The 288,358-nt window shown below is 43.4% G+C and overlaps 3 protein-coding genes across 4 annotated transcripts; 2 read left to right on the forward strand and 1 right to left on the reverse strand.

The window, feature by feature from the left end:
* Window positions 1-12,391: 12,391 nt before the first annotated feature.
* KCNJ15 (potassium inwardly rectifying channel subfamily J member 15) lies at window positions 12,392-13,968 on the forward strand (the record flags this gene model as incomplete). Its single annotated transcript, XM_081999060.1, has 2 exons — window positions 12,392-12,459; window positions 12,799-13,968. The coding sequence occupies 2 exons, from the start codon at window positions 12,392-12,394 to the stop codon at window positions 13,943-13,945; spliced, it is 1,215 nt and encodes a 404-aa protein (XP_081855186.1). The 3' UTR covers window positions 13,946-13,968.
* A 37,688-nt stretch (window positions 13,969-51,656) lies between these two features.
* ERG (ETS transcription factor ERG) lies at window positions 51,657-155,482 on the reverse strand (the record flags this gene model as incomplete). Of its 2 annotated transcripts, XM_082014414.1 has the most annotated exons (10): window positions 51,657-52,177; window positions 54,986-55,033; window positions 56,860-56,916; window positions 57,269-57,337; window positions 60,686-60,757; window positions 62,835-62,915; window positions 63,871-64,074; window positions 66,980-67,131; window positions 80,686-80,903; window positions 155,438-155,482. In XM_082014414.1, the coding sequence occupies 10 exons, from the start codon at window positions 155,474-155,476 to the stop codon at window positions 51,657-51,659; spliced, it is 1,461 nt and encodes a 486-aa protein (XP_081870540.1). The 2 variants fall into 2 exon arrangements, with proteins under 2 accessions (XP_081870540.1, XP_081870539.1); XM_082014413.1 differs by lacking the exon at window positions 60,686-60,757 and having other exon boundaries at window positions 155,438-155,476.
* A 120,435-nt stretch (window positions 155,483-275,917) lies between these two features.
* Window positions 275,918-286,229, forward strand: ETS2 (ETS proto-oncogene 2, transcription factor; the record flags this gene model as incomplete). The annotated part of the gene is made up of 9 exons (XM_081998755.1): window positions 275,918-275,989; window positions 279,051-279,171; window positions 281,083-281,202; window positions 281,631-281,831; window positions 282,632-282,715; window positions 283,533-283,775; window positions 283,925-284,192; window positions 284,906-285,020; window positions 286,014-286,229. The coding sequence occupies 9 exons, from the start codon at window positions 275,918-275,920 to the stop codon at window positions 286,227-286,229; spliced, it is 1,440 nt and encodes a 479-aa protein (XP_081854881.1).
* Window positions 286,230-288,358: the final 2,129 nt, after the last annotated feature.

Consider the following 288,358-nt stretch of genomic DNA (forward strand, 5'->3'; position numbering starts at 1 on the left):
CTGGAAGAAAGATGTTGCGATCTGTCACTTCAAGCAATGTTTCGTTCCTCACCTGATTTAAATTAGACGATACGAAAGTCAAAGCAAAATGAAAGGTTTAGTTTTGATTTGAAGAAACAGCATCTTCTGTCCAGAATGACTTTTTTCTATTTTGCCAGAAAAGTTGAAACTTTTTTTTTCATTTTTTTGTTTGTTTTGATATTTTTGGTTTGGCGAGAAAATCAAAAAACATTGATGTGCACCAGTACATTCATGCTATTTCCTCCCTTTCAGAAGCCACAGTCTCTGCAGCAGACTGAGGGGTCTGTGTCATGGAAATTGGCAGGGATCAAGTAATTTGGGAGAGCAATGAAGAAAACAAACATTCTTTTCCCTCTGATTCCTTGGGAGTTTATCTGGAAGACATACAATCCTGGGCTGTGTAACCTCTAGTCAAGAAACTCAGGAAACAGCTTTTTCTTTTAAAAAAATCTGTATTTTTTAATTCCTTTTTTTGCAATATAATAGTGGCAATAAGGTTCTGTACAATGGTAACATTTAGTTGATGGAAAGGATAAATAGTTAACCTAGCATATATTCATTTCCATCCCCTCACAACGAAGGGGTATAAAACAACCCACGTATTTAAATCCACGGACTAATTTCAGCCTAACTTGGCAGGTGAACAGAGGCTTCAGAAACTACATTCCAACAAGCTTCATGAAACTAGGTAGCTCTGTAAGTCAGAAAGACTTTATTAATGACTTCACTAAGAAGAGGAAATCAAGGGGGACCAGCCTTAACCTGACATCAGAGAATCTCCACAGAGGCAAGGGCAATGGAAAAGGTTTTGCACAGAGCTTGCATGTTGTTACAGCCCTGGGGTTCACTCTGGAGACGTAATAGCAGTAGGGAACAGGGCTTTGCTGGCTTCTTCCCCGTGGCCTGGTTGCTCCTGCCACCCCATGAGCTACAACGGCAGCCCTCGTAGGAGGGAAGGTGTGGGCAGGAGTGGGAAGGTGGTAGTCCTGCAGCCTTCCCTCTGCCAGGCTGCTGCAGGTGCGAAAAGGAGCCCTTTGTTCTCAGTCCACCACCTTTCACCACGAGGTTCGTGGCCTGAAATACCCTGTTAAAGGGAGCATTAGAATAACACAGCTGAAAACTGTCATTTCCGTATAAAACTCCCTAATGTGTCTCACCATTAAGCTTTGATTTTTTTTTCCCCATCCTTCTCAGGAAATATCGCAGAATCACAGTATCATTAAGGTTGGAAAAGATCTTTAAGATCATCAAGTCCAACCGTCAACCCAACACCACCATGCCCACTAAACCATGTCCTGAAGTGCCACGTCTACACGTTTTTTGAACACTTCCAGTGATGGTGACTCAACCGCCTCCCTGGGCAGCCTGAATCAATGCATTCAAGAGTGTTACTGAAGTACTTCATATAAGCAGAACAGAAACACATACCAGCCAGCAGCTTATGTTATTTTACTTTGTAATTATTAATTTTTAAATGTCCTTAGTACTCCACAAATTCTATGATTCTGTGATTCTATTCTAAATACAGATGAATCCCAAGCAAGCAGTGGGGCTTGGACCCCATGGCCTTCCACCCTTGGGCAGAAACAGAGTATTCCCATAGACGACGCTGGGACTCTCTCCTGTTTCTGCTCTGAAATAACAGGTATAACTAAATTCCTCTGGAGGCCTTTCCTCCCTCTCGTCTACACACTCTCCACCTCCTCCCCCCAAAATGTGCAAAGTGGAAAAAAGGGCATTTTTCCATTCATTGGATGGAGAGTATGAAAGCTTGGCACACAAGTGAGCTATGTACTGGAATTTGGGTGGGTCTAGGAAAAAGCACAGACTTCAGTGGAAAACATATATGGGTGTGTGTGTATGTGTGAGAAAAAGCCTTTTAAACCTTAAATTAACCACATCCATGGATTGATTAGGGGAAAAAAAAGACAAAGCTGCCCTGAAATAAAACTCCTGGGCAGTACTGAAAATAAGCAACCCTACACCAATATGAAAGTGTCATTGACATTTTTAATTTGGCCCTGAACACTTCAAAGAGGCAGGTGAAAGGCCTCAGTTTATACACCAGAGCAGCATTTTAATGGTTTATAGAACCCCTGTGACTGTTTCTGTCCCCCGGCAGCTGTGGCCACCCTCTGCGAGGCTGGTGAGGAAGCAACACTTGGCTGGGGGCAGCGGCAGGGCCAGGATGGGAATGGGGCCAGGGATGGGGATGGGATGGGGTCAGGGTGTGTGCGCCTCGGAGTAACACCAGTGGCCTCATGGGGACTGTGTTGTGACCATTTTGGCTGTGCTTTGGCAAAGCTCAAGGAGGGACTTGGCTGGGCGAGGACTTTGCTCCAAGGCTGTGGTTACTGGTCCTTGTGGATGTGCCCATGACTTGTTGTTTGAGAAAATATTTTTGTGTCAAGGTCTAGAGACTTTTTTAAGGGAAATAATGGCACAAAGGGAAACATATGCAAAAGAAGATGTATTCACTGACCTAGACACACCAAAATCTCCCACATCAATACTCTATATTTGCAGCTGCTTGTGCTTGACAGAACAGGCAACACATCATTTATGAAAACACACATACCATGAAGTATTACTTTAAATAGTAAAAATACACTTATGATTTCTATCTAAGTGCATATACATGTTTGCCTGTGAAATATCATGTGTCCTGATCTTATTGGACACTATTGAATTTTCTTTACAGCATTTAAAAGTTTTAACGTTTTGTATTTGTTAAGTAGCTACCAAATATTTGTCTGAGATCACGTAGAACTCACTCTCTGTTTATCAGACCTAGACGATCAAGGGAAATGGGTGCTTGATGCAATTTGAAATCTTTGTACTGCAGAGAAATGGAGTAGGAATGAACATTTTTGAAGCTGTTGTGTCCCTCAAAGAGAATACTGGCCACACTTACTCTGTAACTCACAGTAAAGTAAACAATTAGCAAAAACTAGGTAAGCGTATGCCTCTGCTGTAGTATCCTCTGTGCTTTGCTTAAGACAAGCATCCAATTTACAGATCATTAGATTTGGGTGAGGAAAGTGGATACTGTGTCTCACAGGCTGCATTTTGCTAGCATGAAAGAAGAGTCACTGTTTGAAAACATTTTCCACAGTATGAACTTGTTCACACAGGTAGGGCAATTCTTCATAACCAAATAACTTCCTGAGAAAATCAGCTTGTAACAAGTTTTAAGATGAAACCATGACAAACCCATCCTTCTTTCTTGGAAACGTGCTTTGTAGTATTGCAAAAATCACAAGGCCAAATTCAGTGGTATGTCCTGGCCATGCAGAGAAGCCATAAATCTGGCTTAATTAGCAGGTTACCCTGCATTTATTGTTACTCTGCCTAGATGAAGCAGCACAAAGCAGCTACACCATACAGGTAAGAGAGAGCCAGAATCTGTCACAGAGGAAAAGCTGTACTACTATAACAGGGTCCATCTTCCTGCTGGGTCAAAGTGTGCGATTTCCCCAGTTAGATTTGATTCTGTCCACAAAAGGATACCAATATGCAGTTGTTTAAACAAAATGCTTTTTTTCCCTTGCCAGTTTCCTTGCCTTTTGCAGCCCTATCATGATTTTCAGTACTCTTGAGGTTTTTACACATTTACAATCGCAGAATTTTTTTCGGTGGAAAATTCTTTTCATAGACTAGTGTTTAAGCTTTGAGATTTAATGACTGTATAGATGTGGAAAATTATAAACATGTTTATTTCAACTGTGCTTGTGAATGCGTACATACAGTGGGATGTTTGCGGGGGCATTCCTCCATCAACGTAGTATCTTGTGGTATGGGCTAAAGGAGTGCTGTGATTTGCGGGAAATGCAGCTTTCATATGGAGAGAGCACATTAAAATATCTGCCACAGCAGAAGCCTGACACCCTGCAGGGAGCCTCACCTCACTGCCACACCTACGCTGAGCTATGAGAGCCCCGGTGTGCAATGACTAATTAAAAAACAAAACTCAACTTGACTGGGATACAGTGCATGCATCATGCAATGCATTGGCATCACAAATGGTAATTAAAAAGAGAGTTGCTCAGCCACTGGATGTATTCATACTGTACAGCTGACATACAGGTAGGAGCCAATGCCCCTGATGATCAGAGTGAGACAAGGCTGGTGCTGGGACCTGGTGTTCAGCATTGGGTTTGAGGCTCAGGGCATCTGTAGTCCAAGAAAGAAAAGAGGGGCACAAACCGATCTAAATGATTTGAGATATCCCGCTGCTGCCTGATAAATATCTTTCCTGTACCAGCCATGGCAGCTGAGAAACAAGGAGGAGAAGTGGCCTTGGGGAAGGCAGACTGCAGGTGTTTTAGTCAGCTTTTGTGAACTATCAGCAAAGTGCAAACTTTTCTCCCTGCCTCTTGCATAACCATGACTAGGCACATTACTACTCATTCTCAGCCACCTGCTGACAATTTACATTCAAAATCTACAGTAAGTGTCTGGTTTTGGTTTTGTTTGCTTGTTTGTTTTTAAATGAAATCAGATTTTTATTAGACCAAGAAATGAATTTGGAGTAAAAAGCAAACAAGGAAGAAAAGAAACCAGACAAGCTTTCTGTCCCACTAGCCCTTCTTCAGGTGTGAAACAAAAGCAGCAAATTTCAAACCAACTTCAGATGGGCAAATGAGTTGCTCTGAGTTTATTATTATTATTATTACTATTATTCGGTGGTTGAGTAGGTGTCTGCCAGCTTGCGAAGCAATGGGTGAGTGCTGTTAAAAACAAGGTGCTGTCCTTTACCTGCTGTGAAAGAAGGGAAAACAAGGACACAGCCAACCTATGGCGAGCAGGGAATGTCAGTCACAGCAAAATGAGGCAGCAGCCCAGTCCGGTGTGTTTGTGCTCTGCCCTGACCTGGAAGGGGACCCCCTTCTCTATGAACTTTGCCAGATTTTACAACGTGAGCAGTAGATGGGTTCAGATTCATAATTTTCTATATCGTTATAAAAGCCACCACCACTTGTCTAAAATTCTGGAAGGAAACACAGTTGTCCCTTGGTTGTGTACAGAAACATGAAACTGTCTTGGCACATGAGCTTGTGTGGTGAGATTATAGCCAGGTGATTTATACCAGGCTGTATATAAATAAGCACAAAGAGAGGTAAAATATGCCTCTGGGCAAACAACTCAACTGGCTTGAGCCCCAGCCCTGAAATGTGAGAAAAGAGCAGCACAGCATCTTTGGGTGTCTTTGCTTGGGCAGCGCTCTCCTGGGAGCCGTGCTCCAGCGAGGCGCCCGTCCTCACACTGGGACGGGGAAGGGCAGTGGGAGCTGCGTGAAAGCACGCTCTCACAGCAGCCGGGGCGGCTGGCTGGCGAAGGGCCCGTTCCCAAAAAAGGAATTAAGTACTTAAGTAGGACTTAGGTAGGCCTTAGTTGACTAAGTGAAAAACTATTCTGCAGAAAATCTCTGGCCAGCTTCTGGGTTGTGCTGCAAGTGCTCAACGTGTACAGGTGTCTCCACTTCCGACCCCCATTTTGCTGGGCACCCAACAGCAATGTGCTCGGGCATGCCACAAAGCAGCCTATGAGACACCAAATGGATTAGTTTATCTTGTGTCTAAGCAAGAATAGCCAGAAATGAGGCATTCCTTGGCTTGTCTTCAACCTTCTCCCAACATACCCCCCTCTCTTCTTCCCTCCCTCCTGCATAGCAAAGCTCCCCAAACCGTGTGGCTGCTGCCACTTGTCTTCCCAAATCTGACCATCAAAGGAGGTGGGGGTGAGACTCCTCCCCTTGTCTGAGGCGATTCATTCCCACATTTCCATCCTTGCAGGGGAGATCACTGATAAGGAGAAACTGGGGAGATGGAGAAGGGAGACTACACTTCCTAATGAAGCTGCGTCATTGTGTGGATGAGGATTTATAAGGCAGAAAGCAGGAAGAGATCAACATTACTCTATGGCCAAGTTGTTAGGGTGCTCAGCTGGAGAGCGTGAGCCTCAGTCTCTGCACGAAGAAATGTTTTATGCTCTTACACTCTGGCTCCTGAAGGAAAAGACACCAAAACTGTTTTAACATGGATGTGGAAAAATCCCTAAACATATTTTCTTGGCTTTGATTTTGGAAAGGTATCTTTTGTTTTGACTGACACATTAAGTAAACAATGAATAAAAAAGTCTATTCACTTGTGACCAGTCTTGAGGAAAACCTCAGCCCAAAGGGTTTGCAAAATTTGAAACCATTGAAAACAGAGTCATATAATGGAGAGGTCAGGAATAGGTGCTGTGAGCCTACAGTAAGATACTTGCAGAACATAAACCAGTGTGCAGTCTTGTGAGAAACAGCTGTGTGGCCACAGCTGCACGCTTCTCTGGTGGTGGTGTAAGCACAACTAGACGGGACCTTCGGATTCACAGAGAAGGGGAAAGAGGGAGAGGAATGCGATAGTACGCAAAATGGGGAAAAACAGGATGATGAGAGATACCCTCATGGAAAAGAGAAATACCTCGGGTAGAAAGAAGGACAGGATGTAGCTACTGAAAGCCCCCAAAGGCATCCTAGAAGGGAACAGTGAAGAAATAGTGACAGTGACTGCAAAACAGGGCAACAGTTGGTGTTAGGCTCTCTGAAGGTCTAGTCCTGGGCTTAGTATTGACTGCTAACATCGATCGGGATAGGACATCACTCCCATCCTCCCTTAGCTCAGTTCCTCCGCCGTGGTGTTGCTGAGATGCTTGCCTGTGCCAGAGACCTACTGTGAGGGGTCACTAATTTTCCGACAGAAGCTCGAAGATGTAAATGAAAGTGGAAGTACAGAGTATGAGCTTGGTAAGCATAATGCAACAATAATGTCCCTTTCAGCCTTGCAGAGTAGTTCTGGCACCCAGCTCCCCAGAAACAGAAAGGACGGGCTCCTGAGAGTCTGTTTAGACTTGCCTGTGTAGAAAGAGACAAGTAAGGTTTGCACAGCATGAACAAGGAAAGGGTTAGTGAGTGGAAAAACATCACAGCAGAGGCAGGTTTTAAACGCTTAACTGTGCTAATGAAGTGTTTGAAACTGAAAAGAGTTTGAAGCAACAATATGCCAGAAAGGGAGACATTCAAAAGTATTGAATGGTGCACTACTGAAGAAAAGCCATTCGTAAAAATAAAAGAGCAGAACAGGTTTCTGGGGAACCTTTTTCTCTTTTCCAGCAGCATTGTATGAGCCGTATTACCAAACACAAAAAGGAGAGTTTCAGAAACCGATCAGCTTACTTACTTCTTTCTGAAAGAAGACTTTGACGTACAGGAGGGTTCCCAGATGAAGGCTTTGCATGGCCAAGTCCCCAGTTCATCCACAGAGCCCAGGGCAGAGGCTGGAGGGCAGGTTTTTGGAGGGCCGGACGGCTCACTTGCAGTGTGTTAGCTGTTCAGACGCTAGCGGTATGTGCTTTTTCTTCACTTGGAGACCTGTGAAATCTCTGGGAGCTTCTCCATTAACCTCAATAAGCTTTGAGTCATCTTTTGCCTTCTCTCTGCCTGCTTGGTTGTTTTCCTATTTTCTTGCATCAGTGTAGTTTCCAAGGCTCAGCTAAGTAAATCAATAGTTACTGCAAAGTCTTCCATCCTGCCCTTGGAAAGAACGAGACTCTTGTACAAAATCTCCCTCAGAAACAATACACCATGAGACTTCTCCAGTTTTATTTCATCCTCCATGGTCAGATGTCAGGCAGGCAGCCGAGGAGAGAAAGATGTGTTTGGGATTTTAATTTCTTCATACTGGTCTCTAAGTGGTTGTCGTCCCGGCCCTGCCGTGAGCTCCCACACCGTGCCGCTCGTCCCCACCTCCCGCACAGTCCGTTCTGCAGTCCCTGGGCTCTACCCTGCCTGCGGCTCGGCTGTGCATCTGCTTTCACCTGCTCCCGGGTACCCAAGCCCCGGGAGGGTCACCATTGACAGGGCCGCTCTGCACTGATGGGTGGCTCTATGGAGGGATGGGGAGCTCAAGGCACAGCTTTGGGAACTGGTTTTGATTTGAGGGGGTATTTACAGTTCTCTCGGCTCAGTTCTTTTGTGGAAGAAAATAAAAAGGTGTTAATTTAGTTTTTTTAAGGCAGCGTCTTTCACAATATGACTGACCATCAGCCTGCCTCTCAGCACTCTGAATGCTGATCAATCCTAAAGCTGAGGGACTCTTTTGTGAAGTCCAGGGTAGCTGTGTCCAGCTGTATGGCTGCATGCTGCAGCTGGTGATGGGGGTGAAGTATCTTTTTGCAACCACTGCTTCCCTCCCTCGACCTCTGCTCTCTCCTTTTGTATTCCATAAGTCAGCTACAGAGGAGGATTTTGCTGGTTGACAATTGCACAGCATAACCTGGTGCATAGCCCAGAGGGGAGGAGGGTGTTCACGCTAGACGGAGCACTGAGAATTCAGGAGGCACTTTTATAACCTACTGAACCACATCAGACCTAGGAAAGATCTAAAGATTATGTAGTTCTTTTCAATGTTTTCTTTCCTCACCCCTGCTTTTTTTTTTTTTTTAATGCCAAGCCTGCTAATGGTTTATGCTGGTTGAAAAAACAGTTCAAGTTTTGCCCCTGTATCAGAGTGGCAGTGAAGCGTGCATGAGGGTTTGCTCAAGTGGCAAAGCATATCTGATTTGAAAAAAAGCAAACAGCTGAGACCATTTGAACAAGTCATGCTCCTGTACACTTTTAATCAGTTGTGTCTGCCAAAAGAGGTCTTGCACAAGCAAATCTGGCTTCATGCAACAAGAACATTTTTGCGTGTATGCAAGCTGGCTTTGACTTCTTGATAATGTGGTCTTTGGAAGCAGTGTTAATGTGCTTGTTATATCCCCGGCTGCTGGAATTACCTTAATATCAAGGTATTCATGTTTGGTGGTTTGGTATGTAGCTCTACATTTTATTGACTTTGTCTGCACTAAACTTCCTTACCAGCATGTGCTCTGATGGGGATTCTCCTTTGGCTGTTCCAAAGGGCTGGTGAGGAAAGGAGGTAGTTCATAGGACATTAGAGTTCTAGACAAGTCTGAGACAATTTCATTTTCTTCCCTCTTAAAGTACGTGTTTCCTTAACTGTACGTCAGTTCACTTTTATTTGCAGCTACAGTTTGAGTAGGGTTTTTTTTTACAGTAATAAGAAATACTTTACCAGTGTAAATCAGTTAGCTAATAGAAAGTAGATGTTCTTTTAATTTAAAAATGTATACTACTATTGTTATTCAGGCTTGTTTGCTTATATTAACTTACTGTGGTAGACATGCTTTCTGATTTAGAGGGAAAGGTGTACAAACCAAGCAAATAAAAATCTTTCATCTGAGGTGCTGGGGATGGTTGTCAGGACGTAGAGTATCTGAGATGCCTATATAAGGTATAAGATTTCTATACATATGGACACCCATGAGTTGATTATTGTGGGATATCATAACGGTCACTTCACTCAGGAAGCAGTGGGGAGGTGGAGGGCAGGGGACAACTCTCCTTTGAAGTCCCGTTTTGTTCCACTGTTGGTTCATCAGAGTTTATTCCCCCAGATGACTGCTGCTGGCTGCTGCCACTGATAAGGGAGGGCAGCAGAGGCAGTGCGGCTCTGAGGCAGCGTGACAGGTCCCCTCTTCCTGTATCAGTGTGGCAGAGAAGAAGGGAAGTGTTTCTGCAGGGAAAGGAAACCAAGATGAATTTCCCTGGAGAGGAAAAGAGCACTAGAGGAATTCAGGATCACACAGGAAAAAGTGATGTAAGAGAAAAAAATAGGAAGCAAATCAACATAAAAAATACCCTACCACCAAAAAAAGCACCAGAAGTTGGCTGGGATCTGTTTCAGGAAATCACTGTAAAGCTGAGTAACTTTGTCACATACAGAAATACAAATCAAGGGAGGACACGGAAGATGACAGGGAAGCTCTCGTACAGCCTCTTTCATCAATGTCGGACTCCAAAGCTAACAGCTCTGCCATGCTGACCCCTCATGCGGAGATCAGCGTTACGCATGGGGACAGTAGACAGGCAGAGTGAGAACGGGCTTTGGTTGTGAGTTGAAACACAGTTTGGAGCACGGCAGGCATTGCCCAGGGCTGCAGCAAAGCCTTACTTCTTGTGTTGAGCCTGTAATAGCTAATTTTGCAGCTGTCCTGTGTTGGCATAGCCCAGGGAAGAAGACACTGTGCCTTGCAATACCTTTCTACCTCCCATCTTCCAGGGGAAACTGTTCTACAGCATTTTGGTATGTCCCTGACGTTGGGCGTCCTCCACCAGCTCTGGAAATGTGGCAGGGTGCAGTGTCAGGATTTTCTCCATTCAGGGCTCCTGGACAGGGAACAACATATTTCAGGGCAGAGCAGGGGCAGGGGCAAGAACTCCCACCAGGCGCTTGTGCAGGTTGAAACTGTGGACCCGGCTAGTGCTGGAGGTGAACAGTGCAGTACATGTGCACCAAGTCTGGCATGTGAAGAACATACCAGATCCACAGCGCGTGTGGGGCAGAGCTGCTCTGCACAGCATGCCCACCGCATCCCAGACATGTCGGATTTATTACACGTACACCGACCACTTGTGCAGAAGCCAGCATTTCTTGGGCATGGTAGAGCCATGATGAGTGTGGTGCGCCAAGTGTCCGCATGTCCCTCACCGTGGGCCACTCCTGTCCCTGACTGAGTAACTCTGCTCTTCACTGAGCCCAAGAGCCCTGTCCCTGCCCCACCAGCTTAAACCCACCAGCCGGAGCACCGAGGAGGGAAGGTGGAGCCTTGGCGGTCTCCATCCTCGTGGCCTCCAGAGGAGGAGGAGCCGGCAGCCCTGGGGAGCTGCTCCCAGGAGCAGGCATCCAGGTAGGCTGAGCAGGGGGATGGGATGGGGACAAGTCCCTGGCACTGGATTGGAGAGGTCAGCTAATCTCCTGGCCTAGCAATTTGCGGCAGGGAAATTTGTTCTGACAACGTAATGTTTATGCCTGGAAGTAATGGTTAAAGGGAAGTGTGCTTGTGAGGAAGAGGTGTACTTATTTTGGGACAGGTTTTTGCACACATTTTATATCCATGGCTTATCCAGGGTGAGGCTTCGTGTGGGGAATGGAGCCTCTTCAGTAAGCGGTATGAATTTTCCTACAAGGTTTCCCATTAGGAGTTGCATGTATTTATCGCACACTGACAGTAGCGCTGGATTTTGAGTTCGTCTAAAGAGCAGTTGCATGTACGCTCCTTCCCACCCCTACCCCTCCCACCCCCCCATTTCCTCCCGTTGTTCTTTTTCAGATCACTTGAAGGTTTTTTCCTGTTTATTATCCGGACATGCTGTGCACTGTGTGTTGATTTGACTGTCACATAAGGAATCTCCTACTGGGATCATTGATGCGTTCCTTTCTTTTATATATATATGACAATGGATGCTAGAATATGGAATAGAAATGTTGGTGATTAAACCAAAATTGGAATGAGCTACAGGTGTTAATGCGAGTTAAGTTTAATTACCTTTTCCCAGAAAACCTGCAACAGTGTGATGGGTACAGTAATAAACAAAAATTCTCCTTAATTGACATAACAGGAAAGGTACTTCAGTGAGCAATTATGCTGATGTCCTGGACTGGCACATGTGTGTACCACAAATATATCTTGTACTTCCTGCAAAATTCTTTTAAGTAGCTATAAGGAAGACGTTCTTTTTTTTTTTTTTTTTTTTCCCCAGTGGTTCATGAAAACGAATCACTTACTTAAGGCTCTTTTTGAGGAAAACAATGGAACAAAACAATGCTTTTTGTACGACCTGCCAAAGCACAAAGGATGCATGGGATGTTTTTTTTCTTTGTTGTTTTTGTCAGCAGGAAGTTTTGTTGTTGGAAACGACTATAACATGCACTATCCTTGCTCTACGTAATCACTGTCTGGTCCTGCAAGCTGTGTCTTGTTACTTGCCTCATCAAACTGGCACAGGCACCGTTCTGCTTCACTCTGTGGGCTTTGTTCAGTCCCGAGTGTTCGCACACTTACTCTCCATCCGGACTGATGCACAGTAAACAAACTTCAGGAGTCGGGTGGTCCAATGATTGCCGGGTTCGCGCAGGTCAGGGCCCATGGCTAGAATGCTGACTTTGTGAATTACCTCCCTTTTTTTTCCTTAGACTGTTTAAAATAGGAGTGCTGTATAGTGCAAACATCTTCGAAGTGTTTTCAGGTGTAAATATTCCAAAACTTGACTTTGATGTGTTCAAGGTCTGCTTTGTTTCCCTCTAGGTTAGTCGTAGGTTTGTAACAAAGAGCCAGATCGGGCTGAGTAAGTCACTTGTGGAAGTTAATTGTTCACAGTGAAAGCTGGTCTGGCTCATTTTGCCTCCGTCGCAGGAAGAGACAGAGGTGGTGTGCTGGATCTGCGTTCTAAACCAAGCATTGACGCGACTTTAATTTTGATCAGATGTCTCTCTTCAGGGCATTAAAGAAAACCTGCTCAGTAATCAAAAAGAGCCTCTTCTCTAGAGAAACGTAAGAAAAAAAATTAATGCATTTTACAGAAATAAAGTACTAATATAAAATTTCAGCTTGGTCAAATTTCTTTTGCAGGCTATCATAAAAGAAGCCTACTTCTCCATATTTGGCAGTCACCAGAATCAAAGAATGATTTTTTTTTTTTTTCCTGGAAAAAAGAATACAAAATTATTTGTAATGTTAGATATTGTATAATGGTAACTTTATATTCCAACTGTTTTTATTCACTGCTGCTGTGTTTATGCCTTCTCTCCATCAACGTTTTCAGATGTTTTTCAGAACCAGTTATGTGCTTTAATTTCATTAAGTAACAGTCTTCTTTTATTCCCTTCTTAGGACTGAAGCAGTGAGAATGGAAACCACTAAGATTAATATGTCCCGTGTCCCGCTGGTTAACGGAGGCATCGACACTGCCATGCTCAAGGCACACAAACCCCGTGTGATGTCCAAAAGCGGTCACAGTAATGTGCGGATAGACAAAGTCGATGGCATTTACCTACTCTACCTTCAAGATTTGTGGACTACAGTTATAGACATGAAGTGGAGGTACAAACTCACCTTATTTGCTGCTACCTTTGTTATGACCTGGTTCCTCTTTGGAGTTATCTACTATGCCATTGCATTCCTTCATGGTGATTTAGAAATAAACAAGTTCACCCCAAAGCATGAGCCATGTGTCAAGAACGTAGACTCTTTGACTGGGGCATTCCTCTTCTCCCTGGAGTCACAGACGACCATCGGCTATGGATTTCGTTTCATTACAGAGGAGTGTCCTCATGCCATTTTCTTACTTGTGGCCCAACTGGTCATCACAACCTTGATTGAAATCTTCATCACAGGTACCTTTCTGGCCAAAATTGCAAGACCCAAAAAAAGGGCAGAGACTATTAAATTCAGCCACTGTGCAGTCATTACTAAACACAATGGAGAACTTTGCCTGGTGATCAGAGTAGCAAATATGAGGAAGAGCCTTCTGATACAGTGTCAGTTGTCTGGGAAACTTCTTCAGACATATGAAACCAAAGAAGGGGAGAGGATCCTGCTGAATCAAGCCAGTGTCAAGTTCAACGTTGACTCCTCTTCAGAGAGTCCATTTCTCATTTTGCCTTTAACCTTCTACCATATTTTGGATGAAAGCAGCCCTTTGAGAGATCTCACACCTCAAAATCTCAAGGAGAAGGACTTTGAGCTCGTGGTGCTCCTGAATGCCACGGTGGAGTCCACCAGTGCTGTCTGCCAAAGCAGGACTTCCTACATCCCCGAGGAGATCCACTGGGGCTATGAGTTCGTGCCTGTGGTTTCTCTCTCTCCAAATGGAAAGTACGTTGCGGATTTCAGTCAATTTGAGAAGATTAGGAGAAGCACAGATTCCACTTTTTATAGTATGGACTCTGAAAAACAAAAACTAGAGGAGAAATACAGGCAGGAGGATCAAAGAGAGAGGGAACTGAGAACGATGTTGTTACAGCAGAGCAATGTTTGATGGAATGGACAAACTATTCTGATTAATCCTCTCTACAAACTGAAAAAACATACTTTCTGTGCTGTGTGTCTGCTATGAAACCAGCAGTGAAGTCTTTTTCAGCAAATAGCTTCAGTGTATAGTAAACCTACCCCTTTGTTTGTTTGGCTGAGTTGTTAATCAAGTATTTTGTAATACGGCAGGATTTCTTTGTTCATGATCGTGACTTATCAAAGTTGGATTTGCATTAAGTCTCTGCCTTATACCACCACTGAAAGCAGACACACCACTTTCCATTTGGAAAGTTAAACTGGATGCACTGTGCTGGTTCCTTCAAATATTTATTTGACATGGTTTTACTGTGAACATGCATTTGCAGAGACAGCACACAGTACTGCTAGAAGAAAATATGCTCCTTTAAAAAATGTATATTTAAAATGTATATTCTTGTACCAGCTATTGCCTTCACAGCGATTCCTGGCACTGAAAGTAAGTTGATTGGAGAGACAAATGGTTGGACGTGGGAAGATCCTGCAGGGAGGTGATAAACTCCTTCTTAAATCTTGAAGGAGGGTGACAGAGTAGTCGTGCTGGGTGATGAGGAAGGGAGCTTGCTCTCTGTCTCTGCTACTTAGAGCTCATTTTGTGATCACTCGCTTTTTTAACCTTGTTAATGCCTGATTCATATATAGCAGCAAAAAGGAGAGTTGAGGGCAAGATACACAGAATCATAACAGTAATCAACTAAGGTTAAAGCTGTCTTTGAGACACCTGTTTTTTATCCAATGTAAATAGTTTGTGATAGCAGCATAACAATACATTTCTACAGATTGCTTGCTTTGCTATGGACCGTATTTAATTTTGGTTAAAAGAAAGCTGTATAATGTCTGTAGACAATATTTACTTTTTCTGGCAACCATAAAGGATGACCATTCCTTTCAACCATTTCATTTCTGGTCTATTAAAACCATTCCATTAATAAAGGAATTTAATTTGAGCCGCTCCTGATCTCTTTGTGGCACGGGGGGAGGGTGTGGTATCTTTGAGACGTTGAGAGAGCTGAGTGCTTGGTGTAGGCAGTTGCATCCAGCACACAACTCAGGGACTCAGAAGATCACTAAAGTGGTCAGATTATGGGTAACACACCAGGTAGCAGTAGTGTCCATGTAGCATGCCTATTATATATAGGTCAGCTTTTTAATGGGACTTAGAAATTATTTCTGACTCATATCACTTTGGCAGCTTTCTGAGTTCTACAGATTTTGCTCCTCTAAAGCTTTGGCAAGGAAAAGCTGTATTATGTACGAGTTTTGGGTCTGTGGGCCAGGTCTCGGCCTGGGAGCCACCAAAGCCTGCAGTGATGAAAGGACTTCTGGCACCATTACACTTAATGTTACTGTGCTTAGCTTCCCGTCACCGTGTGGCCTAATGGAATGCAGTACTGCAGTCTAACATACAATACTCTATACAATAAATGAATCTAGCTTGGTGCCTAAAGAGGCACACAGCAAGTTGAGCACAGAGATGCCCATGGCACCAAGGGAAGGGAAGGGAAGGGAAGGGAAGGGAAGGGAAGGGAAGGGAAGGGAAGGGAAGGGAAGGGACTAGAAATCTTTGGCAAAGTTAAAGCAAACCTTCATCAGGTAGTAAGAGACTGTACAGTAGTATTATATACATACATTAGTGTAATGTATAATTCACTGCTATTCATTCATTCCAGCTTCAGAACACAGTCTTACTCTGCAACAAGCTGTACTTTTCCTTCTTGCCTTCATGCAAGCGTAACTTCCATTGCTCCTTCTGCAATTAAGATTCTGTTAAGAAGAGTAGAAGTGGCCTTAGAGCAGCATGCTTAACTGCAGACTACTGAACTGCAGTGGAAAAATGTCATGACGTGGATCTGATATGAATCACCAGCAAACCACAACCTCTCACTCCTTGCGGTAAGCTCTTCGGGTGGTGTAAACATAGCTACGGTGATTTACCTCAACTGAGGACTTACAGGGTGGAGAACGAGAAAAAAAAACTTCCATGGCCATCCCAAAGCTCCCTTACAGATGAGTAAGGACTGTTTTGCCCAGATGACGATTGAGGGCATGAGAGCCTTCTCGTGTGCTGACTGCTTGTCCCAAAGGTGTCAGGGCAGAGCATCCACAGCTCCAGCAGGTCAGGTCCCTACACAGGCAGCAGCAGCACCTTCTCACTCCTCTCCCTGCCCCACAAATGGAAAATACCACTTTGTGAACCACTGAGTTGGATGATTATACTAGCCTCTAAAATGAACTAACTTTATGAATAAATTTAAATTAAATCTTTATCTAATGTTTCAGGCACTAAAGAAAGCAGTGGAGTCCCATGTCCCTGTGTGCACTAAATGCAAGTATATGTCCATCAAGTAAATCCTCCATTCCAGTCACTAGATCATTCAGAAGAAATTAGTCATGGTAAATTAAAATTTACTTTTTTAAAATTACTGAGGAATAAGACATATTTATCTTTCTTTTATTCATGAGCTATCAGTGAGCAGAGCTTTTTTAATTATTTAGAATTGTACAGCACACAGCTGGATGGGAACTTATTTCAGCTCATGGGCTGTTTCTGAACTGTTTGCTTTGGCTTCAATACTTCGTTGTTCTTTTTTTTTTTTTCTTTTTTTTTTTCTGTGGAGGTAGGTGAGTAAAGAAGCATAATTTCACTTCTGTTGCTTCCTTGCAATGACTTAGGAAGGGAAGAAATGAACCCCCAGACACTGCAGGCTGACTGTGCCAGTCAGATCCACCATTCTTCACAGATGTTTCACTTCATCTTCGAAACTGATGACAATGTTTGCGGGAAGCCAAGATTTTGACAGGGGAGCATAGTGGTCTCCGGAAAAATGTGGTTCTCCAATTTTCTGAATAGAAGTAGGAGGGCAAATAGGCATTAGGTCTAAAAGATACTGGGGGAAGGATGCAGAATGAAAAAACAGAGAGAACAAAACCCACTCGTACACACCCACCTGTATGACCGAACATTTGCCACTACCATAGGGTGCCAGGTTAAAAAAAAATCAAAACTCTCAGATTTGCTGAGATGACTCAAATGACTGGGAAAAGTGAATGCAAGTTCTGTATTTGAAGAAATGTTCCTGATGACTTCAGAATGTGTTTGCTCAGTGTTAGTCTAATGACAGCTTGATCTTGAAAGAGAACAGGTAAGACTCTGTGATGACTCTATCAAATCTGTGATGGAGACAAGCTTAAAGAAGCATAGTGTATGCTCTAGCTCTTGCTTATTCATTGCTAATACAGTTTGGCTGCAAAGCAGTCATGTCCCAGTCACCCTCATGTTGTTGGGATTACATGAATAAAGGAATTTTACCCTGACTTGCCTGCTCAGCTTTCAGCAGATACTCTCTGCAAATATTACATTACCAGAACGGAGCCCGTTTAATGCAATAGGTACTGGTGGAACATCCTGTACCTAAACAGCTTGAAAGGGCTTTTGGAGCATTTCCAGGATGTCATATATTCTCTCAGCAGAGACTGTTCAGAGCTACCCTGTCCTGTGTCAGCACGTAGTACACACAACAAAACAACGTAAAAGTAGCACAACATACACATGCTTTTTGCATCGCCTCTTAACAATAAATCCTGCAATGGTCACTGTGCACCTCACCATATCGTATAACTGTTAAATTCATTCCTTCTTTATTATCCCCTGTAAATGTTTCTCAAAAAAAAAAAAAAAATGACATGATGACTGACGTTAGTGATACTGAGAGGAGGAGAATGTTTAGGAGATGACAGGATTTATGACTCTGACAGACACGTTGCCATGAATATTTCACAGCAGTACAAAGACTGTATTTCTCTACCTTCCTGCTCCTCTCCACCCAAGATCACATCCTCAGGACCAACAGCAGAACGGAGCATTGCCTGGCGCTGCCGAGGCTCCTGCTGAGGTTCAAATGTGTGACAGGCTCTGATGAAACCAAAACCAGCTCATGGACGTAATTTGGTGCTAAGATGCTGCACTGCTGGAGGTGCAAGATGTGTGTTCTGTTCTGCTTTCACGCAGAGCAAAAGTGTCGGATGGGGGCAGCAACATAAAGCTGTCTTCGGACCCCCTCATTGTATTTCTACTCTCAGGAAAACACCAGCCTCAAAACAAAATGCAGTGAGTCTGAGCTGCTCTGCATTAAAAAGGGCTGAGGTGTCTGAGGAAAAGTCTTAACAGAGGTCAGATGGCTCCAGCACTCCTTAATGGTTTTTGCAGTACAAATTGTTCACCTCCCATAGACCTATTTCAACATCTTTTCCCTTCTACTGCTCATATTAAGCATCTAATTATCTAATGCTGGTTAGGATAATAATTTATTTATCTTTCCTTTGCAACAAAGATATATACTTCAATCGTAAGCAGAATAAGATTTCACTTAACTGTGGTTAAACAACAATTTTTCAAGTTAGGGAATTGTTATTCATTTTTTGCCCAATGAAACTGCTAAAACGGTCTGTGAAATGTACCCTTTGCTGTGCTCCAAAATAAGGAATATCTCAAAATAAATATCAAAGACCAAGATCTGGAATGAATTAGGTGATTCATGCTAAATGGCCAATCTTGCCAGTTATTGCCAGATTGTTATTTTCACAAGAAAGTATCGCAAATACTACCCTGATGGTAGATAAAGTTCAGAAAGAACAGTATATACCATAGTAGCCTATGAAAGATGCTTGCTGTAAGTCAGGGTACATTTTCATTGTAAGCCTGCAGGCATATATCTGTTTTCCTGTGAGAAACAAAGATTTAGGTAATGTTCATTTCCCAAAGCATGTCCAACTAATGTTTGTGTAAGAGAATCACTCACTTCAGTCTCAGTGCAGTACCATCAGGCATCTAGGGAAGACCAGAATGGAGGTTAAGCGTAATTCCCAATGAGATCCCCATGTTTCTTCCTCCCTCCCTCTCTCTGCTCTTTTCCATGAATTCATTTTGAGAGGATCTGTTCTGTACACCGAGTGCCCTGAAACAGCAGTGAATAACAAGTGGCATCCCTACAATTCTGTATAAACATGAAGAATCTCTAAAAGCTGCAGAATTGGTCATATTATGACAGTTTATGGCTGGCAAAAAATAGGGAAAATGCTTACAAAGACAGGCAAGAAAAAGAGGAACCGATGAATACCTTGTCTAAGTGTGTAGCACTTCAGAACTGACACTTGCTTTCCTCTTCAAAGAATTTGCACCCAAATGTAAGTCAAGTTGGTTTTTTTTTCCTAGAAAATTGCATAAAACCATATTTTGACTTATATCTGGGTGAGTATGATAGCTGATCTTTTCTCCTTCAACCAAAGTGCTTGAAAGCTAGAACAGACACTCAAAACTTACGTTTTGAAAACCAGAAATGGTTCAGTCTTCCAACTGATATGCTGAAAAAAGTTTACTCAGCTATGAAATGTCTATTAATGAAACACTGATTGCTTTATCCTGGTAATTTTATTTATACTATCCTCACAAACCCAGGCAAATTTTTCATTCTGAGAGGAAATAAGCACGCTGAATTTATTCCCTGATAGGTTTCTGCCGTTCCCCAGTTCTACAGAAAAATGAAAGCTTGTCTGCACATGGAGTTATTCCAGTGCAATTATTTAACAACCCCAAGTAACTCAGTCTGGAGTGACAGTACACGTGGACACTCTGAGACTGGAATGCAGGTGTCTTTCCCTGCATCAACTTCACTGACTTTCATGACCAATTCCATCAGAAATAAAAAAGAAATAATTGCATTGCCACATGACTTACTCCATTTTACCTCTCTCCCACTTTAAATTTATAGCTTCTTTTATTCCAGATGCATTTATTCACATGTGCAGACAAGCCCCAGACTGCAAGGAATGGCTCCAGTTTTGCTCATGGAAGTGGTCCTTCCCAGGAATTCTTTCTGGGTGTTAATGTCACTGAAATCCAGAGGCCAAATTCTTGGCTCCATGGTTCCCCTTTCTGCAGCAGCCTGGCGTTGCAAAGAGGCTGTAAAGCTGATCCAAGAAGCCAGCTGAACCTTTTCTCTGGCGCGGAGAGAAGCATCATCAAGACCAGGCTACTTCCACTGGAAAAATGAGCCTCATTTTGTTCAAGAAATGAATGTGCTGTAATGAAATTTTACAACCCCCATAATAAGCCCATTATCGAGATTGTGACAAAACATGAAAAAGCTTTAAATTTCCAGTAGTTTCATGCTAACCCAGAAGAATTTTAGCTGGCTCTAATTCTGTTTTGTGATGATCAGTTGGTGTCAGATGCAGGTTTGTTTAAACATTATATTTTACGATGATAAATTTGGCTTTTTAGCTGGAATTTGAACTTAGACTTCATTGCTAATCCATGGCCAGTGATTGAACTGGTATTTCACAAGTTCATCTGTGGACTTCCATATTCTGAAAGTGTCTATTTTAAACCTGCAATCTGATACTACCATCCCGTTACCAAGCACCCATCTCATACCTGAATACAGCTGCCAAATAATAGTAACTCTGCCGATTTTGCTTTTGCTCCTCTTTAGAGCAGGAGGCTCTTTAGTGATTTATAAAAGCTGTCAACATGATTTACTGTCATTCCTATTCATAGCTGGGAAGCTGTGGCACAGAACCGTGCAAACAGTAAAGGTAACCCAGCAGGTCAAAGCTGGAGGTGTCAATACCAGGAGCCAAAGCTGGAGACCTGAATTTTAATTCAGTGAGTTCACAGTTAGGTCACATTAGGCATGTAAACATTTTTAATACATTTGATGTTACCTGAGAAGTGGTATATGTCAGATTTTCTACTTCATCCTCCTACCATCCAAAATTCACATTGATGTTTGTCCATTGAGATAAACACCACTGCTACCAGCATAATTTTTGTTCTTCTCCTCAGTTCTCTTGATTAGCCCATATTGCCATTCCTGCCTGTTGGGTTAGCCGCTCTGGTTATTTTGCTGTGTGTCTGCTCTGTCTCCTTCTCTCCTTGGCCTCCTTCTCTCACACGCATTTGTTGTGCTGAGATGGACAAGTAAAAATCCATTTACCCTCTCAGCCTGTAAATAGGAAAGGTGTATTGCTGCTGCTGAGGCCTGTGGCTCGGTCTCCAGGCCTGGGATGGGCAGGACACGGGGCTGACTGGGAGTCACCCAAGTGATTCATCCTGAACCTGTCCAGAGGTCCCATTTGAGACACCCCACCAAGATATTGGGAAGTAAAGCCTATGAAGAGCTCTGTGTTTCATTGGACTTTCTCTGCATTTCTTTAGTTATGTGTGATGACCGGAGTCTCTGCATTGCTCACATGTACTTTCTCTACCCAGGTTGGACAGTATTTGGCAGGAGCAAGCTCTGTGACTTAATGCTACTAACTGGTGGATAAAATGCATGATCTTGCTCTCCGTCATCCTTCTCCTACCTAACTTCTGCCAGAGAGCTTTCTTGGGAAAATTATGTTCACAGCTAGGTTTAGAGAACAGACAGCTTGTTCAGGGCAAGAATATGTTAGCTTCTAATCACATCTTTTCTGATGAAGCTTCATCTAAAATAGATTCAATTTTCAGGCAGTTACTGAGAGATTTGCGGGGGTGATGGAATAACATGCCAGAAGGAATTAAACTGCAAACAAACCGAGGGGCTGAGCACTAAGTGGAAATATTCTAAATGTGAAGAGACCAACTCCAAATGCGAGCTTGGGTTACAGAAATAGAGTATTTGCTGCTGGGGATGCATTTCCAGTCCCAATCCTAGGTCAGTACGTGTTACAACACCAAATACGTATGTACATGGTGATGTGCAGTTTAACTAATTCAGTTGCTGGCAAAACACCTGGTACACTAGACATGATACAAAGTCCCTTGAAGTCAAGGGCCCTTCCCATTGACTTCAAAGGACTCAGGATCTGTGCTGCAGGGATGGTGAGCCAAGCTCACCGCTGGAACAAATGAGGGCAACTCCATGGAAGCCAATGTAACTCTGTTTGTTTATGCCAACAGTGAATCTGGCCTATAAACTTTGCTCTGAAGTGATCACAGGCTGCATAATTTATTCAGTGGTCCAGAAGGTAATTAAATTTTCATGGCCATCAACATATCAGCCATGTTATGTACCCAATTACATTTTGATTATATAAAATATTTCTTTTCCACAATAATTTGTTTAAATGCTCCCTCTTTTGTTCTTGAAACAATAATGGTTTGCTCACTCTCCCTATCTAAAATGCTGCTTAATCTTTGAAGCCTTCCTTTTCACACAGTGGCAATGTAATAAAATTGATTGTATGATTATGAGTCTGGTTTTCATTTACTGGAGTGTTGATACAGGAGAAATGAAATCACATGACTTGTAAAAGAGCAGAGCGGAAATAACTCTGGACATTACTAGCTCTAGTAAATGTAGCAGTAATTCTGAGCTGGCTCGATGCTGGCCATTTTCAGTTCAGGCATTTGAATCCAGAGGAGACCTTCAAAGCATTGCATTTTGTCTTCTCTTTATGAGGAGGACTTGATGATAAATCCCTTGCTCAGGGATTCACGTAAGCAAGTCACGTAGAGACTATAATGGCAACATTTATGATAGCAAGACCACACAGACAAAAATAATATATAGGACAGCATTACAGAGGAGGGCTTGGTATTTCTTCCCCTTTCTGTTGTTTTATTTAAGTCCATAGACTGATTGCTTGTTTTATTGGGTTTGTTCATATTAGCAACCTGACAAATGACCATCATCTGTGGATTGTGGCATATGAAATGCTCCACAGATTTCCATCCCTTTTTGGCCAGCCAAATGAATAACCTTAATCCAGATAACAGATGTCGAGTGGGGTATAGCTTTTTATGAACACATAAACATATATGAAAAAATAATATACATTACATATTGGCAAGGGGAGGCAGTGAAAGTAATCAGGGCCCCAAAAGCACTTACAAGCCTTATGTTAATATCAGTCTGGGCAGGAGGAATTTTGTGGTAGTACAGAAAAACGGCACTTGCGGGGAAGCAAAGGAATATTGCACCATTTCATTCTTGTTTGTCCACTTGTCCTTATAAGCACCACCAGTGACCAACGAGGAGGAAAAACACTGTTAAAAATGCTTATTGCACCTGCCTCCTTCTTCAGTTTGGAGATTTTTGTCCCCTTCAGCAGCCCCATAAATAGTTAATCTGGCATTTGGCACACCTAAGTGATCTGTGGTGGAGGAAGTAACAAGTTAGTGATGGGTGGAAATCTCTGATAATGCCAATAAAAAGGTAGTCCAATTACTCTTCGTAAACATGTTCATCAGTAAGCTGGTAACAATTTAATAGCCGTATAAGGAGCTATGCTAGAGTGATTAGGTTTAATTAATACAGAGTCGTTTATCAGAAATAAATGATTCAGCCTGGTGATTTCTCATCCATGTCTTCATGAAGGGGAAGGTGCATGCTCCAGTGTGGCTTTGCATCATTTCCTCTGCTTCCCGTTGTTTGCGCAGGAGCGAGGCCTCCATTGTGTCCTGGGTATTGTACTGCCTGGAACCAACCTCGATGGAACGTCAGAATGATAAATGTTTATCTTTCAGAAATTAAAATGCTTTCAGCCTATTAGAGTCTTCACAACTGCATTTGTAGTAATATCAGTCTCTGCTGAAAAGATTTTAGATCTGAGAACTTTATAATTCAGAATAAAATCTGTCTCACACTTCACCTATGCGGTGAACCATGCTGCCAACATTTCTGTCAACCATGTGGTGGCCACCTACATGGACGATGTACCATGAAGTAGGTTGTGTGTGATGGTCACTTCTTCACGAGTGCAAAGCATGGGAACACATGGGTGGGGATGGTTTGGACATTGCACTGAATGTTAAGTGTAATTTAAAGCATACTATTGAAGGTGGACACTTGGTCTCCCTCAATATGGATTGGGATAGGAGTAGTGACATCATCCTGCCTGCAATCTTCTGCTGGCTGATGTCACATGGGTGACATAAGCCCTACAAGCACATTTTGGCCCGTGTGACCTGGTGGCTAGGTACACATGTGGACTCTTGCTACTGGCCCCTCTATTTCTCAACCCAGTGATGGCATTAAACAGCCAGCTTGAGCCTTCACCCCTTCAATCACATTCAGTTCTCTACTAGTCTTATTATTTTGCTCCAAGGGCAAACATTACATCACACTGGCTTTGACAACAGCAGTAATCAGTTTTGGGGCTGAATGCAGCTCTCACAAGCCTTTCTAACAGCAATTTGATGAGACTAGTGAGGTCTCATCTGCTTAAGAAAAGCCCCCCGAGCAGAGTGGCGTTGGGAAATATTTTTCATGCCTGTGATGAGTCGGTTGGAATTTCTAATCTGCAGCTTCCCCACAGCTGCAGGCACCCCTCCAAAATGGGTCTGTCTTGAGGTATTTATAACGTGTCTGTCACCAGGGTAGCCAAGCACCACATGGAAATGTAGCACCCAGGTTTGCAGCTGATGCAGCTCATCATCGTTTTGCCTCTCTCCCAGGTTCCACACCCTGGCATGCTTCCCATGGCATTTGCTCTAAGAGCTTGTTAGAAACGTTTGCTCCTCCAAAAACTCCCTCATGGGAATGGTGCACAAGCCTGGCACCTGCTGCCTTGTAGTGCAGCATCCCCTCCACAGAGAAAAGGCTTCTAGGCAGGGCTTTCATTTTCCTGTTCAAGAATTTGGGTTAGCATACAACAGACTTCTGATGCTACAGTGAAAAGCCACATTTTGATGAATAGTGTTTATGCTAGTTCTTCAGAATCTTTCTGACTTAACTTTCATTGGCTAAATCTACTGAATTTGCCAGGTGTGTACATTGTAAGGATCACAAGTCAGTGTAGAGTGTTGCACGTGGTCCTACAAAGCCATGAACTCTTTCCCCCTCTAATCTCTTTTCTGACAGATTCTGAAGGTACTTCAACCTGAACTAACTATCTAATAGCCTGATCAGCCATTTACTTTTCATTTTTTGTCTGCAGTTTTCATCCCTTCCTTGTGTTATGCCCAATATTTACTTGTAGGAGAGTAATCTTATCTGGAAGATGAAGTTTCTGTTCTTCAAAGTAAATATACAGATTGAACTGCTAGTAAATTACCTGTAAAGTAGCTGATAAAAGAAAATCACTCCCAAGCAGTTCTGGTCTGATCCAGATCTGAAGCCAAGGTAAAGACCTGGGACTCCAGAAAGCAGCCAAGGAATTTGAACATTTGTGCTGTCTAATTGATATATACGCCTGAAACTGTTGCTAGGCAAACTCACCCAGTGCTTCCCAAACCAGCTCCACCGCTGGGTTTTGTACACACTTGCACATCTGAAGTTTGACATTTTTGCAAAATATGTTTGTGAAAAAAACACTCTAAGTGGCATTTAGGTTACAAACAGCTGAGAATTCATACGGTAACAGGCATTCCTGGGCAATGAGGCAGCCTGGTGACCACCCAACCAGCCACTCAGCCCATCTAGTAGGGCTCAGGTATGGAGACTTGCTGAGCTTCAGTGGCTGGGTAAGCCTTTTGTGTAAGCTCTCTGAAGAGGACAGAGTTTTTGCCCACTTTGCTCCACTTTGGAGATGCTCACAGGGCAAATTCTCCTAGAGGCAGACAACCCAAAGGATGGAAATCTCAGACAGAAATTGCTAACATTCCCTTTCTTTTTTCCTCCCTAAGGTTTCGAACCTGGAGAAAACAGGTCCGCAGTGGCCTAGCAGCAGCCCCCCTCATGCTCCCTGCTAGCTCTGCCTCTTGCACATTTGCTGAACCCTGTAGTTACAGAAGGTTACAGACGCAGAGCCAGATTCTGCCATTGATTTCCCATGTTTTCCCTAGAGAGCAGCCTCATTGACTTCCAAGGTATTACCCACAAAGCAAACAACTGCTTTCACTCATCTGGCCCTCAACAGTCATGTTACGTGCTTGCTTTGCCCACACGCTGCTCCACAGAGACTATCACAAACCATGGAAAATTCCAAAATTCGCCTTTCAAATTCCTGCGTGTTTTGAACAGGGAAAGGGGATGGGTATGCATCCAGATTAAGTTTAGCTTTGGTTTGTGGCTCGAAGCTGACCCAGGACTAGAGTTCATACTCATAATTGAGGAGTGGAAAACTCATGGATTCATCTAATGAGGATTCTTACCAAAACAGCTTCTATCCTTGGATTTGGGGCACACATGAAGCAGAGCAGGACACAGAGTAACCCCGCAGCATCTACTGATTTCCATGGTATGACCAGAAGACCTTACAGTCAAGCCCTTAATCCAGACTATGTGAGCCTTATGGTTTTATAATTCTTATGCTGAACAGTATCCACTGAAGCAGGTTTGCTTGTGGGGATCAAAACCCTAGATATTCAAAAAATATTGTGACTTCTAGCCTCCATGTGATACTTAGACTGTGCCTAGGACTGGACTTTGTCCTAGTCTAGCTGGGGGGGTGTACGCTTCCACTGCTATGGCTTATGGAGGTGGGCATGCTTGCTGCACTGGCCAGGGCACTGGGACCGGGCTAAAAGAGTTGTGCCAGCTGAGAGATTTGTACTGTAAATATGCATTGCTGCTTACTCTTTGAACTTGATTCTGCAGTAGCAGGGCTCATCATCAGAGTTTTTTATTCACTTCTGGGAGATCTCCTTCCCCAACATCTTACAACACTACGTCCGACAACACACTCAAAAAGAAGACGGGCTCTTCAAAACTACTGAGGGTGACATCTCTCTTAGCTTATAGAAGAAATGCACTTTTTGGCAGGAACAACATGACCTGCCTATAGACCAGCAATGCCAGATGAAATATGCATCAGGTCTTCCTAGCTGGTGTGCTCCAGCCTCGCTAGAAACAAATCTGTTTGCTCTTTTATCAGTGCAGCACACAGCACCAGTTTTCCATTCATTCCACTGCTGATCCAAAAGGGAAAGAAGCCAAACCTTTCACTTTTCCAGTGTTTGTTAAAGCACAAGCACTTTATTTAGAGACTCTGAGAACATAATTGTTTAAAGTCTTAAATGAGATTCCTGTGCTGCCAAAGATATCCATTCAGAAACCGCAAATCAGGCCACTAGAGATCTTGAGACTGGCATAAACATCATGAGACCTTAAAAACCAAGAAAATACGGATTCTTTCTTTCTCTTTCCCTTCTTTCTGTTTATCTCTTTCCCCCTTTCTTCCTCTCTGCCTCTCTTTATCTCCCCCCTCCCCTTTCAGCATTAATATTTTAGATGTTTTCTCTGGACCACTAGAAGTAGAGAAACTTGTTTTTCAGTGGAAGCTGAGACTCAGTTGTAACCACCTGAATCTAGAACATGAAGTTTTCATAAAAACTCAAATATTGGGAGACTTCTAGTGTCATTATGAGAACCTGCCACACTGACCTGCCATAGGAGCTCCAGATAACCAAGCGAACTAGCAAAGTTTCCACTGGCATAGAAGCTTAACTGCATGACATTTATTTAACTTCTTTTTAGTTCATACCTGGTGACAGCAATTTCATGGCTACTTTTATTACTATTTATCGGCTATATTAGAGTAACACCTATGGGCCCTGGCCAAACTCAAGATACTGGTATGCACTGTGAGGAACAGCCATTAACCTCGGAAGCTACAGTCTTAAAGGACAAGATTAACAAAGGGAGGAAGAAATGAGAGATTATCTCCTCCCCCTTTCACAGACAGACACTGTGCGGCACGGCGAAATGGAGTGACTTTCCCACGCTATCTCAGGAAGTCCGTGGCAGAGCTCAAAACTGAACCTAGACAATGATTTCCAGGCGACTGCCTTATTCACAAAGCCTTCCTTTCAACCAAAAGCCAAAGAAATGAGAGCAGTAACACTCAGACAGAAACCCGAGGCAACCCACCACCCAGATGAGCTGTCATCAGGCCCTGCTCTGCCTCCCCCCAGCCACCGCCTGCGCAGGGAAGGCACCCGGGGCAGTCGGGGTCCCCGTTGGAGAGGGGGGATCCCTCGCCCGAGCGTCCCCGGGCACCGAAGGGTGTGTTGCTACAGCACAGACCCTGGCAGGTGAGCTGAGACCTGAGGGGGACTTCAGGACTTGTCCTGACACACAGCAGGGGAAGGCACCAGCGCTGCCGATGCGTATCGTGAACCGCAGGGCTCAGTCACCCCCGTCCTCCAAAGGTCTCCCTGCACCATCTGAGGCAATGGCCAGCTGCTTGTTTTGATGGCTTGTTTTGGTCCAAGAGGAAAGAAAGAACACGAACAGCTTCACTTACTGTAGCATGACGGGAACAAAGGAACAAAGTACACTATTCTTGAAAGTCAACACATTACGGAGAAATATCTCAGAGCTGGCAGGAATATTACTTTGATTAAAGAAAAAATATTGTTTTGCTGGTAAGCTTCCTGTATTTTAAGGAATCCATCTGACCTTATCAGAACACAGGCTGAGGGTGCTGAATTACTTTCCACATTCCTGGAAAACTATCTAATGTAAATAAATTTTATGGCTCCCAGCTACATATTATTAGGTAATAATGACTTAATGACTTTATGAAGGTTATCAGGGTCCAGGAATAGGTATTGTATATTTTAATTTAAAGGAGTTTGTGGGAAAATATAAACAGAGAAGTAACCTACCAGTTTTCTGGATAAGGTGATTTAAGGTTATATCAAAAGATAGTAAGCAGTGCTGTTGGGTTCAGAGGTCTTGTTTCCAGTGCACTGGAAGTTATGTGTCAGTGGAGCTTGGGATCGAAATGAGATTACAGAACTAAAAACCCTTTCTGGTGGGAGGTGAGAGGATGGGTAAGTACGAGCAAGTGACAGGTTTGCTTTTGCAAAGGAAGAGGATGGGATGGGCTTCCCCAGGAGCAGTGAAAGGTCAAGCCTTAGGAAGGGGCTAGAATCAGGTTTTCTGTTTTTTCTTTTCTCTGAAGGGGGTTTGGTTTCAGTGACAGGCATCGGCTGTGCAGGCTGTGCCTGCGGCTGAAGAGCACCATCGCTGCCCCAGCGCGACTGCGGTCAGAGCGGCTGACGTAAAGGAGCCCGGCTGGCCGGAGGGAGGTGGGCAATGCAGAAAGTGCCTCGAACTGGAGCTGGCAGCACCTGGGGACCTGGGGAACCTGGGGGCACCTGGGAGGACCTGGGAGGACCTGGGGGATGCCTCCTCCAGCACAGGGAGAGCTGGGGGTCAGGGGGTGGGAGAGGGGTCCAGGGCGCGTGCGGATCTCTCTGGGTCGGAGCAGCTGTTAGTTTGCCAACTCTGGCAGCAACGGGGCTGTACTGAAAAATACTCCTCTTCAGGGTGCATCTCACGGGCCAAAGTGTGCTCCCCATCGCCCTGCGCCCCGCACGGACCTGGCCCTGCCATGGCGGCTCCAGGGGCTGCACCGGTCCCCGTCCACACGGCGGCTACGGCTGGGCCTCGGCAGCTGCATGGCTTCTCCTCACCACCGTCCCAGGCATGAGCTGCTGCCACCATCGGTCACATGGCTCAGTGTCTTGAAAGAAGAGAGGAGGTTTGCTGTTTACTCTGGAAGGTATTTACACCCCCTTTTGTTATTGCAGATCACACACAAAGGACAGTATTTGTCATTTTTTCTCTGATCCCTACTCAGATATTTTTCCAGGGCTGATACCAGTCTTGCTGGCTGCAAATGCAGGTACCCTTTCCTTCCTGCTCTGCTCTGTCCTTTCCCATAGTTACGCAAGTAAAATAATAAACTATTTACAACAGATTTTGTCTTTGCATCATTGTTCAATTTAGTAAGAGGGCTCATGTTTAAAGGCCAAATCATGCTACTCTGTGGACAGATTCCCTGGACTTTGACAGGAGCTACAGTAATGTAATCCGTTTGTACTGTGTAAATGGGCAGATACATTAAAAACATGTTTTGATTCTCCTAGAGAGGCTCTGCAGGAGTGAGCGTAGGCCAGCTGATGGAGGGCAGCACACCTTTCATGCACACGTGAAGAAAAAGGTCTCTGATCCAGAGCACCCTGAGCCTTGTCTGAAACGCACGCAGGTGAGATGGCCACTGACTGCGCCAGGCAGTGGTTCAGCCCCACACAGGGGTGTAAGCACACAGGCTGCTTTTTTGTGGGCTTTTTTTTCCTGTGCTGAAGCACAGGCACTGCTCAGCTGGCCAGGCCTGGCAGGAATCCCCTCAAGGAACTGGTGCAAGTCACACACCGTCCCAGGCTGAGCTCTGTGGGCACCATCTCTGTGTTGTTTCACGGGTTTCAAAGAGTGGGATTGCCCCGGAAAAAAAGTTTAAAACTACTGCATCTGCAGTAATTTGATGATGTGTCCTGGACCTCCAGTATCACAGAGGCTTTGTCATTCTAGTTCCCCATCCAACAGCAGGGTAATTTTACCCCATCCACTCGCCCTTTCCCCTTCTGCCCTCACAGAGCACTGACATTTCCCAGAGGAGCATTAGGCCAACAAAAGATGACAGATTGCTGTCTGTCTTGTCTTTAACATTTACATTTTATTTAACAGATCTTTGAGGTGTCCCAACGGTGGATAAGCATTGTTGTTCTTCAGACCAGATGGGCAGGTATAACCAGGGAAAAGCACAATTTCCAGTGCCAAAAGTGGAGGGTGAAAGCAGTGCTGGTTGGCCAAGGGCAGCTGTTGGAAGAGTTTGCAGCTCCACTGCAGCTGCTTGGGGCTCAATCTGCAGAACTGCAGCAGATTCATTTAGCATGCAACTTTGGGGAGCTCCCGGGTCCTCCATGTGTGTGAAGCAATGCATGATGGTACAAATAAACAACACTTTTGTTCAACTCCTATTGTCTAGGAACAGCCATTATTTTCTGACATGGCCATTTGCACTCCTTTGGCTTCCTCACTTATCATGTAGACCACAGCAAAGCCATAAAGCCATCAGCCCATGGGAGCACTAACTGCAAGAGAAAGCTGTGGCAGCTCTGCTTTGCAATACCGGCTGCCACAGACATGCCACAGGCCTGAGCCCAGCATTTCTGAAAGACTGCCTCAAGCTTTGGGGTGAAGAATAACTTTGCCGTCGCCAATAACTTCCCCCCATAAATTTGGTATTCTTCTGTTCAGGAGGAAAGGTTGCTTTGGAAGCTGGTCCTGGACCATGAAATCATCTGCCCACAGAAACTGTGGGCTATGTCAGCCCTTGCTAGCCTCTAATACACACACACAGAAGAATGAAGATTTTTTTAAAAAAAGTGTATTCTAAAAACCCTGAAAACACATTGCACAAGTAATTTTTCCTCTGGGAAAGGAAAACCAAACCACACGCACATATACTAATCATGTGATTTAATGTACTCCTGAAATAAGATAAAAACAGTATAATTAAAAAAACACCCCAAACTATGGATAGTAGAACAGCCTGGACAGTACTCTTCACTAAATTCATAGACCCATTTCCATTAAGCTGAAGTAGAGGATGGGTGAGATGCAAAGAGAGGCATTTATGGTGTGGTTTTTTTTCCTCCAAACCAGGATCAAACCTTTGGTCAACAGGAAAAGGTAAATAAGAGGGCTGCAGAGGGCATGGATGAGAAGCAAGTCTCACACATCACACACACACACACACACAGATAAAAACGTGTGCTCTTTGAAGCAGAGGTTAAAATAAAAAATCCCACGGAGCTCGTGACCCCCTGAGGCTCAGTGTAGCGTGGGCACCAGCAGGACGGAGAGCTCGGGGATGATAGCTTCCTGCTCCGCCAAGGCAACAGGATGAGAGTCCCAGCACAGCCGTGTGCATGCCCGCGCTTGGATAGCTTGGATAGTGTCACTGCTGCAGCCACTGAGCCCTCCCATTTCCTTCGGCGAATAAACACCTCTGCTTCCTCTTGATTCTCCCAACAGATATTTGGCGACCAAGCTTCTCAATTTCCTCATAAGAGACGAAGAAAAGTCTAGGTTTTTCCCAGTTGCGCAAATCCCCCCGATTATAACCTTGGCATGCATCAAGAAATGATTTCCTCTTTCATCAGCGAAACCTTTGCACAAGGCTCCCCTGGCTCTTGAGCTGGCTGGAAAGACACTGTTGGATTTACCTTGGCTCAAGAGAGGGCACAGCATGCTACAAGCCAGTGTAGCCTCATCAGTGACTAAATGCAAGCAACAGGAGGACATTTCTTGGTGTTTACCCCAGTCACGCACTTGATGGCTCAACAGCAATTCGTTGCAGGCCACCTTCACTCACCTCTGTTCCCTTCTTCAAAAGGGTTGGACAGCAAAGACGTTGACAAGGCCTTCACCATACCAAACCTAGAGTGCAACACCAGTAAAGCCGCTTGCACAGTGAAGGACAAGTGTGGTGTTTTTTTACAAAGGTAGGCAAGGTAATGGTGGCAATCTGCTAGTAGAAATTACTGTAACTCATCAGCACTTCCCTTCAGCTTAGGAGAACTTGCAGTCCTTGTGCAAGGAAATGAGTTCAGTGTCTCATTTCCCTCTCTTTCTGGGCAGTGACAAGCATGTCAGCTCTCTCACTTGTTTTCAGCGTGCTCACCTTTGGTATAGGATTCAGCCTTCAGGGATGCGACTGCTGCAACAACAGCATTACTGTGTTGGGTTTTCTTTTTGGCCCCTCACTGTGTTGCAGAATGAGAGAAAGACTCCACTTCATGAATAGCAAGGACAGGATGCTGTGCAGTTTTTAGCCTTTTGTGTATTGAATCCATGCTCTGCACAATGGTATGTTTCAGAGCTAACAGTCCCTCAGGAGGAAAAGACACCGGAGGAAGCATTTCCTGCTGTGGGCAGTTGACAGCTGGTGTTGAAAAAGGGCTTCTTGAGTGATGGAGAGGAGGCTATTTTGGGGAAGTTTTGGTAACATTAATTTACTCTCCTTGTCAACAACATTGATGGTTACCACAACACAAATACAGTGACAGATCAAAGAGAAAAGATGGTAGTTAAGGGCCTCAGGTCAGTGTGTGTGTCCCACCACGCAAACACAGGTATTTCCACTCAACTCTTGTCATTATCAGGTAGGACTGGCGCTCTCTTACCTGCCAATCATGTTTTCTGAGCAAAGATGGAGATGATGATTACAGAGATGCCACAAATCCTCATGTATATAATACCAGACATGGACTAAGTCTTTGGAGAGCTGTGATAGCTGGGGAAGTTGCTGTGACAATGCAGAAGAAAGAGTACAAGGTGAAGTCAAGCTCTTTCAGTGGTTCAGTCGGGTCTTAACAAAGCTGGGATTTCATGGGCTGTATTTTCAGCAATGAGACAAGAACAAGTGGGAATGTAAGGGTCAAGATTAGGGTGAATCTGGTGAAGTTCTGAAAAGACAGGACTGTTTCAGCAGGTAGTGAGGGTCTGAGAGGAAGAAACAACTGAAGGGAGTCAGAGAAACCTGTCCGATGAGCTCTGAGGTCAGCAGAATTGCAACTGCCAGGGTCACAGGGGCCAGTCAGCTGGGTAATCTGATAGATGCAAAAAGAAATACTAATTTATCCTAACTGGTAGCAACATGTTTTAATACATTGAGCAAACTAAAAGGGAATGCATCTAGTGTGATTACATATTTCTAGAGAGTCACTACCTCCACAAAACCAGTAGCACAGCTTAGCCTGGCAATAACATCACTTATTTTGGGATAAGAAATTAAAAATAAAAGTGGTGGAAAAAATAAGTTTGGACAATGATACAGTTTCCATGAGTGGAACTAGATGAAACAATTTTTAACATAGAATCATAGAATCTTTGGGTTGGAAGGGACCTTTAAGGTCATCTAGTCCAACCCCCCCCAGCAATAAGCAGGGACATCTTCAACTACATCAGGTTGTTCAGAGCCCTGTCCAACCTGACCTTGAATGTTTCCAGGGATGGGGCATCTACCACCTCTCTGGGCAACCTGTGCCAGTGTTTCACCACTCTCACTGTGAAAAAATTTCTCCCTTATATCTAGTCTAAATCTGTCCTCTTTTAGTTTAAAACAATTACCCCTTGTCCTATTGCAACAGGCCCTGCTAAAAAGTCTGTCCCCATCTTTTTCTGAGGGTTTAAATCAGAAAAATATCTATTTTAATTGAACAAATATTTTGGTGAATTCCCATCAAATTAGTTGAACTACTTCAACCAGAAAGGGCTGAGAAGACAATGGTTAACCATAAAAATATTTAAATTCAAGATTCTCAAATAGAAATATTTGGTTTTCCACTTTGAAACTGAGCATAGCTTTCCAAAACATATCTCTGTATAAATATATCTTTAAGATTAAGGCGGGTGTGCAAGTGTTTACATCTGAAGTAATTTATTTGCAGTTTGGGGAAGCTTTACTGGAGATGAAAAAGGACGTTGTAGAGCTCCTGCTCAAACCACTCGGCATGTCACACACCACATATTATAGGACAGCTGCACAGTCTTCTTTTGTCTGTCCATCCCCTGCCATCGTGACTGTCATCACTTCTCATACCTTCAGCTGACACAATGAACTTGACAACACAGATGAGCTTGTTCTTTGTGTTGCTGCTTGGTCTCGTGATCTCGTCCATGACTACTCCAGCATGTCCCTCATGTTAGATTGCCATTCCCCATGTATGTCATTTCCCCGTAGCGCTATTGCTGAAGCAAGGCTGGTTGTGTTTTCTCCTTTTCTTTGTAACACTTCCTTTATTATAAAAAGGCTATGCAGCCTTGAGGGGCAAAAAAAAAAAAAAGGCAGCAAGCTGAATGTTTATTTAATTGTTGGTCAAGAGTTGGCTCCTGTGGAAATGTTGGCTGAAGGCAATGCTGTAAGCGTAGTCGCTTCTACGAGAGTGCCAGAAAACCAAGGGGCAGGTGGCAGTTCTTGAACAATAGTCAATTACACTTTTTAGGCAAATATTTGCTCATGTGTCCAGACAATAATGTCTTGTGGAAATGTGTTTGCACAGTGTCCTTGACAAAGGCTCGTCTATTAACCTGGACACAATCGGGTACAGCTCTGGTACAGTGTTTAACACATGAACTTCTCGATTCAAGCAACAACAAAACATCATGCATACAACTTTGAAGAAAACAATCACCCCAAATCACCTTCATATCGGAAAAAGAAGGCCTCTTGAAGAGGATTTACTTTTAACCTATAAAAGCATCTACTGCAAATGCGTGTGCTGGGATCTGTGACTCAGTTCCTACAATTTCAGTGTGCTTTCAGTATAGCCTTGGCCAGGTCACTCAAGAATGGAGTTCCAAAAGCCCCTGCCGGGTGCCTAGGTTTTGCCGAGCCATGCAGCTGCAAGCGCGCTCTGCCCATGCTCGGTGCTACTGGGGGCCCAGCGGTTGTCTCAACACGACGCTGCTTCCAAGCTCCCATGCTGAGACACCATGAGGGTCTCAGGCCTTGCTTGGCCCATGCTGATCACACACACAGGCCTTCCCCCGCCCCATGCCCGGGCAGGGGATGACTCTGCCTAAGAGCTATTGAGGATCATCCTTGTTCCTCCTCAACCTGACTAGGTGGAAACTCTGAAGCAGGAGCCCCCATCGTGGCTCAGCAGCATCTTCCCACGGGGAGCCAGTGTCACTGATGTCAGCCCTCTCCTGGGGACAGCAGAGCCTCATTTTCAGGCTGCAAAGGGAGTTTTGGGTGGTATATGGCGTATGACAGCGTACCGCTGTATGGCTACCGCTCATAGTACTAAGCAAATAATAGTTTAGCCCAGAGGTGCCCAAACTTGGAGTGGGGACTGCTGAGGAGGGGTTGCGGACTAGAGCTAAACAAAGTCCAGCTGAATTTTCTGTACTTCTCTCTGGTTTTAGGGTCACAAAAAATGAATGGTCTGTAACGGGGATGCCAGCCAGAAGCATTAGGGAATTGTTAGTTTAGTCCTTTGGGTTGTAAATCGTCATTCACAAGACGCTCCTCTTCCCTGCTGTGAATTCCTTAATGCGTACCAGTATTTTCTGAATGTTTTGGCTGAAAACATTCCAGCCTCCACTTTGCACACCATGTGTTCACCTCATCTTAGTGGTGATTCAGTATCCATGAGGTGTGTGAGTCACCTCAGGGATGTGGGATTGTTTTTTATTCCCTGGCTGATGGGTGGGCACTTACACAGGGGAGAACATAATATTTGCTATAGACAGTAAACAAATAACTAAAAAACAACAAACACAGTAGTGGCTCAAGGATTCGCAGAAACACATGTTTGTGCTAAAACTGATAAAAGTGACAGAATTCTTACAGTTCTGCCTGGATATTAATGAAAAATTAAGAATCTGTTCAACTCAGGTCAAGTTCATTACAGGAGTAGCTGGATGAAATTGTATGGCTTCTGCTAATGAAGGTCAGAGGAGATGAGCAACCGGTCCCTGCTGACATCAAAACTGTAAATCCAGGAGTCCTAGAAAACTAAACTTGCCTTCTTTGTTCATTAAAAACTGTTCAGGTTTCGTCCCTCTTGATGAATGATAAAAAAACTCGAATTCCTGCTGCAGCATTCCTGAAGGTGAAATCATGCTCATAACCACTTTATTGCGATCATTATCTTATACCTCTTTCCCTCCCCAAGCTTATTATTTTCATGTAACATTTCAATACCTATTTTGCCATAGGCTTTAAAAGCTCAAGCTTTGAAAGCACATCTCTTCCTTGCGCTAAAAGAAACTGTATTCTTCTGGGAAGCTAAGCTCAGGTTTACGCTGCGAAAACCACAGAAAGAGACACTGAAGGAACAATGGTTATGATGGCTTGTGCTGAAAGCCTTACTCAGTTATTATAAAGCTTCTCATTTCCTTTCTTTTCAGTTCTTCATGAGCTATAAAGCAATGTCTCAACTGGAGGCACCTTTTGCTCTCTCATGATGTCCCGGTTTTGACCACTAATGCGTATAACTGAAGAAGTGCCTAATAAGTAGGTAAGTATCAAACACCAGGACAGGTTTAAATTGCATGCAGAATTTTTCTTGGGGTAGTGGGAGAGTGACCAAAACTGATGAAGCGGCTCCAAACCACAGAGTTCAGCACTGGTCAGTAGGATTTCATGTGCCTAATCCACGACATCATGATGGAAATCCACCCAGGAGTCTTTGTTTTGACCCCCAGCATGCTGCCGGCACATGTGTTGATGAAAAAAAAAATCGTCTATTCAGGAGAGGAAAAAAATCATGCCTTGAACAGACATACTCAATGCTTCTGAAGAAGTAAATAAAATATATGCTCTCTTAATTACCGCTCTCCAGAAGACATATTTAACAGCATGATTACAAAAATCAGGGCATATACAAAGGCAAAAAATATTCATTTCCCTGGGCCAAAAGCTGCTTTCAGTTACACCCAAGAAACCACATTAAAGCCTCCTGCCTGCGAGGTGCCAAGCCATCCTCAAAGCACCGAATCCCGTTTGCTGCCATTGACATCAGCGAGCGCGGCAGGCGCCCACGGCTCTCCGTGGCAGCTCAGCACTTGCCAGAAGGAGCACCGGTGCCCTGGTACGGCAACGCACACACATGTGCCGACTCCGGCACCCACGGCCGGCCCCGCCAGCGTTGGTATGAGCTGGACTCCTGCTTAAGGGCTGCGGGGAAACGGTCCCCACAGCAGAGCCCGTTTTGGCACTAAGGGTTAGCTCCTGTCCTCTTGGGGATGATTAATTCGGGATTAATTTTACTTCTTTTGTAATTTCTGGGCAAATTTCATGCTGTTAAGGAAAGCGAGCGAAGGAGAAGCGTAGCTGGAGTCGGAGCGGCTGCAAACAGCTGAGCACCTCTCTGTGTCCCGACCCGAACCACACGGCTCCTTCAGACCCTGGTGCCTCTTGAGCAGAGGGTGACAAACATGCACGGTCCTGCCAAACCCCAGGACGGGCTTTAAATGTGCTCAAAACGGGGTCTCCGGCAAAGAGGGGCTTGCTCTAACCCACAACCCCACCTAGTGTCAGCACATTTGAAAACACTCGGTTCCCCCAACTGTTTGGTTCCAAAGCATCCTAAGCACATACTCTTCACACAGCACATTTCTACAACCAGGTCTGCTTTGTAAAGTCTTGTTGCTGTTCTTATTGTTGTTTGTTGCTTTGGGTTTTTGGTTTTGTTGTTTTTTTTTTTTTTTGTCCCAGCATCTCCTGAGTTTACAAAAGGCAGCAAACTGCTGCCCTGCAGAAGGGCTCTGGGTGAATCCAGCGCAGAGCAGCCCTCTCCTCTGAGGCTGTGTTGCCACTTTACTATTTCATTAGTAGTTGTGCTGTAACGATTGCACGGCAATCTGTAGACGATCGAGCAGAGCAGCTTCCTACCCAAAGGCATGAGTAGCAAAAGTTGCTAAGCACAACAAAAGAAGTGGGCAATGAAATAAGCGGGACGTACAGGTCATACTTCGCGCTGTTAAAATAGGGTAATGCTCAGGGACAGTAACATGCTCAACTGACACCTCCAAGCTTCTGTACTTAGAACATATGCATTGCAAGGACCTCACCTTCTCCAGGTCTATCATGTGGGAAGTACATGGGTAAGTTCAGGGGTAAGTACAATCTTCAGATTGCCTTTCACCCTTGTGTTTTTAATCATGCTTTTGTAGCCCTAACATTCAGAGGAAAAAAGCATCTTTCTGGCTGCTAGCAGTAGGAACGACTGTATGCTAAACTTTGGTCCAAAAAATTGGAAGCACACATGAATCAGATGTCTATCTTCCAGGAGATGCCAGCATTTGCAAAGCAAAAGATCTTCTTGCAAGAAATGTCACTGCTGAACTTGACAACGAATAATATTTGCTTGGGCAAATTTTATTGTGGGACCCAATAGTTCTCGGAGGCTGCTGAGTTGCCCGGGAAGGTGAGATGCTTTGACAAGGTGTTCCCTTCATTTGTGAATGTACTGAGGCAGCACTTCCAGCGTTGGAGTTCTGCTGTCTTTAGAAATCCTTCATCTGCACGTTTGAACTCCTTTTCATTTATAGAGCTATGATCCTATCATTTTCTTTAATGAAAAGAAAAATCCCAGCTATTCAGGTGATAGCTCTATTAGAGATGTTAATGAATACAAAAAGTCCATTATCTTGGAATGGAGATTGTTTTTCAGGCTAAAAACTATCGCTTCACTGACAGATAAAAAGCTTTCCTCAATATGTTATAAAAATTGCAAGGAAAAATAATCTCACAAAAAGTTATTTTAATTAGTTTTATACTTTTAATCATGAAAATATTTCTATAATTGTCATTATGTAGAAACATTTGCATTCAAAAAAAACCTTAAATCATGGACGAAATTACCACAGACTCTATTCATAGGTTTATGATCTGTGTTGCTCAAGTAAAAAAATAATTAACTTCTCAGTAAAAATCCTAATGATGTCGATTTTACTACAGCAGATAATGTCAGCATACAAGAAGATTAATTCCTATATTGTGTATTTGTTCTTCTCATTGCCTTAGAAATAAACACAAGATGTATGCCTGGGTGGGGGGGTATTTTCACCCTGCCAAAGACATCCCGCTCCTGCTATGTACTCTTAGCAGGTGGGAAATTGTTTTTCACTCTGTTTTTGTTGCCCATAACCTAAATCCCCGTTAGGGTCTGCCCTAGGGAGGTGGTGGCTGCACGCTCCGGGGGGGACATCCCTCGGTTATGGGGGGCGAGGTGTGGGGACCACAGTGGAGGGCCCTGGTGGAATTTTGCACAGATGTAAAAATGTTCAGGGCGCCGAGCGGTTCACTTTTGGTGAATCCTAGTGCCATCTTTTGGGGGAAATAGGTATATGCCTTGACCAGAGAATATGCCCTGACACATTTGAGGAGAGCAGCTCCGGTTGCTCTGCCGCCGGCCCCTGGCTCCGGGGGAGCAGGATGTGGCTGGGGCTGGTGTGTGTGCAGGGCAGGGTGGAAGGTGCAGGGTCTCCTGTGTCCCTTGGTACTACAACGGTTTGAGGACACAAACCAGGGCTGACTTTCGTGAGCAGGACCGCGTCCCAGGCCAAATAGGACAGTGTGGCGTTCACCAACGGCTACGGGGGGCTCCGGCCAGTGCTGCAGCAGGGGGTGCGCACTGGGCTGGGGGCTACTTGTCCCTGGGGTGAGCTCACTGTCACCCATACCACAGGGACCTGCTGAGGAGATGGGAAACGTGCAGGCTCTTGCCAGAAGGAGCAGCAGGATTGCACCCGCGGTGCGGTACAGCAGCAGCATGAAGTCAGGCCGGAGCACCAGAGCAGGGACAGCATGGTCTGCGGTACCTTCCCAGCCCACGCCGCCTTCATCTCCCTCTCTCACACACCTCTGTCTTTCCTTCGGCTGCTCTGGGGGGACCGGGCTCAGCACCACCGCCTACTCCAGGCTAGGTCAAGGGGCATAGCCCAGACCTTCAAAGAGAAACTTCAGGGATCATCTGAAATACAGAGGGCATCCCAAAATGTCCTGTGCCTTCAGCTCCCCTGGCCACCCAGCCGTAGCCCAGGAGGAAAGTGATGAGGGGAGAGGGCAAAGAGACTGAACATGACCTATGTTGCAAAGCATAGACCTCAAAAACCCGGTTATAAACCACTTGGCAAAACCCCGTAGATCACTCATTACTACTGAGCACTGGTGTGGGAATGACGAGATCATGGGGCGACTTCACCAGGGAGCATTAGGGGCATGGAAACTGCACGCAGGCATGCACACACACACGCAAACACTCTTCTGCTAGCATCTGAGGGAAGCCCTGACCCGTGCCCGAGGGTGCCCAGCCCTCCCTCCGGGGCTGCGGGGAGACGGGGGGCAGGGGCAGGCGGGGGGCATATGGGGCTGCTTGGCAGATCACTGCCTGCAAAAGCCCTAACCCCACAGGTTCATGCCCCAAGGTGATCCCCACCACAGAGGAGCGCAGCGACCATGCAGGATGAGAAAGCAGGAGGTTTTGACTCAGCACCCTTCTGCCGCAGCACCCCTCGGCATAGGCTGCACTGGTAGCCTACGAAGCTTTTGCCCACAGCCCAGAGACGCTGGACACCGGGGCTGCGGGCACGGCCGTGGCAGTCAGTGGGTTTTGCCCCAGCCTGGCAGCCCGCCTTGTCCACTGCTCTGCAGCAGCACGGCCAGAGGAGCCCTGCCCCAGCAGCCCAGCCTGGGCACACTGCTGCCAATAACACACAGGTTTCAAATTCACTTACCAGTTCCTGTATTTTTTAAGATAGATTTTTTATTTTTCTTGCTGAAGAGAAAAATGCTCGGTGTCTTGCACACCCACAGCTCCATGAGCAACCTTTCCTGTAGGGACTGATCAATCGGGGTGTCCATCTGCCACTGGAGCCATGGATTTCAAAGCCTGAGCTAAGGGACAGAAGCAGTTGCAGGACCTGACTCGGTCAGTCACTGTGTAAGATGAGGGAGAGTCAAAATGGAGGCATGAAGTATTTGCAGGCTAAGCCCATCATGCACTGTTGTACTTACTTCAACAGTCAAGAAAACCATGCCACTCCTGGAAAATGTTCAGGTCAACTCTTTCTATAGGAGGTGCAGGGGTCTAGGCCTGAGAGTCTCCAGGAGCCTAATTATAAGGCTAATCGCATAAACCATGCAAGGCCTTGCAGGTGTATGGGAGCACTGCTCCTTCCCCGGAAGCCTGTCAATTCTCTGTGTGGTTCACCGTGAACTACAACCTTGCCCAGACAACTTGGCGGTCAGACAATGCCAGAAACACCCAGACCTTCCTTCGTGTCTGATATTACATCACTGTTCAGGAAACTCATTATCACCTTCACCGTCTGCAAGTGTGCTTCTCCCTGTAGATGCTTGGTAGCCTTGAAACAGATGACTGCCCAGACACTTGTTGGCTGCTTCTACCCTGAAGGTCATAAGAGGCCTCAGCAGCCCCGCAGAATGGGTTAAAAAATGCATGGGCATTTTTCATAGAGGTCCAAGAGCCGTAAGGTCTGTATTTCCATCTGTGTGGGAGAGCTTGCTTGGGGAGAGAAGGTCACATTTGCACATCAACATGCAGGTGTCAGACCAAGACTGTAGACTTCGTAGTCAAGGGTACTCAAACACAATCCCAAATCTACATCGTTGTCTATGCTTTTTTCTTTTCAAGACCACCGCAAGTCCCACCACGGGGACATAAAGCTATCAATCACAGTTTTGAGAAGTGCTTGGGTGAACTATTTTTTCTTTAACAGTGAACATTTTGTGTGGTGGCATTTTACCCCCTGATGGCTGCCTTTGCTGGAGGGTGGGTCATCCCCAGAGCTGTGTGCTCAGCTTCAAGTCCTTCCAAACAAATGTGACTTTGTTAAATGACGAAGTACCAGGGAAGCATTTCTGAAACATCTGAGGGACTCAGGGACACAAATCCCATCCAAGTCTATCAGATTTGAGAGCCTAAGCTACTTTGGGTCCTTTGGAAACCTTATCATCCATCAACTAACTGCATTTTGCCAGGTATTCTGACTAAATAAAGCTGCTCTATCTCTTCCAATTTCTCTACTTTTACATTGTATTGTGCCAAAATTGAAGAAAAAAGCCTTTTATACCCCAATGACTTTCTATAACATAATTATAATTACAGTAAAGTCCGCCAGATATTTTTGAGAAATAAATGACTAAGCCACAAACAAAATGTCTCAGCTTGTAGCTAAAATAGCTACAAAAATGCAACAGTAATTAGGAGCACCCACCATGTCTCAGCTCAAGATCTATTCCAGTAGCTACAGTGGAACATCAAAAATGTTAAAGTAGTGACTGGCTTCCCACCTTACAGACTGCTATGCTAAAACCTTTCACTGTGATCTGCATCTAGTAGCAAGAAGACAGCATATTGGATTTGGCATATAGTGGGACACACACACTGTATGCCTGAAACTCTACTGGTTTTTGGTATGCAATTAAAATTACAAGAGTAAACAAAGTCATTTACAGAGTGCTAAGCCAGCATTTTATACAGCTTATGACAAAACAACAGAGATGTATTGTCTAATGCTTTTATACAGTCTGGAATGATTTATTATATGCTATACGTTTAGCATTGCAATACATTTAATTGTTGAGGTAAGTGGTTAAAGAAATGAAAAATGCTGGTTAGCTCATTTTGCATAGCACTCATCAGTGATTGGAACTGAATATTACATTCCCAGTGCAAATTACCGGCATTGGCAAGGCTATTTTACAGCTGTTCTGTGTGCAGTCTACATTGTAATGAAGTCGTGACATGAAATGTTTGTGGAACTTGTAATGAAATGCTAGCTGAAAATATACTGAAGTGGTAAGTGTAGAACGAGAAATGAAGTATAACATTTACAAACTCCACTGTCTCCTCGGCTCAGGAGGCTTCAGCTGTTACTTTAGCCCAGATGTGCTAACCTCCCTCCTCCTACTGAATTGCACATCACAGTTCCTCTCCAGCATCTTCTTTGGTCTCAGTACTTTGAATTAAATCTGACCTTATCTTCTTTTTAAGCCTTTTTTAGTTCTCTTGAACCTCTAAATTCCCTAGGGCCTATGGTCTCCTTTTCTTTCACTTTCACCTCTCTTTCTGTTAACCTCTTGATATCCAGCTGCTGTTTCCTTCCCCACATTCCTCAGATCCATGCTTCACTTTCCATGCCTATACAGGAAAATAACCTGTTTGCGTTTCCCCGGGTATTGAAGCCTCACGGCATCCCCTGACCATGGAATTCCCTTTCATTGCTACCTTCATGTTTCCAGCCCATGTTTTGATCCTCTAGTTGGTTCTCTGTTTACTGACGACTCAGATCTCATCTCATGACACCGTCATCAAATCAGGTCTAACGCTTAGCACCAAGTAATCCTTGCAAGAATATCTTAAAGGTCCACTTATATCCCCTTCCATTAATTGCTAATAAGGGGGCCAGCATCATGAGACTTTGCTACCCCCTCTGACAGTACTTCATAATTCCTTTTCTTCTTCTTTCCCTCTTGATTTTGACCTCGTCCTCCTATTTTTCTTTCCCCTTTCCAAGCTCAGCTGATAATAGCTCTGTCATTTCCATGCATCCTTGGTCATATGTCCCCTTTCCTACCGTCTCCTCCATTTTAATCTTTCAGGAACAGCCAAGGTAACAACATTTATTTTCCCACGTGTTTTGAGAATCAAGCCCTGCTCTGCTCCAAAGGCTGTGTGCCACTTCCTTTAGTCCTAATTTTCCATCTTTTCCTTGGAAACTCATGGTGGGAGGTTTACAATTTACAACCATACAGAGCCACTAACAACTTTTCCATAGTTGTAAACAGCAGTCATTCAGGGAAACAGCAGACACTTCAGCCCCTTGGGGAATGAGGCTGTGAGTTGTCTGTGTGAGGATATGAGCCCATTGCAATGTCCAAGCACCTTCTACACATTTCCTGGATTTATCCTCAGAGCACGTTAGAAGAAAAAAAACAATCCCACCCTCCCTCGTTGAAGAAAGAGCTGAAATGGAAAATGTTCAGTTAGTCTTGGTAAAAAATACAGCCTCTTCCAGCATTTATTAGTCTTCTGTATTTAAAGATATGAGCACTTCAAAGCAACATGTGTTAGTCATGGTCTGTATTTACCATATCCAGCACAATAGGATCCGACTCATGGCTGGGTCATCTGAATGCCATTCTCATCCCAGGAAACTGAAATATATTGATGTACCAGATTAGTGTTTCTGGCAACTAGACAGCATGGGGTGATTTTTCAACCATAGAATGAATGAATATTTTGACTTTCCCCTTTTTTTCCTTCCCCTTGTATTTTGGCTACAGTAATGCAGATGAATATACCCCTCCCCAACGCACAAGGGAAAAGGGACATTGTTTTAAAAATCGACCATTTCAGTGGTCAGTGCTGTTGCAGATGTACTGAAGAGCTTCACAAGTCCTCCACCTATTCTGCAGGAGGGTACAGGAAGGTGGTCTTTGAAGCCTTGTACCATTCCTGGCAGTCCTGTGCTCATGTCTCAGGTGGCCAAGGGGTCTACAATGGCTTGTTTGCTGATACAAACTGGTAATTAGTTTTGCAAAAATATATGAAAGAATTGAGTGAAAGACATGTCTAAAACTTAAAACTTGTCTTTTGTATTCTCTTAGGACTGCTTTGAAGCTTAAAAGGACCATGGCAATCATTTAGCCTGTTTTAAGAATTCTGTATCCATTTTCTGCAGAGCAGCTTTCAAGTTTCCAGTGGAGAAGAATGACACCTTCATCATGAAGAAAATTGGAAATGTATAGGCACTTTTTTTTTTGGCGACGTTACTCATGATTATCTAGTATTAAGCAGCAACACACTACTGGGTGCTCTGTGGATGTGCATTTTCTGCCTGAAGCAGCTTTCAGCCTGGCTGGGACACAGACAGAACAGGGCCAAAACAAACACTGCACAGTTGGGTGAGATGAGACGGTGGAATTAGTGCAGTGAGTTCACAACAATAGTTTGGAAAAACCTTCGTAGTGGTCTGTTGGTAGAGAGATCTGAGGAAGGGAGTTTTTTCAGTTCATGAGAAAGAAACTGCTCCAAAGAACATGGAAGTCCATTCAGAGCTGAAAGGGTGAAGGGTCTTTTAATTGCTCAAGGAAGACCTTTCAGCCAGGTGAGGCTACAAGCACATTAACTGCTTGACTGGGGAGAGAGGCATAGATGCCAGTAGGAAGGGGGTGGCAGTCAGAGAAGTCAAAGATGGAAAAGGTTTAGACAGCAGGAGACATCAGGCCTGTTCAAGTGTAGAGACAAAAAAAAAAAAAAAAAGAAAAAAAAAAAGAAGGGCCCATTAACAATTACCAGAGGAGAAGAGGGATAGGTTTGTGAAGTGGAATACATCTAAGCTTGGCTAACATCCAGTCAAAGGGAGCATGATAACGAACTACAAATATTTGGAAAGCTGTAAACATTGAAGCAGGCTAGAACTCTGGAGTGTGATGTATAGGGAGTGTAATCAGAAGAAATTGCAAAATACAGAAATAGCAGGAAAGCAAAAAACCCCCTCTTTGATAATGAAATGTATTAGCCTCTGTATTAAGGGAATGGGTAGAAATACTGTGCAGTTGAGACCTTTTCAAATGAGAAGAGGGTTAAGGAAACATCAGGTAAACAATAAAAAATAGTTCTGTAATAGTGAGGGGGATGGATGGGTTTCTCATTAGTAGACTTTCTCATTATTCCTTCTAGGATTGTGCTTAGAAAATTATTCTTTTATAAAATATATATAGGCCAAGATTCTGGTACACAACCCAAGAAACTTTCTGAGCCTGGTTTTAAGAAGTCCTCACTTCAGTGATTTAAAAATACATCTCAGGGCAATTCCTAGCCTAAGCAGCCCGGCTGTTTTATTTAGTTTTCTTGAAAATATGTGCCTTTTTAAACAATGATGGCCATTACATTTTTAAACAATTTTCCACATTCCAGTTGGCCTAATATCCTCGTTAACCAGCTCACCAAGTCGTCCTCCTTTTTCAAGCAAGGCTCTCACCGGGTCATGTATCTGATGTAGTCTCAGCTGCCAGTGCCTCGAAGGAGTGGTCACACTGCCCAAGGGGCAGCAGTGGAGCCAAGCCACTTTGGAGGTTGCAGCTGAAGCCTGGAAGCAAGCAGGGAGCCAGGACAGCCTTTTGAGGAGCCTCATATGGTTCCTGAAAATGGTGTGGCTTACACAGACATTTTCATGTTTTCTCTTGCTGAAATCCTGGGGTGCCCCACTTGTGTGATCTGCACAGAGATCAAGACATAACCAGAAGGTGAGAGGCATGATGAAGTGCATAGCCAAGAGCTTCATGCCTTGACCAGGTGTGTGTCTATGCAGTGCTCATTATGGAGCCATAGTACTAATCAATCAAGCGGGAGGATTCATGGACACTTTAGTCCTTGCCTCCCTCAGTGTAATGCCAAATCCTGGAGGGTGGCCTCCTCTGAACCCTAAGGGCTGTGAGCTCTTAGCCAAGCTCTGATGAGGAAGGGCTCTCTGAACAACCCAACACGATAAAGGACGTAACGATTCCAGTGAGGGAAAAAAAAGAAGAAAAAAGTGAGCTCTTTTTTTTCCATAAGGCATTGCTGCCACATAGCGGGGTGACCTGTCATTCATGAAAGGTCTTGTCTTGCTGATGGTCAGCAAAGTCCCAGAAAAGCCCAAGGACTAACCACAGTCCACTGTGAGCCTCCATGGTAGCACCTAATCTCCTTAACATAGATCCAAAGGCAGGCAGGATCTTCTGTGAAGACATCCGAAGGCTCCCTCCACTGACCAGATAGGAACTAAGCACTTGTGCTGCACCAGGACTCCTCAGGAGACAGTTAAAATTCAGGCGTGAGCTAACTGAATCATTTGGATGGGTGAGGTGCCATTCTGACTTCTGATTTAGGTAAGAAGAGACTATTCTCAAGGCCATTCCCCTAATGTGACCAAAACTTGAGAAGATGGCACAGGAAGAGATCATGGGATCATTAAGCATATAATATAAGGTAGAGTGGTTTTTTTCCATTTCTTTAATGCATCTGTAATTAAAAATTTATTGTAAAATTAGATCTTAGCTGGTGTAAGAAACAGTCTGAGCAAGAAGAGTTTGCAGAAGAAAGTCTAAATCACTGATGACGCCCATGTTTCTGTGGGCAGTTTAAAAAGCATGCAGTGATTGAGGTACCCAACATGGAAAGTGTGGGGAATGAAAGAGTTCAGTACGCTTAATGCTGTATCATCCTAACCTCTGTTGATCTTCCCTTAAGATTCAGAATGCAAGTGTTGTAAAATATATCCTTCAAAGGCATTTTTTTATATACTCACTAAAACCAATTTAATATAAGGGGAAATATCTTGATAGAAAATGGTGAAATTTGAGCTTCCTAGTTTTAAAACTTCTCTCACCATCACTTCCCATGTTACAGTATAGCTTCTTAGAAAGAGAGGAAATGGCCTCAAGTTGCACCAGTGGAGGTTTTGACTAGATATTAGGAAAAATTTCTGTACTGAGAGAGTGGTCAAACATTGAAGCAGGCTGCCCAGGGAGGTGGTGGAGTCACCATCACTGGAAGTATTCAAAAAATATGTGGACATGGCACTTCAGGACATGATTTAGTGGGCATGGTGGTGCTGGGTTGGTGGTTGGACTTGATGATCTTGAAGGTCTTTTCCAACCTTAATGATTCTGTGATTCTGTGATTCTCAGACAGATGTGTATTTCTTGGTGAAAGATAAGCACACATGTATACCTCCAAATTTCAGGAAAAATAAAGCTTCTACTTTCAGAGCAGTCCTCAGAGTGCGCTAATAAGGTATGAGACATGACTGACAACTGACTTTAAAAAAAGATCTAATTTAAACAAAAAGCCAAAGTTACCAACAAGAACAACTTGTACAAACAGTTGTTGTCCATAAATCTAGGTGCTTAAATAGCAAACAGATAGCATGTTTGGCCAGTCTTAGGGTCTGGCTGAGCCCCACATGAATGTCTCTCATAGTACGGACACAACGTTGCTCAGCTTCCTTGAGTATTTGGGCTGTACTGGGCCTGTCCCTTGTCATGGTCTGAACTGGGAACCAGCCCCTAAAACTCTGGCCTCACTTCAGTCTTCCTGGCTCCCAACAGCAGGGCCAGACTTGGTAGCAGGAAGTGAGTGGCAGAGACACGACCATGGGTCCACTGTCTGTTTTGCCTCTGCCAGTGCACTGGGACACTGGGCTGGTCCTTGCCCTCCAGCAGGAAGATGCTGTGGGGTGGCTTCTGCCCCTGGGGTAGGGAGGCCCTGCAAGTTGCAGAGCCACCCGTCCCAGTGCAGCAGCAGTAGGGTCTCTCTATACTTCACTTTCCTCTTCATCCTCACGGTTGCAAAAAACAGGTTTTCCAAGGCTACTGGAAAGCTGTGAGCTGGTCCTGGGGAAAGGTGTACCTCTAAGATGGGTGTCCTGGACTGATTCACCAGCGAGCTTCCCATGGCCTACTGTAGGATTTTGGTCTTCATTATGAGGGGTCTCCATCACGCCATCTGCTGTGACTCCATCATCGTCCCAGGATTTGGACCATTTCTTTTAATCTCAGGATGTTGTTCCCATTGCACATGATAGCAGCCAGGCAACACAATCTGGAAATCCTGCAGGCAGCTCTGTGAGCACTGGGGATGCTTTGGAGGCCTCCAGGCATGTCTTTGCCAATCTAAACAAAGATGGTTGTTTTATCTGGATTTTTAAGTGTTTAATTAAAAGGTGGTTCAACAATACACTTACAGTTTTTTGAGTTGGAAGTACACATGAAGTAGATGTATTCCCACTGAAAAGCAAACTATTATTCTTATAGTCAGCATGTAGGTGTGCCTGCCATAACTTTCTAAAATAGCGAGTGACTAACCTTTTCCAAGAGTTCAGTTTTTCTAACCTTTCTGTGGGTTTTTATTTTTTAAGAGATAAAAATTTACAGTGCTTATTTCCCAAACGATCACAAGGCTTATGATGCCATTGCTCACGTCTCAAACATCAGTAATATAATCCCGTTTTTATAAACTGCCACCAAGACACCCATAACATGGGAGTCTGGCAAGTAGGCTCCCATTGCACAGCACCGATTAACGCTCCACAAAACGGATATGCAGAACATTTGCTATAAAACCTGAAACCACACCCATTTTGTCTGAAAAAGAGACAAAAGAACAGCAAAAAAGAGGGATACAGCTGGAGGTCTGAGCTGTCTGGGGTCTCTGCTGTAAACACTGCCTGCTGTGGAGAGCCACTCATAAATGTCATTGCTGATTTTCCAGACCAGTTCTTCAGCTGGTGTTACAAAAAAATGGAGTCATGCCATTAGGCACCAGATGTCGTTTTGGGGCCCAGGGTACAGTGTGAGCTGCCTCTAAATCTAGAACAGAAAGAAAACATCCTGTCCTTTGTAAACAGCCAGGATGGACTGCAATGACAAATTAACAAGCTACCATACACTCCATTCTAAAGTGAGGAATAATGGAAGTTATTCATTATTCACTTTATTTACTAATAATGATACAGTATGTATTAATAGCAAGGGGGCATGGTAATTCAACATATGATTCAGTATGAAAATACATCCCAGGCTGAGATTATGCTGTATTATCTGATGGCAACAAAAGAGAATTTCTGGGTATCAGTGTTCTTCCTTAGAGGTCTCCTTTAGACTTCATTTTCAATCCTGGCCATGAAGTTGTCAAAGAATTGGGCATGGTTGCAATTTCTGGGCAAAAGAAACTCAGGACAAGAATGGTAAGGCACTGTTAAAAAGGGCTGCAAGTATTAGCAGAACTGTCTGGAAAAGAAGATAAGATACACAGCGCTTGTCCACTTTGAACTTAGGCTAAGCATTGCTATTTGGTCCTACATTTTCATGATTGCCAGATTTCACAAAACAAAAATTTTAAAACAAAATGCCTACCATATTTTAACATGGCGAGTAGGAGTTCCGATAGGCGTGTCAGGCACTAAAAATGCAAATGCAAATGCAAACTACAGTGTCAATCTGAATTGCCATGCTAGGCCAAGCTTATTTTATTACATACATTCTGCATTCTAAGTACTAATATGTTCATAATGTAAACATTAAGCATACAGAGTTAAAATTCAAGGCCACAATATTTTTGATTGTCCCTTTTTTGTGTCTTTGGTTGGCCGAGATCAACTCGTAGTGTATAAATGCATAAGTTATATAATAATTATATAAAAAGGAAAAAATAACATTGACTTGTATACTTCATTCTGACAAACGCACAGCGTTCGCGACTCGATAAAGAAAAACTGGCGCCCACCTAACAAAAATACTTAGATGATTTCTGATATTGGCAGTCAGGGGTTGTCTCTTGCTTTAACCAATAGAAAACAAACTCCCTTAATAATGATGAGGTTCTAACTGGTAACTTTTAAATATCAAACACAATTCCAGTTTTACTTCTTTTTTAAGAGAGATGCATATTCTGATTTCTGAATTCTTCTGCTTTTCCCTTTTTTCTTTTTTTTTAATTACTATAAAATCAAGTCTGTTCCTCCTGTAATACTGGGAATGGTATGATACTGAGCAGTATGTTTCACAAGTCCAAACAAGTGTTTCTTCATAGTCCCAACACTACTAAGTTTTCAGTCTTTTCAGTCTCTACTGGTAAAGAAGTGTGTTTTCTCCCATTCTCCCCACCTTTGTCCTCCTCTTTCTCCTTTCTGCTTCCTCTGTCAGGTGCAGGCCTCTGGTCTACAGTCATACACTTGCCCTTCAGCACATTCTCATTTCCAATGTTTGGCTCAGGGTTCCTGTAATACTGTCAAGGAATCTTAAAGTTGGGTTTGTCTTCACAGTTTGAGTAGCTGATAACACTCTGATGAATGGAACGCGTTTGATTTTAACTAAAACAATGCTATTATATTCCAAATCAGTTTCCACACTAAACCAGTCTCTTTTGTTGATATGTTTCTATTTTTTAAATACAGGTAGGGTTTTTTCCTCCCCCCCCCCTTTCCACCCTCTTTTGTAATGATTCATATATTGTATGTTAGGTCACTATAGACTTATCCTTATATTGCTGTAGTATAGTCCCAGTTTTGCACTAGCAAGATATCAAACTTTACACATAAGCTTATCAACTTTTTAAGACCACTAGCTTCTGTAGGTTTTCCTTATAATTTCATGCTTTTACCTACAATAGTCTATTGTTGTTTGGTCCACAGAGTCGATGCCCATATACATTACATTTTAGTATCTTAATACTTCTTGAATACCTCCTTTAAATCCCTACTACAAAGAGTCTTTTTGACATCTATTTTTTAATGTGTTTTTTCCCAGCCAAACCTTCACTTGTCTCTTCAGGCACTTTTAATTCGTGTACTCCAACAGAGTTCATTGCAATTCATCAGGGACTGTATCCCAGCAAGAAAAGTCTTTGATTTTTCTGTTGTTTCTTTTTTCCCCACTTAGTAGTAGGTGCCAAGATGAGAAGGCATATGAGCAGCTGGCAGCCTGGTATTGGGGTAGATACCTCCAGTTGGTGAATTCCAGTAAGGATTAGGGGCAGCGAAAAAGCTGGACGATGTTACGGGCAAAGCAGGGGGATGAGGAGCTACAAAGTTCATCTTCTGAGGGTGTGCATGATAGGAGCTCATGTAGGGGAGGTCTGACGGGTATTTGTACATGGACGACTCTGGGGGGTGAGGCTGGAGAGCCTGAGCGATTCCGTGGAAATCAAATTTGTAGGCGTAGCGCTTACCATGAACCTTAGTCATAATATTTTTATCATAGTAGTAGCGAAGTGCACGGCTGAGTTTGTCATAGTTCATGTTAGGCTTGCTTTTCCGCTCTCCCCAGCGCCGAGCTACTTCATCAGGGTCAGTCATCTTGAACTCCCCGTTGGTGCCCTCCCAGGTGATGCAGTTGGAATTGGAGCTGTCTGAGAGGAGCTCCAGCAGGAACTGCCATAGTTGTATCTGCCCACTCCCTGTGGGGGGAAGCGAAATGGAAATGTCAAGACTAGTGACTAATAATGTTAAGACATCAGTTCTTCCAGGCTCTCACATAGGACCCCACTAGGAAATGTTGCAACGTCGGTTCCTACTTCTTACTCTTAACTAGTGCCCTTTCTCCCAGCCCTGCCTCATGAAATCCTAAAAAGCAGAGATAATGGTAATGTGTCATGTTTTCCCTCATCTGAGTGGCAGAATGCCATTACATGGAGATTTAATAGTTACCTAATGTCATTCAGTGTAGACAATTGATGGGGAAATAATACAGTGCTCATTTAGGAAACTAATCTCTAAAGTTCAGGACAAACAGCTTTCATTTGCGTAACATTTTGCTTGTTCTCACAGCATTATGTTGCAACGAAATGTTCTCTGCTATGGAATAAGCCTACACAAAATGGAGAAGTTTAGAGAAAGCTGGGCTTGTGCCAAACCATATCATCCATTTGCAGCATTTGGGGAAATGCAGAATGGAAACTTATTAGCTTGCTGTTGCACTGCATACAACCATAGGGCAAAACATTTGCAAGAACAGTGAAAAGGTCCATAAAATACATTCGTGTCATTGTTCTGTGTCAAATGAGTTTAAATGATTATTGAAGTTAAGACTTAAAAAGTTGTTTTTTTCTCACTCCTCTGACAATTTAGTCTTTAAAATAATTAGTCTGCTGTCAACTTCACAGAAGTGTGGTGCCCAGAGTTATAGGAACAAAATTTGACCATTTTAGACAAATGAAAGTAGATTTCAAAGGGCCTTGCCACTGATATTCATGTTAAAAGCTTAGCATTTCTTAATAAAGCAGCGCTGAAATGATGCAAAATACAGCTGAAGCAGTTTGCAAGGCAATCTGTTTCACAAGCACAATGTCAGCAGAATTTGCCAACCAGCTTGTATGTGCTAACTTCTAAGTACATCTCTGACCAGGAATCGGCTGTGTTTCTTTTTGTTTTTTTCCAAACCAGATATATGGGTATAGTAAACAACCTTTTATTCAGAAAGCTTATAGTAGCGAATTACAATATTAAGCTAGAGTAGCATCTGAAATCCATTAGCAGTTTATACTTTAGTGCAACTGAAACCCATATTCGTTTAAACGATATTTATCCAAACTGTCCTTAATGAATTTCTTCTGTTCCATTAACATGCATTAAGTAAACAAACAAACAAAGGAATCCATGGTATGAGCAAGGCATGCAAGTTTTAATACACGAAACATAACAAGAGGATTAGCCTTTGAAAATCAATAAACAGTTCAGCACTGGACAAAACACAAATTTTTGAATAAGCAATCCAACATATGTTTTAACATAAACACTTGCCTTCCAAATGTAATATATAGTCCTATGAAAATAAATGGTTGCTGTCAATTTCCTTTTAATGAGAGAGTAATTCCACCGATTCATAAACACACAAAACATGTTAAAGCACAGGAATGATGGTGTGTAGGAATTCTATATCAGAATGTTAAAAAAAAAAGTATCCCAATCCAGATCATGTTAGTGTCTTACACAGTAATGAAGGCTACCAAACAGATGCTTGATAACATTGTAAAAGCTGGGGGTTGCAAACAAATTAAAGGGAGGTAGGCCCCCACTTCCAGTTAAGATCAGTGTCACCTGGAAACCCACCACCTTAGGCCATTTGGAAAATACTATTCTTAATACTTACTTAATTGCTATTCTATGCCATGCAAAACTGTTTGGAAAGTAAGCTAATCTAGATCTGTGCTTGATGTCATTTGGGATAAAGTGAAAGGAAAGAGATCAGTATTTTGGCAATTTCATGCCTTGGAAAGCCATACAACCCTTGTAAGAAGAAACATTGTTACTCGAGGGCATTGAGGAAACCTGCAATGAGGAGCCAGGAACACTGTTCCCTTTGGCTGTTAAAGCAAGGGAAATAGGAAGTGACACGTACAATATCAATCCATTGTGGCAGATTATGATGTTGATTATGGTGGTGTACAGCCACAGAGTGTCCTGCAGACTCAGAGCATCAACAGTGAAATCTGCACAGTTCAAAATCAATGTTATTAACTCACCAAAAAGGTTCCTCATCTTTAGCTAAAATATACTACAAGCCCCTGTCCTCAATGCACCCCGTTGCCGCCTTCTTAAAGTGGGACAACATTTTTGAGGTATCTAACCCAATTATACTTTGCAAATAGATTATGTTTTCCTGGGTTTTCCCTATATATTTTTGCTGGTTTGGGTTATTCATCCCAAAATTTTGTATTTGTCAAGGTCAGTATGGCATTGTGTTGTGTATTAGCAGAATCTGGGACACGCATGACACAGATTGGTAGGAGACTCATGCCCTTCTTGAGGGGTACCTGGAAGCCAGATAGGATATCTTACAGCACTTAAGAAAATCCTGACATTTAGGCAACTGAAGTGAACAACTGTTGGTATCAGGAGTTCAAATACCTCTAATGAAATATTTGACTGACGGCATGTAACCATCTACTCTAGGATGATTTGAATAGCTCTCTACAGAGAGTTGTATTTACTACATCTCCAATGAGTATCATGGGAAATAAGACACCTAGCTCATATGTAGACACCTACATTGAGATACATGAGTTTATGTGTCTGTGACCTCAGTCCCACTCTTGTGTAATTTAGAAACCTAATCCTGCAACCCATTGGATAACATCAGGTCCCACTGAGTCATACTGAAGAGTGGTAAAACTAGTCACAACACCTTCCAGGTCTGGCATTAAGGCTGAAGTGGGGACACTAGCAGTGAGGAGAAATCCTCCTAAATCAGCAAAATTCTTTCTCACCTGGATTTGCAAGTCGGCTGCTGGTTGGTCCAAGAATCTGATATGGATCTATAAAATTGTGAAAGAAAGATTTAAAATCATGTAACAATGATGTCAAATATTTTAGGTGTTATTTTTTAATGTTGTAAGGGGCAGTGCATACCGCCTGATGGGACAGCAGGTCCAACACTCAGGAAAGCAGTTCCGTTCTCTGCATCGCAATATTTGCATGTTTTCCCTTAAAATTGTGTGTGCAGGTGAACATTGTATGGATATGCATTTGTCTTTTGTACTGTATTGGTGTGTACAAGCACATATTCAAACATATTGTCAATTTGGCCCAGAAGTATTCTGATTCCTACTTAAATAAAGTACACATACACACAGGCATCCTTTGGTACTCTTGACCCTTGCAGTGTGCCAGAGCCCACAGGCCCAGACAGGTAACGGGGTGAGAGTCCTCTCCACAAAGGACAGCTGCCTCTCTTCTTGTGAGGCCACGTTTGTTTTCCCCACACCACTGCTAACTCTGTGCCAAAAGAGCCTCCAGAGGAGAGCTGAGATTGCATGGCTGAACTCAGGCAATGTGGCTGGGTCACTTCTTCTTTGTCACTGAAGTCCAGTGAGGGATCCCCTGTTTTAACCTTGCAACTAGGATTTTCAGAAGAGCCACACAAAGCCCATTGCATCTCAATGTTTTCCTCAAGGGATTCCCTCCGGAAATGAAAACATATTTTGGCCTGAAGTACAACAGGAAAAAGGGAAGGCTGTGACAGAAGTACAGAAGCCAAAACGATGGGCTGCAAGCACAGGCCTGAGCCCCTCGGTGAATGACCCTGTTGTTGGGCTGCCTCATCTCTGTAAAGCTGCTCTCAAAGGGTTGCCAGTTTTACAGCCAAGAAGATAATCAGGTTACATTCCTTATGCATTTAAATAACCTATGCAGCTCACACATAGCCATTAAACAGTCCTAAGGACTTATAAGAAAGTGTATTTCTTGAAAAATTCTCATGGTTGGAAAGCCAGATTAGATAAAACGCTATGTGGGCAAAAAGCAGTATAATATTTCCCAGGCTACATGCATATGAGTTAATGAGATGTAGTCATGCATACAGTCTTATTTAGCTATAACAGAAACAGGAATAATGATTTGAAATCCATGTGATAAAAACAGGCTTGGAGTCTTTTGAGCTAAGAATATCCTCCAAATCTCTTTTATTTCCTACTTCTACCCTTTGCTAAAAGCTACAGCTGACTCAGAATCTCTGTAGTGATTTCTAGCTACCTGTCCAAAACACAGTCAAATACACAATAAGGTGTAGGTCATACCCCGTGAATTAGCTGCCTTGAAAATACAAAATGCACCCATTTTGCAAAACCACTAGTCTACAAACTCATAAACTTCTACTTTCTCCTCAGTTTCCCAATAGACTGAGAATCCTTCTAATTTTTCTGTTTCATTTCAGGAGCCCAATTCAAATAGGTTTCTGTATGCTGTAACTCATTTTTATTTCTCTGCTCATGCACATTTTCCAACTACTAGTGTTTCAACTACTGTGGAGTATATGGTCTTTTGACACCCTTACCTTCCACCTTTGTACTTAAACCGTACATAGGTACTTTGTTTAACAGCTTTTTCACTCTGCAAGGTTGTCACTGCCATTAAATATTACTAAAATCAATTTTCAATGGCCATGGGAGCCTTCATCTCAGATCCAGCTGTAGCGCCAACCCATACATGTCTGGGTATTTAGCGGTCACCAGCTGGAGATATCATTAGTACTCTGAATCAGATGTTGCAATGTGCTTCTGGTTGGTAGGTGAGAGCTGTCCTTCTCATCATGTTTAACAAACCCCATCACACAGAGACATAATTCAAACAAAATGACACCCACCTAACTGAGGACGCTGGTCTTCTGTTTTGGGAACTGTTGAGGATGATGGCTGAGTAGCTGAAAATGGAAAAACCCATGTAGTTATTTTTCCGGTTTGGAAGATGGTCACCAAATCTGTGATAGATCACAGGCCTGGGACTCCTGATGCTCACCACTCAATGATGGCCATAATAGGATTTAGCTTTATAAGACTATATGGTCATGGACCTGATGAAGTCCAAGTTCAAGGAAGGGTATGGCTGCCCCAGTGACTCCACCCAGTATTGCCTGTACACAGCTAGCAGGCTTTCCAGCCAAGGCACAGGTAAAAATCCTCCAGAGCTGAATGCTGAGGTATCTCCTATGAGTTCACTTCAGAGTCTATCCAGGTTGCACCAGATGTGCTGTGCACATATGCAGATTTTTTTACCTTTTGACTGAGGACTGGGGTGCGTGTGACTCGTCCATGCTGATCTCCTGGCTTGCTCATAAGGCAAATCTGCAAAGGAAAAATACACTGATTCATGCATAATTGGCATAAAGTGTCATGCATATATGGCATAAAGTGTTTATGTCCATAAGCGGCACATTTCTAGGGGACCCACTGGATTAGAAAAATTACTGAAGTAGGAAGGACACTCCTTGTTAAAACCTTTATCATCTTTATTGTCCCTAAAAATAACAGTAACAGATTGCCCTCCACATTGCTCTTTAGAGGTGCCTATTCTTGTTAGATGTCTGAACTGCACTGAAATAGCTGGTACAAATACTTTAGAGAGTCCATCATTTCCAAAGGCTCAGAGTATACCCTTTGGTCTCCTTCCTCAGCCCAGGACACGAAGGAATGACACACACTGCACATCATGGACAATCTATACTAGAGTCTTGCAGGAAAAGTCCCACAAGAGGTCAGAGCTCAGATTAAGCATAAACTGTGGACCATTCCCTCCCAATGTCAGCATATAATAGTATTTTAAGAAGATAGACTTTAGTTGATTTAATGTGCTGTTCTTTGTTAGTCTGTTGCTGTCATCCCTTGAGATTGATCAAACCTTATAGGTTGAGTTTGAGAGTTCCCTTTCCTGCCACCTGGTCATAGGCAGAGATATGTGAGACAACAGTCTTGATTTTGTCTGTTGGGAGATTCCTCTAAACCACTGTTGTATTTTTGTGTTTGCATTGCCACCACACACTTTATTATGCTCTCCCTGTGATACTACTCCTCATGCTTGCAAGTGCTCTCTTCCTCAGATGCACCCTCTGGTCTCACTCTCATCATTCAGAATCCAACATTTTGAGATAATTAGTTGCTGCACTTTGCCAATCATCTCACTTGTTTCTCTTCTACAAATCTTTCAAATTATTAATAATTCTTTTTCCTTCACTTTCCCTTCCACATCCCAGTATCCTCACAGATCTTTAGAAACGTAACATGTGAAAACAGTGAACATGCTTAAATGTTAAACATATATATGTATACATACTATATTCCTTCCAAAAAGTGGATAGTTTTTCTCCTGCTTCATCTATTTAAATATTCCTTTCTGCTTCTTGGGAGAAGGTCCTTAACTTTACATATCTAAATTTTCATTTGCCTTTTCTTTCATTTACTCATTACTTCTATTTCATTTAAATGCTTTAGCATATAAAAATGAAGAAACTAAAACATAAAAGCTTTCTTCATAAAATACATGTAGTAAATTCAAATGTTTGGTTTACCCTTTGAAATCTTTTGCAGCTGCCTTTGCTTTTCTATGGCTAGCTTTAACACATTAGGTAAAATTGCTGCCAAAATCAGACTTATGTAGTCTGCCCAGCATCTCAGAAAGGTAGCAGTACCCACCTAGTAGAACTAAGTTGATGCAGATGATTTGATTCTTAACAGTGCTTGTGCTTTATTTTAGAAATTAATTTATTTTGGAAACTAAACCAGTTAGGAAGTAAAGAAAGTCACAGACTGGCTCTGTGCAAAACAAATGTATCTGCCCATTTCCAAGCACCATGAGCAGAAGTATTGAAGGGAAATAAAGTATAATGTAAAATTCACAACCAAATTGCCTTTAATTTATTTAGCCTGATTGGCTTGAGGAGCAGACTGGCACTACCAGCAGTTTCATCTCCCAGAATGTTACATTTTAAAAAATTTGCTTTTGGTGATATATGCAATTTATCTTTGTATTACATTTGAATTCCCAGTGTCTTTTTATCCCTGATTTCTTGAGAACTATTCCACAGTCTTGCCCTTCAGAAACTCAGAGAAAATAATGTGAATTGCACAAGTGCTCACCTCTGAGCAGAATACTGGTGTGCAGATGAATCATTGTAACATGCAGATGTGTTGACCAGGTTGAGATCAACACTTCTATTAATCGTCATAACTGAGAGACAGCTCATGGCCTAAGGACTTTATCAGCTGGCAAAAAAACCTCAGAAAGGCTCTGTTCATGTTTTCAGGGGTTTCTGAGTTCTGTCTGTACAGATGGGGACAGGGCACAGCTGTGAGCTGCTTGCATGTACCTTGTCCAGTCCTGCCTTGCCTAGACAGATCTCTACCTCCACAGCAGCCTTGCCAGGGAGATTCTGGTGACATAAGGAAATTACTTTTTTTTCCCCCAGTTCTTCCATTCCCTGCCCAGAAAGACTACAGACAAATAGGGGAAAAAGATCATGTAGAAGGTATATGCTTGTCATTAGGCTGTGCCACTCTTCTCCCCTCCCCTCCCCTCCCCTTCCCTTCCCTCCCCTCCCCTCCCCTCCCCTCCCCTCCCCTCTCCTCCCCTCCCCTCTCCTCTCCTCTCCTCTCTGTGGGTCTCCAAATTATTAGACACATATACGCTGAGAGGGCTGTGCGTACTCAGTGGCACTTGCAGCCTTAAAATACATTTGGTACAAATTTAGTACTGTGAGAAAACTGTTTTGCCTTTTAACTCAACACATCATAAGATGGTTTTCTGACTACGCCCTCTCCATTAAAAGAAAAATACATTTATCAGCCTTTCTTGAAATAGCGCAAAATTCCAACTTCATTCTTAGTTCAGTATTATGCCTTGATAAACATATTGCTATTCTAGATAAGCAGATCTGTTCTTATTCATGATGTATTAGTACAATATGTCCTTATCTTGGACAGATCTTTGATGGGAATGCTCCTGTTTGATGAGACATGTAGACAAACCCATATTAGGTCTCCCTGAACTCCTGATAGCTTCATTGTATTACTTTTAGCTTGCTGAAACCTCATGTTCTGTTGTAAAGGTGACTGAAGAAATACGCCTTTGTCATTGCAGTTCTTTACAAGCCCTGCTCATTTCCTATTTTCTATTGTAGTGCCTTAACAATGGCAATGCTTAATTACTTTCTCCAGAATTGCATCCCATGATTTGGCTAATTGCCGTTTAACATTATTTATGCCCCCCCTCCTCATTTTTGACCTTTTTCGTGTCATCAAGTGATTGTCCCCAGGGTCTGCTATTGCTCTCACATTAAGGACACTTCGTTATGGAAAAACTTCTTTGCAGTCTAGTTGAAATGTGATATTTAACTAAAAGGAAAGTCGTGGATTAAGCCAACAAAATAGTTTCTTGAGAGAAAACTGAATTTCTGCAAAAAAAATCTTTTTTTCTTTCTGAATGAAAATTATGACTTTAAATGTGTTTGATTTTGATGTTTGTTTTCATATTTATATATACATATAAATATGTATATAATATATGTATAAAATATGTGTGTGTATTCAAAATACAGCCTAATTTTTATGAAAAGAGGGTTGAAGGAGAAAAAGAACAAGATACTTCAAGAGATTAAATGAGGAAGATCACAGCACACAAAAGGTGGTCATCGTTCATACCTGGCCTGGTTGTAATTCTTTGTGTTGCTTCTGGATAAACTGATGTATTTGGAAAAATAAAAGTGGCACCTCCTAAAGAGAAAGAAGACATAACACCTAAAGATTCATTTTCACAGCCCCTAAATCCACTGATATTTCCCTCTTGTAGTGTCTGCATGAAGACTATGAATGCCTAATTTCTGTCTTAGGACCATTATATATAAATGTTAATTCTGATATCCTTTGCACCTGTATAAAACCTTTCAAATTACTGGATAAAAGCCTGTGTAAAATCCATATTAAGGGAGAAGAAAGTCAAGTTCAGGAAATCCCTTCTACCTTCAACACAATCACCTCCACCTGGACAGGTGGTTTCATATCTTCTGAAATAAAACTTCTTTGTCTTCTCTTCGTTAGTGCATACACTTCCCAAAAAGTGGGAGTTTTTCATATTTTCAATGGAGACTGTAGGCCTGGGCCAAATCCTATCAGTGTCTGTGGGAATCTTCTCACAGACTTTGGTCTGCTTTGGGTCAGACCCTCAGAAATCTCATTCTCTTCACAGAGTGAAAAAATGAGAAGCATTGTGCTTGATACAGAAAATGGTATCTAACTTATCCCAGGCATTGAAATTGCTCTAACTACATCAAGAGACTTCTAATGACCATCTCTAGGAATATGAAAAGGGTCATAAGAATTTGTGCAATTACTGCTGTCTTCAAGAAGAACTTCTTTCTAACTCTTTTGGCATCCTTTGAAAATCCCGCTCCAAAGTTCTTATGCCAACAGAACAACCAATTTTCCCTATGATAATGATCAGCATGATATTATTCACACTCCCAATGACAGAAATGCAGACAACCTCATTTTGGCGAAATGAATTTCAAAATATCATTGTCAGTGCACACATATAGAAAAAGATAACACATAGAACTGCTGAACAAAACTTGGATAACTGTATGTGGAAACTGCTTGGCAAATTAGAATCTGGAAAGCCAGAGATGGAAAAGACCAAGTCCATCTATTTTTAAAAAGGGCTTAAGGCTTATTCGAAACCCCACCAAAGTCAACGAAAAAATTTTTGTTGCTTTTGGTGGGGTTTGCAGCACACCTACAGCCCACAGTAGGACTTTATGTCAAGTGGCAAAAATCTAATCTCAGTGAGAAATCTTCTAATCTAGTTAATTTTACTAGGAAACTCACTGCTATCTACCACAGTGAAAAACTAAATGAAATATGAAAGATGCATCGCAATTCAAGTTGGTGGGTTTTTTTTTTTTCTTTTGCATTATCCTTTGCATTATCTTTTTCATTTCTCATGAAGATTTGTTATTTCTGGTCACTTTAGGTAACTAATACCCTCAGGCATGATCATGCAATATTCCAAACATCTTTAATCAGTAAGGTATACCATACTATATGTACAATTCCATGCCACCCTCTGTTGTACAACTGCTAGAGTAAGATAAAATTTATTCTGAATTATTTTCATAAATATTTTCAGTCACATCCTGAAAGACAGATGCTTTTGAGGCATGTATTGTTCTCCTACCTACACTCAATACTTTTCTGGGCCAAATTAATGGAAGGGTGAATATTAACAAAAATAATTTTACATTCAGATCAGACTTAGTGGAGAGTCCAATATCAAACTTCATGGAGTTTCCAGCTCAAGTCCCATATAGGTAACAAACGAGATGATCTAACTGCCTAAATAGCAATTTTATTGAATTATATATACTGCATGGGAGGGGAGACAGTCCCCATTCACCAGAGCCCACAGCACTTAGGCATGCACTGAAGCACTTTTGAGCTCCACCAGCCTTCTAGGGATCCATGGACTGGATCTGACAGTACAATGAGACAGAATGAGAAAAGAAGTCCTCAAAGATGAAGGCCCTGAGCCTGCAGTTTATCATGTGTCAGGGACCCCATTCTCTTGTAGGACACAAGAATTTACCAGTAAGGAGACCATTTTTTCATCATCTGCCGTACATGATCTCCACTTTTTTCTGTGTGTCTGTGCATGAAACTCACACACACAGCAAGGAGAGGATATGCTTGACTCCCTCCTGATTTACCATTTCCGTTTTTATCAAGCAACCCACAAAAAGGAATCCTGTGCTTTTTAGAAGATGACCTATAGCAATGGGAGCAGTGCCAGCATTACCTGTGTTTCTAGCATGCATTAACCGTGGAGAGTTTTGTAAGGCCTTATCAACATCATCTGAAGTCAAATGTGGAAGAGGAGCTACAAAACAAAACAAAAAAGCAACACCAAAATGAAAAAAAAATTGTGAATTATCTTTTTAAACCATATTTTCCCCTGACAGGATTGTTTGAGAGTCTACTGACAGTCAGTTTCAGTCTGCAGTTTGGAGGGAGGCGTGTGTGCTACAGCTTAAACTAGAGCATTCATTTATTCAACATTATGAATGCATAATATTTCTAAGTGATTATTGACAGTGTGCGTGTGGAGAAGACTGCACCGCACTGGTGTTGCAATGCTTGTTGTTTTTTTCTTTAAAAACCATGTTCACTTTAACTTCTTCAAACTGAGGCAAACCTGCAAAATTTCCTCAAGCTTAGATGAAAGCCTTCAAGCCAGGAATTCACTAGTCCCTTCTTTCCCTTTGAATTGCTAGCCATGCACTACAAGTAATTTGCATTTGAACTTCAGGGGCTGTTCCTTTTTTCCATGATTTACAGAACTTTTATTCAATTTAGTGAAATCTTCCTGATCCTATTCAGAGTAGAGCAAACTGCTGTCAGTCCTTAGAATCATGCCTGGAATTCACTTTATGAATCAATGTTTGCACTCTTGTTTAGCATTCTCATCATTAAAATGGAAAGAAATGAGTATGTGACCAGAAAAAACATTAGCACTGAATCCCATAAGATTTTCTTCCTACACTATGCTGATGAATATGCTGAGTTTCAATTTTATTTTTCTCTGAGATGGACATGTAGAAATAGTGCCTAACTCTTTTCTTCAATGAACATGCATAAAAACAGAAATTAATGGGAATCTTTCCATCAAACTCAAGAGGCTTTGGATCAGGCTCCCTACTATGTTCTTAGGAACAGCAACATTTGCAACAGACATTTGAAAACCCAGCTAAGTGTATCCACACCATTAAATCTAAAACTGATATCAACCACAGATTGACTGTAGCCACTACCATAATGACAGAAAACTAGCTTACTCTCTCTGAGGTAGTGTAGATGTGACAGGAGGATATCTGCATTATAGCTTGGGGTGAGTCTCTGGAAGTCGTCTTTGGTCATTTTACACAGCTCTTTCCCATCAATGTTCTGGAACAACAAGATGTCCACATCCGGGAGACCATACTCCTTCACCGCCCATTCCAGCCACTGGCGTACATGGTCTGTGCTCCATAACGTAGGATCTGGTGGTATCACAAAGCATAAAATTAGGCAGAGAGGGGATAGTGCTGACCAATACAAAATAAATGTAGACTACAGTTAGACTGGAGAGACCTTAATCCTCTCTTTACTGACTGCTGGAGATAAACGAGGAATTACCTTGGCCTCTTGAGCGCAAAGGAGAATAACTATCTATGAAAAACTATTAGGGAAGAGCTGTGAGCTCTGATTACTAACAACAAACCCGCTGCTGTTGAGCTCCTTCTCCCATTTAGTTCTTTTGTCTTGTTATTTTTATGCATTATTACCCACAGGTTAACATAGGCTCCCGTCCTCATGCAGACAATAGAGCTCGCTAACAGCACTGCGACTTGTATATGAATAATTTTCAAAGCCCTCTGTTGAATCTGTATCTTTATTCAAGTGAAATTTCCACTCAAGTCAGAAGTACTGTTTCTTGGGCGTGGGCTAAGTAAGCACTCACAGATTTGGTTAGTTATTTCATAGAGTGGGTCATATTAAAATCCTCTGCATTTCCTTTCCTAGATTGCTGTGTTGTACTGGTGTACACTATGCTATACCTGCATGGGTTTTTACTTACTACCCGAAGTATTGGCAAAACCATCTGAGAAAAAAGCAAGAACTACTCCAGATTTTTAGCAAAACATAAGGCCAAATACCTTGTGTTTTTGAATGAATCCTTGATTTTAACTTAAGCTTCTTTTTTGCCTCTAAACTCCTCCTTCTCTATTTCTCTTCCATTCTACTTTTTCCCTTTTCTTGAGTTACAGTAAGCACCCATCAACATGAAGGTCCCTAAGGACCTGCACTGCACATCTCCATAAGAAGACAGGTCCTACCGTGAAGAATTTATACTTTTTGCAGAGAAAAGATTAAAGCCTAGGGGAAACAAACTCCTTGAGAGTTTGTGCCTTCCAACCTAAATGACTCCGTGATTCTGTGATATCTGTGCTCTGAGAAAGGAGCACACAGAGGTCAAATGGCTGTAGTCCATCACATGAAAGTCTATAGAAGGGCTGGGACTTGAATGACAGCCTAAATAGCTTTTCTGTAGCTTAACTTCAGTGCCATTCCCTCTCTTTTGACTATTATTCAAACTCATCTGAAACAGGTGGGGACCTCTTTCCATAGGCTAGGAACTATTCAGAGTCTGTCATGCTGTTGCTCACTCCCAATCTTTCACCTGTTAGTGCTTCCCCCTTTCTGATGCTTCTTTTGGCATTTTAAGCCCTTGCAAGTCAGAATATTTAATCTTCTGGAGCTTCATAGGGTTCCTCTGTTCTCTGAAGAGCACCAAAAAACACTTCAAAGAACTACTCCATTTGGTATGAAATACGTAGCAAACTAGAGGGGTGCAAGTCTGGTGGGTAAACCTAGGGTCTGGATGAGATTGCCCACACCTACAGCAGAGAACTCCAACAACTACCTTCAGTTTGGTTTAAACTAAACAACCAAACACCAGGAAGTTTACCAAAACATTTAGATTATGCCTTCTTGTTTATGATAACTAGAAAGTTACCACAGATGGAAATGTGAATTTTGCTTTTTTTATTCCTAAGCTTTGCCACAGGAGCTGCACACTGCCTATGTGGTAGTCAAACAAAACCAACTAATTTTTACCCATACCTTTCTTCTAGGGACCTCAAAACAGTAAAACTGTGACTGTGACCATCTTGTTCCTTGAATGTCACTCAAATCTATCTCAAAACACACCTCCAGGAATACACTGAGATAAAAAGATCTTGCTGAGCTGAGGGTTACTAAAAGACTGAAAAAAGTGCCAACCACCAAGACAAATGTTTAAGAAGAACATTCAAATGTCATGTATTTCAGTGTAGTCGGCTTCCAGTTGGCAGGACACTCCATTATTCAGTGCACCACTTTTCTGTGCTTCAGAATAGAACTGTCAATACCATTGCAGAGGACACTGCAACATATTTGTCCACAAGTATCTTGACAAATAACTGAAATAATCACAGCTTGCAAAATTGGCCACAGTTCGTACTCTTGCATATCTTAGCAACTGAAAAACTGTAAGAATATTAAGCAACATAGCAGTCACAGAAATGTTTCAGATAGGCACATCTCTGCTGGAGAGGAACTAGCAGCAAAATATTCCCTTCTGTCTGCAGGTTGCAGGTATCGTGTCTATGCTGTGTATATCCATCCCACATATGTCATGATGGTCTAATGCTTTGACTTTGGAAATAGGCATGCTAATTATTTTGCAAACTGAGCCAACAGCCTTACAGCAGAGGTTTGTTTGGAGGACAAGGCACACAGGAGTGAATGCCTTCTTGTTCAATTAACTGCTGAATCCCACAACCAAGCTTGCCAAGACTAACCAAGAATTTCTCAATTTTGCTCTTATATTGCAGTGGAGTTGTCAGTTTGCTTATTAAAATGTTTTACACCACCCAAACTTGGGGGATAACCTAGATAAATGCTTTTGGTGCACCATTTGATTTCACAGAAGCTATTATGTTTTTAGTACGCTGAGGGCTGGACTGCATTTGGTATTTGCAAGGATATAATGTGGTACAGCGAACCTTTCTCTCTCCCACACAGTCTGCATCCAGCTAGTCCATGGCGTTAGGAAATGGAAGCGGCCCTTCATTTTGCCCACTTTAGGGTGAAATACTCCAAAAGGAGCTAGAGAAGTCAGATAAGATCTGAGTGCCTGTAATCAGCCAGTTCTGCTGCTGAAATAAGAAGAACAGGCTGACAAGGTGGCTTCCCTATGCTATTTCTCAGCTTGTTCTCTTAATAAACCTGGGAAATTACTCCTCTTTTCTTCCTGATTACCGGTATCATATTGCCACTTCTCCCCAAATCTTCTTAAATAATGCTAGTAGACTTAGGGGAAATGCATTTTTTTTCTTGAAATTTTTGTGTAGAAGGTCTAACCTGCTGGCACAATGACTCTTCGTTCATTGGTAGTCATATTTGGGGGTGGAACGTGCTTCTCTTCCATGTAGTTTCCATAGTTCATCCCAACGTTGTCTGAGCCACTAACCATTTTCCCTCCTTTTGCCACACTGCAGTCATCAGGAGAGTTCCTAGACAGAGAAGAGAGGTGTGCTTCTATTATTATTCCAGTCACTACTAATATCTCCAGCAAAGAATCACGCTGAATAAAATGGAAAAAATGAGACTCAACCACCAGGGCTGGGCTGGCACTGGAAAACTCAGTACCTACCACCCAATGACTCTGCTGATCACTTCAGTTGCCTCAGAAAAAATTACTAGCCCCAAAGAACCATATATTTATTTTTATTTTCAAAGGATCAGGCTCTTATATGTCTCCAAACACATAAACACTAATGATTTATTTCCAGAGACCAGGCTAGAATGCAGGCTTGTTCATGAACTTGCTGAGCCTGACAGCTGCAAGTAGCTGCACTTTTCTCCAAACATCTCACAGACAACTCGGCAAACATAGAGATGCACATAATGCAAATTTTCTGAGGGAAAACTATTCTTAGTTGTCATTGTCCAAGCCTTCAACAAGGCTTGTCCAAGGCTTGGACAGCTTCCCATCTCCACTGCTGTCATTGTTTAATGTGGGCCACGTATGGCCTACAGAAAAGGCACATTTGCCAAAGCCATGATTCAAAATACCACACGCATGACGGGAAAAACCTTTCAGCTCCTGACTAGCACAGTCTCCATGGTACTGTAGTCAAGAAATGGAAATCTGCAGAGGATCTGCAACAAGACACCTCTTTAATTTTGGCTTTGCTTTCTGAATAGAGTCTTTAGGTTTAACATCCCACAGGGGGTTCCCTAATGGCATTTTAATTGCATCACAGTTTTCTCTCTGGCAGCCACAGACATATTTGTCCCTTAATTTAATGTCTACAACGTGTTTCATCAGTGAGAGAAAAATTATTACAAAAATCAAAATAAAGAACAGAGCCACAGGGAATACCTTTAAATGTAAAGAGGCTGTTTGGCAAGGGAAGGAGGGTGTTAGTTGGGTTTTGGTTTCTTTAGTGATACATTACTAACAAGCTTTCTTTTAGTCCTACCACTTAACTCCTGAAACTGTACTATGGTCTTATTAAACAAGCAGCAAGTCAGGTTGCGATGCTTCATTTCAGCTCCTTGCAAACGAACTAATTTGCAGTCCAGAGAACCAAGAGAGCCTCCAAGGACCCAGAGTCCTCGAAGCATGTTTCAGGATCTGCCCCCTGCCCCCCAAATGTGTTTCACCCAGAGCCTCTTGCTCTCCCCAGCTCAGAAGTTCCAGCTCTTGCTGCAAGTGTTGGGCAGCAATGCCACTGTAAGCCCACCAATGGTCAGTATACAGATGCTTTCCACGAAGAGTTTTGCTATTGTATGAGGACAAAAGAGGAAAAATAATATATTTTGGACCACCGTCTGCTCAACATATGCCAAAAGGATGTGGCAGATATTTTATTCAATGCCCAAGGGACTTGGTTGTCTTGACTGCTCAGTGCTACCATGGGTCAGGAACTAATGCAGTCATAATTCTTATATGTGTGTTTTAAAAAATAACTAGCACTTGGAAAGCTGAAAAGATCTAGTATATATCTTAAATACTGAAAGTATATAATTTTTTTTCTATGCAATGTTGCTACTAATTGTACCATGTTGTAGCAATGTATATATTAAAAAAAAAAACAAACTGCTGATGGCTTTCAGTTTAAAAATAAAATGTATCACAGAAACCATTCAATGGGTACTGTCATCTTCTCTAGGAGAAGGAACAGGGCACTGAATGTTGCCTAGGAAATGTTGGCTTCACGTGCCTTTTTCAGGTATAAAATATCTTGGGTGCCATGTAACACATTAAATACGAAATCTGCCTTGTGTAAAGGTCCTATAACTGCTTTGTCAGCCACAAGACTGAAAAATAACCACAAGGGAAGATATAGTCAGCACATGGTCTTGCCTATCATTGAGTGGTGGTCATTTTAGCCTTTCCCCTCAGAACCAGACTACTTATGTGTTATTCTTTCAGGTTTAACTTTTCTACTCCACTACATACCTCTGAATATAATTCTGCAATGCAGCTCATTTCTGTCTAAACAGAGCTAAGCTAAACAAAGTATCTTTTCCTTTCAGATGTAAACATGTTGAAAAAGAGCTTTTGTAATGATTGCTTGTGACTAAAATGTTGGCCTTTTCTGTTTAACAACTACAAATGGCATATATGCATAAGTGAGTCTGCATACTATAACATGTATTTTTGGAAACATCATCCAACTCCTGCTCTTATACCTGTGCAGAAGCCCACCCTGACTCCCAAGGTCACTTATGTTACAAAGGCAAAAGAAAGGACCATTTGGCCCATTCAGTGACTTTTTTGGGTTGTTCTGAGGAACCAGAGAGCTAGCCGCATCCTTTGGCCTAACTGACACAGTTACTTTATTCTGTTTTTCTGTGAAAAGGAACTTGGGATATAGGGACATCAAAGTCTTGCTGCTGATGTGAAATATCACATCAGTATTAGCCTACACCACTTCTATGGGCAACTGTGCATTAAAAACACTCTTGTAAACACTGAACAGTAAATGATGTGAAAGGTCCAGTAGTAGCACACAGCTTTTGGCAATCTGACAGGGCTTCTGAGCTGGTTTTCTGATCTGAATATAAACAGACAAGGGTGGGGAAGAAGATCATAAATAAGTCATAACTTTTCATTAAAATCCAGAAGCAGACGGTCAAGGGTTTTGGCTTGGGTGGACAAGCAAATCCTCAGTTCAGCAAATCTTCTAAGATGATTCTTAACTTCAAGCATGTAAGCAGCTCCCGTGGGAGCTAACAGGACTACTCAGGTATTTCAAATCGAGCGTGTGCTTGTGCATGCCACTGAACCAAGGCTTAATTCAAATGGCTGGAACGGACTTCTATGGTATAGAAAGCAAAACTGAAAATGCAAGCAGACACTACAAAATTATATTTTTAGTGCCTAGAACAACAAGAAAGTGATTGTCTTCAATGGTTTTTTTTAGGACTTTCTGAGTCTGCTTTATTTCTGAACCACCGAGGGAGCAGGGGCAGTGGAAAAGCAGCTTTGAGAAAGTGTGCCCAGTGTAAAGGGTGCAGCTTTGCAGTGGTTCACCCTCCGCTCCAGGTCTGAAATGTAACCCAAGATGTTTTTCTTCACAGCTGCATGTTATTTTTACCCTTTGTAAATGTACTGAGTTACACCTGGAATTTACAAAAAAAAAAAAAAAAACAGCCAACAAACATGGAAGGACTACAATCATGCTACCCAAGAGCACTTTGTCCAGTCCTGAGCTGATTCAGCTCTGATTGCTGATAAATGTCTACTGAAGAAAGTATTTCTCCATGGGTCCTTGGACCTGGAAGCCTCGCCTTTATTCAGGGTTACTTAGAATGAAGCTGATTTGATGGTTAAATTTAGCGCCCACTCCTACTGAAGCCGATTGGAGGCTTGCCAACCATTGACTCTGATGAAAGCAGATGTAAGTTCATAAATAAGTGTATGAAACACATTTTTTCCTCTTCACTATGCTACTATTTTCCCCATGTGACATAAAACACCTGTGTTGTGTTAAAATGCAAGGTGTCAGAGAAACATAGATTAGGAATCAGCAAAATTTTACGTGATCTCTGTGACATTCCCATAATATAAGCCCCTCTATTTAACATTTCTGAATTTCAGAGGGAAATAAATGAGAAAAAATTGTATTCTCCAAATATCTACATATCTTTATAAGTTTATTTAATAACCACAGCTTGGATAACGTCCTTACAGAGGCTAGCTAAAGAAAAGGGGTCTCAGGAGAGTAGCGTGATGTAAGGGTATCTCTGAAGAGTTTTCCATGCATGGTCCCCATCCAGCCTGTGGCTGGTCAGGTCAGAGGACATGCTGGGCTACCAGGAACTTTTCTTCTGTAAGGCTCTGGCGAACAGACCATGACACTGTACTACAGGATACAGATCCCCCTCTTCACCTTTCCTCTCCCATCTCCTAATGCCAGCAATCTGAGAGAGAAGGGAAGGGCCCCAGCAGGGCTGCAACGTCCTTATGTACAAGAGGGACAGCTGTGCAAAGTTAGCTCCCTCAGATAATTTGGGCCAACATATGTAAATTCATATTTAGCCAAAATGGCATCGTGTAAAGGTCAGCTCATAGTCTATTGCAAAGCATGCTCAGGCTTGTCTCCATTCACTGCAACCTCTCAAGTTGTAGTGAATTTGGTCAGTGCTTCATCCCAAAATGGTTTGTCACTGAAAAAGTGGCCCATGAAGAAAAAACCAAAACTTCCCTGAGATTTCTTACTTTGAGGTACATTGATGTTTCTTAAATCACACCTGACATACTTTAGTCCACAGTATCAATTCGAAGGGTCACACAGCTGCAGCCCTAAACTCTTTTCCCTGCTCCTCTCTGTATCCTCTTCCTCTTCATGAATCAGTGTGATTCACATCTCTGAGACCTGCCACAGCAGTGACGTGCAAAGAGGGGCCCTGCGGATCTCCCTTTGGGGTCCCCTTTGGCAGCAATCACTGGGGACAGTCTGACCCTCCCCGGTGAGAAGGAGCCTGCGCTCCTCAGCTGCCGGAGCGGGAGTATGGCTGCACCAGCGGCTTTGCAGAGCCTCAGGGGCTGCTTCCCTGGCACCAAAGGTGATCCCCACGGTCGCAAAGGGAGACTTTGAAAAGCACTTTCAATGCTCATACCAGAGGCCCCAACACTAGTTTTGACAGAGCTCAGTTTCCACCATCACACTCATCAGCCAGAACCGCAGCTGGACGCGGATGCCCAGCTTCTTCTGTGCGTACACCAGGCCAAGCCCTGCAAGTGCAGCAAGCCCTCTACTCCTGTGCAGGCACCTGCCCTTAAATCTACTGCATGAGCAACACCATGCTTAACCTGCTGAAAGGAAAATATAGTTTTTATTTTCCCTTCCAAAGCTGCTTGTGAAAGCAGCACAAAATTCCCTGCAGAGGACTCCAGCATAACTGAGGCATTAAAGCACCAGAAAATGTACGTAGGTCAAAATACCCCATTGGTGCTCACACAGGCTCTCGCACAACTGCTTAGTGACCTGGGCTGGGGAGCTGCTTCCCCACCAGGTACGCCAATAAGTAAATAAATGGGCGGGTGGGTAAGTAACTCAGTGCTTAGCTATAACCTGAGTCACTCCCCAACCCATATGGGGCAGCTGTGTGAAAGCGATGCTTGCCCACGGGAACAGGGACGGCTGGGATGGGAGCAAGCTGCCGAGGTCTGTGGAAATGAGGGAAGCCCCTTGGGTCCCGCGCTGCTGGCTAAAGCTGGTTTAAGCTGACGCTGAAGCCATGGTGACAACCTGTTTATCTTTGCTATAAGGTGAGTGTCAAAAGCAATCTTAAGAAGACAAAAGGAAAACAAAAAAGGAAAACTGAAGTCCTCACTGGGCCACGCAGTCATGGAAGTGCACTGCTCTGTGCGGGGCTATGCAGGGGCAACCAAAACAGTCTTCAAAGCCTGAACAGACCTGGGCTGGGGAGAGGCTGGGATTGGGGCAGCCCCACTCTAACACATCCCCGCAGCATCCACGACAGGGGCAGATACCGCTGTGTGGGTTGCCCCGGGCTCGGTAGGTGCTGAGGGTTACATGGGGCCAGCCCAGGGGTCACTCAGAGATGTCACAGGGAGGCACGTAGAGGTGCCTTCAGTTCCTTCCTCCAGCAAAAGGAGAAAGCAAACACCACATGACAACACATGCAACGTTGTTGGCTTTCTGTAAGCAAAACAAAAGATGCTTGTTTATTGAGTTGTATACACAGCAGCCATTCATTTTCAATCAAACAATAACTTTTGCTAATTGAAACAATCTTTTTTTTTTGGGGGGGGGGGGGCTTGACTTTCTGGGGCTATCTTGTGGTCCACAGCTGCTTCAAGCCTTAAGGCCATCATGGCAAATTAAGGCAGTCAGCGTCTGGCTCACTAGAGGCCAGTCAAGCTATAAATCTTACCGGCCTGGCTCTTTGTGTTCACAATGTGGGGAAACAGCTGGTTTAAGTTTGACTGCACGTTGTCATTTCTCCATTAGTGCAAACACTTCAATATTTCTTATGTGTGAGGTTGGAGTGAAGAAAGGGAAAGAAGGGAAGGGGGTCACTAAAAGCCAAAGCTAAGAAATGATGTTCTGTATATACATAATTTACAATTAGATTGCTGCCTGGGAGAAGGCTGAAGTCTGACATGGTGATAGCTAGGCCAAAGCCACAATGACTTCCCAGTTGGCCTATAACTTTCAGGACCTATTTTCTCTTGTTTTTCTTTTATTATTTTTATAGAAATTCTATTATAATGGTAATGGATTACATTTCTCAAATTGTATTTCATTTCAAGAGCTTGTAAGACTGTTGTATTTGTGGTTTCATAAAATATGAAATAGCGGGAGACAGCGCCCTTCCCAAACCACATATGCCGTCTTTTGTGGGCAGGAATTGTATAGAAAGTTAGCAAAGTAGAGCTTGCCACGCATAAACAGAAGTGACATCTTGTATGGAAACCATAATCCCCCTTGTCTGTGGAATGTCTGCTGATTTTCATGATTAGTATTATTGGACTGTGAGGCCAAAGGGTGCGAAATGGTGAAGACAATGATTAGCCACTTTTCTTTTTCTTAGTAACATTCTGCTTTGTCTTAGAATGCCATTCCCAAGCTTTAAATACCGAACACTGCCACTGATATAACCCTAATTAAAATAAAACACCTACTAGTGAAGAAGGAGAGGAGAAGTGTCATCTCAAATTGAAATGAGGTCAGAGACAACCTACCTACCAGCAGTGCCTGTGCCTTGCCAGCCCAGGGGAACACCACAATCACTAGCTCTAAATGCTCTAAACATAGTAAACACTGTACTGGAAATAAAGCAGTAATGATAGCAATAGTCATAAATAATGACAGTAATCATAATTCTTGTGGGGTCCTATGTCAATAGTTGAAGACTAATTTTATATTTCACTACCCATATGAGAGCTTTTGGTTGCTTAGCACTTGTGAAATTCTGGCTATCCTCATCTCCCTCTAAACTCCTGCAGCTAAGCACACAATTTAAGCATCAGTGGTCAATCCAAAATGTAACCATACCAATTACAAAAGAACATATTATCCCACAGTGGAAAGCTTCTTAGCTAGCACCTGCCAGCCCAGCACCCCCCAAAACGCTGCAAAAAAGTAGCTATAGTAGTGGTGAGCTGGCTTTGTTTTCCTCCTTGGCAACATGTTTGCCTCAAGAACAAAGCCAAGCCATGCACACACACACACACACGCACGCGCTAATGTTAAGCTGGTGGATTTTCAGAGCAAAGAGGAACTTCTTGAAGTAGTCACACATAAAGCCCTACATGGAGAAGGTCCTGAATTTGCTTTTTTTCCACTTTGGTAGGCAGCCACTCCACCAACCACCCAGTCAGTGGGAAAAAAGATTATCAGTCTGACATAACTAACAATACGTCTTTTTACCCAAGATTAATGTTACTTTATATAGGCAACTCTAGTAAGTGCATTAGGAAAGTCATCATCCTCTTAGAGACAAATCTCCCAGCTTTGCTGTGGACTGACGTAGGGGCTGACTGAAGCCCTGTTGGAGACAGAAGAGAGAGTCCCATTGACGGCCATGGGTTTTGGACCATGCTTGTTGTTTAGTCTGAGCTGAGGTTTACCAACAACACCAGGGCTGCATGCCGGTGGTACACCACCAGATGGGGAAGGGATGGCAGTGAGCCTCAGCTGCAGGGCTGTGCGCCAGCGATGGAAAAAGCCACGCCCTTGAAAAACAAGTGATGTCAGGGTGATTACTGCAGACAGCTCTGTTTCTCCACATGTTGGATGCAATCAAGGTGGGCAAATGCTGTAACTAGATCCACCAGTATCATACCACAGACTGAAGCATAATGCAGAGGTGCCTCATCTAACTTAAAGCATGTCAGCCTGGATCCTAGGAGCATGATGGTCCTGTCATGGTGGCAATACAGAGCTCCATAAGGATATGGATATCCATACCTTCCTTAGTGGCTGGGCACATCAGCTGGCACATGGCTAGGCTGCATGAAGTCTCTCAAGTGCTACCCATTCAGATTTTCTGGTTTGTATAGCACAAAGTAGGAAACTTTACATGAAGGGGAAAAGAAAAAAAAAAAACCAACCAAAAACTTGAGGTCACTCTTGACTCTTTTTGAAAAGTCCTCCTGTGTGTCAGATGCACTCAACCCAGCTAGTACAGAGGCTCTTTGATGAAAATTTAGAACAGTAACATGCAAAGAAAAATGGTATTTCCCAAAAGACCGAGCACAAAAGATATATTAAATGAAAATTTCACTCTCAAATGGTTTTTGAGCAAAAATTGGTAGCACAAAACCAACATTTTGCACATGATTAAATCTTAATGACAACTAATTATTTCTGGCATTTCTTTAAAACTTCTGTATCAGCCAAGCTGATGTTGGTAAACTGCTGTGCTTTCAATGCAGTTAACTTTCAAAACGCTGTTTCAATGAAATCATCACACTTCTCATGGCAAGTGAAATTTATCTGTGGCCTGAATAAGACTCTATGTTCCACTTCAGCCTCCCTTAAAAAGATTACCTTCCAGTAAACGTAGTTCTTCCAAGCTACCTTTGTACAGCTCAACCCATGGGCATGGTGGACTCCCATGCTTGAGTGTATCCAAAGACCACTGAGCAATCCATGGATTTAAATGTTAAGCAGTACCCAGGGCCTCATGAGAGCATTTCCACAGGAGTGCATTTTACCCTAAATGCATAACATGAGTTGCATTCGTTTATTGTAACAGAATTGCTCATACTTAATTTGATAAAACACATAAAGAACAATAAACAGAAAAGTAAGTAACAGTATGACATATGCAATCTCTGGATTTATATTATAGTGTTTTACTATAACAGGGTGAATCTTCTGGTCTGACTCAAGAGCAGTAAATAGCAGGAAACAATATTATTACATTCAGGTGAAAGATTGACTATATGGTGGCACAAAAGGTCTCATTAGATTTACATACCTGGAAGAAATATAATGTCATAATGAATTCGAATATGCAACAACAGCAAGGCAAATGACAGCTTTAATTTAAACTTTTCTTGCTTTATTTAATTTAAGGTAGGCCCTTAGGCTATATTTTTTGGTGCTGTGCAGCAGGGTTTAGCTTTAAAAACACTGTTATTGTTAAAGAAAACTGTGTAGCTAATCCCTCTGCAGCACACTGAAAATAACCCTTTAATATCCTTCTAATGTTATTTCTTCGGTATTCACAGGAATGACAGTTTTGAGACTGTTATGTTTTAGATTAAATGTAGGGCAATTACAGCCAAAGTCTGGGGAGAGTCTTAGCAGAATGAATACTTTTCTGCTTTGAGTGGGTACTTAATTGTTGACATGTAAGAGGTTCAGTACGCTGCTAAGATTTTATACTCCTTTCCAGATGACAGAAAATATGACCAGGAAGCAGCCTAACACAGTGAGAAGTGAGAGCTGCACAGCAAAAAATCATAAAGCTAATTATTCTCTGGTTACCACTTTGTGGGGTCTGGTACCCTGTTTTGCATCTTCTTTATACCGTATTATTTAGATCCAGGCTCCCACATAGGAAGACGATTACAGAGGATGCTCTGGAGATCCTAGAGGTAGCACTTCTGTGGCTCTGCAATGTGCCTGTGGTTTTTTTGACTCCTTTGGGACAACCCAGATTTTAAAATCGGTGTAAATAGAGCAGGTGCAGTTTTACTAAAAATGAAAAGCAGCTCCAAGCTCTCTAGCTACTGCATGTGTTAATTTTTAACATATGAAGCATTTTTAAGAACTGAGCATTTCATTTAAGGAAATAAATTTATGGACTGCAAATGAGCAGCGTGGGGAAGGCTTCTGCAGAAAAGAAAATGCAAAGTAGCCTACAGAATGACAGGATACCACTAACCTGCACATATAAAGTGTGGCTGATATAATGTATATGACAAACAGCAGATAACCTGTCAGAAAAACAGTGAAACGCCAACATAGGTAAAGGCCTAGCAGGACTTCAGTAAGGAACAAACGCTTTTCAGATTTGTAAGAGATGTATATATTGCACTGATTTGTAGGCTATTTTTTAATTCAATACAGAAAGAATTATATTCTTTCCCATTATATTTTCAGCCAGAATGTGCCCTTTAGAAAACCAGTGTTCTGATCAAAAACATTTTACAGTTCAGAGCAGTAACTCGTACAGCCTCTTCTGGCAGTGTAGCCCATGTGCCAGCTCACATGCTTGTTCATATTGGGAAACAATGGCCACCCCCGAGCTGCTCATTTTATAAAGATGGCCACATTAAGCACCTCTGAGTGATGCTGTCCAGAGAAAAATGAAGAACATGGTCTTCATGTGCTACTCAGCTGATTTGCATTAAACTCCAAGTCCTAACGATGAAGTAGGTAGACCTAATGCTATTTTTTTTTTAAGAGAAAGTACACAAAATTGCTTCTTTTCATCTCATTACTTCTGTAGTAGTGGCAAAGGTGGTCAAGATGGTGCAAAAGTGTGTCACTGGGGTTCCACATGCCTTGGCAACTCCTGGGTGCCACCTCTTTATAACAATTAACACTTCTGCTAGAAAAGTATGAATCAAAATTATGCCTCATGACTAATCAAAAAAGATCAATTTAAAGACAATTCCCCAATTCTCAGATTATACATCCTTGCAAAAGTAGATGCCTGTTCTGCTACTAGCAGTGCAGACCATATTCACAAATGTTTTATGCAGCTAGTGCGGAGACCAGGATACCTCTGAAGGAAAGGCAGATACTCCTCTTCGCAAAGGGCAACTCAGGCAGCCTAAACCAGCTGCCAATTTCTGTCTATTGGCTGGGCAGGTGGCCAAAGTTATCACCCTAAAAATGATTCAATGCATGCACACACTGACAGAAAATAGCATGAAGGAAGGAGAAATGATAGGCTTTATGAAGATATGTCCAAATAGCCTGCTTAATTCAGGGCTTTTGAATACTTACCCCTCCCTGGAACGTATTTTGAGTTCACATATACAAGGTGAACATACCTTAGATTTGGGAGATAGAGACAGCGAGCCCTGCCAACCTGAGCGCATGTCCCCAGCCACCAGGCTGTAAAACATACTGAACTCAGGCCTGCCCTGTCCGGCCTGCTGAGCTGGGCTGCCAGGCAGGCAGCGGCACGTGAACTGCGGGCTTGGGTGAGAGATGGGGAGCCTAACTCCAGCCCTGCAGCTGGGACGCTCTGCTCTGGTGGCTGCGCTGCGGTTCCCCGCTCCCTGGGTCACTTCTCTTTTTATCCAACAACAGCACAGGCCCCGGGAGAGAAGCAAAGGCATTGAGCACCGGGTCTCTCCCAGCTGTGTGCCCAGACACGCATCCATCCACAACAACACTTTCAGGCCTTTCGGATAGCAAGGCAGGGCTCGGCTGGCCCCCCAGACACCCCGCAATGGCAGGGGTGCCTCAGGGTGCCTTGGCCCTCTCTGGACCCAGGCAGCCCCTGCAGGAGCCAGGTGCTTTAGTGCCTGGAGCTGTCTGTGTTCCCAAATCAGGGCTCTTACCAGTCTCTACTGGTTTGGGGCATGCTGGTGTGTGACAGCACATTTTCTACACCGTGCTCTCACCCACAAGCTATATGGGTTTGCCTGGAGACCCAATTTAACTGATCTGACTATGAGCACACATTTTGGACTTGGTAAGGGTCCTGACCTCCTAAATCAGAGTATAATCCTTACCAGGGTTGCTAACAAGGATTAGACTCCACTAATAAAAGACAGTATTACTGCCTACGTTTTTTTCCTTAAACCATCACAGCAAAGCCAAATAGCTGTGATTCACAAACTGAGCTCTAATATTCAGGCTAGTTATGTATTTTAGGAACCCAAGACAGCAAATTCATAATTCTGGCTTGATTATTTTTAAAATGTGATTGACCAACAATTTCAAATGGATCTGCATCATCTAGACTCTTCGTTAAGATCTGTGAGTAGAAGTCTGTGTATGACTGACTTTAGTGATGTATAACATTACAAATTATTACCACTAATCTCAGTAACAATTAATACTAATTATCTACTCTAATGCACTTTATGGAGTTTACACTAAGAAAAACTCTGATCAGTTCTCTTACAGAAATGCCAGAACAAATACTTAGAAGTAATTTTAGGAAGCAGGTGAAACTGGTTTTGAATCAATACTCCACTTGTGATTATACCTGTGTATTTGCTTAGCACAAAAAAAGAAAAAAAAACCCTCCATTAAATTGGTTCTGAGTAAGTTCTGAATAAGCAGGCTTACAAGAAGACTTCCTCTAATTCTTTGTAACTTCAGTTCACCATTTATTTCTACATATCTCAAATTTTTGGCTATTCACTGGAAATTCTGATTCGACTTCAGCACAATTTTCATGCTTACCAGTGAAAAGTGTAGGTGTGATAAGCTGTCAAACCACTTTGCCCTGCTTGTTGTGCTCATCACATTAGCACAGCAAGTGTGAACAGTAACCACAGTGCCTGTGGCTGAGGTTTTTCTAAACAACTGATGCTGGGAGGTGAGATTAGTAGGCAAGTGTTTATGACAGAGAGATGTGAAGGCACAGTCTTCACTGGTACACCACCAACAATTATGAGCAACTGACTCTTTCTGGACCTCTGCCCTTCAGCAACACCAAAGGAAAACTGTTTTGACAGTCAGGCATTTAAACAGGAAAGCACTTGTTTGGATAGTTTCCTAAAAAAAAAATAATTGTCATTGTGCTTTTTCAGATGAGAGAAATCCCATAGAGTGCTCCTGTGCTTGGGACAGCTACCAGTCGATATCGACAAATTCACTGCATTACATCGATACAATTCTCCTTCATGACGACATTCATGAAAAAGGTCCCGAGACAACAATTAATGCACTGACATGCTGTGGCTACTGCCCATTGAGCTGAGAAATTTCTTTTCCTGTTCCTTTCTACTCCCCTGCTTGCCTCCATATATATGCTGTTTCTTCAGCATGAGCTCTTTTTAAATCCAACTCCACGGTTATGATTTTTGGCACTACATTTACAGTAAATATGAAAGTAAAGATCAATAGATCAATCCCTCCACCATTACAAGAATTTATTTCCTATGCTTCTCTGTTTGGTTATGTTTAGAGCAAATGTAACTGCCAAAATTACTGTATTTTGACAACTTCCATTGAGTGTTAGATCACATATGAGTGTTAGATCACATGCGCCACACCCTTAGATGGATCAGTGGCGCTGACCCAGACTACAGCAAACTCCCATTTTGCTAACTTTAGTATACACTCTTTCACCTAGCATGCAATGCAAGTTCACATCCAAAATGATCTACAGTCAGGGGAAACACACAAAGGTACTGCACAAGCTTATGAGAAGACTGTGCCTGTAGCACAATTTGAAACCCACTGTAATACCTGAACGGGGCTGGCAGGAGTGACCCACAATGTACAGGAGACCTGTAGACTTTCTGTGACAGCATCTGGTGGCCAGATGGCATAACTTGGGGCATCTAAAATGGTGCTAGATTCATGGGTTTAGACAATTCAGCTATACCCATCATGAGAAAAAGTGTACTTGAGCCACAGTAACACTGGCCTTATTACCTTGACCCATTAACCTGGTTTGGGTTACACTCCATCTTGATGGTGACTCTGGCCGGGGGTTGTGATAACCAGTCTTGCTGGGGAACACGCGGACTCATCTTTGACGTCTGCCCATATTCACTGGAGGAGGAGGCCGTCATCTCTGTCTTCGCAAGGTGGGGTGATCCGTAGGCACACTCGAACAAGGACTGGTCTTCACTCACCACTGATAACGCTTCCTGCAAACCAGAGAAGAGCAGTCTGTGTGACCATGTTTCAGAGCAGACATTACAATATCCTCCATGGGAAAAAGGGCTTGTCCATCTCATAAGAAGATGAACAGCCAGTCACTTGCTTAAATGCCCATTACTTTTTAGGCATGCCACTGCTGTTGGTGGACGTGAGGACTCATGGCGCCAGACACGTATGGCAGGAGGACAACCTGTCCCATGGGAAGACCCTTCCCACCAGCATCTGAGAAGGTGCAGAGACACACACTAACAAACACTTAGGAATAGTGGCTGGGAACTGGGAGAGAAAAGAGGGCAGGACAGGCAGCGAAGCTTGGGCCTCTGGCATCCCAGGTAGGGATGCGGAGGGCCAGATCTGCTGGGGGTGTAAGCAAGCTGCCATTGCTGCTTTAACTGCCCCTGCAAGAATTGACCGAAAGCCGTGCCTTGCTGACTCACTGGGAGCTCCTCTTCCTTCCTCTGGGACCAAGGCCAAGTTCCTTCTGGACAGGGAGTTGAGACACAGCCTCCGATCCAGGGACCCTGTTGTTTCTTCCAGGATCCTCTGCTGGCTTCGGCAGAGGTGCCCATCACCATCCCTGAGAGGACACTATGCCCAGTAGCCGCTTCTGTCTCTCTCATGGCAGCCCTTCCTGGCAGGCCGGCCAGCGGGCATCCCACTCCATTGCTGTGGGAAAGGCTTCCCTGGCCACCTTCCCTCACCGTGGCAGCGCTGCAGTTACGGCCCTCGAGGGCGGCACGGTTCATCGGGGCCCTTGGTGGCAGGGTGGCTGCCATCGCAGCTGGCTGGAGACCGGACAGGCACCAGGGGAAGCGAAGGCCACCCTCTCTCCCCACCGCCACACGTTGGCACTGACCCCTTCCCCACGTTGTCTGGAGCTTGGGCAGGCAGCGTGCCTGCCGGGCCCGTTGGGAAGCTGCAGGAAGTGCTGATGCTGCTGGAGGGACCCATCCTGCCTGAGCCAAGGCTTCCTGGCCACGGGAGCCGGTCTGGGCTCCCGCCCTCCCCCTGCTCCCCAGCATCGCACAGGCTTGGGGGGCCACCCCTCCAAAAGCAGCCTTCCAAGGAAAGCCCCCTCTCCATGGGCTACTTGGGGTGAACATGGTGCGTAAGTGTGTAAATGGACGGTAACCCAAAGTGCGACTCCCTCCTCCCACCCTGGCATTATGGCTCTGCCCTGAGACAAATCGGGGCAGGGGCCAGCCCGGCACCCCCCTCCCTCCTGTGTGTCCCCTGCCAGCAGCCGGGGAGCAAGCCCCAGCAGCGGGCCGGTGGAGGAGGCTCGGCCTGCAGCGTGCCAGATGACAGCAGCCGCCGAGGCGGCCAGCTGGCGATGGCTGGAGGCGTGGGGGCCAAGGATGGGGGTGCAGGGGGGGAAGCCCAAGCCAGATTTGGGGCAGAGTGCTCCGTGCGCGACCGCACCCTCGCGAGGCAGCGTGTGTGGGCCTGCGCTGCTGCCAGCCCTGCCGCTGACAGCCGGTGGGAGGACAATAAAACTGCGTAGCCCTGTCAGCAGAGGAGGACGCGGTGGAGAAGGAAGAGAGAGAAGAGACAGAGCGATGGGAGCCCTCCGGCTCCGGGAAGCCGGGCGGCTGCCTGCAGGCTCTTCCCTTTCCCAGCTGCTGGAAAAGGGTTTTGCACAAACTCCGGCGGTCGCATGCTGCCCTAAAAATCAGCAGATGCATTTGTTCATTTTAAGGGGGTATACGTCTATCATTCTTTTAATTCACCTGGTTTGTGAGCCCTCAGGGTGCACTCTGTTAACATCTATAGTTCTCTTGGCAACCACATGGGCTGGAACACCACTTTCTTCTTACTTCCCATGAAAATTGAGATCAGTCCTTAATCTTGGGGAGCGGGATCCCAAGCAGCCCTCCAAATGCCACGAGACTCGTGAGTGAATCACTAGCGCTAACTCTTCCCTCCCCAGGCCCGGGCGCAAAATTCAGACAGCGATCTGCACCATTGCATTACTGCTGCTGGGATGCCGCTTGAGTGCAAAGGTCACCAGCAAGCCATCACCATTCCTACTAACTCCCCAGTTAGCACCCCTGCTTGCACGCTCTTCCCCCAACCTGCGCCCAGCTACCGGACTGCTGCCTCTTGGGTCTCTGGGGGTGTGAACGTGCTTCTGCGAGACAGAAGGGATGCCGGAGTAACACCGCGCCTTTTTGCCATGCCTTTCAGACTCCCGTGGGTCTCTGGCCTGCCCGGTCGTGCTAAAAACTGCTGCTGTGGTGGTCTGAAGCTTTTCTGATGAGCCATTTCTGGAAAGCCTATAGACGGCTCCTGCTTTTCAAGGAGGTGTGGCGGGAGATGGCTGCTGGTCCCTTGCTCCCCAAAGGTTGCTCCCTGGCTACACTGCACTGAAAGACAGCAGGGGGACTTGAAGTGCTGGGATGGTAAAGTACCAGGGATCATATTGCAAGAACTAAAGAAAGAAAATGTTACACTGGAAGGAAAATAAAACGTTCTTTCTCAACAGTGCATGAGAGTTCTTCATTTTTATATATATATATACACACAAAGCCTGGCCAGGCAATCACAATGCAGCCCATGCCTGATACTATTTACTGCACAGTTCTCTTTTCTGCCCCACTGTAGAGCTAGTCCATGAGCCATGAGCCAAAAAACATGTAATAAATTGTTAATTTTGGAAGAGCTAGCTCCAGTAAGTACATGAAAGTGTGAATCATACAGGAGAAAGCAGACACAAGATTGCAAATACAGCAGGCAGAATATTATTTTACTCTGTAAACAATTTACTAATAGACCTTTTCAAAACAGGCATCAAATACTATGTAATGGTGACCTTTCCTCCCCCACACAAGTGAAACAAAGCAAATTTATTCTGGTTCCTATTAAACCTGACTCCACCTAATGTAAGTTAATTTAGGAATATTTATGGTAACTGTAAGTGTAAACAAAAAAAAGAGTTTTCTATTTATTGGCATTGCTAGTGGCAATAAATATTGCTTGTGCTATGGATTCCTGTTATGTTGCACAAAGAGGGAAAGTACATACATTTTAATTTCCTGACGAGGACAGCAAATGCTGGAAATATGAGCCCAATTAATAAGGGTTGTGTGACTATCTATGGGAAAAACAAGACAAACATAAATGAATCCAAGAGACAGATTCATACGTCACATTTCAGGAAAAAATACCTAGGTTTTCAGGGACAAAAACCCCTCAATTTGCTAGCTAGAGTTTTTTTCTGATTTAATACCAGTCATCTCTACTCCATCCTGCTAGTTATCAGTTAGCGCACACTGACAGGTCTGTAAAGGCACTGTAGGAATAACTGAGTTTCTGCCAACTTGGCACGTTGTTGGGTCTGTCCTTACGCAGAAGGCTTATTAATGTGTACTCTACCATAGTGAGTATCTCTGATATTTTACTCCAAGTCCTCACTGATCTTTGCTGGCCTGTCTTGAAGGACAGTAGGACGTGTATCACCCCTCCGTTGAGCACATTACAAAAGCTGAACTGGCTATCTAAGCTTTTGTATAGTTTTGAGAAGTCAGAATAACTAGAAAACATGGTTTAAACTAGAATTAGCCTTACTTCCTCCCTAACTCTTTAATCGTCTTTTCTCGCACCTAAGTGAGATTTGAGGTTTCACTGTGGGAAACGTGGGAGCTAAGTTTAGCGTTTGTTCTGCTACTCCTCCTGTCAGACAGGACTCGGGCAGTCATATTGACTGTCCTCTCTTTCAAATACAGGCAGGGCCATTCATGATAATTTACCACCAACAGCTACAGGTGAAATAAGTATTCCTTGTACAACCTCACACACAGAAAAATGTTTCCTGCAGCACATGAGTGGGAGTTGTGTGTCCAAGGTTGGCAACTGCTGCCTTTCTTCCTCTCAGTCATCTTAAAAAATGAGGATTTCTGTCCCAGCCATTTCTGAATCCCCTGCCCTTGCAAGACACAGTGATGCTGAACAATCAGAGCTAATACAACCTGATATAACCTCACACGAAACTCATACTGTGGGAAAGCATAGAAATAGCATCAAGAAATATGAAGCATTTCTCAGCTATACAAGAACAGCTGATAACTGGCATAATTTGGTATCCATAAAAACAGATAGAAAATGTCCTTCAGCTGCAACTTGCATGCATTGTTTCATCTTGTCTATCCTTGATTTCTCTTTATTAACTAAAGCCTTCAAACCTTAACCCTACGTAAGATGTGAAAGGAAGGCTCTAGCAGCAAACTACTATGCTAAATAGCTGACAGAAAGCAGTATGGGTATTTCTTTCTTAAATACAGGGACTTAAAAATGTGCTTTCTGCTATAATTCTAAATGCGAGCTCCTGGACCAAATGTAGTATAAAAATTGTCAGCATTCACCATCATGAAGAATAGCTGCATGGTCTGGCCACATATAAACATAGACAAAACTATTAATACTGAAAATGTTTGGCAAGGTTTTTTTACATATGGATGCCAGTTCTATTTCTAGTAAACACTTTTCATTACTCATTCACACGTTAATCTTTTTTTCTCATCCATATTAATGCTGTTACTGGAGCAGTTTGGCAACATCAAGTAGTTATGTGGGATAAAGCAAGATAAACAAAATAAATGCATTATAAGGCTCTTTCAATCCTGCCAAGTTTTGTACCTTTATGGTAAAAATTTTAGTAGTCGATGGGTCATCTTCCTGGATTTCGCATGACAATACCACATTCTCATGACATCTCAGAAATGAAGCCCTTCATTTCTAGTAACCAGTGTGTGGGGTAATGTAATATAAAGAAACCAACACATACTGCTTACAGTGGCAGGTGGGAAAAGTTTTTCATGCAAGTTTGTGAAATAGAGCTGTTGGTAATATTATCTGAGGTCAATACTTTTCTTTATTTCATCTTCCCTTCTCCACATACTTCCTCTCATGACATCACCAGCAAAACATAAAAATCTGCTCCTTCATTAAATTTTTTTTAATTTTTTAATCATTTGTGCTATGAAAAACCTGGCTTCTCACTTGGATTTTCCATTCTAATGATAAAAGAACAAAATGCCTTGTCTATTTGGTTTTGACTTATACTTAACTGATAAGTTAAAAAAAAAGAATAACAGACAAATTTGTAGAACAATAGGTACAGCAACGTCTTCAAAGTAGGCATAAAGTCATTAGGACAAAGGTGTTTACTTAATCAAATGCAAGACTACTTGGCCTAGAAATGTGAAGTTACAGGAAATGTAATTGAAGTAGTTCCCATCATGAGAAGTATACGCAAGCTGACCTGTCTTTCATATGCAATGTCAGGAATTAAGGACAATGACTCTTTTTCCTCAAGCTTGATCAGACTTAAGAAATGGTTAAGGAAGACAATGAGGCATGCAGTTGTCTAGCATAACTTGCTTGTGCTGAGAGTGACTGGGGAAAAAATACTGCAGCAGGATTTTAAAAGACTTTGGAGGCCATTCTAACCTGGCAATGTTTTTTCTCAACTTAATTCTGATTAGGGAACATGCTGGCTTGTGCATGAAATACATTTGTGCATAGTCCCTCCATGTAATCAACCTAGCTTTGATTTTAAACATGACACCATTTCCATTCATTTGTATAGCAATCAAAGTGATCATGTCTGCAGGTAGTACATTCATATGTGCGTGTATATATGTATATCTCAAAATACTCAGCTCTGGTTTTTTTCATTTCTTCAAATATTTCCATGGTTTATCGCTTAATCCCTGTAACAGAAAAGGTTTAGTAGATTTTTTAATCCCCATTGGCTATTCAAAATCAAGTGTTTTGCTACTCAGAAAAACACTTCAAGAACTTTGAAAGTCAAGAACTTACCGGCCAGCACTGTTAAAATCCTAGCAGGCAACAGCACACCAGTATGATGAAAAACACTGGTCACAAAACAGGAGAACACTGGGCAAGAACTACACGTAAAGAGGATGATGCACGAGGAGACACAAATACAGCAACAACCCTTGTTGTACGTTGAGAGATGCTGCAGACAGTAACATGAATTTATTGCAGTCATCTTGTAGAGTCAGCACTCCCACACTCCAAAACAGACCCGTTACCCTTGACTATGAGGGACTTGCAATAACACTGCAATCAAGAACTTTTAATTAGCTTTGCCATATGTCATTGCATTTATATAGTCTATTTTTTGACACCAGTTTTATGATGGTTCCCCTCATTAATGTAAATAACTTTTACTTCTTCTCTGATTTCATGATAATACATATGAAACCACAAGTTTAGACCTCCACACAGCCACAATCCATTCAGACATAGGCTGTTTCCTATCACTTGTCAGATGTCTACAGTTGGTCAGAAAAGTTAATTCTCCGTTCTATGAAGAGTTCTGACATATTGGAACTTACTTTCATTTTAAATTAGACAAAAAGCTGTTATACAAAAACTTTCACCAAACTTTTATTAAAAGGATGAATTGTAACGCGCTGGCGTGTGTTTTGCAGATGTTAAAACATTCTAATAAACAGTCACATTTGGGAGAGGACCTGCATTTTCTGAGGGAAGATTGTTCTGCTTAAGACCATGCAATTAGCTCTATTAAGTGTTCCCATGCTTTTTTGCACTCGGTATTTCTTGTATACTTGATAACATTTGTTATTGAAATTTTGTGCAATTGAATTGTATACAGTTGTAACGGAAGGGAAGAACTGGTGAGAGTGTGAAAGACTGTACACAGCATGCACCTTGGTACAGCCGCTCCAGACTTTACCAAGTCACTCTTCTCGCTTGCTACTATTCTTTTTATTTTTTTCTCAGACGGCATCTTCTGATGCTTTAGGAAGCTGTTTATCTGGAGTTAAAGCCTAATTTCAAACAGGCCAGGAATGTCATTTCCACTCTGAAATAGAGAGCACATGCGAGGCTGGACACCAGAATCTCGCAGAACAGCGGGCAGGCTTCCAGTCCGAAATGCCGCTCCACTCATGTCTGCAACAGGCATCACTGCACGATAAAGCAATCTGTAGTGGAACTGCTTAAAGAGCTTCTAGCCTAAATTTGCAGTCCCGCTTTAAAGCCAAGCCTTTGAGCCTTGGATTCATTGCATCCAGCAATAATTGGTGAAACAAAAGACAAATGATTGATGCTTTAGACTTGCTAGGGCTTATTAATCATGATGCTCCTAACAACTCTCTTCTGACCGACCATTCACAGAAGAAGCGGTTTTGCAAGATATTCAATATGGTGTGTGGAACATACTGGAAAAGGTTACTACTTAAAATGCAGTCACCTGAGTCAGGAATTGCAGCACACATCTGGAATATGTTTTCCTTCTAAATCTCTGAGTCTTGGATTCATTAGATCAGACAAAAATCCACATATTATATTCATGAGAGAGTTCAGGAACAACAAAAAGCCTTGGCAAGTACAAGATAGGAAAGACAGATGTTGTCCTCACCTCCACCCATGAGAATCCTATTGCCAGCTCAGCTAACATCCTCCACCTATTTGCAAAGAACACTTGGATAGTACGTGTTAATCCAAACACAGGCCCAGTGCTGCCACTTATCTGATATCTTTACCTCTTGCTGAGAAAAATACAAAGGATGTTTGGAAGCAAAGGACAGCCACTGCTGCAGTCCCACTTGAAAAAAGGAATAATCAAGCATCCATCAAAATGATGTTATGGAATTGCAGACTAGATTAATTTCTGGGAAACAACAGCAGATGTTTAAGGACTGATCCTGCAGCCCTCTTTGTGTAAGTCATTCTCCTGGACTAGTAATGTGAAAAAGAGGCCTCACGGCTAAGCCCAAAGCTTTATCATTTTGTGTCTTAGTGAACAAATTCTGAAACATTATAAATTCAAATGTAGACTGTGGTGCTTTATCACCATTTCTAATGTATCGACTGTCATTCTTGAAAAGTCAGCAAACCCTATTTTTGCCTAAGCTATTTTTTTCACCTCCTTTCATCATAGGGTAATATTTGTAGCATGAGATATTCAACTCCAGGTCTCCATGTGCTTCATAAAATACGAAAAATTCACCATTGCGCTACTGCAAATGGGGAAACTTTGGTAAGAATGATGAAAAATGGATCTTGGCTTAGAAAACATAACTGCCTCAAGCCAAGCTCCATACTTTGGGACTGCCCTGTATTTCACATGTTAAAATTCTCACAGCACTAACTTCCAGAGATCAGGAAGTGTCCCTGAGCATCTGATTTCACAATCAGTTATTTATTTCACCTGCAGTCTTTATCTGACAGTAAAACACAAATGAATAGTTTAACCCCAAACCAAAAGTTAATAAATGGAAATAGGAAACTCTTTCATACATGTCACATGCCCTGCAATGCAGTGGGCTTGTTCAAATGCAATGACGAAAACTTCCACCCTACATCTGCTTCAGTGCAGGTTAAACGCCCAAGTGACTTCAAGAGGAGTACGCTTGGAAGCAGCTCTGCCCATGCACAACCACCGAAGAACTGCACCAGGCTTCTGAATGAAAGTGGACCTCAAAATTCACAAGACTGCAGCAAAAAGCCTAGGGAATAAAGCAGGCAACCTAGTGCTATACAGTGATGAGCCTGGTTCCGTTTTCCCTTCTTCATGAGCAGAGTGCTGGTAAACTACTTAAAGGCTGTAGCAACACTACATTTTATTTACTGCACCAGTAGCTGAATGAACAGGATTAGGTGGCTGCAGGGCTGGAGCAGCACAATGATCAGTGGGGCTCAGAATACGTATTCCTAAATTATTATGTCAACCTTAATTCACCAGTGCTAAAAACAATACAATTGTATCCTGCAGATTGTATATTGTATACGCATTTTCAAAGAAACTGTATCTTTGTATGCTTATTTTAGCACTTCCATCTGTATAAAGAGCTGTAACACTGAATTCTGAATGACTATTTTTTCAGTCAATACAATAGACTTTTCTTCCTTTCCATCTTGATAGTATTATCAATTAGAAATCTTGAAAGCCTGAAGTTCTTTCCTCCTTCATGCTTGGCGGTTAAATTCTAGGGCTTCAAAATGCATACAAAACCGGGAAAACTTGGATATAAAATTCCTTTTCATTTCAGCCTCACTCCAGGGCTAGCTTCAATCCTGCTTTTCTAGTATAGGACTTTATCAATCTGAAGGAGCAGCCAACCTTCTACTTTGTTAAAAAACATAGACATATGGGGTTTTTTTCAGCAATCTTTCAAGCAAAGATTTGTTTGGAACAACAGGTGGTAGGTTTGTAAAATGTCCCACAGACCATTCGGAAGTGAACTGAGGCTGTGTGCCACACCTGCTGTGAACTTTTGATAGTAGATCAAAATGATATTGGGGAAGAGTCTTGGGACCAAAACAGCTGCCCAAAACAAGACACCAATCCCGTTCTAGGCATGAAATCCTATCTTCTCTGTGTTTCCTCTTAAAATCTTCAGCATCACAGATAGTCCCAGCAGTTTGAATGGGATGTCTTCAAGAATTACTTTGTGTTTATTGGAGTTAGTCATCCATCCAGAACTAAAGGCTTTGCTTGAACACAGCTACCCTGGTACTCTGGTTTTGGTAACTTTACTGGGAAAATTCTTGACATAAAGATACCACATGATTTTTTTCTGCCTTATTCAAAAATTTGTCCAGTGTTATCACAAGATGGCAACATTTATATTTATTTTGTATATATTTATTTTTAGGTATTTATATTTATATTTATATTCTTGTTATAACAAGAGGGCTTAGTTTTGGGGCTGGTCTTGTTTAATGTCTTTATTGATGATCTGGGTGAGGGGATCGAGTACTCCCTCAGTTGGCAAAGAACACCAAGTTGGGTGGGAGTGTTGATCTGCTGGAGGGTAGGAGGGCTCTCCAGAGGGATCTGGACAGGCTGGATGGGTGGGCTGAGGCCAATTGTATGAGGTTTAATAAGGCCAAGTGCAGGGTCCTGCACTTGGGTCACAACAACCCCATGCAATGCTACAGGCTTGGGGAGGAGTGGCTGGAGAGCAGCCCGGCAGAAAGGGACCTGGGGGTGCTGGTTGACAGCCAGCTGAACATGAGCCAGCAGTGTGCCCAGGTGGCCAAGGCGACCAACAGCGTCCTGGCTTGTATCAGCAATAGTGTGGCCAGCAGGAGCAGGGAAGTGATCGTGCCCCTGTACTTGGCACTGATGAGGCCGCACCTCGAATCCTGTGTTCAGTTTTGGGCCCCTCACCACAAGAAGGACATTGAGGTGCTGGAGCGTGTCCAGAGAAGAGCAACGAAGCTGGTGAGGAGTCTGGAGCACAAGTCTTATGAGGAGTGGCTGAGGGAACTGGGGCTGTTTAGTCTGGAGAAGAGGAGGCTGAGGGGAGACCTTATCGCTCTCTACAACTACCTGAAAGGGGGTTGTGGTGAGATGGGCATTGGTGTCTTCTCCCAAGTAACCAGCGATAGAACAGAAGGAAATGGCCTCAAGTTGCGCATGGGGAGTTTTACACTAGATATTAGGAAATTTTTCTTCACTGAGAGAGTGGTCAGGCATTGGAACAGGCTGCCCAGAGAGGTGGTGGAGTCATCATCACTGGAAGTGTTCAAAAAACATGTGGACATGGCACTTCCAGACATGGTTTAGCGGGCATGGTGGTGTTGGGTTGATGGTTGGATTTGATGATCTTAAAGGTCTTTTCCAACCTTAATGATTCTGTGATTCTGTGATTTGCAGCTCTTCTTCCTACTGTTTAGCCAATACTACAAGATTATATATTACATTTATACTAAGTTGAATATTTGTTAACCGTGGTGGGTTGACCCACCACATATATATTTGTATATATAATTATATATGCCCATTATATATATACACATAAGTATATGTACACACACACGTTTTTAGATAATTCTATCCTCAATCTCTGAAGAATTTTTAAAGTAAAATTTAGGTATTAAAATACTTTTCTCTAAGGCATACTATGTACCAAAGACAAACTCATCAGCAAAGTGATGAGAAAGGTATAGGAAGGAATGAAGAGACCTTTACAGCCATTGCATTGATGAAATAATTAAATATTAGGAGTAAAAGTGAAAAGAGCATCCAAGTTAGTTTCCTTTCCAATGAATCTTTGGTTTTTATGAATGCCTAACAGCATTAGGGAAATAACACTTGGATGATGGCCATGAGTTGAACTTCTAGGGACCCGTCACTTCCCTGTAGTGCCTCTGTTGTGTGGTGTTTGTGCTCGTACACACACATGTGTGCATGTGTGTGTGCATGGGTGTGATGAACAAGTCACTTTCTGGTTGGGAAGACTGCAGTTACGGGGGATCTTAGCTCCAAATGTAATATTAGCTACCCCAAAGAAATTGTGGAAAAACAAGAGTGTTCACTGGGTGTGTTACCCGTCAAATCTGGCTGGTCCTCTCAAACCAGCAGCCAGGCACAGTAATCAGCCAAGAGAGAGGGAGGGGGAACTGTTCTTGGGCATCTGCAGAGTTGCTTTCCTGCAGCTCAGCTTCCTCCTCAGGGACCCCCTGGAGCTGGAGATCCTCTTGCCTGCTGCATCAGGGTGACAAGGTCTCAGATGTTCCCCTATGTTCACCTTCATAAACATTTAAAATTCTCACCTTCCTATTTAGAGAACACTTATCAGATCCAAGACTTATTAATTTCCTTGCTTGATAGCTTTTGCAAACACTACTCAAGCCATCTTTATTTATACCGATGTTTTTATTTACTTCCAAATGTATTTGTCTTGATATTTTTGACTGACTTCTCTGCATTAGATAACTGGAATCAAAATCCAAATTGCTTTTTAAAAATTCACTGCATTAAGAGTGCTCTCTGTTTTTGCACAACATCGTAACAGAAAGTCCTTTGTTTACATTATTCTCCCTTCCTTTTCCTCAGCTATCTTTTATTCTGGATCTTCCATGTATATGTTGAATATACACATATATAGTATTATATGCTTCTTATGGTGTTCCCCATTTTACAAGCATATGCAATATTGCTCAGATGGGTAATCTTTCAAAATTCAGAATGAACTTTCCAAGTATGCCCACTGTGTATGTAAAATATGACTTCCTGTCACGATAACCTTTACAGTGTATAGCCTAACATACTTTCCTATAATTGTTTATAAAGAATATCTTGATTCATACTTCAGCACATGTTATTTTAGTCATTTGCCACAAAACATGACTAATTAAATTAATATGGGGTTGAATGTCACAGTATTAAGTCATTTTGTGTGCAAAGATTAACACAGGAGAATGCCTAGTAAAATAGCAATAAAGCTAATCATGTGCTTATGTTTAAGCATATTTAATGTGCTCTGCTAAACTAGTATAAAGTAAGGATATTGTTGGTTTAGCTCAAACATTAACTATGAGATCAGTCAAAGAGACTGGTATGGTTTTTGATATATTGCAGTTAGAGATGTAGCCAAACCAACGGATCAGAAGAAAAATGTTGTTTCATACCTATGACAGAGAAAGATTGGAGTGAATGTTCTTTATTTGTCCCCAAATAAAACAAATCAGAACAACCACAACAAGAAATCCCCACATACACAAAAAAAAATTTGCTTTGTGACAGTCAAAAAAAATTTAATCCCAATTACACCACTGGTTTTGCTTTCAAACTGTGTTCTTATTACTTTATTTAAGGAATGTCTTTCTAAACAAAATCACCAATCCAAAAAGACAAAATATAAAGAATTACTACATAAAATTCCCAAGTTTTTTCATTCTTTTTCCCTTTTTTAGGAGAACTACCTCACAAATTCAACATCGATCTTTATTGTGCAACTTGTGGCTCTGTGACCATGTTTTCTGCTCAGTCTAGAAACACGTTGTGGCCCATTTTTAATTGTACATATGAAGAAGAAAAGGAAAATGCACATGGCAATATCTTTGATGTGGTGACAAGAAAAATCCTGCACTTTTTACCTGTAGCAGTATCTCTTCTGAGCTAGTGATTACCAACATTATCACTCTTACTAAAATGGTGCCCTGCAGCTCTGATATTGATGGTATTTTTCAATGGCATCAACATTAGCTCCAGAAGGACAAAAAAGACCACCTGCTGCCATTGATGAAAAGTGAAGTGGGAAAGTCAATGCAAATGAAGACAATCTCAAGTCCAGAACCCTGAGAGATGCATTTACTACAGCAACAGAAACCATTAAGATGCTTTTCCCCATACTTGCTAACAAGACCAAATGTCTGATAAGCATTACTATATGAAATGAAGCTGTATGGATGCAAAGCTTGAGATATGCTAAAAGAGAAGATTTTGATTTATTTTTCTTTGGACTGTATTGAAAAATGACCCCTGAAATGTCTTTACATACTGTATGCTATGTCTTCAGATATACAGGAGAGGTATGCGAGCTGTTTCTCTTTTATTGTTTCCCCAAACAAACCCATTTCCTACAAGCTGTTCTCATATCTTTTGTGCCACGTCCAGCTTCCCAGAAAAACAGCAGGAAAACAAAGTGTGAACTCAAAACAACCATTTCCACAGAACAATGTGCCATGGCAAGGAGAGCGAGAGAGAGCTAAGGGCTGGGGAGAGGGTCGGGGGAGAGAGAGAGAAGCTGTTTTGATGCTGCCAAGGGACTTAAAGAAAAAAGGAAGGAGGAACTTTTAAAAGTCACAGAGAGGAAGAGTTGTGTAACTGTAAATATGCAACAGGCAAGTTGCCAACTATTTCAAAGGATTTGAGGTTTCAAAATCATCGAGAAGACTAACTGATTTGCACGCTGGGTTTTGAGCTTCCAGGAACACCTTTATATGTCTGAGAGCCAGAAACTATCATATCTTTTTATAGACTCCTCAAGCCATACTTGGTCATAATTTCAAGTTGAATCAGTAAGGAATGTAAACAGACACCATTTATGCTTCTCTGCGATCTAATAAAATGAAAGCATGGACTAAATAAAGCAAAATGATACATGTCGTTCTGTAAGAAGGGAAAACCAGAAGAACATGTTGATTTAGTTCCTGGCTGACCTGAGCAATCTCCAAAGTTCCTGGTACTCAGTAAACTAAGAAAACTCATACACTAAAATCCCATAGGTATCATGCATACCACTGATGGAGACACGTGTGATAGAAGTCAGTGATAAATGTCACCATGCCATTTTAAAATCCTGCTGCTGTTACTTGGCTTGTCAAGGATATATAAGCAAAAAGAATAAAAGTAAGTACGGAATGAATTATTTCAGCCTTACTGTCCATGACAATTATGCAAGTAAGAAAGAAACATTTGTAGAATCAACACAACAACTGGAATGTTTTTCCCCAAATCAAGAGTCTGACCAGCTTTGAAATCTTTGGGTAGGGAGACACTGCTTTTGCAGTGAAAAAATGTGGTTCATTTATTCTTTTTTGTTGATAAAAGACACAAAAATACAGAGTTTGCAGTCACTTCCAGTTAAAACCCTCAGTCCAAAACATTACCATGTGACAGCAAGACCTGGCATTACCATGGAAAGTGTACTCTACAGAGAAGGAGATACGGGGCAAAACTTATGTCATGATGTGCTGACTGCCTACCGTGGACTTTTAAACTACCATAGTACTGCAGAAAAAATGACTTTTCAAATGCCTCAATAGTATTTACTATCTGTGAATGTTATGCGGTGCTAGATGCCAGAAAGAAATGGACTCTGGTATCTCGGGCATGGTACTAAGGCAAAGCAGTAGATAGACCTTGTCACAAAATGCTTGCAGCTAACACAGAAGGGACACAAATTGAGGGAAATAGATACAAAGCACAAGTTAAGTGCATAGTGTGACCAATGTGACTGCCGCAGTCGTGCCAGAGGTTATTTTTCAATTTGAATGAGCTACATAGAAGATAACAAATGAAAAGCTACTGTGCATGGCAGGCAAGAAGTGGAGTGGAGGTGAAGAGAAAAGGCTGAGGAAGAGGGAAGGAAAAGCAAAGAGCTATTCAGCAGAGTCTGGAGCAAACCCAGCTAAAACCATACAAACGACTCATCCCTGCCTGGGTTCCTGCTGCAGCTGCTTTCTTTGGCTCTGCTTTAGCTCATCTCCCCCTCTGTGTCAACATCATGGTGGCAAGGGGGGAAACTGGAAGGATCTCTCCACTTTTAGATGACCTTTGACTGCCTAGGACCATCCCTGGAACTCACAGTGGGGAAAACATGCAGGAGCAAATGCAATGTCCGATACTGATGGTGCCCTCCTGCACCCTCCATCAGCCCTGAACCCTCCTTGCTAGATACCTGTGCAGGGTGGGAGGGAATATCCCTGCGGAATCCTGCTGGGGCAGCATGTCCCACCAAAGGGAAGATGGCTCTCACCCCTCGGGTGCAGAATCCTCCTGCCCTACTGCAACGTTGGGGCTTGGCTTTTGTTAATGTCAGGAGTTGCCAACAGCTGAGGTAAGCCAAAGGCAACAGTAAGTCAATAAGAGCACTTGACATGAGAGCAGGAAGGTGGGCTTTTTGTGTTTTATTTTCCCTCTGAGAGCTTGACAGACTGGAGATTGGAATGCGACCAAGGAGACTTAGAGTTTTCTTAATATATCATTCAATTCACCTGGAACACATCCAGTTAATGAGGCTTTTGTAGTTGTGGGTGTTCAATACATTTGCAAGTCAAGCAAATAATTATGATGCACACATACATGTAGGTGCCCAGCATCAGGTATCCATGTTTAAACTAAGCATCTGTTCAAAGCATGAATTTCTCAAAACTGTAATTCTGCAGCTAGTCAAATACAAACTGATTGCTGAGGATATTGAACACTAATTTTACCAAAACAAAATGATTGTTCAATGTGAACTAATTTTGCTTGATCACAGTAAACAGAAACATATAATTGCTTTACTAAGAGAACACTGACTCTTCTGAATGTCTTTCAAATATATAAAAGCTTTCTTACAAGATACTTCCAGTAAGACTGAAATCTAAAACAGAACTTTAGAAACCAACTCTTTTGTAAGAATATGGAAAACAGATCTAAGCCTTCAGGAAGATTTTTGCTTCCTCATGTTGAGTATTCCACCACTGACCAGGTATGTTTTAAAGCTGTTTATTACCCTCTGAAGCTTCAGACTTTGGTCACGACTGTGGAGAAAAGTTTTCTAGAAGCATTTTAAATTCCTGCCACATCTTCTTGTATTCTACTTTTTCCATAAATAGGCTTTGTATGTTGAGTACACTAAATATTACATTTGTCACATGCAGAAATATTTTTTTTAATCAGTTATTTGAAAGTTGAGTTCTTATTTATGCAGCTTTCAAAATCCAGAGTTCCTGATTCTGTATTTCTAGGAAAATCCCTGAGGATGTTTTTCTAACTCTTACAATATTTTTACGTGTCAGTGAAATCATCAGTTCTTGCAATATAAACTACACTACTCATTTTAAAATTTGGTAGCTAAAAATTTTGCATTCCAAACTGATCTTTTATATGAGCACTTCTATTGAAGTGAATATAGAACTATTTCCAAATAAGAGCTAACAGCCTTTAATTTATAGATATTTCTCAAAGTACTAGAACAACTTCAGCATTAACTGAGCTTTGTGGCAGGCTATGAAATTTTAGTAGCTGAGTAGTGTAATGTCCCATTTCATGCCAGATTAAAAGTGCAGAGAGGTTAGTAACGACACCAATACTGTGGGAAATAGGAAATCTCTGAAAATCACAATGAAAGTGTCTCAGATGGGAACCTGAAAAAAAGCAGCTGTTTCTGAAAATACATAGTGATTTTTTCAAGTCACACTGTGAATCTGTGGATATAACTGAAAAGCCTCCCTCCCAGTCTTCTGCCTGAGTCATTAGCCGTCAGATCATGCGTGTACAAAACTTGTTGTGATTCATCAGTGCTACAAAATCCTCTGTTCCCACTGGGCTTACAACATGGGAATAAAAAAAGGCAAAACGTCCTGTACTTAGCCAGCAACAAGAGGAGTAACTAGCAGGCTACCGATCATACAAAAAGGAGGGGTTTGGACTTTTTTCCTCCTTTATTTTCATTATTCAGAGGGAAAGATTTTCCCATACAAGGAAGCTATTCTTACAAGCATTTCAACAAGATCAAAATTTGCAGAGTCAGGTGAACTGTGTTTCTGGTGGAAAGGGGTGTAAATGTTTGTGTGAAGATGCAGCACACAGTGTGAAACCAGCTCATGTTCTGAACCACCTCCAGAAACATGTGTTTAAAAGTTGAGGGCAACTGAGGATTACATAAAGCAGAGCAATTTCAATTCGAGTGAAAAAGAAAACAGAGGAAGAGATGAAGTAGTCCTAAAGGAGATCAAAGAAATCTCAAGAAGGACAGAATATGGGAAAAATTGGCTGAAGTCTGTGAGACTGGAGGATTCTACTGGTGGCTGGAGCACTGGGAAGGCATGGAGTACAAACAATGTCAACCAGAGAAACAGAAAATCAGAGGCAATCGAGGTAATAATGTTCATGAGGACTTCGCTGTGCTGAAGATATACACAGAGCTTACAATTTGTATGAGAGACTATCCATCGCTTAGCGTTTTAAGACTTCAATATATGGAGACAAATGAGGTGGGGTTTTTCGGAACAGTGTACAAAACTAACAAAAAAAAATACTCATTTTACTTCAGAGATACATTTGACATTTGATCAGCAAACCCATAGGCTCTAAGAAGCTTAGAAAGGGAATCAGAAAGGAATACCAAGAGAAAGAAGAAAAAAAAGATATTGCAGGTCAGGGAATGGAACACTTGTATTGCGAGCTTCTGCACTGAATGTCCTCTGTCACCTAAAAGGAGATAGAATCAGCATTTGGTATTTAGCGGATATGTTGGGTAACAGGCTGGAATAGAATGGATAGATATTAACATGTTCATACTACAGCAAATACAGAAAATATAGCTTAGAAAAACACAGTGTCTTATTGAATACATTTTTCGTGCCAGCTCTGTTGGGGCTTTTTAGCAGCAGGACAAACTAGGGAATCCCAGCGCTGTTTCTTTCTGAGCCAGCTGAGTTTACGGACAGCCTTCCATGAATCTTCGACATGTTGTGCTAAGCCTTTTGCTAAATGACCTGCCCCGCAAACGGTATCTGCGGTAAAGAGAAAGCGTTCACATGTATGAACTGAGGTCTCCTGTATTATTTCCATGGTTGTGCTGGGACCACCGCAGGCAGCACGTCCCCAAGAACAGAGAGACGCCTCGCTCTGCCATTTGCTAAGGACAAGGCAGGTAGGGAAGGGCTTGTCTTTGCCCTGGCACAGCTTCCCTGGAAAGTGCAGCGTTTCCTGGCTGCCGGCAAGAGCACAGCCGGCACTGGGGTCTCCCAGCGGACGGCCGTGGCCTGTGCACAGCACCTGCCAGCCGCGGCTGCCGAGTGCCGTGGAGCTCCTTCTGCTTGAGCCCCGTCGTATTTTACATGAGAAGCTCAAGGTCTTTGCCCCAAAAGGGATCTTCTACAACTTCCCGCTGTTCCGTGAAAGAAAATGCAGATTTTTAGCTGGTACTTTGGGCTTTGGATTCTCTGTGTATTTGCCTAATTCGCAGGAAAAATCAAGACATTTTGGTGGTGTTTTGCGTAGGATTTCTTTGCTTGCAAAGCTAGACTTTTTTGGAAGTTTGGGCCTCTGTTTGCCTTTGCTTGGCCACATTTTCATTTATTTACACAAGTCTGGTGATTGTGAATGGTCTCTGAAGTACTGGAGATTACAGTTTATACTCACTGTCATGAAAATTCAGGGTATAATGACTTTGTTTTTCTTTTCTCCTAGTGTCCCTTGTATACTAAGTTGGTAGCTTCAAAAAGCCTAAAACTTTGTCCTCCTTAGGATACGTCATGACTCAAAGTACTTCCTTGACAGATTTTGTTTTCTCACCTTTCACTTTGTTTTTTCGGCACTGACTATTATTGCTTCGGTTGCTTATGCAGGAATTTTGAAGCAAATTGCATTGTTCCTGCTCCTGCTCAGCATCTGGTTTTAGTGTCATTATAAAAAGTAAAAGTTTCATTTTCAGCATCTTCCAATCCTATTTGCTTTATCTTATCTAAGATTTTAAAAGAATTAATTCTGAGCATTTATCAAGCTTCCTTTTTAACAACTGCAGTTGCCAACTTTCATGATCTTACTGAACCTTAGGTTCCTTTGAAGCTGAATTCTAGAGTCAGCTGAAAACCTGACTGTTAGCTTTCACTTCAGAAAAAAAATCTTGTATTTCAAGGTTTAAAAAGCAGAAAAGAAAGTGAACAATATAGTACATTATTCCCTGAAATTCCATGATTTTTAAGTTGATGTCATCACCTTGTGAATTCTGAATATTTTTTACTGACAAAAATGATAAAATTCCTTACTGTAATCTTAATTTCAATACTGTGTTCCACTGCTCTCTACCTCCACCTTGAAATTTTCATATAGATCCTTTTGCAATATTTTTGCCCATCTTCTTATTGAATCTTCGGAATTTCTTGGAGTCCTTCTCTTTTCACTAAGGAAAGGAATCAAAGAGCAGCAAGAAAAAAAAGGAAAGCAATGCCTTGGGGCTCAGAGACACCCCACTTAATGCTGACCTTTCTTAAGCAACCTAGCAGCCCCTTTTACTGGTCCTCTGCAGTGTCATAAAAGCCTTCAAGCCCCCTAAATTGCAATATTCGGAGAGAAAATTGCTACTAAGATATATAGAGGTGCATTATCTTTATCTGTGATATTAAAAACATTGGATATTTTCAGATTTTAAAAAATGAGCCAAAGCTTTTGTCAGTTACGATACAGGAAATATATTTCTCCAATAGCTTAGACTGACAGCTTTATTTCTTTGCAGCTTCAGGATTAAGACTTAATATCAGACTTCTGATGGCAAGAATCCATCTGAATCTCAGCTTACAGACTAGAAACATGACCAGTAATGTGTTTGACTCATTATTTTTATTAACTAAAAAGCACACTCTAAAATTCCAGGTTACTGAGTGTTCATCTGCATCAGACCCTTACACAAGGTATTCATTTTGTACGAGATCTACCTCTGCACATAAGACTACATCAAGACCTATGTGGTACTAACTCTACGTGAAGTCCCTTAAGAAGCAGGTAAGCAATGTCCAGGCAGTGTGTGTAGTTCTTCTGCTGGGTCTCTGCCCTGTGCTGAGTTCAGCCCTGAAGTGTTCAAAGATTTTAAGGCAGGCCTCAGAAATAGAGGGTACTTAAAAGATTTGCACTTTGGGTCTGCCTAAAGGCTTTTAAGCCTTTAGGGTAGATTCTTTAATACTACAGAGTCTTTTGTCAATGAAAACTGAAGACTTCCAGTGTTCATATAACTTAAGAAACTGCCCTTTAAGAAAACTGCAAAATATCACAAGACTCCTGATAAAAATTGGGAGAGTTGGCAAGAATTGCACCCTCCAAGAAGCAGCTGAGACTGACAGAGGTTGAGGCCAAACAAAACCTCTATGAAAGAGGAAAATAGCACTAGGAAGGCCCAGGCTCAGAAGAGAAACATACTTGGAATTTAATTTGGTCTGGTCTGGGTTCTAAAAGGTTAGATTAAGTATGTGATGAAGATGTGGGGAAAAAAAAGCAAACCTCAAGACAGCTAAGATTTAACATTCATGCTAATTGGAAAAGAGCCGGGCACCATTATGGAGAAAGAATTCATGCAGAATGAGTTAAAAGTCAATAATTCACACACACATTTTATAGATTGTGCTATACTTCAAAATTTAACACCTATTCAACTGCATTTTTTAAAAAAGGTGGTGTAGTTGTCAAATCTGCAATGCAATTGCCCACCAAGCAGCTTTGCAATTCATAGTTCATTGTTATCCCATTTTGAATGCCTGGCGCTAAAGCTTCCCATCTTAAGTGAGAAAACAAAATGCAAAGGCATTGTATGAGTAGCAATAGTTAGTAGCAATTTTTTGTCCAAAAGCATGTTATTGATACCCATGTGAATAAAAATCTAACATAACACCATCAACCAAAAGGTCTGAAGAGTTTAAAAGGGACCGGTTGCTACTTTGCAAAACAAAACCAGCCTCTGTTTTGGTATATTAAAGGTGGGAGGGAAAATATGGGAGAAGTTTTGGAAAACTGCAGTTGTCTAGCATTTCAGCTGGTTAAAACTGCAGCTTGGGAGGAAGAAGAAAAAAATCACTTTGCCCAAATTCGTCTCCTGTATGACTGTCTGTCTTCAACTTTCAATTATATTATTTTACTAACTAAAGACTTTACCTAGGAAAAAAAAGATCTAACACTTTCCATTTTCCTTACTTTTTCTAGAAAAACAGTATTGACTAAGCAGGTTTGGTGGGTTTTTTTCACATCAGTGAAAGCAGGTAAGTGGCGTAACGGTGCTTTCCAACTGTGAGTAAGCAGTCCATCTTCAAAGATCCATCTGAAGCCTCACTGGGCAGAAACAGTGGGAACTCTCGAGTGGATCAGCACCTTGGAAAATCAAGATCCTGATTCAGGGCTCTAAGCAGATAATTAACAACCTAACCTTAGGGACCCTTTTTTTTTGAAAATTTTAACCTGGTCCATTTAAAGACTTCCTACTAAACTTGCCTCCTTTGGCATAAAGCACCAATGATTTAGTTGGCATTTTAAAGACTTACTATGCACTTTTCCTATCTTATTAGCACTAGTAATAAAATCCACTTACTTGAATTTCTTTGGCTCTGAATGCATACTGCTGAAGAGTATGACATCCAGAGGTTAAATTCCTGTCTACCTTTCACTTCAGCTTTATAACTGTAGTGAGTACATTTCCTTAAAACCTGTGGATTCTAAATCAAAGGAAAATTTATTTTTAATCTCACCAGAATTTAAAAAAACCCTAAGAATTCAGCAGTAAATTTACTAAACTGCTTTGTTGATTAAAAAAAAAAAAAAAAAATTAAGAAACTGTCAGAAGCTTGTAGTTAGTTTTCTAAAAACCCCTATTTTTCTGATAATTTGTTAGTTTTGTTAAATGTTTATAAAACATATATTAAAAATAAACAGTTTCAGTAAAGACCTTCACTGAAACATTTTCAGCAGAATAACTGCTTTTTGACCAATATTACTATCAATGCATACAAATTTATTCTCACTATTTAGGAGCCACATGCATGGGAACAAGGACAATGTTTTTCCTGTGTATCTATCAGACAAGGATGATGATCTGTCTCTCTCTACCCTTTTCTTATATTTTCACTCCAAATCAGAAGAAATAACATGATTTTCTGATGTATCCCTGGACGTAAGTGTCCTCACTACTTAACCTGTCTAATGCTGTACACGTGCAGACACCTCTGTCCTTACAGATGTATAAAATGTGCTGGATTTGTCTTATTAGTTCAATAAAAATAAAGTGGGGACCACCACCTCGCCATTGCAGAGCCCAGCACAATAAGGCACGTTTGCACACCCTTAATCTAAAACATCACTGGAACAGCTCAGACGCTTTCAGTTCAGCACGTGTCTGTACGGTTTGATCGATCACATCTACAACGACTGTTCAGTGAGCACTGTGCTCCCTGCGACCCTCCACAGAGCTTGCTTTTTTGGCTGAGGCAATCTAGCCTGATTCAAAGTTCACTGAAGTCAATGGAGAGACTCAGCACTGTCGACAGGATCCCGCTGATCCGAAGCCAGGACAGGAAACTCTGAGGAAACATAAGAGCTACCCTGTTTGTTGCCTTGAATATTTGTTTAGTGTTTTGGAATTTACTGACTAAAGCTGCATGGAAGAAACTTGGCAGCCAAAGACTTTTGCCAAGTTGTGTTATTTTGGTTGTATCAGAACTCCTGAAATGAACCCAAAACTCCAGTGAGACTTTGTGTTCATGCCATAGCCTCCTTGAACTCACTCCATTCAACCATTCAGGATCACCCTGGACTGGCAGATCTGCTGCAGTCTTGGCTAGCAAGGCAATATTATGCTAAGAACATGATGTTCTCCTCTCACTTTACATCCATCATATACCTCTGTAGACCACTGGATATAGTGGATCCAGTTCTGATTTACTCCAGCTTAGAGAAAGAGGAAAATTCAACAGGTTTACTGCAGAGCCCAAGACAAACTCCCGAAGTTTGAATTTCTTCAAGTGGCCACCGTGATATATTTCCTCTCGCTGAAACAAGCATTGACTGAAGTGGCCATGTCCATCAGTTAATCGACCAGACGATTAACTAGCATAGTCCCCAGCTCCACATCTCACAAGTGGCTATTTTGTTGACTAAAATTGTCAACAAAAATACACCTTTGGAACTAAAAAAACACCACATTTAGAAGAGAACGCACATGAAAAAAGTCTTTGGATAATTCAGCTGGAATTTGTGTTCATTAAGAGGGTGAACGCTAATGTTCCCAATTGTTTCTGTTGTTTATGAATCTCGACCTTCAGAACAGTAGTGAAATGTGCTGTCTCCTAAAGATGTTCCCTGCCGATATGACACACACTTTGCATTGTTTCACTGCACACAAGCATTAATATCCCAGAGGTAACCCACCCTGCTTTTAACGGCTGGTGACAGGTCCAATGGCTGAGCAAAAATCAGTTGAAGGAAAGGGAAGTCTTGTCGGAAATGAGATTAATCTTGTAACGAGTGTTCAGCCCTGATAACCCATCTGTGCAGAGAACTGCTTTAACTGGAGAGCAATTAACCTTCACCTGACAAGCTCTGTCCAACCGTTATAAACAACATTAAAGGCACAGGATCCCCCTCTTTTTTTCCCCCTTTACGTAGACTAAACAATCAGATTCTGAATTCCATGAAAACGGTACATATAACGGTGCCTTGATGACAAATCGCAGGAAAATTTTTTAAAAGGTAATGGCTGTATGGAAATAATGTGAAAAATGTCTCTGGCCACCACTTTAGTGAGCTGATCTGATTAGTAAAAAGCAACAATTTTGAGCACTTCCAAGGGAATACCTTATGTATGACAGAAGATGATGTGAATACGCCAAAGACTAACAATAATAAAAATGTATGCAAGTAGATAAGAGCTGTCTCACCACATCCCAGGAACAGTGCTTTCAGGACAGAGTGTGTATTTCCCCAACATCCCTGTGAAGCCAAAGCCAAGGGGCAACTTCCTAGAGCTTCTTCATCCATGGCCTTGTGGAAATTACTTGTCCAAACTAACTGCAACTTGCAGAACCCATCTGCAGTTAAACTGGGCTTTTGGGTCAGGTCCCCGCAGGACCAGCTCTCCTGTCCAATAGCTGGAGCTCCAATAGATGCATTCACCAGGGTCTCTGGAAGGGTCTGTAAATCCACCCTCAGATTCCCAGTCTGTTAAACCACAGCATGAACTTAATCAACTGCCTTTCCCACCTTAATCTGAGGAGATAACTGATCGTGGGTCCATTCTTCAAAGATGAAAAAGTGCAATATATATGAAGCCACAAAAGCAAAAGGCTACTCAACTCTCTGGGCAAAGGCCAAGATACCAATCTCAGTCACAGTGGCAGATACCTGGAATGACTCCAGGGGAGTCATTAGCAAAACAATGCACAAATTTGAGCTGAGCTTCTGAATAACTTGGGTTAAAGCCTGGCCCCAGTCAAGCCATTGGACAAATACTTTTGACTTCATTTTGGCCAATTTCACTTCAGGTTTCATAAATCCTCATTCATTCTATTCATGTGCCTGAAAGCAATTACCCTGAAGTTACGATTAGCAATGGACGTTTTCTGTCTTTGTTTATTTTTCTTTTGCTCTAGGTTTCTCTTAGCAGAAGTTCAAACATACAGGTTAGTTATGGTTTTATTTCTCTGTAGAGTGAGGCAAAATTTCTGTTTCAGTCATTTAGGTTGAATATATATGTCACTGTGGATTGCAATCCATGACTCTTTAATATATCCAGAACATGCTCTGAACTATTTGTTGGAGAAGTCTACCTCAAGGGCTAGTAAAACGTAGATTTTATCTGGTGATGCATACAAATAAGGAAAGTATGCAGGAAACCAGGAGTTGGAAGGAGGTTGCTTGCTCTTCATCTGACAGAATGACAAAGTATTTTGAAGCATCCTGATTTGCAGTATTGTAAAATGCAGGGCCACTCTTCCTACCATTGTGGAGAAAACCCCTGATATTTCATAGTCCAACGTAACAGCATTGGTCTTAAATTTGTACACAAACAGACGTGTTGTACTGTGACTTAAATGTTTAAATAGTAACAGGTAGAACATTACCTTTACATCAAACAAGAAAGACTTAGATCTTTTCAGTGAATTAGACATTAACAGATAGGAAGTTCCTATTGAAAGCATTTCCTGTATTGGTAGTCCCTGATTTTGGCGACTTATCTGGGTAGGAAATGAATCCAGGAAGTATCTGTCTACAGACTCTTTATCATCAAGGTAATTGCTGTGGCAGCATTTTACTGTTTATCAAGGTAATAAACATATAGTCTAAAAAAAGATGTTTTTCAACTCTAAAGAATGAGTTTTTTAAAAAGTCTTACAGGCTAGCATTGCAGTTATGCAAAATCTTCCACGTAGAATTAATATGCTGCTACTTGTTTCTCTCAACACAACTGCAATAAGGGATTTGTCAAACAAAACATTTCCAGTCTCCTGTGTTTTTTCTCCCAGTTACAGCACTGTTTCTCTCTATCTTGCTCTCTCATCTCTCTTAAGTCAGGTAGGTCATTTTAAAGAGTTCTGCCACTTCCTGTAAATAGTTATTCACCACCCCTTCCGGCAGGTATTTGCATATACCCAGTCCTTGTAATTTTTTGTTGTATTTCCTTCCCATATATCAGGCACTGCTTAATCTGGCAACACATACATTTAACTAAGCAAGTCAGATTTTTTCCTAGTGTGAAAAGGTTACACCAGCCTAGTGACACCATTTCCCACCCATCAGTTGAGATATACACTCCAAATAAACAGACATTGCAAGTGAAGGGAGAGATCGTATCATATGCATTACTTCCACTCATTCATGTCCAAAACCTGCTTGAAAGACCATTTGGTCTATTGGATGTGGATGATCATTTGCCATGTCCTTCAGCCTAGCCTTTAAAAAATTGCTATTACTCATGATTCTTCTTAACCTTTTGATGTTCAATGACATTTTTGTGACAATAATTGTCATTTTATTCATTTTATTTTGAAACAAATTAGATCTATGACATAATAATAACCAGAACTGGTAATCACTGGTTTGTGCAAAGTAATTATTAAAAGCCATTACTAATATTAGTTGTTTATTACCGACTAATATCCCTTGCCTGCACGCAATTTCTAATGTTTCTAAGAGGATGACTATCTGCGTAGCAAAAATCAGCAACCTGGTGCCTAAGGATGCATGCCAAGGAGAGAGATAACTTCCTTGTGATACAGGTTTGCAACCTGAATCTCACCAGATTTCCTGAAACTTCTTCTCCCTCTGTTCACTGTGATGAGATGTTTACAGGATTATACAGTCCTTCTTCTAAGGGGAGAGGAGGGTAGGGAATAAATTGAGGGACACAGCACTATCCAACCTCAGACAGTCTTGGTTGCAACATTTAAAATAACCTCTTCAGCCATAAAGACACATCCATCCTTTAAGGAAAGGATTGATACCTTTTTCATAGGAGTGCTTTGAATTTTCTGTATCGTTGGTGTTTTGAATACAGTCAACATTTCTTCTATAATACATAAATAGATATTAAGACAGCAGGATGACTAGCAGAACACATGCCATTTTGTCAGACCATTGGCTGGTCAATATTGACAATGTGAAAAGCTGCTAGTATTTCTCTACTGTACAATTACCTATCAAAATAAATTATTTTTTAAATAGTTAATGATGAATCTGACAGAAACCATGTTGCACTCAATTAAAAGATTTTTGTTAACTTGACAAGATTTGGCACTGCATGTGATATTTTCTACCGTATGACTTCTACTTTGTTAAAATTGATAATACAAGTGATACAAACCCACTTTTTCTCTCTCTTTTCTCCACTTTGCTGATTTTCAAAAGAGTTCTGTTGGCTTGGTTTAGAAACTTGCATTACAAAGCCTACTTCTTTTTGAGTGAACAGCATTATATATTTTTACTAGATTATAAACTCTCACTTGGAAAATAAATATCTTCTTTTGCCATTCACATTTCTCAAAACTACTTCTGTATTTATCTTTTAGCAAGTCATTCTCCAAGAGCACTTGATTTTTTTAACATTGTTTCTGAAAGGCCTTTTGTAACTTGTGGAACTTGCTGAAAAACATTTTGTTAAGAGCTAATATAGTTCTTGTTAAGAAAAGACAAACAAACCAACTCAGACATTCAAACATATGCATTTTCCAGTTGTTGCTCCTTGCCTGGGGACTTAATTCTGGAAAGCAAAATCCTGATATTTGATTTAGTTGTGGCATATGTAGCCACAAACCAGACTGAGTTAAATGACTGCTGATGAAAAGCAAAAGAAAACAACACAAAACTCCCTAAGATATCTTCTTCTATTCTTATATGACTACTTCGTCCTTGAAATTGTACATTTGTATTTGACTTGGAAATACTATTCTACCTGGAAATAATTATAGGTCTGATTCCACTGCCTTTATTAGAACAAAATCTTCACAAAATTGGTGGAAACTTTGAATTAAGGAGAGCAAGATCAGGCTAAGTGGTTCAAGGCACTCTTTATGTTCTTGCTTCTGATCCACCAGAGCACTCAGGTGTGTGCTTAGTTTTAAGAGTGTTATGTCATATCACCAAAGCCATTTACAGGCTTAAAGTTATATGCCGTTGGATCATTTGCTCACTGAGATGAGAAAAAAAAAAAGAGAATAATCTTTATAATTTTTTTAATGCAAGGAACAGAAGTACAAATTATTGTATTCATTCTGTTGGATTCAGTGCAGATGCAGTCCTCTAAACAAAAACTTAAACACTTCCATATGTCAGAACAGATTTTTTTTTAAACTGTCTCCAGCTTTCCTTGTATTTAGAAATATGAGTGAGTACTTAGATTTTCTAAGAGAAAGTGAGAGAAAAGTAATACTATAGAGAGAAGGATAGACTAAAATCCCTCACAAAAAAAAAAAATCTTACCACTATAAACTGCTTTAATCAGTATATCCATACTCTTTCAAGCCTTAGAAACCACAAAGATTCTCCTGTCCTTTATCAAATACATGGACTTTTTCTCCCAGAAATCATAGCTTCCATGTGAACAGCACATTAGAAATGAATAATAAAAAGTGGACATATTCATATTTAGAAGTAAATTAGAGTAAAAGAAATATCCAGAAGTGTAATCAATAAGTCATTGTAAAGTCAAGATAACTTACTGAGTAGCTTTTCTAAGAATAAGTATAATTGCATTGGCAGGCAGTAAGAGAAATATAACAAGGTTTGCTACGTGGCAAGGAAGTAGAATTCTAGTTGTATTTTTCTAGTTAATGTTCTTTCCTCCACCATAGGTTAATTGGAAAACAAACCAAAATGACCTTCAGGGTAAGTATTTTTACTTCATCCCAAGGTAACACTTAAGTAATTTTTGCTCCATTTTATTAAAAAAACAAAACAAAACAAAAAAGACAGGTGCTTAATTCAGAAGCCCTTGATATTTTCTAAAATTGTATTTACAGTACCTATTGGGACACTTATAATTAGCAATGCTGTATTGGTCTTCAGCTTCAGTGCTCTGCACTGTTGTGCTGCTGCACATGTCTGTCAGGCACTACTTGTGCCAGAAGGAAATATGTCACCTTAGCACCGAAATCCTGACCGTTAGGAGATTTTCTCCACCTGAAAAAGCATTTTATCCTTCAAATGCCGTAAAACATAACAGTGAGATTAGCCATGACTGCACCAGGTATAGGGAAGTGAATGCATTAGAAATATCATTGCCCTGACCACATACCGAAACCAAAATCCTGGCTGTGGAGGCACACATCTTCTCCCTCCGCTCTCCTCCCCACAGTTTCTTATGCCACCTTCCATAGGAGCCAGCCCCGCTGCTGGTCAGAGGGAGAGGTCCCCGGCCTGAGCGAGGGCGGCTGCTCTTACGGCGTAAAGGTCAGAATGGAAGAAATCCATCCATGCGGCAGCGCGTGAAGAAGGCACTGCTGTGTCCTCCCCCTTAGGAGAAACCTTCCACCATGGGGCTCTCCCAGCCATGGGGAAGATGGGGAAAGGGGCAGGAGGAGGAGGGCAGGGGACGAGAAGAGACATATCTCCCGGTAAAGCGTTGTGACGTTAACCCCGGTGCCAGAAAACTTGCACAAATGCTTGCCTTCATCAATCCCGATTTGCCCCAGTTAAGCCAGCCTGATTTCTCACGAGCCCTGAGTGTCCCACGGGTCTCTCTGCAGGCTTGTGGCAGGAAAGGGATGAATCTAAGTTTTACTGGAAGGCCACCTTTGCATGTCTGTACGTTTAGAGCAATTTCTACCCAGTTATGAACAAACACATAGCCGTTCACGTCCTAGTTTTGACATTCAATGACTCCAGGGCTTACCTGAAGAAGAGAGCGAATTCCTGGCAGAGTTCCCAGATAAGGCTTTCCACCTTCCTTGGCCACAGCTTTTTGTTGCCTACATTGAGATAGCTGGGCTACCCTTTGCCAACAGACAACACAGGCCAGCATATTGAAATTGCAAAAAACATTTGCTAAACATAACTGTTTTAATAACAGTTAATAATTTATTAATTATTAAATTACACATTTCTAATAATTTAGCAAGAGCACAAACACCCATTTGGGGTTCAAACGGAATTTCTTTATTCCAGAAACCTCTCAGTTAAATGACTTCTTTATGTACTCAGTATAGAAAAGGAATTGAATCTCTTTGGACTGGCTTAGCTTCATGTCACAGTACATTTCCTGCATCTAGAGTACAAAGCACCTGTCATTTCTTTTCAGTCATTTTACATTTTGCACTTGCATAAATAAAATCCTTGCTTCAACATATAAAGCCTTCCCAGCACCTTGAGCACCAAAATCCACAACGTTCTGGGGTGCCTCTTTCCCCCTGCAAGTTTCGCACTCCTGTATGAGGAGACAAAAATGCATGTTTTCCCACTCAGGAGGCTTTGCTGGCTGCATTGCCTTAACAGGCTGCGTAACACATAGCTGCACAGAGCATCTTCTCACCTCTGTAAGCGTAAGGTGGAGGTAAAATAACAATGATGAGATATTGTTTACAATCGTTTGCCCTATTATAATTCAGCTGACATAAAACATCAAAAAATAAATAATAAGAGCTCCTCAAAATGCATACAACATCTAATCTCATTGTACCATCATTTAAAAAAAAAATCCCATCAACATCAATAGTGTGTTCTCATTAATAGACACAAACAACAGCGTTACTATCTCAGCACATAGCCCTTCTTTTAGCAACGGCAAAACTTGACTCTCTGAACCTCAAGATTTTCATAGAGTGCCTGTCATGTTATATGTGCTCTGAAATGCAAAGCAAAACCAAATTCAGGTGTTTCAGGAGCTACTTAGAATATAATAGCCAGCAATGCAGAGGAGATTCAGATCTTTGTCTCTACAGATAGCCTCTTGAAAGCATCAGTGACTACAAAAAGAGAACGTTCATTAGTCTTTTTAATCACATCTTCAGGCAAGACTTTCAGATTTCACAAGCCATAACAAAAAGCATCAAATTATCTTTAAAATGTAAACATCTAAGCCAAAGTTACTAAGAAGTCAAACTGCAGCTCCACTTAGCTAATGGCCAGGCACCGCTGCTACTCCGCATCTCTTACTAAAACTCTGGCATAATTAGAAAAGTCAGAAATGCACAATACCACGAAGAAAACAAGTACCTTGATCCCAAATCTGATAATACAATGTCGCCGAGTCCTCACTGTACACGCTGTTTTGCTCTTTGCTTAAAATTAGTTTCACTATCACAAAGCATTTAGTTACAGTTATACTTCTGCAATTAATCACAGCTATTGCTGTATCTGCAACTGCTATCTATTGCAACATACAGAGAAGCAAAAACTAGATAGACCAACATATATATTCAACTTTCTAAGTGACACAACCTGAAAAACTCAGCAAAGCCATTCTTAAAAAAAAACCCAAACCATGCATCGAGATCAATTTATGAGCCAATAAGAGAATTTTATTGTCAAAAAAATTAAAACAAAAAGAACACACCCATGATATCTTGCCGCCACCATTAAAATAACATTCAGAAAGGTCCCAAGTATCAGGATAGCGTTTCTAGAAAAGCACATAATTAACACCTCCATGAGGCAAGAGCTGGTGCCTCTCATTCCCGCTTGCTAATACTAGTGTCCCCATCAACAAGAGAAACATTTAAAAGTGTCCAAAAGGTTAGTGCTCTTAGGAACCCCTTTTTTTCCTTCCAGTTGCACACCCTCTCCCCTTATGGCAGTCCGCAAACACATCCAAGTTGTCAGAATGATACCTACAAGAAATTTCAGAAGCTCTCATAAAAGGGCTTCGCATATGCAATCCACAGCACTGAACAGTGAATTTAAAAAACCCAATTTTTTTTCCGAGTTTGAAGTTTTTAAGCCTTGCGGATGGTTGGAGTAGGAAAAAGGAAATTTACTAGGCAGTACAAAGGAAATCTTGTTGTCCTCTATTGTGGCAGTGGGGGTGTTGCCCAATTCTAACTTATCTAGGTTGATAAAGGAAACCAAAGAACACACCACTGAAAAAAATTCCAACAAAAAAGGTACCCCTTTCTTACCTTAATAGTGCTTGCCATAATGTGATCAAGATTATTGATCGCTAATAATTGCTAATAATAATTATTGCTTCGCTCTGACCAGAAAGAAGTTTTGATGAGGTTGTTTAGAGCGGATGAGATTGTGCTAACTCTGGGAAATGAAGTCAGCCAATGGCAGGAAGAGGTTTCTATTGGTCCTGGCCACTGCAGCTCGAAGAAACAGGATATTTGGGAGTGAAGAGATAAGAGTCCTAAAACAATGTTGTTTTTCTTGATGATATGTGACTAAATTTTTTTTTTTTTTTTTTTTTTTACAAAAAAGTCAATTGCCTGTGACTGCCTGGGCAGGTGTGATCTGATGTGCAGTAAGTGTGACACGCCACTTTGAGGCAGGATGCAGATGTCAGATGAAATGGGCCAAATTCGGCACTAGCTTCATGCAGCCTATTCACTGGGGAATTGCCGATTCAGGGCCCAAGCCAGACTTGGTGCAAGCGGGTGTAACTCCAAATATGTTAATGAAGTCGAGCCCCGCTTACACCACATCTATATTTGTCCATTAACCTCATTCCTGGATTCTTGAGCTATTGACACTTTCTAGCCTATCTGATCTAGCACTTTTTTTTTTCTTAGAGAAAAAGCAAGTAGATTGGAGACAATAATTTCTTTTTGATGCCTCTTTCTTACTAAGGAAAGGAAATCACAAAAAGACATATATTTCAAAAGCAAATGTCTTAAATGTTCCACACTCTTCCTTTACTTCACAGCTCTATCCATGCATGAAAATTAGATGGTTTCACTGGAGATTCCCTTCCCGGTTAGAGCGTGATAGTAATTTTTTATTCAGTGTTATGTATTTATTTGTCCTTTTGTAGCACTTGACAGCCACAGAGCACCCCAAAATTACCAGCTGTGCAAACAAAATACCGTCCCTGTCCCAGACCCTTGCTTAGGAGTGCTGAACTAAAAAAAAATTTTAAAAGGATGGGAATAAGAAAGGCAAAATGTTTCCACAGTAGTCATTGTAAAAGTCCACATGTGAATAATGACTCCATGTTGGCAAAACCCTCTTACTCTTACGAGTCTCACAACATTTTGTGTTTTTGTAAAAGATATTGTTCCTGGTGTCAAGAGATTCTGAGCCTTCAGCTAGAATAGAAAAGCTTGAAAATAGGACCTTCAAAAATTGAAGGCAATATTAAAAGAAGTCAGAATGTATTAATTTTTCAATAACCTTGTAAATTTAAAAGCTGGTCCTACTATAACTGGTTTATGATTTCTCAATGCTTCTATAATAACGTCAAACCGTGGACATGCTTGAAAGCATCGTGGCACTGGGTAGATAATTCCCGCTGTAATAAGGTCCTACCCTTTGACCAGGGACTCTGGCATGACAAAAAACAACAAGAAATAGTGATGGCTTGTCGTAGCATTGTTTAGTGGAGGCAGATGACCTCACCCTCTCCCAATACTTTCCTCTCCTGCTCCTTAGGAAAAGAAAAGGAAATCAGAGGTTGCTCTGTAACTGGTGATGACTGCTGGCAGTCGGTATGCATTTTTTCCAAATGGCACACAATGACAGTCGTAAGTCCCAGTTCACTCTTCCTCTCCTATCCTGACCTGAAGAAGGTGAAATGCGGCCACGCACTTTTCCAGAGACGTGCCCAGAGGACACGAAGTGCTGCCTGCTTGGCCCTCAGGCGTTCGTCCTGCAGGCGCTGCTCCATCTCACCCAAGTCAGGGCAGAGGAAAGGCTTGTCCACGTGCCCCTGCTCATGGGAATGGCTCTGCCACCCACTAGGTCCTGGGAAATCCTCTTTTCCGGGTGCACTGTGGGGACCATAGAGCTGGAGATCCCTGAACACAACGGAGTGACACAGGACAAGTGCAATCGGGACCTGGCAGAGCTGCTCCCAAGGATTCCCTGATTCAAGTTTAACGGTGTGCCTCCCAGTTGGGCCTGTGTCCCAACTCATCTCCACCTGCCTTGCAAGCCTCGGGGCCCCTTCAGCCAGCCCCAGGGGCTGAGCAAGCCTCCAGCAGATGCCAGATCCTGATGGAGAGACTGAAAAGTGGAGAGCAGACACTCTACTTTTCTTCCCTACTCTGGATCCTGAGGTGTCACAGCATCAACTCCCTGTACAAGTCTAGCTTGAGCTTATAGTTCACTTTAAGGAGCTCTGGTTTCTTCCACTGTAAAAATGACTTCTGGCCACTTCCGAGTAATCCAGAGTCAGCACTGCCATGCAATAGTTTATATTCTCCTTTAGTTGGTTCATATAGAAATCTGGTGTTGCACTACTGAATGTCTTCTTGCAGTCTACATCCACCGAATTACTGTGCTTCTGCAGAGTAGGTAACTTCTGGTAACCTTCCTATTTTCATTATGAATAACAATTTACAGTAACTGTATTTCATGGGATGTTGATTTCCTCCCTTTTCATCTCCAAACAATGAACAAGACAGCCAAAAGATTAGAACCTTTTTCTTGAAATTTCAAAGCGTTGTATAATGTTTCATTTGGGTGACTTCCACTCTAGTTAAGCCCATGATATTTTGTTTTTTTTCTCAAATATATTGAGAGGTTTCAAGTATCAGTTCTAGCTCTCCAATGGATGGGATCTAACCAATTCATTCACAAGCAGGTTTTAGTAATGATTCCTGTCCAGCCTACCTCCATATAAGGAAACCCCCTCTTGTTTTATATAGGGCTTTTGGAAACATAAGGCAGGCAATATCAGACTCTGCTGAGCTATATTATTATTATGTAAGTTTTACAGAGCCCACAGCTCGGTAAGGATTTTGCCATTTTAAACTGGTACACATTCTGTGCCAAAGAATTCAATGAAGTTTATTTGACTTTCAAGCTAATACCCACAGGCAGATTTCTGAGTGCTTATGCTTATGTCAACCCAATTGCAAGACAGAGCCTTGGTGTTGTAAGGAAAGGAAAATACTGGCTTATCAAATCACCATCATCCAGTTGCAAAAGAAAAATAGTACAAACACTTCTACTATTTTTCTCCTTTCTGCATTTTGTTAAGGTTAAATAGACAGAAAATATGTTTTTGTTATGTTAGGCAACTATGTGCTATTGTCTGAAGTAATGCTATGTGAGTTTGAAAAAATGCGTCTCAGTCAACAAACAGAATGAAAACACAAAAAAAATATTAAAAATCCACACAAGTCACTTAACACTCCCTTCCCCCCTTAATTTCTCTCTCAAGCTTGTCATCCTAACTTGTCTGGGCTCCTTTCTGTTGGAATTTTCTTGTATGTTCAAGCCTACATCTAGAAACCACAGAGCAACAAAACACTACCGCATGTGCTTAACATTACACATGTGCTTAAGTTTCTTGATTAAAACAGGGGTTTTGCACATGCTTTAGAATTACAGCTGTGCTTAAGTTCCTTCCTGCATACAGGCAGGATTAAACACTGCTTTAAGTGTCTTCTACCTTTAGGACTAAAAAGCTCCCTCTTTAGAGAAGAGCTTTCTTAGCTGGAGACAAAGGATCCGATCTGTGCTGCTCTAAGCCTGCTTAAACCAACAGAGCCCTGTACAGACCTAAAGATTTGATCTGACTGTGTAAAAGAAGTGATTAGACTAGATCTTAAACAAAGAAGATGAATATCCAAAGAAAAAAAGTTGTTTTGCTTGTTACATCATTTCTAGGATGTGCTTGAAATATTTTCGATACACATGTACTCACCTAAACACATGTAAAATATTTCCACAGAGACCATTTCTCATGCTATCATCTGGAACACTACTACAAACTCTAAAGAGCAATCCTGTCTGCAGATTTTTTCATATCATATCTGCTAGCGTGTTAGGATGTAGGAAATCTATTGCAATATTCCCTATGTAAACAGATTCGCAATCCATCTTGCTGTCTGGGAGGCAAACCGAGAACGCTGCGCTCAGCCTGGGCCGACCAGGAGACCAGAGGCACGCTGTGCTATCCTCACTACTGCCACTATGTCTCTTACTTTCACAATGCTTATTCAGCAGTCTGCCCAGAGAGCTGCTTTCCTTTTTAGTTTCAAAATGTTGTTAGTACTGCTAATAATGTGGCCTTCATCCCTTTCAGTGTACAGATTTCTTTACATTATAAATAACTCCGGGTAAATAATTGGGCAAGCTGGAGACACATTCCCCTTGTGAGTTATGTTTAGCACACGTACATACAGTGTCTGCAGATGTGGTTACTAAAAGAAAAGAAGAGGATAGAGGAAAGAAAAAGTGAGCTCTGTTCCTCTTACAAACATTTACAGGTAAAAAGGAGGTCCTCCTCTAGGTAGAACCAGGCTACGAATCAAAAACCTTGAGTACAGTAAAAGACTTTGCATTGCAGTTTTTGGAAGCAGATTTTAAGACATTCAGGTAAATTAATGCTACTTCACGGCACAGGAAGATACATCTGTAAAGGTCTTAATCCTCTCAAAAAGATGTAGCCTTTTGCTTAAATGTAGCTCCAAACATCATTTTGGCCATACTCAGCTTGGTGTGTGAGGGTCAAATACACTCTTACCAACTTTTCAGCAAGCCCTTCAGCAGGACTTCCTCCCTTTAATTCACAGCTTTCAGCTGGCTTTGAAGAAAATGTCAGTAAGTCTGCTCACAGAGGGGGAAACTCTCCCCTCACCGCAAAGCAAGCTCTTACAAATAGGATTTTAGCAGGGGAACAAACGGGGGTGCCCAGAAGAATGGAGTTTCACAATCTGCCCGGAGGGGCTGCAGGGCCAGCAGATTGGGCGCTGCTTTCTGGGATGACCAACTCTTGTCCCCAGGACAGCTGGACCTTCGGGGCTGCCCAAGGGACCCCTTCCTTCCACGCCTGAGTGGGCTGGATGCAGCACCAGGTCTGAGCGCGCAGGACAAGCTCCACCCTGGGAAAAACAGGGTCCAGTTCTGGGGTGGGCTCGTGCCCAGTGACCCACGGCTGGAAACGTGGAGGTTAACTCAGGGAGGAAAGCGCTACTCCGAGTGACACGAGGCATTTGTTTTCGCCTAACTCCGATTACTCTATCAAAGCAAGCAGCTCACGTCAAGCCGCAGAGTTAATACTACTTATCACTACGCAGCCACAGGGGCAAGGCAGCACGCGTCCCACGAAAAGCACCCTTTCCTCCAGCGTTGTTTCCAAGCTTTCATGCTTCTCGTTTCCTTTACTATCAGGTCCCGGACGACAGCGGAGCGAGGAGGAACATGTCCTCACCCCTCGGAGGTGGCCCCAGCGGGCGGCCGTCACTAGAGGGTGCTCCGTGCCCCGCTAAAGCAGCGCTGCCGGCTGGCCGGGCTCCGCTCCTTCCTCCAACGCCACGCGAGCAACAGCTCTTTCCAAAGTCAGAAATTACTTCTTTTAACAAAAGGAGTGTTTTAACAGAAGCACAGAAAAGAGATTTCTTCCTGCTGCGGCGGCACCCACCGTCGGATTTGCCCTCAGGGCTGGTTACCGTTTAACGGCTTCCCACTCTTTGGCAAGCGTCTTTCCTCCCTTTCCATCGCCCCACGCACTTTCAGCTGCTCCAACGTGTTCAGCCAATTAGTCCCTTCACATCTTTCCCCCATCTCCACCTTCCTTCGTGTCACAGAAATGAATTCACTTCACTCGCTGGCAGAGATGAAAAGTTGTGAGAGCGCCTGATTTGGGGGCAACACAATTTTTTTTGAAGTTTACTTCATGGAACAGTAACAATCAAGAATGGATTGTTTTCCAATGAACAAAATTTTACAGAAATTAAATGTTGGAAGTTTTCAAAGTGAAAGTCAAAGTACTTAATTTACCGACTCTGAGTCCCTAACTATGACTCAAGCTATTTAAGTTTCTACCAGCCAAAATATTTTTTGGTGAGTACACCACTGTTTGCCCACCTTTTCTGTTCTGATCATCTGTGGAGACCAGCTATGCTCTCTACATAAAAAAAAAAAAAAAAAACAACACAGAAATGGGAACTGAAATGGGACCTCTATTTACATTAATTACATTGACACTGTCACAATTACATTGACCCTGGAGTTATTTGCAATAGTCAACGCACATGCTTCATAACAGGGAAATGCTGACACAGTCATTTGCAGACAGGGAATTGGATCACTATCTGCTGAAGTGGAGTTCACTTCATCAGGCTTCAATGATTTTAAATGCAGATGTCCAGACTAAGTTCTCCAAGACTTCTTCTGCAGTCCTCAATACAACTGTCCTCATCATGTCATTCAGTCTCAGCTACAACAGCTACTTAAAAGAGGTGAGATGAATCACACCTTTAAAGTACTTCTCTCCACTACCTACACTGGGAACCTGTATGATTACCTGAGACACACAGCTTTTGGATAACCCTGCTTATGTGAGATGAGTCTCACCCCAACTTTCCTTTCATTCTTCCTTAATTTTCCCATCTCCAAAATGTTAACAGTTGTACCACCAAACACCAAAGGAGTGCTGTATGGATCAGTAACTAAAGTGTGCTGAAACCTGTGGCTGAAAGTTACCACCAATATGAAAGCTCTTTGTTTTATGTTTGATGCTAATTTAAGGTTGGTTAAGTGACAACGGTACCACAGGACACACACAAAAAAACCAAACCCAAATCAGAACACTTCAAAAAAGCAAATTCTCTGCAAGGAAAAAAGAAATAACTATGAGGGCAAAGGGCAACATTTTTCATCACTTTCTTCCAAATGCTTTAGCTAATTTTAACTGAACTACATAATAGTTTGAACTGTTTATTACAGACCGCTGTCCTTCAAGGTCTTACCATCTCTCGATTGATGAGCGTTGCACACAGCAAATATGTCTGGCATATTGAATTTCTACACCGTATTAGTGAGGTTGTTTCAAGATTTTCATCAAGAATGGAACCTATTAAAGTGTCTCGCACTTCTCTAGCTTTTATAGCATGCTTTGGAGGACTGCGTGCTCTTTTTTCCCCTCCACGACCAGGAAGTCTATAGAAAATGCTTTCAACTCTTTTATTTGACCTTTCACCTCTGGGCTTTTGCCTAATCTGCAAATTTGAATAGGAGGTATAGCTGTGCTTTTTTTTTTCCCTTGCTCTAAGTAACTATTTGAATTCCTTAAAGGACCAGACACGCATCTAAAATTGGGACTCTCTTGGTATTGTACTTCTTTGTTAGTGGCTGTGAACAAGAAACAGATGTGACATATCTGTGTTTGAAACTTAGTGACCCAGAAAAACCAGCGCTAATCCAGATCATTCTTAATAACTGAAATCTGCCACCCTTTGACCAACTTGGGATACATGCACACACCCAGGAATATCCCCACCCCAGCAGACAGACACAAACAGAAACCCTCCATCTTTGTGCTAATTATTAAGTCAGATGTAGGTCAAGATTTGAACAACAGCAAAAAAACGGATTCTCCGTTCATCTTTTTCCCCAATATTGATCAGCCTCCTTCCATTTAGACAACTGTCTTCCACAAAAGGCAAATTCTTCAGCAGTAGGGAAGAAAGGAAATGTAAAAGAAATAATAGACGTATAAACAAAACTTTGGTCTACTTAGTCTGTCTCAACCCATGACAGGTATCTCGCAGTATCTTATGCCCTGCCTGCAGTAGGGACCCTTTGCCTGGTGCCACCTTGGGCTGTGGGTGACAGGCACAGTTAGAAGAGCAATGGAGTGGGGCCTGATGGAGCAATGCACTAATTAGACTCCTCCATGAAACATTCTTCTTTTGTCAAAATTATGAAGAAGTAATTCAGGTTTCTGGAGATGCCATTCCCATCACTGTTTCCAAACACTAGATGCATGCTGCATACCTATACAGTAAAAGCAAACTACTTCCATTGCACTGGTAACTTGCTTTTCTTTTCTTTTTTTTCTGTCTAGGACAGAAGGATACATTTAGCTGTGTCTTTTAAGTAGTGAAAACATGAAAACAATAATAATTGAATAATTATTTTGCAATAGGATTCAAAAAATAAATAGAAATTAAGCACTTGGGAAATGTGATAGCATATCTTCTAGGAATACTCCCGAGGCTAAGCTGTGTGATCCAAAAAGGATAAGATTCAAACATTTCGGTAACTGACTGATATTTCTGCCTCTCTCTAAGACCCAATAATACCATATGCCTTGTGAAAAAAAAAATTAAAAAAATTACTGTTAACTAACACTGGTCTAGTTTGAATCTCAACTATACAATTAAACTAAAAATATTTACCAACTTTTTGAAGAGGAGAGCAAATACGTTGAATGGAAATAACAAAAAAATGCCTATAGACTCTGCAGTTTTCTTGTGGTTTTCTGAAGAGCAGAAAGGATAGGTCTCAAATCATGCATGATGATGTGCTACACATAGCTCACTCATTTCTCTAGCAGTGAAACCCCTCATTCCTCTCTTCGGCTATATCCCACATCTGGGAGCTTTACCCGTATCTGCAGTGGTGATCACACAGGATCGTCTGTGTAGGAGAAAGGACTTTTGTTTGGAAACTGGGTGATCCCAGGAACTGCCTGTTGGCAACTCTTTACCTTTGGCATTTTTCAAGCAGTTTATAAAATAATTTTTTATGACCAAAATGAAACGTGTCTGTGAACTCTTCTAAAGAGTAATAGGGTACCTTGCATCTAGAAAGCTTGATGATAAATACCAAGTATTTCCAACAGCCAAGAAATGACACGTTGATAAAGTCCTACCTAATCCGATTTCTGTATGACCACATTGCTAAAGCTCAGTGCATTTAGAGAAAGACATTTCCAACAACATACAAAAAAATTAGATGATTATCTTAAATGTACTACAGTGAAATCAAAGGACTTTGCAACGATAAATGAAAGTACTTTCTCTTGGGGACTAAATACACCTGCAAGAAAGAGAGCAAAGGAGTTCTCAATTACTTTAATGGATAAAAACTGTGTGCATAAAACGTTTATCACTTCAAAAAAACACAAAAAAACCATTGAATATAGTTAATTGCTAAGATAATTCTAACTCAGAGTTTTTACAGACCTGGGGTTTGTCATCACCATCACAACCTTTTTACCCATATCTAAAGCATTGTGTAGGTTACACAGTGTTTTAAGAAAAATGAAGACAATGTCCTGATTCCATCAACACGGGAGGCAAAACTCCTTTCACCTCAGTGGGATTAAGGTTTCAACACACTGAGCATTATACAAAATTACACATTATCACGGTTTCCTGCAAGCTAGAAATTCTGAGTTTCAAAGGGCTCTAAGTAAGTCATGTTACGAGACACAAAAAGTACTGTCCAATAACAAAAAATGAGCAGAAGTGGAAACAAGGAGGGAACCAATAATTGATAGGATTTAATGCATGATTTAAGGCCCAGGAAAGAATCCCTAAAGCTTTCTCCTACTATGAAAGGCTTGCCAGACATGTGTGAAAAACTTGCTAAAACATGTGTGTTGAATTACCTTGGTGGCCTGTGACTTTCCCAACAATTAGCTCGGATCCAGTAAAACAGAAATGAAGTTTTGTATGCAGTATTATATTCATATACTCAGCTCCATGGGGTGTCTACTTCTTCATCTCCATCTTCTCAAAAGACTGTCAACCGAAAGGTAAACGTTTAAACTATCCCTTCTTCTGTTGGGCTGGATCTTACTTTGAATCACTTGATCTTACTCTAGAATTAGCTGAGTATTTCCTGCAATGTACTGTGACTGGTCTACAGAAGAAGGTCCTTGTTAAAACATTTCTGTTTAAAGTGCTACTGCATTTCTCAAAAAGGAGCTGTGGCTGTTTTGTTTCCTTTGAATCTTTGCCCCCTAATCCTTCCTCCCCACTGCCAAGGGCTCCTCCGCTCCCTCCTGTCACCCACAGATGCTGTGTAAGAGTCAGGGTGCTGTAGCCAGTCCGGGTCCATGCAGGTGCACATGTGCCAGGCAGCTGGAGCTAAATGAATGCAAAATGCACCCAGTGCGGCACAAAACGCTCCTCCCACCTTTCCCTCGGTGGGCACACAACTGCTTTCCCTCACCTCCCTACAGAGCTGCACAACCTCATGGAAAGTTGATTATCCTTGAGCTCTCAACCCCTCCACTGGACGGACAGAGAACTCCATTTCCTTATAAAATCTGGACAGACAAGTCACTGAGGCTTGAGGACAAACCTGTCCCAGACTGTGTCTCCTGGGGGTCAAATCTGGAGTCTCTACGCTGAATGGCTGCCTTGATGGAGAGGCATCCTCTTTTCACCCATAAAGTTATAACCTGTATCCCATACACAATCCTATTTTAAACATCCATGAGAATCAAGGTGAAAATTTTGTTTGGCTTGTAAATGGCAAATTTGTTATGAGGAGAGGGGAGAAGAAATGTTACTCATGTCAGTGTCATTTTTTTTAATGATCTGGTATTAAAACAAATGAAAAGGAAAAGGAAAAAGAAAAGGGAATGGGAAAGGGAATGGGAACAGGAAAGGGAAAGCAGGAAATTCTCCTTGGACTTCAAAGTAACCCAGACTTATGTTTTCTTTAAGTGTTAATATTTCATAGCTTTGCAATTCTTAGGTTCAACAAAGGACACTACTGGTACCTGTGTTGTTGTCACTTGGCAACTGTAACTGTTGGATTTCTTTTTAATGATCTCATTTCGGTTTTGAAAATAACACCACAGATGTGAACTTCAGTCCTGCAAAGACTTATATATAGGCTTATCTTTACACAGTTGAACACTACATTCTCATTGACTTCAGTGAAGACTACATAAAACATAAGAAACACATTTATGGATGTGGTTTTGCAGGCTTGGGACTTTATTTTTTACTTTTTCTGAGAAGTTTCATACTTGCTGTAACTGAGCCTCTATTCATGCCTTCACATACCGTAGGCACAAGTGCTTGAAGCCACTGGTTTGCATGTCCAATGTATCCATATCGACCTACTTCACCAACTAGTCACAGGTATTTAAGATAGTCAGGTGGTTTAAAACCCTAGCACTCAAGAACAGGGCTTGTTCCCCTCCAAGCCCAAGCTGTAGTTCCAAGTCTTGCAAAGACCTCTTACCATATGCATCATTTCCATCACAGTTCAGTGAAACTGTATTTATTTATGGGCAATGCAGTTATTTGCTAAAGAATGTGGTCTGGGGACAGCTGAAGCCATTTGCTAGTTCAGGACAAACCTGCTGAGTAGTTTTGACCTGAACAAAAATAACAGCAGGCTTTGAAAACATTGGGCATTCCCTTGAACAGATATTTTAAGTGGTTTCAACACTTTGTTTTCAGGGCACTTGTCATGAAAGCAAATGAAGGAAAGAGCACGATTCTCCACTTTTTCAAGGATCAAAAGCCCCCCTGCTCCCTTTCTCCACGGTAGCCCGGCACATGCCCAGGCACAGCACTCAGATGACCTCCAAGATGCCACCTGCCAAGACATCGTTCAGTGACCCACTCCCCAGTTCAGCCTCTCACTTGCTCTTTACTTGTCCTGTGCAACACAGGACAGAAGGAATTGCAAGCAACTGAACTGCGATGTAACACTTGGTATGATGCTTTCCTGGATCAGGACCGTCAATCATAAACTCTTCCTGGGTCCTGCACAATGGCAGCCCCAGACCTGGGGGTTGGGGAAGCTTTGCCATTGGAGTACAAATAACACACAAGAATAATGTTATAAAAGAATGCATTTCTCTCAAAGTTATGTTTGTGTAAGCTTTGTTCACGCCAAGCATATGCAGAACCAAAGCTGTGTATCTGCCAATATCGCAAGTATGATCCAAGCAAGTCCATCGAGATATTGCCAGCCGTACAGCTCTCTCCATGAGGAAAGAATTTGGAATATATTATTTGACACAGAACCATATAATTGCAATGTCAAAAATTATAGTAAATGGTTCTAATCAACTGCCAAGAAGTGGGATATTTCTCTGGCTTGAGCGTCTAATAAAAAAATAAAAAAAGCAAAAGTTACAGCAAGCCTGATGTTACTAAGCTATCATTCTAGAAATTGTCCTTCGAAACAACATTGAAGTGGATAACAAATAAAATTATACGTTAGTTCAAGTAAGGTTGGAAAACAAATAGATTGCTTTTGCAAGCTTCCTACACCAGAACTTTGTGCTCTATGAATAGCCAGATTCATACATGGTAATTTATGTTATTAATTTTATAGACTGTATAAAAGAAGTCAAAACAGTTGACTCTTCAATTACAATGATGATTTTAGTGTGTTCAGCTCTTAACAAAACATTCAGCTGCTATGGATGAAGTTTCATTTGAAGGATTTTCTCCCTTAGGCTAGTTTTCCGGGGCAGGGGGGGGAATTTTTTTTTTTTTATTTTAAGTTGCTCTGCCATTTTCAAGCTGGAACACCTACAGAATAAAATAAATCTCATGCATTAAAATACTTTATGGAAATTATACACATAAATCCATGGTCTAATTGCCATGCTATTTTGAGCTTCAGTATCATTCATCACATAGTGATTCCCTGGCCAAGACATGGAGAGAACCCACTTCCCCAAATATTTAGGATGCACTAAGGAAGTGCAAAGTAGGATGACAAACATCCTTATGCACTGGATAAATTAGGCTAATAAAGCAGATCATTAGGGAGTAGGACTTTCCTGGGAGAATGGTTTTTGAGGAGAACTGCAAACATATCATAATGGGGATATTGTTCCCACATTTTGGGGAGAAGTGAATAATATATCCCTTATAAAATACAATTCTGAGCCATCTGAAACATCTGCAGATTTTTTAATTCCATGAGTTGCTTTGGCTTATTAAAAATGAAAAAATCAGGAAATGTCAAAACATTCTACAACAACATTTCTAAACCAAAATGTTTCTATATACTCAGAGAGCCGTATCCCGTTTACAACAACACACCACAAGCAGGAATAATGATGTGTATCTCCCATATTACATTTATTTGGTAGTGTGCTGTGTATTGATGCTGTATTTCTGCCCTTTTCTAAGTTTTCAGTGTGTTGCCTGTCCAAGAAGAAACATGGGCGTGTACACGTCCCTTGCACCTCTTGCCCTCTCTTTGTTTTGCAGTATTTGTGTTTTATCATCTTAGAATCATAGAATCATAGAATCATGGAATAGCTTGGGTTGAAAGGGACCTTTTAAGGTCATCTAGTCCAACCCCCCCTGCAGTGAGCAGGGACATCTCCAAACAGATCAGGTTGCTCAGAGCTCCGTCCAACCTGACCTTGAATGTTTCCAGGGATGGGGCAGCTACCACCTCTCCGGGCAACCTGTGCCAGTGTTTCACCACCTTCATTGTCAAAAATGTCTTCCTTATATCTAGTTGAAATCTACCCTCTTTCAGTTTAAAACTGTTACCCCTTGTCCTATTGCAACAGGCCCTGCTAAGAACTCTGTCCCCATCTTTCTTATAAGCCCCCTTTAAGTACTGAAAAGCTCCCCGGAGTCTTCTCTTCTCCAGGCTGAGCAACGCCAACTCTCTCAGCCTGTCCTCATAGGAGAGGTGTTCAATCCCTCTGATCATTTTTGTGGCCCTCCTCTGGACCCACTCTTGTGCCTATTTCTTAAGTCTTGGAGGTTTTGGTCTTCATCTGACAACTTCCACTTTAGAAATGTTGGCACACAAGCCCAGTCTTTATTCACAAAGGGGGTTATCTGCACAGAGTTAAGAAATAAAAGTCACACCACCTTCTTATGTGTGGGCAGCTGGGTAGATATCTTACCTACACAATCATAAGACTATGAAACTTTCCGCACAAATGCTCTTGCAGCACAAGCATCTGACCAATGATATCAAAGCAACAGACCGAAAGTGAAGGAAACTTGTGGTTTCTTTATGAGTCTGAGACGAATTCTTTCATCAGATTAACCACTTCTGAAAGCATCCAGCATGCCTAACATGCTCAAGGGACAGCCAGGATCTATTCTAAGGCAATGCATGCAGGGTCTGACTCAGGAGAACATCCTTATTCAGGAAGGACATTTAATTTTAGGTTTCACTTTAAGCACATCCGTAAATCCCATTAAAATTGTGAAGTATAACCTTATCCTCAAAGTTAAGCATGTACTTAGGCCAATTCCTGAGCCTAAGGTCAGTAAGCAAATGCAGGAAGAAATGTAGGTTGCTACTGGTAAATGCAGAAACTAGTTGAATTAAAAAAAACCTCAAACTGGGAGCTAACAGAATATCCATTATTATTAAGAAAGTTTCTAGAAAACTAGGAAGAAAACCTAAGTGAATGGGTCTAGAATGAAAGTGGTCTCCTACCCAAAGTCACAAACATCATCCCTGTATATAGCATTAAAAAACCCAGCAGAACAAAGACACACCACACTGCCTCAAGGTGATTCCTGGGAGATATCTGATCACACCCATCAATGAGCTGTTGCTTGTTTCCCCTTTCACCTCTGAGCAGAGATAAAAGGGCCATCACTCCACGGACTGAGTCCTAAGCTGTGCTGAGACTGGCGTCTCTGAAATCAGGGCGTGTCCTGAGACACCTGCACCTCTCCAGGTCTGGCCCTGGGAAAGTTACAGCTGAGGGCCTTGATAAAAGAAGAAAAATACATCTCTGCTTCATAAAAGCCAGGCTTATAAATGAGAACATTTTGCTGGAAAAGACTTAAATCTGACACAGGCTTTGGACATCCTCCAACACTTACAGAACAGCAAATCAGGTAATCAAATGCATGTCAGTCAGAAGAAAAACAGCTTTGCCAAACTCCAACCATACCAGATCTGGTGACCAACAGTAGAGGCAGAAGCTCAGAGAAGCTTTCAGGTAAGCGGACAAATTCACCAAAAATTGTCTGGATGTGAAAACAGTCATTGGATAGGCAGCAGGTTATTTTGGCATCATAATGAAATAAACTGATCATCTCAGGAAATCGTTGTTTATCTGGTTGTGCTAAAGAAACAACGCTGATCATGCTAAAGCACAGCACTACTTCTTGAGAAGAAAAGTTCCTATCTGAAACATTTTTAGCTAAGTGTGACTATATGTAACTGATAAGGGCCCTGTGCTGCCCATGTGTGAAAGCAGCTGAAAGAACCAGTCTTGAGCATTGCAGTTGAGTTCTAGATTCAGACTTTTCAGTCCACTAAGTTGGAGTGAGTATTTACGTTTTTGTGGGGGCTAACCAAAACCCCATGTTCAATCCCATAGGCTACAAAACCTGGATTTAATTGATAGACCTCAAATTTTCATCCAGGCACAGGACAAATATGGACAGGAACCTGCCTCCAAGGAGACATCTCAAGGCAAAGGAGGTAACTGAAACCAAAACAAACTGTGTGAATCTGCACTGTTATTAAGCAGTGTGAAACTATATTCTCACAAAACATTGGCTGAACTGCAAAAAACTATAATGTTGCCCACTATAGGGGGTGTGGGCAGTGGCCTAACTCCTGGAAGAGCAGAGCTATTCCCCAAGCCCAACTACGTGCTGGGATCTAGAGCACACACTGCCTGAGGGAGTAGCATGTGCTCAGCCTGGCAGCACTATGCCTACACTCCCCTCATGCCTTGGGGTCACGTGCTGCTGTCAGGAGTCGTGCTCCACAAGCAGGATTTCCATCCAGACCTTCCCAGGGAGACTGATGCAACCTGGCAACCAAGACTGAGCTACTAAACTCTCCAGGCAAAATTATTTCCCTGCAGCTCACTGAAGGAGATGCTGCCCCTTGGGTCTGCCCCAGGGGTGCATTCCTATTAACTGCAGAAGAAGATTGCATGGCAATTTCAGAGAAGGTACCACAGGCTAGGAGTGGGAGAAGGCCACATGTAGTTGAAGGACTGGCCAGTACTTTGTGTTTCAGAGCAGCGGAGCTGTTATAATAGAAATAATATTAGCTACTATTTCCACTAGCAATTCTCATACCCACTGTGGATAGAGGGAAAGATGTTGTCTTGTAAGAGAAAGTGAATTGTTGACACTTTACACCCTGAAGAGTTTTGTTGTCCCCTGTGAGGGGCTTAAATTGCCCACCAACTTTTTAGAAGTGCAGCACAAAGTAACATGTGATGCAGAAGGGATGGAAGAAATGTTGTTAGAAGATTGTTTCCTTAACTGATTTTATCAGAATTGCTTTAAATCACTCTTATGGCTCCAAAATTATGGAAAGCTCGTTGGGAAAAACAGTGGCGTTGTGGGAATTAAAAACAGTAGACTGTATTTCTAAAAAGTATATAGCAAAGACTTGTTTTCTGTTCTAAAATCTTTGCATTATCAGCATAGAGCCAGATTGTCAAATCCTGATCAGGTCATCTATGGTGCATCAGACATGCATAGGCCAAAAAAAAAAGCCTTCCCAAAAGGGGTCACTGAAGATTTTTTTTGCAGTAGAAGACAATTTGAGCTGTAGTGAATCAGTATCCACCTCAGACAGCACAAGAAGAAATCCTAAGAGACCACTTCAAGCTATGCCAGGGCTGCCTGTAGGTTGCTCCACACCCAAGTGAAAATAAGGCCTCCCAGGTGAACAGGGAAGTGACCTTTTTCCTCCATGAGCTCTGCACAGTCATTGTTATTGAGACTGTGCCTTTTGGTGAAATTTCTGAAGGCTTTTTAGGAAGCCTAATTTAATAATAGGTAGCCTAATATCACACAAGCCATTGGTCTCCTTGTGGGACTCAACCTTCATTAACATCAACTGCTGGGGAGGATGTTACATGTTGTTTGCAGCTTCAGTGGGTTCCCAGAGCTCTGCTTCATGGAATAATAACAAAGTGCAAAGATATTCGCCACGATAGGATAACACCATTTTTTATCAAGTGAAATCAATACAGAAAATAATTTTTAAGAAATGATCACACTCATTCTTGTCCACTTGCCCATTTCCTTTCCATCAGCAGGAAAACTTCTCCAGTTTGCCAAGTGGAAGAGATGCAACTAGCTGAGGGAAACAAGTATTACCAGGTTTTGAAGAAGCACAACAAAGCACGAGCACAATAAAGGCCAAGTTTCCAAGAGTAAACAGCACCCAGCAGTCTTCTGTGGCAAAGAATGAAAATTGGTGGTTAGCAAGCCATTTGGGGAAGTGATCATGCAAATGACTAAAATTTATTTAAAAGGATTCACTAATGGGAAAGCATATTTTTGTGCTGGCACAAGAATATGAACATTTGTCAAAAAGGTAGGGAAAACTTAATGGCGGAAAGCTTAGAGTAAATGTTTTGAAGAAAACACTATTTGGAAGAGGTAGCATTTTGTATTACAATCTCCATTTCATTCAACCTCCAGGAAAGGTCATTGATTTAATCAAAAGCTTTTTGCCTTTGGTTAGACTCCCAAATGTACATACCATCAAGATCTGGTGCACAGAAATAATTTGAAGCAAATCTTCTAAAAAAGGTTTTGAAGATGCTTGCCAGTAGAACATTGTGCCTCACAGCTATAATATCAGAAAAAGCCATTCAATTTAAATTAATATATTTGGCCAGACAGCTATATTAAAATTCTTGTTGTTTTTTCTGTTATAATGGTAGCCTGTGGTATGACTAGCCCTCTTCAAAAATCTGTATAGTTATTGCCTTTCTCTTGCCTAGGGTGCATCATATGTTTTTGATTTTGATGAGCTGCATTGCACTACCTCATTAAAACAAACACTTATGCAAAACAAAAGGCTGTGTATCACAGCACAGGGTATGTAAGCCAGCTTTGAAGACTGCAGTGTTTCAAAAGCATGTTTCAAAGGAGAACTTCCGTCGACCCAGCTCCACTTGTGTTTAACATTTGTGGATGATGTCAGACACATTCGGTACTTTCTTAGCCCCTGCAAACCTCCAAAAGCGATACTAGCAGCAGCTGTAAAGCACGCAAGTGCAGTGCTCGCTTGCTGGTGGAAGGGAAAGGTAGGACTTTCTCCCCATGTGCATGTCTCCTCTCCGGCAGCGAGAGCGGCGGCCGTACCCCGAGGACGGCTCGGTGCACTGTGCCGGCGCTGCTGGACAGCTCCGCTTCTCCTCCATGGACACCTGCCCGAGGACAACCCTTGCCTCCTCCTGAAGGCCTCCCCAGCGCTTCCAGAGGGCTCCTCTTTCAGTGAGACATCATTTCCAGAGCATCTTTTGGGGGAATCAGGAGGACTGTATTCTGTATGAATTTTTTTTTTGTTTCTGGTTAATTTTCAGCGACTGCTTTCAGCTGAGATTATTTTTCCTTTAAAAATGGTTGGTTCCCTCCCATTGGAGAGGAGCACTCATGTAAACAGAGCTTTGGATAAATAGCTTAAGCGCAGACACTACAGATGTCTGAAGTTAGGTGAGATGCAGCCTACCAAAAAAGCTGAGATATGTGACTTTTCTGTGTATACAGGTTTTTTTGGTGGCTTGTTTGAAAAAACTCAAGTGACAAGGCTTTTCATCCAAATCTCCAAGCTGTTTACAAGACAAATTACATCATTGCTACTACTAGCTTAACAAAGTTTATATCGGCTAGATTTTGGAAGGTCATCAAGATGTTACAGAATCTTGGTGAATGTCGTGGTTTTGTATAATGTATTCCTCATGCTAATGCTTTTTCATTATGTGTCAAAATACTTAGATTAATGCAGGAATTGATGCAAACATTTGCATACTTTAAAACATGTTCACTGTTTGGCATTTTTGACACTCCACAAACTCATTTTTAATCACTTATTTTTGAGATCCAATAACCACTGCTAGTAAAAAATTCGGTAAGATTTTCCTCAAATTCCCTTAAAATGTAGCACCGTTAGTTACTGTAATTGTAACTCAACACAGAAAAGAAATTACCAGTTTGTTGTGCTACATCATCCTTCTGAAATAACAATTGCTAATCCATACATTCTACAGTTGTAAAAATTTACATATTTTTAGTTTTGCATTTGGCACATTTTGAAGTCACTGACATAAAATTATGACAAGACTGTGGTGCTTTGGAAGCTAAGGATACAAGCGTCTTTCCACCGTGTCTTTATTTGTGGAAGTTCTGTACTGAAGGATGACTTCAATAAAAGACAACTGAGCACTGCCGGATTTGTTTCTGGCCCTGTAGCTTAGGCAGTTTTGCTTATTCATTCAGAAAATGCACTACAGGAAATGCACGGAGTGAACTGGTCATACAGTTCAAGTATAGGTTCTTAAACCAACATAGTGAATTCATAGCTTGTTGAGCAAGCCACAGTCTGAATTCATTGATGCAATGTGTGAGTTACTTCAAAGGGCATACAATGTATAGAAAATACTACTATGCTTGTGGACAACCACAGAAGACGACAGTATTTAGAACTTGACTGGTTTGTTAAAATATATTCAAACACTTTGCCTTATCAAGAACCCTACTCCCCAGTTTATCGTGTCATCCCCTTCTGGATGGCTGTACTATCTCCTGTTTTTACCACCTTAATAGAGCCAATTTTTTCAACAGACTAATTATGCTTAAAAGCGAGTATTTAATTTCCTTTCACCAAGCTAGCAACTTGACTTCAAAAAATACCTACTATTATCTAGCATTAAAGTCTGCCAAAATAAAACGGCAAAAAGTTATATAGTTCATAACCAATAAAAGGGTATATATATATATATATTTAAAAAAAAAGGTGAGGGTTAAATCCTGTCTCCATTGGAGCCAAGGGATTTTTGTCACTGTCTTCCTTAGAGCCTGCACTTCATCCTAGCTACTCATAATGCTTTTCATATTTGATAGGGAACAACTTAAAGCGATAATCAGCAGCCAAAATGCATGTCTGTGTGAGGAGGGGGAAGATTTAAAAACAGCCTCAGTGTTGAAAGTAAACTTCTTCTGGCAGTTTTGAAATCTTTGGCCTACCAGGCTAATTCTGAGTTTAAGCAGGGGATACATTTCTGCTTATGCTAGCTATCTGAAAGCTCTAGGCTACTCAGACTGGCTCCCTCTGAAGCAAGCAGAGTCCCTCTGCTCCCTCTGGAGTCATCTTCTAAGATGTTAAGTTCAGGCTGTCCAGATTTAATAAAAAAAAAAAAAAAGATGAGGGCCACCAGCTCATATAACCAACTTTCACTCTGAAAATGAAGTTATATCTATTTATATGCCTACGTATTGTATTAAGACCTAGTTTCAGTTAGCAAAAATGCCTTACACTACTCTGAATAAAACTGTACACCATGAAATATAAACTTTTCCCTCATTTACTCTTGGTAGAAACTTTACTGCAAAGTCCTGAACCTGGAGTCATATCCACAATGGCTTGTACCTTTGTTCATGTAGAACTGGCTACAAAATTTCATCTTTGAGACTCGTACCCATTGATGCAGATCATTTCCACAAGGTGCACTGAGAAGGGTGAAATCCAAACTCCTGGAACCATAAACCCTGCATGAGAGGGTGGATCAATCTCACCTGCCACCCTGCCTTGCTCTCCACCACATCCAAAGCTTTCCTGTGACCCTGTGGTTTGAACAATGTTCTGAGGAGGGCGAGATACGCGTTTAAATGCCCTCATGTTAAAGAAGGGTGAGCAGCAGGGAGAATATTTTTCCCACCCTTAAACGATATGAGAGAAGAAGAGCTGTTTAAAGTTAGGCAACTTCTCCCAGAAGAAACTTTTTGCTTTAGACCAGACTGGGACCAGCGTCCTCTTCTCTGGAGCAGAGCAGCCGCCCCCCAGCATCACTGCTTCCCTGCTCTCCTACAATGGGACCATTACGTGCCCAGCTCCACTTCTTCACCTCAGCTCTTTGAACCCAAGAGGGTGGCCTTTGGAGCTAGAAGTGTTTGGTCAGGGACAGCCTTGGGACGGTTCCCCTGGGCCGTAGCCACATGCCGGCCCCGTGCCATGCCGGTGCTGAGCTGCGCTGCAGGTCCGTGGAGGTGATGCTTACGTGGGTCACAACTGACCAGCTCCCCTGCTCCTTACCTGGGGCAGGCGCAGGCTTGGCAGCCTCTCCGGGGCCTCTCTGCTCTGGTTTTTGTCATTTTGTGGTTGCATCCCAAAAGTATGAAGACTAGCCAGCACGCAAGAAAGCAGACTGGAAGAGTAACGGTAGATTGTACGTGACTGTCTTTTCTTGTGAAATGTCACCATACTTAAATTAAGAATTGTGAAGTTACTTTACAGCTTTTTTATTTCCTTGATAGGTTTCCAGGGTAATTCTTCTCCATTACTTTAATTTTATTCCATTCAGAGAGCAGAACTCCTCAAAGCAGAGAAGTATAACATTTTGTATTGCTTTCCTGACAATGTGTTCAGCGACATATAGCTAAAAAATGGCAATATTAATATATTCAGTCCCTCCTAAATGATTTATTGCTTTTGCTTCTTAAAAAAAAAAAAAACTAAAGATATTTCCTTAAGAGTTTTTTTTTCAAATGTAAATATACAGATTTGATACAGAAACATTGTAATGCATCAGAGTAATGCAGTCAACAGACTATTTGAAAATGGATTGCTCATTTACTACCTGAAAATGAAAATTATAAAAAATGGATGTTGGCATAAATGAAAATTATGCAATTACAGACTCCTTCCTTTCTTTCAAGCATCTCTTCTTATTAAAAAAAAAAAGGAAGTTTCTTATGCTCCTGTCAGTGCAGAGTTTCAGGAAACTCACAACTTTTCTCTGGAGGAGGGAGGAAGATGATGTGCAATAGGTTATATATACGCATGTGAAGCTGATCTTTCTCTCGCACATCCAAGACAATTTTTAGCCAAAATTGTTTGCCTGACACAGAGAAAATAATGGTCTTAAGTTATAGCCACATGCAGAGCAAGACAGATAGAAAATGCTACCCCCTGTCAAGCCTGTCAGATGTCTGGCTCTAGAAAGACTTTTCCTGTGCCTGCCATGCCAAAAACAGTATTACAGCCAGCACTTCCAAAACTGCCTTCTCATTAAAGCCTATCTCACTGAAAACAATGTAAGTATTCTATATCTAAGCCACATGAGAGTATCTAATGGTGGGTCTAGGCATTATCTGAACCTCACCCAGCAGAAAGGCAGCTTGGTTTGCTCATCAAGATCACCAGCAGTATCTAGTAAAGCATCTAAAATCACAAGCCCGCTGTCCAGTTTCCTGGAAAAAATGCTGTCAGCCACATGCTTTCTTCCACACAACCCCACCCATAACGTCATGGCCCTCATTTTTATCATATTTTTCAGGACAAACTCTTAGAAAAGCCCAGCTGATGCCGTGGGAAGTCCTGCATTACCAGATCCCAGGGTTCACATTAAACCTGTCTTGGAGAGCCTCTAGTTAAGGCATATATTTACAAGATCATGAGGATTTGCACATCTTAAAGACAAAAAGCATTATTTTGGAGCTGCTGTTTCATTCCTTCAGTGTGAGATTTCCCTCTGATGAAGAGCACTGTGTTTTGCAAGGGCGACGCACGCCAGGCCAGCTCCTATGGCTCTGACTCAAGCAAACACCCCACAGACTTTAAAAGGGGCTTTTGGCTGCATGAGAAGCGAGTTTCCTTTCAAAAACTTTCACAGGGATAATCTCTAATTATATTTGTCTTAAGTGATAGCAGAAAGCTATGGTTTCAAGCTTTAGGCATCCAAGATGACCTTGTATCATTTACCTCAGGAATTTTACCTGGTGTTTGTTTTTAACTTACGCATCCATCTTGCAGCTCTTTGCCTGTGTTACTTCATTAATTTACCCTCATAAGAGATGCATGAAGTGGGAAAATACTGCTGCCTCCTTGGTTGCTGGCGAGATGCTGCCTCCCAGGTGCACAACAGGAGATGCCGTGCTCGGGATGGAGCAGGCAACTGGTAGAGCTGCCGAGTCTGTCTGAAGATCAACAACCAGAGGCCACCTGAGTCGTTACCTCCACCTGGTGCTGGCTAGAAGGATAAGACAAGGATAAGGTTGTTTCTTCTTCCCATCATCCTGAAGTGAGAAGGGGGCAGAGGCTGCACTGACTGCGGCTTGTGGCTCTGGGAAAGGCTGGGGGAGAACAGCAAGCACCAGGGGCGAGGACCAGGGAGGGGCAGAGCTGGTGTCCCCTCTGGACAACATTGGATGCTTCCTCTGGCAGCTGCTTCAAGACTGACAAAGCGGCAAATCAGATGAAAGTGGCTTCTGTATAATCAATCAAGGCTTCAGAGAGTGAAAAGTACTCAGTCAGGGCCAGTTTTGCCATGGGTAGAAATCACGGCAACTCTGCAGACACCAGCAAAGCCAAAACGTTGATTTATTCATATTGAGGACCTGGCCTCCCATGATCAACATCATCAAAAATATTGACATTTTGCAAAATGGTCCCAGTTTTTCAAGAGTGCTGCAGACTCTGGTTACCACTGAATGGTTGCCATGTTTTACCCCAGCACTGGCTCCATTTCCGTGATGAGTGAAGTGACTCCTGTAAAAATAGTTTGAAAAGCACTCAGGGATTCCTTCACGATAAAAGCTGCATTATCCACCATATGGTGCAAATAGCCAGGAATGCTGTGCCTCCTTCTCAGCAAAAGCTAAAATCTGCAAGAGGCACAAGAATCCTAGCTAGGAATGATACCATCAACTTGGGTAATAGGGTTGTACGTTTGAACCTATTTTAAAAGAACCTCATTCTGGGGCAGGGAAAGAATAAAGATTAGCGTGTGTTTAATTTTTAGGCAGAGCCAAGCAGACACAAAGCATTAAAGCAAAATATTTTGCCAAACTCCTAAAGAGACAGGATTAAATATACTTTTAAAATTATGTGTAGTCCTACAAGTGTTGGTGAAAGGAAAATTAACATAAAAAACTGAGTTATAAAACTTTAAAAAGTCACAGTCCCATGAGGCCATGAACCATTTTTTCCCCCCTACCCACCCCAGAAACCATAAAAAAAAATAAATTTGTAATTTGTAAATCCAAATTGCTAATCCCTGTACCTCTGATACTTTTAACTGGGTACTAAAACTACCCAAGACAGTAGTTTGAAACATATTCGGTGGACCTTTTTTCCATCTGAGCCATTGTTATAAAGTTGGCACGTGCTTTTTCCTTTAAAAGTTTAAGGACACTGTTCAAACCTATGAATGCACCTTTCCACTACAGAATCAAGATGCGTCAATGTATGCAAATCCTGTAGTGAGATTATCTTTACCTTACCTCACCTGCCCAAAAGTTAGACAGCTAGGCTGAAAGAATTGCCTAGAGTCCTTTGAAATCTATTTTAAAATGTGATTAAATACTCTTTGGATATGCCTCTATTTCCATTAACTCTGAAGATTGGTTTAGCTTTCAGACAAGTAAAGTTAGGTGGGACGAATCTTGACCCCAGTGACATAAAGTGCTGAAGACATGGCATATTAAGTCAGAGGAGGGTTTCATAGGCCTGACCTACAGGACATCAGGAAGACAGAAATAATGGGAGATGGTAAAGTACAAAACACATCCCACAAAATGGGTGGCACTGGGCAGCCAGTGCCAGCCACACCAGCTCCCTGATCTGAGGGGAACTCAAAGACCAGTGGGACTTCACTGACATAAGCGAGAACTGGACTTGGCACCCTCTGCACGAACTGATGCTAATGGAAACTCTGAAAGAAGTATGTGGCAACTCCTTTATACAGTGTCCGAAGCAAAGATGTATCTGGGAGCATGGCAGAGCTGAGGAAACTGTAAGTAGGAATCGGGTCATCCACATTACCATTTTAAATCCAGCTCAGGTGGGGAACAACCAGAAGTTGTCACCAGCAGACAAGGGGTTATTTAGTGGTGGTTTTAGTCCAGGTCCCAAAAAGCAAGATGTTGACCACACCTCACGTTACACCTACGCATGGCTATTAAACTTGGCAGTCTCCTCTGCAAAGAAGAAGGCTTCCTAGATGGATGGAGACCAAACTATTCTCTCATCTTGCAACTGGATGTTCAAGACCATGCCTGAAGGCACTGAAATGACAGGTGGGCTGCTCACTCAGCCTCCTCCTGCTCTCTACCGTTCTCCTGGGCAAAAGGGGTCATCGGTCATCAGAGATCTCCCTGACCAGGGAAAAGTTATAGAGTGGATTTTTAATATGACACTGAGCACCAACTCTTCTATATTTTTTTTTCATATTCCATTTCTCTGTTCCTGAAACCACTGAACTTCTCTCACTTCTCGTAATAGAAGTCAAAAAATTAACATTTTTATACTGCAAGAGACAGTAAATGTAAGCCAGCTAAAAATATTTTAGACAGCTATCCCCCAAAAAATACACTCATACTGAACGCTGTACCACAACCGACAGCAGCAACACTAAGAATGATTCTGCAGAGAAGCAGTACCAGGACACACATTAATCCTGTATCCACCCCAGCCACCACACTCAGTCGCAAGCACAGAGGCCCATCATAGCAGCCACAACAGCTGATTACGGTATTAATGACCATCACTGCCATTTGTCAGCCACTGCAGCGTGTGGATCACTGGTTGGTCTGGACAGGATACAAGTGTACCAGAAGCTCAGGAACTTCTGCAGAATAACTTTAAGAAAGTTATCAAAGGGGAACAGTTGTCATAGGATGTAGGCTCATATTTCACCATAAATCAGAAACTGATAAGCAAAGAGTAGGAGACCAGTTTTCAGCATGGAAGAAGACTAATGCAGTGTATCTCAAAGAAGCATTCAATATATTTAATTGCAGTGATAGTTATTCAATGGCACATATTTTTTCCTACCTACATTGTGTTTTCACATGCATTTTCATATTGATTTGTTACAGCACAGTGCTTTCTACTTATCTTGGTGATACATGAACATACATATCATCTCCAATCTGATTGGGCCTCACTTCCTGTTTTCCAGCTCATTACTAAATGTATTAAACAACGCCGGATTTAGGATGCAATTTGAGACACCCTGCTGCTGATCTTGGGTGCCAGGCTGAAAACTGAATGTTTATTATTATTTTCTTTTTTTCTTTTTTCTGTCCATTTTTAACGGGTCATTGAATGTCACTTTTTCCCTTGACGAGAAAGCTTTTTAAAAAAATTAACCTGTCCTTCCAAATCCACTTTTTTGTGCATTCTAAAAATTGCGGTACACCAAAACCTTCCAATTTTCCTTTGGAAAATACATCCCACTTCATGTCCTTCATATCATTGATGTAGGAGGTGTATTTATAACTTTGCCATCGTTTATTATTGCAACTAGTTAGGTGTTATTTTTGCCCTCCAGTAAGGCTTGGAGGTGCTTCCCAGCACCGCACTCATGTTTGTTTTTAAAAGTTAGGTACAAAGACTGTCACTCCCAAGTTCTCCGCTTCCCTTGAGTGCCTACAGTTCTGTTGTGAGCAGCTCAGGCACTCCATTCTTCAGGCCTTTCACAACTTGTGGATTAATACCATCAGGTTTGGGTAACTTGCTGCTATTTAATTTATCAGTTTGTTCCAGCACCTCGTCTGTTGATCCTGGCAATGGAAGCAAAATGCTTTAAGGGCCTCTCTAGAGCAGATATCTAAAGCAAGTCACACACACACATCCCTAAAAAAATCCCCACTCCAGCAGACAGAATTACAGATTACAGCCTGGTTCATGGACACCAGACACACCAAACCAAACGGGAGATCCGAGTAACTCAGGTCTTTCTGCTGCTGCATGTAGGGTACCACGTCAAACCTCTGTATAATTAGCACAGTCTATAACAGAGGGTTTTTTTATTTTTCCCAAATGGTAAGCGTTCGCGTGCTTTATGCAGCTAAGGTGGCTGCCGGCTTGCTGTGTGCTCTCTGTGTGTGTGTGTGCACACGCACACGTAGTGCAGCGGCTGCCCCGGGGACAACCCGCTTATGGTTGTCAGACGAACCTGACCCGCGCTGCGGATGAACGTTTGGTGACGTGATTACCATCACTACGTGGCTGTCATCCCAAGAGTGCGTACCTCAGGGAATGCACACATTAACTCCACCACGAAGTGCTGGCCTCGCTGCAGCAGCTACTTGACAAGCTCCCCCCGCCCAAGCAGACCAGCTGGCCACCCGTGCCACCTCCTCGCCCAAAAAACAAAGCAGCAGGAGCAAACCAAGGAACCGGCCGCGCGTGGGAACCTCTCTCTTTACACGAAGACCGAGACCAGCCCGGAGGCAGACGAATTGGGGGCAGGGGGCTGACCTGCCAGAGGCCCCCTCGCCCTTCTCCCCCTGCCCCGGCGTTATTCGGGCTGCAACGCGACCCGTGTGTGGTCGCTGGCTGGCCCGCATGTGCGCCGCGCTTCCTGCGCTCCCAGTCCTGACGGGGCTGGGGTTTTAAAGGAATGACAGCATTATATTTAGATACCTGCAACCAGAGGCCCGCAAAGGTTTTGCTAACTCTGGACACCTGCAAGACCCGTGCCACGGGCAGCCAGCCGGCACCGGAGCAAGAGGCAGCCCCGGGCGGAAAAGGGTCGGGAGGAGGGAAGAGCAGTGCCAGTCCCTGGGACCGAGCGCCGGGAGCAGGAGGAGCTGCTCTCCTCTTTGGCTTTGGAGCACACCCTGACGTTTTTCAGTACCAGACCCAAACCTCATTAACTCTGGGGTTCATTTGAGTTGGCTGCAGCTGGGTGAACAGGTCCTGGCTCCCTCTCTGGGGGGGCTGTGGGTCATCCAGGCAGAGCCCAGGCACAACCCGGTCACCAACACTCGGGCCACACAAAAACTCTGGTTTTTGGCTGGCTTCCACCTTGAGCACATTAAACCAAACACAGCCAAACAAAGGTGGGGGAGGATCAAATCTGTGCTGAAGCAAACAAACAAAAACGCTTTCACCAAAGCCTGCCTGATAGATTTAGTACAACTGCGTTTTGGAGGCTATCCATCATTTTCGTTTGGCATTAATATAAATCAAATAATCCCTTGATCCCAAGAAGGCACTGAGGAGACTCAGTCAAGCCTCCAGAAGGGATGTGCTCCTTAACTTGGAAAGTTGGCAGATGATTTAATTTTGTTAGCAAATTTGACAGTGCCATAGGAATTTTCCAAAATCAAAGAGCCCTTTCATAGGCTCCTCTACCCAATACTCAATCCAGTGTCTAAGAATAACATTCAGCCCTCATTAATTAATGATATCAGTCCGAATAATGTCAGATTGCCTCAGAGACCTTGCCGGGGTGGATGAATCACACCCTGCCGGCTCCAAGGCTCTCACTCTGACAAACTGCAGCGTACGATGACGGGCTGCTTCGCCTGGAAAGCTCTTGTCCACAGAGCCCCGTCAGCTCTCAGCCCAGCCCCGTCGTCGGCATGTGCTCAGCGCCGCGGGCAGACTGCAAGGTTAATGGGTGTCTGAGATAACACACGGCTCCTCGAGGCCCTGCAGGGCAGGGGCAGGCGGCCACGGACCCCCTCCTCCCCTCTCCTGGGGCAAGAGGGGACGCTGAACCCAAAGAGTGTGGCTGCCGAGCAGGGTGAGCTGGCGAGCCGTCAGCATCACACCAGCGTGCCTCCGCCTGCGGGCAGCACCAAAGCTGGCTCCTCCCCGACCAGCTTGGTTATCTCTGCAGGGCACTAAGAGCTACACCCCGGCTGTATCAGAAAAGAAAATATTATTTCTTCACCCCTGTTATGTGGTGCTGCACCTCCCTGTGTACTTTGTGCAACAGAAGCAAGAACAAACTGCAGAGGTCCGCTAACTTTACAGATTTGTAGCAGAGACAAGACCATATGCAATGGTGAAATGCCACAGAGAAACCTACATCTGCAAGTCTGGCTTTTAGTGAAACTACAAACTGAGATTTCTCACAAGACCTACTCAGCTGATACTGTTCCAATGTGGGAAAAGATACATCAGCTGTCTCTATAAATTTACAATTTTATTGAAGCCATAATTATGTATGAAAACATCCAGACTGCTTCCAAAGCGTGCTGTACTAATATTGATGTAAAATTGCCTTGTTTCTATTTGCAACGTAATCACAAATCTGCTCTCCAAGTTTCCCCATACCCACACTCTGCCTTCTGCGACAGCTGAAAGCAGTGGCTCCTTATCACTCATGAATATGAGGTTTAGTCACATTTGCGTATCACCATCTTTTCACGTAAATGTTGCATTCCTGAGCCCTCATGAAAAATTTACAGGCAAGAACAACCACCGCATTGTCGAACACATTCAAATAAATGTTTATTCACAGATGCTCTCCCCTTCCCCTTGTGACGACCACGGCTGGTCAGGTATGCACACCACCTCCCATCACCGCACCCCGGTTTCCCATCGGACGCCCTGATCCCGCCACGCATGGGCAAGGACAGCGCGGGGCTGAGCCGAGCTCAACGTAAACACCAGCTCAGCAGAAATACACATGTGGCGTTTGTTGTGGGATCCCGGTCTCAGAGGCAAAGTGTCAGAGAGACAAAGCTGGGACTTGTCTTTTTGTGCAGTGTTTGTTTATATGCCGCACACGTTATGCCCAGTAACATGAAGCCATCAGTTTCAAGTTACAAATATACCATAAATGCCATAAGTAATTTATCTTTCTGCTGCGCCTGGGAAAGTAAATTTGGGATTTCTAAAAAGTCTTATTTGATGCTGATGTATTCTGATTGCTACTGCAAATATATACGTTTTTATCATGCATAAGCACCGTTTTGATGTGATGGCCAAAGCTCTCAAAGGGTTTGATGCTGATGGGTGGGGCCTTGAGAAAGGCCGATAGGACTTTGAGACGCCCTCCCCAAATAATTTTCAGTTCAGTAGGACTGGTCTGAGAACAATTTTAACGTGCTGTTTACTCTAAGGCATCTTGGTTCTAAAAGCGATTGGAAAGTTTCACACACATACATTTATGTTTGGAAGAGGCACTGCCAAATAAGCCTGTAAAAAGCATTAAATCTAGAATTTGTTATTTTACTAAAGCATTCCAAAAAATTACATTAGTGATTGCATTCGAAAAATCTGGTAACACTAATTTCACCATTGAAATATGATTTCTTTTAAAAGCCTTTTCCTTCATGGTCCCTGCCATAGGATCCACCCCAACATCTGGATAACAGAATCCAGGCTGACAGACTAATGCACATGTGGAGGAGTGTGTCTGCTACTTTGCTGCTTCTCAGGACAGACACATTGTCTCCCTCTCCTTCTCCCTGTCCCCTCCTTTTCTTTTCCTTTTTTTTTTTCCCCTCCTTCCTTTAATAAGACTGCACATGTCTTCCAGCTCTCTGCTGCGAATGTGACCAGTATGCGATATTGTTTTGCATCGACACAGAACTTCTGGCTTAGGTGATACCAAGCGGTTACTGCCCCGGCTTTGAATGCTTGCTAGGTTATTAACCGGCACATCTGGCTCTCTCCCTAGGAGGGTGAGTTCTGCAGTGCCCCAGGAATTTCTTTCATACACCACTTTTATTAGCTTTTCAAAAGAATACGGATTACCACTGAAAGGAAGACTTAGGTCATTTGCAAGCATATTGGTCCCCAACCTGTTTACCATGTTTAAAATGCAACAATAACCAAAACTCATTATTTGATTTTCAGAATTAAGATTTCATCATTTTAGCACAGTCCTATTGTTCTTGTATTTGAAAGGTCTACTTTACTGAAAAAAACGGCTGGTGATTTGTGATAGATAGAATTGAAAAAACACTTCAGAAAGCCACAAAGATAACTTAGTTTAGAAATAAAGCTCCCAAAACATTAACTTCTAACCCTACTTTTCCTGCGGACCTCAATCCATCATCACAAGAGGGAAAAGTGTTTCGGGCTTAATCAAAAGAAAGAAGTGCATGTGAAAGCAAGTTTATCTCCCTTGCCCACACATGGAAGTTACACAGGACGTGGAGTTTGACTGCAAGAATTATATTACTATAATTTCCCATCTGGACATCCTTATTTCAGCAATGTCAGAGTGGCCTTTTCTGGTTTTGTTTATGTCACTTCCGAAGCAGTTTAAGACAACTGGGAAAACTACTTTTGTTTTCTTACTGAAAAAAGTTCCACGTGGGGGAGTTACAGAGGTAGCTCTGCAGGTCTTTCCTTCTACCTGCCTAGCAAAGCTCAGCACTCCTGACCAAAGCTCCCTGAAGCAAGCCTGGCAACAAGCTGCCTGCCCACCTCGCTACCTACCTTCCTGCCTACCTCCCGACCCACCTGGAGCTCCACATTCCCAGCAGGAGCCTTCCTCCATCACCTGCGACTGCTGAGCACGCTTCAAGTGCGGCCAATACTCTCCATGCAGAGCTAAGGAAGTACAGAAACAAGCAGTTTGCTGGACTTGCTAATCAATCTCTTCTGAAGCCATGTGAGGCCAGATTTTCGGAAGCTGTCGGCACTCACCAGCTGCCATTGTTCCAAGTGGGAGTTGTTTGGCACTCACAGCTTTTGAAGGGCTGGTATTTCACGTAGGTGTCTAGATGGGAGCTCTGCTCTCCACTAACCTTTTGCAATTGCTTTTGGCTAGACAGATCATCCAGAAATATCACATTGCAAAGAGGAACATGTAAGCACTCACAGAAAGCGTATTTTAAAACTACGCATAAATAGCCCATACTCCAGCCAGGAAAAAGAAACAACATTCTGTGATTTCCCCAACCAAGGGGGACAGCCAGGCAAAAAGTTCACAAACTTCAGCAAATTCATACAATGAAAACAAAAACAAAACAAAAATTCCTAATTATGTAAATGAAAACAGTGAATGTTTTCAAGAATGTCACAATCTTACTTGGGAGATTTCTGCCAAACAGAACAAGTTAAAAGTCCATCAGATAAAATGCTGATATCTTTAGATCAATATCAAAACAAAAGCAACGTCTACTCAAAACTCTAAGCCATAAATTCTAGCATCAAATAAATTACAGACAACAGAACGCAAAGATCTTCTCACCTGCTCACGTCTGAATCTTCTGAAAAGCCCACCTTGGCAGCATTAGACTTGGCATTATTCAGTCAGCTTCAGTCTTAAAAATAACCACGACTCATTTGGTCCACTAAAGTTCATGGAAATCCTTACAGGGTTTTTTGTTGTGCTTGCCTATAAATTGCATTGTCTTCTTAAGGTTTCCTGTCCTGCAAACAGAGGCACTAGCACAGAGATTCAACTGAGATTGTTTTCCCCCTCTTCTGCTGCTTTTATTTAACACACACACCAAAAAAAAAAAAAAAAAAAAAAAAAAAGGAGAGAGAACTGGTAGAAGTTCCTTACAGGAGTTGGAAGAGGACATCTGCAGGCAATTTAACATGAGGGTTTGTTTCTGTGTCAGCTGGCAACCCCTGGATAACTCTGTCATGTAACTTATATGCTAAAACATGATGTAGGACAACCAGTGAGATGGGTAAATATGGCAGCACATCAGTTTTATTTGATTAAGATTTATACTTTTTCAAAGGGAGCAACCCTGCCATAAGCTATGAAAACAAATACAACCCTGCAGCCGAGAGAACGCCCCAGCCTGCTGCACCCCAACAGCACTGACGTCCACCAAACTCACCTTCCACTGCAGCCCATGACAGTCTCTCCCTTCCTTCCAGTGCAATCCGTAGAGCATCAGAAAACAGTTTTTTTTCAGATGGGGAGGGGAATTTCTCCATTCCTTTCATGGGGAGACATCCCTCACAGCAGCCCTCTCTTGATTCAGCAAGGATCCAGCTTATCCTCCCTGGCAGGCGACGGCAGCAGAATATGGAAGGGCTCACGCAAGCACGAGGCTTGGCCTGAAATTTGTGCCTCAGTCCACTGCTTCCTGCTGATTTTGAAAGGCTGCTCAGGAACATAGACTGGTATCTAAAGAGAGCTCTGGAGATAACCCAGCTCACGAAGTTCCCCCACTCCATGTGTTTAACTTCCTCCCAATTAGAGGAATCTGGTCAAGTGAGGAAGTGAAGAATCTCATCCATTCTGCTTCCACTTCTGCTCTTGCATCAGATCTTATGCATTTTGTCATTTATAGCCACGCATTTGAACTGAGGCACTGATTAGATTCAATTGTTAAAATTACCTTCCTCCCCCTTCCTCTTTGTGTGCATGCTTTGGTTTGAATTATTAGCAATTTAAAAATCAATCCTGCAGTTAAATGTTTAATGATATAATTGCTTCTGTTGCCTAAATTTGTTTAGTTTGTGCTTTATTAGCATGTAATAACTGAAAGTATATTTTCCTCTGTCCGAGTTAATAATGTCTCTGCAATGGCTTACATGCCATTAGCTGACTGGCTGCAGTTCTGGGACAACTCGGAGAGAATTGGACAGATTTTTCTGAAGCTGTAACTAAGGAGTAGGTGGCTTCCTTTCGTTTCTCTAACTGAATGAATCTGAATTGTCAGCTGGCCTCCACTTCAAGTTTTAAACATTTTTTTGTTCATTCTGAGTTCATTTTGAGGGCTTCTTAGTGTAACTGTTGGGCAGGGAAGCTCCACTGTCCCAGACCTGGATACGCGTGCCAGCTGGGTCCACGCCACGCAGCACGCTGTGCTCTGCAGCCCTTGTCCCCAGATTTTCTCCGTGCAGAGGTCCTACAGGAGGGCCCTGCAGGTCCTTGCCTGCTGACCTACACAAGTTCCTTTGCAAGGAAGCTTGGGCGCTGGGAGGAAGGTGGCTTAGCCTGTCTCTTGCCGACAAGGCAGCAAGGACTGTGCCTCAAGTGTCTTCAGACATCACCTGCGGTTCTGCTGTGCAAACCTCTGCCCTGGGCCCTGACATCCAGACACAGGTTTGGGACACGGCTGCTCCTGCGCAGCCCCCTACTCCCTGCTTTCCAAAGGATTACTACACTTGTGTAAAACGTCATCTTGATGTGATTATATTGCTTTTGGCTTTGGAGCTAGCTTGTTTGGAAAAGGCTTGGGTGTATCCCTAGTTCTGTGTTACATATTGAGGAGATGCCATGTAAGATGGGATTTGGTCCATCTAATGAAGATCCACCTACAAGTCCCCCTGAGCCTCCATGTAAACAGTGGAAAGACACAGGCGCTTCCCAAGGACAATTCACCTCTTCCTAATTTAGGTCTCTCCCCATCGTCTAAAGAGGGGACCCAGAAACTGCTTAAACTAAATACCAACCAAAAGCAGCTAAAGTGAGGTGAGTGTCTCGTCCAGCATGTCCTCAGGGTCTCCTTGATCATTTGTCATTTTAAAGTTATCCCATCTTACTCTACCTTTCCTCCCCGGAGGGCACGAAGCAAGTGTTACTGTTCACAGTGCCAGGCCCTGTGACAGAGCAGGAAACACAAAACACAGAGGTAAAACGGGTTACAGGTTGGGGAACAAAGCTCCCTCTCCTATTCCCAGCTGGTCCCTTAGGGGCAGTGGCAACAGCGTTTGGTGCGTGTTCCGATTTCCGATGCGGTGAGATTACCACTGATTTGAGCCAACGTACCGCAACGTGCTCCTTCTGACACCTATCTGAGGAGCGCAGGCGGTGAGCAGCCCGAGTGCTGGACGTGCTCGACGCAGGATTTCTCACGTTTGCAGGATTCCTCCCACGTTATTCACTGCTCCGACATCTGCCAGGTTTCCGGGTTCCTGGAAAATCTCTATATATGACCAAGGCAGTATGGACAAATAATTATGTCAGCTCATCCTGGAAGACTTGCAGCGCACCGCAGATTATCTACCTCTTTTTGAGCACTACTTTGCTGAATTTGAAATAGCAGGTTACAGTGTCCTACCAAACTTTTGCTGCTCTGCAAGGAGGTGATAATGACTGCCAGCAAGTTTATCTTTGATCCAAGGTAATCACAGACAATATGAAATACATAATGCACATGCTAAACACTCTTTTCAGGCCTCAGCGGCAGAAGAAATTGATCCCTTTCATGTCACAAAAAAAACAAAACACTGCAAGCAACAGAAGTACTAGCCTAGGGATGTAGGGGATGTAATACAGTAAAACTCACCCACATTTGTTGAGCTTAACCGTGTTGTAAATCTGGAGGGGAACATTTGGGTTTTGCAGGCTATTAGGCAGCAAAAAGCTGTATTTCTGAGCAGGGCCTGGTAGTGAAGGGAACAGGGCTCACTGGCAAGACAGACATGGGAATTCAGAGGGACAGAAGCGGTCCGGTCATCCTTTCCGTTCTTCTAGGGCAAAAAGGACAGGATGCACATTTGCAATACAGAACCCAAAATTGCACCAGGAATACACCTATGGTATAGAACCGGTTTCTCTTTCTAATGAAACATGCCTGCAAATACCCAAATACCAGCTACTGGCTTGAGTCAAAGAAGAAATATTTTTCACAGCAAGAATTTGAATTGGCTTGTGAAAGAATACTGAGTCTCACAATGTCCTACAGAGTAACGGGCAAAGACTTATGGCAAATGATAAAATAGCAAGTTGGTGGAAGGTATCTAATCAAAAGTCCATAACTGTTTATGAGGTAATGTCTGTATTAATAATCTAAAGAAGGGGATTAAACAGCACACCAGCAAAAGATATTACACCCTGAAGTCAACTTTGGGACACCAACAGGACTACTGAAATAGTCCAAAAGAGTCTTGAGGAGATTAGAACATGGGTAGGAAATAATGAAGTAAGATTTCAGATGTAAGGAGGATGGTTGTCAGTACGAGTGTGCAATATGAGATCCAAATGAAGGCGGGAGGGAGAGAGAGGAGGGAGAGGAGATTAATTTTTTAGTATCATGTGCAGAGGAAACACATCCCCAAGCCTAAGGGAAGCATCTCGCCCCGTCTGTGGGCTGCAAGAACAACAGCCCTTGGACTACGCCTTCCAGCTCGAGGAGGTGTTACCAGAAGGATATCGACATGGTGATTCGTGACCAAGCAACAAATATAGCTGATAGCAGGGCTGGATGCAGCTGCAGTGGTGGGGGGGAAAGGCTGCCCGGCCCCCATCACCTGAAACAGACTGTGACCAGAACTAATGCGGACAGGCTGTGGGATACTTGGCAACCTCCCCTGAGATCTCCCTATAAATCTCCCTCTTTAAGAAGGTGAGGAGGAGCAAAAGCAGTGTGAAATTAAAGGAGTTGGGATCTGTAGAGAGCAGAGCTACAAAGGCCAGTCAAAGAGGGGAGCAGGGTGGCTGCACGTGAGGAAATGCTTCATGATAATGAATCATGGGGGATAATCTCCCAAGAAAGGTTAAAGATGACCCACAGCTCATGGCCAGATCAAGGTAAAATGTAAATCCAATGTACTTTAAACAGTAATATTTGACTCACTGGGAGATAATCTCTGTACATCTTTAGCATTTGCACTGTTTATTTGTGTCAGGATAGTCCTGGGCAGGTAGTTTCTGCAATCACTTGTCAAGGAAGGAGGAGACTGTCATTACAACCTCTCGGAGTCCCAAGGCTGCCCACATGCCGGGCAGCTGGAGCCCCCCGAGGCAGGCTTCCTTGCACCCCATCCCTCAGTGCTCTCACGGCACGGCCTTGGAGGCAGGAAACACAGCACCGACGCTTGGGCCAGTGGAATTGCTGGCCCCGTCTGCCAGGATGGCCAGGACCTAAGAAGGAGGAGACACCTACTTTGGCAGTGGGCTTGGGAGAGATTTACAGCAGCAAAACAAACCTGCAATTTGGGAGTGCTCTGTCCCACCCCAGGCTCTAGAGGGGAGGAAGAGGAAGGGGAGGAATCTTTTCTGCCAGTTTCCCCAAAGCCTTTTTGTCCCCTTTTTGTCCTTGTCCCAGTCTGTCTTGTTTGTCCTTGCCGACTTCTAGCAACTTCTCCCCACCCTCAGCTTGCCACCTTGGCTCTAGTTTCCAGGACCACCCGTTTTATGATTTCTACCCACCAGCGGCAGAAATGTCCAGACTTTTAACCGTCTGGCAGACTGCAGAAATGAGATTTGAATACATCTGACTCCACATAACAAAGGGTTAGTGTAAAGCATATATATCAGCCAGAGCATTGAAAATGCATTTGGTATTCTTTAGTTTGCTCTTTCCTGCTTATGAAAAAGATAATTTTTGTTTAAAAATGGCCTCACTTAAGGAACTATCCATGCCATTAGTCCCCAGAACAATAGAGATTAAAGTCTCTAGACCATCCCCTATCAAAATAACATACTTTTCTTTGAACATGTCATTAACACTGTTTTCCATCTGGCTGTTGGCAGCAATCTTGGACTTGCTCCGAATTGCTGAAAGTTCATCAATTATAGTACACAGAAGCCATTATCTCTCTTTTCCTTTAGCAAGGAGGTATTTGCTCAGGCAGAGAGAAGGAGGTAGAGTTCAAGAGAAAAGGGAAAAAAAGGAAAAGAAAAAAAGAAGAATTTACTCATGTAAACTCTACGGCCATCATTTGGTTACCATCCAGAATTCAAAACTTCTGAGAAGTACATCACAATTTCTGCAGACAAGGAGATTCTAACTTTCAAATACAGTAGTGATTCTGGCATTATTACAGGTAACTGATATATGCTGACGGCGGATGGAAATAACACACCAGATTTTAAGCCTGGCACTTTGGAGGCTCTGTGAACGAGCGCTGGTGCAGAGGAATGTCACCCACATTCATTATAAGCTCAGTTCCTTTATTTTATGAGAACCCAGAGTAAACCATGGCAATCATTCAAACAAGTTTTAGCAACTGTGACCCAGCTAGCATAATTAGTAAGAAGCGTAGTGAAATTGAAACAGCGGTGTTACCCTGTCAGTACAAAAGCAGGGGAAGAGCTTTTAACGTTTTGCCAGAATAATGAATGAAGTACACAGTGAGGGGTAAGCAAAGGGGATGGGACTTACAGCTACTCAGCAGCTACTCAGGATGGGACTGCTGACACTGATGCTTTTTCACATCTGTCACCGAGGGACATTTGTAACCCACGAGACGAGAGCCTGCACGCAGCAGTTAGCCCGGAGCAGCTGTCGGGCTGCAAGTTTGCAGCCCAGATAACCCACAGTAGCTTGTTCACCTCTGTGCGCTGGGGCCAAAGGCACTGTCTCACAGCTAGAGGCCATTGCTGGCAATACATCCATGGGGTCATCACCGACTCATACCTGTGGGAGGTTTGGCTCGTTAGCCAATGACTGCCAGGAGCAGTTATTCCGTATTTTCTGGAGGGGACGGGAGTATGTTATCAAATTGACTCCAGTGGTGACATACTGTGATACAGTAGTATTACATACTCCATATGGATCGCCTACTCAACTATGCTGCAATGTGTCTGCCATTAGCTTACTTCACATGTGACTTTGGGCAAAGCTCTTTGTATCTTTGGCTCAGATTTCCATGCTCTCACTCTTAGCTGAGCTGCCCAAATATCATTTTATAAGAAATGAAAGAAGTGCTTTAGCAATGCAAGGAATCCACAAAGACTAGGCTCCTAGCTTAGTCAAGACTCTAAATAGAGATGGGAGGAAAAGCCTGACTTTATGCTCCTTATCCTGGAGGATAATAGTAATTCTACCCTCCTTCCCTTCTTGTTCCCCTTGCCCATTCAGGCAGAGACTGTATTGTGCATACAAAACTCTCACCATAATGAAGTCTTGGATCCTATTTAGAAACTCTACAATTCCAGGAAAAATAACAGATTATATCAGACCCAGAATATGCTCCTTAATGAATAATAGCAGTTAAAAAGATCAGATTTAACCATAACACAACAGATTAGGTACATCCAGCAGCATCTCTACACTGCCACAGTTTGAAATCCAGCATATTCTTTGGCCAACAAAGGAGTTCTGGGATCAGGTTTTGTAATAGTTCCAATGACAATATGGGATGCTGTGCATGGAAATGTGCATGTGCCACCTAATTCATAGCCTAGGCACATAAATGCTAAATTCAGGAGTAATTTTCAGAAACAACTATGGAGTAATTCTTCTATTCCTTCTGAGAAAACAGCTTTTCCTTCATTGTAATATTAGGTACAGCTTTCAGATTCGGTAACCTCGATTTGATAGATTCAGAGGCAACAACTTCTAGTTACATCCGCAGAATAAATGAGGTTGTACGGACACAGACCATCTGAATTTGGCTCAAAGTGTTTTATGCACTTTGAGAATTTTTATTAAAAATGTCCTCTTTGATTACGCTATCTGGGATGTAAAGCATCCCTGTTTTTCAACTTCTACAAGGGAAAAGGTGGCTACGCAATCCCCAAGCACCTCTGTTCAGCTGCTGCCATTCACTTGTCTCTTCAGTTATCCCAGATCTCAAAATCATCACCAAGGAACAGAAAAATCGCACCACCTAAATATACATAGACCAAATCTTCCACCAGCATAAATCAGCCTTGATTCAATGAAAACTACACACATTTACACCAGGTTAGACCCCATTCCTGATGAATGCAGTGATTCCTTTACCTACAAGCCGTACCCTGGACTCTTCCTCTCCCAGTGAGGGCCGAAGGAACAGCAGTGACTCATTTTTTCCTGAGAATCGGTTCCACAAAACCCTCTTGCAGCAATGGCATAAGCTAACTAAAGTCAAACAAGCATTTGATCTTTCCAAATGAGGCTGCTGAAAGCAGAATTTAAGGCTTAAAAAACCAGAAGTTTTATTGAATGCTCAGTATTCACAAAGCATACTTCACTAAAAACAAAACATGCAAATCTCAGGTAGCATTTGCACAGTGTTTTTGTGACTACTGTTACGAGAACTAGAGTTTAATGAGTAACAGAAGAAGAAAAAAATCCCATTAAAACATATGTGTAAATGACAGTCTTGCCCATACAAAGCAACAACGTAGCCACCGACTTCTTGAGAACACCTCTAACCTTTCTTTTGGATTTGATGAGATATAACTCTTCTGAAGTTGTTTTATTTAATACCAGTCTAAGCAACTAGATCCTTATGTACATCCCAAATGACAAACTACCCGAAACAAACTAGTTCAGACTGACAAAGGCTCAACTTCCTGGTGCAAACTGTATTCAGCATATTCATGGAACACTTAGTTTAGAAAGATAGCAAAAATGGCACGTTTTCTAGAAGTGACCCTTCGTGTACATTTTGCTGTGTTTGAAAACTTCTGTTGGTGACAAAAGGATCTTGATCCCCTCCGACTATAGACAATAATCTTCCTTAATATTATGATTAAGATTGAAAATTTTATAGCACTCGGTTAAAATTACAGCCCCTTTCAGTGACATGGGTAGGATGAGAGGTGAGGACAGAGTTGGTTGCAAAGAGTCCTGTCTACAAACTCCTCACCAGTGTGCAGACTCATTAGAGAAAACCCGTTCTGGAAGAGTCCTTTCAACTATCAAAAACTGCCCAAATGACTGTCCAAAAATAATTTCTTCATTCTAATTAGGGATACTGGATAGCATGAAATCATTTGTCTTGCTTTAAATCACAGACTTATTTTCTTAACAGTTTGCCACTAATCCAAACTAATGGTACTATTTTAAGACTTTACCAACAGCAAACCGTATTAAACTAGATCCCACAAACCACTGGGCACACACTCAATTCTATCAATGTGAGTAGTCTTACTTATTTCAGCCCTCTCACAGGCACTAAATGTGTGTGGAAGTGCTCAAAGATCAAGGTCAAAATTTCCCATATTTTACTGAACTGGAACTAAAGGTCCGAACATACACATCCTTCTCCTTGTCCACATCAGATATTTCTTTCCTTTATGCTTGGGCAAAATACAAGGCTGTGACTCACATGAAACTAGACATTAGGGAGCAACAGGAACACAGGTTCGCCATATCAATTCACCATATCAATTATAGATGCTTCATTCATGCTGAAAAATGTAAAGCTTAATCTTTAGTAGCTATGGAATGAAGTTGCCCAAACAAAACGAGGACACACACATTAAGACATGCAAAACATTCCCAAAACTGGACAGGATCTGCCTGGGCACTGGAATCTGGCTCTTACCATTTCTCTTTCAGGAATGGAGCAGAAGAGCTGTGAGATTGGTTACATTTTCTCCTGGTAGCGGGTAATGCACATTTTAAAATAGCACGCATAAAAACTCACATAATGCAAATGAAATCACCCTTTGTGCAAAAAAGATGTCTCTGAATATTCATACTGCCATATTAATTTGTCTTTCACCTTAATTTCCTCCACATGTTGAGGCAGAAAACTTAAACCTTAAAATCTGTCAAATCTTAATAATTCAGACACTTCCTAGAAAGCAATCTTCAAAGTTACAGCTCTAAATGTGCATGAATAAGGCTGTCTGCTTATTCTAGACAATAAAAGAAACAATACCATGTGACCTTCCTGACAGAATACAGTTAACTAAACAAAACCATATCAAGGATGACTGTAATGAACCCAATTTGTCCCTTCTACCTCATCCCAGCAGTGAGAGATAGGAAAAATCGTCACACCAAATAGTCTTTCCCACGTCCCATGCGCTATTCTTTCTTGTGGCTTATTTTTAAGAATGTAGTTACATCCACTTTTAGAGTCCAAATGAACAGAGCATCCCTGGCAGCTTTCTGAAGAATGTGTTTAGACCAAAGCAGGCCCTAATGACATAAACAGAAATGTGAAGGATTTGATGTCTAGTTGGCTAGCTTTCCTATCCCAAACACAGTATTAAAGTAATTGCCTTCCTGGCACCCTTTTTCAATGTAACAGCAACTTCTGCATGCTGTTCTGCTGAAAACAGACTCCTACAGGTTCCCTTGAACACATCCCTGCAGAGATCTTTATGCACCTCTCTTTTACTTGCTGTAAGAAGATGCATGCATGCCCAGCCTCACCCTCGCAGACTTTTGACTCCCATGGTTAAAAAAACCTGCTTCAGATACCACTTTTGGCAGAAAGCATGAAACTGAGTTATTCTTAATGTTATTTCTAAATCTCCTTAAAATTTTGGAAGTCTTACTGGTTGAAATCCAGGTGACAAGCCATGTTGAGGCAAGACTGCTTATTCTGGGGGTGCTTTTCTGCTCTTTTTATAAAAACAACTGAGGACCAGAAGACTGTGAAAGCACTGTTTTTTAAAAACTTGGAGACAGTGAAGAGACGAGCTCCCACACTACTGCCAGTCGTTCTAGTATCTAAACACAATCCAAAAACACTGTAGGGAGATATATAGAGAGATTCTTTCATTCACTGTCTTTTAATGGGAAAAGTGAGTTGCTTAAAATAATATTTCATTTTTATTCAGTTAAAAATAAATAGAAAAATGAAGCTTTTCTGTAGAGAGCTGCTGACTGCTAGATAGCAGTCAGCTGAGAAGAAACTCCATGAAAGAAGTTGTAGAAAATGTAACGTTAAGGAAAGACAGAAAGGCAGTCAGAAATAATAAAAGAAAACTTTTCACTACAGCCCGCTTAGCATGGCTGATTATTTCTTTTGATTACAGCAATCTTATTACGCCAGCAGTATGTTCAAACAGCAAAATCCATGTGAATGATAAGCATGCAGTTTCATCATATTGTTTGTATATAAGGATCATCCGGCTTTTCCCACCTAAAACACTGCTATATAAATGTCCTTTTATTTTGAGAACAAAGAATTACTGTTCTTCTCTAGAAGCCGTCAGGAAACCGTTTCCAAACAAAACCTCTAGATGATGAAATAGTGAGGCAGAAATAGAGTATCCCCCAAAGCGGTCAGTTTGTAAGTCTCAGCCGCTGTTGGTTATGTGCAATACCCCAAAATGGCTTGGCCTTAGCAACACATCATCAGCTACGCCTGCTAAGTCTAACAGGTTCAGTAAAAAAGAATAAGAAAAACATGGTAATGATAGTCATAATAATAGTAACAATAAAGCAAAACCAGTACAACACCTTTTGAAATGTAGCAAAACAATGCTGTTTTTAAGGCAATGGCACAGTTCAATGTCTACAGTCCTATGACTTAGATAAAACTATGCACTGAATCTTTTCAAAGGCATGTTTGTTTGGCTTTGAATTTTTGCACTGTGCTCATTTTCCTTCTCCAGTTGGACTTAATGTTTACCACTGGCTTTAACGGAGCAGAAGTGGGGGTGTATGAATTCAGTAGTTTTCAAGTAGATGTATTTCATCAAGCATACCAAATACTAAAGCATGATCAAGGGGTTTTAATCTTAGAAAAAGTTACCCTCAAAATATCCACATACTTCAGAGCACATCAGTACAGATGTCAGCAACAAAGACTGCAGGACTGACTCAGACAATAGCGTAAATACGGAGGAATAAAAGAACCAGTGCTGCACAGTAGCATAATTTATAAACATACAAGAAAACCTGCAGTATGTATACAAATTCTTTAATTTTATCACTCTCAAAACATCTGAGGACTCACAATAAACAGGAAACTAACCTTGATGTGAGCTGCTGGATCTGGGACAGTCTGAATCATGTCCTTTAACAGGCCAGCGTGTTTACCAGGAGCTCAGATCCCAAGGCAGCTGCATAACCAAAGAAACAAAAGTCATATGATTTTATTTTAAAAGTTTATTTTCAATAGAAATACCTTATCTTTTTATAGACTGATAAGCATCTTTCCTTCCCCAGACCTCCTCAAGAACCAGTACAGCTGAAGCGCTAAGACATTTCTGTTTCCATACAGTCTGTTAGGATATATTTCATACAGGAGAAAACAGTTGACCCTGAAATTCTTACGGAAAATTAGTCTTTTTCTTCTGTAATGGACCAGTTTCCCTCATTAAGAACTCTGGGATGCGCTCTGCCCTGCACAGCCCCATTATTCACTCATGATATCAGGGATTTCCACAATTCCTTCTTCCCGATTTAGAAACATACAGCAAGATTGGGACAGATCTGGAGCTGATATAAATAAGTATCATTTCACTGAAGTTGTGCCCATTTACAATAGCTGCAAATCTGGTCCAGCCGCGCAATTAACAGAACTTCAGAGCATGGATCTTCTGGGATCCCTTATCCATGTCCGGTAATAAAGTACAGAGGGGTTGGGGCAGGCAGGGTGCATTTGTCTGCATGTGCAGGGGGTGGGGGACCATTAAAACAATTTAAAATAATAACAATATATAATGTAAATAATGTAGAGTACTGCTCAGTAACTAGAACATCAAATAACTGCTAATAAATTGGGATCGATAAGTCAGGAAACCAGAAAACATGTGGAAAAATGTAGGAACGTGAATGTCATTTAAAGTAATCTGGCTTTTTCTCCATTCTCCCTAAAAGCCTGGAAATTCCCATTTCTCACGCAAGAGGTTTCCTTTTGCCTATGACCTTGAACTTCTTTCATCTTTTAAAGCAGCAAGGCACTATCAGAAAAATAATCTTTTTCCTCAGCATTATCTGTTCTCACATCTGCACTAACTTGCAGATCAAACTGCAGATAGCTTTTACCTATTTACTCAGGAGAAATGTTGATAGACTGACTTAACATTGAGTTGCAGCTGGCCCCAGAAGCAGTCCTCACGATGTAAGGGAACCATTTGTACACTATGGTACTACAAAGTGCAAATCAAGATATCACCATTTACATCTTGGTCCATTTCCCCCTCACCACTTAAAGGAGCCAGCTTTGTCCCCCTTCAAATCCATGAAAACTAAGCACGTAATTCAATGGCCTATTAAGAGAAACCCCAATACAACCCAAATTCCCATTTAGATTGACCTTTTCTGCACTTTCCTCAGCTATCTGTGGATGATCAAATGGGATATCGATGTCATGGTTTTAAGTGAACGTTTTTCTTTCCACAGAACTTCAATATCTTCAAAAGCAATAGATGCTTGTTTTGGTAAAACGGAACTTTCAACAGCAATGTTGTTCAGAGTTAAGTCATATAGGAACACTAACAGCACTGACATGCCTTTCAGTTCCCTTCCCTTCCCTTCCTCCCTTCCCGAGTAAATCCACACCCGCCACATTATTCATTGGATTTATGGGATACGTATTTTAAGCTTTCGAAACATCATACACAGAATCTGGAAACCGCTAAATTTCATTTACGCTGAACAGAAAAATATTTTGAACCCAGGGTTAGATCATGTTTTCACGTTTCGCATACTTTCATGGCAGTGTTGCCATAACGGTACCTCACCCCCAGCAAAGACGCCTACCCAGCAAAGAGGGGACTTGTGCCACATCAGCGTTTATTTCTGTCTCTCTAATGTCTGCTCAGCGTGCAAGGATGCACTGCGTCTCTCCTCCCTACCCATGTATTTTACTTGGTTAACCCAGGTTTCAGAAGAGAGGTGGGTTTAGATACAATTTGGGAAGCAACTTCCAACAACACCTAGACAAAGAGATAGGTCTCTGGATGCTCCTCACAGAGCTGGGTACCTCCGCCCCTCTTCGTCCCACAGAAATGCTGCTTGTCCCCTGCCCTGGAGGCTGTCCCCCGGCCAGGACCAGCTGCGTGCCATCTCCCACTGTGGTGGAGAGAGAGCATGCAGGTCCTCCAGCTCGCCCAGCCTGCTTCAGCTCAGAGAGCCACTGAGCTGGAAACGCCTGACAGCGGTGCAGGGATTTCTGCCTCTCCTGAGCTCCCACCGCCTGGGTGGTTCACCCAACAAAAGCAGGATTTTGCGCTTAGGAAGCACGTGTTGAGCTCAGAGGTGTGGACTCCATTCCAGAAATGCCCCGTGTCGCTCTGGGGTGGGAAACAGACTTTTCTTTCAGAGCTCAGACTTGCTTGAAGCTATTGGGGTTTAAGAGAACTTGTTTGAACTATGCCAGGTCCATTTATATCACGTCTTTTCCCCAAGAAGATCGATTCCTTATAGAAGAGAAGATGACGGAGAACATTTGCAAACCAGTTGCCAACTCTGCACCACACGGTGTGGGAATCAAAGACAAGCAAATGTTAGCCAATATGATTTGGAAAGATGCACATGCAACTGTTCTGGCCATTTGACTTTTCCCCCGTGCTGCTGTGTAGCGGTGATCCTAAAAGGGGGAATTCTGCTTTAAACTCAGCCTTTGGCAGTGTATGCTTCTTTCTCACCTGGATATTCATTTGTAGCTACTGGGAAGCGGGACACGTCCTAGTTTGCAAAAGGCACACCTTTTGTCTTTTTACTGCTGGAAGAAAAGCTGTGACAGTTTTCCTTGCTTTTTCCAAACAGAAATATAATTGTAGTTATTTCAGCTCCACCTTCACTGGCTGGAATTGGAAGCTTCCAGACATCTGGTACTAACTTGCTGAACCAGATGGTATTTATTGCCAGAACGTCCTCCACCCCCACCCCAAATTTCATGCTGGTCATGTTTGTGCTTGACAGCCTGTCACAGGGCCTGCACGTGGCTGTAGATTTTGCCCTGCACCCGCTGGCTAGCGTGACTCGCATGTAAGAGCCAACCTGACACCGAAGCCTGGGCTGGGGAGACATCTCTTTTCAGGAAACGGGAACAAGGAAATCGCAACACAAACTGAAAGTGAAGCGCTTGCTTAAGCGCCTTCTGATTCAAGGTTTAACCCTGGAAGGATGTATTTGCAGCCACGGGGCAGGTTTTCTTACGGCTCCCGGCACCCTGAGTCAAGACAAGGTTTCACTGACCCCGCTGCGGAGGGCCCCGCGGCACCAGTCCTGGCAGCACCCGAGGGATGGGCCCCGCAGCTTCTGCCGGGCCATCGTATAACCAAAATGGAAAAAGGGCCTGTCGCGTCACGGAAAGCCTTCCCGCCACACGGAACACATGATCGTTCTTCGGGTCAGCGTAGCCCGCGGGGCTGCGCACGTCTGGTTGCCCAGCCGGCGCTACAGAGCTGCTCAGGGCCCGCGGTGCGGCGTGGACGGGGAAGCCACGGCTCCCCAGTCGAGTTGGAGCAGAGGTGCGCTCCCACCCCACAACCAATGCACGCCCGCCGAACGAGAAGAAGCGGTATTTTAGTTACATGTGGGGGACAGAGCATGTACTGAGCACCCCGCAAGGGCCCTGGGAGAGAAGGCAGCAGACGACAGGCAGGGGACCGCTGGGACAGCAGACCAGACTCACATGCCCTGCCCACGTCCCCAAGAAAACAGGATAGCTGGCATCAGGCTGTGGGCAGCATTAAATATTCACAAGAGGATCTGGCTTTTGGTACTGGCTTCCATCCCCTTGATGCATCCAAAGCATCATAGAAGAACAACTGCAATAGTGAAAAAACAGCAATATTGCTCACGAGATGGGAGACACAAATTCCCCTCTGATGTTGAGGACAGAGTAAAACATCAGGATAAAACCATGTTATTGCACGAAACCAGCCAGACCTGTGTATGCCTGCGCTACCCCACACAGGAGACAGATAAGCTATGGAGTCTGTTGTCTTTCTGTGCACGCGTGCATGCAACCCGCGTTCTTGGAGTTATGTAAATACATCAAAGGGTCGCAGAATTATGTACAGCTCTGGAGTTCACCAGATGTGATTACATTGTTTTTCCTTTTTATAGCCATATCAAAAGGATTAGACTTTTTAACGTACACATATACTGCCAAATTACTGAGAGGCTGAACGTCCCCTCTATATGGAGGGCAGCACGCACCCCTCTCTTGTACATTTTCACACTCACGTTAACTTGCAGACAGGAACATAGGTGCATTTCCCACAATGTGGTGTGCTACGCTCACCTAAAGAAACCGGCAGGTTCCTCCCGACGTGTCCGACACCCCGTGAGGCAGCGTGACCGGGCGGCCAGCAAAACGGATGGAAAAAGACTCCAGGCCAAACTCCCGGCAAAGTGACGCCCACGCGGAGCAGAGCTTGGCCGCAGCAAATAAAGAAAAACATGGTCCGTGCTGCTCTTCTGCTGGGGATGATTGTGGCCCAAAGTACTTATCTGCGGAGGGAGTAATATTGAAAACACAGCCACAGTGCGTATCCAATACCGGGTAATGAAAGGCTGCTTAATCAACAGCAAAAAAGGTGACAGAATTGCTGGGCCAGACTCCTGGTGCAGCGAAAGCAAGGATGATGTTAAACGGTTACCCAAGCATGGGCTGCACGGGAGCGAGTAGTGCCAACGCTCTGCCTGCAGCTCTCTCCGAGGAGCCCTGTACCACCGCTGCCGGGACAGTAAGAGCCTGCACGTTACAAGTACGTGAACATCGGACAGCGTGAAAAGCTATGAACGGCCCACAGCGCTGGAGATTTACACTCACACAGATGGACACACGGACACAGAGACATGCTCCGGTACAATGAATACCCCAGAGTGGCATTGCACCGAATTTCTACCAGCATAACTTTAGGATGTTTCCCATTACTCACAGGAGGTGAATCCCTGAGCAGTTATGCAGACTATCCCAAGGGAGCACCAGCAGGACTTTCAGACCCCCTAACACTGTCATGCAACTTACTTGTCACACATTTTATAAGAACTGATGTTTTTCAGCTGTTGGAGAACTTTGGAGACATTCATTTCTGGATTGTTTTTTCAGGAAATCTCTTTTTGTGCATCTGGGTCCTACCAGCCCTGGTGAGACAGCGTGTAAAAGAGAGAAAGGTTGGGCTATTCAAAAGGCAGAAGGACTATAAACCTGCTCTCAGTGGTGTCTAGAAACACTGTAAGCTCCTGCTGCCGTAGCTCAGACCTGCACTTCTTTGGTAGATAAATGTCCTACATGTGGTTTTCAGCCTTTCTGTGATTTGTGGACACCTAAAAAGTTATGGTGGGATCCCTTGTACAGCAAATCTAAGCCAAAGTTAGGCTTGCTGCACTTTAGAAGTAGTCTACAGATCTGAGGATCTGCAAGGACCACTAACAGAAAACTGCCGTGCAATCATTCCCCTAGTGCTGCTGCTGCTTTATTCATATCATAGGGCTTTATTGAAATTAAGTCATTACATTAAGTTTTTAAGTTCTTGAAATTAAGTAAGTCCTTTAACAGGACTAAAAAGAGAAGAGGTGAAATCCTCATCCACTGAAATAAACTGGCCTTTTGCCACTGTCTGAAGCAGACCAGAAATTCACCCACTTTGCCTTGCTTAATATATGCAAAGCTCAGGAGCAGAAGATTGCTACAAGCACGCAATTTGGAAACTGCTAAACAAACAAACCAAACAATAATCTTTTTGCACAGCACGGCACTGTAAGCTTATGCCTCCTCTAATACTTCCAGGTTGAGAAGAAGGGCCTGTAGAGCCAGGTGAGCAGCCGGAGTCAGCTCCTGCCGGCACCCAAGAACCCGAGGGGAGCCCTCCCAAGGACTGAGGCAGACCATGGCCCACTCTGCACTGCAGACGTGTATTTCTGGGGGGAAACGGCTCAAAGAGCAAAAGCCAGTATTATCTAGTGAAGAAACGCCCAGAACTGAAGTCACGGGAATGTTTATAATTCAGCATTTGTAAACCAGGGCTCCGATGAACAGACTGTGAAATACAGCTCTTCCAACCTATGGCCAATATTGACAGTGAGCAGAGCTGAATGACATGGACTTAGAGCTTTTCTGTTTAACTTGTGGTTGGGTATAACCATTTCAGTTGTTCTTTTTTCTTTTCTTCTTTTGTTGTAACCTCTCTGCTTTTTAACAGCCTCAGCAATAAAAGCCTGAGGAAAAGTCCTGCTACACTCAAGAAATGCTACTGCCAAGGCAGTTTACCTGCAGTCAGTGCTTATTCGCTGTTAGGGTAAGACTTCATGATTGCAGATGGATACCATGAATAAAACAACAGTAAAGGACAAGAAAACCAAAATAGGAAAAGTTGTGTCAATCAAGGTTTCTACAACTTTCCATCCTGAATGAAAACTTCTTGTATTCATCCTGCCCTTGCAGGACTGAACTCCATGGATGTGTTGTGCACCATCTGATGTGCTTAGCAGCAGGACTGAAGCGATGCTAAGGGGCATTGATTGTTACTGTAGCAAATTGGGATCAATAGATCTGGGGTAGAAAAGGTTCCTAACCTGTGAATCTCGTACACTTCTGTACTTAGGAGCACATTAAATAAATGGTAAGTTCTTTGGGAGCAATTTAAATAGAAGAATAACTCATTGGTAATTTTGCAATCACATCTCGGTCATAGTTCGTTAGGGTTTTTTATAATACAGCATAATTTGTTTAAAAAAATCACTGGGGAAAACAAAAGTTTTCTTTTGAGTGGGGCTGGTTGGTTGATGGGTTTCAATTCTGGCAGCTAAAAACTGAAAGATATTTACTTTCAAGAAACACCTAAAGAAATTAATTAAAAAAAAAAAAACAGAGTGCTAAATCTCTTTCTTTTTTGTTTTTCTGGTAATAAAGAAAACTTCCCCACCCAGCCCTGCTCCTGAAAAGCCTCCCAAGGGTTTGGTTTTATGACCGGCTCATGCTGGTGAGTTGTCTCCTTCACACAACGTTAGCACTATTTCTGTCAGTCAGATCAGAGTGCTGGTCTAACTGGGAGCAAGTCGCCTTTCTGATGGGACTCCCTTCCAGCAGCACCGGTTCCCCGACGCAGCAAGCTGTGGTGCCCCCAGAGCCCCTGGGGTAAGGCACGGCAGGAGGGTGCACGTACTGGCTCAGGGTGGTGGGTAGGTAAGACTTGCCCCCGTCGGCAGCGGACGTGGGCTTGGCATGGTTCAAGCTGACCGTAAAACCACAACTTGAATATTACCATAAGCAAGTCAGTAACTGAAGAATAAGCCGTGTGTCACCAGCTGGCTGTGAAGGCACAGATGGCCAGGGTTGCAGTTAGCTCTGTACTAATAGCAATACTCCAGGTCCTTAACATCTGTGGGGGCAAGTGGATGCATCTGTCTGAAGACATGTCTATGCCTCCTGTGTCTATGTCTGTCTCTCCTAGAGTTCATCGAAACTGAAGATGGAAGATGGATTTTCTTCTGGGATACAGAGCTGATCTGCATACATTTTCAGGTCAACTGTCCTACAAGAAAAAGACAGCAAATGTTCTCCCTCGCCCTCCCTTTGAATGTGGAGCCGGTGGAGAAGGCACAGTTCTACACTACCACCCAAAAGTATCTGTGCAGCTACTGCTTATCTCACGTTCCAGCCCATGATCTCAAGGGAGGATACAGCCCTAAATTAGCTCATTTACAGTAGGAATTTTAGACTACAGCCAAAAATATTTGTTTTTATTAGTACTCCCTATATAGTACGCCTCTGACCAATAACTTGTTTTATTTATTTTTTTGGCGAATTACCATATTCTTATTCAAAGCCATAATGAGGATTATATATCAATGTGGAATGCAGAGCAGCTATTCCTGAAACTCCCAACTGCATATAAAAGAGTTTGGAATTCCCCAAACACTATCTCTTCAGTCCAGGCCACTTACAAACTTGGTTAACATGAATGAAGTAATTTCTTCAGAAAGGAAGGAGACTTTTGAGTCACGTCTGACACATTTAACTACACCAACCACTTTCCATAGCTCAAGGTTTTGCCTGTCTATCTTAATACCATGCAGGGGTGTTTGATCATGATTACTCCCTGATGCTTATCCTGTTACAGGATACTTATACACATGCATGGGATACCTAGGGGAGAGTCAACAAATGAATTCAAGACTTTGTGCTCTCCAAGTAGAAAACCACAGAGGTCACCAGAGAAGTTCCCAGATCAAGTCAGATTCCTGCTTGGTGCACTTTGCTGCCTTTCTGTTTCATGCTAGAGCTGCTCTGTTGAATTTGTGTGTTTAACTATTCAAACGCAGCTCAACTCCATGCTCAGCTGAAGGTGCCTGCCAGCCAGCTCCACAAGAGCAAGACACACGGCCACAAAGTAACCACCACGTAATTCCTGTCTGCAGATTATAATTATGGACCTTAGTGCTCTACAGAAATATGACTTTCCAAAGAAAAACACTGCATTGTACAAAAGCAGGATGACATCAGCAGAGATACATAGCGACAAATAGTAGTTTCTAATTTACATTCACTCCACTGTTAAAGCCCAAGCCTGTTTCAAACATTTTACCCGATGCTCCACTTAATATTACATCTGCGGAAAGATACACTCATTGTTATCAAAAGAATTAATAACAAATTGTTTTGAGGCTGAAGTCACAAGCTAAGGAAAACTAATATCTTTATGAAAGATAAAAGCAAATGAAAGTGTTTTAGAAAGGAAAACAACAAGATCCAGTTCAATAATAACAAATTACATACCAACCTCCCGTGGTGTGTGTTACCAGCTCCTTCAACCCTTCCTTGGCTAGTGCCTCTTGGACTTTAAGTTCATTTGTTTGAGAAAGATTTGTGGGTTAGCCAATGCTGGCATTCTGCACTCAGTTCTGGTACCTGAATTTTCCAGGCCAGAGGTAGCTGTGTGAACCTGAAGGACAGATGATGTTCAAGGAGATTAGACTAGATGCTCTAGCTGCCCTCTAGCTGTCAGATACCTATGCCTCTATTTTTAATTTTGTTCATAAGAGACCTGTTTCTAATAAGCCCATGGAAAGTGCTAGGTAAGAATCAGTGTAAGTTTTGCACCACACACAGTATTCGGGTGATACATTCATATTTTCAATCACATTTAAGCATCTAGTACAAACTGACGGCATATACATAATAAGCAGAAAACAGTAGTATATTTTTAAAAAGTCATAAATAATTGTGTGAACACCTCACAGAGTTTTCAAGGATAACTACTTGATTAAATCTGCATAATCAGAAATTACATACATCATGCACTTTCAATAATTACTAAGCACATTAGACTAGTACCTTCTTTACTGCAGATTATCCAACAGTTCTGCCAAACCTAGAAAAGTCCTGAATTGTTACAGTTAAAAACAATATCCAAAATCTTAAGAATCTTAAATTAGATTTATGAGAGAACTAAAGTTTAATGTCACTTAGCTTAGAAATCCATGAGCAAGAAATAAAAAATAGTTAACATTTTCTCTGCTTTCAATAAATATCCTCAGTTGTCATATTCAAGAAATGTATATGCTGTTCAGGAACAGAATGTACTGGCACTGAAACTGTTGCATGCAATCTCTCGCTTTGGGGATGCAACTAATATTTCGGTAAGCTGTACTGGAAAGTTGTCCTCCTTTTCTTCCCCCGAGGTTTCTGTGGGATGCTTCTTGTTCTAATGAGGAAAATAATAGTTTTAATGAGCAATATCATTTTATTGTTGTGTTGGGTTTTTTTTCCCCTGTGTGTATGGACTCACTCTTGTTGGTCCAGGGTGCTGCAAAGAGGAGAGGCAGCCACCCAAGCCACCCATTCTCTGGGGAACCCACCCAAGAGACAGCTCCATTGATTGCCTTCTTTGAAGGCAATTCAATCCATTCTTCTCTGTCTTAGAGCATTGGTGGGAAGAAACTGCTGTAGTTGCTCAGCCTCTGCCTGTACATCCCAGTCACAACCCTTTTCTTCTGCTGTGGCACCATACTGTGGGGTTCCCTGTGCCAAATTCAGTCGGCTGCCCCCTTCGTGGGTGGGAGCAGTAGATGCACCTCCACTGAGAGGTTCCCCTGTGGAGTGCTGGGCCTGAAGGGAGAGCAAAGATCGTATCAAGCCCTAAATTGGGCTCGACAGGAACTGTTCCGAAGCAAGTTAAACCAAGAGCAGACTGTGAATGTAAACTACGTCCCGTAGCCGCTCACTGAGCTATACTGACAATTTCTATCACAGAGAAAATGCCTACAGAGATTTGGGCACATTCAAGCAATTAGGTTTGTTCCAGGGAGTGTGAAAAATGGTCCCATATATGTGGAAACTTTCCAGAAGGAGGCCTGACCTAGCCGTGGACTCTCACTGAAAGTGAAACAACACTGACCTTGAGTCAGCTGAGGTGTCTGAAGCATGTTCCTCCAGCACAGCTTTGTTTTCAAAGAAAGATATTTGTGGTGCCCGCTTCCCTTCTACAGCCATGTCTGGGTGTCCCCCGTATCAGCAAAAAAGGGGGGGGCAGCTTAGGGGATGTCAGCAGCAAAAGGAATGGATAAGTCCTCTGCGAAGGGATAAGCAAAATACGACAGAGAGGGTGATGGAGAAGCGTGGATGACCCTTCAAGATCCCCTGCAGGATTTCTGTTTTGAAACTCCACCCTAAGGATGGCAAAGGTGCTTCATGGGGAGCAACATTAACCCAACCAACATGACTGGCAACACCATTTTTTTCTTACAGTGTTCTTAAGACAAAGTATAAATACTTGTGGTGATTCTTCAGCCTATTAGCAAATTAAGCCAGCTTCCAGTGGAAATGATCGTTTGACTACAGAACAAAAGTAAGCAGAGTCTTTGAAGGTCTTCAGACCAATTTTCCTCTCAGTTACTAAATGCTTTTTACTCCTTTTATATGTCCTTGGCATAAAATCCTCTTTTTCTATTGGTTTAATTTCTCTTTTTACTTGTGGCACTTTAATTTCAGACGTTGGAAAGTAAAGTAAAAAAAAAAAAATCAGAACAGCTGTATAAACACAAGGTATTTAAGAAATAAAGTGACTTCCATTAGGTGATAATTTGCACTGCAAAAAGTGCTTCAAAAGTACGTATCAGAAAGACTGGCACTTCCATTGCAACTTGAATCTCACTTTATCAATAAAAAATGTTAATGCATTATAACAACAGAAATACGACATATCCTTAGCAAGGAAGTACCTTGGAAGGATATAAGTAATCTTCAATAATGCTTTGATTTGTGGCCTTCACAGCTTTGTTTTCATTTCTATTTCAAATGCATTTGAAGAATGTCTATAAATAGCTGATACTGACTGAATGTATAATTTTAAGCTCATTTTTTCAGCATCTACATTATGCAGTAGTTTGCTAGATGAAACATGGACCTGTCCCTTGTGAAACTGTAAAGTCTAAAGTTAAGTGTTTAGAAAAACAGTATTTTGTGGATCTAAACGTATTTCCTAATAGTGAGTGTAAAGCTGTAACATAAATTTTACAACACGTTCTTGAACCTGTGCTATGCAAAGATGCAAGTTTGGCTTAGAAATGTGAAGAAACAAATTTCGCACGGAAAATACACTTGTTAAGGTCAACTGAAAACTCTTAGTATGTTTATTTCTCTATATTGCACAGGAAATGTTTGTATTCCTCCTCACGCGCTATTTAAAAACAGAGGCAAGAGGAGGGCATTTACCCCACCAAGCCTGATTTTGCAGCAGACAAAAAGTGCAGCAAAAGCAGCGCGTGGGGTTTTGCATGGGGGTAAGTGAAAAAGAAATACTAGCAATTACAGTGAGTTTTACTTCCAGCTGCAGAAGAAAGGCAGTTGCAGGGTTAAGGTAGGTTTCGCTCACCCTGGATGCTTTTCCAGCAGAACCTTGGAAGGCCCCAGCATGGCAGAGAACAGATGCAACTACCTCTGCTCTTTGGAAGTAGTTCCCCCAGAGCAAATGGGACTAGTTTTAATGTATAAAGTCATGAACAGACTCTTGCAAGGATAAGGCTGAAGTTACCTTCTTGTTCAGCTTTAACTCAGAATCAGGACTTTTCATGGAACAAATACAGCTTATGGTCCAGACTTTCCATAGATGCAATAGGAAGTTTGGGAATGGGATACAGGAGGGTTTTCTTAAGCAGTGGAGCCCTTTATATTTAGTTATTCTGTAATTAGCTGTTTTTATTGACATACGGCATGCAGATGGGCTTATACACTGCTATAGAAATATGGCCAAAGTTTATCTTACTGTATTTACTGCCGTGCCTTCCATCATCACAGTTCACAAAAGCGCACAACCAGCACAGGACCCAATCTCATTTACGTTTAAGTAAACAGCAAAACTATCACAGATTTCAACCATGCATGATCAGACTCCAACCACTATATGGGCATACACATGTGTTTCACCCACTTCTGAAGGGGTTTGTGCCTGGAAGGAAGCAGTAACTCTTCTAGCAGAGAATGCTCCTGCAGAAAATAGCCTGTTCCCAGAACTGGCAGAAATAGATGGCAATTTTAGAGATAGGAATAATTGTTGAATGGGAATAATTGAAACAGTTGATTGTTTCTTTAGCAAGGGAAGCCGAAATAATGCCTTGCCCCTATGGAACTGGTACATTCTGGATGGTATTTGAGGGCTGGTGTCTTTGCATGGGAATTTTGTCACAGGAATTTAACAGACGTTGCCTGCACCCCAGGCTGGCTGCCCACCCTTTCTTTTGGTTCAGCCATACATAGGATACCTTGTCACAACAGACCTAACCTGAAACCGTTTGGCTCTCAAGAAAAGGTTCTTCCAATATTTCTATAATCAAAATCTTTCCTTTGTTCTCTCCCTCCAAAGCAACAGATCCCATCTCAAATTCTCCTGCTAAACTATGATAAGACATAGACACATAACAATTTTGAGATTTTATGGTGGTTCAAAACCTGCTTATAGAGTCCAAGTTTAGAATAAATTTTTATATACCTCTACACATTTGTTTGGATTTCAGCCACTCTTCCTCAGAGGTGCAAACTTAAGCAAGACCCATCAGTATGTTTTAATACAACAAATAATTCCCCTTCTTTTTTCCTCCTGCCCTCACCACCATTCTGCACATTTCCGCAGCTCCCACAACACCTAGGAGCTTCTCACATTTTTTTGCAGTGTTTATGTCTAAAATATTCTTAATTTCAGGCCTCACTCCCATTCCTATGCTCAGTGAGAGCTGACAAATGTTTCATCCAATAATTATTCAACCTTTCCCAACATTTTTTTCTTCCAAAACTCCACTGACTTTTCTGTGGTCATTCTGACAATCAACAGTCAACAATCAACAACAATCAACAGTACTGATGGCAATGTGAGCATATGGCTTTTGTGTCAGGCACAGAGACGCTCTCAATGGAGGCAGCATGTCCAGTGGGACTACAAACACAGTGCCAGCCCTGAGGTCTCCCATATGGTGAACTCCAGACCCACCATGGAGATCTAGCAAAGGGAACCAATCTAGACGGCAGAGGACTACCAAAACAACTGTGGTGTTGAACTGTGACCCTTTAAACTGCTTTCTGTTTGACATGAACTTACAATGTAGGCCAAGTTTTACCTCTACTTGAATCCTCCTCAATTGACCCTCAAGGAACTCCTTCTACTCTTTACTAATGGAAACTCCCCACAAGACAACACAAATGCACAAGATACCAGACAGCCCCAAGTTTATCTTCACCTGCTAGAGCAGACAAGGAAATCCCACCTCATGCTGGGTGAAGGTGCTGTACTCGTATCAACACTTGCTGACTCTACCACATGCTCCCTGCAGCACCTCCGTGTTCACGTGGTAGAACACACATGAGCTCTGGGGCAGGAGAACCGCAGAACAAAACTGCAGTTGGATGGGACCTGGGGAGTCATTTAGCCCAACCTCTGCCCAAAGCAGGACCACTTAAAGCAGGTTGTTCAGGACCTTGCCTGGTCAAGCTCTGAATATCTCCCAGGCCAGAAATACACTACTGTTCCGGCCATCTTTTCTAGTGTGTGGCCACCCTCACAGCAAGGGTTTTTTTCTTGTTTCTAGTCACAATTTTCCCTGCTGCAAATTAAACTGTAATCCCTTGGACTTTTCCTGCACACCTCTGGGAAGAGTGTAGCTCTGTCTTTTCTACACCTTCCCATTACGTAGCCAAAGACTGCAATCTTTTTTTTTTTTTCTATTCTGCAAACTTTGGACCTTTTTCATTCATGCTTTAGATCTCCTGCTCAGTGCTACACTGCCTTGCTACAATAGTCAGATACTAACGCAATTCGGTTCAGCTAAAAGAGAGAGATTTAATGGCCATCTCTGTACGTGCAGCTGTAGCTGTGTGTAGTGTTACAAGTGAAGGCATTATTCCAAGAGCATACGAACCCTTAAAATAGGAAGTTAGGATATGTTTCATTTCTGAGGGTCAAATAGGCATTGTACATATTTCATACTGACTACATGTTAAAATACCTTTTTTCCATCTACCAGTGAAGTAAAAAGAAAGGAATGGGGCCATGGTGGCCTCAGTTCTTCAAACCACTGTCTTGCCATGTCACAACTAATGTATGATCATAGTTTTAGTAAGTATTCAAGGCCCTGGTGTGGTCTGAGGGTTCACTTTGTGTTCTCTAAAATTATTAACCATTAGAAAAAGTCATATAAGTCAGTATTAAAGATCATTTTTAGACATGTTAGCATGTAGACTAAGATTTATGTTTTCTGTAACATCAGTCTTGCATTTCCTTAAACAAATGTACTTCTAAAAGAAAAAGGGGAAAAAAAAAAGCAAGCTGCAAGTTCAAAGAATTTAACTGAGTGATGCAAAATATTTCCTTTAAATGTAGATCCAATTTCTTCCACTTTTTTATGTGCCAGGTGTGCATAAATGTCAACTACCAGTTCTATAGCAGCATGACTCTGCTTTTTTCTGTAGAATTAAAAAAGTAAATCACTATCATTTCCACCCCACACTTTGACTCATCTTTGTGCAACCTTCTAATGAAATGTAGCTGGGATGAGAAAGAAACAAATCAGCATTGTCACTTCCACTGTCTTCGGTGCTTGCAGGATGCCGTAATCGTAAACACAGCAACTCGGAAGTTTGCTTTTAGAGTGTTTGCAGGACTGGTCGTATACTACTCATGTGCTTCACCTTCGAGCAGCTCATACCTTGCAGAGGAACCCCTTGAGCAGTTGCTTGACTCAGTCTCAGATATGAACTACGAAGCTCAAAGGCCCCAATCCTGCTCAGCTCCCGTTCGTATCAGTGGGCTTCGGATTCGTCCCAAACTAATACGGAAATGAGCAGTGGAGGAGCGAGCACACTGAGATCAGTCAATACACCAAAGTGAGGAAAGCAAAAAAAGGAATGAAATTCCATTGCCATACAAGGATGGGCACAGCAGCGAAAGTTAACTAGGATGGTATTTGTAACGGGTGTGATGCTCTTCCTTTAAGGTATACAGAAGTTGTATGTATTTCCTAAGGACTCAGTGGTACGCATGGACTTGTAATGAACTGGGTTTTGAGGGCCAAATGACTTCAGAATGACTCAGGATTTCCCCCAGACAATGTCACAACACCACAGATCCTGTAACATTAATTCCATCTTGCCTCATGTAACTGGCCCCAACATCTTTGTCCTCCTCTCCTTGCAGAGAGGCAGGAGGAGACAAGAGCTGGTGTTTTCAGAAGCACACAAAGTGCTACAATTCGAAAATCTTCATCTCACTTCTGAGGTCTGTAGGGCAGCTGAGGACCCACATACTACTATCTCAGGGAGGCCATTTTCACCACCAATGGAAAAATAACATGGTCCAAACAGCTTCCCTTTTCCACTGGCTACAGATCGTAGTCCTGATGGAGTTTAATGGCGACAAAACACCCTTCACAGGTGTTCTGCTTAGCTGGGAGTAAGCAGGGCACTGTATGTAGTCAGGGGGTAAGGAACAATTAGGCCTACATTATATTTGTGAAACAATTAGTCATTAATTAGGCCAGTTTCACATTTGGGAAGGGGGAATAGCTTTAATTAGAGTGGAATTACATCCCTCCGACAGACTTCAGAGGGAACTCAAATGGCAGGATGCAAACTATAAAGTCTGCCAGGCTTTTAGAGCATTTAATAGCTTACGGAGCATATTGTAAGTATACAGTCCTTCCAGTATGTATAACAACCATCTGCCACAAAACCCCACGTCTCTGCCAGGATGAGAGTTACTAAATGTGGGGAGGGAAAGAATTTTAAAACAGCAACCAAATCCCCAGCTTGGATCAAGCATCTTCATACCTACATTTGGGCAGCTTCTCTCCCTAATCTAGAAACTTTTTCTTCCCATGGAATTTTTGCCACAGAACATAAAGAAAACATGAAGTGCCGCTTAAGGAGATAAATATTTAATGTCTAGCTACAAAGTATACTTTTCCCTCTCAGTCATACTTTTGTTTAGCTATTAACTAGAGGAAGGGTCTGCACATGAACTTGGCTCTAATTAAGTAAAATGAGTTTAATGGATGCCTTCTGTTGCTCGTGCTGGGTCTGAAAACGGGTGCTGGTCTCAACACAGAAGTTTCTTGGGAACTGCAATTGTTCTGCAACTCAGTTTCCATTGACTTAGCTTAAAACCCCCCACATGGGGATAAAGAGCAAATCTTCCATTGCAAGCTGTGGGATCACTCCTATCGAGTCCAAAAAGAGCTGGCTCTGAGGCAGATATGAAAGATATTTACCTAGAAATACAAGCATATTCCCATCCTCCGAAATCAAAATCAAGCAAGATTGATTGAACCATAAGCAGAGCGTGTTAAAACCCTGCAGAGCAGAGAACAGGACAATGTGGTATTGGTGATGGGAATACTGGCTGATATTTTTATTTCTTGGTGGGAACCACTCCAAGCAAGACACTCCTTCTTTGAATTTAGGGATGATGACTTCACGGAATTTATTTCAGTGAAAAAAAAAAATGCAGCTTTCCGCTACCCTTAGCTATCAGAAGATTTGAACCAAGTTTCCAGAACAGTCCTGCTTCCAGAAGACACTGTGGGAACGAAATGAAAAACGACAAGCAGCAGCGCCCGGCTCCCCTCCCCAGCTTTGGGCGGCCGGTGGCTGCTGCGCCTGCTCGGCCGAGGGAGGAGGCAGGTTCAGCTCCGACCCTGCACCTGTGCCCAGCCCACCCGTCCGGCAGCGTGCTCCAGGGGATGGGCAATGGCATAGTCGAAGGCGCAATGGGCCTTCTAAAACCGCTCCTTTTGGCAACGTTCTGTTTTACATCAATAATTAGACATTCGCTGTAGCAGGGACTAGCATGGGTGTGTCCTCCTTTCCACCTATTTCAACCATGGGGCTAGAGTCTTTTTCACCCTATGACTAAATGTTTTACTCAAAAATGGACCCAATCCCACAGAGGGGATGGAGGGAGACTAATCTGACAGCACCCTTATAATGAGGATATCCCAAACAGAAGAGATCCCATTTTACATCCACACTCTACTTAAATCACAGTAAGGATTTGAACTGAGGTCTGGGTGTTCAGAGCACCCTGGAAGATGCACTTCCAAGGACCAGTAAGGAAATCAAATTTGTGAACTTTTAAGGATGACACAGGAAGAGCTCGGGGACAACACTTCCAATGGTCAGATTCACAACAGTGCGAAAGAAGCATACAGAAGAAAAAATTATTACCCTAAATGCTTTAAAACACAATTGTGGACACCCACCCAAATGTTGTGGAAGTCTGTGAAACAAATGAAAGGGATTTTAAAATAATTATTTGGGCTTAGGAACAAGAACTCCTTACAGAGCATTTCCTGCCCCCATAAATGCTCCCTCTCCTCATCTGAACTATGGAAAAACTATGGAAATACTTCTAGTAACTGAATCTCAGATTATTCAGGACTACAGATTTAAACCAACACCTTGCGTACCAGTTGCAAGCTTGTTGGAAACTAACACAGGTGATGCTCCCCCACCCACCATACTCTTCCCGCATGTACTCACATGAATTAACAGGTAAACAGCGTGCCCACAGTGCGTAGTTGTTATTTTCCATAATCATTGGAAAAAACTCATTCCAGGAGTAATTTCATAGGCAGATTCCCTGCTCAACATGCCCTCAGGATACAGGCTGTCTCTACCACAGTCATCACGTGAAAGGCAAATAAAGGAAAAGAGCATAACATGTATGAGGGAACGCAAAGGCAAATAAGGAGACAATTTGTTTCTTAAAAGATGTTGCTTTCCACAGGAAAGAAGAAGAGATAATGACAGAGGAAAAGCAGAATAACACATTGGCCAGCTGTCATGTCAGAAGATACAGGAGGATAACCAATACCCTGCTTTGTGCCAGTCTCCTCTCTACTATGCCCTTTAGAATAAAGTAGCAACAGCACATCCTGTCTTCTATGTCCAGGTTGCCCAAGGGTTATGATGACCACTATGACCTTCTAAACCCTCTCTTATCTTGGAAAACAGCTTTTACTTTATGGCAGGCCTGTAGAAAGGGAGCATGGCAGAGGGCATGACAGAAGTCACCATATAGTTCAACACAGTAGAAAAGCAGCCCTGCCCTACCTGCACACGGGAGGAAGTCCCCTGTCTCATTAAAACAGGATGGACAGCCAGCTATGGCCATGCAGACCTTTTGACAAAGTTGCCTCACATTTGCCTACAGACAGTCATGTATTTAGGTTGTTTTATCATTTTAACCCAAATCAAATATTTTTTCAGAATTTTTTATATTGTCATCACATTTTGCACCTTTCAACACAATATTCCTCTTCTTTATCTTTATCATCACCTTCATTTGCTTGTGGAAAATTAAACCACAGTATATCATTTTATTGAAGACACTCATGTTACTGACATTCAATTATTCAGAATGTTCTGAATTCTCACATTTTTTTATTATAGTTGAAAGAAATGAGATAGGGACATTCCCTAATCACCTTTAGTTTTCAAGAAAACAATGTCATTTCACTACAGTAGTGGTGAGATGATAGCAAGGAAAGACAAAGATAACATTAATACAAATATTTTCTCAGAATGTTGTGTCTTCCCATGGCTTCAAGAAGTACAGGCAACTGTTTCCCAAGTAGGCTAGTGATTTTGTCAGTCCAGTCAAGACAAGAAAGGGGCCAGATTTTCAAAAACTGCTCAGCACCCATCTGCTAAAAGTAAGACTCAAAAGAGGACAAGGAACACCCAAATTCATTAATTACTTTGAATAGCTTAATTACACTTCATTAAAGAAAAATTACTCTAACCTACATTATTATGATCTACATAAGGTTTACCCACTTGTTTTACACAAATTTGTGTTTGAATGAAGCTGTATCTTTCTTGCACTTGGCACGGAACAAATAATGAAATTAAATATTTTAGCAGCAAGGTGCACAAACTCGGGCTGACGCATACACCCTTAAACATGCAGGCTTCCTACCCATAGAGTAAACAACCTCAAGAAGCTGAAAGAACATAGACCACCATCTGGTCCTGATTTCTTTCTCCGATACATGCTACACATTTCTTCCAGCTCTTCTGGCTAGTACCTTGATATAAAAAGCAGGAAGTTCTCAACAACATCAGTAAATTGGGCATTCCTTCTGAGCCCTTTCTTTCCAACGGCTATGCTGCCTCTCCTTCCCAGGCCCTCTCTGGCTGTTTGGAGCATGAGACATCCAAAGTCATTGCTGAAGGGAACTGAGGAGGAGGATAGGTGGCCAGTGAGCTCCTGCAGCAAAGGCTAATTGTGACAGTGACAATTCTCTGGAAAATACTCATCAAGCAGCTGGGAGGTCAAAGGAAAACATCTTGATCTGTGACCACCAAGCCACCTTTGGAGCTACCAACATGCCTGGTGGGTTGGTAGCAGCAGATACGCGTAGAAGTCCACTGAACTGATAGCATCCCTTTGCTTGATATTTACCAGGTTGGAAGAGTCTCCATGTGGCATTGTCTATAGCTGGCTCCCTTGTATACCCTTGTATACTGAGGTCTTGCATTGCTGAGATCTGTCTGGACAGTTTCTGCATGGTACGAAAACAAAATATTGTCATAAAGTCCAGACAAATTTATGTTGTGAGAGGGAATTTCATCCTTTGAAATTCCTGTTCTCACGTTTCCCTCTGCCTGAGACTTCATCTCTTCTGCTTGTCTTGGGGAACCCACAGGAATGAAAAAACAGGAGACTTTGTCAAGAGCAGGACTTGACTGTTAATCAGCAAACTAAATGAACCTGTAAAACTTGTATAGTCTTGCAGTACATAAAGTAAAACTGCCCTGGTGGTGACAGTTTAATTCTAACTAATCTCTGTCAAAGTTTCATTCTGGGTATGAACACACAGGTTGTCCAAAGGAGTAGCATATGCCCCTTCTTTCCTAATTTTGAGACACTTCTTTCAATGCACATAGTTCAACATAAGTCTGATGTTAAAGGAGATGGTTACGACCTGCAGAACTCAATAAACTGCATTTACACTTACAGTACCTTGGCTCTTTCTGGGCTGAAACGACCATAAGATCTCATGTATAGTTGTATAAATAAATGAGTATATGAAATTTAGTAACAGGAGCTCTTGTGACTCATAGGAGTCTTTGGAAAAATCCTCACTAATCTATTAATAATAAAGAATCTGTAATGCTAAAATTGCAAACCCCAGCACGTCCCCTCTTCTTAGCATACCAGAGAGACTTTTTTTCTGGTAACAGTAGCATATTCAAGACAGCACAGGCTTGACACAAGCCTAGTTCAAATTCTGAAGCCGGATACCTAGAATTAAGAGCATTCCCATGCAAGATATTGGATATTCAGCAAAATTCTCAGCTCAATGTAAAAAGCTAATATTTTTAAATGAGATAAGTATGAAAGTGCCCAGTACAATCCGTCAGTGTAGAATTCCTAGTGTTACTGGACTGGGTATCAAATTGTCTTCATTTCTTGCTGCTCCTAAATTAGAAATTAAAGAGTACAACACACGTGCCTTGAAGTGCAGAAAATGCTAGATGGGGAAGCTGGAACCCTTGGTACAGATAAAGGTGTTGCTGGTAGTTTGATACCAAACATTCAGCTAGGACATAATTTACAGTATTGACATTTTACACACTGTGATTAGGTTTCAGAACTATACCCCACGGATAAATCAAGTGTTCTCTGCTTCGAAGAATTTTTTCCCCATGCTGTCTACAGATATACAGATGTGACTGAATCATTTGGATTACATTTCAAGGTTTCCTTTATAGGCACTGCGTCTAGGGACCTAAAGTTTTGATTGTGCAGCACAATTCTGCTACAAGGGATGATTTCTGAAGCCAACTACACATCCAAGAAATTCAACAGCAGTTCACAGAGCTCTGTACCCCGAAGGGCACCGTCTGTCACTCTTGCATTTAACGTCAGTACAGAAAACACTGAGATTGTTTCCTACTTTCTGCCTGTTCTCCATTTCTGAGCGCCGATGTGGCCATCTCTTCTCGTATTTCCAGGTTCCTAAATTGGACAAATAATAATGACTGGAAAAATGCATATAATATTTCATCAACCATTAAAGGAACAGTGCTGCAACTGGGAGGCCTAAATTCCTTTCTTCTTTTCTTTGTTAGTCTTTGTGTATGTTTTATTTTTTATACAGTGCTTCAGGCACCACTCAACAAATGATAATCTCCCCACATAGAGTCACAGTACAATAAACAAAGCTAGGTGGAGAAGATCCATTTAGCAAGGAGACCACGGTGGTTCCATTTTTAGCTTAGTTCTTCAAGCAATGAGACTTGAGATATCATGCTGTGTGCATATATGAGTGTTTCTTGACCTTTTCTTCCATCAGCTTAGGAGTTATCGCCCGGTTTTCCCCAAATTTAACAGGGGGTTAACAGATTTGAAAATACTACGTTGCGTAATGAGTGAGGGAATCAAACGGTTGGGTGAAGCAGGGAAATACTATTAGTGCCTCCACCGAGGGGAAAGCTAAAAAGGAGCAGCCTTAGTTAGACATTGGACAATCCACACAGGACAGCACTGTCAAAGGGGGTGATTGATTTTACAGCTCACAGACCACTGGTATCTGTGGATCGGGATCACTAAAAAAATGAATTTGCCCATCTGAACAGACCTGGCCCTTTCTGTGCCCGCAGTCCTGCCCACCAGCAAGGACGGACGCTTCCTAAATGACAAGTTGATGCCATCATCTCAGTACATGCTATAGTTGTCACCAACAGATTCAGCTTAGTCTACTTATACAAGCTGGTTGATGGATCACAAAAGCTGGATCTCAGAGTAAAGTCTCGGTCCATCACATGGGTTACGTTAGTCCGAAAAGCAGTGTTTGCTCCTTCAGCGTGATGTCTCTTAGTGTTTTTCCCTTTTGCAAATACCCGTAAGGTTATATGCACCTTGTATCTTGAATTAAATTTCCTGTCACCGTACTCTGGAGATGAAAAAGTCCCTTGCAGACTGCTACATACCTTCCTGATTTGACACAGAGTTCTTAAAACATTACTGATTTATTCAGGCAGGAAACACAAAAAAAGAGAAAGACAGTGCTTTGTGGAGGTACAAGATACACTCGGGTACCTCTGCTGTATTCAAATCTGTGATTTGGATGAGTCAGGAATTCTACCAGGTTAACAACAGCAACAAAGCTAGCAGAGATGTCTCATAGCATTTTAGGCGCCAGTTTTTCTCACATACAGATCCTTGAATTCTACTTAAATCTCAGTGACAGAAGTGCTCCACGCTGAATGCAAATATCCTTTCGTCCAAAGACCAAGGCACTTATGCATGGATACTTACACCTTATTCGCATGATAAACTCACTTTTTGTCACAACTTCATTTATTATTTGTCCTCAGTAAAGCTTATGAAGAAAAATACTAAGGTAGGGGTCATTTATACTCAGAATAAAATAGGAATCTTCAGTGAGATTGTATGTAAAATAAATGTTCCTCTGTGAGAATATGACCAGCAGAAGCTGCCCTCAAGAAAATTAGCACTGTTTGCAGCTAAGTAATATATTTGTATTTGAACAAGAAGGGAAAGAATACATTTATATTCAGATAACCTGAAATATTTTCAGCTCACACAGAAATGTTTTAGCTCTATTAATGCAGGCCTTTTCTTTTAAATAGGAATTCTATGAAAACTAATTTTAAGCTATTAATGTTTTAGCAGTGGCAGGCAGGTTAATATTCTTCCTAAGCGACAGCGTAACAACCTTTTCTCTCACAAAAATTTTGACAAAAGAGTAAATTACAGATGTCTGCTTTTCAGCCTTAAAAAGAAATGTTTGAGCAACTAAAAGGTAGAAAATAGCCAGAGAGAATTATGACCAAATGGCACATATTAAAAAGTTCTCCACATGTGGCACAGAAAGAAACAGTCAATTCACTGCAATTGTCTGCTTAACAGGTTGAGCCTCTATCCAACTGGTAGCAATCAGGCAGGACACTAGAGTGGGCAGGAAATCTAAAATTAGGTTTTACTACCTATAATGGAGGATTTATGGGATAATTTAATTGGCAGTCTTGGGACTGAAACCCAGGGTGGGGGAACAAAAACATCTTTCTGGATATACTCTATGAACCCTTCCTGCAGTGGGCTGAAAAATAAAAGTACGGTGGAAATAACCTAGAGATGTAATTATCCCCTTTCTAGTGCTAAGTAGGCGATGCATGAGTATGTTTTTGGGTATGGGGGGGTGGGGGTTAACCAGAGATAGTAGGAGGTCATGCATTGATATAAACTGATTTTTCTTCTTTTCAGGAGAAAGTCCTGTGAATTGCTTCTTGCAGTGAAACACGGCTCCAACCACACAAGGGATGATAAACAGTCCCAGAGTAAACAGAAGGCTGTAACTCACTCCAACGCTCTTCCGAGGTCGCAGAGCATGAGAGCGCAGCACAAACTGCTTATTGACTGCAGCAGATTGAAGCCAGCCTGGTATTAACTCACCCCAGGACAGCCATCGCCTTCCGCAATATTTGCTCAGCCACTTGTACTTTTGTTTCCCCATGGCACTTCCACGCTAATACAGACCTTTTAAAGTCAAACCTCAGCGAAGTAAGAAACACTTTACTGCCTTCCCTCTGTTCACCGGGAGAGCTTCGAAAGGGTTAACATTTAGTTCTCCGCTGGCTGAAAGGCTGTGCAGCTGAACGGGGGGTAACAGGATCCCCTCCTCCATCCTCATGTGTGTTCCACCCATGTCAGCACGTGCTACCGATGCATTTTCCGTGGCTTATTGCATTTATTAGACGGGCTTCATGCCAGCTTGGGAGGTTCAGAGCGAGCAGCAAGGACACTGCCCACTGTCACCTCGCGAGGGGAGATGCGCTCCCAGGTGCTGCTGGCAGGTGATTCTCCGTCACTTCGCCGTGGCTTCTCGCTGTAAGGTCCTCGAACAACATGGAGCCCCGACTCCACAACCGACTGGGACAGACCTACATCAGTATGGGGGAGCAACAGACCCACCAACCCCCGACAGAGCACATCTTCTAACTCTTTTTAGTGCCACGACCAAATCTGCTCACAGTTTCACAATCTCCTGCTGAGATCCCTTTTTATTTTTTTCCTTTTGGCAAATCTAATTGTTTAAAAGTGGCAGTCACTCATCTCTGCTCCTAACTACCGGAGCCAAGGGCTATCCATCCCAAAGTTTTTCTGTAATGGGATCTCCACTGCAGACCTTTATGAAGACATTATAGCATTTGACAAATGCCTTTATCTTTAAAACCCATGCACAGTCATATTCTATTTGATGGTGACAAGTTTTGAAAGGATGACAGGAGAATATGCTTAGTATTATTACCTCTGGCTTATCACTGGCAGTGTCAAAAGGAAATGTAAACAATCAAGTCGGTATAACAATCCTTGATTATTATTGTTAGAATAGCAGTGACATCAAGTTATAAGCTATCATAAATTTAAAAAATGCATTCCCATTTATTTCAGAAAGCAACATGCAGGAATAGGTTGAAAAACTCCAAGGCTGTCTCAAGAATTTCTCTCTCAGCACATTTCAAACTTGATTGCTATGACATGAAAAAATCCCAGAAACAAGGTAAAATTAACAGATTACAAAAATCAACCTTTGCAAGAGCTCTGCTGATAGCCAGTACGCTTACAGTAAAGTCGGTCAGGCCATTTGGAAACCAGCCCATTGAGAAGGCTACATCTCCAAAAAAGGTGTTTAAGTAGATCTAAGTGTGGCAGTTTCAAGTATGGGCTGATGCTTTTACCATGTTGCTTTTTTCCCCTCTCCCATTTTTTGAATGCTAACATCAATCATCCTTCATTTCTTGCTTTTTATATTGTTCCCTTAACCTTGTTTCTACTAATGTGAATGAAAAAAATCCCACTACTATCAACAGGGAAAAGTTTTTGCAGTTTTTAAGCCACTCATGCTCCTACACTAAGAAGATCACCACACAGCCTGGCACAGACAGACTTACAAAGTCATTGTTATAACTAAGATGCTATTGAAAGGCCAAGTCAGTATCTTTTCATGATATTGAAAATTTCCTTTTCAATGGATTAATTTACTCTATATTTCAAATTATAGCTGAAGTTTACTTTATATTTGAAATGTTTCTTCCATAAACTTCCTTTTTTATTTTCCCCTGGCTAACATTTTCTACCTTTGGAGATAACATAATTACATTGAAGTAAAGAATAAAACCTTTTGGTCCTGAATATGACCTCTCCGTTGCCTAAACTTAAAATAGGTGAAAAGTTTATAGACCTTGACAGATTCAGGGTGTGGTGCATGACACTTCTCCTTCATGCAAACGCAGCCTACGTTTGCGCGTAAGTTGCCTTTTCATGGGAATACTGTTCAGAGAGCATTTCCATAAAAATTCACCCTGGCACCATTCTGTTTCTCTTGTCATTCGCCCAGCTGTGTTCTTTCCTTGATTGATTTTCGTTTTGAATAATGCACAACAGTCATTTTCATGGGGGGAGCTGGGGAAACTTTCCATTTTTACGTAAGAGCAAACACTGTAGTCAGTGTAACAGGGCTGCATGAAGCATCAGTAAAACCCAGTGTTGTTTTATTTACAATCAGAGATAGTCCGAGAAAACTCTTCAACCTCCAGATGCCCCTTCTAAAGACAGAGCTAGAATACAGCACGCCGAGTCCCAAACTTAGCCTTCCCAGGAAGGAAACACCAGGTCTTCTCAAGGGTTTGAGTCAGTCCTGGCTGAGGTCAACACAAGTCCTTCCAATTAGCAGGAGATAGTGTCCAGCCTAGTTTGCCCAGGGGAAAGAGGGGTGCAGAAGAAGGGGAAGGGGCCATCCTCAAAGAAAAGAGCAGCTGGCCCAGTTGGATAAATTAAACAAGGTCGTACCACTGCCACTGATGCTGCTCCTCAGTCACCACGTCCCAGCGATGCCCCAAGGCACCGAGCGCCTCCCAGACCCAGTGTCTTTTATTTCCTCTACCAGCACACTGAGCTGGGACTGAAATTTAACCATTTCTAAAAAACTTAACTACTGTTGCAGCAGGCAATGCTGGGGCCAATACAGAAAGGATCCCAGGGTGTCCTCACGTGCCCGCTGAGCCCTGCACCATTGCCAGGCTAAGGCAGGACAGACAGACTTCTCCACCCAGGTGAGGATCCCAAGGGCAGGCGGGAAGGCAGAGGCTGTGCCCGCACTGCTCCCAGCGGGAGGACGAGCTGATGCCCCACCATGGTGCCCAGGCAAGGACACCCGGAGCTGGGGCTCCCCGCGCCACATCGGAGCGAGCCACTGCACTCCCCCTCAGCTGCAGCCACCGAGCCCCGCATTGCCGCGCTCTCCTGTCTTCCAAGGGCATTTCGACCATGTTTCCCAAACACAAATACTAAATTATTATTTTAAATGATGGGGTTTTGTATTTTCTGAAGCATTTGCCCTACACTGAGGCTGAAAATGGACAGTCTGTGGTCTCTTTTATTGAAGTTGCTTTTATCGTTTCAGAACCAAAGTGGTAAACCACTAATGGCATGAGCGTTTTTCTCATTATCAGTTACAAGGTTAATGACTCTTATTTAAGCAAACAGTATTTTAAAACTTTTCAGACTTGCATGTTCATTTATGAGACCTCAGATTGTTATTGTTGTCTTCTCTTAAGAAAGTTCTTTTATGGTGTTAAATGGAAGAGGCCATTTCAAGACCAGGCAGCAATTTGCATCAGTAAACGCTTTTAGGAAATTGTTGCTCCAGTGTCTGAGAACTGACTCATTTTCAAAATCTTTTGCCTGGAGGTTCAGTGCACTCTAGTGCTCAGGTTTAACTGTAAGTAGTTAAATGTTCAATTAAAATTGTGGACTAGCAGCTGAAGCAAAAGCAGACTTTAACCTCAGTGCTAGTATCAAGCTCTGCTTTGTAGTCTTGTGCAAATTACTCAGCCCACTCTTAGAAAACATTAACAGAAACAAAGTGTTTCAAATTTGTTTGCCCTAAGCCTCCAGCCACAACATGGTGTTAAGTCATGTCTCCATCTCCAGGAGTCCAGAGCCACCCAGACATAGACCAGCACAGGCCATAGAGGTTATTTTCAGATGAGGAGCATAAGGCAATTTTGTTGGCTTCCCTTTTTCCTCAAGCCCCATCCCAATGCTAGCACGGAGAAAAACAGAGGCACCATCACTGCTACCAAACGGCACTAGAGGAGAAGCATCCAGGGTCAGAATGGGAATGGTCAATTTTAGGAAGGGTAGAAATCCAAGCATAAAGGCTCTGGCACCAGAAAGATCAAAGCACATTCATAAAACAACAGCCCAACGTTTTGAGAAGTATTGAGCACGTATTACAAAGTGGTTGCCAAAGGGCTGCTGTCATCTCCAGGAAAAGCAAGCATGCCACAGATATTTCCTGTGCACGCTGATCCTAGGGGAACAGTAAAAGTTGGTTATTGCACAGACGTACTCTACATGTTCTCACTTTCATAATACACAAGTGTTTTCTCACTGCATCCATTTTTGCTCAAATCCATTGGTGGGCAGCATACCTAACTCAGCTTTTGTTTAAGTTCTTATGGTCTTCCAAGATAATTGGCCCTACGGGACTTTAATCTAAATGGTGTGTATCTTTGTAGGGACCTCGTAGAGGTATTTCTAATGTTTAATGGTCTCCTGAATTACTACTTTCTTCCCACTGTGAAGGAAATGGGCTTGCCGCCATCCGCTTCCCCATAGCATTCATTACCGCTAGCAACACGGATGTAGAAGCAGCATCCCTTAGCCCATCCCATGCTTCAAAAACACAAGAAAGAAGAGGCAAAGTATTCATCCTCCTTAACAGAGGAAGACTTGCTCCACATCAATGTGATCAAGCAAAGGTTCCCCTCACATGCAATTACTCAAGACCCATCCATTTGGGCTCACGCCGGGGGGGGCTAAGGCAATTATATCCCGGCACAGCTTGCTGACTCGGGGTGACTTGCTGACATGGGCACATACCTGCCAGCGATGGGGGAACGTGAACCTGTCTATCTGGGGTTATTTCTGCCTTTCTTGTGCAGCCATTTCTCAGACCACTTTCTAATGTCTTCCAGACCACCAGCAGCCCACAGACCATATGTGGAGTAACACCACCGTAGACTAACTGGTTAATGAGTTATTCTCACAGCCTGCAATAAGGCTCCCCTTAGGAGCTGGTAGACATCTCATTGCCTGCCAGCAGGCACAGTCAAGAACCGGCTCTCAACTGCTGTCAATACCTAATTTAAAATGCTTGTAATTATAGCAGTACAACAGTAACATTTTGTTTACCTAAAAGCTAAGTTCCTCAACCATTGCCTCTGCCCCTGGCAAACTACTGCCAGATACGCACAGGCAAAAAAATGGGGATATAATTGTAAAAACTGTAGGTAGCCCTTCAGTTCATTGTGGTTAGGAAACACGGGCATATCAAACCCTACTGGTAACCCTGGCACAACCACCAGCATCACCCCTCTAGGGCAGGCTGTGCTGAGAGCAACGGGACCCTCAGCCCCCAGGTGTGGGTCCCTCTGTGCCCAGTCCGTGATGGCAGGTAAATGAAGGTGCTTCATTACACCCCGTGTTTCGCCGTGCTGCCTCTTCCTTGGGCGAGTTCGCATTGTGAAACTGTTTCAGCACTGTTAAGAGAAAGCACACAGGCTTTCCAAACACAGGATTCTAAACCAGCTCTACTCAAAAACTGGAGTTTAAAGTTTCCCTGTGGTGGTCTCAGCTCCCTGCTAGACAACGCAAGTGGGGCTGGGAAGGGAAGACCATCTTCATGGCCATCAAGCATTGGGTTAGTGACAACCCCGTGTGTCCCCCAAGCCTGTTGGGCTTTTCCTCCCTTTTCTGGCCTGCGGAAATCACCTGTCTCACTGCAAGAGAAGGAGCTGATATGTAAAAGGTGATGCGCTTTGATTGTAAATGTCATCATATCCAAAACGCCTTTCAAATTTAAAACAGAAAAATTAGGATTCCCCTGTAATAGGAAGCTACTGGGCCCTGTGAGGAATTAAAACAGGAGACCTTGACAGCAAATCTTCACTGACTCCTTGCTACCAAGGGACTGGGAGGAGGCCAGAGATGGAGCAGGAGGGAGTCATAAGACCTGCAGGTGTATGACCCATGTCTCCCCCTCTATGAAAGACGAGCCCACACAGAGAAAGTGGAAATGCAGAGAGTTCCTGCAAGGGAAATTCTATCAAGAGAAAAAGCCGTGCCTGTTTCCTGTGCTAAAAAGACAGCGCCTTTAAATACTGTAGTAAATGGGGAGAATTAAGGCTTTAGGAAATCACCACAGTGAAAACATTTCCAGGGCTTTCCAGGCCCAGTGGAAACATGAGGAAGAAACACTTAAGAGCTCTGCCCCCTCAGAACCCAATGGAGAAGCTTCAGCCACTTCAGCCGGGTCAAGATTTCATCCACTGAACAGAAATTCAGAGTTTTGAAACTCTTTCATGGGTTATTCTGGAATGGAGGAGGAAGAGGAATTTATGGGTTGGTGTTTTTTTCCATGTAAAACCAACTGAAAGTGGTAAATATGTTAAAATGGGCTTGTTTTTCTTTTCAAGAGAGCAATGGTCCAAAGGAAAACAACAGGACTGACAAACACCCATAAGCACATGTGGTGGAGTACACCACTGGTTTTGAGTTTCTGTGCACCAGCCAGGCTCTAGCTTCCTACCAAACCATTAAAAAAAAAGAAAAAAAAAAAAGAAAAAGAAAAAAAGAGAAAGGGAGAGACAAGAGTTCAAAAATTCAGTATCACCTACTTAGCTGTGAGTGACTTTTTGCAAAATGATTTGCCTTGCTAATCCTTTCCATGAAACGGGGATGAGACTCGATATGGACGGGGATCTGGCTGGGGCAGGTCCACAGCTGGTGCAGAAGAGCCCAGCTCCATCAGCCTCAGCGGGAGCTGGACGGGTGCTCAGCCCACCGGCGCGGGGGGTACTCGTGTCTCATGTGAGCATCATTACCACTTCAGGACTCCGGTTGCCAGTGATGATTTGTTTCCTCACAGGTCCATAAACACTCACGGCTTACGTCAATGTGGTTTCAGGATCATTTTTAGCTTAGACCACTCGCCTTGCATGGTCCAAAAGGAGCCCAGAGTCAACGGTCAAAAGGAGCCTCGCTGTGCTTCAGACGAGTCTACTGATCTGAACTGTACTTCTGCAGGGACACGAGGATGCCAGAAATCGGTGCAGAGAGCTAGCCAGAATTCACCCGACCGTTAACAGGCAGGAACTAGGAATCACACTTTTCCACTACAAATGGTAAAACTATCCAAGCCCAAATCCCCTCCTCACAAAATTCAAATGCCTCCTTTCTGTTTTTCCTGGTGTTAAACATATGTCACATATGCCTTAGAAAACTCGCACACAATTTGTCCAGTTTCAAAGCAGGGGCTGAAGTGCAGCAAACATCCTTGCTCTCACTCCCATTTCTGCTTTCCAAGAGAAGTGCCAGAGAAAGTATTCTATTTTTGTAAGAGTTTAAAGGGCATGGTCAGAAAAGTGACTATGTAAAAATGGCACCTTTTCATCCAGCAGATCTGTTCCCAGTGAGTATTCTGAGTCACGTCTGCTTACTTTACTGACCAAAATAGATTTTTACTACTTCTCACTCCTCTTTAGTCCTGTGGAACCAACACAGCAAAGAGGGAGTTGTACAAATCCTATCCTGGACCAAAACCCGCCAGGACTCGTTCACTAAGTGCGAGGCGCAGAAGCGGGGGCTGGATGCACCCCTGCGGGTGGCTGAGGGGGCAGCGCCGCTGCCCGCCGGTTCCCCTCTCCTGCGCCGGCACGGCACGGCACACCGGCTGGTGCGAACGGGGAGGAGAGGAGGGTCGCTCATCTCCCCTTCGCCCCAGCTCCTGCACCCTTCGGCGAACCGGACCCCTCGCCCCGCGTTACTGCCCTGCATCCCAACCACGGACTGAGCGCCCCGGGCTCACGCTTGGTTACAACCGTCTTTCCTCCAAACCGCCATGGAAATCGCGAGCAACCAACGAACGCCAAGCTTGCCCCCCGCTGCCGCTGGCTCTTGCAGAGCTACTGGGCAAGACCGACCGCAGCTTCAGAGGTAAGGGGCACAACTTCCACAACAAGGCACCGCACGGGGACCACACACTGCTCCTCAGCCCGGGGCCAGGCACAAAGCCTATAGCCTCGCCAAGGCAAGCTTCCCATAGCTGTGCCTCACGAGATTTAGGCAAAGTATAGACCTGGGGGTATCATCTATATGGTTGGTGACAAAAAAACCCTTTTGCGCAGGATAAGATACTGGACTATTTAAAAAAAAAGCAAAAAACAACCACCTTACATGGATGTTACTATTATTTCCTTCATGAGCAGAACAGAATCTCAATAGAAAGACAGCAGTATTAATTCATCCCTATCTTACCCTAGCGATAAAAAAAATGGTTAATGTTTTCATTTTTCAATTTTTGCAATGAAGTTAAGAGAGACAGCAGTGCAGAAAGCATAAAAGGGCTTTCCTTTGCTATTTCTAATGTTTCTATTGCTGGTGATAAAACTAAACAGTAAAAAAGTAGTTTGACAGTAAAATTGAAACTATTAAGTACTGGGTCAACTTTAAAACGAAAATAATAAATAAGTGATAAGATTCATTCCCAGTCAGACTGTAAAACATTCATCTGGTCTCTCTGCTGTACTTTTACTTAAGTTTTTCCTTCAGTCTCCCTACGTTCAGCTGCTGGGGCCTGGATTGGACCCCGGGTACAGAATTCAGTGCGCTCAGCGCCAGCGATCTGAAAGCCAAGGTGCCTGGTCCTGCCGCCTGGATTCCTACCTAAACTGATGGACAGAGGCTGCATCTCCAGTCACTTGCCCCAACTATCATCATCGTCTCCGACTGGCAAGATTAACCTGTCCTCTGGCTAGAGAGGGAACTCACACAATTACTCTCAACTAGATGCTTGATTTTTAGGTGGCTACAGCTAGGTGAGGTGAATCCTACCCTCCTAAACCCATTTTTCAGTCTCATGACATAGAGCTGACTTCTCCACATAGAAGAACCAAGATCCCAGGTTCAGATTTCTCTGTGCTCTTCATTTCAAGAGGGTGATGAATTGCTTTGCTGAAATAAAGCCTTGGTTGTGCCTACCAAGAGGTGCTCTTTGTGGTTTCAGGATGTTGACATACATATTGGTGACAGATGATTTGGCTTCTCTCAATTGCAAGAGATTCAGAGCATGTTACAGACTGTTTGCTATAAATACATAAAAATACCAGAGAACTTATAAACGTAGCAAAGGAACGAAGAGCGCTGGCCCAAATTCCCAGCCCCACATTCCGGGTAAACCTAATGAAATTAGGGAAAAGGCACAAGATACCCACCAGGACCAAACCAGATCTTGATTTGATTTTAAATCCTTTATTTTTCCCTTTTTCAAACCTGCTTTTAATGCCATGGCCACAAACCTGTGCAAAAAAAACCACCCTCCCTGTAAGCCTTTGAAGAGCGAACTACAATCACAACAATCAATGTAACAGCAGTTCTTCGGAGAAATGACGGACAAGTTTCACCATATCTGCTTTGCAAGAGTCCTGCAAATCAGCTTCTTTTTCAAGTAGATTTTGCAGTTTTGTCTCAGTGCATGTTGTAATGCAATATATTAATGTTACTTTAGTAGTTTCCTATAAATCCTTTGTGTATAATTTGTGAACTCTATAGAGAACAGTCCATTTTATAAACAGGATTTTAAAGCACCAGGTTTAAATTTATTGCAGAGTTTATTCAGAACTGACAAAGCCTTCTTAGAAAACTGAATTTTGCTTAGAAGACTTTCCTAATGCATAACTACTAGACTTCTTTCTTTATAAAGCCCTTTTTAATTACACAGAAAAATATAAACAGTGATAGAAATGCAATTTGTCTGAAGTGATTTGTTTGATCACCGTATTTCATTTTTTGTTATCGTTTAATGAGAGTAATTTACAGAAAAAGATACATTGTGCAATTTGCTAAATCCACATGATTTTTACATATACTTTTTATTGCACCAAAACAAATCACGCATTAGCTACTGAAATCAGAAAATATATGACTTCTTGAGAGAGTCTGCTTCAGTCAAATCAGGTCAAATATACTGTGTACATCCATACCTAATAAGCTAAATGTAAAGTAATAAACTCAATGCAAAGCCAGAAGGTATTGTGAAAAGCTCAAACTGGTAAGCCTACATGACTCACAAATTAGAAGAAATAAGTCAGATTTCGCAAAACATTTTGTCGTAGGTAGTTTACAGGGCAGCAAGCTGTTACTCCTAAGCCACCGCTCCCTGCACTAGGGAAACGAAAAAGAGCTGAACAGTAAATAAATCAATGCATCTGGACTAACAGCATAATATCGGCACAAAAAAGACCCTTACTGACCACTTCTAGCAGCCAGTAAAAGGCAGAAGGAAGGGAGGCTAGCGCAGCAGGCAATATATTTGGGATGACAGGAGGCTGACAGGGAAGGGAACCTACTCCTGGCCCCCTCGCACCTGCACAGCCCTGGTCCTGCCCGCCCCTGCCACCCCTCTGCAGCCCAGCCCGCAGCCCGGGGGCTGCCGCAACGGCTGTGACCCGCTCCCCTCCCTTCCGAGAGAGAGGTGCGCGTTGGGCAGCGTGCCCTGACGCAGCAGCAACGGTCTCGAACCCCTTCACGCTGCCCCATCCCGTCTCGCCCCCCGCGGCGCTCTCCCGCGGCGGCCGGCTCTTCAGCCGGGGCAAACTCTACCGGGGTTTTTCTCCTGTTGCCGTTTCTTTGCGAGGTGAAAAGAAAACAAGCCTGTTTTCATTACGGACCTCCTGGAGAAACTTGAAAACTTGGGTGTCTAAATGGAGCTGATTGAAACCACATTTAAGCTTATATTTGTTTAACTTGCCTCGTGCAGAACTGCGAGCCTGCCGGTGCTCATCACTTCCTACAAGCCAACCTTCCTTTTTCAAATCGGCAGCTAATTAGGTGCGTGTAGTTCAAAGCCACAAGACTACCTGACAAATTCAGAAGATCTGAAACACGACAGCAGTCAATATTCGCCTGCAGGAGCAGCATCCGAAAGAGGCAGCGGCTTTTTAATATCCTCCCGGTATCACAGAGCGTCCGCACATCTGACACAGCAGTAGGACAGCCTACCGCTCCCTCCCTGCTGAAAGGACCAGCAGAAGCACGGCGTCTTTTAGCGGGCGGTGAGAAGACCGAGAGCAATGCTACAGCCAGGACACTTCAGTAAGCACCTGGCTGTCATGTCACTTAGTGTCCGTACCAAAAGGAACCAAAACAGAAGACCTCGGTTGAAAACCAAGCCGCCAGCTCTCCAGCTGCTTGGGCACAACACGGTCTCCCAGACAGGAGTGGTCACCAGAGTTCAGCTGGAGAGCCCGTGTGGCTACAGACCGAGGCCCTTAGCTTTAAGCCATCCGCTATCAAAGCCTGCTGTATCTCCAGCTAAAATGAAAACACATGTTTATTGTTTTCTCTTCGGGCAGACAATTAATATTTATACAATGCATTATCAAACAAAAATAACTATGTATTTTGTTCCTGGAATAAGTTTTTTCTTATTGGAATGAAGCTGTGCCAAGGAGGGATTTCAGCTGATGCAAGCAGCATGCAAGAACAATCCACTTCCCATGGTAGCTTTCTAAATTAAAAATTGGCATTTCAGAATGGGCCGTAGCAAAGGTAAGTTGATGAAAAGGAACCCCGCAGTGCAGTCTCATGCTCCGCGCAAGAAGAAGTGCCACCGAAGTCGGTAGGAGATACGCTTGCCATAGCAGCACGGGAAGCAGGCTTTTGGCAAATCCATTCATGCTTACTTTAGATCAAATATCATTTTTGCTCTCAAACACCATAAAAAATGTCTCGCTGCATACGTTTTAGTTTTGATACATTCTCCGATTAATAAGGGCGTGCACTGTGTGGGCACGCAGCAGAATAAACTCTTTGGTTTTCATTGTGAAATTACTGTTTCTTGAATTCAATCAAGCCCTCCAGATTATACGCATACCACTAAATATAAATAGAAGAGGTTAAAATGCAGTTTAAATATAACAGATATGTCCGCAACTCCATATTTAGATATACCCTTTAATTTTTTCCTATTGCCTACTTTTTACTTACATTTAAATTTAGAAAAGTAATTTTAGACTGCCAGTTTTCTACCTACACTAGTTAACTATGCCGTGAAGGAAATATATTAGATTTTCTCCACATATTTCATTACCTTCCAAAGTGGCAAAGCAATACAAATTCTTGCGACTCAAACCTTCAACCCATGCAAAAAAACAAAGTGATGCTCGACTTTACTGGGAAACCTGCCTGTCAAAAACTGCATGGCTAAGAACCACACGGGGAAGTAAAAAATATTCTAGTGGCTGTGAAAGTGGCCAGTTGTGGGTATAATGAAAAACAGTGTGGTGCTATTGCACGAAAGGTAATTCTTTCAACCCAAGACAAACATCATTATAATTCAGGCTGAAAATAGCTTACCAACATGAACTTTGTTTATAACAAAAGCATTTTAAATCAACTTTATAGGAAAGCTGGCGTACAAAGCATAAACTAATCCCTGGCCCACCTTCCCAGCTGCACAGCAGAGAAGCACCGTGGGCAGCGTCAGGCACTCAGGGCTCAGCCTGCCCCGCCGACCTCAGCCGACGCGCGTCGGGCCCAAGGGCCCTTTCTGACCGTATCCCCATCAACAGCTTCCACCTCGAGTCGGGACACAGATCTCCACAGAGCTACTTGCATGATTAAAAGAAGTACGGTTTGCCCTTACAGCTGCCCCCCCCCCCCCCAATATATATTCACTTAAAAAGAAAATGACAAGCTCCCCGATGATAGTGAAAAAAACCCCAAAACAGCGCAACAGATATTTCAAGGGAAAGGGTTCCTTTCAACACAAACATTTTAAATGATTTTGTTGTTACCTGCTAATAACTCAGGGAGCGTTTAGTATGCAGAGGGAAGGAGGAAGGAAACGTAGCATGTAACGTTCCAGGGCTACCAGATGCATTCAGCACTGCAAAAGCTTTTCATGGTTTTTTTGATGCTCACTGGAGTGCATTTAACCAAGAGAAGAAACTGCTGTATGCTGGGACCTCAGTAAAATGGACAAAATGAAGTGCTCTGCAGCAGGAGAACCAATGCCATGGGCCTCACATTTTGATAGCAAAGCGCTGGTGTTTTGGGGAAAGCGCAATGGGAAAGGATTTGCCTCATCAGTAGCCAGGTATTTTGCTCATGTGGCATTATTCAAACCAACTGGATTACAACAGTCGTCCCAGGGTTTTGTATTTGTTTACACAACTTCATGTGCATACAGGAAATAAAATTCCCACAGAAGAGCAGGTAGCAAAGACACATCCACATCGCGAAGGTGAAAGCACTGCTCTTAGGCGGAATCGCCATTTGACCACTAACAATTGTGGGATCCAACCTGGTATTTCACCTAGAAAAGGTCTAACCTATTAACATACAAACAATTGTACTGGAGGCAAGAGATGCTACTTCCAAGTTTGTTACAATCTGCATTTTAAGCTCACGGTTCATATCACTGAAACTCCTCAACGAACGTATCCACCTAGATTTCTTTGGCACCTGACAAAAAGCTCAAACTTGGTTAAAAGAAGGAGAGAGAAGCCACACAGTCAGCAGTGCTTATAAACCATCAGAAGAAAAATATGCCTAATATGTATCTATTAGAATATATTTTTAAGAACCAAATGCTACATAAATTACAACCCAAATGGAGTAACACCTTAGGAGCAAAAAGTCCAACTAATCACACCTAGGACTTACACTGACAGATCATTTATAAAAAACCTGTAACATGTAACTCTATCCAGTACTATATGATATGTTTAACTTTGGGACTAGATTGTGGGAGGTGGGGACAGATGCTGTTCAAAGCTCTAAGCCCTGAAATTCTTTTGGAGGTAGTGATTTTTTTTCTGGCAAAGTTTTGCAAAGAATTGTATGGCAAGTTTGCCATTGTTTGCCCACATACGTGAATGAAAGAGAAAATAAGAACTACGATCTACAAGTTATTATTTTAATGTATGGTGTCTTTGTTTTCATAAATGTCCTTCGAGAAGTAGATAAGTTAATCAGCATAAAAATATATTTGTCCCATATGAAGTATGGCTGAGTTTATTTTTGCCTTTACTTATTTCCTTTTAATTAGGTAGTTGACAAACAATCGATTTCTCTTCTGTGATTTTCCTATCAGTTCAGGTGTGCTTGAAATCACATACCTGATACGTATACCCAGATGAAAGTTTACGTTTCATACCGTAGTGAGAAGCTGTCTTTGTCTACTTCACTTGTTGCAGTGAAACCAGAGAAGCGGTTAAAGGGTTAAACCAAAGGAATGTGACATTTCTCCATGTGCAGTTCATAGACCTATCCTGGTTCTCCTAATGGACTCAAAATTACATGGGCAGAATGTAATTTCCAAACTATTACTTCAGAACTGAAGCACAGTGTTAATTCAGAGAATGACACTTTGAATACAAATAAAAACTTCATTAAAGAACGAGCAAGTTTACTTGTACTGTGGGTTCTTAGCAAAGGCAGCAATGAATGGAAGTTTATGTTAGCCAGAACTTGCAGCTTCAGCTTTTGTAAATATCATTACGTACACTCTAAACCCTACAGCAAAGTCATCTGGTCACCAAAATAGGTCTCCACATACTCTATCGCAGCGCTTACTCTTAAAAGTACCACAACCAACTCTCTCCTCAGACCACCTCAGGTAACTGAAGGTTTTCCTTACATGCAAGAGCTAGGCAGCTTTTCAAAAGGCAATAGAGATATTAGTTGACTGAATGATGAACTACTGAAAGAATTACAAAGACACCAACGCTGCCGTTACGAACCAGCAAAAAAACCCGAAGGCGGGGGGGGGGGGGGGGGGGGGGGGCGCGGACACGATGATGATACAATTTCAGAGGCTGATGCCCGAAAAGACAGCCCGAAACCCAACCGCGTTAGTGCTTTAAAACCAAAGAACTTTCAACCAGTGTTTTAACGCCGGCCCCAGCTGCCGCCCCGGCCCGGCCCGGTGGGGCTGCCCGCCGCCGCCCCTCGCCCCGCTCTCCCCGCCGCTGCCGGCCCCGACGGCCGCGCCGCGCCCCCGCCGCGCCCGGCGCTCCGCTCACCACCCCCCGCCCCATCGCAGCCCCGGAGGGAACGGACTTACCGGGCCGGGGAAGGGGGCGAGTCCGGGGTCCTGTGGGGGGGCCGGGCCGGGCCGGGGCCGGGGCGCGGAGGGCGCCGCCGGGGGAAGGCAGCGGCCGCCGGCGGCGGGAGCGAGGGAGGGAGTGAGGGAGCGGGCGAGGGGACGGCGGCGTTGCCGACTGCAGTGAGTCACTTCAGTCGGGACGGGCTCAGCCCATCGCGCTGGCCCCGGGCTCCGTGCGCCTCTTCCTCTCGCCAATCGCCGAGCGGGGCAGCCGCCGCTCCCCGGCGCTCCCCGGCTCCCCCGCCGCCGCCGTCGGGGCGGCCTCGCGCCGCCCGCCGGGCACCGGCACCCCCCGGGGCACACGGGACCCCCCGCCCCCCTAATCCCCGGCGTCCTCCCCCGGGCGCCCCCCACTCCGCATGGCGGGGGGGGGCGAAGGGGCCGGGCGGCACTGGAGGTGAGCGGGACCTGCGGGGGGGCACTGGGGGCTACCGGGGGCTCGGCTGGTCTCGGCGCGGCGGGTCTCCCCTCCTCCCGGCGCGGGGAACAAGAGCGTGTTTTAAGGGGCAGAACAAGCGTGCGGTTGTTGCGAGGACCCGACGTGAAGCCAAAGCCTGGCCTCTCACCAGGCGGCGGCGGGGCTCCGGGGAGCAGCGGGATAAATAACGGGATGCACGGAAAGAAAATTAGAGGGGAGGGAGAGGGGAACCATCTCCGACCGAAACGGGGCTAAGCGCTCCATCGCCCGGCGGGGCAGGGAGGATGGAGAGGGGGTGCCGCCCGACCCTGGCAGGGGCACTCACCTCGCACACGCACCCACACCCACCCGCGGGGAAGCCCAGCGGGGAGGCGGGCGGGCCGCGCACGCCGGGGAGAAGCGGGCGGTGCGCCCCGTCCCGTCCCGTCCCGTCCAGTCGCGTCCCGCCCGCCCGCGGGCCCGGGGCTCCTTACCGGGGCGCCGCTTCTGCCCGCTGCCGCCGCGCTGCCCCGGCCTTCCCCGGGCCCCCGCCGCACGCCGGGCATCGCCCGCCGCTGTCCCCGGCGCTTCTCAGCCAGCGGTCAACGCCGAGAGCCAGCGTACAAAGCAGAAAACCCAGTACTCCCTTAATTAAAAATAATTAAAAAAAAAAAATTAAAAGCGTCTCAGTTTTTAAAGCAGAACTACATAATGTATTAATTGGTTGCTATTAGCATGCAGTTTTATTGAGCATAGCACACAGAAGTCTGATTGTGAGCGAGGAGTGTTTTCAATGAAAGTGGAGTTATTTTAGCTGCAGACATGTTTACATTTCTGTGGTTTAGTCTATAACTTTCTCTTTTTCTTGCTTCAGAATTCTGCTCCATGAAGCAAAGCCCTTAGCTCCCAGACATTCCAAAAAGTCTGCCAAAATAATAGGGGTAAAAAAAAAAAAAAGGAGAAGAAATAAAAAAAAACACACACACAGACCCCCAAGTCTGGGTCAGGCTCTGGGCTGGATATGGGCAGAGTGAGTATACCCCCTCCTCACTCTCTCTCCAGTTAAAAAGCCTTCAGGGCTCCATTTCCTGTTTTTAAGGAAAAAATAAAGCAGGTCTAGGACTGATTTTAGACACTGCCTAGACCAGGGCTGGTGGGTGCCGAGGACCTTTAACTCTCTCCATGCCAAAAGGTACCCAATAACATGCTGGTCCAGGGAGCCCCACGCCTCCCTCCTTCTGAGAATAGCCATAGCAGCAAGATGGGTTTTTACCTCGCTGTACATTTTCGAGTGATCAAGAACAGCAAGCGCAAGGACCTGAAGGTCCCGAGCAGCAACGTGGTGCGCGTCCACCACAAATTAGCAGAGCAAAGAGACAAAATACCCCAAAAAATGGGTCCGAGTACCCTCTGCCACAGACCTGCCGCAGCAGCACCCACCTATGGAGATCTCCCAGCGAGCCCGCACGCTCACTTCCCCGCAGGCCACGGTGCAGGGCTGGGGACCCTGTTGCTGCCCGTCCCACCTTCCCCACAGCCACTGCCTCCCCTGCTATGGATAGGCAGCGTCGCTCGTGTGGCCCTCATCGAGTGGGCGTGAAAACAACTCAAGCTTTTGGGCATTAAATCCACAGCTCAGGAAAATCAAAACGGAGCAGTTTGGTTAAAATTAGGCACATGCACTAGTGAATGAAGCAAGACGTTAGTGGACACCTCCCCACAGAACTATTGACTCGAGTTTTCCACTCTGAGGCTTGGTAGGTTATGATATGAATAGAAACAGAGCGATCAGAATAAAGCAGCCCTGTAATGAAGGGTTGTGTCTCCAGGGAGTTAGGGAAATGACAAGGAGAGGTGGCAGGAGACAGGAGGATGCTGCAGCGCCCGGAGACGCGGGAGCGGGCGCAGACCCGGCTGGGGCGCCCGGCATGGCCGGGGTCCCACGTCCCAGTCCTGCGCCTCCGGCCCGAGCAACCTGCCCCAGGACGGGGGAACTCGTGGATCTGCAGGCAAAGCCTCAAGTGAGGCAGGGGAGGCAGATGGTCGTAGGCCTTTCTTGGCCAGGCAGATGGTCATAGCCCTCCTGCCCCCCAACATTTGCCTCCCAGCTCGTCCCAAGCATTTTTACGTGTCCCACTCCCCCCCTTTTTTTTCCTCCCTCCTCTCTTTTTATTTTACATGCCAGATGACTCCTGTATATTTGGACCTTTCGCTTTTGAAGAAGCCAGAAAGCGTTATGATTTCCTAATGCTTAAAAAAGAAAAGAAAACACCTTTCCCCCAAGATGTTTTATATTAATTTAAGTATCGGTTCCTGGTTCATGTCAGCCCCTTTCGCAATGAAATGTCCTGCGTGGGCTGTCACACCTGCTAAATATAATCCTCTCTTTCTTTTGATATTCTGCAAAAGGCCTTTAAAGGTTCACATCCTCCAGTCTGGAGACTTAATTGCTTCATCTCAGATTTTAAAAAGCCTTGTAAATTTCTGAATTTTGTCGATTTCAAAGCAGAAGGAGGGGGGATGCGATAGGGATGCGAGGGCAAGCAAGAGGCGATGCTGAGCGCGCCGTGCCGATATCGCCAGGCCTCGTAACAGTTCCGACCCACCATCCCGTCCCGCAGCTTCTGCTCTTCGGGGCAGACAACTTGAGCTGGTTTTATGACTTACCAATGGGTTAAATATGAAAATAGTAGCCCATTTCGCTATGGTAAATGCTCACCAGGGAGGAAATCACAGATTCGGTTTTATAGAAAGGTAATGGAGTGAGATTACCCACACTAATGGACTTAACTCTTCAGAGAACATAAATCTAGCAGGGAGACAGCCCCAAAACCATTCGCTCCCCAAAACAAACTGTGGCCAGCAACACTTTTGTCCTTACAATGTGCCGGTGGCACCAGGTTTGCCCGAGGGTGCTGCGGTTAGATACCCCAGTCCGAGCGGAGTGAGGCAGTTAGAAACCCCCGGGGGGGGGGGGCGGGGGGCGAGCTGCCCCTCACCTGGAGTCTGAAAATGCAGGCGGGCTGCGGGGGGGCCTGCAGCCCCTATCACGCACCACTTGGCCACCCTGTGCCCGCTGCGGCTCTGGGTAACACGTGACGGCCACAAGCTGCGCTGTGAGACGGTGCGATGCGTAATTCCCGTTAACTTGAATGACGCGGCAGAGGGGGGGCGCTGGGCACGCTGTCAGCTTCTGGCTGCACGCTGGGGGATGCAGGCACGGTACCCGTGGCCGGGCCCCCAAATTCTCTGTTTCCTTCGAGGAGCTGCAGCAACGCCAGCGGGGGTCGTGCCCAGCCGTCGGTGTGCCCGTGTGGCCGCTTCTCTCCTGCGTCAGGCGCCAAGTCCTGTGCGGTCACGCTCAGGCTGAGGGGACGGGCAGCCCCGCTCACACGAGCCACCGCCGCAGGGGCCGGGAGGCGAGCTGGTGGACCTCCTCGACCAAAGCTGCTCGGCGTTGCCCTGCCGAGCCGCAGCCGGGGGCTGAGGTTTAAAGCGCTGCCCCGATAAACCAATTTTCTGCTGATCCTTTAAAGCCTACATGTGCAACCTGAAATCTTCAGCCGATGTTCCTGCAGAAAGTCAGTCAGTCGTTCCTTCTGCAATGGGAGCGCAAGGGAGGAAAGGGAGGGAGGAAGGGGCCAGCCTGGCGGGAGGGTGAGCACCCCTTGCTGTGCCAAGGGCTAAGGTGGCATCGGGAAGCCCCCTCCTGCAGCCAGCCCCAGCTCGCGTTGCCCGGCAGCTGTTCGCTCGCAGCCAGTCCCTCTGCCACGGCGGCTGTCCCCACAGCTGGCCCTGCTGCCCTGTGCGGGGACAGGATCCTCCCTGCAGGCTCGCTCCTGGAGCTGCTCCTGACGAGGAAGGAGGAAACTTGCAGGTAGCAGCAGATGACGAGTGGGCCTTCGAGCGCTGCTTCTTGTTCAGGAGTGTCATGTGGAAAGAAAAAAGTGTTCACATCATTTTCCGTCTCCTTAAAGATGGTTTTCAAAATACCAGTTTGAAACAGACAATCAAAAATACCAAATTTATACACCTGGAAGAAGAAAAAAACCCCACATAACCAGCTCTTTTCCCATTTTTCTTTCAAAGCAGCGGGCCTGTGAAAATACATTTATCATGTAACATGTAGCACAGCCTCAGATAACTTGCTGTCTCTTAATGGGAGAACACACACTTCCTTGCTGGGGACTGGACCACTTCGGGGGTGCAAAGCTTACCACGGTTTTAGCTGGTTGCCGCAGGCTCCCAGGAAGGCAATGGCAAGTGCCGTGGGATTTCAAAATTGGACGAGCGATCCACCTCGACCTCATTTTTCACCAACATGCCTCTGCTTTCATTACTGTTGGGCAAGTATTGTGTAGTGCTTTGAAGTTCATAGAAGTTTGAAGTTTGTTTCGAAAAAACAGGAGGAATTATCTTTGACCTCCTGTATATATATACCCCCCAAAAAAAGGGGCTTTGTCCAGTAGTGCTTTCAGTCTGTAACGTCTGGGCTGCCTGCGTTGTTGTACACCCACAGATGAGAGGTGCTTGCTGTGCCTAAAAGCCAGTGGGACGGGCTGTGAGCTGCAGCACAGAAAACGCGAAGCACGGAAACTGCGCTCTAGGCAGATGACAAACTCATGCGGGTTCGGGCAACCCAGTTGCCGTTTGTGGGCTACAGTTCTAGCACTTATTTATCTTAGAGGTATTTCAACTCCAGTTCATTAAATAGAAATTAAGAAAAAAGGATATTAGTTAAAAGTTCGTAACATTAATTATCATAGTTATTATCAATGAAATACGACGTATGAATGGTATTTATTTAATTTGATATGAAACAAGAGGAGCAGAGGGGAGATTATTTTCTTTTTTCCACTGTGTAACATTTTTGCCTGGCAAAAAGCAATTCCAGCACTTAATTTTCTCAGTAAAAACAGAAAGGATTAACATTGTACCTATGAAAATACCATGTGACATGAACTAGTCTGGCAACAAAAAGGGGGCACCTTTATAAATATTACCTCTTACAGGTGTGGATGACATTCACTAATAAAAGTTCTTTTATGTAAAAATGACATTTAAACCAAGAGAGATAGGCAGTTATACAGATACATCCTATTGCCTCAATATGAACAGGCAACTATTTTTCAAGCATCGGGAAGGATGACTTTTTTACAGCATTCGTGGATTTCCTTTAGTCACAGACTGGACACCGATGGCATTTTGGCAGTCTCTAAGAAGACCACTGGAGTCCCTCCCATGAAAGAATCACTTTTAATTAGGGAAGGAAAGATCATTTCTTCTTAAAAGCTCTAAGGCAGCAAAAGAAAGGATTTCATTTGGAGAGACACTGGAACTTAGCTGATTAAATATGTGGTTAGATAAGGTATTTGGATGAACGGGGTATTGGTCACCAGGATATTCAACACCAATGGATATTCAGAACTTCTGTATCAATTTAAAACAATTCACAGTTTAGTTTCCCAAACAATTGGCTAAAAGGAAAGGGAAATCGTTGTTTGTTTGTGGTTTTCATTTTTAGTATTTTTTTCTGCTTAAACTGACAGCTGAGAGTGAAAAACAAACAACATGTTGGCAGGAAAGGTCCAGGGAACACTTGAGACTCCCACAAATTTCAGCAGGGTTTTTATGAGGCCACAAGTAATGATGGAAGAAATTAAAAAATGTCAAAGGTCTGATCTGAGTGATGGGAAAGCTGGGATGTTTGCCTGAATCCCTCCTAAACACCCTGACTCTCCAAAATGAGGTGAAACTGTCAGCTCTTTCTTCTGTATTTGGGCAGGTAAGTCCCAAACTAAATAAAGCTGAAGATCAGTCCGCAAAGCAGACTGGAGTAATGATAAAATAAACTCACCTGTGCAAATTTCCACATCCAGAACTGAACTTCTGACTCATTCCCATTTTGGGATGGGGGCAGAATTTGTGCCTTTTCCTATTTTATCCAAAGCATTTCCCCTCCCCTCTCCAAATGGGCATTTCTCTGCACCACTGCCAAGGTTCAAGGAATAACAACTCACCCGGTGAATCAACACAGAAATGCTGAGCGGTACATCCTTGCAAGAACTGCAAAATTCTTCAACCACGTGGCAAAAATTAGAAATAAGACAGCTAAAAGTTGAAGCATTTTCAAAAACTGAAAGACAAAGTTAGGGTAGGTGACAAATTCTAAAATATGCATTTATTTACCCGTGAAGAATTCTGCCAACGTAGAGAAATGACTCAGGTCAGAATGGGCATTTAAATACAAAAGGCTGCAGATAAATAATGCATGAAGACAAGTCTGACCAAAAATGAAATGCTCACACTGTTCAACAGAGAGCAATTAATAAGATTAAATACCATAAAGTTCCTTATTATTTACTCACGTCTTTACATTTTTTCATTCCCTTTGATTACTTGGTGTATAGTCATCTCTGAGGAGGACATAGCTTAATACAAATGTAACTAAATAGAGAATCAATATCTGGATAAGTAAAACTTTTGTAGGATTTAAATTTGTGAACTGTCTTAATTGTCTCTCTTCTTTACATTTGCCTGCTCCTCTATTTTCTGCATTTGTCATGGTACCAGGAAAAATCTAAATTTTGCCTTCAGGTCTATGGAATCAGTCCTACGTTCATATGCAAGTGCCTACACAGCTGTACACGCGGCTCTGGCTAGCAGACCTGCATACATACTTGGCTCTAAGAAATGTGATTTTAGCATAGAGACTTTGTTCTTACTCTATACCTACCTCTCTGAAGCTAACCCCATAATTGCCTCATTTTGCCATCCCCTCTTTTATTTAGATAATTCAGCCCAAGTTTTCCCAGCATTTCTTCATTGGCTGTGTCATAAAACAGATTAATATCTGAAATTACAGTCAGAGGCAGAAAAACTGCCACCCCCCCCCCCCCCGCGCCCCGGAACCCGAAGCGAGAAAAAGCTCAGCGATATATGAATAGGAGGTACTTCATTTTCCACAGCTGCAGTTACACGCACCCATACGCACGCACGCACGCGGACACAGGTTTCTCCTCACACCTACCTCGCGGCAGCAGCGCACACGGGTTACATACGTACCCTAGAGCTGACACACAGGTAGGCTGCAGGCAGGTCAGAGCTGGCTCTGCTGGGTCGCCGGGCACCGACGCAGGTGCCTCGGCAGCAACGGGCCCCTCTCTCCGGCCGGAGAGGAAGGGAGAGGCTGCTACAGAAGGTGACTCAGCTCTGGATGTGACACTGAGTCACCCTCTGGATGAGCCACAGCGACGGGAGAGGGACCCACCCCCTGCTTCCAGCTGCTGAAGCGACACGGCTCCGGTAGACGGTGGTAACCGCCGGCGTCGCAGCGGGTGGTGATGCCGGCGACCCCGCCGTGTGCGGGGACGGGCATGCCGCAGCCGATGTTTCCCAGCCAGCGCATCCACGGGGGTCTGGTTGGTGCCCCGCGCCCGGTGCGTCCCACCACTGCATCTCTCAGTCTTGTTCAGCACAAACAGTTTATGCTCTGCATTTCTCTCGGATGCAGTCTTCTGAAATAATGAAAAACGAAGAACGTATTTAATTCAGGACAGCCATTTGGACCGGATTAAGTGAAGTCTGTTTGTTCTGTCACAGATGAAAAAAATGACATGTCGGAGCCCCATTGTTTTTTGACTTACAGCCGTAGAAAACTTTGGATTATCCCACAAAGGGACAGGCTTTCCTTGATCTGGTATCTGAGCCCTTGAATCAACTGGAGAACACTGAAAGATGCTTGTAGGTCAAGAGGGGACTAGGCTCACGTGCGCTGTTCATTGCAAAAAAGCAAGGTATTCAAAAGTATATCTCACTCCCAAAATATGCTTCTGACACTGCGGTTTTAAAGCAAAATATGAGAATAGGTTCTTCAGACCACGAACAGATTTGTTTTGTCAAACTACACACGTAGCATAGGTGTGCTGGACATAATGATCTGTCATAAGGTGGCTCCTGAAGGATGACAGTTTCCCCGGGCAGCTACAGTATTGCATGAAGGCTGAAGAAAGCCTTTGCTGCTCACCTTACATCTATCTATCTATCTATCTATCTATATATTTGGTGACACTCATGAGCAGAATGGAGATCAAGATAAGGCCCTCCACGTTCTTGAAAATACTAAGAGGAACGTCCAGAAATGTGCAACAGATGATAACAAGTCAGCGACACAAAACAACTGTAAGAAATCCTACGGTCTTTATTACCGTTCATCAGAATAGATTATCGTAATTGGTCCCATCTGGCTTTAAGATTTATGAAATCGATACAGTCTAGGATAGAGACTCTGTAAAAAAGCTGTTACGGATGTGGAGCTTGCAAAGACTCACCTTAGCCCCCGTGTCAAAACTCTGACCTGATTTACAGCTCAGAAAATCCCTATTTTAGTGAAACGAGGCCTCACCGTACAAACAGTGGCAAACGTCACACCACTACCGCGCTGAAATTAAAAGGAAAAACTGAGAGCAGATTGCTAGCAGGGAGCCGGGCAGCCAGATCCGGTGGCAGCAGCGTGCCGCCGACGGGGACGTCTCTGCCGTAGCAGCTGGCTTTGCGTGCCACGCGGTTCCGCTCTGCAGCCACGCCATGGGGACCAAGCGGTACCCGCTGGCCTGGCCCACACCCTTAAGGAAGGGCTGTTCGCTGCTGAGCTTCGTTTTTCCCTTTTCCCAAACACGGTATTACTGCTGCGCTTCGTTTCTGCAAAGCGCTCTGAACCAGAAGGATGAAAACCACTTCCCAGGATCAACTTAGGTATCAGACATATGAGAAAAAAACAGGCAGACATTTCATTTGACTTAAAATGTAATTACAAAGAGTTTAACAATCATCAGATTATTACACTGTCTGCTGTCATCATTTGGAATTTCACAGGGAGCTTCATTTTGAGCAGGTAGCTTTTTGGTTTCATTTCCCCTTGCACGTATGCGAAAGTATTTGCACGATTATTTCAAACATTTCAAGCATTTCATATTTTACCGTAATGAAAAAATGGGCCGATGTATCAAAAAGTTTGCTAAAGTAGGTGGATGGTTTTTTAATGAAAAGAACAGTTGGTTCTCCAGAAGCATGGGAATTTTTAGCAAGCACTGCATGCTTCCCTTCAGAAATGAGTGAAAATGTTCCTGTTTTTCCAACCAATCTGCCATGTGTACAAAAAATGGGCAGAATGGCAGGTTTTCAATGGGACAATGGCCATTTTCTTGAGAGCGAAAGGATTACTTAAGGTGCGGTGTTACAACAGTATAGATGAGAGGATAAGCTTTTTTTAAAAAAGAATGTAACATTGGAAAAAAAAAAAAGTGGGGGAAAATTTGCACAACTTTGTTTCTTGACTAAAACAAGAGTCTTTTCTGCTTTGGGTGGAAATAGCCATTGCAGTGTATGCAAACTGAAGCAAATCCCAAGACAAGCCAGTAGAAATGCAAGCCAGAGAAAGCCTAGCTTTTTGCTTATATTGCGTAAAAGCATCCTTCTGTGGAAACGATCCCTCTCTGATCTTTTTCATTTTCTTGACGCAGAAATAAAATAACTTAGAGTCAAATAAAAAGCTGGGAACAGAATAAGCAGTCTAAAACTATATCACACTAGATAAAATTCCCTGGAATTATCTGTGAATTCATTGAAACTGTATTTTATTTTCTTTGTTCAAGACAACCGCTTTGTTGAGGAGGTAATGTATAGATTAAGACAGTACACTTAAACTCCGACGTCCCCTTGGAGAGTTCTTTCTGGTATAAATCTGCTATCCTTTAACTTGGATTATAAACAATCTACATGATATGCACCTGGTTCTGGCAGAGTCTATATTATTTCACTCCCAAAAGCAGCTTTATAAAGAGAACACACTGCATTTCAACAGCAATATAAATAATGTTGCAGTTTGGGGATCTCTTGTGCCGCTTTCATTTTTCTTTCTTTCCTTTTCATCTGAACTGAACCACACCTCTCTAAAAATACTCACTTTCTTAATGAAAACCATATTTTTGGGCATTTTTCCCCCCCGCGTGTGCATGACCTGTTGAAATGCCTGCACAATCTTTAATGTCAGATTCAGACGACACGTGTCTTATGAAAGTCTGGGACCCAGCTCTCGGCGGGGCCTCCCAGATCTGTCCCACGTCTTTATGAGAAAGAGGGACAAAACCTTCTGGTTTTGGCATTTTATATTGGAGTCTGCTTTAAGCGAGGCGAAAAAAAAAGGAAAAAAAATAGCAACGTAGAGTCTAGACAGAAGAGATTGGGTTGAAATCTGGAAGCTATTCAGTGAGGCTACGGCACATGGCAGCTTGACTGCAGCAAGAGATCACATTACGCTGCCTAATTACACATGAAAAATGTACACATCACTTTTCTCAAATGCTTGGAAAAATAGATGTTCAGATGGCAATTGCAAACCAGTAACTGAGCCAGTCGTACATAGTTGGAACGCTTCAAAAATGGCATTTCAAAAGCCTGCATTTTTTTTTACAATGTAATTATTTTTGTGTGTGTGTGTGTTCATAAAACAACTTCTAAAAAAGGTATTCTAAATTTAGCGGGCAGTCACACTGCAGAAGGAGAACAAAAGGTGAAAATCCAGCCTGGAAGGAGGAAAAACGAGGGCCTAATCCTGGCTCCTCGTGAGCCGGAAGGCAAATTCAGCCAGGCTTCCTTGGAGGCCCGGATCGGCCCCGGGGCTCACCTGCGGGACTTCTCGTACGCGGCCCCCGGCGCGCACGCGTTCGCTGCGAGCACACGGCGTGACCGCAGCGGGAACCGCCCGTGGGAGCAAAGATCAGCAGAGGCCCGGGCGTCTGCGGCACCTACGGCCCTGAGGGTGTGTGTTTATATTCCTGTGTCTACGAAACGTTCAGAAGAGAAGTTTCTCCGTTCGCGTGGACGAGGAGGGGCAAAAAACGCTCTTCGTTCACTGCGTTGTGTGGGCATGAAGCTCTCCTGTCATCGTCATCGCCTCCTCCGCACCTCCTCGCCCCGGTCCCCGTTAGTGGGTCCTTTTCCGCCCCACACTCTTGCGAGGGGCTCGCCACCCTCAGTGAAAGGCTACACCGGTTCAGAGGTGAGTTTGATGGATTTACTCTTTTGTTTCGGCCAGCCTGAACGACGTCTGCTCTTCTTCTCAGCTTGAACACAAACGTTCAAAGGCAACTGCTCCAGGGGAGAAACCAGCTTTCCAAGCTATTTCCAAAGATTTGCTATTTCAATCCTTTGGTGCTAACGGGATGTATAAAAGCGGGTTTGCAGGGGAAAATGCTGTTGGTGCATCTGTCTGCCTCCCAGACTTTGCTTTTCCTAGAAGACTCCTCGGAGCAAGTCCTTCCAACAGCAAAAGCGCCCAATTCTGCACTCTGGGCAGCAGCCGGTACCGCTCTGGCTGCGCGCAGGGGCGAAAGCCATCCCCGAAGCCCACTCTGGTAACACGGCTCTCTGTTTGATGGCTCCCTCGGAGTGCCTTCGAGTCCTTCGCTTCTGGAGCCAGCGGCCGGTCAGACCTTGGCTGAACTGCTAATCCTGCCAGACAAAGAGGAAAGAACATCTTGTAAAGTTTTGTTGCTGTTGTTATTATTAAAACGGACTAAGCACGGAGCAACTGGCCAAGCTATCTGGCAAAAATGACCTGCAGAAAAGTCTTTTCGAACAAAAATTATCATTTCTGGGTATAGGAGGAAGCTTCCCCAGTTTAGGGGGGTGAACTGCGCCAAACCGGCTACTTTCAGCCGGAATATGGCTCATTGCGCTGATTATTTTACCACCGTACTCCGGAGGACCTTCCTCAGCTTTTCCCTTCTATGGCACGGCGGCAAAATAAAAAGGTGCTTTGCTGTTTGCATAGTCGGAATCCTGCAATCACTGCAAGGTCCAGCACGAGAAATACTGGTCAGACAAGACTTAAAAAGATGCCTGAATACAGCGGGCAGAATACGAATTTGAAACCGTGCTGCCCTTGCCAGTTTTCCTGCTTTCCCCGGCGGGAGGGAAGGACGGGCGCCCTACAGCACCCGCCTGGGGCGGGCAGGGCAGGAAACCCTCCCGGGGGAGCGCGCCGGGGCTGCCGTGGAGGGGTGGGATGCCGGCGACTACGGGAGCCACGACCACGTTAAGGCATGGGCTGTTCCCCTTGTCAGCAGGCAGGAACCGCTGCGGGTGAGGGCTGCCTTCCCGGGTTAGCCTCTGCAGGGGTTTGGAGCAGGCGGAGAGACCTGGGCTCGGGCGCTGAGCGGGCGGCTTGGCCCCTGCCTCCCCCAGCTATCTCCCCACCGTATATTTTGTGCACCGCTGCGGTCGGAGGCAGCGGCACCAAATTCTGGAAGCCCTTCAGCAAAGTAAGGCCCCGTCTTCCAGAAGGGTCAGGCTTGCGTGTAGTTTATGAGAGTTGTGGTAGCCCTGCTACCCCCTCGCTGTTTGCGATGAATTTTAAGTAAAGTGAATATTTTCTCTTCTGCTCGCATGCGGAAAGGCCACTGGTAAAGGAGGAGGAATGATCACAGGAAACAAATGACTTCCTTTGGTCATTCCTCTCACTGCAGCCACACTATTTTTAACAAATCTTATTAAAAATTATACAACCCTGTCTTTTCTGGAATCTATTTTATTGAACAAGTACAAAATAAACCGAGACAGGAAAAATGCACCATTTGGAGTAGCTCTTTTTGCTGCAACTGATTTAGCAAAACAAGCCACAGGGGAATGCGAATGGCTTTCTAGAACTGCTTCCTGCGGTCATCTCTCTCTCCATGTGGAAGAGAGGAATATTTTAAGTTAACCAGCTGCATCACTTCATACAATAGTAAATTATTCTAAGTGTTCTGGTCACCAAAAAATACACTGTCTACGAGGTTATTCCCATTATCAGTGTTATTTGTTTAATTTCTTGCTGCAGCCAGCTTTAAACACCACCTTTTCAAAATGTTGTCAAACCCACGGGTGTGTGTTTAGCAGAAGGGGCTAAAACTGACCTGCCAGATTTGGGGGTGTTAGGGCCCTTCCTGGCAGGGTCATCTGGGGCAAGAATTTGACAGAGGGAAATTCTTCACACAAATATTTTTCAAGGTTCCCAACCTCTTGTAAGTGTTTACCGCCTTACTTACCATCTCGAAATAATTAATTTGGAAATGTGCAAAATCATGAGCAAATGTGAAAAACCTCTCTGCTTGCATCTGTTTCTGTTCCGGTGGCGAGAGGCGAGGCTGGTGGTTAGATGGTCTTAACATGACTGTAAGCTTTCTGTTCGCTGACATGTCTTTCACCATCACTGCATTAGTACATTCGTTATCAGCCACTGCTGACTTCATTAGGGCCAAGGTATGGCCCTACACATACAAAGACTGAATTTTATACTGAGGGATTATGTATAATTGGAGAAGACATCAGAGTAGCAAACAAAGAAACATAAATTTGGGCCCTGACCACTCAAAAGATTTACATGCCTTACTTGAAATTATTTCAATGGGGATTAGGTGTCTGAAGACCTTGATGGAGCTCTTCTTCATCAAAAGTGAAACTGCAAGGTGGCATTATGATATTATGATATTTACTATAAATGGATATCCTTGCTACAAGAAAGAGAATGTGCTTTGACTGTTGCTCTCCCCATCTACAAAAGTTTTGTCTCCGTTTGCAAGAGCACACTTCAGTGAAGCTACCTCTCCTAAAGACGAGGAAATGCAAGGAAAACATCTCTGGAGAATGGATCCAAGGACTGCTACACAGAAGAGCAAGGGGAGTTCAATACGTGAGTTTAGCTTGGAGGAATCTCATTATAGGTTTGGGGGAAGGGGCGAGGAATTTCACATATTGTTATCTCTTGTATGTTATCACTACCAATAGGGGTGACAATGTTCATTATGATGGTGGCTTAAGTACTAAAGTCACTTGCCCTACTCATCTTGTTTAGCCTTCAAAAAAATTGCTAATCTGTTATTGATCTGGATCAGATATAATTTAGAAGTAAAGAACTCCATATTCCTTGAGATCCACCCATAAGTCTTGATGTGCCACAGTGTTCCTCCTATATCGTGAATACACATGTGCATTTGTGTAGAAGCATGAGTTTATAATCAATGACGTTTTTAAAAGTCATTGCAATAATTATTATGGAAGATGCCAATTATTCCCCAATATCCTCTGAAGACTGGCAAGTGTTCAGCTGGGGAAGGGTCTGTACCTGGCTTTTGGTCTGCACATTGCAATTGGCATCTAGTTCTACGGCCAAAGCAAAACCACTGAAACAAACACCATCAGTGAAGACCTTAAAATGCCCAGATCCTGTCTGGCAGCTGACCCTTGTTCTGCTAACTCTACAACCCATTTACATATTAATCCATTAAGACAGATATTTTAAAAGATTTTGCAAGGTTTTAGGCAAGTATCACCCATAATAGAATAACTTCAGAGTGATTGTATCTCCTGATAATGAAAATATTTAGAAAAACTTACTCTCACATGTCTCTGAAGAGGTACCCCAGAAGTCTTGTCACAATACCTGAACATCTTTCAGCCATGGGTAGCAAATGTCAGGCAGAAGTGATCCCACATTTCTCTCCCCAGGAGAATCGGGTCTTGTGGCTTTTACTGGTTAGGGCTCACTTCCTCTACTGTTAGGGATCAGAGGATGGAGACAGCTTAGATAGTTGTCCTGGTTTTAGTTGGGGTAGAGTTAATTTTCTTCACAGAAGCTAGTATGAGGCTATGTTTTGGATTTGGGATGAAAATAATGTTGATAACGTGCTGATGTTTCGGGTTGTTGCTGAGCAGTCAAGGACTCAGTTCAGCTTCTCGTGCTGCCCTGCCAGAGAGCAGCCTGGGGGTGCACGGGGAGCTGGGAGGGGACACAGCCAGGACAGCTGACCCAGGCTGGCCAAAGGGATATTCCATATCATATGATGTCATGATCAGTATATAAAGCTGGGGGAAGAAGGAGGGGGAGATGTTCAGAGTGATGGCGTTTCGTCTTCCCGAGCGACAGTTACGCATGATGGAGCCCTGCTTTGCTGGAGATGGCTGAAATCCTGCCTGCCCATGGGGAGTGGTGAATGGATTCCTTGTGTTGTTTTGCTTGTGCACGCAGCTTTGGCTTTACCTGTTAAACTGTCTTTGTCTCAACCCATGAGTTTTCTCACTTTCACTCTTCTGATTCTCTCCCACATCCCACTGCGCGGGGAGTGAGCGAGCGGCTGCGTGGGGTTTAGTTGCCGGCTGGGGTTAAAACATGAAAATAGTTGACCATATATTTTTTCTGGAATGCTTTTTCATTGCTCCTCTTTCCTACAGACTGCCATAGATCATTCCAGGAGATCTGTCTGAATGTGAAACAGGTTCTTCCTCCTTTAGAGCTGTTTGCAATTTACAGAGACTTCAAGAGATAATGAGGCATGGTTTATTAGGATATCAAGCTTAATTATCATCCTTGTTACTTTCAGGTCACATCCTTAGAGGATTACTTCTTCCGTGAAGAAACCCACAGTTGGTCCAACATTTGTGAGAGTAGCAAAGCAGACAGCTGTCCTGGACCTGGCACCTCAGGTGCTGCAGATACCATTGACAGACATCTCCATGGTCCCAGTGACCATGTAACAAGGGTGCTTCCCTAGAGGCAAGTACCACTAAGCTATGGGTGTCAAGCTTTAGAAAAGAACTTCCAGCTTGTGCTACAATCCAGGTGCACTAGCACCATTTGTAGCTCTGAGGGTAGCATAAAGATGACAGTCTCCCTGTAGGTGTCGTTTGGTAAAGGCTCTGGCCCTCAAAATGCCCCTCAAAATCAGTCATCCCAGTTCTGTCTGTGATTCAGAAGATCTGTAAACAGGGATTCTGCACTGGTGATCAGTGGTTCCCTGGAACGGTGCCTGCAGACAATAAGATCCTGGATCTGAGGTAAGCACCATGGATTAATCCAGAAGAAAATCCTGTAGATCTTGAAATAAAAGGCTTCTGTATGAAGACTTCCCCGAAATCTGAGATGCATTTAGGCACTAATGGTAAGGGGCCCAACATCTGCTTGGAGAGATCCATCTGAAGAGTAAGGAAATACTTGAATCCAGATGATCTCAAGGTCATATTCGGTTCAGAGTTTTATTCCAGTTTTCTCTTTCTAACTCAATAATAGCAATAGACCTCTCTTTTGCAAGATAGGAGGTAGCAAGGAGGAATGACTGCCCAGGAGCAGCAAGAGTGGGGCTGTTCCATGCAGAGGGGATGACCCAGGAGCTGAGGGTAACCCCAGCACAGCCTGTCCCCTCACCAATGGAGCACTAGCCCATGGCTTCTGAACGTGGCAGACACAGCCTCATAACAGGGTCCCTCAACAAACCCCAAGAAGGCAAGTAATGAATGAGGTTCAGGGTTCATCCAAGAGGTCAGTCAGGAGGAGCAGGAGGTGCAGCTGGAGGCCAGGCTATACCTACACCGTAGCTCGGGCAAGGAGCAAGAGCCCAGGCTGAGCTTAAATGGTCAGTAGGCAGAGGGTACAGCAGTGGGGGCAGCAGGTGAGGGTGGTTTGGGCAATTGAGACCTCTGTGATAACAGTATCCTGACACTGAGCTAACTGCAGACTTAAAGAAAATTAAAAAGCACAGAAGAAATAACACCATACAGAGCTGCAAGAATGAAGCACAGGGGAAAGGCGGTGAGTGTTTCAACAGGAAAACTGGTTTAATCTCCAACTAAATGTTAGTTAAGGAGACCTGAGGGTTAAGAGCGAACGTTACCCTTTGCAAAGCACAAAGAGTGACAGCGTACATGTGTACGGACAGCCCAGACCAAAGGGAGCTGTACTGCACGTGGCAGACAGCCCACTGAAGTGAGCGAGCAGATCATCAGTCACAGGGAGAGCAGCAGCAGTTTAAGGACCTAAATCCATTTGGCTGGGAAAGCTGCCTGCTGCTAGCGAAGTCAAAAGAAAGTTCAGTGCTTGAGGTGACTGGCATTTTTGGATGACAGGAAACCCCACTTAAATCTTTGCAAGCTGTTGACACCAAAAGTTAAGAAAATCCCTTTTTCACTAATGCCACCTCAGTGAGCGCTCTGCAATTTGGGATGAAGTTTCCCATCCAGCCCAGAGGAGCAGTCTTTGCACGGTGCCTGGTTGCCCAGATGGTCAGGGAAGTCACCCGCTCAAATTCATGCCCCGCTGTTCTTCCAGCTACGGAATGGGGAAAATCTTTTGAAAACATTTACTGGATCTGAAAGGCTTTTGCTACCTTTTACTGTTTGGGATATCACAGGAGGGATCCACACCTCACAGATGGAGTCCTAACAGGATACAGCAAAGGTAAACAGACAGAAAATGAGGAATAGCTTATTTAGCTGAAATTGAAGAGGGACTGTAGGTCAGGAGGGAAGATCACACAAGTTGGAATACAGCCAGGACACCAGAGGTAGTCCTTTAAAATTTGAAAAGAAAAAAAAAAAAGCTATAAGAGTTTTACTGAATACAAACAGCCAGGAGATACCGACATATTTGGTCTCCCTGTCGTCGTCCCCCCTCGCCCCGTCTCTTCTCCTTCTCTTCTCTCCCTGCTCTCCTGGGTACCTCTGCACTACCTACAGCACCTCCACAGCCAGAGGAAAGAAAGAGCATAGACCTCTGAATCGCTGTGGCAAGCTTCCTAAAATACATAGACGCCTGCAGGATTACACATGAGCATCCACTGTGAGAGGTGACAGTACTGAGGTGTGAGGCAGGCGGGGGGCTGAACACAAACAGGGTCTTTCTCATGAATCCTTTCCAAAAGCTCCAAATGAATATACCCTGAAGGAACATGCAATTTCCCCCTGGCAGTAGCTGCTTATGAAAGCCTAATACATTTAGTTCTGGAAGGAGGTGTCCTTGGTTTCAATTAAAAAAACTAAAACACCTCAAAATCATAGTTTCATGATATAAAGAAAACTGTGGAAACCCTGTTAAAAAGTGTCACTGTATTAAGTTGTGCAGTTTGGTTTCCTTCTAATTTCTGTGTTCTTTTGTCCCAATTTAAAGTAAGGAAAAGAACGTTTCTCGAACCGGTATTATGCTGACATTCAACAATTCAGAGTATATGTCCTTGGAATTTTTATAAAGTGCACTTTTAAAATATTATTTTTCCAAAATACTGCCCAAAGGAACCATTCTGGCTGATCAAATAGCCCTTGTAACTGCTTTAAATGCTCACACAGCATTTCTCCAAATAAGACCTTGTATGAAAACGAAACACCACAGGGGCACCATGAAACACCAGTTAGCACCTTTGTAAAACTCTGCTTCTAAGATTAACTGCTACAACCCTGGCAGATCACAGAATTGTAAGTCTTGTACAAGCACCGAGTGGAACTGTGTTAATTTGTCTCAGAGGATGCAACTGCAATAGTCCTTGCTTGTCTTCGGGGAAATCCAGCTTGGAGCACCGAGACAGCATGCACCAGGAGATATTTTACGGGAACGTGCTTTTGCAGGGGGGGCTCTCTCATTCACACTGCTTGTCTTATGCCCTTCAAAGTGCACCAGTCTGCCTGAAGAGGAAAAGCAAAGGTCTATGCTGAAATTTGCTCTGTGGGTCCAAGTGATGTTTCGTCCTTAGGTCGCATTGGGTCTTTGTCATTGCAAGATATCTTTGCACGTTTGGGAAGAGACGAGGCAAACAGAAGAGGGCTGAAAAGCAATCAGTGCTGCTTCCTTCTTTTCTGGTGTTTTCTTTTGCCAGCTACACAATATTCTTTCAGAGAAATCTGCAAGACATCAAGTGCATCAGAGCCCAGGCTGCATTTGCTAGAAGTTGAGCTGAATGTTCAGGGGGAGCCCACCTCCCAGCCACGACTGTGACCCCATTTCAGTGCTGCACGTGCAGAAAATTCCTGCTCCTCCTGTGCCTCGCAGGGCAGGTTAACACAATGCTTGGACTAATCCAGCAGCTCGGGGCAATCAAAAGGAGTGATCCTGTTCCCAGCTCTGCTCTGGTCGGGGGCCTCAACACCCTCTTTGAGAGAGCATCCTTCCTTTTTCCTCTCTTCTTCTTTTGGTTTTTTTTGGTCAGGTCAGTTTTTGGCTTTGGGTGCCCAGCCAGGTCACTGCAGAGACACGCACAGACACACGGGACTGGCAGGAGGGAGGACCAGGAACACGCTGCTGAAGGCAGGAGCCTTGGCCATAGCCTAAGTTCATATGGCCTTAAAAGACCGGCATCGCAGCCCAGGTGACTCTACGTGCCTCCTATGGAGTGGTAAAGGGTTTCCTTTTAAACAGGGAGAATTGAGAACCACCAGGAAGATGTTTTGGTCTGAGCCATCCACCTGAATAGGAGAGCAAAGGCTCCCCGGCTAACTCCGAACCATCTGGCAAGCCAACATGGCACAGGTGTGGGCCAGGCAGTAGGACTGCCTTGATCTTAAAAGCAGGACAGAAGCAGGATCTTCATGGCAGCACGCAGGCGGTAATTTGACTTGCTGCTCTGCGGTGACAGCCTGAGATGGTCACATCTCCTTTGCTCCAGAGCTCGCTCATTCCCCGTGACCTGTGCACCGGGTCCCCTGGCACAGAGGTGACCACACTCCAGCAATGAGGTACCAACAGCGTGCGTGAAGGCTGAGGCAAAACAAGAAGCTGACCCCCATCTTCGTAGTCCAAAGAATGTATCTTAACCCCTGCAGCATTATTCTTCCTGAGAACGAAACTCTTTGCCTCACCCCATCCTTCTCTTTTTAGCTTTATGGTCCCTCATCTTTGCAAGCTTTTGGAATTTTTAGTTTAAAAAGGAATCACGGAGTAATTCCTGCCATTAGTAAATAACACAAAAGCTGATAAACTGTTAAAAAAACAAGGAGGCCTTGCCAAGAGACTTAGACGAGACATTTGTTTTTGGGAAACCCTCTGCGCAGTACAGTCCACATGCACACTTAATCACGCAGAGAAACATTTACTGTAGTATATATTTTTAGGCAGTTTTTCAAGTGGCAAATTTCCACTGGGGTACAGCACTTGTCCTGTCATAATTAACTGTACAGAAAATATTAGTCGAGAGCTGGCCTGCCCGATGGTGGAGGGAACGTGTTACACCCAAGTTCAAGAGAGGAGCAGGGTCTCTCGCTGTGTGGGCTAGCGAAGACTAAGCACATTACACACATATTTGGCCATCACCACCAAGAAAGGCCACGAGCTTCCCTCGCAGTGTGTGCTTCGTCCTGGAGCTGAATAGCTTTCAGCTGCGCAGGATGCTGTCTGGCTGCTCTGAGAGATGAAAAAAAGATGTAGGAGTCAATCACTGGAGAAGGGAGGTTGGATATAAAAGGGGATTAATGTGACAGCCAGGGATCTGAAGGGTGGTGGAAAACCCGGCAGGCCCCACAGCTCCTGTCGAGCGGGCGCCTGCCAAGTCACACAGATCTGCAGCATGACACATGTCTCCCATCTTGGATCTTGTGGCCGCACCAGTAACTCATGTGCTCGCGTGGCTCCGGCCGGCTGCCGCCCCCCTCCCCGCAAAGGGCCAGCGCCACATGCTGCCTCTTCCTGCCTGGCCCCCGTCTTCTCCTGCTGCTTTAAGGCCTCGTGGGTTTTGAGAACAAAACCCCGGGGAAGGACTGACGGGGCTGGGGGGGCTGCTGAGGTAGGTCCTCCAGCACGTAACCCCCCTCCCTCTGGCTGTGCTTGCTCCCCTGGCCCCATGGCTGGGGTGTCTGAGCACGCCGAAAGTGCCGGCAGCGCCGGTCCCTGGCTCGGGTGTGGGACAGCCTCAAAGCACAGGGTCGACAGGGATGGATCTGAGCGTGCACGGGAGGGCTTTGCTGCGTGAGGGTCCTGCAGGAGAGAATGGCAAATCGTCCACAGTAAAGTTATTTGCGTTTGGTTGGTTGGTTGGTTTTTTAACGGGGGAATGTTGTTGGCTTGGAAAGATCCTTCCCACACATCTTCGCGACAGGGAAAAAGTTAGAGTAGGTATTTTAAAGGCAAACCAAGTGGAACTCAGCTTTTAGAAGTTGTAATTCCTCGAAGAATTCCTGCCTTTTTTTAGTTCCCTGACTAGTAAGGGGACAGATGCAGTTTTAGCATCATTCCAGGAGCTTTACTAAGTCACTGGTGTGGCACTGGCCCACCTCATGCACCAAACACCAGCGTATCTGTTATCACGCTGCTACACTACTCAGCCACAGGGACAACACATGTAATGCAACAGGATGCTGAGAGAAGTTTCCAGGTCATGTCTTGACCAAACTGAGTCCATTTACATGAGAAGTATTTATGGGCTAGAGGATGATGACAGCTACTGAAACCTCCACCTTGTCCTATCCAGATACATCCACTTTCTCTGGCTTACTTGATCACAGGTCACGTAGATTTATACTGGTGCATGTTCATAAAATGTGAGATAGACCAGGAGCGAGAAAATCATTTGTGAAGTGAAAGCTGAGCTTTGACTCCACTTTTCAGAACTGTGAGAACCCTCCTGCTAACCATTTGGCAAGGTCTGAAGTTTAAGTGGAACAAGAGTCAATGAAAACCTGACTATCAAAGATTATGTTAACCCCTCATAAACAGGCAATGTGTATTTTACAGGTGAGCTCAGACACCCTCTGCTAATATAGAGAAGAAGTAAAATAACGCTGTGAGCAAGCACGTTGGGCTCAGCAGACACTGGTGGCTGACTGATGGGCCATCTGCACAGTAATGAACTCTACTGTTGTGCCCTAACATAGAAAAGTCATTTACCTCTGGGGTCATTGGATTCCAACACCAAAAGTTAGTACCACAGAGTGATGCTGGGGTAAAACTCTACCCTGCATAGCTAACACAAAGTCTTCCTATGTCTCAGTTTTTGATCTTGAAAAGGTCCTTTTATCAACAGGTTTTTGTGTATGGTGTGTCACACCACAGTCCTTAGTCTAGCCTTTGGCTGGCCACCGGTGTGTATCTGTCCCTACTGCTGCAGTGTGAAGCGTTGACCCTCCTCCAGGCAGTCTCTTCAAGGAGGACTGTGAGCAGCAACTAATGACACCTGGGCTTCTATCCTCTATCCTCTTTCTGTCCTCTGCTGCCTGAGTGGTTTTCTATTTTGTGTGTCTGCCTGAGGGGTTTTCTATTTTGGGTCCTTCATAAGCTTTCTTTCCCATGCTGATTCTCTGATGTCTAGCATGGAATAAGCCAATACTTAAGCCTCTCCATCATCAGCAGCAGCAATAGGGTCTCCCTTCTCTATTTAGGCACTTATTTTAACAAAACTTGTAACAAAGTTTAAAAAAACTTTTTAAGCCTGCTACCTAGTGTCAAATCTCACTGAAAAAGTACAGTAAATTCAAAAAGTAATGAACACAATTACTAAAAGGCAAAATGCCAAAGACAAATATGTGAGTTCATTGAGGTCTCACAAAATTTGTTGCCCTTAGAATTCTGATTAAAAGCTCATGCAACTTCTCCTTTCGTTAATCTTTAGCAAGATGTGTTAAACTACTCAATCTTCTTTCAAACCATTAGTCAGAACAGGAACATTGTGAAGAATGCTTAATTGACTTTTCTTTTTTTTAATGCCTTGTCCTGGTTTATTTTAGTTTCTTATATTCTATATAAGAAACTATATACATACAAAGTATTTAGCTACTCATGTAAATGGATTTATCAGGCATAAACATTATTTATCAGGCATAAACTCCATATTTGATATTTTAGTCATTGTCAAATATAAACACTTATTATTGCTTCTTCTATATTCCTCCCCTTCATACAAGTATTGTTTGGCATGAAGTATTTTCCTTCATTATTCTTTATAGGGTTTTGTTTGCTGATTATTTTTATTTTAACTGACTCATTGACACATTTCACAAAGATGTTGTGAAGTGTCTGAGAACCGTATCATCACTGTGCTTCAGTTTCATGGTGAAGAGAACTTTAAACTAAAGTTGCAAGGGGAGAGGAACCTCAAGCCATCCCACTCCTATCAGTTTGATGCCAGTGCCAGCAATAGATCCCCAGAGCCTGGAGAAAGATCATAGGTCGCCAGGAGAGCACCTGAAGAGCAGCACAAAGGAATTCCAGTTAGACACGTGTGCATGCCTGAAGGGCTATGATCTTTTTAGCACCACAGAGACATGGTGGGATGGCTCCTATGACTGGGATGTTGGAATGGAAGGATACAGGCTCTTTAGGAAGGACATGCAGGGGAGACAAGGAGGGCATGTGGCCCTCTACATCAATGACCAGCTGGAGTGCATGGAGTTCTGCCTGGGGAGAGATGAAGAGCCAACCAAGAGCTTATAGGTCAGGATTAAAGGGAGGGGAGGGACAGGTAACATAATAGTGGGGCTCTGCTGCAGGCCAGCCAACCAGGAAGACCAAGCAGATGAGGCCCTCTACAGACAGATAGGAGCAGCCTCACATTCACAAGCCCTGGTCCTCATGGGGGACTTCAACCACCCCAATATCGGTTGGAGGGACAACACAGCAGGGCATAAGCAATCCAGGAGGCTCCTGGAATGCGCTGGTGATAACTTCCTTCTCCAAGTGATAGAAGAGCCAATGAGCAGAGGTGCTATGCTGGACCTGCTTCTCACCAACAAGGAGCGGCTGGTGGGGAATGTAAAGCTCAATGGCAGCCCAGGCTGCAGTGTCCATGAAATGGTGGACTCCAAGATCCTTAGGGTACTGAGGAGGGGCCAAGCAAGCTCACTACCCTGGACTTCAGGAGAGCAGACTCTGGCCTCTTCAGGGATCTGCTTAGTAGACTAACACGGGATAAAGCCCTGGAGGGAAGAGAGGCCAAACAAAACTGGTTACTATTCAAGAATCACCTCCTCCAAGCTCAGAAATGATGCATACCAACAAAGAGGAAGTCAGGCAAAAATGCCAGGAGGCCTGCATGGATGAACAAGGAGCTCTTGGACAAACTCAGACACAAAAAGGAAGCCTACAGAGGGTGGAAGCAAGGACAAGCAGCCTGGGAGGAATACAAAGAAATTGTCTGAGTAACCAGGGATCGGGTTAGGAAAGCTTGTCCTGGTTTCAGCCAGGATAGAGCTGGTTTTCTTCACAGAAGCCAGTGTGAGACTGTTTTGGATTTGGGATGAGAAACTGTTGATAATGTGCTGATGTTTTGGGTTGCTGCTGAGCAGTCAAGGACAGTCCAGCTTCCTGTGCTGGCCTGCCAGCGAGCAGGCTGGGGGTGCACGGGGAGCTGGGAGGGGACACAGCCGGGACAGCTGACCCAGGCTGGCCAAAGAGATATTCCCTACCATCCGACGTCATGCCCAGTACATAAACTGGAGCTGGCCGGGGGGCGGAAATCGCTGCTCGGGGACAGGCTGTCGATCGCCGGGTGGTGAGCAATTGCTGTATTGGGCATCACTTGTTCTTGTACATTCCTTTGTCGGTATTATCATTGTTGTTTCCTTCTTTCTTTCTGTCCTATTAAACTGTGTTTATCTCAACCCACAAGGTTTTTTTTTCCTAATTCTCTCCCCCACCCTACTGTGGGAGGGGGAGTGAGCGAGCGGCTGCGTGGTGCTTAGTTGCCGGCTGGGGCTAAACCACGACAAAGCTAAAGCCCTGATAGAATTAAATCTGGCCAGGGATGTCAAGGGCAACAAGAAAAGCTTCTATAGGTACGTCAGTGATAAAAGGAAGACTAAGGAAAATGGGACTCCTCTCCAGAAGGAAATGGGAGACCTTGCTACCTGGGAGGAGGCTGAGGTACTCAATGACTTTTTTGCCTAAGTCTTCACCAGCAAGTGTTCAAGCCACACTGCCCAAGTCACAGAAGACAAAGGCAGGGACTGGGAGAATGAAGAGCTGCCCGCTGTAGGAGAAGATGGGGTTCAAGACCACCTAAGGAATGTAAAGCTTCACAAGTCCATGGGACCTGATGAGATGCATGCACGGGTCCTGAGGGAACTGGCAGATGAATTTACTAAGCCACTATCCATCATATTTGAGAAGTTGTGGCAGTGTGTTGAAGTTCCCAGTGACTGGAAAAGGGGAAACATAACCCCCATTTTTAAAAAGAGAAAAAAGAGAGACCCAGGGAACTACAGGCCAGTCAGTCTCACGTCTGTGCCCGGCAAGATCATGGAGCAGATCCTCCTGGAAATTATGCTAAGATACATGGAAAATAAGGAGGTTATTGGTGACAGCCAACATGGCTTCACTAAGGACGAATCATGCCTGACAAATTTGGTGGCCTTCTGCGACGGGGTTACAGCATTAGTGGATAAGGGAGGAGCAACTGACATCATCTACCTGGACTTGTGCAAAGAATTTGACACTGCCCCACATGACATCCTCATCTCTAAATTGGAGGGACATGGATTTGATGGATGGTCCACTTGCCGGATAAGGAATTGGCTGGATGGTCGCATTCAAAGAGTTGCCAACGGCTCAATGTCCAAGTGGACACCAGTGATGAGTGCCGTTCCTTAGGGGTCACTATTGCGACCAGCACTGTTTAACATCTTTGTTGGCGACATGGACAGTGGGATTGAATGCACCCTCAGCATGTTTTCCAATGACACCAAGCTGTGTGGTGCAATCAACATGCTGGAGGGAAGGTATGCCATTCAGAGAGACCTGGACAAGCTTAAGAGTTGGGCCCATGCAAACCTCATGAAGTCCAAAAAGGCCAAATGCAGGGTCCTGCACCTGGGTTGGGGCAATCCCAAGCACAAACACTGGGCAGCACAAAAGCTGGGCAGAGAATGGATTGGGAGCAGCTCTGAGAAGAAGGATTAGGGGCTGGTTGATGAGAAGCTCAACATGATCCGGCAATGACTGCTCACAGCCCAGAAGGCCAACCGTATCCTGGGCTGCATGCAAAGAACTGTGGCCAGCAGGTCAAGGGAGGTGATTCTCCTCCTTTACTCCACTCTCGTGAGACCCCACCTGGAGCACTGCGTACAGCTCTGGCCCCCAATATAAGAAGGACATGGACCTGTTAAAGAGTGTCCAGAGGAAGGCCACGAGGATGATCAAAGGGCTGGAGCACCTCTCCTATGAGGACAGGCTGGGACAGTTGGGGTTGTTCAGCCTGGAGAAGAGAAGGCTCCGGGGAGACCTTATTGCAGCCTTCAAGTACTTACAGGGGGGTTATAAAAAAGATGAGGACAAACTTTTTATCAGGGCCTGTTGAGATAAGACAAGGGGTAATGGTTTTAAGCTAAAAGAAGGCAGATTTAGACTAGACATAAGGAAGACATTTTTCACTATGAGGGTGGTGAGGCACTGGAACAGGTTGCCCAGAGATCTTGTGGATGCCCCATTCCTGCAAGTGTTCAAGGCCAGGCTGGATGGGGCTTTAAGCAACCTGGTCTAACAGAAGGTGTCCCTGCCCATAGCAGGAGGGTCAGAACTAGATGATCTTTAAGGTCCCTTCCAACCCAAACCATTCTATGGTTCTATGATTATATTATTATATTATTCTATGATTGATTCTCTGATTCTATGATTGATTCTCTGATTTGTTATACACAGAACATGCTTATCAGATTGACGGGTCCTCAGGTTGAATCTGCCTGTCAAAATCAGCTAATATTCTTTTCACTTCTCATTTCTGAATCATATTTTCAGTATTTTAAACACATACTACTATAATAATACTTTAGAAAAAACAAATTAAAACTTAACCTATCAGCTGTGTGGGCTGTCATGATCTGCATAAACAGAAGATGTTTTCTAATTTCTTTAAGTTACAGTGTTCAAATTAATGAAGTTGAACTGAGGATAACTGTTTTAATGGGTCCATAAATTAAAATAAATACTACACAGATAGCATATGCAGGACTATCATCTCTAGCTGGTGCTGATGACTCTGCTGAGAAGTAGTATGGGTCCTTTACCATATTCCTAAATTTTGAGCGGCAAAACACTATCCCACTGCAGACTATTCCCATAAAATTATTTGATAGATATTAAAATAAAAATTTAATTCAGTCTGTAACAACCCCATATATAAAAACATAAAGACAAAATTAAAAGATCAGTATTATTCTTTAATTGTAGCCCTTACTAAATAATGCAACATCCCACAGTCCTGCATACCAGACCAGCTGCTATGACAGTACTCTACTTCAGAAAATACTCAACACACCGAACAAACCAAGGAGGGCAAATCTCCAGTTCCTGTTCTGTGGATCTATCATATTACAAGCTGTCAGGGCAGGGAGAAAATGCGATCTAGAATAAACCTGCAGAAACTACCTCTTCCCTCTCTGTGCCCTACCAGAAAGGATTTTTGCCCTGTTTCTGACTGTTGGAGAAATGCTGCATAACTCATCACTGCCTACAGCCCTGCTTCTCACAAGAACTGCCACTCTAGACATCTTGGGAATCATGGAATGATTCTTCCAGAGCTGCTACAGAGGAGACGTAGCCAGCAGACTGAGAAGGAATCCATGAAAACTAGCTGTGCAGCATCTGCCCTTTGTGTGCTACTTTACACAGTCACTGTGCAGTCATTTATATAGCCACACTCACTTGGGTTGTGTGACATCTAGTTTACATCTCATCTTGGCTAACTAGAAATCTTGGCAACTGTAGAAGACTTCTAGCACTTCCAAGGTTAGACATCTATCTCATGCTGTTTCTTGTTTCAGTTCATTTTTTTTCTTTACTACTTCTTACACCATTAAACTGCTAAGAAATTCCTTATCCATTGGATTATTTAATCTTCCACCATTTACTGAGCTCTTGCTACAGCATGCAGGACATCAGCACTGATTCTGTGTCTGAAGTGCTCCTCTATCACATTTGCAAAGAAATTAAGCACTTTATTGTACACTTTTTTTATACTGAAGCTATGATTTATTTTGCTTACATTTCTTTCTGATAAATTTTCTCCTCAGTTTATGATGAGGATAGGTAAGCTTTTCTTTTTCCACAGTTGCTCTTACACTCTCCAGTTCTGTGTCACACCCAATCCAGGGTCCACCTGATTTATGTCAGCCTTCAGAAATAACAGGACCTTTTTGGGCTGTGCTGAGATCAGAGCAGCTCTTTTTGGGCAGAACCATGAATATTTAAGTATTAGTTAAAGGTCAAAGCACTGACCTGTTAAGGATAAGCATTCCAAAAACAGTCATGACAAATAAAATGGCCAAGAATATATAAGAGGACTTTTAAAATAACAGTTCTAAGCTGTGTCACTTGAATGACGGTGTTTGAATACTAAGATACCTCATAAGAAATATCCTGTAATGGCTGAGATATTTTGAAGTATCTAACTGGATCCATGTCTGCAGAGGATTATGAAGAGCAAAAAATTCACAATTTGGCTTCAAATTTGATTCCACTTGGCTTTTCTCATGATAGATGTAATGGTATCTCCAGACTCAGCTTGGCTCCAAAAAAGATCACAATGTAGGAAACCAGAAGTTCCACATTTTCCCAGTCCCCAAATATCCAAGAAATATCCACAGATATTATCCACAAATACCCACAAATAGCATGAGCAGCTCTCAGCTGAAAATGAGAGGGAAGAAAGACTAAAGACCCAGGTTGTATTAAGTTCACAAAAAACAACATTGTGATACAGCTCAGAAATAGACCAATTTAAACAGAAGGTCCTGCCAGTAGAAAGAGTGAAATATGAATGTTCCCATGTTTGTATCAAGATCTCATTTCAGCATTGCAAACATTGCTGTACAACTGTGTCAGTAAGAGTAACATCCAAATGAGATCAGATGTGAGGAATGGCTACTAGGATGGCAGGCAGAGGATTTTCACCCAAGCGAGCTGGAAGAGTTTAGTTCATTTAGTCCAACAAAGTTAGAGCCAAGGGGGAAAAGGCGTAAGTGCCTTCTACAAGCAAATTAGGGAGGTATTTGAGCTACTGCAGCAGAAGATAGACTTGACGTAAGAGAAAATAAATAAATATAAACTGGCCACAAGTAAATTTAAACAGGGAATGAGATTGCGAACCATCAGAAGAATGCAGTTCTTAAACAGCTTTTGAACAGAAGCAAAGTGGGTAGGTGGGCTGTAAGATGAGCTTCTAGATGGCTCCCAATTTATCTAGGAAAGCAACAGCCTGCAATATCAGGCAAAACCTCACGATTCAAGCAGTCCATTTGGGCCCTATTTCATACAGCCCTAAATAAGGTAAATAGAAGGAGAAAAAAGTTGCAGAGCAGACTGGAGACCCCAAAACATTTTAAGCAGATATTTTACTGAAGTCAAAACATAGCATCAAAAAAGCAAGACGCTGTGAAGCAGGCTAAGGCTGCTACTGACAGGTGGGATGGGAAGAAAGGTTTCTATTTTCTGCAGTGAAAAGATCTTGTATCTCCTACAAGTAACTGCGGAAAAGAGACAAGTTCAGGGAACGAGACTGATTAGGGCATGGTGGCTGTTCAGCCTCTACCTTAATAACAAAGAAGTCTTTAAGAATTCTCCTGCATGAATTAGGATTTCTGCACAAAATATGCCACATACTTAAACAAACAGTGTCTTATTTTCTGCATGTTTTTTTCCACTACTGTACCTTAAAATTAATGGGAGTGGGGGTGGAATCTAATCTGGATTAAATGAGAGTGCTGCATTAGGGAAAATACTGAATGTTCCCGTTCTTCAAGACTGCAATTATTACTAGGTGGAGGTAATAAGAAAAAGGGAATTAGCTGCTTGATGTAGCTGCTCTGAGACTGGAAATTCTGGGCCAGAAAATACCAAGCACATAGAAATCTCCTGTCATTTAGCATGAGAGCAAAGGCTGGGATCTCAAGTGGCTGAAGGCTAGAATGCAGGGGAAGGGAAGGAGGTAAGGTCATTGAACGCCTAATATATAGAATTGTGGCATCTGAGGTATCACATGAACTAAAGCCTGAGGGAAAGAGCATTAAAAAACAGACTACATCTGTGTATGCACTAAGAGTGATGATCCCTGTCAGCCATGGTTTCCTGCAGGTATGTTCACTGTGACGGGTAATAAGGGTTGGTGAAGTTTCGCTGGTGAATGTTTGCCTGATGTCTGACCAAAGCACATAAAGTGCAGAGCATGTCCCAGTACAGTGCACAGGTTTCCAGCTGTGTGCCAAGAATCTACTTACAGGGACAGCATAAGAAAAACAAGAGTCAAAACCCAAAAGTCCTTCCCCTCTGTTAAGTGGACCTAGTGGAGGAAGAGTTGTTCCTTGCAAAGGTGGATGAAGTAGTCCTGGAGTCTGAGCAAAGGTAACAGTGATGCATCTATATCCAGAAACCACTTGGGAAAAATCTCTGTTCTCCATAGGACTGGGGTAGGGGAAAGAGTGGCCACCTTGCCCAGCCTCTCTGCTTCCCCTGAAGAAGGAGAAGGTTTCTATATTGCAGGGTCCACCGCCTCGGTGGAGGCTTCCCAAAGTGTGATTTCCCTCTCACTCATACAGCCCCCAACAAGACCAAACCAGCCACACTGCATGTTCAGAGAGGCAACTGCATATGTTCATTTTCAAAAATCCTCACAAATTCAACCTCTGATCTCTATGCAGAGTCCTCTATTAAAAATGTGAAACACAGAACCACAAGACAGCTGAGATTGGAAGGCATTTCTGGAGATTGTCCAATCCAAATCTGTGCTCAAAGCAGGGTCAGACAGAGCAGGTCATTTTGTTTTGAGCATCTCCAACAATGGAGACCCCACAATCTCTCTGGGCAACCTGTTCACAGTGGTTTTTTCACCCTAACAGTAAAAAAGGGTTTTCCTACGTTCGTTTCAGATTGTGCCCATTGCCTCTTCTGCTTTCATTGGGCACCACTGAGAAGAGTCGTACTCCATCCTCTTTACTTACCCTCCATCAGATATTTATACACATGGATAAGATCCCCTGATTCTCCAGGCTGAACAGTCCCAGCTCTCCCAGCCTCTCCTTGCATGTCAGATGCTCCAAGCCCCCTAACCATCTCAATGGTCCTAAAGAACAGGTTTTTTCATCTATTTAGGGCAACTTTTAAAATGGGATAGTAGGTATAACATTATTTGCCACTCTTAATTTAAATTAGAAGATGATTTGTCTTCTTATCTGCTTTCTATTGTGACTATGTTAGATATTACAAACAGGTTTTGTACTTTGAAGAGGCAGCATATATTTATGATTAAATGCTTCCTGAGTGTAACTTGTCATTGAAGGAATACATGTTCTTGCAGACATTTGAGTGATTCAGAACTGAGAAGAACACTATATTCAAAATATTGTTTTCCAGAGCAAGTTGCTCCTCCATGATCTACTGCAATTACCATTTCTCCTAAGAGAAAAACAGGGCCTTCAATTAAGACATGTTAATAAATCTCTGCTAAATGTAGTCTAAAAAGAAACATTGCTTTCATTCTTTGAAGTCACTTGAACAGGGTTAAGAGCACGTCTGCAGACATCACAGGGTATGCAGATAATAAGCAATATTTTTAGAAAGAAGTAAGCTCACATATATGTCAGTAGAATATATGACGGTATCTGCCATCTGTGGGAATGCACATTAGGGGAGACAAAGATTGCGTTCTTCGTATTTCTCATGTAGTTTTGCAAAGAAGGGAGCTTGTGAGCTTGTGCCTGGTGGGAGGGGGACATGAATGCGGCAGCAGATCTCGCCCAGTGGTTCCCTGTTGTCTTGGCCCCTTGCAGGCAGCCAGCGCCCGTGCCACCAGCAGTTCTCACGGAGGCCCTGGGGAGCTCAGGAGGACTAGCACAGGGGATCCTGGCATTTGGATTCACGTTGAGGTCAACAGTATTAATGTGAAAGATTACACATTTCTTCCTGACAGAGGAATCCGTATGAAAGCATCCCATCTGGCCTTGCTCCCCTCCCTTGTCCTACTTGTTTCAGCTTATTTCCACACTCAGGCAACCCCGGTGGTTTTGAGGCAAATATGTCAATCAGTCTTAAGTAAACTTGAAGCTCTGTCTCAGGAGTGTTTTGCTGCCAAATACCTGTGCTTTAATCATGAGGTCTGACGATCCCGGTTGGTGATCCCATAGTACTATACTGCACTCTAGGAAAGGTACAGCACGGCTCCACGCAAAGTATTGTATTTCATGTATATAGCCTATAAAGAGCAGAAGTTGCTGTTCTTGTGAATTAAGGATCTCCAAGCATACGCCTTTAAGGGAAATTTAGTTGAAATCAATGGGGCAACCTAAAAGAGAAATGATTAGAAAATATGAAAACTCTGTGGTTACTCAAAAGAAGTAACAGAAATTCATCTTCAGAAGAATTCTGAGTGCCTTCTGTCTGTGCTGCGGGGACTCTGTCATCTACCGAGAAATCTGATGAAGTGAAACTGAACGGGGTCATGTTGAAAGGTGGGAAGCCCCTCCTGTTCAGAAAGTAGTTTATGACAAAAGAGAAGCTAAGTTTTTCCTTTTGCTGTATTTTACATGTCTGAAAATCTGACTGATATAATCACCAGCTTATTTCTGAAGAGTGGAAGCACACCTTTACATGTTTCATGAGTAGCGATGGCAGAAATCAGGCAGTTATTTTTATCTGTATAAAATGTACATGAAAGTTTAGCCTTTTTGACCTTATTTATGGTAGCCTAGTAGACAGCCTAATTCAGAATTTTACACAGTGACATCTGAAAGTGAATTTTGGTTTAATAAAAAGAAAGCAGCGAGATGACTTTGGAAAATTAACTACTGAGTTTCTCTTACATACACACACGCACACACACTCAAATTCACTGTGACTTTGAAGAATCACATATTCAAGCAAGAGCATAACTTCATGTATGCACAGTCAAGCATCATATTCTTCACTAAACTCACCATTGGATATTTTAAGAAATGCCAAATAATATTGTACTTCCTGTGAAGAACTGCTGTCTGCCCAGCAGTAGTTAAAACAAGACTAGCACCTTATCACTGTTAAGAAGAATACTGGAGTGAGTCAAGAGACTCAAGGGTTTTTTTCCCTTTCTGACACTGAACGTATGATCTGCAGTTCACTGTTTTTTGTGCTGCTGTGTTCTCAGTATTAGCCTGGCAAAATTGTTTTCCCACATCTGTAAGGGATTTTCTTCACAATAGATAGAAATTGTGACCTGAGGGCTATGCTTTTTTATTCCACAGTGTATTTCATTCTACAATAAGCATCTACAGAATAGTAAGAACTAAGTTATTGCTAATTCTGTAACTAATGTACAAAGATGAAAGCTCAACTTCCAATCCACAGAAAGCTTAAGTAAATTATAAGGGATTGCAAACTGGTGGTGACTGTGTGATGAAAGTCAAACAATCAACAATTTTGAACCTGGCCTAGCTTTACTAGCTTTTACTAGACTTTTACTTCTCCCTTTTATTGCCACTCTGGCAACTTAAAGAGAAGTGGTATATGCTTAATGGTTCTTCCTACCTATCCACAACAATTGCACCTTGGTGCCTGCGTCACTGTATAATTGTATGCCCTGGCAACCCTCTTAGTTCTGTTTCATCTTCTGGAGACGAAAGAAATTTGACATTGGCCCAGCAATTACACAATTAATTATAACGACATGCCCACAAAACCCCTTATGTCTCAGGCTCCTTTATCCTCTAGTTCCTTTACCAGGAACCACTGAAAGGAATGTTAACAGGACAACAGAAAATATTTTGTCATGAATATGAAGTGGACACAGCCTCTTTCCATGAACACTGTTCTGCCTTTTCATTGCAGTACCCTCATGTTTAATTTATTCAATATTTAGCAAAGATACTAATTTTTATCTCCTTTCTCTGCTTTGATCACAGAACATCTTCAAAGAATATTCCATGTACACTGTTCACATAAGTGCCTTCATTTAATTGCTCAGGTAATTCACTACATGTGCTCACCAGTCTGGGGGAGTACAAGAAGTTTTCTGACATGAACACTCTCATGTGAGTGGAAAACCGGTAAGTGATGAATGAAGCACTTTCTATTGAGCTTGTACAACCAACAGACACCATGGGCACAACCAGGAACAATGACGATGCACGCAGCTTAGAAATCTTATTTCCATGGAATTGTGCTAGTGAAAATCAGTCACTCAAAACTCTCAAAAAAAGTACAGTAAGGGAAAGTTACAAAGAAAGCCAATATTAATTCATTCGGAAACCGCAAAAGGACACAGGAGGTAATCGCTGCCTTCTGTAACACTTATTCCAACATCTATTATTCTATACAACTATGTCTATTGCCAACATTAAGTATCAAAACACCTCCAGGAATCATGATTTACCATAGTATGAGCAGATTTCAGATGAACTTAATACAAGGTTGGAAAGGAGCATACTACAATGTATAAGAACGGAGCTGCATTGGAGAGGAAAATTGAGAAGACTCCTCTCCGCAACAGCCCAGAACGGTTTCCAATATGCCATTGCTATTTAGATAACGTTGTGATAGGCACTTTACAAATTACCCGGAATTTATGGGCCAGATCGTGACACCATTACTCATGCTGAAAACCAGCATATAACAGCAGCAGCCCCGCTGAAGTCAGCAGCCTACCAGACCTGAAGTCACGAGCAAGGGTTTCACAGTCTAGCTCAACTCTGTCCCTGAGCAGATAACCTACAGATGTGTAGTCAGGTTTTGCAGCAAAGGTACATAACAAATCTGAAGAAATGTTTTCCAGCAGCAAAGTGGTGAAGGGGAGGAAGGGCAGGGAGAGAAACTGTAGGCTCCTCCAATGCTTTGTTAGGCTTCCTGGCTCTAATCTTGAAAAAATAAGCATCTCAAGGGATCCTTTTTTTTTTTCCCCTCCTTCTTTTCTTAGTGCAAGATCTACTACAGTTTTCTTGAGGAACAAAAAAGATGGCAATCCCAAAGTTAAGAATATTGCCGTATCAGCTACATACAAGAAACAGAAGAGTTGTCAAGACAATATTAAAGGTTTTAATGATATGCCAAAGCTCCTTTGGGAGGATACAGGCTCTCTAAATCTTTTTTGAATGCAATACCAAGTTACAAATTACCCACATCTTATTCCTGTTTTCTTCTTTATCTTTTCCTCCACTCTTCCTCTATGATTGCTATAGGTTTTGTACTTGTATTTTCTTTGTGGAATTAAGCTCTAATCGTACTTGATCCTGCCCATATTAGCTTCTTTTTTTAAGAAAGGGGAAGACTTTTATAACCACAGCAACAAATTTCTTTGTGACATGATTTATCTCATTCCTTTTTATGGTGGTGAGGCTTTTTTCCCCTTTAATTACCCAACAGAAGCAAAGTCTCTCATCCTTTCCTCATCTTTATGTACTTTGCTTTCAACCAGTTCCAGATGACAGCATGGAAGAAAGTTTTCCAGCTCAGTACAGCCACCTCCTCTTACATATTTGGGCTGACTTGCACTACAGAGAACAGGCTACAGAGTTTGTACTGACCACCCAGTAAAAGCGTCTTCTGCTGTGAGTGCTTCTTGCAGTAATACTCCTTTTCCCCTTATTAAATTGGCTTTTCCTCACAGGCTCTGTGAAGATGCCAGCCCTTCCAGCCCTTAGCTGTGGAGTGAGGTCTCATTCTCTCAGACCTCATCGGTTCATCTGCTAATTCCCTTGCACGCTCTGCAGCATTTATCAGCCAACTCCTCCGACCGTCAGCCCCGCAGCACTCGGGCTTGCCGAGCACCCCCAGCTCCTTCCTCTGCCTTTGCCTCCTTTGCTTCTGCGCTCTGGTGTCCGCAAGCATGCGCCTCGTAACTCAAACTGGCAGCATGCCGTAGGAACACACTTTGATTAAATGGTCACCAAATTCAGCCATTTCTTCTTCCTCCCCCTCCTGCCCCATTTTCTGATGTTTATCACTGGGAATTGCCTTTCTCCATTGAAGACCATGATTAATATTCATATTTGGGGGGGGGAAAGCTTTCCTTGTCAAGGAGCCGTTGTGCCAGCGGACGCACGCCATCACAAAACACCAACGGGAGGGTCTGAGCTCGGTCACCACAGGCAAACACCCGGGTCTGCCCGAACGTGGCACGATGACAAGGTTGGTTTTCAAGGACTTGTGCGATTCCCAGGCTGCAGCCAGCCCGGGGGCTGCACTGGCATGACCTCTCCCCTCCAGTGAGACCAGCGTGGTTTTTAAACACTGCCTGGGACAGGGCTGTGTTTGGAGCAGGAGAGGTCTCGATCTTGCACTGGGGTGGGGTTGTTTCACGGAGCTCCGTTTGAAGAACCGCGGCCAGGGAATCCTGGGCACCCCAAAACCTCCTTAAAAGCTGAAAAGGCCGTGGCGGAGCAGCTGTAACCCCCAATGGCACCAGCTCTGGCCGATGGGGAGTGCTGTGAGTGGCACCTCTGCAGCCCCAGCCCTTGGCAGCTCTCGACCAAGGCAGGGGACGAGGGCGCAGGCACAGCCAGCTCTGCCAGGGGCCTGGGCAGCCCCCCGGAAAATTCCACTGTAATGAGTGAGCGACTGACGTTTAGCAACGGGGAGCCTTTTGTGCAGCGAGGGAAATGTCACCACGCGTTTTCTTTTCAAGGCAACGCGTGGGCCATGCTTTGCCAACAGATGTTTGCAAAGGGGAGAGGGGTGCTGGGGAAGGGACCCTGGCTTTGTCTGCAGCAAACAGAAGCAAAACTCCACTTTTTTAGCTGAAGGTAAATATGTCAAGCTGCTGACATCAGAGGGGAAACTCCCTCCCTCTGTGCCGTCTTCACCTAGCTTGCATTGCTTCAGCAAAGCCCAAAGTTGCTAAAAAACACATGGAATGAAAAATAAAATAGCCCATAACTCTGCAACAGTTGGAAGGGAGTTTTAGCTCATTCTTCATGTCTTTCACGTGCTGTGTTGAAATATGAGGCCAAGAAGGAGGCCAAAAGACTTAAAAGGCCTATCATGAGGTAATTCAGCCACAAGCCCCGAGCAGGGGAACACAATGATAGCAGTGTGCTTGCTGTTTGCACAGAACTTGAAATATCAGGAGAGCCCCGTAGACCCTAAAACACACAATTAAAAATGAAACAACTCCTTGGGGCCCGGAGATTACCCCACATCTCCCCCTCTGAAAATGTTTCACGCAAGTGTCCTATAAAATTGGTAATTGCTTGTGGCACCTGTACAACATAGCTGTTGAGAAGAAACCCATAAAAGAACAACCGAGGTTACACGCCCATGTTTACCATTGTGTCCTCCAGTGACCATCACATGTTCCTGTGCTTTATGCAAAGGACAGAAGATTCAAGCAGCAGCAAGCAGCATGTAAATGGTTTTCCCTGCTTTGGGAGAGGCAGAACGGCGTAGCAGACCTGTCCCATACAAGGGCCCGAGTTCTCCAGCAGAACCTTACAAGGGAATCATCCACAGATGAAAGGGGGTCAAAGAAACAGACAGCATGGGATCCATCTCTTGAGCAAGCACAGATCTGCTCCTGAGTTTACTTCCTTCTTGAGGCTCTCTGATGGTAAAGGCAGAGCCTAAGAAAGCAGAAGGCAGTGGTTTGCCACTTGGCCATGAGGGCAAAGGTGGGCTTATGTCACTTCTGTACCCCCATGATTCCTCCATGTATCAACCACCCCCAGCTGCTGGAGGGGTTCTGGGCAGCTTCTGGTATCTAATGCTGATGGAGGTAATACCAGCTGTCAGCCAGGGGAGAGGCAGTGAAGATGTCCTCACATCTAACGCTGAGATTGAAACCCAAGGCCAGCACACTGGAAAGACCATGCTGGCAGCAGGTGGATTGAAATACACAGCAGCACAGCAAGCACGAACCCAGTTTTTATCTATTTCTGAGCTTCACGCATAGACATATCTGTAGTACCCATGGGATAGCAAACACGCAGAAGAAATAAGTGGAATTACAAAACAGCCCAGCCTGCTAGGACCCCTACTTGCCAAGAGGGCTACTTGCCCCACAGGCGTTTGTTGCAGGGCTTCCATGCTTAGTCAGATCCATTTGACTGAAGCGGGGAGGGTGTCACAAATGATATATGCTTATTTTGCATGCTTGATCCCATAATCATTGCTAATGTAGCATTTACAACTGCGGAATCAGACTTTAGAAAATCAAAAATAAAAAAGGAAAAATTAGCTGTAGTGAGTAATCTTACTGCCCAGCTTGACTGAATCAGTGAAGCAAGGAGCAAAATAGACCCTTTTTGGAATGACTAAATACATACAGAAGAAATATATATTAAATAAACAGAAAAACACATACCAAATTTAAAACCTGAGATGTCCAGCTTAAATGATAACTTTAAAATAGATAAAATACATAAAAATACATAGATTAATATTCACAGTTTACAAAGGTTAAATTAAGTTATTCAGACCCCATATAGATGATATACGTCCATCTCGAGTGCCAGTCATTTTAGCTGCTGTCTTCAAATTACTCTTCTGAACAACTGAAAAACAAAAGAAAGGGGTGTTAGCAGTCTCGCAAGACTGGCTTGCCTTTTCTTGTAGTAATAGTAATAAAAGGACGTTCCTTTAAAGATAAAATCTGAAAGCTAAGACGGTGGCTGTCTCAACCAGACGGTGGCACTGTAAGCACTTGCTATCGTAAGGGCATTATAAATAGGGAAAAAAAAGAAAAAAGAAAAAAAAATAAACCAGCACAACAACGGTAGTATCGTTTTACAGCACCGCATCTTTTAATTTATGAGAGACCTTCACAGATGGCTAAACATACATGAATTGCCTGTGTTACTGAGCCCAAACCATTAGCTTAATGAACAGCATGCTGAAAAGAGATAGAGTGGCTTGTGACATTTTTAAAAATGCTTTCAAAAGGAAAACAAAAACCTTTCTTTCCCCATTCCCCTTCCAGCCAAAGTTTTTCAAAGTGTTCTCAAATAGCAGGGAGGAATCCCAGCAGGCTGCCAGATGACCTCTCTCACTGCACCACTAGCACAGCACATGGATATCAAAATATATCAGACACAGAGAGTACGGGGCTGTTTCTTGAGCAGATTAAGTGGCAGGGTGTACAGGAGAGCAATCTGGTATTCCATATATCATCAGCAGCAATTTGTGAAACGTACAGGTTACATGTTTGCTATGGGGTATAAAGCAGAAATGCCAGGAAGATAGAAAATCCAGGACGAAAGCCTGGCTCCTCTGGTGGCAGTGGGACTTCTGCTATTGGCTTCTGTGTGGCCAAGATTTCCCCTTAAGGGTTGCATCAAAATATACAGGGCTTGGCTTTTTCACAGAAGTGTGAATCCGTGTGCATCAGCAAAACTGTTCCTGGTTTGCAGGAGGAACAGTGGCAGGAGACTCAACCAGAAAATGTGTCTGAAAGTACTATGGACGCTCTGCTTGTGGGAGGGAAAGAAAAAAAGCAGGCAGCCTTCCGGACATCATACTAACCAAGTTCCTCTCCTAACAACAAAGTTACTTAACATTTTTCTGCTGCTTTAGTTGCATTTGACAGAGGCTTCTTTGCCTTTTTCATGCATCATTTTTGTAGGGTTATTCCTTTTTAAGAAGTATTTATTGCTTTCCCAAGTTCATCTCTCAACTGTTCTACTTTATTATTCTTTCTCATGGAAAGTGGAAAACATCCATTTTGTTGGTCAGTATTCCTTCTCTTCTCTGACATCAACAAATGACACATTCATATATAGTGCTTTAAATTAATTAATTTCAAAGTGTTTACTAAGTGCAGCCTGCAACATTGCTGGTTTACAGATGGGGAAACATGAGAGAACTCAGAACCAGAACAATGATCTAGATACCAATCCTGCAAACACTTGTTCCTATGAATGACTTTATGAGAGTATTTGATGTGGCTACTTAGATACATCAAGTTACTTGTGTGCAAAAGTGTTTGAGGACCAACTCCTTATTCACTCACAGCAGCTGCAACTGGCTTCACCTTCTTCAACTACCTTGAAAAAAATTATAATTCTTGAGCAAAACATTGTTCTTAGTAGCAGCTCCTCAGAACGGGAAGGAAAGCAGTAAAATAAAAAGTTGTGATTTGCAGAACAGTCCAAATTAAAAATAAAGGATTTTCCTTTTTTTCTTTAACTGTGAAAAAACATACAGAAAAAAATTCTTTTTCACGTTGAAAAGTCAAAAATTATGTTGCCATAAACTTCTCAAGTTTGGTAGCAGCAACAGCATACTTGAGGTTACACAGGAGGTTTCAACACGTGGTATTTCATCTGCTGAGAGATATGGCTAATATCAGGGATTGATTATATAAAGATACTTTGTTCATAGCAAAATCACTATTATTCACTGCATTGCAAATGAGAAACCCTATAACCAAACTACAGAAGACCAACAGCCACATTCCCAAAGCAACAACCATATTTCATAGGTACAGAGCACACACGGGAAAAGGCTGAATATCTGGCTTATTCCAATTCTCCTGAAGGAAGATTTTTTTCAACCTATACTTTTATGATGGAAAGGCAGATGACAAACACGGGGAAGGCAACAACTTTCCAAAGCCTGATGAATGTGAAAAGTACTGTTTCTCTCCTTCCAGGGCTTCCTCCAGCCAGGTTCATTGCTCCAGACCTTCTGGGACTCACATCTTCTGTGAAGAGCATAGCACATGACCCTTCCCAACTACCATGGAAAATAATCAATGCTATCTCAGAAGAGAGATCCCTTAAAACTGATAACATTACTATGCATACCCACTGGACTAAAACCTGTTTTTAGGAGGGGTCTTCTGTTGTTTTGATCAGCAATCTGGTCTGTCTGACCTTGCCTCATTTTCCCACACTGGGTCAAATAAGAGGTAACAGCGGATGAAACAGAGTTCTACAGATGGAAAATGACTGGAGCACCTGAAGCATCACATTCATATCATCAAACAGGCTGGACAAAGTAATTCTGAAATTAAAGCAAATTTTCTCTATAGACCTTAAATCACTTCCAAAGGGCATAACCTTCTACAAAATACAGACTTTTTTTTTTCAGTCCTGTACTAGTGGAAACATGGGGAGTTACGTTGCCTTGGATTTACAGGAGTTAATTATTCCTGTCATTAGTTCCCTCACTGAAATGAAAATGCTCTGAATCAAGATGAGAGAACAATGGGTATCAGCCCACAAATTTAAACTACATATATATATGTGTGTGTGTTTATTCATTTTTCTTCTTAGAATGCAAAGAAAGCTAAGGACATGTCTCTGTGAATAATCAGACTGACTAAGCATTTCCTTGAGGAAACAGGAAATGAGGAAATGTCACCATGATTTGCTCCTTGCTTTGCTTGGAAAAAAAATATTTTTACTTCTGGTTTCCCAGTGAAAAAAAAAACACACAGAAAAATGTATCCTCATGGGGACATGAGCTCACTTCTGCACACTCCAACATGTTAGTCATTCCTACTTGGTTCCTCTTGTTCAATAGCTTATCCTTGCTCAACTTACGGAAAATAAGTTCAATGGGACTTTATCAGGCTACCAGAGTAGTAGGGAAATAGCTTACATTTCCCTCTGATATTGTACCGCTTTACTTGTAGAGGCCAAAGCATTCAACAGAAACTCATCAGCAGTCTTACAGGAGATCCTTAATCACCACTCCAGGGGCAAAGTTGTGATGACTTAACATACAGCTCCAAACTCCAACTCAATCACGCCCTACCAGCCAACCCCTGTGAAGGTCTTTGTGCAGAAATGCATCACACAGAAGAGCTTTGATTCAACATACACTGTAAGCAGCCTTCTTCGTGTCAGACTCATTTCTCCTGCTCCTTAGCTTCTCTGCCAGATCTTTTGTCTTTCCCAGAGGTGATCAAACAAAAAAGGAAGCCCCTAAGGAAGAATCACGCAGGGCTCTGGTCCATTGGCTAGTATTGCACTGAGGATCCCTCAGTATCAAAATTCATCCATGGTTTGCTCTGAGAGTCTTGCCTCTGACGCATGTGTGCTTTCCTGAGGGCTCACCGTGTTCTCACTGCCGGTCAGAAGCGGGACCGCCACCGCTGCAGGCAGGAGCAGGATCCGGCCCCAGGTGAGGTCACTGGGTTTCACAGTGAGAGGCTGGTGTCATAAGGGAGCACTGTTGGGAAAAGCACCAAATCACTCTTTCAGACCCACTTCACCTGCTAATTTTAGCTCATCAGTAACACAAAGAAGTAATTTCTTTTACTGGACTTGGTCACTACCTTCCTCCTTTTACTGCAATTTATGGTTCAGGATAATCCAAGTACTGTGATATTAAGTGGAATAACAAACCCAACAGAGTTTCCACTTAAAATGCTTCAGCACTTTTTCCTCTGACTTAAGCTTTCAACTCTTGTCAGACCAAGCTCCCTTCCTATGTAGGGCTCGGACCAGAGCAGATGACTGAGAAAACACAGTCTGGTTGTCCTCCTGACTGCACTTGATCCTGATGAGCAGCAAGCTTGTACAAAGGGTCCTTCTCCAGCACGCACTCTGCCTGGCGGGGAGCAGCGCTCCTTCTGCAGAGAGCGCTGGAGGGGCACCGGCAGAGCTCAGGACAGCAGAGCAACCCTGCCTGGAGCTGAAGCAAGCACGTGAGAGTCATCTATCTCCTCGAAAACTGCTGTATGCACAAGCTCCCCGGGCCCACTTGTAAAACAGAGGATCTGTAAAGCCTCAGAAAATGCCCAGAGACAGCCTCCAAATCTCTAGTGCTTCATTACAGAGTAGTGCAGGAGAACATACCCAGCAGTAAATCACCTCAAAATCAAGTGATTTGGGGGTTTCAGCAGCTCACGACCGACATGAGAAGCTCAAGACGTGAATTTCTTCAGGCTTTATTTCACCACATCTGTCTGGAGTGCAGTCTTAGCACTAAATTATATCACTAAGTAGGACCAAATTTACCCTTACGGTTCTTCAGGTAAGTACTCTAATATAGAGATACTCAGAAAAACACTGGTTTGCTCAGCCTGAAATGCTGTGTTCACTCAGCTTCTGGTTCAAAGCATTTTCAGCAGCATCATGATTCATGGCCTGTCCTTCTTGGGGCTGGGAACTCTTCAAGTTATGGGGCTCCCTGGCTACTGGAGAAGAAGGACTCTTTGGTGGTTGATGGTCCCGGAAGCCCTGGCAATGCCGGGCAGCTTTGCCAAAGTGACATCCTTGACAAATTGCAGCAGAGTAAGAGCCATGCAACTGCATATGGCACCTATTTCACAAATCTATCAGAGATCTCAGAGAGGAATGAGTTGATTCTGCCCACTCTAGATGCAAACCTAACTTTAGAATGGATTTTTTTTTTCTGAATTGTGAAAGATGACTGTTTTTTTGGCTAGCTTTGTACATAAATACTAAAAACTCTCTAAGCAACAGCTCTGAAACAGAACTGGGATAATTCACCGCAATCATCAAGACTCAGGAAATCATACACATCTTTTAGTGGCACCTCAGACACAAAAACAGACTCTCCCTGGTGCCGTAAAACACAGAAACAGAATCTAGATTAAAAATGCATACTGCTATTATGCACTATTGTTGCCAGGCCTCAGCAGAACTAAATCATCTTCCTACTAACGGAGAAAGCAACTTCAGCTAAAACCAACTAGAATAACTAAAGCAAAACTCAAAAGTAGTGGTGGAGAAGTTACTGCAGAGGGAAGATAAAAGCCGCTGACAAGAACAAGCCAGACTGTGACACAGCCGTTTGTGAGCCAGCTGCCTCATTACAGGAAAGCCTGCAAAACCCCGGCAGGCTCTCTGTGTCGATAAATTAGAAGCAAAAATCGAAAGATAAAGCTCTCTATGAAGCCGAAGGAGAACAAGTGCATGGCGGCAGTGAGGGAGGAGAGGCTGCTCTGAAGAGCTGCTTTCTGGCTGAAGGCTGAAACTGCGAAGGAGGCCAAAACAAAAGAGTTCCTTCAAGATGTCTGGGAAAAAAATGTCAGACCTTTAATTAAAAAGTTTGTGTGTGGTAAAGCTGTATGCAGTCCTAGAATGCAGAGAAGACAGCAGACAAACTTCTTGCTAGATGGACAGCCTCGTGCCAAATGAAGCCTCGGGAACTGACAGGCAGATGTGAGTGGATGTGCTTGATACCCTGGTAGCTAAGTCTGGCAGCTACTCGAGGGTCTCTAACGTTCAGACTTAGGCAACACATGTAGCGCTGAACCAAGCTGGACCCCTCGCAGGGCCGAGTGTTTCTGCGCAGCCTGGGGCTGAATGTTCCCACCTCCATGGCAGCCCTTACAGACCACCACAGCTCCTGAGGCCGAAAGGCTCTTTAACCATCATGGGACACTCTCTTTTTGTTCCAGATATAGGTCTCTAGTCTGACAGGAAGGCTGATAAGCAAGCCCAGATTTTATAATCTTGTTCCTACTTGCATTTTCACTCTGATGCTCCTGCCAACAACAGGGACATAGGTGAGACATTTCCAAAGCACCCCGATGGCCATGATGTCTCTCTGGAAGAGGCAAACTGTGCCCCACCATGGGAGAGGGCACTTAGGGCTTGCACTCTTGTCACACAGCTCTCATCCCAGTCTTGGAGCTCTGACGGCAGGTCAGCATGTCACATTGGCAGCTGAGGACACCTCAGGAAAGCCAGGAAAAAAGACTTACTGGACACAGTGGCAATCTAGCCAGAGGAAAGGAGACAGAGGAAAATTCAAAGATGTTTCCTGTTGAAAATGTGAATAGAATGGTGACTATTCTTACTGCTCTTCAAAGGGACCCTACCTCCAGGAATAAAAACCTGAAAGATTAAGAAAGAATGAGACTCAGCTATGTAGAGTCATAACTGGAATGAGAAGTGATTATTTTATTCTGCACCTTTCTGCCTGACTTTTGAACAGTGATGGAAAAAAAACTTCATTTCAAAACTTCCTAAGGCAGGAGCCACACCTTCCATCACAGATAAACTCTTCCAGGTAATGCCATCAAAGCCAAATCCCACTTAGCTTGTTTGCTATAGAGACCCACTAATTCCAAACCACCATCTCCCTCTTTAATTCATTACCTTCAGGAAGGAAATATTCTTCTGGAATGCACGTGTATTATTATCCCCACACAAACCCATTTCTAAGGCATAAAAGTCCCCCAACTGTTGCCGTTGGGGGTGCCATGGCAGTGATTAAAACCTCATTTAATGTAATACTAACATTGAATATTTGCAGTAAGCATCTGACAGTAGCCAGCAGAAGATTAGAGGCTGTGGTGTGAGTTACTGACTGTCAGAAAGCTCTCAGTAGCTGAGAGTGACTGAGTTGAAAACCTCTCTGCATCATGTAGAGGAGGCACAAGTTAACAGGCAAAGGTCAGAGGTAGCTGGAGTTTGCTTGCCTCCCCCACAGACTCATAACTGCTGATGTAAAGGGAGATGAAGACAGTCAAACAGAGCTGCTGGGAATAGCTCAAAGCCAAGGGAACTTTTCTGTAAGTATAATTCTCCGTAGGTCCTTCCTAAGCCAAGAGAAATGGTAAATGGTACATGGTGCCATTTAAGAAGTGGTGAAACAGGAGATAAAGGAGACAGAATCAACATCTGTACATTAAAGGAAAATGTATTAAGGCATATGAGATGCTAAGGTATTATGGGTACGGGATCATGTAACCACCTCTTAGGGGACCTGTACAAAAAAAGATGCCTGCACCACAACACGGTGTGTAGTGGTATGTGGTTGTCAGACACACTGTACTGGGCAGTAGAAACCCAGTGTAGAAAGCCAGATTTGATGAGAGAGAATGATTAGGGAAACTGGTGGATTTGGTTTTTTTAGAAGATCACGCAGTAAGACACGAGAAGAGCAGAGAATTTACACTTTGAAAATACCACATCGGGCTTTGTTTACTTGGTCCTACAAATGTGTTACACATTTCCTAAAAGGCTAGCTTCCAAAACAAAAGCAGGGCTTTCACGTGACCTCCCTTAACATGCCAACAGGTAAGATACCTGCACAGATAGCAAGTCACACAAGGCTCCTTTCGCAGCACGTGGAGAGCAGCTAGCAGGAGGCAGCTCATCTGACCTGATCTAGATGTGCAGCAGGAGATGAATCATGCTCTACAGGTGTCTGAACCTCCCGCTGACCGTAGGTGGAGCCTAGATGACTAACTCTGACACAGATATTGAGGACACCTACTTTTGGTCAAATTAATCTCTTCCAATTTCCCCCCTTGCCGCTCCACTCCCCACCTCCCAAGCACCCACATGCCTCAGTACCAAATGTATGGTTAGTGCTTTAAGCCTTTTCGAGAGTACAAATCACACTTGCTGGTTCTGGCCCTGTAGTCTGATCCACAGGAGCTTTAAAGACAACAAGGTTTTCATTTGCCTTCACCTCCCAGAGGTTAGTGCTGCCCGTTCATGCCATGTGACATGGGGACATGACTCCACCATGTAGGTCACGTCACTCTCCCCTCTCCTAGCATCGCTGCTCAGCCCCAGCCGTGCTCTCTCACGTGGAGCTCACTGAAGCAAAGGAGACCCTGCAGAAAGCTGCCCCTTCTAGGTGAGGTAATGGGTGTCCAAAGAGGCAAGCTCAGTGGAAATAAAAAGCCTGCTGTACCTTAGCGACACAAACTTTTCTAAAATGTCAGACGAGTCAGCAATCTCAGAGCCAGGTTCAGCAGAGAAGAGAAGTACACACTTAGTTTCAAGCAGACGTTGGCTAAGGAAGGACTTAAAAAAGCAATCTGCTCACACAAGACCTTCACAGGGCATCAGAGCCTCTGCACAGCGCTCCAGCTATAAATACCTGGCCCTACTGAAGTCAGCAGCAAAGCTGTCACTTATTCAACTGTGACCAGAACTTCACCCCGGTCATCTCTTTGTTTTTGTCCACAACCAACTGGCAAATATTATAGTCTGAAGTGAGAGAATTTATTATCCTGTAACCATTTTGATAAGCCATCAAACCTTTGCCCTTCCCTGTTCTTAGTTGAAAGACTAACTTTCTTTTACTGCGCAGTAAAAGTAACCCTCCCATGTCAGGTTCAATTTCTTTCCTACCTCTTCATCAGAATGTTTGTTCTTCTTTATCACCGAGATCAATATTTATCCATGTGGGTGGAAACCATTCTGTCTGCTCACCACGCCGTTATCGCGTTAAAGTTTAACGTCACCAAAGAGGTAGTAAATGACAGCTAAGCCTACATAACCAAAAAGGCTTTATTTATTTAATTAAAAAATGCATTTTACTGAGAAAGCCAACTATATTGTTCCTAGGCAGGATCCTAAACATGTTTTTCACAGTTATGAGCCTCTATTGACTGCTCTTCTTTTGATAATATAACTCCACATTTAGAAGTGTCAGGCACAATCTGGTCTTGTAGTGGCTTCACACTGCTATGGCAGGTAACTTCACAGTATTGCTGTTGACATACAAAAGTATACAAGAACTGGAATCAGATCTGCCACCTCTCTATTTATCAAATAACCCTTTTTTGTTTTCAGCTTCATAGTTACTCAACAGTTTTTAAAGCAGAGGAGAATTAGTACTCTTTTTTCCTTCAAAGGTTTTTCTAGACTGTCTGCTAAGAGGAATGTCTACTCCAAACTCCTGGGCCAGCACGATTTAAATAACGGGGTTTGTTTATGTCTTTCTGGGAAGCAATTCATTATTGAGATTAGTTTCCAATTTTAACAAGCATTCTAGTAATTATTAGCCACTGCTAGGTAAACTCCAAAATGGCTTGGAGTTCGAATTCAGTTCAGATAGATAAACATACAAAAGTTCAGATGCTTATCCAACTGCTTGCACTTCTTGAGACTGCAGAACAAGTCTGGAAGCCTATCAGGTTCCCCATCTCCCTGCTCCCACATGCCAAATCATGCCAAGAATGCTTCAGTTGCATTTTTTCATGCTGCTTCTGCATGTCTGATTTTGGTCCTGTGCAGAACCAAGAAATACAAAGGTTTATGAAAGGGAAGATGGGTGAGGCATTGAAGGAAGTTTTTTTCCTCAAAAAACAGAGTGTTTTCAGGAGCCTGTCAAAAGCTGTAGAGTGAACCACTCCATGACAATGGGCCAGATTCAAAAAGAATTTAAGCCCACCTACAGCTTATGGCCCAATAACGCAGGAGCAGAGAGGGCAAACATTTGAAAACACGTATGGCCCAATAAACCTTGCATATTTTGCTGGCAACACAATTTTCCATGAGGACAACATGGATAAACATTAATTGCAAAATCAGAAACTAGGGCTAGACACATCTGCCCTTTCAATTTCTGTGGAAGCAAAGGAAAATGAACAAGGATTAGTTTGCAGAAGGTGTCTGCCCACACTAACACCCCCTCCTGCCACGCACAGACGAGCGCTGCCAACTTTGCCAATCTCATTGCAGCTATGCCAATGTCTGCTCTCTCCCCCACTCCCCTTCAAACCCCAGTTACAGAAACCAAGAGACTGCGTGAGGATTTTCATTTTCATATTTTGTTTTGAAGACACGGGGTTAGAACTCTCATGGTTTCAAAGAGTACCTTGAAAAGATAAAGCAAATTCATCTCACAGGCTCTGAAAACAAATTCAAGAACCCTTAGCTTACACAAGAAAAAAATGACAATTTTAAGCCCACCTGTACTTCTGTGTAGCTATGCACTGTGTTTTCGCTCTTTTTTTAACATATCACATGGCCATTTTTGTTCTAACGAATTATCGCATTCACCTTTTCAAAACATGTTGAAATATTTCCAAAAAGCCGCTAAGTGAAACCTGCTCTTTTGTCACCGAATCACAGAATCACTAAAGTTGGAAAGGACCTTCAAGATCATCAAGTCCAACCATTAATCCAGCGCCACCATGTCCCCTAAACCATGTCCTGAAGCGCCACATCCACACGTTTTTTGAACACTTCCAGAGATGGTGACGCCATCACCTCCCTGGGCAGCCTGTTCCAATGCCTGACCACTCTCTCAGTGAAGAAATTTTTCCTAATATCCAATCTAAACCTCCCCTGGCGCAACTTGAGGCCATTTCCTCTCGTCCTATCGCTGGTTACTTGGGAGAAGAGACCAACACCCACCTCACCACAACCCCCTTTCAGGTAGTTGTAGAGAGCGATAAGGTCTCCCCTCAGTCTCCTCTTCTCCAGACTGAACAACCCCAGTTCCCTCAGCCGCTCCTCATAAGACTTGTGCTCCAGACCCCTCACCAGCTTTGTTGCCCTTCTCTGGACACGCTCCAGCACCTCAGCATCCTTCTTGTGGTAAGGGGCCCAAAACTGAACACAGGATTCGAGGTGCGGCCTCACCAGTGCTGAGTACAGGGGCACGATCACTTCCCTACTCCTGCTGGCCACACTATTGCTGATACAATGAATTTCTAGCCACAACTCTGTACAGAAAGAGAAGAAAGTTGCTCTCTTTAAAGACTTGTTCTTTTAAGATGGTCCCTACCTCACTTGTGAGGTGGCGAGAACAGACTGTACACTTTGGTGCAGGTATCACTTCCTCCGTTCTAGGAGGCAGCGAAACCGCAGCAAGACAGATCTGTCTGTTTCCAGGCACGTCCCATCCCCTGCGTTGCATTTGACGGAGTAACTCACGTGCAGCCTTGGGGCTGAATCCAGCTGCCTGGTTTCACTCCAGGCTGGACTAGCCACCAGGTGCCACCTGGGCGAAGCCATCAGGCTGGAGCCTCATGCTGGCCACAGCCATCTCTGCCGGGATGCGCCTGGAAGGCAGGGAACGTGATCCGCCGGAATCCATCACCAGGGCATGCCGCTGTGGCTGTGAGGAGCAAGACAATTAAAACCAGGAAAAAGGGGGTGGGGGGAAATGGGAAGATTAATTCCGTTGCATTACAACTTGTCTTATTTTAGTGAAAAGGAAATACAATTAGGCTGAACACATTAAACACACCTACACAGATGTCTAAACATCTCCCTGGTGCGCTCGAATTCCTGCCTGTAGATGAAATAGGCATGCGCCGCTTCCTTAATCAAATTAGAAAACTAAACTTAAAATTATCCCCCTCCAGAGAGATATTTACACCTCCAAACATATCCAACAAAATAGAATATGAAGCTGAAAGGAAATCACTGAATTATTTATTATGGTTTTCTAATGGTCTAGGCTCACAATTTCAGACAGTAAAATGTACAGTAGAAAATGACTGATTACAGTGTACACCGGAAATTTTGGGGAATTAAAAGAAAGCTGCTTTGCATAATAATTGCACACTTCCATTTCTTGGGGAAAATTAAAAAGCCATTGCTCCTCACTAAAGACAACTATAATTGCAAATAAGGGAACTTGGGGATGGGGGAGGGAACAAGGAAGGACAGGAGTTGAGCAAATGATGGCAGAGATTCATGATGAGTTTGTTGAGGTTAACACGCCAAATTAGGTGATGGTCCAAAACACAGCTGAGGGCAAGAGGAACAAAAATCATGGCTCTCCAAAATGTGTTAGACAACGGGCCACTTTCACTCAACAAAGTGAAAGAGTGGGTTGGTAAGCCCACATATGATCAGGTACCTCCCAGGCAGCGGGTCCTTCTCCCTTCGGGCTCACGGGCGCACTCAGCGCTGCACGGCGCAGACTCTGCAAGGCAGGACGCAGGCTGGGGATGCTCAGGCAAGTGTGCGTCCTGCACAGGGAGCAGGACAAGGTGGCATCTGTTGGCATCCCCATGAAGGCTGCCTGACATAGGAGTCTCCGGAGGAGATCCCTTGGTCCAAGTGCCGATGAGGACTAGGGGAGCAGGGCATCGTGTTTCCACTGCAAGGTACTTGTAGTGTGATGAGGGTGGAAGTTGGGGCGCAAGGAACTGATACAGCATCCTGGCCTGTATCAGCAATAGTGTGGCCAGCAGGAGCAGGGAAGTGATCGTGCCCCTGTACTCGGGCACTGGTGAGGCCACGCCTCGAATCCTGTGTTCAGTTTTGGGCCCCTCACCACAAGAAGGATGCTGAGGTGATGGAGCGTGTCCAGAGAAGGGCAACAAAGCTGGTGAGGGGTCTGGAGCACAAGTCTTATGAGGAGCGGCTGAGGGAACTGGGGTTGTTTAGTCTGGAGAAGAGGAGGCTGAGGGGAGACCTTATCACTCTCTACAACTACCTGAAAGTGGGTTGTGGCGACGAGGGTGTTGGTCTCTTCTCCCAAGTAACCAGCGATAGGACGAGAGGAAATGGCCTCAAGTTGCGCCAGGGGAGGTTTAGATTGGATATTAGGAAAAATTTCTTCACTGAGAGAGTGGTCAGGCATTGGAACAGGCTGCCCAGGGAGGTGGTGGCCACCATCTCTGGAAGTGTTCAAAAAACGTGTGGATGTGGCGCTTCAGGACATGATTTAGGGGACATGGTGGCGTTGGACTAATGGTTGGACTTGATGATCTTGAAGGTCCTTTCCAACCTTACTGATTCTCTGATTCTGTGAACAATTAGCGATACATGCAGGGGTACAGGGGGGTTATGTAAGCGACCCGCACTCATGAAGTAGGGAATTTGGGGACCAGTTACATGTTCTGCAGCACATACTGAGGACAGTTTCTCTCCCTTCTACAACAGCAGAGGTTAGATGCAATCTAAGGAGACTCAGAAAATCTCTCCTCTGGTCCTCTCACAGACTTTCACATCAGAAGCAGAAATCAATCTTTGTTGCCAGTAACAGTGCTATGTGGGGATTTCTCTAAGTCTTGCAGGCAAATTAAGTGTTTTCTGAGTGTAATAATGCCTAATATTTTTATATCCCAAATGTTTTATATATATATGTATACACCTAATGCATTTAGACTTACATGGGTATAAGCACATATGTACTTTTATATATTCTTATTGCCTTTATACTATTCCTTGCATTTATACTAATGCAAATATATACATGATAAACCTTTTATTGTATTTGCTGTTACCTATACTCATTTATTTCATGTTTACATATAAATAAAGATAATAAGGCATCATTAAAATTGCTTACCGGCTTCCAAATTCCAACCAGTAATGAAATGAGCTTTACACCTTTTTGTTAGGTTAATATACTGGACACAAAATCATACCATTGGTGTGCTGAAATGTGTAAGAACACAATGTAGAACTTGCACCTGAAGGCTTTATCAAAGCCAATATTCTCAAGCAGCCGGTAACCACTACGATTTGTAGCCCGGGAACAGTCCCACACAAGCCCCTGAAACAATCGGAGGAATTGCTCTCCCAACCTTCTGTCATATGTTTTTTCTTACAGTTGTGACATAAGTCTTCACTTACACAAACCAAAAGCTTTAAGTGTGTCTGTACAAAAAAATGTATAATGCTAGATTTTGTTGGACTTTTGGGAGAGGTCACTGTGGTACTGTTAAGGACAGCTCATGAGGAGGCAGGCAATTCCTGGATCCCATCCCTTCTGAAGAGACTCCAGGAGACAAGTTGTGTAATCTTTACAGGGATTTCTGCAGAATGCATCTTATCCTTCCCATCCCACAAACACACCCTGACACACTCACTGACCCATGGATCGCTTCCAGACATGGTCAGAAGCTCGTGGAGATGCTGGCACACAGGCAACCGACCACCCAGAAGATTAAGATGACGGTTTACAATGTTTATTCTAGAAAGTTCCTCAAGACTGTCAGGCATGAAGTAAAAGTAAAAATTATTAAAAAATTAAAAAACACTAATTCGTACTCAGCAAAGCCAACACAGTGCTCTGCCCACCTGGAAATCCCCACAAACAGCCACTGCACACATACAGAACAAGTCTGCATGTCAGACTTCCCCCCATTTTTGAAGCTCTCAGCATCAGCAGGTCTGGGCTAGAGGGAGTTCATCATCCCTAGAACATCACTTCTTTCCGGTTTTCACAGCAAGAGAGTAGTCTTATATCAAGGCAGGAGAAGGAACTGTATTTGGCTGGTATCTCGGTGGGGTTTCCAGTCCTACTGCCAGGATGACAAAGCTCCAGGAACCCACTGAGAGACCTGTCCGAGCTGGGACCCACCTGCTGCCCACGCAACCCTATCCTACCGAGCTGCCTCTGTCACCCTCTCCCACTCAGGCCCAACAAACAAGGGATGGAAAGCCACTCTCCCCAGAGCAAGGTGAATTTTCTCCCCCTAAAATACAGGCAGAGCAGAGAGTGGTGTTGCTGGGGGAAGCGGAACAGGTCTCTATCGAGACATGGGGAAAGGCATTGGGGGACGTATTTCCAGACACGTGAGCTGTGACATTGATGCACTTTCTATAAGGAAACACATATACAAATGAATGACAGTTACATAAAGATAATCTCAATTTAAGGAGTCAATACAAACCCAAATTACACAGTGACAGTGCAGTAGGTGCCAACATAATGGGAGGTTTTCATTTTGGGGTCAGCTGGAAAATTTCAATATTTTTTTCCCTTTGTTCTACTTCCAGTCATCCAAAAGCATGCCAGCCCAGCTTTCTGACCATAGATTATGTAAGTGACTTTCCTTGTAACTCAACAAAAGCTGTTTCTTAACTGTGGGAAAGGGATAGAAGAGACTTCTTCCCCTCTGGACAAAGCACTTTGCTTCCAGAGCTTTCTTGTCTTGGCTAGCAGAGGACCTAACTCAGCACATAAAAGAAAGACTCCCATCAAGCCTGCCTTGCATTTTTCAAAGCTGTTATTCTGAGATGGTGCTTAAAGGAACAGAGACAATTTACCCTATCAGGGGAAAATAACGGCATTGACCAAACCAAAGTACGACAATGCTGAGGAAGAACCACAAGACAGCCATACCAGCTAAGGTAATACAAAACAGGGTAACTTAATATAAATGCATTCACATCTTTGATTTTGTAACAACATTAAGGAGAACTAGAGAAGTTCAGCTTCTATGCAAATTGGGTAAAAATAGCTATCAGTAGACAAGAAGCCCTTGGCTTGCACAAAAGACAACATGGCTAGTTCAAGTGAGAGAGCATGACAGCCTGAGTGATTGGGAGGAGGCACGCATGGGGCACTCCTTCTCTGTTTCTCACACTGCAAGATGTGGAGAGAAGAGGAAATAGGTTTAAAACACACACATACTCATGCGTGCACACTCACGCTTTTTCACAAAGCGCATAGCTACACTGTGGGATTCATTACCATCGGAAGTTACGGAAGCCAAAAATATAACTGGAGAGATTAGTCCAACTCATGGAAGAAAAGTCCACCATGAGCTATTAAGCACAAAAACACAGATACGGCCTCTGGGCCAGGAAGTCCCTGTGCAGAGACTGCCAGGAGCAGGGAGGACGCGACGGAGGAAACGCAAGCCTGTGCTTGCCCCTTTCTTGGACCCTGCTCGAGGCGTCCACTGTCCAGTGATGGGACAGTCAACTGGCTGGCCTTTTGGTCTCTGGTAGTGGGGCTTTTCTTCTACAAGGGACCAAATGCTTGGGTCAAAACCTTCAGTCACCCAGTAGTTTGAGTCATATTCAACACCTGTCGATCCCCTAAGTGAAAAATTTCTGTACGCATTTGGGCAATTTCTTTCAAATTATAACTTTTATGAAAAATCTTGGGTTTTGCTGCACCTGAGGGTGAAGAAATAAGTGGCAAAAGCTTCCTAAAGTGAGTACAGCTTTCTGGGGGAGGTGGCCAGGCTGGAACTGTGGCACCCCCACCTCCACCCAGACACCCTGTCAACAAGTCTGGTCATCTGACCATCTCCAATATCCTGAAATATCCACACACATCCAGAAATACAGGATCTATGCACATACAGTAGCTTTTTTGGGGGAATTTCCCGGTGGATTACTCCCTAATGTTACAGTACAATCAGGTCTATCTCAGCTTGGGAAAAAAGAATACTATTTGCCCTTCCACTTTTCTTCCAGACTTAATGCTTTCTGTACTTACATCTTACCATCAAATATTTATAAATTTTGAAATCCTCAGGAATGTAAATATCTGGAATTACCCAGAAGATTAGGCAACTGAAGCCCATGTTTTACCATCCTACATGTAATCAATTCCATTCCTGAAGATCCCATGGGAATTGATTTTGTTAGCAGTTTGTATGAAAAGCTTCAAATATCATTTGTTAAGTGGAAGCAGCCATTGCTTAAAAAAGAAAGAGATATGTGCTTATTACGTAACTTACTGAATCTCTTTTTCTCTTGTTTTTGCCAAGATTTTCTTGATAATGGTGTGAATTGTTTAGGCAAGCTCATGCAGCCTACAGACATATGTACATACAATCTTTAAAAGAACTTTCTGTTCCTTGTTCCCAGGTACACGCCATACCATGCTGCATATTTTAAAAACCTGCTATAGCCTGTTAATGGAGTGTGGAAATAACCCTGGAGGATAAGGCACACAGAGTTTATTACATAACTTAAGAAATTTGGGCCAGGAAAAAAAGTTGATCCTATTAAATATGTTTTAATGAAGTCAAGATTTAGGTGATTTTTATGATAATATCTTCATTCCAGTTGCTGTTTCAGCATGCCAAGTTCTGTATCCCATTAGCCCCTTACCAAAGAACAAACTGTTATTGGTGGTCTTTATTTTTAATTTTTATTTTTAAAGGACAGGATGGGACGTTGCTTATGTTGGCTTTTTCTTGATACTACTATTCCCCCAAAACCTGATTATAAAGGGAATTCCAGTGAAGCCATTAATAAATGAAAAAAAAAAAAAAGTAGTTCGGAAATAAATACTCAGGGATTGTCCTTACTGCAAAACATATAGCCTGAGTGTTGCCTTTCAGTTGAGGCCTACTTAGATGTAAAGATCTTTACTTGCATTTTAGTACCTTTTAAACCAGTCTTAGCTTCCTTTCAGGAAGCATAGGCTAAAGCTTTAGTTAGCACACACTTTCAATTGCTAGCAGGACAATGTTGGCAACTTTGTTCTTTCTGGGTACAACTAGTCATTAATGACTTCCCCAGCTACCCTGTGTGCTGAGATAATACCCCTGTAAAAATTCATAAATTGAGTCAAACTCCTGCAGAGACCCCCAGGATAAACCCCTCAGCAACCTTAGCACAATACATGCTTGAGCACAGGACCAGCATGCACCCAACCGCCCATATTTCATTTCATGGAGGGGCTCCTTTTATCCACACTAGAGTAACCTGGGAGGGAAAAACATCAAACCAAACCGAACTTTGGTTAATTACACTAAATTTAAATCAGCAATAAAGACGTACCCTTTCTTTGACAGCAAACTGGAAAAGCCCTTAAGCCATGTCATCATAGTACAAAAAGGTTGCATTTTTGTCCTGAAGGGATTTTGTTGCTTCATAGCAGAAGTCCTTGACTATTTTGTGTCTTGGTTTGAAGAAGCACACTGAGCTTTATGTTTGCTGCTGCAGTTGACTTCGAGGAAGTGTTAAAATCGAAATGCTAAATGAATTGCATTGAAAGCCTTGATTTTCCATTGAAAATAGTTCACTGTATACTGTGGCTGAAAACTCATTATATTTATGTGTCATCTAAATGTCTCCATCCTTTTCACAATATTTGATGAGGTATTACTTCAGTCGTGACGTTTATGCTATTTACTGAACATGCTTGACTATGACAAAAATGAAACCATGTCTCAAATTCCTGGAGCCAGGTGGAGGAAATTCCCCTCTTCCTAGAAATGCACCCACCCTAAACCATGTACAATGTCGGTTGTATTTTTCTATAGGTAGTCTGTTATACATTCTACCCACCTCGTGTGAACTAAGGTTTTCCATTTCCTGCAGGAGTCCCTGCCACTGGGATGGGACCCACAGTAGAGCTAATAAATGAGTACCAAGACAGATCCCCCGTCCCTCTGCCCCATAGTCTCTCATCTGAAGTGAATTTCCATGGGCCACATTAGCATGATCCATGAAGGCTTCTTGAAGTGAGAGGCTGAACTATTGGATGCTTTAAGTTTTTCATTTGTAAATTAACCAGCTGGTAAAAGCATTACTAGAAGAAAAGAAATACACAAAAACATATGCAGTCTACTAAGTTCACAAAGACAACACAGCCTGCAATTCTTCTTTAATACTTTTCCCCATACGTTTTTTTCCCTCTTTGCCCTGGGATGTTCTGATCATCCCACTTTGTGAGGATCAAAAAACCATAACCCTCAGTGATGGTACATACAACTGAAGAAAGTATATGAAGATATATATTGCATAGACCTCCCAAGATGGGAAAATGCCAGCGTTCAAAAAGAGCCACAATGAACGATATAACAAACACATCTGAGACTGGGTAAGATCAATTACACGCTCAACAGTAAAACTTACGTCACAGAAGGTTGCAAGAGCTCCAGGTAAATGTCATGGGGCAGGATGCCAAGAGCTGTGAGTTTATTTAGCTGAAGAAACTTTAAGCTACATTAGCATCAAGGGAAAAAAAAGACATTAAAAGAGACAGAACTACACTATACAAGAGCTGTTACATTACTAATATGTCTGAAGTACAGTGCAAAGACGTATTTGCTTGTAGTTGCAAGTTCCACCTCTGATTTTACTCATACTGGGAAACAACTCCATCAAGGTCACTGGAATCACAGATGTGCAAATACTGATCTCTCCGAGTCCAAAGTTGTGTAAGATTTGGCTTAATTATAGTCTTTCAAAGGTGGCTTTTAAAACTCATTCTTTCCCATGACAGTTGAGTTACTTTCAGGCCTCAACGCGTTAATTTTCTAGTGTGGGGCTAGCTATATTCAGAATGAAACTTCCTTCACCCATCATCACAGCAAGTGTATCAGGATGTTGCTGCTACAACAACAACAAAGCCTCGTGTGTTTTAATGTATAAAAAGAAACACTTTCTGACGAACAAGTTCTATCCATTGTGCTCCGGGTCTAATTTTTAAGTCAAACTGAGTATGGAGACATGCAATAGGCACAACTGCATTCAATAAAGGGAACAATGGATAATGACAGCCTCTGACAATGGGTTCTGACAAACCTTGCTGCTGTGGGTTTCTTATCACCCCCATCTGGCCGGCCCGCCCTTCTGCTGGAGATGGCCACCCCACAGCGGAGGTGCCAGAAGCCGTGCGTGTGTGTGTCTCAGCAGCTTGCCTGCTCAGGTTCACAGCCTGCAACTGCGAACGGGCTTGTTTCCCAGGAAAGCGGGGTTATATGAAGGCCATGAATCAGAGCATGGTCTCGCATTCCCTTCTGCTGGCACTGTTTTGGGAGCAGTAACCTCCATCAGAAGGGTAGGAGCAAAACAGCTAGAGGAGGCAAGAACCTCTTAAACCACCACAGCTGTTTTCTCAGGGAGCATGCGTCAGTCTTTAATATAGCCTTTGTGACTTGTCATTATGCTTTGGTTTCACCCTAGTCCTGCTGAAAACCAGCAAAAACTTTGCAGCTGACTCCAGCGGGAGCAGAAGTCGGGTCTTTGCTGTGGACCACAGGAGAAAGGACGCTAAAACTATTGACTTTGTGCGTGCTGTTTTCCCTGCCTTCTTTCCCACAGCTAAACAGAAGCACCCTTCATGCTTGCTTGTGATCCTAAAATGAGTAGCAGTGACCATAGGAACTTAAGCAAGTGGGCTTAGAAAGGCTTTATGGCCAGCTTTTGAATGTCTGGTGAGCACTCACTTCAGCGCGAAGAGCAGCCAGCTGGTTCTGGGCTCTCCTAATCTGGTATTTGCAGTGCTCCTTGCTGCCAGATGACATTTTAGGTCTTGGATGGTTTCACTCCGTTTGCTTGGTTTGGTTTCAAGTTTACATATAAACAGCCACTACATGAGACGCCAACAAACTTTGACTCAATTCCTCATCAGAAAACAATTTTGTACTCCCACACCAATCCCACAAATGCTTCTGACTCTCTAATAAAGCAGCATTAAAAACATGCTCCCTGTCAAGAGTTAGGGCTAAGATATGGCCAGAGCTGGAGGACCCCTTCTGAAACAAGAGGGTACAGAGGCACCCTGAGCCTTCCCTTCTTAAAAGAAATGCCCACTGCTGCTGCTATCTTCTCTTGGGATGTCACCTTTTAGTCGCCTTATGGGGCAGGTGAAACCTCAATGACACGCTGCCGTGAAACAGCTGCCATTCTGCCTTTTCCAACCCCGCAAATTAATCCTTACACTAAAGGACTAGTCAGAGACCTACGAGCATTACCACATACTTGATTGGTGCAAATGTAATTATGGCTGAGGTAGAGCTGATCTAAAAATAAAGCCATGACTTAAAACTGCGGGAGATTTCGTACCAGGAAATAACTGGTCCTGAGCGCCAGGGACCAGTTCAGGCGGCTGATCGTTTTCAGGCCCTGGGTAGCTATGGCGGAGGGCTTGCCACAGGGATGCTGGAAGGAGGTCCAGGCTCATTTCTCAGCTGCGTCGGGCAGACAGACAAGTTGCTTAGCCTCTTTGCCTCAGTTTCCCACCTAGACACAGCACTGTGCCGCCTTCCCCTCACAACTCAAGGGTGTTTGCGTGGTCACGTAAAGGCAGAGGTGAGCTTGCTCTGCTGGGGCTCAGCCCTGCCCACAATCCGTGCGGTTGCACAGCTGTAGCACAGCCGGGGAGCCGTGACCTTCCTCTGGCTTCAGCACTTACCGCTCTTCTGGGCTCTTCTATTTCTCCTCCTATGTGTATGTGGCACGTACGACACGGGAACAGAAATTCCCACTGGGACTCTCCAGGTGACGGTACCTCACAAAAACAACGTGTGCCCAAACAGGCCCAACAGGACAACCCTGCAGGGAGGGACTGGGAGGCTGAGGCACAGGGATGCCCAGGACGTAAGTCCACCCAGTGCAGCCGGCGAGGGGCCGGCCGCAGCAGCGCTCCCACACCACGGGTGCTGCCTGACGCTGCCTGACGCAGGCAGAGGGCAGGAGGGACCGGCCCTCCTCCACACCGCTGAGTTACTTCAGCTGAACAGAAAGAAATGCAATCTGCCTTTCAGAGTTCATCCTCAAGACACCCCTAAGGAAAGTGAAGGCATGGAAGTGTCAGGTCACTGAGCTCAAGGTGAAACGTGTTGGAGCTCCTGGAGAGCAAGGTAGACCCTTCTTGAAGACTACATCAATCCAGTTAGCAAAGACCTTCTGTGTGTATTGTGCAAGGCAGCCTGCTCAATTTGATTAAAACAGGTTTTAGTCCTCCCACCCCTGCCCAAGGAACAGGTCCACCAGGAGATGTGACTAGGGATAATTTTGGATGGGGAAAGCAGTGATGAGCTCCATTTCGCAGAGCTGCAGCCAGAAGGCGTGCATCCATAGCTCAGGCTCCAGCCAGGGGTTTTGGATTCTCATTTTCCCCACAGAAATTAAAACCTCTCACATCAGCTTGAGCCAATCTGATTCTGATAAGTTTAATTTGCTCTGGTTTTGTCTGGTTTTGTCTGAGCAGCTCTAGCTCCAACTCGAGAAAGCCAGTCTCTCTTCCTACCCCTTTGAATTTTCTTACTGCAAAGAACCAACCCAGGCAAAACCAGCAACTGGACTGGGAAGGGAGGAGTGGGGAACTGGCCTCTCCTGTGACGCACAGAAATCATCTGAATGATTTTCATAACCTGACTGGTTTACCTGTGGGGAGGGGGAAGACTGATTTTTCCAAAACCTAGTGCTGACTTCAGCAGCACGTATTCCTGATGGGGAACTGAGTCTGTGATTCTCAGAAATACCAGGAGTATCAAGTCTTCACCCACCCCCAGCCCCCAATTCCTTGTTAGCCCAGAGAAATGTTCTGGCTGCTCTCTCTGCCCCTGGAAGGAGAGCACTGAAGCAGAAGTGGGGAGGTGGGGCAGGAGATCAGCTGCTAAATCTCCTGTATTTCTCCACAAGGAGCACGGAGACGGAGGCATTCGGAGAATGCCACAGACAACAAACACCAGGAGCTTTCCAGGCTGTCTTTACACATATCGCAGACAAACAAACAAGAAAGGCATTCAGACCTTCCCTCTACGTTTTACAGAGCACTTTAACGCCAACACTAATAATTCCCAGAGACTGTCACAGGGGAGAGAAAGCATGAGTTTTGTCTATGATCTAAACATCAAACTGCAGATCAAACTACATCTGTGCACCCCAAGAGCTAAAGCCTTTCCGGACCAGGAAGCTGAAAAGCTCACACCGTCCAGATGCTTCCACACAACGCTATCAGCCGTTCACAGAGAGAGCCCTTTGAGAAGATGTCAAAGTACTCAATAAAGCTTAGAGGCAGCAGAATCGCACCCCACTCCGCCAGGCAGCGTTCCCAGCACTGGCCTGGGAAGCACTCATACCAGCAGTTTATCACCTTGGGTTAGGCAACAAAGAAGAATAACAGTCTAAATTGAAACCGAAGGAAACAAGGCAGAAAACAATTATCAAAACTGGAATTTGGCCAGGACTGCCTGGATAAATAGTCTCACTCTCATGCTCACACATTAAAAATGCCATGAGAGAGTTATAAACGATGAGCAGCGGAGATGTCAATTTTCCACCCCATCCAAAAGGCTGCAGAGACCTACTAGGGCTTCGATGGGACACAGTTGCATTAATGCTTGAGAGAAAGACGATCAACTACATAATCACCAAACTGCTTCCTGCAGCACCCACGGTCTCTGTGATGAAATCTCACCAATTATTGATTAGTCCCAGCCCTGTTGAGTGTGCAAGATCAGATAAGGTCACAGCCTGAAGTGATTCACTGGTAACCTGGAAAAAAAGGCTTTATACAAGTAGCAACATCCATTAGCTACACTACTTAATGGAAAATATGCATTCTAGAGGAAAAGAAAAAAACATTGCCAGGATTACTGTTCTAAATCCAGTTACACATAGCTAAGCATGAATGAGTGCTTACACACAGTTTTAAAATTGTTTCCATTTTGGAAAAAGAAAAAAAAAAACCTAAAATCTCTGTCTCGGCTCATATGCAAGATCTGAAAGATGTGTTCCACTAATACTGTAGCACTAGAAGAGGGTCTCCAAAGATTGCTCAGACTCTTAAATAGTATTTAACAAATTAATTTATCGTGAGTACATGTAGTAAATTTCATCAGATCACCCAGGTGTTTATATAAGGAGTCTTTCTTTCAAAAGCATCAGATACTACTTACACTGACTCATCCAGCTACCCGTCCTTTTTCATTTGTGCGTTGTCTTCTTCCAGATTACAAACAACAAAGAACAGTGACTTTGATTAGAAAATTTGCACTTAAACTTCTATTTTCTGCCAACACAATATTCACCAGCTATCACAATAAAAAAAATTGTCTCACTGAAAGTTATTTGGTGACAATCAAAACAAGTGAAACATGACAAAAAGTGTGATGAACTGCATCAGCAAGCAGTAATATAACAGCATTTTAGTACAGTGCAGTTTGTATGTATCCCAAAGAAGAGATATGCTAAGAATGTTTACAAATATAGAGATGTGAATGCTCAGGCCAGAGTTTATTGGCACGCAGAGGAATTCTCCAGGAGTTGCAGTTTTCCCGTGGCAGATGTCCTTCACTGCACCACTGGGAAAAGTGAAAGCCACAAGAAACATGAAAGTCTCACTCAAAACAGGTAATTTTCTCCATTACATATCACTCTCAGTCAACATTGGCCTGTCATCCCCAGAGCTGCACTGTTACTAATGAAGCGGCATTGAAGCAGCCACATTGCTCTGCTGGAGTCCTGTGCCTCTCCTAGCTTAAGGATGATTCCTTCAGATTAAAACAAAGAGTCCGTCTTCTGCTGCTGAAGCCCTTTTGTACTTCTCGAAGAACTTAAAGGGTCCATAAAGCTGACTGCTTTACCATGGAAACTCTTCTGCCATACAGGGAATCTTTGCACAGTGCTAAACACACAAGGCATATCTGTGCCATTGTTTTTGCAATCCCAGAATAGCCCAGTTTTCCCAGGAGACGATGTATGGACGAGGGAACCTGCATCTAGGCAACTTCTCAGAGCCTTCTTGCAGGCCATTATTCCCCAGCTTTCTTCCAGGAGTTGAAGTCCCTCGCTGAGCACGCTGCATAGAGGGGTATATCATCCTTTCAGTATTATACTTTCTGCTGAGGCTCCCTGGAGCTCTGGGGATGAATGAGAATCTCCTTGACTGAGCAGCCCACATCTCCTCCTACCGCACGGAGTCAGAACCTCAGGGCACCCCTTCTGGGTTCAGCGGCAAGGGAAACCGAACTGCTTGTTTTAGCCAAGCTTCTTTCCACACTGTGGTGGAGAAATCCACATCCTAAGGACCACCTTCATGGCACCCTGGGAGTCTACTGAGTATCATGGTCTCTCCCTGTGCTGACCTACAAGCTGTCATACTGAACAGGGAGCATACCGTCAACAGCATTAGATTTTGCTTGTCTTCTCAGCAGCTTTAACTCATGAACAGGCAAGAGTTTCAACTAGAAGAATATTAACTCTTTCCTTTCTTTGTGAGTGTAAGTGATATGAAAAACATCTCAGATAACACCGACCTATGATATCTTTATCTGAAGAGCTGAGCATGATCAGCCTGCTCTAGGCCATCAGGACTATTAAAATGGAGGGGGAAAAAATGAGCAGTACGTTTAGGCTTCATCCACAGGGCCAGGCCTTCAACTGACATGGACTGGCCAAATTCAGTGAAAACAGGCCGCCTTGGCTGTCTCAAGCATACAATGTAGAAGATGACGAAATCTTGCTTTAATTTTGGACCTGCGCATTTCCATACCTTTTAGTACACCTGCACCCTCTGAGACCCTACTCCCATTGGCACTGAAATGATTTATTTCTGCAAACTTGGGCTTGCTTCCTTCTTTTCTTTCATGTTAAGAAAAGCGGTCCTCTCCCAGCTCAGTTAGCAAGCTCCGGGGTGCACCTGAAAACCCCTGCCCCATCCCGAAGAGAACCTCCGGCTTGCTTGGGAGCCAACAGAGGAGCAGAGGACTCGGCCTCCCTCGCCGGCTCAGCAGACAGTTATTCGTGTGCAGATACCGTATGCGGGAACATTTCAGCCCCAGCAAGCTGAAATTTCAGTGGACTCGGTGAGGTGAACGCATGCTTCCTGTGGAAAACAACACGCCTTACAGCCCAGACAGAGTCGCAATCCGCCAAACTAGCGAGGGTGGGCGCAGCTGCCCGACGGCGCCGTTCTTGTTCCCCGGTCCTGCCTCTAGCGATGGAGAAAGTTGAGGCCAACTTCATGAATCGGGGCTTTGCTACAGCGGTAATTGCTGAGGAGCGCCAACTTACCCCGTTGCCCGCGCTGGGAAGGATGCTCCTGCTGGCCCCGTGCCCGTCACGGCCACGGCCGTAAATGGTAAGTGTTACCAGCAAAAGCCATTTCTGCAAGCCATAAAATGACCACATTAAATAGGAAGGAAGTTAAACAATGATTCCCGTTGCTTAAGGTATGGGCTGACAACATCAAAAGGACTGATAATTAAAAATACAGTAATGTTTTCCCAAAAGTCTCTTCCACTCTTATTTCCTCTTTTGAGCCGCCCGACTGGCATTTTATGAAGCGTCACTTTACCAACTTCAAAAAAAATTCACCAAAATGGTTAGGAGCCGTCCCCCACATACGGGACACTGAATCGTTCTCTTTGCTTTAAAAGCACAACGCCCACTTCGGCAAAGCCCTGGGAGGTGGGCTGGGTGACCTGCTAAGGTGCCACCAGTGCTGCTTGGTGCGCAAGCCCAACGTTAAGCACGCAAAACTTCCACGCAAGTCACAGTCTTAGAGCCGTTCAAATGGGATTTGAGAACAAAAGAACAGATATAGGAAAAACATAGAAAGCAATTACCCAAATTCTGGAAAGCGCATGCGTGTTCCCGAGAGCGAAATTTGGCAATATCCTCTTAACTATCTTGGGGTATAAGCACAAAAGCTAAGCTCTTGCAATAAATTATTTAACTGAGCTTTCAATTAAATAATTAAACCAACCTATCTTGTATAATGGTCTCCATCCAGTTCCACCAGCACAGCGGGTCTTTAAAAACAAAACAAAAACCTAGGTAAAACCAAGACTGTCTTACAGCAAGCTTACCTCCCACACAGTGCGGCCGCTGCCCACCCTGCCCGCTGTGCCTGACAGTACAGACAAAAATTCACCAGTCCAAGCGACAGCCTATCGGCTCAGCTACAGAGGAAAATTAAAAGCCAGAAGCACAAAAGGTGTTAGGCAACATGTGCTCGGGCAAGCATACTACAGCCGCCCATCCTCAGTGAGGACCTTCAGCTCACCCCCGAAGCCGCAGTCCCCCCGGAGACCCCCACCCCGTCCCTGGGCTGGGACTGCGAGAGGAGGGGCTGGTGCCACCACAGCCCTCGGACGTCCCCAGCCCTTTCTCTGAAGGGTGCCACATTGATACTTGTTGGTATCATGACGCATTTTTTTAGCAACCACGTTGGGAAAGGTGCAGATACTATCACCCAACACCACCTGATGACAGCGTTGAGCAAGACAGCCAGCCAGCCGCGGCCCGCCGAGGCTCAGGACGGGCTCTCCTCCAGCGGGGCTGGCTTGCGTGGGCGCCTTCCCGTTCGCATCCCGCCCTGAGTCACCCGCGTTTCCCCAGGGAGAGGCAGGGTGCTGGCAGCAGGCTGGAGGGCGGCCCTGCCCAGGCCGTCTACCTGGAAGCAAAGTGCCGGCAGGCTGGGCTGGGGCCGAGTGAGCCCCTTCCTCAGCCCCGGCCAAACCTGGGGAGGAGGGAGGAGAGGCTGGGTCTGGTTTCTCCACGCTAGCTGATCTCCTCCTCTCGATTTCTCCCACACGTGGCGTGCTTGCTCCAGCCGTAGGTGCAAACGAGCGCGTGGTGACGGGGAGATGAGTTTGCCGAGCGTGGGCGTTCGATTCCCTCACGCCTTCCTGAAATAAATAATCAACGGGGAGCTCGCCAAGGGAGGCGCGGAGCCCACGGGTAGCTTGCCATGCTGCAGCTTGCACGCGGCCGTACGGGCAAGCGCCAGCGGCAGCACGCGGAGGAGCAGGGTGTGGGAGAAGGACTGTTACTCTCTGAGTGGCACTGTCCCGACCACACAAATTAAGGATTATAAATAAAAATGATGAAAGCCAAGAGAGGGAAATGTTTTAATAGCTTGAGGATTCATGCGGACATCCTAAGTTTACCATGCCCTGCAATAATCCGTTGGGTTGCACACCATTTACCGGTTCGTATGACCTCTGAAAATATGGGAAAAAAAATGGATTTCATACTTGCACCACCTCACCTAATTCATGTTTACAAAACTAAATACCAGGCTGATGTTCTGTCCATCTCTGCCTAGAAGATTAGCAATTATTCCATATTTTCAAGAAGCCGTATTACAAATAGTCAGTTCTAACTAATTGCTTTAATTATTCAACCCCTGATTTAAATGCAAGTTTTTCAGCATACTGTTGGTGACTTAATTAATTGTAATTATGTACAGGTCATGTTCCAGATATATAATCTTTATAAATGATAGACAGATGAGTAAGGACAGGAATCCAGATCACCAAATACAAGTTCAGCCCCCAATTAAAGAACCGTGTGCATCCCAAATTTAAATGCTGCATAATAATTATTTCTATAAATAATAGTATCTAGAGAAGGAGCTGATGACAGAGCTGTATCCCAATAATTAGGAATGACTCCAACTTTGTTTACGATTCCCTAGAGATGCATGCCTATTGATTTTGTTTCTAAATTACCATCTCATCCAAACACCTCAGAGTATGCTATCAAATATTCAAACTGTCTGCTCAAATACCTGCTCTTCAGAAGTACCACGATCTCTCAAGTCATTACCGGGGCTGAAGCAGCGTGTTGCCCCAATATGGGAACCAAAACATTAGCCAACAGCACAATACATTAGCAACATTTCTCAGAGCTCTTCTCGCAATTATTGGTTCACCAAAAGCCATTTCTGGCATGTTTTTAGCTCGAAAGAGCTAAGTTGAATATGCTATATTTTTAAGTGAAACATACAGTACATAATTCATTGAGGTGCATTGAACTGATATTTAAAAGCTGTATAGCTAATTCAGATAATTTGCTATTTTTATCATGGTTTTATAGGGAAATAAGTGATCATGGTATGTCTGAGGTGACTGTCTGTTTTCCTTTAATAAATTTAATGCATTTTGACCCCCTAGCCAACTGCAGTCACGTTTGGCAGAAGACAGGAGGTCTTAAAAGTATTATGTTCCCACCCCTACTGAAAATGAGCGACTGGGTAGAAGAGAGGGACCTTGGCAGCGTTCTCACTGAAAAAGTAACTTTGTGAAGCTCGAATTAATCAGGAATCCACCAGAGAGAGACACAGGAAAACAGGCTTCATTTAACTATTGGTAGGCTTCCAACCAGTATCCTGCAGAGAAGCAATAGGAGAATAATTCTTTGAACGGACATTTCTTTTCGCTTTGAACTGTTGCAATCTTTTCTCTGTCTCTTCCACCTTCAACCCTTCCCCACACAAGCCATACTGAAAATGCTGCCACTAAAGTCATCCTCGTGGGTTGTCACTTCAACACCTTTTTCCCCAAGGCTTTACATCACATTAGCCACAGGCTTCCAGCCCTTACCAGAGGCGTGATTCATGAGACTTAGTCCTTCCTACATGCCATGTACCTTCTCCCCTGGTCCCACAGCCCCCCACTGCACTCTGGATCGCAATGACTTCGCCGCTTCTTCCGCCTGAAAAATGCTGGGCAGCTGGTTATCCACTGGGTCTCTTCTGGAGGGTACAGAAAACATGTTTTAATTAATGGAGTTAGAGAGCAAGTTGGTATCTGGTACAAATTGATCCACTTCTCCTGTAAACCTTGGCTCAAAACCTGCCACTTACTTACACATTACAAAGTCCAAGCTATTCTGGCACTCCACTGCCTTCTTTAAACTAGATGGCAGGTCTGTGGAAAAGGAACGGACTGCTTTGCTTGTACAAAACTTGACCTAAGAGCCTCACAGAGTCCCTGGGAGCAAAAGCAAGCATGAAACTTGAGACCCAGAAGATGAAAACAAACACAGAGCATAATTGGTAATTTGACCTTTGCAGCTTATAAAGAAGATTAGGGTTAAGAGCTTTACAAAGTTTGTTCTTGAATTTACTGTTTACAAAAGATGTCAAAAAGATAACTGGAAAAGATTTATTTTTTGAAACCCAAAGACAAAAGATACGCAGGTCCCAAGTTCCACAAAGCTAAGCACACAGACTGAAATCACTTCAGATCATCACCTGCATGATTCGTATCCCAGGTATCAGAAAGCTGCTCCTATCCTACACTACTGGGTATGGACAGTACTCTCCATAACAAATATATATGATATACTGTCCATACAAAAATATCCGAAACATGGGAAACTGGTAAGATTTAGGTAGGGAGCATGGAAATCCAGAAGACTGCCACAGCAGGGAGAAGAGCGCGGAAGGTACTCCACCACTCTTCCCACTGGGACTTCTAGCGCGAGGTCCCTACAGTTCTGACAGACCTGGCACATCAAAAAAACAAACAAACAAACAAAAGGCAAAGGGAGGCATTAATGATCTTCCTGAAATAAAATAAGATATCTGATTCACTCTCTAGGGATGGATAGGTGCCCATTTTCCATGCCTGCTCATTCGTTCCTGGTAAGATTTGGCAAACCTAAGTATCAATAGCAATGCCCATTTGCCAAACGGGTTCCCAAATGAAACTGCCAACTCACTAATTAATAGAATTTGAAGGGCCTTCAGACAGTCATGACTTTCAGTCGCTATTGATCTTGTTTGGACAGGAATGGGTCCATTTGGCATCTCCCCGTGAAGCGTGGGAGTCACCCAGCCCCGCCACTTGTAGGCTTGGCAGTGGATTTAAGGCTGCTCCTAGCAATTCTGCTCTTCAGGAAACACTGAAACAGCAACACAGGTCTCCTCTCACATCTCACCAAACATCCCCACAGGAAAGCTGGCTCAGACAGAGCCTAAGTAGTGACAAGAAACCACTGAGTAGAAGATTATACTTTACCAAGGTGAAAAGTTGTTCTGCGAGCAGGACAACAAATGATGCCTGGCTCCCGTGACTTGTGTCTTAGGGTGGCTTATCGCATCTCTAATAAGATACAAACTCTTATCTCAAGCATAGTAAGATGTGAGCTCTGATACAGGATTCTTGTTAATAGCATTTACTTCTTGTGTCATTCTCTGGAAACAACTACAGTTGAGCCCACGTTTCTGCCTGTACCTCCATGGGGGCAAGTAGCTCTGGTGTCTTTTGTCTACTCTCTTGCCTATTATTTCTAAGACATGTAAGAACTTTCTTTCCCTCAGATCATGAGATCCTGCCCAGCTTTGGTTAAAGTTGACCAAAGGGTTCAAAAGTTGTTTGGGGGAAACAGGAAGACAGAACAAAAAATGCCTGAGTGACACCATGACTCTCATTTCCTTAAGCTAAATCCAAACTAAAACACACCCTTGCAGAGAAAGCATGAACCCGTGTAACAAACACTTGACAAACAAACTTCTGCTTTATGGACATGTTCCTTTCAAGGGAAAAGGAGGTTATACATGCAGAGGTGGGAGAAAGAAATATCCTAGAAAAACCAAATTCCTTTAGGTGTTTGCAGTATCCTTGCAAACAGCAAAAGGAGTGAAGTGTGCTCATTTAGGAGCTCTTCACCTCAGTAACTAAACTCTCCACTGGAGCGTGTAACGACACAGGATACAGAGACCTAAAGAAAGTGAGGGAAGCTTTTATTGTCAAAATGTCTGATGTGAGAAGCAGATTCATTACTTTATGATTTATGGGATGTTTTATACACAATCCTCAATTTTAATTTTTATTTTTTTTTTTTTACACTAGGAGACACTGCTACTATATAAATGCTGGCCCTTGCAGGTGAGAGTCCAGCAAGTCCCTTTTGGGAAGCATCTCCACAGCACTGCCCCAAATGCCTTTGGTGTTCGGAAGCTGCCAGCGGCAAGCAGCAAAAGCTCAACCAGCCTGAGGCACGGCTGCAAGCTGCAAAAACACCGGGAAGCGACAGAGGGTCCAAGTGCAGGGAAAGGGTATTTAAAGACGATTGCCGACCTTAAACCCCGGCACACACTGGGTGTGGGTTCCCAGAAACGCTAGGGTTTCTGTGAGAGCACAGAAGGAATTTAAAGAAGGCGAGATCAAAATCCCTATCTTTTAAAATCTGTTCAGTTTGTTTCCTGCGTGGCCAAAGCGTGTGTTCCCCCAAGATAAGCGCTCCACACAGCAGTTAGTTTCTCCTGGCTTTACTTAGGAATGTTAAAAGCAATACAGGTTCTGCTTAAAGAAACCCGATGGAAATCAGCAGAGCTCGCCCGAGCGGGACCTGAGAGCGTATTGCTTCCAAAGTTCAGTTTCCCTACGTGGGCAGAGTTAAAGCTGTGATGTGGGTAGCAACCACTTGGATGATGTCGATAAAAAAGCAAATGAATGATTACCATAAAGGTCATGGTAGAATATATATTCTCGTTTAAAGACTTTTGGGCAAGCATCAACTTTCTTTATAAATTGGCCATGTTAGGAAAACCAGTTTGTACTGAGACAAAGGAAAGAGATTGCACTACAGAAAGGAAAGAAATTATGTGGACGATTTATTTCTTCCCTAATTAAAAGATTTCCAATGCTGGGAAAAAGCACAAGAGCAACAAATTCCTATGGCTGCTTATCTGCCCAAGGCCAGAGAGCAATCCACTTCACACCTGCAAGCGAGCAGTGACTCCAGAGATCTCGGTGCTGTCAGCAGGACCAACTCCTCAGCTATGGAAACACTCATCTGTATGAGGAGAAAAGCACATCTGGCCCACAGAGGGGAATTTATGCTGGTGGGGAAAAAGCTACATGGAGATTTGTGTGGAGAGGAACTGCCTACAGTGCTCTCCCACAAGATGAAGCCTTTGCTTGATGTGTCCAGAGCCCCACCAAAACCCACTGTTTGCAAAGAAGACAATTTAAAATAAAAACATGTTTTTTGAAAAAAAAAAAACAGGAGCAAAAAGAATGTAAGGGTTTGATCAACCATGGCTAGTTTTTGCTTTGTTTTTATATAGGTTTTTTTTTTCCAAAATACAATTCACAAAGCATTTTTGAGACTGATTTTGTTGTTCCTGGTGGCGGGGGGGGGGGAACCCAATGCCTAAGCTCCACCAGATTCTCATGGGCTAAGAAAATTATTTCCCCCTTGTTTTATGTCAGCCCGGCACAGGCTGTGCCCCTTAGCGGGTTCGCCGGCCGGTGTCGACACAGAGGCGGTGGTTTCAGTACTGCGCGTCGTTAAGCGCCAGACGGCCGCAGTCGCACAGGACAGGGACACGCGGTCACACGAGTGGCCATGTCCCATCCTGCAGGAACGCCTGTTGTGCTGGGGACATCGCTAGCAGGGCAAGGGGACCACGGTGCCCCGGGGCTTCTGCCACCAACAAAGCTGCGCATGGGGTGAAGCAAGACTTATGGTTTGGCCCCAGTTTGACACTGGTGCGGGATGTCAGCTTCCCCGATACCCTATAATCCAGTTCCGCCCAAAAGATATTTATTTCAAACTCCAAATGCAGAATTTGCTTACTAGGGTCGATCAAGGCAACTTAAGCTCACTTTTTGCTCTGCTAATAATATTCTTACGAGCAATATTGTTTTCAAGATCCCTGGTATATGGCATATGTCAGGTGTTCTCCCCAAATATTACACGTTCCCCTGCCCATCCCTTCCATGTTTCTCCCTCATTTGCTGTTATGACAAAGATATTCTTTCATGAATCTTAATGACTCATCTCAAATGTTGTTTTTTTGCATTCTGATAATCACTAGACGGGATGACTAATAGACTACATGCAACACCTAGACAACATGAGCAATTCAGTGTTTGCTTAAACCATATTAGATACTGATAACAGACACAGGCATTGCACCTGCTCCATTGTAAAAAAAAAAAAAAAAAAAGGAAAATAAAAGAAAGGAAAAAAAAAAAAGAAACCAGGACAGATACAGCAACCGCTGCTTATATTTGTATAAAGCGAATTTATATTGTCAGTGTTCCAGAGAATGTATGTTGTGTCTGTTATAAAGCTTCCCTCTCTTGTAAAAATTACTGACTTGACATTATGCCCCTGGGGAAGTAAAAGCAAAAATACAGCCAACTTGGCTAAGATGGAGCAGTGCTTCACAGAGGAGATGTCTATGAACCAAAGACAGCCAGTTTTCCAAGTCTACCAATGTATGCACCAGTGGACACAACGATGTGTACATGCACTTAAGGCTAAAGCTGGCACTGCCTTTCCTTTTCCTATTTCTGTGAGATTGGGGTTAAGTTCCTTGAGGCAGGAAGGCCTGAACAGTCTTCCAACAGAAAAGCAGGTCTATAAAATGGGATATAGGCCTCGCATAGAAGTTATTTTAGTCGAGGCCACTCAATAGATCATTTTTGTTCTGGATGCTTCAGGCTGAGGTCCTCAACACAGAGTGGGATGAATGACCCCGACTACAGTGGTCTGATGCCTGAATTTTTGCTTAGGTCAAGAAAGACGCCAGCAATTTCTCCCTCACTCTTAGTACTGAAAAATGCATGTCTAGGTCCCAACGTGTAGCACCTGCCAGGCTCTGAATGAATTTCAAAATATTGTGTAAACAGAGATGTTCTTCTTATTCACTGACCACAATGAGACTCACCACCGCTCTTTATGTAAGGATGTGTACATGCACTAAACATGCAGCAAGAGGGACACATGGATGAAATCATGCTGTATTCTTGCCAGAAAGAAACAAGCGGTTAGATATGACTCTGTGCTCACTTTCTGTGCCACACGTTCTGCCACCACCCAGCGCTTGGCTTGTCCTGCTCTCGACACAGACATAAGTCAATGAGATTAAAAAGCGAGCTGGGAATTTGCTCTGGAAGGTAAGGGATGAGAATGAAGTAGGTTGAGAATAACAAAGAAGGTAACAGAAAACGTAAAAGATGAACACATTCTGTTATGCTGGGGCTTGGGCACTCACACGCAGTGTGAAAAACAAATCTTAAGTCATTGTTCCAAAAATACACCCAGTGCTCACAGTTCCCACTTACAGAAGTACGAGAGCAGCAACAGGAAGCCAGGCTTCCTAGCCCTGGGCTCTCCTGTTCTGTAGTGTAAAGATGATTATCAATATACCTAGGGCTAATGTAAATTTTTATACAGTTGTGACAACTTACCAAGTGCCGGCATGCAACTTTTACAGCCACAGCAGACTGATGCAAAACTCCTTTATTTTTTGCTGATGGGGGAGGAGAAGAGGGGAAGCGTACCCATCGCAAGATGAAGTACCGCCCTTACTGGTAAGAGAAGCATGCCGCTGCCCACATCGGTGGGAGAGCAAATGCGGCGATGAAGGGCACATCACAGCGATCAGTGACTTGAACAGGAGAATCGTAAGCCCGTACACACGCAAGGTGGTTCTTAAATGAAAACGACAGTACCTGAAACGCAGAGAATAAAAGAAAAAGCTCTGTTGCTAAAGGAAGCTCAGATGTACTTTTTTGAACAGAGTCATCCAAAAGCAATTATTAAACTCTGCTGTTTCTGAGTACACTTGGCCTTAAAATATTAACATGTGCTTTTTATTTTATGCCTCAGACTGCATGAAATGAATTAAATAGACCCAAAATGGTATGAGCAATCTCTTAAGCACTAGCTAGTTTAACGACTAATCTTGTGCTTTAGTATGAAAGGTAAGGGCTTAGGTTTTTCAATCATATGAGACATCATCCTACAGTTCATGTGTTAGGCATCTCTCCTGTCCGCTGGCAACATTATTTGAGGCATGCCTGTAACATTTTCACTTAATTAAAAAATCAGAAGCATAAGGACTTCAAATTTTTATATTTCATGGAGCTGGCAGTTTATTTAAATTTCCTTCCGTTTTACGAAGGTGAAACGTAGCGCTTTATGGGCAAAATGCAGCAACTTCTGTTACTGTCCAAACATGCTGACAGAAGTTTGACATAGTATTTTTTTCTCCGCAGTAATTATTAATGTTGGTTTGCATGTGCTCAGAATAATGACACGCGCATGAATAACTCGCTACACTTTGTGACTCACTGAGATGCCTTCGCAGAAATGATCGTGGTCACACTTTGTGCACCAAACACCGTGGGGAGAACTTTTTGGTGGGGACAGTCAGCGGCATTTTATTTTAACAGTCTCTTCCTCATCAAGTGAAGAACATATGTCTGAGTGAAAGGACGTTTGATACCCCCTTTCCACAAGCCTGTATAAATATTTTGGTTTGGTTGTGTTTGACTGGCGGAGTCCATGAGTTTCATCCTTTATTTCAATCATAACAGCATCTTGTTTGAAGTTGCTATTTCAAACCGAGATAGCTGGGCCTTTATTTTTCAAAGGTGCTATTTCCTGAGACCTTTTACGCTGTGATCTTATAGATGGTCACTACTGGAGCTTCAATGTTAATTGTCTTTTAGGGGCACAAACATACAGCCTTTTCTTTCAAATTCGGGACGACTCTGTTTGTTTATGTTACCGAAAGCAAATGAACAACGAGGCATCCCTGGTACTGCAGGGATGCGAGGAGGAGGAGGGGGAGGAAGCACAGGCCTATCAGCCGTACCGCACCCCTGCGCGCCCACCAGACACCCGCGGGGCTCCCCCGGCAAGGGCTGCTCCAGCCCAGCACAGCCGCGTCGCTCCCCACGGCGGCGGCAGGAGGAGGAGGAGGAGGAGGAGGAGGAGGAGGAGGAGGAAGAGGAGGAGGGACACGTGCGCCCCAAACATACTCAGGCAGAGGAGCTGAGCCAACATGAGTGCGCAATGCATACTTTGACAGCACGACAGGGTTTTCACTCCTGTGTGTCCTCTCCCGTGGCGCAAGAGAAATTCTAGAGGAGTAAGTCATAGCTGCTCCAGAGCACGGGCTGCTATGCAGCTCTTCCACATACCTGCCACCTCGCATTCCCTCTCTATGCTTTAAACCTCTACATTTTTAGGATCTTATTCCCCCTCTTTGTTGCCCTCGGTGAGAATATGGTGTGCAGACACTGAGTGAAGCCCTTCCCTGGGACACCCTGACCATCCGCTGCTGCTCTTCTCCTCCTCCCCGTCTTTGCCAATGAACCCACAAGTCCTCAAACCAGAAATGCGGGGCCAAATTATGCCCTCAGACAGCCATCCATTGCTTTCAGTGCAAAATGTCATGTACTTACATACTTTAAAAAAATCTAAGAAGTTCCTTTACCTGAATACACTACAAGAAGATAACTCTCCAGCGTGTTTCTGGGACACCATTGAAGAGAAAGGCAATTAAAAAACCAGAAACAACTCCTTAGCACTCACTCGCAGCATGGATCCTCTTTCAAACAAGAAATGTATAAGCAAGAAGGACCGGAAAAGTTTTATCTACCTGAACTACCACAGAATCCCAGTACAATGACTTTGCAGCAATTTGTCCCTTTTCTTCCCTTTTCCCTTTCTAGCCCCTTCACTCTTGAGTACCACAGCTAGTTCTCCCTCACTCCTGAAAAAAAAGGAAGCACCAGTAGGTCTGCAACAACAACAAAATCTCCAAAGTTGGCAGCACGGTGCTGATACCATGATTATTAAGTTTATGCAGAAGTCCCCCTTTTGCCTCTACGGCTGACAGTATGCCGACACACCGGTGCATAAAAGCACAGGTAAGAGCTAAAGAAGTTGTGAGGAAGACGGACAATTCCTAAAATAGAACAAAACACACAGGTACATCACAGAAGCAAAACGAAACAAAGCCCATTTTTTCTCTGCTTCTCTAGCTTGAAGATTTTACGTTTTGAGAATGAGCAGTGCAGAGGGATCACAGAATTATAGAATAACTCTGGCTGGAGAGGAGAGCTGCAGGTTCCAACCTTCTGCTGGGGTTGCTCGGGGCTTTGGCCAGTCAAGATCTGAGACTCTCCGTGGATGAAGCTTTCACTCACACCAGGAACATTTATTTCCAAATATCCAGTTGGCATTTGCCTTGCTGCAACTGTGTACCTCTGGAAGAGTCTGGCTCTTTCTTTGCTATAACCTCCCATTAAGTAGCTGAAAATAGCAATGAGATTCCCCATTAGCCTGCTCTTCTCCAAACTAATGAAAGCCAGCTCCCTCAGCCCCTCCTCATATATCATGTGCTCCAGCCCACTAAGCTTCTAATGGAGCCGTAGTGTATTTGTATACTAACAATAAGTATTATTTAATGAAATTAAATACTCTTCTGTAAGAAGAATTACATTAAAATTAGAAAGTTTAATTGAGCAAAATATGGCCAGGTTAATCATTTTGCTCTGGATCCCAGAACATTAATTTAGCAAGAAATAAATAACCCCCAGCCTTTCATCTTATCTTTCTGACAGATGTTTCCCCTATATAAAGGGTGGCATAATTGTTTTTGTCAGTGTTATAATTAAAATTGCTATGCAGCTGACATACAGTTTTTAATGGTTTCCCTTAGGATTATAACAGATGTTGCCTTATTAGATCAGGACTCTCCTGGAGTAAGAAAAGTCATTGGCATAATCAAGACACTTCTTTTAGTCTCTCAAAGTAGACTGTCATGATTTGCCCAGTAACATTTGACCCTAAGGAATGAAATATATCCTACGTTTCTAAGGATAAAGTTTTCTGAAGCGTTTGAATCTTATTCCGGGGTAACAAGCTGTATGGTCTAGCTCTTGCTGTGGCCAGAAACAGCCGGAAAATATAGAAAGGAGAGGGCTCTGACAACTGCACCACCAACAGCCAAAGAAACTACGGCTTTTTAAAGGCAAAAATAATTGCAGCTTAGGCACATGGTAAAGGGTCAGTTGAAATCTGGTGAGGAACTGAGAAGTAGCAGTTACTGGGCTCTTATTAAAAGAAAAGTTACAACCGTATGACACAAGTGTTAATTTGAAATGGGAGTTAGTTTAAATAAAGCAAGGTGTAATAGCAAGCTTAAAGAACAGCTTTTTAAATGCAGTTTAGGTCCCTGGTGTTCACTGAAAATGTGGAAAAATCGAGGGTGGAAGCAACGAGAAACTGTGGCTCCAGGTTGTTTTCTCCTTACAGCTGGGCGATTTACTAAGGGTACCAAGGGCCGCGTCTGTCACCCATCGGGCGGGTGCTGTGGGAAGCAGGCTGCGGCGCAGGTGCCCTGGGCACCCACAGCAGGACGGCTGCCGGACGGACACGCCGTGGCTTCTTCCCGACCGGAGCGTGCAGCGTGACAGCCGGCACACAGACGGGTCTCACGCCGAGACACGGTGACGACACAGCTCCAATGCGCAGCCAGGCTGGGGAGCTGGGAAGCAGGCATGGATCCCCCCAGCTGGGTGTAGCCCAAGTGTTTGACACCACGGAAAAGGGGCAAGAGAGTCAGGAAAGTTAGGTGGCTCCAAAGAGCGTGGAGATGGGTAAGAAAAGCAACCCGTGCCTCCTTGTCTGCCCGGCCACCGAGTCTCTCTAACCCTTCGGGGAGAGCTCTGACAAAGTAATTTTAGCAGAAAGGTACTTTATGCTTTGGTGGCAGAGAGCTCTTTGCAATTTTCCAAGGGCTACCAATTTTTTTCAAGGTCTGAGGAACGCCAACTCTGTTTTACTGACTGTGGCACTTAGATCTGCAATTCGCAAGATGAAACTGTCGGTAGAGCTTTCACATCGCGTCTGGTTTATATTAAGAACTCCCCAAAATAATCGTAGGAGATGCAACGTGACATAATTGCTGAACTTCCACAGCAGCAAGTGTCACAATTTACTTATGAAAATAGGCTATTTATACAGATGCTTGGATTTTATGGGTTAATTCTCCTAATCCTAGCTATCTCAAGGACAGCTACTAATTAAAAATAAGCACGGAAAGCGTCCAGCATGAACTACCTCCTGTGTAGCCAGGAAAAAAAAAAGAAATAAGCCTGTCTCCGAACGAGCTAGGGCTGCCTTTTCCTTTCCCCATGCCCAGCAGCACCGGGAGGCAGCGGGGAGGCGTCGGGGCCGGGGCAGCGGCCCGGCCGTGGGGCAGCCGAGAGAGACTCGGCCGGTACCGGCGCAGCGGCCGCCGCCGTAGCGAAGGCGACGACGACAACAACAACCGGGTCCGCGGCCACGAAAGGGGCCGGGCTTGCGGGGGGGCGGGCCCCGCCGCCGCCACCTCCCCCCGCCCGCTGAAGAGCGCCTGCGAGGGCGGGCGGCGCGGCACAGCACGGCGCGGCACGGCATAGCGCGGCACGGCCCGGCCGGCAGCGCCCACGCACCCGCCGCCGGGCACCCGCCTTCCCTTCCTCCTCCCGCCCCTCTTCCTCCGGGACTCTCCGCTGGGATCAACCCGCCGCTGCTGTTGTTGTTGGCCGGCTCTGCCACATCGAGGATATTTTGGCTCCCGGAGAGGCAGCGGCGCCTGTTTTTTTGTTTTTTTTTTTTTCCTGGACTCTGTGTGTGGGGCCGCCGCCGCCGCCGGGGAGGGACGCAGAGGAGCAGGCGAACGCCGGGCTCGGGGGCCAGGTGAGGCCGGGGCGGCGGCGGGGAGAGGGGGGCGGCTCGCCGGTGCGTACCGACCGGCGCCGCTCCGCCGCCGGGACGGGGGGAGGACACGACGGTCTCGGCGGCCGCCTCGGGGAAAGCCGGGCATGGCCACCGCCCCCGGGGGCGGCGGCGGCGGGAGCCGGGGCCGGGGAGCGGGCAGAGAAGGGGGGCGGCGGGGGGAGCCCGCGGGGCTGAGCCCGGCGGCGGGAGAGGGCCGCTGGGGGCGGCGCTGGACGGGGACGCTCCGGCGGGGCGGCCGCGCGCCCGGGAGGGAAGGGTTAATGGTCAGCGCGCGCTCTGTGGGTTCGGTCAGTGCTTTAAAGGGACGTGAAGGACGCTGGGCTGCGCGGTCTCCCCATCGGGCCTGTGCGTGGGCGAGCGTGTCACACGTGTGACGAGCCGTGCGAGCCCTCGGCTCTCTCTTCCACCGGTGCTTGCGGAACCCGATAGCCGCACGGGGGGACCAGCGCTCCGGAGGCAGGCGGGTGTCCCTTCACCCATCGGCACGAAATTATTTATTTATTTGTTTGTTTATTTGTCAGGAGCCTGAATTTGCCATGTAAAAACAAAACAGCCACCAGCTCCCCTCCATTTAAAAAAAAAAAAAAAAAAGTAATAAACCAGCGGAGATCCGCTGCGGACACTGGCATGGTTTCGTTCTCCATGTGGATGATTCCCAGCAGGCTCCAGCTGTGGGCAAGCACCTGGCTATTGCCAAAACGAAGTCGATCAGAATTCAGGAGTATTAGTTAATAAGTGCCTGATCCTGTTGACCCTGTTCTGGTTCACCCACTCAGCTATGCGGGGGTGTTGGAGAAGGTGTCCTGCCAGTTAAACCAATTATAGCTGGCAAGTCGCAGTCAGCTGCATTAGTGGAGGAGTTGGAAGAGAGGCCCAGTCGCATCGTGCGCCGCCTTAGTAGTGTCTTTTTCTAAACTTAAACAGCAGCTTTGCAAGTCCGGCAGAAAGCCAGCTTTAACCCTTCGTGCTGCGAAAAGCTGTGTTGCCTCTTCGCTTCTGCTTGTTTCGTGATGCCTCTGTAAGGGTCTCGGATCTCGGGGCTGGAAGCGTGCCCTGCTGATGGGGAGAAAGTTGATGTACGATGGGCAAAGGCTATAGAAATGCGTAACAACGCGAGAGATTTGGTTAAGCGAAGAAAACTGGAGTGTTGCAGAACGCGCTACAGGTCTTTGCGTGTTATTAGACCAAAGCTCAATGCGTAGTTTTTCGTGAGCTGTGTAGTGCACAGGCAGGGCCACAGGAGCAGCCTGGCGTGGAAAAACGGTGACCTGGGTTAATGAGCAACGCCATGTAGTGAAGACTTCATATAAACCTTTTGTCTTAGGACCCTAAACGTTTCTAAAGAGATGAGGTAGGAACAGGACTAGCTGACTAAAAGGAATGGGATTCTCTCCTTCCTTTTTTTTTTTTTCCTAACAGGATTCATGTAGAGGCCAGGATTGCACCTGAAATTGTCAGAAGTCTTATTTGTAGCCCTAACTGGGGCTCAGATCTAAAAATCACTGAAGATACATAGCATGTTTTCACAAATACTTTCTGACTGGCAAGGCTTACAGTGGTTATCCCTAGATACCAGAGAAAATTTCAAAGGCAAAACAAAGTATATGGTGGAAATTGCCATAGACTTTTTTTAAAAGCCCAGCCGAATGCAAGAATAAACAGTTGTTTAAACTGTGGCAAATTTAATGAAAAGATTAGGATGCTTGCTGAGTGAGACTCATGCTGTGTAAAATTCTTTGCTGCTCAATGAGATGTGTAATTTAGATGAAATATTTGTACACACTATTTGAGGTAAAAACCATTGTTCGGTAGATTGCACTTTTTGGGTAACATTAGTGAAGTGCAAGTCAAATACTCCTTTCATAGTCAGTTGACTTATTTCGTTTCAGTGATAAGACCCATACATCTGATAACAATGAAGTTGAAATGGGCCTTTCAGGCTAAGGACTCTTGATTTTTTTTTTTTTTTTTTTTTTTTTAAGTGATTGACTATATAAGAGGATGAAGGGGTTCCTTGTCTTTGGCTGTTGGATGTTTTTATTTTTTTATATGGATGGTGCTTGACTGTGTTGTCACTTCAGCAGGCTGCTCTTATTTTGTTAAGCTCCTCATTTTCCATCTTTTTCTAAGTTTAAGACCGCATTTTGATTTCTCCTTGTGTTAACATGACTAGCGAGAGAGCGTGCTTGTAATAAGTGCTCACAGTTTTGTGGAAATAGTAAGTGTCGTATGTGACTAAATAGAAATGCATGTTTTCAGATGGTTTCTGTGGAGAGAGAGAATTTAGCCCAATGTTGTGAAAAAGGACAATGAAAATTGTTGAGAAACAACTTGCCGCAGTGTAGTCTGATAAGGTATCGTTCACCAACACCTGAATTACAGCATCACGATAAACCTGAACAATGGCCATAAAACTGGCTTTTTCCTTATCTTTGATCTCTCCCATAGGTCAGTAAAAGGATATGAACCTTATCACTCTTTTTCCTTAAGTGATACATGTAAGAGAACAAGTTGTACAGGCCTCGCAACAACCCTGTTCCTGGTAATACAGGCAACGTGGTATAGCTTTGACATCAGTAGCATGAATGTATTGATGGTGATCCCATTATCAACCCTTTAAAAAGGGTATTTTACTGCATAAGCCCTTTTCAATTAAAACTTAGGGCCTCTAAAGCTTTATAAATATGCTAATCCCGTGTTTACAAAATGTGCAAGGTAACATGATTTGGAGATGCTTTGCTTAGTGAAGGAAGCAGGTTGTTAATAGTGGGCATCAGCTTCAATGATTGTTCATGAAAGGGGTGAATGTTAGTTTGTGAAGGTGTGTCATGGCGAGCGCTCTGTCACTTCTCTTCCTTCCTTTGAAAGCCAAAGTCCAAAGTGAATCATGGTGTCTGAGCAGAAATATAGTAAGCAAAAATAACACAAGCCCTGAAATGTTTAAGATAATGAGTGAAAGTTGGAAAGTGTCCCAAAGCGACAGATACTCGGTGGACAAAGGACTTCTGTAGGCTTTTCAGACTAATGGGATAAGGTCTAAAAGCCCTCGCACTGGATATCAGAGGCTGACCATCCTCTTGTTTGCGCATTTCATCAAACTTTTATCACCGATGATGCCTGTGAAAAGTCTTCCAGTGAAAAAGCTGCTTAGGCAAGGTGGGAAAGGTGGGAATTGCACCCTGTGTGGTCGGCATGTGAGCGATGAGAAGGAAAGCTTTCCCTGTGTCTCATTCGGAGCGCTGTTCCATCGTCTGTACTGAAGCAGTGGGACACTTCTGTTAACATGCTTGCTTCCTCAGTAGCAACATTTTTCATGTGACCCCTCTCATTTTTTTTCAGATGAGTGATTTTGGGATCAGGAACATGGATCAAGTAGCTCCTGTGTCTAACATGTACAGAGGAATGCTCAAGGTGAGTATTCTTGAGCTGTCACCTTCTAAACCCAACTGGGGCATCTCCCAGCCAATGCATTTACTGGGTTCTTATTAATGCTAGCACAGGGATTGTATAACCATGCCAAGGTGAACACAGATATTCAAGTTTTAATTGCTTGCTTGTAACCTCTAATCTTCTTCTAGAGTATTCCCACTGAGTTCAGCAGAGATGTGAAAAGCAGAACTGAAACAGGAAAATGTAGATCTTGCACCCCCAACCCTCTCCTCCAAGAAGGCTCCCTCCCTTCACCCCCCAAATCCTAAGAATTTGAAAATAAGAGGTAGACAAGAACTGAGCTCAAATTCATCGGCGTTGGTGGAACTTTTGCCTAAATAAAGGTTACAGGGTTGGCAATAGGGGTGGTCTTTACATAGTCAACTTGATGAGACTGGCAGAGGGCCGTCCTGATACAACTGGTTAGCTCTGATTCATTCAAGAGCAGTATAAAAAAAAAAGTAGGTTATTCACTTACTACATGCAACTGTGTGGAATGGAAGTCCAATACATTGTAAGAAACCAAAGGTAGTTATTAAATATATTTTATCTGTAGATAGACTATTACCTTGTTTTGAAAGGAATTTAACAAACCAAGGACAAATGAGAAGCAGACTATAAAGACTCAGTCTTTAAGGGCTTCCACCTCCCCATTCATGCAAGTTACTTTTTAATCCCAGTATCAATTTTTTACACAGCATTGATTAATGTAAACCAAATAAAGGTTAGGAAGGCATTTTCTGTTCTCATTAACTTTGAGGAATGTCTGTGTTTTGAAGAATCAGTTAGAGAGACAGTGGTATGCTAACTTCTCTGTTTTATGTCCCCTCTTAGCTTTCTCTCCTGCCCACAACAACAAAATCCACAAGACAAACCCCAACTTAACAGCTGTGTGCTCTGTAACCCAGTCGTGGTTCTAAGCAGTTATTCAGTGCTCAGTTATCATACAATTAAGTCAAAAGAGACATGCATTCTACTATTTTGTAGCTGCTTGCATTTCTTTTTATTTTGTTCTGTAATAATTAACTCTTATTTGTTTTTTCAACATATGTAAAATGGTTGCATAACTGATAGGGCAAGTAGAATTTATTCTACGTTGGGTTCTTCCCCTTTTACTGCTATTAAATCAAGAACCTGCTTAAACATTAATTTTCTCCTTTTTGAAATATGAAACTAGGACAGTGTGGATTTTACTCATTCACATGCCACAGCATTTTTTCCAGTGACTCAGGATAAGGGTCAACTATTTACACAAAACGCAGGAGTTTCCAGATTGTGTTGAAAGAACTTGCCCTTTCTTTTAGGCGCTAGTGATGAGTCAGTGCTTTTATCTTGTAATATATAAAGAATCTTTTACTATCAGCTTTAGCAATTTTTATTAACTTGTTTCATTTGGATGTAAGCCTTTTCATGGGTTGGCTTTGACTCTTTCCTCTAGTTGTGGGGGGTACCTGAACCAACTGTACACAATTTGTCTCTGCTGGCCAGTGCTCAGTGGAGATTTCTGAACCCGTTTAACTGAGGCATGGTATGAAAATATCATAAGCCACCAGCTTTTTCTTCTGTGGAGTGTATGCTTTCATAATGTATGTACTAGGATGCATTGCAGCTTGTTACAAAACACAACTAAAAAATTATGGTGCCTGTTTTCTTACTAGGGTTAATGTAATTTGGGGAGATTGGAGAGCGGGATGATACATGGCACCTTAAGGCATCTGGTGCAAAAAGACTCCAAGCCACTTGAAACTTTGTGATGACATAAAAAGGAAAGTTAGGGAATATGAGGAAATATTAATACTGACTCATCTGCTATTCCAGAAACATAGTTCATGTTGCTTTTGCATCACACATGAATATTGCCCTGAAAAACCTTTGCCTTGTCCTCAGCTAAAGCCTCTACCTTGGCATAAGCTGGCAGACCAGTGGATGCCTACAACAAGTAAGCATTTGCAAGTTGCCTTTGTCTCCAGCTCCCCGAACTGCAGCAGCTGCCCTGAGCAAGCTGGAGCTTTCCAGAACAATGTTCTATCCTCAGGTGCTTTTAAAAATTTCAGTGGCAACTTTTACCCATCCATGCCTCTAGACATTACAGATACGGTTCCCTTGTGACTAACAGGCAAGTTGCATAAGTTGTTTTTAAAGTTATTTCCTCCTCTGTTAACATTCCCTCTGCCCCCTGAAGGCTAATATGGCTGGGGGATCTAGTAATAGTGCTAGTATTTCTAGTATTCACAATGGACACAAGTCAAGTTTGAAACAAGTTAGGTTTTCAAGATATAACGATATTTATTGAATGTTGCCAATATATCAGTAGAATCCACTTTTATCAGGAACAATTTTATCAGTCCTGTTTATCCCTTTCTGCATGATGAAACTAGCAGTGTTTCACTGAGCACTTGAATGACTGAAAAACATAATAGCTGACAAATCCAGTAACTCATAAGTATAAAAGTCACAGCAAAGGAGTAACATCTTTCCTCAAGTCCTGTAAAGTTGGCTGTATAGCTTCCAGTGATGTGATTCAGATTAAATTTTTCCTTAAAAAAAAAAAAAGACAAAAAGCTGCATAAATCTACCGTAGGTCTTGCACCAGCAGTTGTTTTTCCATAATTTACTGATCCTGCCTCTGCCCTCAAAGTACTTATTGAGTGCATAGTTTAATTTAGACGGTTAAGGAAATAAGGATTTCTTTAAAATATACCTGGAAATAAATATATATACACACACACACGTGCATTCTCTGTTGTTAAAAACCTCAATTACAGGAAAACTAAGAATATCCTTACTTGGCTTTACTGTAACCTGCAGAACATGCCACCCACCTCTCACTGTGGTCTGGATGTTAGTTGTTTCGTATTCCTGTACGAGAAGCTATGCTGTCGTCATGTTTATATTCCAAAGGCACAAGTTAGCTGATTCAAGATAGTGGTTGTGCATGATCTCCAAATCTAGGAAACCTAACCCATCCACTTCCTAGCAATGAAGCTGACAGTGCTCTAGCAAAATGCTCACTTTGTTTCTTATTTATTCTGTTGCTTTGCAGCGTCAACCAGCATTTGACACCTTTGATAGTTCAAACTCTCTCTTTGCTGGATATTTTTTCTCACTAAACGAAGATCAAACGCTTCAAGAAGTGCCAACAGGATTTGATTCTACTTCTTATGGTAACTCTTCACTTTGTTCCTTAGACCGATCAGAAAGGAATACACTCTAAGTGCAACATGGATTTCCATAAAAAAGTGTTTTAGTACAGACTGTTAGTCCTTACTCGATTTTATCCGTGTGAGTTGCTCTGCTGATCACTGCTGTTGTGTGTACTGAAAAGGAATGGGAACATGGAAAAAAAGGAATGGGATTCAGTAGCCTAATAAACTGATGGTCTGTGGAAGAAGACTTAGTATGTATTAAAGCAGAGCTAAAAGTGTTTAATTTTTTTTAATTAAAACATAAATTATTATGTGTATTTAAACTTATATTTTAATTATGGTTGAGATGTTGCAGGTATTCTGCAAGCTCTTCTCTTGACCCTTCAGTGTTAAATCCCAGAACACAAAATCTTTGTTCCCTTTCACTTCCCCACCCTGGATTTGTTTTACTCCTTACTTTAAAATCGGGAGTAGGGATGTTTACAGATCCTTTCTTTGTGTGTGTGTATGTAGGACAGTACCTACTAAAAGTTCTTTACAAATCCTTACCTAAAGTCCCTGACAAATCAGGGATTTTTTTCCAAAAAGTAGATATTTTACCTGATGCTGCCTTTATTTCCCCTTAGGGAAGGGAAAAAAAGCCTCAAACCTCTGTACTGTAAACCACCAGTCCTTTGTTCTAATGTGATTCTAATCAGTCACCTGCTCTGGTCAGCAAAGCAAGTCCCAGCAGATATTGAGGATGGGTGTGGTAAAAACAGAAGTTAAGCACGGGCTGGTAATGAGCTCCACTTGCTGGGCCAAGTGGAGCCTGTAGATAGTCTAGGAAAACGAGAAAAGCCGCACAGCTTCGTGACCTGACTTGAAGTCTGCCAAGTTCGTCACCTTTGTATACCCTGCCACCGTTATACACCTCTGACATAGCAGAGCTTCTTCAAATGCAACCTCTGTGCGAGTTCTCAGAGGCTCTCAAGGGTTCAGCGATGCAGAACTGAGTTGGTTAAGTTGTCCTCAAATTATCCCTTGCTTAATGACGCCAATCACAAACAGAATGTCAGTAAAAGATTTCCTGATCTGAAACACGTAGGCAGTGTGGTTGGCTTTCTTCAACCTAGAAGTTCTTCTTTCAGAGTAAAATGATGCATCTTCTTGTGAAAACTGCCCAATAAGAAAGGCTGAATGGCAGCCAAATTTGTCCTTAAAATGGAATCTACTTGCAAATTTAAAAATCAGTTAAGCACATTAGCTATTTATACTGGCATAGGATGATGCTGACTTTGGATTTTGTTGCGTTATTTAGGCACTGGGTATTAGCTTGTTGCCAGTCACACTTGTATGGTTCAGATAATAGAATAATCTATCGCTCCATTGTGTATTTGTGAGATTGCGAGATGCATGGGAAGGTCTGAAATACAGCCCACTGGAAAGCAACATTGGGTAGTGCAAGCTCATTCTTCGCAACCCTACCACCAGTTACTTAGCTCTCAAAGTAAATGAAGGCTGTTTGGAGTTAGAAGGAAGTCTGAGGTCAAGCTATAGGTGACAAAATAGGAATAAGCCGTCTCATATTTCCTTTAAAAAAAAAAAAAAAAAAAGAGTAAGAGTAACATTTCCCTGTGACAAAGGCACTTTATGTAACTACTAAGAGTAAATGAGGATCTATATTATGGAAAGCTGCAAAGCTTGAATTCACTGTGACTCAATTTTATCAAACCAGTAGCATGGAGATTTTGGTGTTGATACATCAAGTCAAAGACTTAATATATCAAAAAATGGATCGACACTGTTTGTTTCTGGTTTTAAAATACTTTAGTTTCTAGCATCCCTTTCTTGTTTTTCAAATAGTGCAGCAAAAACCTGTCACTCCTTTCACTGGCCTAAAAGTTAATGAATCTTCTTTTTCCCCTCCACCCCTTTTCTTTCTTGTAGAGTCGAACAACTGTGAATTGCCTCTGTTAACCCCGTGCAGTAAGGCTGTGATGAGTCAGGCCTTGAAAGATACTTTCAGTGGTTTCACAAAGGAACAGTGTCGGCTGGGTATTCCAAATAGTAAGTGTTTTCTATTTATAAGCTCTTTTTTTAATGCTAAGGAGGATGCTGAATAGCGGCTCTTTCAAAAGAGAACGAATGATGTCAGTAGGAAATACAAGAATGGATCCTATGTGATTCTGGCACAGCTTGACTTGGAAAGACCAGACTTGCTGGTATTAAAAATGGGTGCATGGAGAGCTCATGCTTTGGCAGCCTAAGAGAGAATCAAGTAAGCTGAGGACATCTCTGATTACAAGTGAATGCAGAAGGAAAATAGAGGACTGTTTTTTGTTTTTTCTCTCTTTAAATTCAAGAACAAATTCATTCTGAATTCATTCAGAACTAAGTTGAGTTAACACATTTTTTTCATTCACTGCCTTCTAATGAAGATTGTTTGACAAAAGCGAGGAGTTATCTCTAAATGCTGAATGCTTTCTGTCCTGCAGATCCCTGGCTGTGGACTGAACAGCAAGTTTGCCAGTGGCTTTCATGGGCTACCAATGAGTTTAGCTTGGCAAACGTGAACTTCCATCAGTTTCTTATGAGTGGCCAAGACTTGTGCAACCTGGGCAAGGAGCGTTTCCTGGAATTGGCGCCTGACTATGTGGGTGATATTCTGTGGGAACACCTGGAACAGATGATAAAAGGTAGTTACAGAGCCAGAAAGAGCTTTTGTTTTAAGGCTGTTCTAACAGAAATGGGACTCTTTCAACACTTGTTTCACTATGAAGGGCTTTTATTACATATGAAAACTCAAAACAGACTTTGAAACTTGATTAATAAAAGGATTATCAGAACTATTAATACATCCTATGTACGCAAAGAATGAATGCAGATATCTGCAGAAATCATTCTGTGTTCAGGCTGAATACCTATTGAAGTCAGGTTTTATTTGAAATAATCATTGAAATAAATAAGATTAGGATAAGGCTGCTGTAATACCCCATTTAAAAAAAAGTAAGCATAAGTTAGACAAAATTTGTTCAGTTCTTGTTAAGAGGTTTTTTGTTTTTTTCCTTTACTGTAGCGTTTTGAGGTAATTCAGTAAGTGTAAATGAAACCAGAGGCCTAGAGATGTCTTAGGTGAACACTGATGGTATTGCTAAAACTATATGCAGTGCCCTGTGACTTCCATTTGTTTTGGAGTGTAACATTCAGTAGTTGCATCCATTAAGGACTTGGACCTTAAAACACACTGCAATTGTTGATGTTTCTAAGTTTTATATTAAAATTAAATTGATATGATGGTTTTCAAGCCTGTTGGAAGTTGGTTGGGTTTTTGGTGTGGTTTTTTTCAAGAGAGTGCAATGCAGTGCATTAGTAAAATTTATGTGAACAATGGCCCTAAAATACTAAAGAGAGTCAGAAGCTTTTCATGGCATACAAGTCAGATCTTTAAAACTATAAAACCAAATTTTCTTTTTTTTTTTTCCCCTCCTCTACCCAGACAGCCAAGAGAAAACACAGGATCAATATGTAGAGAACTCTCATCTCACCTCAGTTCCTCACTGGGTCAATAATAACTCCTTAAGTAAGTATTTTTAGAAATTTGACATTTTACATCTCTTAACATTTGTTCTAAGCATGCCACAGATCCCAGTTTAAAAACAAAAAAATAAAAGCACCAGAATAGTTACTGTGCTTGAGGAGAACACTTGACTTCAATTGCTACAGCCTTCTTTTCTAGTGTTGTTTAATTGTCATCTAATTCATATCAGAAATCTTTTGAAGAGCAAAGGCTTTGAGAAAATCAAATTTCCTTTTGGTATGCCAAAGCCTGCATCTGTGGAGCAGAATGACCACTCCCACCTCTAGCAGACAGAGTCAAAACCCAGCATCACTGGGGAGCAGCAGGAGTTATGTTTAGGCCTTTTTGAAGACTGTGGAAGCATAATAGAGCTTTTGAAAGAGTGTGGGACACAGCGCTAGCTCCCTCAGATAGTTTGATTGGTGTTGTATTTCATTCTACCACAGTCAATCTCCAGCTCAACCTTATTACACCACTTAATGATGAGGGCCTTACTCAAAACCACTTAAGCTTCTCCAGCTTTTTCTGTAGCTCTGTAGTTTCCCTGAAGAACAAACAATAGACGTATTTGTGGTCAGCAAGTTATAGAGGGAGATTTACAGCATCTCATTTGGAGCCCATTAGATGGGAATCTTCTCACCAACTTCAGTAGTCTTTCTAGTAGGTCTGTAGCATCTACCACTCTTTCTTAGTCAGATTTTCATGGGAAGATTCCTTCTTCATGGGAGAATTGTAGCGGGGTGCCAGCGGTGTATTAGTCTAAGGGACTGCAGAGAAAAACACTTAATTCATTCTTTTATTCTTTTATTTCTTTCTTCAGCTGTTAATGTAGATCAGAACTCGTATGGTATGCAAATGCCTGGATACCCTAAAGCCCTCAGCTATCCCAAGCCCAGTCTTTTGACTGATGTCTGTCAGACTTCCACAGGACCAGGTCTCCTCAATCCAGAACAAGAGTTTTCATTGTTCCCTAAAACCCAAGCAGATGCTGTTGCTGTGAACTACTGTGCAGTAAATCAAGATTTCCCAAGAAGCAATCTGAACTTGCTGATAGATAATTCTGGTGAGTCATTATCTGCATGATAACCATGGGTTCAAGGCCATATTCTGTATGTCTCTGCCTCCTTTGCATAATTTATATATACAAGTGAGATTAAGGGGGAGAGAAAAAAAACCAAACAACACTTTTCTCTTTTTTTTTCTTTTATAAAGGTAAGCTTAGAGAACACGAATCTAGTGACAGTGGTGCAGAAAGTTATGAAAGCTCAGATTCGATGCTGCAGTCCTGGAACAGCCAGTCGTCATTAGTGGATTTACAGCGTGTGCCATCCTATGAGAGTTTTGAAGATGACTGTAGCCAGTCCTTGTGTCTGAACAAACCTACAATGTCTTTCAAAGACTATATTCAAGAACGAAGTGATCCTGTAGAGCAAGGGAAACCAGTTATACCAGCAGCAATTCTAGCTGGCTTTACTGGTAAGTAACGAAGCAAAATGGTCACTCCTGTTCTTGTGTAATATCAATAGTCTCTATAAACGTGTGCCATGGTGATAAAGTTGTATAGTTGTAAGGTACGTCTTACAACTTAGGGACAACTACTTATGAAGAGTTTCAGTTTGGAATCCTACTAAATAAGATCTCATAGGACTATCTCTCTAAAGCAAGAACAGGCAGGTACATTGGAACATGTAAAAATGAAATGCACTTTTTGATCTGTTTGAAAAAGAGGGAAACTGGGACAAAATCTCCCACACTTGTGAGTTTCCGCAGGTGTTGGCTTGCTTGTTTAGACCTTCTTCCTGTAGTCCTTGCTGAAATAGTTGTTTCCTTTAGAATGTTTGCCAAGCCGGGGACTGCGGGACAGGAATAAGAGCTTGAAATGCAGCTGATGGGAGGTGGGAGTGAGGGGTAAGGAGCCTGTATTAAAGGGAAAGACATAGCTGATGTCAAATCCTGTGTTTCCATGAAAAAGCTGACTTGTTTTAATTTTAACATGTTTGTGGGCAGATTTGCATTATAGGGAAAAACCTTCAGTTTCTTTCCGATTTGTTTTGGTTTTTTTTTTTTTTAAACATCGGAGTAATTACAAGACTTACCCTGTGATATGAGTATGGTCACACACATTGGTTGTGGTAAGGGCTTGCAGAAGTATTAATTGTGGTTTCTCCCCACCCTCTCTCTCATAACAGGCAGTGGACCTATCCAGCTGTGGCAATTCCTTCTGGAGTTACTGACTGACAAGTCCTGTCAGTCATTCATTAGTTGGACTGGAGATGGATGGGAATTTAAACTTGCTGACCCAGACGAGGTATGTGGCTAATTGTGATGAACAAGAAGATGTAGGGTCTGATCTGCCGTCTGTGGGCCTAGTCTTGAATATCAAGCATTTACAAGATCAAACACTTACTGAAATCTCTTCATCTGCAAACGCTTTACTGTACAGTCAGGATTGCTGTGGGATGTTCCCCCTTCTCCTCCCACCCAAGGGTATCAGCATTTGCTTGTAGTTAGGAGCACACGATGTATAGCTTAACACTTAAAGGTAGCGTACAAAGTTCGTTCTCCTGACGGTGTAATGCTGTAATTAGCTTACTGAATGTGTTTAAATCAACACTGCCTGGGATTGCACAAAGGCATGGGGAAAATGCTTTTAGATACACAGCAAATATGGTAGTGCTGCTTTCAAAATATTTTGGGAACTTACAGCTTTAGTCATTAAAAATAAATAGAATGCGTTTTCATTTTCTGATACTGTTATCAGTATTGTATTAAGAGACATGATATAAAGTCCACTGAAGCCTTTATTTAAAAAAAAAAAAGGGGGGGTGGAAATCATTAACTGGAAATTTAACTCCAAGGAACTTCATATAATTAAAGAGCTGTCCCATACTGCTCAATAGCAAATTAATGTTTAAATGGTCTATTCTTGAGAGTGGAGACCATATTTCACATAAATTTGATCATAAACACATCTTGGCCTATCTACTACAAATAGGTATCCTTTTCACTGGTATTTGCTACCAGCCTCTTTCTCCTGAAGCTGCTGTGGGTAATTGTCTCAGAGCATGTTCAGCTGAGGGGTCCGTCGCCAACTCTTACCTGAGTTTGGTGAAACAAAGGAAATCGCTTTAATTTAATAATAATAAAAATCACCAAAAAACTTTGCTTTATTTTTGAAATAAAGCAAAGTAAATAAAATGCTGACTGGGAGAGGCTTTTAATAACTGCGTTTATCAGCCACCGACTAGCAGAACGTGACTTGAATAGACCCTTTGCATTTTGCTTGCTTTTCGGACCACAGGTGGCACGGAGGTGGGGAAGGAGGAAAAACAAGCCAAAAATGAACTATGAGAAGCTGAGCCGAGGCCTCCGCTACTATTACGACAAGAACATCATCCACAAGACGTCAGGGAAACGCTACGTGTACCGCTTCGTGTGCGACCTGCAGAACCTGCTGGGGTACACGGCGGAGGAGCTGCACGCGATGCTGGGGGTGCAGCCCGACACGGAGGACTGAGCCCCAGGACGCGGTGCCAGCGGGGGCGGCGATCGCGTGTCGGGACCGCGCCTGGGAACCCTCTGCCGTCAGTGCTTCTGGCCGTTCGGCCGGGTGCAGCTGTGGGGAAATAAGGACCCTAACCGATTTTGTAACCGGGGAGAGCTGGAAGGAAGTGGCCTTATTTCGCCAGCGGCTGCGGGTGTTGCCATGTCGGGCGCTTGAGCAGCACGGAAGTCAGCACGGACCCTGGCTCTGTCATGGAGGCATGGAAATGCTCTCGGGTTAAGCATTTCAACTGTACTGCCGTGGAAAGCGTTCTGGCTACTTACACTGCCATGTAATAATGGGTTGGCTTTAAAAACCAAAGGTTGGCTGAGAAACCAGTGATGCAGCACAACTATTGCTCAGATATTTTAAAACACCATCATCCTTGCTTACATCTTATATCATGCAATTTATTTAAAAAAAAAAAAAACACAACCTAATTTATTTTAAATGAGCAGTAAGGAGAATCGATACTAGTTTTGTTCTAAAGCACGTATTATTATTATTATTATTATTACTACTACTCCAGAAATGTGCTGCATAGGTACATAAACACTCTGCGTCCAAAACCAGATGTAGCAACCATTAACAAAAAAGACCCTTTAAAGAAGGGAAGGAAAATCTTACCATTTCAATGCTCAGTTTGTATATATTCTGTGATTCTTTTTGAAACTCTGTAATGTTCCTATTTAACAAATACTGTATAGTGTAAATTAAACTAATTGTATGTGTGTTTTGAAGTAGGACGAATGTAAACTTACCGATTTTTTTTTTTTTTCATGTTTGTCTAGGATATACAACCTTCTGCAAATATTTAATTGGCCTGAGAGACAACATAAGTACTCAGTATGCATGCATATGGTATGCCTATGATATGGGGGGGGGGGGGGGGAGAGCTGGCTCAGTATTTTGCCAGTACTGAAGCTGGCAATTCTTTGTGCATTTTGGCATTTTTACAAGAAACTAATGTTATATTCTGGGACATAAAGGGCCTGTTTGTGGTTTCTTCTGTAACTGAAAATGAAAATATTAATATGGATAAAATTACCTTTTTTCCTTTATAAATGGCATATGTTTTTCAACTTCTATGCATGTCCTTTTAAAAAAAAATTTATATACAAGCCTTATTTTTTCAGTTGACTTGTCTCTTCTTCCTGCAGTTTATCCTGTATGATTAAAATATGAATTCTATTTTTGGAAATAACTGTGACTCCTTTTCAAAGATCAGGAGGGATTTATGTAGCAGCTATTTTTACTGCAAAAAAAAAAAAATTCACTGGAAAAATGTACTTTGTAAGAAAGCTTTATTTTTTATCTGAGCTTGATGTACATTTAAATGTGTTGTACAGCGTGAGAGGTTTAAAAATGAGTCTTTATTAAAACCTCTTGAAGAAGAAAATAGCGTGTGTGCTTCTTAATTTGGAAAGTTTCAGAGGAGTTCCTTTTTGCTTATTTGTTGATTCACCCCTTGTCCATCCAACCACCACCTGCCTAAACCTCTGCAGGATTAAAAACAAACAAACAAAAAAAACCCCAACAAAACCTCAAAAACTAACAAACCCCACCAAACCAGCCCAGCTTACTGGGGTAGGGAGCTTGCTGGAGAAATTTCTGCAAGAGGGGGTAGGCTGATGGTCTCAAACCAAGCTGTGTGTGTGCAACCATTCTGTGCTTAGATATAAATTCAAGTTAATGCCTGTATGTTGTGCCTCTCAGAGAAAACCAGCACTTCTGCCGTGAATTCTGTGTTGTGAATGCCTGTGCAAGCATAAACTGGTGAGTAAATCTATGGAAGAACAGAGGCATGTTCCTGATCATATCCTGTACAAGGAAGTCTACTGTCTTAACTATCTTTAGGTCATACTCTTCTCCATCCCTCTACCTTGCCAAAAAGCAGGAAATACGGAAACGTGTACTCTTAAGCACATACTTAAAGAGTAGAAATTGTAGTAGTTTAAAAAAAAAAAAAAAAAAGCAGCTTCCTGTAGGCTTCCCGACCTTTCTTTCTGTCAAAGTGTTGCCATGTCTTGATGCTACTTTCACAGTAGTTGCCCTGGTTTGGCAGCATGTAAAAAATTTGGAGAGGATGGGATTTTTTTGAG

This window comes from Phaethon aethereus (genome assembly GCF_964289735.1).
Source record: "Phaethon aethereus genome assembly, chromosome: 1".
In the NCBI taxonomy this organism is placed as follows: Eukaryota; Metazoa; Chordata; class Aves; order Phaethontiformes; family Phaethontidae; genus Phaethon; species Phaethon aethereus.